At 44.1% G+C, this 288358-nt stretch overlaps 4 protein-coding genes and 4 long non-coding RNA genes across 21 annotated transcripts; 3 read left to right on the top strand and 5 right to left on the bottom strand.

Annotated features, from left to right (window-relative positions):
- The first annotated feature begins 60752 nt into the window (after positions 1-60752).
- Positions 60753-66750, top strand: LOC125978109 (zinc finger protein 135). 3 transcript variants are annotated; one of them, XM_049735166.1, is made up of 4 exons: positions 60753-60899; positions 61656-62267; positions 63790-64099; positions 65558-66750. In XM_049735166.1, the coding sequence occupies exons 2-4, from the start codon at positions 61684-61686 to the stop codon at positions 66035-66037; spliced, it is 1374 nt and encodes a 457-aa protein (XP_049591123.1). In that variant the 5' UTR covers positions 60753-60899; positions 61656-61683; the 3' UTR covers positions 66038-66750. The 3 variants fall into 3 exon arrangements, with proteins under 3 accessions (XP_049591123.1, XP_049591122.1, XP_049591124.1); XM_049735165.2 differs by lacking the exon at positions 60753-60899 and adding an exon at positions 60931-61573; XM_049735167.2 differs by lacking the exon at positions 60753-60899 and adding an exon at positions 60935-61566.
- A 53733-nt stretch (positions 66751-120483) lies between these two features.
- LOC125978096 (echinoderm microtubule-associated protein-like 4) lies at positions 120484-196401 on the bottom strand. 10 transcript variants are annotated; one of them, XM_049735132.2, is made up of 24 exons: positions 195941-196401; positions 170994-171164; positions 169694-169799; positions 145925-146095; positions 143652-143786; positions 141496-141521; positions 141322-141360; positions 140566-140689; positions 140207-140356; positions 140041-140110; positions 137148-137258; positions 136972-137067; positions 136750-136884; positions 136229-136361; positions 135882-136030; positions 135674-135799; positions 135146-135277; positions 134957-135024; positions 134792-134880; positions 134058-134155; positions 133824-133911; positions 133649-133747; positions 132277-132407; positions 120484-132195 (listed from the first exon to the last, which is right to left on the bottom strand). In XM_049735132.2, exons 1-24 carry the CDS (start codon positions 195957-195959, stop codon positions 131830-131832), a joined length of 2832 nt encoding a protein of 943 aa, XP_049591089.1. In that variant the 5' UTR covers positions 195960-196401; the 3' UTR covers positions 120484-131829. The 10 variants fall into 10 exon arrangements, with proteins under 10 accessions (XP_049591089.1, XP_049591096.1, XP_068508576.1 ...); XM_049735139.2 differs by having other exon boundaries at positions 141322-141357; XM_068652475.1 differs by lacking the exon at positions 170994-171164.
- Positions 196402-197460: 1059 nt separating this feature from the next.
- tspan14 (tetraspanin 14) lies at positions 197461-208280 on the bottom strand. 2 transcript variants are annotated; one of them, XM_049735206.2, is made up of 9 exons: positions 207923-208280; positions 207221-207301; positions 204094-204144; positions 203994-204017; positions 203277-203447; positions 203086-203211; positions 202933-202983; positions 202383-202496; positions 197461-197857 (listed from the first exon to the last, which is right to left on the bottom strand). In XM_049735206.2, the coding sequence occupies exons 2-9, from the start codon at positions 207299-207301 to the stop codon at positions 197792-197794; spliced, it is 684 nt and encodes a 227-aa protein (XP_049591163.1). In that variant the 5' UTR covers positions 207923-208280; the 3' UTR covers positions 197461-197791. The 2 variants fall into 2 exon arrangements, with proteins under 2 accessions (XP_049591163.1, XP_049591162.1); XM_049735205.2 differs by having other exon boundaries at positions 203871-204017; positions 207923-208279.
- Positions 208281-209334: 1054 nt separating this feature from the next.
- On the bottom strand, positions 209335-214957 carry LOC125978107 (uncharacterized). Of its 2 annotated transcripts, XR_011087872.1 has the most exons (11): positions 214849-214957; positions 214069-214602; positions 213050-213878; positions 211145-211263; positions 210892-211005; positions 210601-210666; positions 210387-210475; positions 210113-210218; positions 209777-209882; positions 209580-209641; positions 209335-209453 (listed from the first exon to the last, which is right to left on the bottom strand). It is a non-coding gene; the product is annotated as an uncharacterized lncRNA (long non-coding RNA). The 2 variants fall into 2 exon arrangements; XR_011087871.1 differs by having other exon boundaries at positions 213050-214602.
- Positions 214958-215200: 243 nt separating this feature from the next.
- LOC125978146 (uncharacterized) lies at positions 215201-218876 on the bottom strand. The gene is made up of 3 exons (XR_007484876.2): positions 215933-218876; positions 215676-215747; positions 215201-215538 (listed from the first exon to the last, which is right to left on the bottom strand). It is a non-coding gene; the product is annotated as an uncharacterized lncRNA (long non-coding RNA).
- A 1029-nt stretch (positions 218877-219905) lies between these two features.
- Positions 219906-225640, bottom strand: LOC125978147 (uncharacterized). Its single transcript, XR_007484877.2, has 2 exons — positions 224920-225640; positions 219906-224689 (listed from the first exon to the last, which is right to left on the bottom strand). It is a non-coding gene; the product is annotated as an uncharacterized lncRNA (long non-coding RNA).
- prph2b (peripherin 2b (retinal degeneration, slow)) lies at positions 221141-224440 on the top strand. Its single transcript, XM_049735197.2, has 3 exons — positions 221141-221721; positions 223153-223399; positions 223794-224440. Exons 1-3 carry the CDS (start codon positions 221141-221143, stop codon positions 223989-223991), a joined length of 1026 nt encoding a protein of 341 aa, XP_049591154.1. The 3' UTR covers positions 223992-224440.
- Positions 225641-236711: 11071 nt separating the features above from the next.
- On the top strand, positions 236712-239485 carry LOC125978145 (uncharacterized). Its single transcript, XR_007484875.2, has 2 exons — positions 236712-236872; positions 237035-239485. It is a non-coding gene; the product is annotated as an uncharacterized lncRNA (long non-coding RNA).
- The last annotated feature ends 48873 nt before the right edge of the window (positions 239486-288358 follow it).

The raw sequence follows: 288358 nt of genomic DNA, 5'->3' as shown, positions 1-288358 counted from the left end.
ATCTTAAATGGACCGGGAGCCAATGTAATTCGGCTAATATTGGGGTAATGTGATCAAATTTTCTTGACTGTGAGAGCAGCCTCGCAGCGGCATTTTGCACTAACTGTAGACTTTTAATACTGGATTTAGGAAGACCAGAGAATAATACATTACAGTAGTCCAGGCGCGACGTGACGAACGCATGTATAATAGTTTCCGCATCCCCAGTCGAGAGGATAGGACGAATCTTAGCAATATTACGAAGGTGAAAAAACGCAATCCTGGTTATATTCTTAATGTGTTTTTGAAAGGAGAGCGTTTGGTCAAATATTACCCCGAGATTAGTTACCGTATCACTCTGAGTGATAGTACGGTTATCTATAGTTATAGTGGTTTCCTTAAATAAATGTTGATAACGAGTAGGACCAATTATCAACATCTCAGTTTTATCCGGGTTAAGACGAAGGAAGTTGAGAGACATCCATTGTTTAATCTCCGCAAGGCACGCCTCGAGATTACAGCAGTCCTGTGGATCTGTCATCGATAACGGCATATATAATTGGGTGTCATCCGCGTAGCATTGAAAACTAATATTATATTTACGTATTATGCCCCCAAGCGGAATCATATAAATATTAAATAAAATCGGTCCGAGTACCGATCCCTGTGGGACACCACAAGTAACATTATAAAGCTCAGAGGACGTATTACCATGGACCACTCGGTGCGTCCTGCCTGATAGATAGGAATTGAACCAGCTTAGTGCTGACCCTGAGATACCAACACAACTTTTAAGACGCCCTAATAAAATATCGAAGTCTACAGTGTCAAAGGCAGCACTAAGATCAAGTAGTAACAATACAGACGACGTATTTGATACATTACATTTATTTTCCGTTTGAGGACTTTCTCAAATTTATGGACATCGCCCAGACTCACAGGTGTTTGACAATCCAATCCTACACTCTCGTGTAAGAGCCGTGCCTGTCTTGTGGCCTGTTTTGTTGTGAGTGTGTCATTTAGCAGATAGGTTAGTGAGAGAGCGAAACACAAATTGTTGCCTTTATTACGAGGTATGTGTAAGTGTCGTTTTTTCAACCTCAAAATCTCTCTGTTGGTAGTGTTCATCAACCTGCGACGCATTCCACCGCGCAATGGAGTGACTATTTGTACAATGAGCTCTAAGCCCTCATCAGCCAGAAGCTCTGTATTTGATTGGGCTAAACGCTCAAGCATGTCTGATACACTATCTCTGATAGAGTTTATGTCACTAGTTTGCTGGTAGATGTGAGCTCTATCGTTACCAGCCGCTAACTCGGCCTGAATTACATCACCTGGTTGTGCCCTGCTAAACACCTCTTGCATGACATCATCTATTTTATCTTCAATCTGGAGGTAGAAGGTTGCATTAAATCATTAATGTTCTGTTGCGATTATTGAAATGCGGTCTATTGACTACAACACAACCGCCGCGCTGATCAGCTAATACAGAACCGCTGTTAGATTGCTGGGGATGTGTTATGCTGGTGTGTTGTCATCAATAACATCTATTTTGTGATCAATTATAACAGAGCAGTTGTTAGGCTGAAATGTCGGTGGAACGTCGTCAATAGCAACCGGCGATGAATCGACAGTGTTAGTGGTCGACGGGTCAACCAGAGGCTGCGTATTTAGATTTTGGATAATTTTAGCAACTGGACAGGAATGTCAGGACTGATACGCCCGTTGCTGTCATTAGCCTGGTTGTTTAATTCTGCTATCATGTTTAGCAATTGTGCCGGGATTTGTGTAGGACTCTGTCCACCCTCATTCAGACTTTGATTGTTCAATTCATCTATGACAGCTTGTAAATGGGTAAGAATAGCAGGACTGTCTGGTCTTTCCCCCTCTAACAAAGCCGTGCTCACATTGTTGAGCAAATCTGTCATTTGACTCGTAGACGTATTGTTAACGTTTGATAAATCTAGCTCTGGTGTGTCACTTCTTTGGCTTGTTTCGCTAAATGGTAGCAAATCTATTTCATCAATGTTTGCTAAGAAATCTGACTCCGTTGACGTAAGGTTTGAATGATCCATTATATTTTCTTTTACAAAACACAACAGAAACAACACAAACCTATTTTGATTCGGCTAAATCTGTAAGGATACGAACAATCCTAAAACATTCTTGTAACCGTCTTTTGTAGATACAGTTACCACGGCACTTTACAGGCCCCCTGCTGGTTGAGTGGCGCGTGTTGTAGAAGGGCTGCCCCCTCCTCCTCTTTGTCAGGACTCGTCCCTGATCGTTTCATAGTTCTGTTCGTGTGTCTGTGTGCTCGCCCCTCCCCTCTTGTGTGCCCATGATCAGTGTGATTATTCCCACCTGCCTCTCGTTACCTGTCGTGTATATAAGTCCTGTCTGCCCCTCACTCCCTGTCGGATTGTCGATGTCGTCCCGTTTGCTGTCCTTGTGGTTCCTGTCTGTTTCGAGTCTGTTTCTGTTTGCAATCCCTGTCGGTCAGTCTCTCATGTTATTAGTTTGCCAGTTCTCGTCTGTTTCCCTTGATGCCTCCTTCCACTTCCCTTTTCCCTCAATAAACCCTGGTCCAAGCTGCACTTGGTCGCCCTGCTCCATCCGATCCGTGACAGAACGATCCGACCACTACAACGACCAGCGCTTGGACCCCCCTCCTCCATCAAATCCTGCTGCGATGCCCAATCCACGACCGCCAATCCGTGCATGTTCCAGCGCCATGGGCTTCGCGGCAGCGTTGGGACTCTGCTGCCAGAACGCCGGACCCGTGGCCACCATCGGACTTTGTTCCGGCAACGCCGGACCCGCGGCCGCCATCAGAGTGCTTCTGGCGCCAGCGGCTTTGCGGCCGCGATCGGACTCTGCTGCCGCGATGCCGGACCCGCGGCCGCCATCGGAGTGCTTCTGGCACCAGCGGCTTCGCGGCCCCAATCAAACTTCACTGCAGCGACGCCGGACCCGCGGCCGCCATCGGAGTGCCTCCCTGCACCATCAGACTCGCGGCCGCCAACGGGCTCCACCCCAGCATCACCGGACCCGCGGCAATGCCGGGCCTCGTGCCAACAATGCCGGACCCGCGATCATCACAGACCCTGCCCCCAATGCTGAAACACTGACTCCTGCTGCTACGTGCAGCTCTGGCTTCCTGTATGCCGCCGTGCGTGTGGCTGTGACTGTTGCCGCTGCACGCGGTTCAGACTCTCCGTTTGCCGCAGAGTGCGGTTCTGTTTCCCCAAGTCGCCGCCCGAGTGCGGCTTGGTTCCCCAAGTCGCCGCCCGTGTGCGGTTCGGTTCCCCAAGTCGCGGCCCGTGTGCGGTTCGGTTCCCCAAGTCGCCGCCCGTGTGCGGTTCGGTTCCCCAAGTCGCCGCCCGAGTGCGGTTCGGTTCCCCAAGTCGCCGCCCGAGTGCGGTTCTGTCCCCCAAGTCGCCGCCCGTGTGCGGTTCGGTTCCCCAAGTCGCCGCCCGAGTGCGGTTCGGTTCCCCAAGTCGCCGCCCGAGTGCGGTTCTGTCCCCCAAGTCGCCGCCAGAGTGCGGTTCTGTCTCCTAAGTCGCCGCCCGAGCGCGGTTCTGTTTCCCCAAGTCGCCGCCCGAGTGCGGTTCGGTTCCTCAAGTCGCCGCCCGTGTGCGGTTCGGTTCCCCAAGTCGCTGCCCGTGTGCGGTTCGGTTCCCCAAGTCGCCGCCCGAGTGCGGTTCTGTCACCCAAGTCGCCGCCCGAGTGCGGTTCTGTCCCCCAAGTCGCCGCCCGTGTGCGGTTCGGTTCCCCAAGTCGCCGCCCGAGTGCGGTTCTGTCCCCCAAGTCGCTGCCAGAGTGCGGTTCTGTCCCCTAAATCGCCGCCCGAGCGCGGTTCTGTTTCCCCAAGTCGCCGCCCGAGCGCGGTTCGGTTCCCCAAGTCGCCGCCCGAGTGCGGTTCTGTCCCCCAAGCCGCCGCCCGAGCGCGGTTCGGTTCCCCAAGTCGCCGCCCGAGCGCGGTTCTGTCCCCTATGTCGCCGCCCGAGCGCGGTTCGGTTCCCTAAGTCGCCGGCCGAGTGCGGTTCGGTTCCCCTAGTTGCCGCCCTAGTGCGGTTCGGTTCCCCTAGTTTGTATTTTGGGACGCCAGGAGCCGTCCCTTGTGGGGGGGGGGGTTCTGTCAGGACTCGTCCCCGATCGTTTCATAGTTTTGTTCGCGTGTCTGTGTGCTCGCCCCTCCCCTCCTATGTGCCCATGATCAGTGTGATTATTCCCACCTGCCTCTCGTTACCTGTCGTGTATATAAGTCCTGTCTGCCCCTCACTCCCTGTCGGATCGTCGATGTCGTCCCGTTTGCTGTCCTTTTGGTTCCTGTCTGTTTCGAGTCAGTTTCTGTTTGCAATCCCTGTCGGTCAGTCTCTCATGTTATTAGTTTGCCAGTTCTCGTCTGTTTCCCTCGAGGCCTCCTTCCACTTCCCTTTTCCCTCAATAAACCCTGGTCCAAGCTGCACTTAGTCGGCCTGCTCCATGTTCCATCCGATCCGTGACACTCTTCCTCTCTCTCTGTGCCTCCGTGTCACGACGCTCACCTGCAAGTTAATCCTTTATGATACCGAAAATAGCAAGTTGGATGATAGCATACAAAGAGAGAAAAAATAGAAGGAATACCTCCAACTTTGTTTGCCGACTCTTGATGATGGTTCAACCCTTCGTATGTAGATAGAGCTTCAGCTAACTCTGTATCCGTCGATGTTTCCTGACGGTCGGCGTGGGATGCAATTGGATTGGTTCCAACGGTAGCACGTGACTCTGAGGCGTTTGGTCTAGCTGGCTCTGTCTCCACTGCCCCAATATGGCGGTCGAAGGCAGCTTGTGTCGGCCGATTGCTTTTCCTAGTGGCCGCGGCCACGAGATCTGTTACATACATAAAATAAAATCATCAACTACTAACATTTATATGAACTATCGTAGATGCACTATTGACTCACCGTAATCTGATTGTGTTAGGTAAACGTCGCTAAAGTCGTCGTCAAAAGATGCGTGGACATCGGCAAGAGCGATGATGTCTGCAAATATTATATAAACATTACATATTGCTTTATAAAATAACCGCAGTGTATTATTACTATTCTTATTATTATTATTTGTTATTATTATTATCATTATTATTGCGAGAAAAGTAGTAAAATGACTTACCTTTAACCATTCTCGAAACAGCTTTTGACGCGCTTCGACTTCGTTGCTCAGAGCGATGGCTTGTCTTCTCAAAAATGAGCGCTGGTTATTCGCACTAGACCAACTTCAAATTCGGCGGGGATAAGACCACACCTATGGGATCACGTGTCGCGAGAAATCGGATAACTTTGGCCGCATGCTGATGACGCATCAAAGGCTCTAGCTCATCATGGCACCAATAATGCCGAGTCCACTATTGTTTGTCAAATTACATGCGCCAACACCTTGATTTTTTTATCTTTCAGATACCTTTGGCATCATGCTGACGACACTTCAATGATTTTCTCAACAAAACCCCCTTGATCCTCTAAACTATTGTTTGTCAAATTACATGCGTCTCGCTTTCAGATAACTTTGGCTAAACTATTGTTTCTCAAATTATATGCGACTCTCTTCCAGACAACTTTGGCACCAATAATGACGACTCTCGTGACCCCCCACACTGACACAAACAGCCCCTCCTCTTCACCTTCTCAACAAAACGGGCCCCTTCAAGCCACACGTACGGGCTGGTAGCAAAGGTGGCTCAGATGCTACACCTGTCTTGATTCATAAAAATACATGCCCATACATATCCACATCTTAAAAATGGCGCCAGCAAACCAAAATGGCAACAGTCAAAGATGGCGCCGTCACGACTGGCGCCATCTTGATGCCCCCAACCCTGCCCCAATTCAAAAGGGGGTGATTTATGATACCATAACAAGTCATAAAAAGGTCATAAAATTTTATGACCCCTAACTCATTTGCATATGAATAGACATCAAGGCCTTATACCTCATTCTATTGTGTGACAGGGACCTACTATGGCAAGTCCTGAAGAGATTTGGGGGCCCACCCAAGTTTCTCGTCATCCTTGAGCAGTTCCATTCTGGGATGATGGCCCGAGTGGTAGTAGGAAGACACAGCTCGGAGCCCTTTGGTGTGACAACGGGAGTGCAGCAAGGTTGTGTGCTGGCTCCGGTTCTCTTCAACATCTTCCTTGTCTGTGTCACAACACTGCTACGCAGGAGGATGGAGGAGCAGTTACCATAAACTTCAGGCTTGATGGTAACCTCTTTAACATCAGGAGGCTACAGGGAACTACCAAACTGACCTCGGAGACCATCATTGAGCTACAATACGCTGATGACTGTGGCCTGGTTGCTCACACACCAGAGGCTCTGCAAAACATCCTCTCGGCAGCTGTAACTGCCCATATACCAGAATGGGGCTGACAATCAACACCCAGAAAACAGAGGTACTCTGTCAGTCCAGTGTTGACCTCTTACAAAACACAACAATAACTTTCACAGAAGCAGGGCAACAGCTGCTCATGGTGCCCACCTTCAAATACGTGGGGAGCATAATGTCTGACACCTGCGCAATGGATGACGAAATCCAAAACCGACTAAAGCAAGCATCAGCATCTTTTGGTCGTCTAAGGATTCAAGAGTTTTTATTCGCCATGTTTGAGCGTGCAAAACAAGGAATTTGACTCTGGTACATCACAGCCTCTGTTCAACATTTAGGTGACTAACAACATTCAGGACATGTGAAAAATGACAAATATTCGCAAACATCCCCTGATCTCAAACTCCCAGGAGGGCAAGGAAAAACTCAAAACTCCAGCTAGGGGAAATGAGACACCTTGAGAAGAGACCACAGATGGGAGGATCCCTCTTCCAGGATGACCAGGCTGCAATGGATGCAGAGAGGACACATAGTACAAACAGTGTAGACAATTCAAAAAAGGTGTGGGGAGCACAATGTTATTGCACAGCAGTGACTCTGAGACTCTAAGAGTGGTGTGAGTTCATCAGAGCAACAGCCTGAGGGAAGAAGCTGTCTCTGTGTCTGCTGATTTTGGCGTACAGAGCTCTATAACGCCGTCCGGAGGGGAGTAGTTCAAACAGCCTGCAACCTGGGTGAGAAGGGTCTGTAGAGATGTTACTTGCACGTTTCCTGGTCCTGGAGAAGGGCTTTTGTGAACAGCAACCTCAAACTCCACACCAGGTCTACAGAGCAGTATGCATCATTGCACTACTGTATGGATGTGAGGCATGGACTATATACAGCCATCATCTGAGAAGCCTGGAGACCTTCCATGTGAGATGCCTCCAGAAGATCCTTGGCATCACATGGAAGGACAAAGGGCCGCACACAAAGAAGTGCTGGAGAGGGCAAGCAGCCGTTGCGTGGAGTCCATCATGGCCCAACGTCAACTCAGGTGATGGGGCACGTCATTCGAATACCCAGCCATAGACTCACACGCAGAATCCTCTATGGTCAGTTACACTGGTTCTGGTGGGCAGAAGAAACAGTTCAAAGACCAAATGAAGACCACTGTCAAGTTATGTCAATGTTCCACCCAGTTCTTGCTTAAACTTGAAAAAAGCCTGGTCTGAAGAATGCAAACTCCAATCTTCATTTAGTTTTCCTTTAATTGGGTTTACATTCCTTTTAGGTCCCAATTAAGGTTGTAATGTTGATTGTATTTCAGGTTGAAAACCTTTAAACAAGTACAGAAAATAAAGAATGTAAAAATAGGCATTTGTCTCATCGTAATTCACACTAAACGTTTGTGTATTATTGTAATTCAAAATAAACATTTGTCTGGTCTTATATTTCAAAATAAACATTTATCTAAATTGACATACCGTATTTTGTCATGCGGTCGCGTTTATTTTTTCAGTTTTTTGTCTCGTCAATTGTCGTAACTTTACTTCCGGTTTTATTTTGTCATTCCTTCCGTTTCAGTTCGTGTTTCCTTCCTCGGTGTTGGTTGTCTTGTCTTCCCTGATCCCGATTGTGTGCACCCGCGTAATCGATACTAATTGTCATCACCTGTGTCCCCGCCCGTTTGTGTGTATTTAGTCCGTGTCTTCCCCTTGTCTTGTGCCAGTGTGTCTAGCCTCGTCCCGACCACCAGCGATTCCTTGATGTCCGAACTCTCTGAAAGAACTCTCCTTTTTGTCTCGCCGCCGAGCGACGCTTTTGGTTGTGCCTGGGTCTCCAGCGCCTTTTTGTCTCGTTCCAGTGCGACTCCTTTTGTTGGTACTTTTTGCTACACGTTTTCCCTCGAAAGAGGCGTTTTGATTTGTACTTTTAGCCTTTTGACTCGCCACAGTGCGACGCCTTTTGTTTGTACTTTTTGCCCCGTGTTTTCCCTCGCAAGAGGCGCTTTGTTTTGTACTTTTGCTCTGAGTGCTTGCTGGAATAAATCCCAGATAGATACGACTCTGCATCCGAGTCCTTCGCCTTGTCCCCTGCCTGACAGTATTTATTCTAATTATCGCCCATATTCTAATAATCGCCCAGTGTGTGTTAGCGATGACATAAATAAAAAACATTGATACCTCTAATTATCGCCCATGCTGCTAAAAATCCCCCCCAAAACATAAGTTTTCCTCCGCGACCGCATGCCGACATCATTGCGCAAGTTTAAATATGACTGATTTTACAGCACGTTGAATGTCCCTTTTAAATTGTTTTTCTCCATAAACTACCGTATTTTCCGGACTATAAGTCGCTCCGGAGTATAAGTCGCACCAGCCATAAAATGCCCCAAAAAGTAAAAAAAACAAAACAACATATAAGTCGCTCCGGAGTATAAATCGCATTATGGGGGGCAATTTATTTGACAAAATCCCACACCAAAAACAGTCATGAACGAGCAACAACAGGCTAAACGATAGCAACAACAGGTTAAACGATAGGTATGTTAACGTGACAAACACAAACAAAGAGCTGAGAACGGGCCTGACGTAACATATAGAGTAATTAAGGACAACTATTACATGAATAACATGTTTATAAAACCATTGGTGTCACTCCAATTCATTAAATCCATCAATCGTTCGATACAATAGCAACAGGCTAAACGATAGGTATGCTAACGTGACAAACACAAATGAGGAGCTGAGAGGGCCTGACGTAACATATAGAGTGATTTAGGACAACTATTACATAACATGTTTATAAAACCATCGGTGTCACTCAAATTCATTGAATCCATCGATCGTTCGATACGATAGCAACAGGTTAAACGATAGGTATGCTAATGTGACAAACACAAACGAAGAGCTGAGAATGGGCCTGACGTAACATATAGAGTTATTAAAGAAAACGATTACATGAATAACCCCATCCATCCATCCATTTTCTGAACCGCTTAGTCCCCACAGGGGTCGCGGGCGTGCTGGAGCCTTTCCCAGCCGTCATCGGGCAGTAGGCAGGGGACACCCTGAACCGGTTGCCAGCCAATCGCAGGGCACACAGAGACAAACAACCATTCGCACTCGCACTCACACCTAGGGACAATTTGGAGTGATCAATCGGCCTACCAAGCATGTTTTTGGGATGTGGGAGGAAACCGGAGTGCCCGGAGAAAACCCACGCGGGCTCGGGGAGAACATGCAAACTCCGCACAGGGAGGGCCGGAGGTGGAATCGAACCCGCACCCTCCTAACTGTGAGGCGGACGTGCTACCCAGTGCACCACCGAGCCGCCAATAACACGTTTATAAAGTCATCGGTGTCACTCCAATTCATTAAATCCATCGATCGTTCTTTGTCAACAATGGGTGCGCGCGGCTGAGGGCGCTTGCACTTCAAAATATTCCACAGGCTCATATAACGATAGATAAACTATATTTCAAGTAACTATAATATAAGCAATAATATTATCAAACCATCCGTGCACTTTAAATCCATTAAATCCATCGATCAAATTCCTCGTACTTTGTCAACATAGCCGCGTGTGCGCCCTGACGTCAGCCTCGTCTTTATTCCACAGATCTAGTATATAACTATATTGTAGCGTTAACAAAGTACAAGGATAGACATGGGTTTGGTAAACGGCTCTTTATTAAACACAACAAACTTCCAAGCGTGTGGCGGTGTGGACTTCCAGACACGAGAGCTCCATGGCATAGGACCGGGCGTGCGTAATGGCCATGTCTGAGCCCCATGCACCGTTTGCGGACAGCCACTCGGCCAAGCGCCGGCCCCCGACTCAGTAGAGTAGGACCGAGCGTGCGTAAAAGCCATAATAGTTTTTCAAACCTTCTATGTCACTCCAAATCCTTAATTCCTTCAAACTCTTTGTCCTCCGTGTCACTTAGAAATGATCACCGCTAATAATGCCGGTAGTCCTTACGTGGGTACGTTTGTCCTTTATGTAAACAACCGCCGCGCCGTGCCACTGACGTCGCTTGAAATAGTAATCCATTGGTACATCACGGTTCTCCAAACTTTCTTTCTGCTGCTCGATTACTGTTTTCAGCTGCATATTTTACAACTTGAAGTTTGTAACCTGCAAAATATAAGTTTCTTTTTGGTGCCATTTTTCTTAAGCCCACCCAGTTGATGAGTCACGGCCAACGGTGAAATTTAGAGCGCCCTCATCCAGTTTCGTCTGAAAATATAATTTTTTTCAGATGTATTTTTTGTTTTGTTTATTTGGTTGTTTTATCAAAGTCAAAGTCTGCTTTATTGTCAATTTTTTTTCATATACCAAGACACACAAAGAGATTGAAATTACGTTCCCACTATCCCTCGGTGAGATAGTACACATACAAGCAACACAAAAAAAAAAACAAGAAGGCAAAAACAATGAATAAATAAGAGTGTTGAATGAATGATAAATAAACAAATAATAACTAGAAAATGCAATTTCTGGAGAAATTGCGTGTGAAGGCGAAGACTTTGAATCACTTCTTGGGGAATCCTGGCGAATTATGCTGAAACGAGTTGAATTACTTGAGAAATGTAGAAAATAGAGGTGAAAAACGGAATTTTGGAGAATTTGGTGGAATTTCAGAATTTTGGAGAATTTGTTTGTTTAAAATCTTAAAATGTAGAATTTATGGCAAGTGGAAATTTAGGGAATAGGTAGGAAAAAGATGAAGAGTTGAAAGTTGGAATGGGTTGAATCGGTTGAACAATGTGAAAATTAGAGTAGAAAAACACATTTTTGGAGAATTTGGTTGAATTTCAAATTTCAAAATTTGGAATTTTTTGTAAGGGGAAGTTGTGGAATAGGTAAGCAAAAGATGAAGAGTTGAAAGTTGGAATGGGTTGAATCGGTAGAGAAATGTAGAAATGAGAGTAGAAAAACGAAATTTTGGAGAATTTGGCTGAATTTCAAATTTGGGATTTTTGGTAAGTGGGAAGTTGTGTAATACGTAGGCAAAAGATGAAGAGTTGAAAGTTGGAATGGGTTGAATCGGTTGAAAAATGTACAAATTAGAGTCGAAAAACGAAATTTTGCAGAATTTGGTTGAATTTCAAATTTGGAATTTTTGGTAAGTGGGAAGTTGTGAAATAGGTAAGCAAAAGATGAAAAGTTGAAAGTTGGAATGGATTGAATCGGTTGCACAATGTAAAGATTAGAGTAGAAAAACAAAATGTTTGAGAATTTGGTTGAATTTCAAATTTTTAATTTTTAATTTTTGGTAAGTGGGAAGTTGTGGAATAGGTAGGCAAAAGATGAAGAGTTGAAAGTTGGAATGGGTTGAATCGGTTGAACAATGTAGAAATTACAGTAGAAAAACACAATTTTTGAGAATTTGGTTGAATTTCAAATTTGGAATTTTTGGTAAGTCGGAAGTTGTGGAATAGGTAGGCAAAAGATGAAAAGTTGAAAGTTAGAATGGGTTGAATCGGTTGAACAATGTAGAAATTAGAGTAGAAAAACAAAATGTTGGAGAATTTGGTTGAATTTCAAATATGGAATTTTTGGTAAGTGGGAAGTTGTGGAATAGGTAGGCAAAAGATGAAGAGTTGAAAGTTGGAATGGGTTGAATCGGTTGAACAATGTAGAAATTAGATTAGAAAAACGAAATTTTGGAGAATTTGGTTGAATTTCAAATTTGGAATTTTTGGTAAACGGGAAGTTGTGGAATAGGTAGGCAAAACATGAACAGTTGAAAGTTGGAATGAGATGAATCGGTTAAAAAATGTAGAAATTAGAGTAGAAAAACAAAATTTTTGAGAATTTGGTTGAATTCCAAATTTGGAATTTTTGGTAAGTGGGAAGTTGTGAAATAGGTAAGCAAAAGATGAAAAGTTGAAAGTTGGAATGGATTGAATCGGTTGCACAATGTAAAGATTAGAGAAGAAAAACAAAATGTTTGAGAATTTGGTTGAATTTCAAATTTTGAATTTTTGGTAAGTGGGAAGTTGTGGAATAGGTAGGCAAAAGATGAAGAGTTGAAAGTTGGAACGGGTTGAATCGGTTGAACAATGTAGAAATTAGAGTAGAAAAACGAAATTTTGGAGATTTTGGTTGAATTTCAAATTTGGAATTTTTGGTAAGTCGGAAGTTGTGGAATAGGTAGGCAAAAGATGAAGAGTTGAAAGTTGGAATGGGTTGAATCGGTTGAACAATGTAGAAATTAGAGTAGAAAAACAAAATGTTGGAGAATTTGGTTGAATTTCAAATATGGAATTTTTGGTAAGTGGGAAGTTGTGGAATAGATAGGCAAAAGATGAACAGTTGAAAGTTGGAATGAGTTGAATCGGTTGAACAATGTAGAAATTAGAGTAGAAAAACGAAATTTAGAAAGATTTGGTTGAATTTCAAATTTGGAATTTTTGGTAAACGGGAAGTTGTGGAATAGGTAGGCAAAACATGAACAGTTGAAAGTTGGAATGAGTTGAATCGGTTGAAAAATGTAGAAATTAGAGTAGAAAAACAAGATTTTTGAGAATTTGGTTGAATTCCAAATTTGAAAATTTGGAATTTTTCATAAGTTGGAAGTTGTGGAATAGTTAGAAAAAGATGAACAGTTGAAAGTTGGAATGGGTTGAATCGGTTGAAAAATGTAAAAGTTAGAGTGGAAAAACGAAATTTTGGAGAATTTGGTTGAATTTCAAATTTGGAATTTTTGGTAAGTGGGAAGTTGTGGAATAGGTAGGCAAAAGATGAACAGTTGAAAGTTGGAATGAGTTGAATCGGTTGAAGAATGTAGAAAAAAGTGGAATGATGTAAATGTGAAATGTCGAATCTGCCATTAAGAATGAATGGGGAAAAATTTGTCGTAAATTCGCGAATTTTGCGAAATCGGAAAATTTTCGGAACGAGAAAAATGGAAGCGCTCATCTCGTGAATATTTGGAACACGTCAAAAGTGGAACGGAGTGAATCGGATGAACTATGTGGAAGAAGAAGCGGGACAAAAAAGTGTGGAGAATAAAATATAATAACTAGAAAATGCAATTTCTGGAGAAATTGCGTGTGAAGGCGAAGACTTTGAATCACTTCTTGGGGAATGATGCCGAATGATGTTGAAATGAGTTGAATTTCTTGAGAAATGTGGAAAATAGAAGTGTAATACTAAATTTTGGAGAATGTGGTTGAATTTCAAATTTGAATTTTGGAATTTTTGGTAAGTAGGAGGTTGTGGAATAGGTAGGCAAAAGATGAACAGTTGAAAGTTGGAACGGGTTGAAACGGTTAAAAAATGTAGAAGTTAGAGCAAATCTTGAATCCCCATAGAGAATGACTGGGAATTAAAAGAAAAAGCAATTGCGCCAAAATATTTTGAAATTTGGAACAAAAGGACAAAAAACGGCTTAAGGAGGTTCCCTTTTCCCTTTAAAATGTTGAAACGGGTTTAATCGGACAAAAAATGCAAAAGTTAGCGACTAATGTAGCTATTTAGGGCAGTTAATGTTGAAATAAGGTCACTTCCGGGGTGATTTGGGTCACTTCCGGTCTATTTGGGTCACTTCCGGTTTGAGTAGAGGCACTCCCGGTCTAGCCGAGGTCACTTCCGGTTTATTTGGGGTCACTTCCGGTTTAAAAAGGTCACTTCCGGTTTAAAAAGGTCACTTCCGGTTTGATTTGGGGTCACTTTCGGTTTACTTGAGGTCACTTCCGGTTCATTTGGGGTCACTTCCGGTTTGATTTGGGTCACTTCCGGTCTATTTGGGTCACTTCCGGTTTGACTAGAGGCACTTCCGGTCAAGCTGAGGTCACTTCCGGTTAATTTGGGGTCACTTCCGGTTTAAAAAGGTCACTTCCGGTTTAAAAAGGTCACTTCCGGTTTGATTTGGGGTCACTTCCGGTTTACCTGAGGTCACTTCCTGTTTACCTAAGGTCACTTCCGGTTCGATTTGGGGCACTTCCGGTTCATTCTAGGTTCATTGGGAGCACTTCAGGGTCAATCCAAGATGGCCGCCACACTGGAAGTGGGGGTCAAGGGTTGAATTTTGTAAGCATAGTGGAAGTGGGGGTGAAGGTGGTGAATATGGTAAGGATGAGGTGACCAAAGTGAATAAAGTTGGAATGGGTTGAATCGGTTGAAAAATGTAGAAATTAGAGTAGAAAAACCAAATTTTGTAGAATTTGGTTGAATTTCAAAATTGAAAATTTGGAAATTTTGGTAAGTGGGAAGGTGTGGAATAGGTAGGCAAAAGATGAACAGTTGAAAGTTGGAATGGGTTGAATCGGTTGAAAAACGTAGAAGTTAGAGTAGAAAAACGAAATTTTGGAGAATTTGGTTGAATTTCAAATTTGAAATTTTGGAATTTTTGGTAGGTGAGAAGTTGTGGAATAGGCAGGCAAAAGATGAACAGTTGAAAGTTGGAATGGGTTGAATCGGTTGAAAAATGTAGAAGTTAGAGTAGAAAAACGAAATTACGAAGAATTTGGTTGAATTTCAAATTTGAAAATTTGGAATTTTTTTGTAAGTGGGAAGTTGTGGAATAGGTAGGCAAAAGATGAACAGTTGGAAGTTGGAACGGGTTGAATCGGTCGAAAAATGTAGAAATTAGAGGTGAAAAACGAAATTTCGTGAAATTTTGTCGGAATTTTTAACGAGAAAACGTGAAATTTTTGAATTTGGGAATTTTGGGAATGTCGAGAATCATTCCGAATGTGGTTTGAATGTGCTGAATGAGGTGAATGTAAAAGGGGAATGACGTAAATGTGAAATGTCGAATCTGCCATTGAGAATGAATGGGGAAAAATTTGTCGTAAATTCGCGAATTTTGCGAAATCGGAAAATTTTCGGAACGAGAAAAATGGAAGCGCTCATCTCGTGAATATTTGGAATACGTCAAAAGTGGAACGGAGTGAATCGGATGAATTATGTGGAAGAAGAAGCGGGACAAAAAAGTGGCGGGAATAAAATAGAATAATAATAATAACTAGAAAATGCAATTTCTGGAGAAATTGCGTGTGAAGGCGAAGACTTTGAATCACTTCTTGGGGAATGATGTTGAAATGAGTTGAATTTCTTGAGAAATGTGGAAAATAGAAGTGTAATACTAAATTTGGGAGAATGTGGTTGAATTTCAAATTTGAATTTTGGAATTTTTGGTAAGTAGGAGGTTGTGGAATAGGTAGGCAAAAGATGAACAGTTGAAAGTTGGAACGGGTTGAAACGGTTAAAAAATGTAGAAGTTAGAGCAAATCTTGAATCCCCATAGAGAATGACTGGGAATTAAAAGAAAAAGCAATTGCGCCAAAATATTTTGAAATTTGGAACAAAAGGACAAAAAACGGCTTAAGGAGGTTCCCTTTTCCCTTTAAAATGTTGAAACGGGTTTAATCGGACAAAAAATGCAAAAGTTAGCGACTAATGTAGCTATTTAGGGCAGTTAATGTTGAAATAAGGTCACTTCCGGGGTGATTTGGGTCACTTCCGGTCTATTTGGGTCACTTCCGGTTTGAGTAGAGGCACTTCCGGTCTAGCCGAGGTCACTTCCGGTTTATTTGGGGTCACTTCCGGTTTAAAAATGTCACTTCCGGTTTAAAAAGGTCACTTCCGGTTTGATTTGGGGTCACTTCCGGTTTACTTGAGGTCACCTCCGGTTCATTTGGGGTCACTTCCGGTTTGATTTGGGTCACTTCCGGTCTATTTGGGTCACTTCCGGTTTGACTAGAGGCACTTCCGGTCTAGCTGAGGTCACTTCCGGGTAATTTGGGGTCACTTCCGGTTTAAAAAGGTCACTTCCGGTTTAAAAAGGTCACTTCCGGTTTGATTTGGGGTCACTTCCGGTTTACCTGAGGTCACTTCCTGTTTACCTAAGGTCACTTCCGGTTCGATTTGGGGCACTTCCGGTTCATTCTAGGTTCATTGGGAGCACTTCAGGGTCAATCCAAGATGGCCGCCACACTGGAAGTGGGGGTCAAGGGTTGAATTTTGTAAGCATAGTGGAAGTGGGGGTGAAGGTGGTGAATATGGTAAGGATGAGGTGACCAAAGTGAATAAAGTTGGAATGGGTTGAATCGGTTGAAAAATGTAGAAATTAGAGTAGAAAATCCAAATTTTGTAGAATTTGGTTGAATTTCAAAATTGAAAATTTGGAAATTTTGGTAAGTGGGAAGGTGTGGAATAGGTAGGCAAAAGATGAACAGTTGAAAGTTGGAATGGGTTGAATCGGTTGAAAAACGTAGAAGTTAGAGTAGAAAAACGAAATTTTGGAGAATTTGGTTGAATTTCAAATTTGAAATTTTGGAATTTTTGGTAGGTGAGAAGTTGTGGAATAGGCAGGCAAAAGATGAACAGTTGAAAGTTGGAATGGGTTGAATCGGTTGAAAAATGTAGAAGTTAGAGTAGAAAAACGAAATTACGAAGAATTTGGTTGAATTTCAAATTTGAAAATTTGGAATTTTTTTGTAAGTGGGAAGTTGTGGAATAGGTAGGCAAAAGATGAACAGTTGGAAGTTGGAACGGGTTGAATCGGTCGAAAAATGTAGAAATTAGAGGTGAAAAACGAAATTTCGTGAAATTTTGTCGGAATTTTTAACGAGAAAACGTGAAATTTTTGAATTTGGGAATTTTGGGAATGTCGAGAATCATTCCGAATGTGGTTTGAATGTGCTGAATGAGGTGAATGTAAAAGGGGAATGACGTAAATGTGAAATGTCGAATCTGCCATTGAGAATGAATGGGGAAAAATTTGTCGTAAATTCGCGAATTTTGCGAAATCGGAAAATTTTCGGAACGAGAAAAATGGAAGCGCTCATCTCGTGAATATTTGGAATACGTCAAAAGTGGAACGGAGTGAATCGGATGAATTATGTGGAAGAAGAAGCGGGACAAAAAAGTGGCGGGAATAAAATAGAAGAATAATAATAACTAGAAAATGCAATTTCTGGAGAAATTGCGTGTGAAGGCGAAGACTTTGAATCACTTCTTGGGGAATGCTGGCGAATTATGCTGAAACGAGTTGAATTACTTGAGAAATGTAGAAAATAGAGGTGAAAAACTGAATTTTGGAGAATTTGGTGGAATTTCAGAATTTTGGAGAATTTGGTTGAGTTTAAAATCTTAAAATTTGGAATTTATGGCAAGTGGAAATTTGGGGAATAGGAAGTTAAAAGATGAAGAGTTGAAAGTTGGAATGAGTTGAATCGGTTGAACAATGTGAAAATTAGAGTAGAAAAACACATTTTTGGAGAATTTGGTTGAATTTCAAATTTCAAAATTTGGAATTTGTTGTAAGGGGAAGTTGTGGAATAGGTAAGCAAAAGATGAAGAGTTGAAAGTTGGAATGGGTTGAATCGGTAGAGAAATGTAGAAATGAGAGTAGAAAAACGAAATTTTGGAGAATTTGGTTGAATTTCAAATTTGGGATTTTTGGTAAGTGGGAAGTTGTGTAATATGTAGGCAAAAGATGAAGAGTTACAAGTTTGAATGGGTTGAATCGGTTGAAAAATGTACAAATTAGAGTCGAAAAACGAAATTTTTGAGAATTTGGTTGAATTTCAAATTTGGAATTTTTGGTAAGTGGGAAGTTGTGAAATAGGTAAGCAAAAGATTAAAAGTTGAAAGTTGGAATGGATTGAATCGGTTGCACAATGTAAAGATTAGAGTAGAAAAACAAAATGTTTGAGAATTTGGTTGAATTTCAAATTTTTAATTTTTAATTTTGGTAAGTGGGAAGTTGTGGAATAGGTAGGCAAAAGATGAAGAGTTGAAAGTTGGAATGGGTTGAATCGGTTGAACAATGTAGAAATTACAGTAGAAAAACGAAATTTTGGAGATTTTGGTTGAATTTCAAATTTGGAATTTTTGGTAAGTCGGAAGTTGTGGAATAGGTAGGCCAAAGATGAAGAGTTGAAAGTTGGAATGGGTTGAATCGGTTGAACAATGTAGAAATTAGAGTAGAAAAACAAAATGTTGGAGAATTTGGTTGAATTTCAAATATGGAATTTTTGGTAAGTGGGAAGTTGTGGAATAGGTAGGCAAAAGATGAAGAGTTGAAAGTTGGAATGGGTTGAATCGGTTGAACAATGTAGAAATTAGATTAGAAAAACGAAATTTTGGAGAATTTGGTTGAATTTCAAATTTGGAATTTTTGGTAAACGGGAAGTTGTGGAATAGGTAGGCAAAACATGAACAGTTGAAAGTTGGAATGAGTTGAATCGGTTAAAAAATGTAGAAATTAGAGTAGAAAAACAAAATTTTTGAGAATTTGGTTGAATTCCAAATTTTGAATTTTTGGTAAGTCGGAAGTTGTGGAATAGGTAGGCAAAAGATTAAGAGTTGAAAGTTGGAATGGGTTGAATCGGTTGAACAATGTAGAAATTAGAGTAGAAAAACTAAATTTTTGAGATTTTGGTTGAATTTCAAATTTGGAATTTTTGGTAAGTCGGAAGTTGTGGAATAGGTAGGCAAAAAATGAAGAGTTGAAAGTTGGAATGGGTTGAATCGGTTGAACAATGTAGAAATTAGAGTAGAAAAACAAAATGTTGGAGAATTTGGTTGAATTTCAAATTTGGAATTTTTGGTAAGTGGGAAGTTGTGGAATAGGTAGGCAAAAGATGAAGAGTTGAAAGTTGGAATGGTTGAATCGGTTGAACAATGTAGAAATTAGATTAGAAAAACGAAATTTTGGAGAATTTGGTTGAATTTCAAATTTGGAATTTTTGGTAAACGGGAAGTTGTGGAATAGGTAGGCAAAACATGAACAGTTGAAAGTTGGAATGAGTTGAATCGGTTAAAAAATGTAGAAATTAGAGTAGAAAAACAAAATGTTGGAGAATTTGGTTGAATTTCAAATATGGAATTTTTGGTAAGTGGGAAGTTGTGGAATAGGTAGGCAAAACATGAACAGTTGAAAGTTGGAATGAGTTGAATCGGTTGAAAAATGTAGAAATTAGAGTAGAAAAACAAAATTTTTGAGAATTTGGTTGAATTCCAAATTTGAAAATTTGGAATTTTTCATAAGTTGGAAGTTGTGGAATAGTTAGAAAAAGATGAACAGTTGAAAGTTGGAATGGGTTGAATCGGTTGAAAAACGTAAAAGTTAGAGTGGAAAAACGAAATTTTGGAGAATTTGGTTGAATTTCAAATTTGGAATTTTTGGTAAGTGGGAAGTTGTGGAATAGGTAGTCAAAAGATGAACAGTTGAAAGTTGGAATGAGTTGAATCGGTTGAACAATGTAGAAAAAAGTGGAATGATGTAAATGTGAAATGTCGAATCTGCCATTAAGAATGAATGGGGAAAAATTTGTCGTAAGTTCGCGAATTTTGCGAAATCGGAAAATTTTCGGAACGAGAAAAATGGAAGCGCTCATCTCGTGAATATTTGGAACACGTCAAAAGTGGAACGGAGTGAATCGGATGAACTATGTGGAAGAAGAAGCGGGACAAAAAAGTGTGGAGAATAAAATATAATAATAATAATAATAATAATAGAGAATGGTGTAGAATAACATATGTGTGAAGGCCATCGCCTTCACACAATAACTAGAAAATGCAATTTCTGGAGAAATTGCGTGTGAAGGCGAAGACTTTGAATCACTTCTTGGGGAATGATGCCGAATGATGTTGAAATGAGTTGAATTTCTTGAGAAATGTGGAAAATAGAAGTGTAATACTAAATTTTTGAGAATATGGTTGAATTTCAAATTTGATTTTTGGAATTTTTGGTAAGTGGAAAGTTGTGGAATAGGCAGGCAAAGGATGAACAGTTGAATGTTGGAACGGGTTGAATCGGTTAAAAAATGTAGAAGTGAGAGCAAATGTTGAATCCCCATAGAGAATGAATGGGAATTAAAAGAAAAAGCAATTGCGCCAAAATATTTTGAAATTTGGAACAAAACGTAAAAAAACAGCTTCAGGAGGTTCACTTTTGGGGTTAAAATGTTGAAACGGGTTCAATCGGACAAAAAATGCAAAAGTTAGCGCCTAATGTAGCTATTTATGGCAGTTAATGTTGAAATAAGTTCACTTCCGGGTTGATTTGGGTCACTTCCGGTCCATTTGGGTCACTTCCGGTCTGATTAGAGGCACTTCCGGTCCAGCTGAGGTCACTTCCGGTTTATTTGGGGTCACTTCCGGTTTAAAAATGTCACTTCCGGTTGAAAAAGGTCACTTCCGGTTTGATTTGGGGTCACTTCCGGTTTACCTGAGGTCACTTCCTGTTTACCTAAGGTCACTTCCGGTTTGATTTGGGCCACTTCCGGTTCATTCTAGGTTCATTGGGAGCACTTCAGGGTCAATCCAAGATGGCCGCCACACTGGAAGTGGGGGTCAAGGGTTAAATTTTGTAAGCATAGTGGAAGTGGGGGTGAAGGGGGTGAATATGGTAAGGATGAGGTGACCAAAGTGAATAAAGTTGGAATGGGTTGAATCGGTTGAAAAATGTAGAAATTAGAGTAGAAAAACCAAATTTTGTAGAATTTGGTTGAATTTCAAAATTGAAAATTTGGAAATTTTGGTAAGTGGGAAGGTGTGGAATAGGTAGGCAAAAGATGAACAGTTGAAAGTTGGAATGGGTTGAATCGGTTGAAAAACGTAGAAGTTAGAGTAGAAAAACGAAATTTTGGAGAATTCGGTTGAATTTCAAATTTGAAATTTTGGAATTTTTGATAGGTGAGAAGTTGTGTAATAGGCAGGCAAAAGATGAACAGTTGAAAGTTGGAATGGGTTGAATCGGTTGAAAAATGTAGAAATTAGAGTAGAAAAACGAAATTACGAAGAATTTGGTTGAATTTCAAATTTGAAAATTTGGAATTTTTTTGTAAGTGGGAAGTTGTGGAATAGGTAGGCAAAAGATGAACAGTTGGAAGTTGGAACGGGTTGAATCGGTCGAAAAATGTAGAAATTAGAGGTGAAAAACGAAATTTCGTGAAATTTTGTCGGAATTTTTAACGTGAAAACGTGAAATTTTTGAATTTGGGAATTTTGGGAATGTCGAGAATCATTCCGAATGTGGTTTGAATGTGCTGAATGAGGTGAATTTAAAAGGGGAATGACGTAAATGTGAAATGTCGAATCTGCCATTGAGAATGAATGGGGAAAAATTTGTCGTAAATTCGCGAATTTTGCGAAATCGGAAAATTTTCGGAACGAGAAAAATGGAAGCGCTCATCTCGTGAATATTTGGAATACATCAAAAGTGGAACGGAGTGAATCGGATGAACTATGTGGAAGAAGAAGCGGGACAAAAAAGTGTGGAGAATAAAATAGAATAATAATAATAATAATAATAATAATAGAGAATGGTGTAGAATAACATATGTGTGAAGGCCATCGCCTTCACACAATAATAGAGAATGGTGTAGAATAACATATGTGTGAAGGCCATCGCCTTCACACAACTAGAATTTGCAATTCCTGAAGAAATTGCGTGTGAAGGTGAAGAGGTTGAATAACTACTTGGGGAATGTTGCAGAATGATGTTAAAAAGAGTTGAATCGGTTGAAAAATGTAGGAAGGCAAAAGAGGAACAGTTGAAAGTTGGAACGAGTTGAATCGGTTAAAAAATGTAGAAGTTAGAGCAAATCTTGAATCCTAATAGAGAATGAATGGGAATTCAAAGAAAAAAAAATTGCACCAAAAGTTTCAGAAATTTGGAACAAAAGGAAAAAAACGGCTTCAGGAGGTTCACTTTTGGGGTTAAAATGTTGAAATGGGTTTAATCGGGCAAAATTTGCAAAAGTTAGCGCAAATGTAGGTATTTAGGGCACTTAATGTTGAAATATGGTCATTTCCGGTTTGATTTGGGTCACTTCCGGTTTGATTAGAGGCACTTCCGGTCTAGCTGAGGTCACTTCCGGTTTATTTGGGGTCACTTCCGGTTTAAAAAGGTCACTTCCGGTTGAAAAGGGTCACTTCCGGTTTGATTTGGGGTCACTTCCGGTTTTATTTGGGGTCACTTCCGGTTTACCTGAGGTCACTTCCGGTTCATTTGGGGTCAATCCCGGTTTGATTTGGGGCACTTCCAGTTCATTCCGCGTACATTGGGGCACTTCAGGGTCAATCCAAGATGGCCGCCACTCTGGAAGTGGGGGTCAAGGGTTGAATTGTGGAAGTGGGGGTGAAGGGGGTGAATATGGTAAACATAAGGTGAACAAAGTGAATAAAGTTGGAATGGGTTGAATCGGTCGAAAAATATAGAAATTAGAAGGGAAAAACTAAATTTTTGGAAAATTTGGTGTGAATTTCAAAATTGAAAATTTGGAAATTTTGCTAAGTGGGAAGGTGTGGAATAGGTAAGCAAAAGATGAACAGTTGAAAGTTGGAACGAGTTGAATCGGTGGAAAAATGTAGAAATTAGAAGTGAAAAACTAAATTTAGTGAAATTTTGCAAAATTTTATGCAAATTTTAAAAGTGAAAACGTGAAATTTTTGAATTTGGCAAGTTTGGGAATGTCCCCAATGTGATTTGAATGTGTTGAAATAAGTGAATTTCAAACTGGAACAACAAAAATGTGAAATGTTGAATCTGCCATTAAGAATGAATGGGGAAGAATTTGCCGGAATTTTGTGAATTTTGCGAAAACGGAAAATTTTTTGAACGAAAAAAATGTAAGCACCCGTGTCATGAATATTTGGAATCAGTGAAAAGTGGAATGGAGTGAATCGGTTGAAGTATGTGGAAGTAGTTAACGGACAAAAAAGTGAGCGGAATAAGTAGAATAATAATAATAACTAGAATTTGCAATTCCTGAAGAAATTGCGTGTGAAGGTGAAGAGGTTGAATAAATACTTGGGGAATGTTGCAGAATGATGTTGAAAAGGGTTGAATCGGTTGAAAAATGTAGAAATTACAAGGGAAAAAGGAAATTTGGGAAAATTGGGTGTGAGTTACAAAATTGAAAATTTGGAATTTTGGGTAAGTGGGAAGTTGTGGAATAGGTAGGAAAATGATGAACAGTTGAAAGGTCGAATGGGTTGAATAAGTTGAAAAATGTAGAAATTAGATTAGAAAAACAAAATTGTAGAGAATTTTTGGTAAGTGGGTAGTTGTGGAATAGGAAGGCAAAAGAAGAACAGTTCAAAGTTGGAACAAGTTGAATCGGTTAAAAAATGTAGAAGTTAGAGCAAATCTTGAATCCTAATAGAGAATGAATGGGAATTAAAAGAAAAAAAATTGCACCAAAATTTTTTGAAATTTGGAACAAAAGGAAAAAAAACAGCTTTAGGAGGTTCACTTTTGGGGTTAAAATGTTGAAATGGGTTTAATCGGGCAAAATTTGCAAAAGTTAGCGCAAATGTAGGTATTTAGGGCACTTAATGTTGAAATATGGTCACTTCCGGTTTGATTTGGGTCACTTCCGGTCTATTTGGGTCACTTCCGGTTTGATTAGAGGCACTTCCGGTCCAGCTGAGGTCACTTCCGGTTTATTTGGGGTCACTTCCGGTTGAAAAAGGTCACTTCCGGTTTAAAAAGGTCACTTCCGGTTTGATTTGGGGTCACTTCTGGTTTACCTGAGGTCACTTCCGGTTCATTTGGGGTCACTTCCGGTTTGATCTGGGTCACTTCCGGTCTATTAAGGTCACTTCCGGTTTGATTAGAGGCACTTCCGGTCTATTTAGGTCACTTCCGGTTTGATTAGAGGCACTTCCGGTCTAGCTGAGGTCACTTCCGGTTTATTTGGGGTCACTTCCGGTTTAAAAAGGTCACTTCCGGTTTGATTTGGGGTCACTTCCGGTTTGATTTGGGGTCACTTCCGGTTTACCTGAGGTCACTTCCGGTTCATTTGGGGTCAATTCCGGTTTGATTTGGGGCACTTCCAGTTCATTCCGGGTTCATTGGGGCACTTCAGGGTCAATCCAAGATGGCCGCCACTCTGGAAGTGGGGGTCAAGGGTTGAATTGTGGAAGTGGGGGTGAAGGGGGTGAATATGGTAAGCATAAGGTGAACAAAGTGAATAAAGTTGGAATGGGTTGAATCGGTTGAAAAATGTAGAAATTAGAAGGGAAAAACTAAATTTTGGGAAAATTTGGTGTGAATTTCAAAATATAAAATTTGGAAATTTTGCTAAGTGGGAAGGTGTGGAATAGGTAGGCAAAAGATGAACAGTTGAAAGTTGGAACGAGTTGAATCGGTGGAAAAATGTAGAAAATAGAAGTGAAAAACTAAATTTTGTGAAATTTTGCAAAATTTTGTGCAAATTTTAAAAGTGAAAACGTGAAATTTTTGAATTTGGCAAGTTTGGGAATGTCCCCAATGTGATTTGAATGTGTTGAAACAAGTGAATTTCAAACTGGAACAACAAAAATGTGAAATGTTGAATCTGCCATTAAGAATGAATGGGGAAAAAAATGCCACAAAATCGTGAATTTTGTGAAAACGGAAAATTTTTCGAACAAAAAAAATGTAAGCAGCCGTGTCATGAATATTTGGAATAAGTGAAAAGTGGAACGGAGTGAATCGGTTGAAGTATGTGGAAGGAGTTAAGCGTCAAAAAAGTGAGCGGAATAAGTAGAATAATAATAACTAGAAAATGCAATTTCTGGAGAAATTGCGTGTGAAGGCGAAGACTTTGAATCACTTCTTGGGGAATGATTGCGAATGATGTTGAAATGAGTTGAATTTCTTGAGAAATGTGGAAAATAGAAGTGTAATACTAAATTTTGGAGAATTTGGTTGAATTTCAAATTTGAAGTTTGGAATTTGTGGTAAGTGGGAGGTTGTGGAATAGGTAGGCAAAATATGAACAGTTGAATGTTGGAACGGGTTGAATCGGTTAAAAAATGTAGACGTGAGAGCAAATGTTGAATCTCCATAGAGAATGAATGCGAATTAAAAGAAAAAGCAATTGCGCCAAAATATTTTGAAATTTGGAACAAAACGAAAATAAATAGCTTCAGGAGGTTCACTTTTGGAGTTAAAATGTTGAAATGGGTTCAATCGGACAAAAAATGCAAACGTTAGCGACTAATGTAGCTATTTAGGGCAGTTAATGTTGAAATAAGGTCACTTCCGGGGTGATTTGGGTCACTTCCGGTTGAAAAAGGTCACTTCCGGTTTGATTTGGGGTCACTTCCGGTTTGATTTGGGGTCACTTCCGGTTTACCTGAGGTCACTTCCGGTTCATTTGGGGTCAATTCCGGTTTGATTTGGGGCACTTCCAGTTCATTCCGGGTTCATTGGGGCACTTCAGGGTCAATCCAAGATGGCCGCCACTCTGGAAGTGGGGGTCAAGGGTTGAATTGTGGAAGTGGGGGTGAAGGGGGTGAATATGGTAAGCATAAGGTGAACAAAGTGAATAAAGTTGGAATGGGTTGAATCGGTTGAAAAATGTAGAAATTAGAAGGGAAAAACTAAATTTTGGGAAAATTTGGTGTGAATTTCAAAATTGAAAATTTGCAAATTTTGCTAAGTGGGAAGGTGTGGAATAGGTAGGCAAAAGATGAACAGTTGAAAGTTGGAACGAGTTGAATCGGTGGGAAAATGTAGAAACTAGAAGTGAAAAACTAAATTTTGTGAAATTTTGCAAAATTTTGTGCAAATTTTAAAAGTGAAAACGTGAAATTTTTGAATTTGGCAAGTTTGGGAATGTCCCCAATGTGATTTGAATGTGTTGAAATAAGTGAATTTCAAACTGGAACAACAAAAATGTGAAATGTTGAATCTGCCATTAAGAATGAATGGGGAAAAAAATGCCACAAAATCGTGAATTTTGTGAAAACGGAAAATTTTTCGAACAAAAAAAATGTAAGCAGCCGTGTCATGAATATTTGGAATAAGTGAAAAGTGGAACGGAGTGAATCGGTTGAAGTATGTGGAAGGAGTTAAGCGTCAAAAAAGTGAGCGGAATAAGTAGAATAATAATAATAATAATAATAAAGGACAGCAATAACAATAGTGTGAAGGTCTTCACCTTCACACTAACTAGAATTTGCAATTCCTGAAGAAATTGCGTGTGAAGGTGAAGAGGTTGAATAAATACTTGGGGAATGTTGCAGAATGATGTTGAAAAGAGTTGAATCGGTTGAAAAATGTAGAAATTACAAGGGAAAAAGGAAATTTGGGAAAATTGGGTGTGAATTTCAAAATTGAAAATTTGGAATTTTGGGTAAGTGGGAAGTTGTGGAATAGGTAGGAAAATGATGAACAGTTGAAAGGTGGAATGGGTTGAATAAGTTGAAAATGTAGAAATTAGAGTAGAAAAACAAAATTGTAGAGAATTTTTGGTAAGTGGGAAGTTGTGGAATAGGAAGGCAAAAGAGGAACAGTTGAAAGTTGGAACGAGTTGAATCGGTTAAAAAATGTAGAAGTTAGAGCAAATCTTGAATCCTAATAGAGAATGAATGGGAATTAAAAGAAAAAAAAATTGCACCAAAAGTTTCTGAAATTTGGAACAAAAGGAAAGAAACGGCTTCAGGAGGTTCACTTTTGGGGTTAAAATGTTGAAATGGGTTTAATCGGGCAAAATTTGCAAAAGTTAGCGCAAATGTAGGTATTTAGGGCACTTAATGTTGAAATATGGTCATTTCCGGTTTGATTTGGGTCACTTCCGGTTTGATTAGAGGCACTTCCGGTCCAGCTGAGGTCACTTCCGGTTTATTTGGGGTCACTTCCGGTTGAAAAAGGTCACTTCCGGTTTAAAAAGGTCACTTCCGGTTTGATTTGGGGTCACTTCCGGTTTACCTGAGGTCACTTCCGGTTCATTTGGGGTCACTTCCGGTTTGATTTGGGTCACTTCCGGTCTATTAAGGTCACTTCCGGTTTGATTAGAGGCACTTCCGGTCTATTTAGGTCACTTCCGGTTTGATTAGAGGCACTTCCGGTCTAGCTGAGGTCACTTCCGGTTTATTTGGGGTCACTTCCGGTTTAAAAAGGTCACTTCCGGTTTGATTTGGGGTCACTTCCGGTTTGATTTGGGGTCACTTCCGGTTTACCTGAGGTCACTTCCGGTTCATTTGGGGTCAATTCCGGTTTGATTTGGGGCACTTCCAGTTCATTCCGGGTTCATTGGGGCACTTCAGGGTCAATCCAAGATGGCCGCCACTCTGGAAGTGGGGGTCAAGGGTTGAATTGTGGAAGTGGGGGTGAAGGGGGTGAATATGGTAAGCATAAGGTGAACAAAGTGAATAAAGTTGGAATGGGTTGAATCGGTTGAAAAATGTAGAAATTAGAAGGGAAAAACTAAATTTTGGGAAAATTTGGTGTGAATTTCAAAATATAAAATTTGGAAATTTTGCTAAGTGGGAAGGTGTGGAATAGGTAGGCAAAAGATGAACAGTTGAAAGTTGGAACGAGTTGAATCGGTGGAAAAATGTAGAAAATAGAAGTGAAAAACTAAATTTTGTGAAATTTTGCAAAATTTTGTGCAAATTTTAAAAGTGAAAACGTGAAATTTTTGAATTTGGCAAGTTTGGGAATGTCCCCAATGTGATTTGAATGTGTTGAAACAAGTGAATTTCAAACTGGAACAACAAAAATGTGAAATGTTGAATCTGCCATTAAGAATGAATGGGGAAAAAAATGCCACAAAATCGTGAATTTTGTGAAAACGGAAAATTTTTCGAACAAAAAAAATGTAAGCAGCCGTGTCATGAATATTTGGAATAAGTGAAAAGTGGAACGGAGTGAATCGGTTGAAGTATGTGGAAGGAGTTAAGCGTCAAAAAAGTGAGCGGAATAAGTAGAATAATAATAATAACTGGAGAAATTGCGTGTGAAGGCGAAGACCTTCGCACTATTGTTATTCTACTTTAAGCGGGAAGAATAAAAAGGAAATTAAATTATTATGAAATAAATGGGAAAATGACAAAAGTTACAAATGATAAATGATAAAAATGATAAGCGGGAAGAATAAAAAGAAAATTAAATTATTATAAAATAAATGGGAAAATGACAAAAGTTACAAATGATAAATGATAAAAATGATAAGCGGGAAGAATATAAAGGAAATAAAATTATTTACATAATAAATGGGAAAATGACGAGAGTTACAAATGATAAGCGGGAAGAATAAAAAGGTTATTATTAAAATAAATGGTTAAATGACAAGTTACAAATCATAAGCGTAAAAAATAAGAAGCAGTGAATAAAAAGGAAAAAAAACAGTACCAACAGTTGGAATCGAACTCACACGGGGACATGGCTAGAGTTAAGAAGTGCCCACGTTACCACCTGAGCTAATTGGTTCTCTTTTTTAAAGTGGTGGAATTCGCTTAATGTGATGAATGTTCATGTTGAATACGCCATTAAGAATGAATGAGTAATTTTACACCACAAATGTACTAATTATGCAAAAACGATAAATGTTTATGACGAAAAAAACTGCAGCCAGTGTCGTGTGAGTTTGTGTAATGGTGAGACGCCCAATGTGACACATGTAAAATTCGAACCCACGCAGGGAAATGGCTCGTGTTGAAATGCCATTAAGAATGAATGGGGATTTAAAAGTCACAAATTTGCTAATTACACAAAAACGGTAAATGTTATCAACAAAAAAAATGGTAGCAAGCATGCCATGAATTTTTGGAATGTGTGAAAGTTTGAACGGGGTGAATCGGTTGAAGCATGTAGGACTAGTTAGGTGTCAAAAAAGTGGGAGGAATAAGTTGAATAATAATAATAATAATAATAATAATAATAATAATAATAATAATAAAGTAGAATAACAATGTGTGAAGGCCTTCGCCTTCACACAATAAAGGACAGCAATAACAATAGTGTGAAGGTCTTCACCTTCACACTAATAATAATAATAAAGGACAGCAATAACAATAGTGTGAAGGTCTTCACCTTCACACTAATAATAAAGGACAGCAATAACAATAGTGTGAAGGTCTTCACCTTCACACTAACTAGAATTTGCAATTCCTGAAGAAATTGCGTGTGAAGGTGAAGAGGTTGAATAAATACTTGGGGAATGTTGCAGAATGATGTTGAAAAGAGTTGAATCGGTTGAAAAATGTAGAAATTACAAGGGAAAAAGGAAATTTGGGAAAATTGGGTGTGAATTTCAAAATTGAAAATTTGGAATTTTGGGTAAGTGGGAAGTTGTGGAATAGGTAGGAAAATGATGAACAGTTGAAAGGTGGAATGGGTTGAATAAGTTGAAAATGTAGAAATTAGAGTAGAAAAACAAAATTGTAGAGAATTTTTGGTAAGTGGGAAGTTGTGGAATAGGAAGGCAAAAGAGGAACAGTTGAAAGTTGGAACGAGTTGAATCGGTTAAAAAATGTAGAAGTTAGAGCAAATCTTGAATCCTAATAGAGAATGAATGGGAATTAAAAGAAAAAAAATTGCACCAAAAGTTTCTGAAATTTGGAACAAAAGGAAAGAAACGGCTTCAGGAGGTTCACTTTTGGGGTTAAAATGTTGAAATGGGTTTAATCGGGCAAAATTTGCAAAAGTTAGCACAAATGTAGGTATTTAGGGCACTTAATGTTGAAATATGGTCATTTCCGGTTTGATTTGGGTCACTTCCGGTTTGATTAGAGGCACGTCCGGTCCAGCTGAGGTCACTTCCGGTTTATTTGGGGTCACTTCCGGTTGAAAAAGGTCACTTCCGGTTTAAAAAGGTCACTTCCGGTTTGATTTGGGGTCACTTCCGGTTTACCTGAGGTCACTTCCGGTTCATTTGGGGTCACTTCCGGTTTGATTTGGGTCACTTCCGGTCTATTAAGGTCACTTCCGGTTTGATTAGAGGCACTTCCGGTCTATTTAGGTCACTTCCGGTTTGATTAGAGGCACTTCCGGTCTAGCTGAGGTCACTTCCGGTTTATTTGGGGTCACTTCCGGTTGAAAAAGGTCACTTCCGGTTTGATTTGGGGTCACTTCCGGTTTGATTTGGGGTCACTTCCGGTTTACCTGAGGTCACTTCCGGTTCATTTGGGGTCAATTCCGGTTTGATTTGGGGCACTTCCAGTTCATTCCGGGTTCATTGGGGCACTTCAGGGTCAATCCAAGGTGGCCACCACTCTGGAAGTGGGGGTCAAGGGTTGAATTGTGGAAGTGGGGGTGAAGGGGGTGAATATGGTAAGCATAAGGTGAACAAAGTGAATAAAGTTGGAATGGGTTGAATCGGTTGAAAAATGTAGAAATTAGAAGGGAAAAACTAAATTTTGGGAAAATTTGGTGTGAATTTCAAAATTGAAAATTTGGAAATTTTGCTAAGTGGGAAGGTGTGGAATAGGTAGGCAAAAGATGAACAGTTGAAAGTTGGAACGAGTTGAATCGGTGGAAAAATGTAGAAACTAGAAGTGAAAAACTAAATTTTGTGAAATTTTGCAAAATTTTGTGCAAATTTTAAAAGTGAAAACGTGAAATTTTTGAATTTGGCAAGTTTGGGAATGTCCCCAATGTGATTTGAATGTGTTGAAATAAGTGAATTTCAAACTGGAACAACAAAAATGTGAAATGTTGAATCTGCCATTAAGAATGAATGGGGAAAAAAATGCCACAAAATCGTGAATTTTGTGAAAACGGAAAATTTTTCGAACAAAAAAAATGTAAGCAGCCGTGTCATGAATATTTGGAATAAGTGAAAAGTGGAACGGAGTGAATCGGTTGAAGTATGTGGAAGGAGTTAAGCGTCAAAAAAGTGAGCGGAATAAGTAGAATAATAATAACTAGAATTTGCAATTCCTGAAGAAATTGCGTGTGAAGGTGAAGAGGTTGAATAAATACTTGGGGAATGTTGCAGAATGATGTTGAAAAGAGTTGAATCGGTTGAAAAATGTAGAAATTACAAGGGAAAAAGGAAATTTGGGAAAATTGGGTGTGAATTTCAAAATTGAAAATTTGGAATTTTGGGTAAGTGGGAAGTTGTGGAATAGGTAGGAAAATGATGAACAGTTGAAAGGTGGAATGGGTTGAATAAGTTGAAAATGTAGAAATTAGAGTAGAAAAACAAAATTGTAGAGAATTTTTGGTAAGTGGGAAGTTGTGGAATAGGAAGGCAAAAGAGGAACAGTTGAAAGTTGGAACGAGTTGAATCGGTTAAAAAATGTAGAAGTTAGAGCAAATCTTGAATCCTAATAGAGAATGAATGGGAATTAAAAGGAAAAAAAATTGCACCAAAAGTTTCTGAAATTTGGAACAAAAGGAAAGAAACGGCTTCAGGAGGTTCACTTTTGGGGTTAAAATGTTGAAATGGGTTTAATCGGGCAAAATTTGCAAAAGTTAGCGCAAATGTAGGTAATTAGGGCACTTAATGTTGAAATATGGTCATTTCCGGTTTGATTTGGGTCACTTCCGGTTTGATTAGAGGCACTTCCGGTCTAGCTCAGGTCACTTCCGGTTTATTTGGGGTCACTTCCGGTTTAAAAAGGTCACTTCCGGTTGAAAAAGGTCACTTCCGGTTTGATTTGGGGTCACTTCCGGTTTGATTTGGGGTCACTTCCGGTTTACCTGAGGTCACTTCCGGTTCATTTGGGGTCAATCCCGGTTTGATTTGGGGCACTTCCAGTTCATTCCGGGTTCATTGGGGCACTTCAGGGTCAATCCAAGATGGCCGCCACTCTGGAAGTGGGGGTCAAGGGTTGAATTGTGGAAGTGGGGGTGAAGGGGGTGAATATGGTAAGCATAAGGTGAACAAAGTGAATAAAGTTGGAATGGGTTGAATCGGTTGAAAAATGTAGAAATTAGAAGGGAAAAAACTAAATTTTGGGAAAATTTGGTGTGAATTTCAAAATTGAAAATTTGGAAATTTTGCTAAGTGGGAAGGTGTGGAATAGGTAGGCAAAAGATGAACAGTTGAAAGTTGGAACGAGTTGAATCGGTGGAAAAATGTAGAAACTAGAAGTGAAAAACTAAATTTTGTGAAATTTTGCAAAATTTTGTGCAAATTTTAAAAGTGAAAACGTGAAATTTTTGAATTTGGCAAGTTTGGGAATGTCCCCAATGTGATTTGAATGTGTTGAAATAAGTGAATTTCAAACTGGAACAACAAAAATGTGAAATGTTGAATCTGCCATTAAGAATGAATGGGGAAAAAAATGCCACAAAATCGTGAATTTTGTGAAAACGGAAAATTTTTCGAACAAAAAAAATGTAAGCAGCCGTGTCATGAATATTTGGAATAAGTGAAAAGTGGAACGGAGTGAATCGGTTGAAGTATGTGGAAGGAGTTAAGCGTCAAAAAAGTGAGCGGAATAAGTAGAATAATAATAATAATAATAATAATAATAATAATAAAGGACAGCAATAACAATAGTGTGAAGGTCTTCACCTTCACACTAATAACTAGAATTTGCAATTCCTGAAGAAATTGCGTGTGAAGGTGAAGAGGTTGAATAAATACTTGGGGAATGCTGCAGAATGATGTTGAAAAGAGTTGAATCGGTTGAAAAATGTAGAAATTACAAGGGAAAAGGGAAATTTGGGAAAATTGGGTGTGAATTTCAAAATTGAAAATTTGGAATTTTGGGTGTGGGAAGTTGTGGAATAGGTAGGAAAATGATGAACAGTTGAAAGGTGGAATGGGTTGAATAAGTTGAATGGGTTGAATAAGTTGAAAAAAGTAGAAATTAGAGTAGAAAACCAAAATTGAACAGTTGAAAGTTGGAACGAGTTGAATCGGTTAAAAAATGTAGAAGTTAGAGCAAATCTTGAATCCTAATAAAGAATGAATGGGAATTAAAAGAAAAAAAAATTGCGCCAAAATCTTTTGAAATTTGGAACAAAAGGAAAAAAAACGGCTTCAGGAGGTTCACTTTTGGGGTTAAAATGTAGAAACGGGTTTAATCGGTCAAAATTTGCAAAAGTTAGCGCAAATGTAGGTATTTTGGGCACTTAATGTTGAAATATGGTCACTTCCGGTTTGATTTGGGTCACTTCCGGTCTATTTGGGTCACTTCTGGTTTGATTAGAGGCACTTCCGGTCCAGCTGAGGTCACTTCCGGTTTATTTGGGGTCACTTCCGGTTTAAAAAGGTCACTTCCGGTTTGATTTGGGGTCACTTCCGGTTTGATTTGGGGTCACTTCCGGTTTACCTGAGGTCACTTCCGGTTCATTTGGGGTCAATTCCGGTTTGATTTGGGGCACTTCCAGTTCATTCCGGGTTCATTGGGGCACTTCAGGGTCAATCCAAGGTGGCCACCACTCTGGAAGTGGGGGTCAAGGGTTGAATTGTGGAAGTGGGGGTGAAGGGGGTGAATATGGTAAGCATAAGGTGAACAAAGTGAATAAAGTTGGAATGGGTTGAATCGGTTGAAAAATGTAGAAATTAGAAGGGAAAAACTAAATTTTGGGAAAATTTGGTGTGAATTTCAAAATTGAAAATTTGGAAATTTTGCTAAGTGGGAAGGTGTGGAATAGGTAGGCAAAAGATGAACAGTTGAAAGTTGGAACGAGTTGAATCGGTGGAAAAATGTAGAAACTAGAAGTGAAAAACTAAATTTTGTGAAATTTTGCAAAATTTTGTGCAAATTTTAAAAGTGAAAACGTGAAATTTTTGAATTTGGCAAGTTTGGGAATGTCCCCAATGTGATTTGAATGTGTTGAAATAAGTGAATTTCAAACTGGAACAACAAAAATGTGAAATGTTGAATCTGCCATTAAGAATGAATGGGGAAAAAAATGCCACAAAATCGTGAATTTTGTGAAAACGGAAAATTTTTCGAACAAAAAAAATGTAAGCAGCCGTGTCATGAATATTTGGAATAAGTGAAAAGTGGAACGGAGTGAATCGGTTGAAGTATGTGGAAGGAGTTAAGCGTCAAAAAAGTGAGCGGAATAAGTAGAATAATAATAATAATAAAGGACAGCAATAACAATAGTGTGAAGGTCTTCACCTTCACACTAATAATAATAAAGGACAGCAATAACAATAGTGTGAAGGTCTTCACCTTCACACTAATAAAGGACAGCAATAACAATAGTGTGAAGGTCTTCACCTTCACACTAATAATAGAGAATGGTGTAGAATAACATATGTGTGAAGGCCATCGCCTTCACACAATAATAATAATAATAATAGAGAATGGTGTAGAATAACATATGTGTGAAGGCCATCGCCTTCACACAATAATAATAGAGAATGGTGTAGAATAACATATGTGTGAAGGCCATCGCCTTCACACAATAATAATAATAATAATAGAGAATGGTGTAGAATAACATATGTGTGAAGGCCATCGCCTTCACACAATAATAATAATAATAATAGAGAATGGTGTAGAATAACATATGTGTGAAGGCCATCGCCTTCACACAATAAATAATAATAATAAATATAAGAGGAGCAAAAATGGAGCAAGTGTACATACAGCAGACAGTGGACTTGGATATGGTGCTTTAAAGTGTTAATTGCTTTATTTGATGTTTTCTCTATTTTTTATGTTTTGAATATGTTCAAGATAAAGATATAAAAGCATGTGAAGTGATCAACTGTACTAAAAATAACATGGGAAGTGGTCAACTATACTTGTAAGTAAGTGATGTCTTAATGATCAAGTAAAAATTTGTGAAAAAAAAACATATATAAGTCGCTCCTGAGTATAAGTCACCCCCCCACCCAAACTATGAAAAAAAAAACGCGACTTATAGTCCGGAAATTATGGTATATATTTGCTGGGTATTTCAATACCTCCCCCGACTGTCCATGTTCCTTGGCTGGCTCCTTTTGGCTTGCCAGTAACTTACAGCCTCAATTCGCGTTCTTTGTTGTTGAAGTTGTGATGTACATGGATCGTCTGGCGCTTCAGCCTGCTTGCTTTCTGCGACTTGGATTTTGTTCTCTTCATCTCTATATTATAATACAATTACACTCGTCACTCCGCTACAATATCCTCACACAATTACTATCGGGGCGTGCGCTCGAACAAGATCGCGATAACATGACGTGCGCAACATGTGATGTGTGACGGTAACGTGTCGCATCGATGGAGCGTCAATTGACGCACCCTGCTGTTACAGGTATCAAAACAGCCGCTGTTCTAGTGTTAAGAACACCAGTGAGATGCAGGTATTGGATACTACATAAGGAAAATATACATATTATCGGCCATTTCAGTGCCCCTTGGCAATCGGACTAAAAGTATTCTCTGTTAATCGCCCACCCCCCTGTTGGACATAAACCTTCTCTATACGGTACTTAAACTTTGAAACAAGTACTCAAACTTCACATTTCAACTTAATTTGACCATTCAAATCGATAGTCACTCAACAATCAATACAAATGTCCATTTCATACCAGTTGCGTCTTGACCGTGAGCTGAGTGATGTTTTGTTGTCAAGTCAAGTCAAGTTTATTTGTATAGCCCTAAATCACAAGCAGTCTCAAAGGGCTTCACATAGATAAAAATTGACAATTATTCTCAAAGCATCCCCTGATCTTAAGCTCCTAAAAGGGCAAGGAAAAACTAAATAAAAACCTACCAGGGGAAAGTGAGAAACCTTGAGAAGGGACCACAGATGGAAGGATCCCCCTTTCAGGATCACCAGGCTGTAATCTAAATTTTAGCGACCGCTCTGTCACAATAATGCGACCAGCGCGGTGCAGTTGCGCGGTCGGCGGCGCGCTACGGTTGCGCGTTTGGCGGTGCGCTGCAGTTGCGCGATCGGACAAAATTAAGCTCCCTGCGCACTGAGGGTCTACTTACATTTTGGAAAGTACATCAGGACTTTAAAAATATTTTCTAAATTTCAGCGACGGCTCTGTCATAATAATGCGACCAGCGCGGTGCAGTTTCGCGGTCGGCGACGCGCTACGGTTGCGCGTTCGGCGGTGCGCTGCAGTTGCGCGATCAGACAAAATTAAGCTCCCTGCACACTTAGGTCCACTTAAATTTTGGAAAGTACATCAGGACTTTAAAAATATTTTCTAAATTTCAGCGACGGCTTGGTCACAATAATGCGACCAGCGCGGTGCAGTTGCGCGGTGGGTGACGCGCTACGGTCTCGCGTTCAGCGGTGTGCTGCAGTTGCACGATCGGACAAATATGCGCAAATGAAAAAATGCTTAAAAAAGGTGTGTTTATTTTTGTCTTGAAACGGATTCATTTTTTTTCCATTATTTGCGATGGGAAAAATATATTCAGAATTCGACCGATTCGCTTCTCGAACCGCCTTTTGGAACGAATTGTGGTCGAAAACCAAGGTTTGACTGCATTTTTGCTATTCTTGTTAAAATCACACTTACGTGTGAACTGGAAATGACAATAATAACACATAGTAAAAGACAAATTGAGCAAATTGGCTATTTCGGAAGTGTCTGTCAAACTGGTAGCACTTTGCCTTAATCAGTACCCAGGAAGTAGCTCTTGGTTTAAGAAAGGTTGGTGACCCCTGCTCTAGACCCTGCAGACATTTTCTCGGTATCACTAAAAGACTAGCGTTTTGCGAACGAAGGTTACGAGACGGAACATAAGGAACAACTAGATCGACGAGATATGAAGGCGCTAAGCCATGCAATGATTTATAAGTTAATAGAAGAACCTTGAAGTCACATCTTAAATGGACCGGGAGCCAATGTAAGTTGGCTAATATTGGGGTAATGTGAAATGGTTTGGTAATGCCGGAGCTGGGCTCTCGGGGATAAGCTCCCGGTGACCTATAAAATGGCTCCATAAGCCTTGTGTAACTTGATCACCTCTGCCAGACAAGCTCCTCAGCTCTGCCTCCTCGTGGCGACACTGGTTCCGCTAAATGAGCTAGGTGCGAAAGCGAACGATTGGCGCTCAAACCAATAACCAGCCTACGGAATGTCTACACTGCATTACGACACTGGGCGGAGGAGCTGCATGAGCAGCCAACGGCCAGAGGGCGGACGAGGTCCCAGACCCAACGGCCAAGTGTAGAGGAGTAAACCTCACAAATCAGGAGTGGGGCCCCGAAGGCGGACCAGTGTAGAACGCTCACTGACTCCGGCAGCTCCTGCAGCCAAGTTGGTGCCAAATGTATTGCTTGCATTCCTCTGGACCACACCAACAAAGCCGAGAGGGGGATCTTGACGATTGGGCAACCCAAGGTCTCCATACACTGTGCCCAGGCCTGTGCCTTGGATAGGTCACTCATTGTCGCTGTCTTAGTGACAGAAACAATTCGGGAGACAGCAGTTACGAGTTCTAAGCCTGAGCCAATTGGCGTCAGCTCAGGCGCTACGGGTTGTCTCCAACGGTGGGAGGGATCATTGCATCCCACTGGTCAGCTACCGCCCGCCTAAACTGGGCAGCCCCTAGCCAATTCGGTGCTGACCCGCCACAGTCCGTCTGCTTCAATGGGTCCTTGGAGCTTGGATAAAATCTGAACGGCGGACTGTAATCCATGCACCAAGCAATAATAAAAATAAATCAAAGCCGCCAGCGCTTAGACTGGCAACATGGAATGTTAGAACTTTATGTCCAGGGATCACCAATGACCCGAAACAGATAAACGATGCTAGAAAGACAGCTGTCATCAACCGCGAGCTGACACGTCTGAACATTGACGTTGCTGCACTGCAAGAAACCAGGCTATTATCCAACGGCAGCATCAGAGAGAAAGACTACACACTCTTCTGGCAAGGAAAGGCCCCAGGGGAACATCGTATGCATAGTGTAGGTTTCGCAGTGAGGAACTCCCTCCTGCCTGCTTGCACGCCACCAACAGTGGGCACCGCCCGCATCCTCATCATGCGCATTGAAACCACGTCTGGCCTTGTAAACATCGTGAGCGCCTACGCCCCAACACTCACCTCATCAGAAGAGGAAAAAGACCAATTCTACGACGAGCTTGAGACTTTCATCAGGGAAATACCTGCATCTGAGCACCTGGTCCTGCTGGGAGACTTCGATGCTCGTGTTGGCTCGGACAATTCCTCTTGGCCCTGCTGTATTGGCCAGTTTGGAGTTGGCAAGGTGAACGAAAATGGGCAAAGATTGTTGGAACTATGCTCCTTTCATGATCTCTGCATCACAAATATGTTCTTCTTTACAAAGCCCAGCCACAGAGTGTCATGGCGGCACCCTAGATCTCGTCACTGGCATCAACTGGATCTCATTATCACTCGACGATCCTTCCTCAACTGCGTCAACATCACTCGCAGCTATCACAGCGCAGACTGTGATACAGACCTTGCTTTGGTCGCCAGTAAAGTATGCCTCCAACCCAAACGAGCTCATAGATCAAAGCCAAAGGGCCAGCCTCGCATAAACACAACCAAGACCCAGGACCCTCAGTTAATTAAAAGCTTTGCTGTTAACATCGAAAAAGCCCTTAACAAATGCTCAACTGGCAGTGCAGAAGAAAAATGGAATCACATGCGAAGTGCAATATACACAACTGCTCTCGACTCCTTTGGAATAAGAACAAAGATGAACCCAGATTTGTTTGAAGCGGGAATCATGAATCTTGAACTGGCCATCTCACATAAACGATCAGCCCTCCTCAACTACAAAGCCAATCCCAGTGACAAAACACTTGCAGCTCTGAGGAAAGCCAGAGCTGACACCCAGAAGATTGCCAGGCAGTGCGCAAATAAATACTGGCAGAGTATGTGCCAGAATATCCAAACTTCCGCTGATTGTGGCAATATCCGGGCAATGTATGATGGGATGAAAATAGCATTCGGCCCCACTGTCACCAAAACTGCCCCTCTGAAGTCAAGCACTGGTTCAATCATTACAGATCGAACCAAACAAATGGAGAGATGGGCTGAGCAAGAGCTTTTAACGAGGGAAACTGAAGTCACAGTAAATGCTGTGGAAGGCATAACACCACTACCTGTTATGGAAGAGCTTGATGAACCGCCCACTATTCAGGAGCCGTATAAGGCTGTCGATTCCCTATCCAGCGGTAAAGTCCCAGGAAATGACGGCATCCCCCCAGAGGTCATCAAAGCAGCCAAACAAACCACTCTCTTCGTGCATCTCCACAAGCTACTCTTACAGTGCTGGGATGAAGGAAACGTGCCTCAAGACATGCGAGATGCTAAGATCATCACACTATACAAGAACAAAGGCGATAGAAGTGATTGCAACAACTATCGCGGAATATCCCTACTCTCTGTCGTGGGAAAAACATTTGCCCGAGTTATACTAAACAGACTCTATTCACTGGCTGAACGGATTTATCCAGAATCCCAGTGTGGCTTTAGAACAGGGAGATCCACCATCGACATGATCTTCTCATTAAGGCAACTGCAAGAGAAGTGTCGTGAGCAACAGCGACCACTGTACATCGCCTTCATAGACCTAACGAAAGCCTTTGATTTGGTCAGTAGAACGGGTCTGTTCACACTCCTGCACAGAATTGGCTGTCCTCCTAAATTGCTGAGACTGATTGCCTCTTTTCACAAGGATATGAAAGGTACTGTACAGTGCGATGGATTAAAATCTGAACCCTTCCCAATTACAAGTGGGGTAAAGCAAGGCTGCGTCCTTGCTCCAACTCTCTTTGGCATCCTTTTTTCATTATTGCTACGATATGCCTTCGAGACATCCGAAGAAGGGGTGTACCTGCACACCCGAAGTGATGGCAGCCTATTTAACCTTACCCGCCTTCGAGCAAAAACACGCGTGCGCAAAGTTCTCATTCGTGAAATGCTGTTCGCGGATGATGCGGCACTGACATCACATACCGAAGCCGGCCTCCAAGACCTTATAAATGCCTTCGCCCATGCTTGTAGAGAGTTTGGTCTGACAATCAGCATAAAGAAGACGAACATCTTAGCCCAAGGTGTCAGCTCTACCCCTCACATCTCAATTGACGACTGTTGCCTCGATGTGGTCGAAGATTTCACCTACCTTGGCTCCAACATCTCTAACAGTCTCAGCCTCGTCAAAGAGATCGATGTCAGAATCGGCAAGGCCTCATCGGTGCTAGCTCGCCTAGCAAAGCGGGTGTGGGAAAATAGCTCGCTCACCATCAAAACCAAGATCTCAGTGTATCAGGCGTGCGTGCTGAATACACTTCTATATGGGTGCGAGAGCTGGACGCTGTATAGTCATCAGGCACGCAAGTTGAACAGTTTTCACCAGCGCTGTCTAAGGAGAATCCTCAACATCTCATGGCAGGATCACGTTTCCAACAAAGAGGTCTTGACCAGAGCAGGAATTTCCAGCATGTTTGCCATCCTTACAAACAAACGTCTGCGGTGGATTGGCCATGTATCCCGTATGCAAGATGGTCGACTTCCCAAAGACATTTTGTATGGTGAGCTCGCCTCTGGCTCTAGACCACTCGGAAGACCACTTCTCCGCTTCAAAGATGTTTGTAAACGGAGCTTGAAGGAGGGCAACATCGCACCAGCACAATTTGAGACACTGGCCGCAGATCGCTCAGGGTGGAAAGCCGTTACCAAATCAGTCATCAAGAAAACGGAAGAGAACAGAGAGAAGAAAATGGAAGAGAAAAGGGCTCAAAGACACAGAAGAGATGCTCAGCTACCCCGAAACTCTACTGCCTTTAGCTGTGACATCTGCAACAGGGCATGCGGCTCCAGAATTGGACTCTTCAGTCACAGAAGGAACCAGCAACCAATGACCACCAAGGCACATAATACATAGTCTCTCGAGACTGACGGAAGCCAACAATGTGATCAAATTTTCTTGTCCATGAGAGCAGCCTCGCAGCAGCATTTTGTACTAACTGTAGACTCTTGATGCTGGACTTAGGAAGACCAGAGAATAATGCATTACAGTAGTCCAGGCGCGACGTGACGAACGCATGTATAATAGTTTCCGCATCACCGGTTGAGAGGATCGGACGAATCTTAGCAATATTACGAAGGTGAAAAAACGCAATTCTGGTTATGTTCTTAATGTGCTTTTGAATAGAGAGCATTTGGTCAAATATTACCCCGAGATTAGTTACAGTATCGCTCTGAGTAATAGTACGGTTATCTATAGTTATAGTGGTTTCCTTAAATAAGTGTTGATGACGAGTGGACCAATTATCAACATCTCAGTTTTATCTGGGTTAAGACGAAGGAAGTTGAGAGACATCCATTGCTTGATTTCCGCAAGGCACGCCTCAAGATTACAACAGTCCCGCGGATCTGTCATCGATAACGGCATATATAATTGGGTGGCATCCGCGTAACATTGAAAACTAATATTATATTTACGTATTATGTCCCCGAGCGGAATTATATAAATATTAAATAGAATTGGTCCGAGTACCGATCCCTGTGGGACACCACACGTAACATTATAGAGCTCAGAGGACGTATTGCCATGGACCACTCGGTGCGTCCTGTCTGATAGATAGGAATAGAACCAGCCTAGTGCTGACCCTGAAATACCAACACAACTTTTAAGACACCCTAATAAAATATCGAAGTCTAAAGTGTCGAAGGCAGCACTAAGATCGAGTAGTAACAATACAGATGAAGTGTTGTCTGTTCCAGTGCTACCAAACATTTCTCCTTTGTTCACTGCTCTCCATGCCATGCAGGCTTATATAGGTAGTTCCAGGGGTCAAGAGTTGGACTGTTTTGCTGCCCCCTGCAGGTTGGGAGGTTTGGAGCTGATTGCAAGTTGCCTGTTTGAGTGCCTGTTTGAGTGAATGTGGCATTCGCCTCTGAGTTGACACGACAACCACCCAAAGTCAAAAGTCAAAGTCTGCTTTATTGTCAATTTCTTCACATGCCAAGACACACAAAGAGATCGAAATTACGTTCTCACTATCCCACGGTGACAAGACATAGTTCACACTGTACATACAAGTAAACAACACGAGAAAATAAAACAAGAAGGCACAAACAACGAATAAATAAGAGTGATGAATAAATAATAAATAAACAAATAACACAATAAATAAGAGGAGCAAAAATGGAGAAAGTGTGCACCCTGAAGAGATGCCAGATAAACCCCTCTTCACTGGAGTAACTCGCTTTCTGCCGAGACCTCTGGCGTTCCCATTCCTCACAGGGAGTGGATCATATGGAGGAACAGCGCACACATCATCGTGCAGCAAAGCGTGCGAAGAGGCATGCTGGCCAAGCCACCCCTGCTCTCCCCAGCACCTCCTTCACATGCCCGGTCTGTAACCGCACCTGTGGATCCAGGATCGGACTGTTCAAACATCAGCAGACTCACAAATAAAAGAAGATGGTCATCATCAAATCGATGGACAACCATAAAGCAAGTAAGCAAGTGTGTGTGTGTGTGTGTGTGTGTGTGCGGTATTGAGTATGCTTTATTTTATTTTTGTCTGTCTGTAGTTGTTGATATGTGCAAAGGGCTGTTATTATACGTAATGTGTTTGTGTTCAATAAATGTTTGAATAAAAAAAAAACTTTAATAGTAATGGGGATGTCAAAGCTTAAGAGCGAAATGTGAATGTGACGCGCAGGGTTAAGTAGTGCCGCTCTTGCTACGGGGCAGGCAGCACACTCTATCACGACTCATCACCGGGTGCTTTAATATGTCTATTACCATGGTTTCTGTTCGCGTCGCCCCTCCCCTCCTGTGTTACCTCACAATCAATGTAATCACAGTCACCTGCCTCTTGTTACCTGTTGTGTATTTAAGTTCTGTCTGCACCTCACTCCCTGTCGGATCATTGATGTCTTCACGTCTGATGTCTTTAAATGTCAGTAAAGTTATGTTAGTTTGCCAGTTCCTGTCTGTCTGTTCCCCCTCATCTTCCCTTCCAACTCCCTTTTTCCTCATTAAACCCTGGTCCAAGCTGCAGATGGTCGCCCTGCTCCATTCGATCCATGACAGAATGATCCGACCACATCAGCGACCAGCACCTGGACCAACCTCCTCCACCAGCTCCCGCCGTGACGTCGGATCCGTGTCCGTCTCCCGGCGCTTGTTCCCGCGCCATCGGCTCCGCTGCCGCCGTCGGACTTGGCTACAGCGACACCGGCTCCGCGGCCACTATCGGAGTCCCTCCCGGCGTCATCGGCTCCGCGGCTGCCATCGGAGTGTTTCTGGCGCTAGCGGCTCCGCGGCCGCCATCGGACTTCGCTCCAGCGACACCGGCTCCGCGGCCGCCATCGGAGTCCCTCCCGGCGCCATCGGCTCCGCGGCCCCCATCGGACTTAGCTCCCACGACGCCAGACCTGCGGCCGCCATCGAAGTGCCTCCCGACGCCATCAGACTCGCGGTCGCCATCGGGCTCCACCCCAGCGTCGCCAGACTTCAAGCCAGCTGCGCCGGACCCACGATCATCCCTGGCCCCACTCCCACTGCTGTAGCGCAAGGTGACTCTTGCCGCTGCGCACAGCTCTGCCTTCCGAATGCCGCTGATCGCGGTACGGACTTTCCGTGTTTTCGCCGAGCACGGTTCCGTTCCCCGAGTTTATGCCGAGCGCGGTTCCATTCCCCGAGTTTCCGCCGAGTGCGGTTCTGTCCTCGAGTTCCCGCCGTTTGCGGTTCTGTCCCTGGTTTGCCGCCGTTTGTGGTTCTGTCCCCGAGTTGCCGCCGTTTCCGGTTCTGTCCCCGAGTTGCCGCCGTTTGCGGTTCCGTCCCCCGAGTTGCTGCCGTTTGTGGTTCTGTCCCCCGAGTTGCCGCCGATTGCGGTTCCGTACCCCGAGTTGCCGCCGATGGCGGTTCTGTCCCCCGAGTTGCCGCCGATTGCGGTTCTGTCCCCCGAGTTGCCGCCGATTGCGGTTCTGTCCCCCGAGTTGCCGCCGATTGCGGTTCTGTCCCCCGAGTTGCCGCCGATTGCGGTTCTGTCCCCCGAGTTGCTGCCGATTGCGGTTCTGTCCACCGAGTCGCTGCCGATTGCGGTTCTGTCGCCCGAGTCGCCGCCAATTGCGATTCTGTCCCCCGCCACAGACCAGTGAGGTCAATGGGACTGGTGCGCTTTCCCCCCGCCCCCCTGCTCGCCACGTGGGGGTTTCGGTTTTTGGGACGTCCCTTGTGTGGGGGGGTACTGTCACGACTCATCACCGGGTGCTTTAATATGTCTGTTACCATGGTTTCTGTTCGCGTCGCCCCTCCTCTCCTGTGTTGCCTCACAATCAATGTAATCACAGTCACCTGCCTCTTGTTACCTGTTGAGTATTTAAGTCCTGTCTTCCCCTCACTCAGATCATTGATGTCTTCACGTCTGATGTCTTTTGTCTCGCGTCTCTGTCGGTTAGTTCGATTTCTGTTGGCCAGACTGTCGGTCAGTCAGTAAAGTTATGTTAGTTTGCCAGTTCCTGTCTGTTCCCCTCATCCTGACGAGTTCATGAAATTTTTTGCTCGAAAGATTGAAATCATTAGGGATGAGATTAAGAATACCATTCCAATTGCTCAGTCGAGACCACCGATTACCGGCGCTGATGATCATGCAATAACCCTCTCAGATTTTAAAAGCGTGTCCCTTGAAAGGCTTACACAATTGGTTAGTGCGGCTAAACAAACAACCTGTTTACTCGACCCGCTTCCAGCCAAACTACTTAAAGAATTATTTCAATTTTTAGGACAGCCCGTCTTAAATATAATTAATCTGTCTGTCTCCTCTGGGATAGTGCCAACAGCCTTTAAAACCGCTATCATTAAATCGTTACTTAAGTGACCAAATCTTGACCCGGACTGTCTCAGCAATTATAGGCCAGTTTCAAACCTCCCATTCATAGCAAAACTTCTTGAAAAAGTAGTAGCGCAGCAGCTTATTGATTACATGGTCGCCAATAATCGATATGAATCTTTGGTTTTAGAGCTAATTGTACTGATCCCCCTGTGCGTTATGTACTTCGTGTACGTTGTCACAGTTCACCAGCCAGCCAAACTCATGTAGAGAACACTTGAGCCAGGATTCAGAGCGTCTTGCTCCCTTTATTTCTATTCAGTGTTAAACACAACGAGTGAAACTGCAAGTGAAACAACAAACACACTTAGTTTCTTCTATGAGTATTCTTCTTATCTTATAAACAATAATTAAGTTATCCAATAAAACAATGATAACTTGATTTCGTGAGCATAAGGAGAGGAGAAAGCTTCGCTTAGATGACGCGAGTAACCCTAACGTCTCTGTACTCATCAGTTGTCAAGTCGCTTCAACAAAAACATGCGCAGCTTCTGGTGCATTTCAAAATACATTTCCGGTTTGCTTCCGAACGACAAATAACCATTGTGTATGCTTCTTTACATAGAAAACATTTCTTTCATCATGAAAACAATTCTGAGGGCAGAACACTCCCCGACTGGCATGTAATGCCACTAACCTTTGAAACTACTTTCCTTTTTCTCAGTTCACTTTTAATCCGCCTTTTCCATGAAAAGGACCACTTCAGAAATGGGCCGCAGGTAAGTTTTCGAGGTGCCTTGGGATGATGTCCTCACCTCAACCTTCCGGACCTTTGCATCGCTGCTCTCGGAGGTGGATATGACCATAGCCATCGGCCACTCATTCCTTGGCACTTGAGTTTGCTTTAGCAGCACAATGTCCCCAGGTTGAAGGTCGCGGTGTGTCCTGTGCCATTTACGTCTTGGTACTCATTTCTCCAACGGTTCCAGAATTCGTTCGCCAGCGCCTGCACTTGCCTCCACTGGCCTCTCAGAAGGTCTTTCCCCACAAACTCGCCCGGAGGAGCAAGCAGGCCTGGCTTCTGTGTCAGTAGCATGGAAGGAGACAGCAAGACTGAAGCCGACGGGTCTGATGAAATAGGGACCAACGGCCTGGCGTTGATTATTGCCGACACTTCCGCCATCAGCGTGCACAGGACCTCATGTGTCAGGCGAGTATGTTTGTTTTGCAGAAGCATGGAATCTAATATTCTTCGTGCCACCCCAATCATGCGTTCCCACACACCTCCCATGTGGGAAGCGTGTGGTGGGTTGAACTCCCACGTGCAGTTTTTGCTGTGGAGATAATTCAAAATCTTGTTCTGCTTTTCATGTGAGGGCCTCATCCCTAGTTCCGCACTAGCAGCCACGAAATTTGTCCCTCTGTCTGACCTGAGCTGCTTTGCTGGGCCCCTGACGGCAAATAATCTCTATAGCGCATTCATGCAAATGGCAGTATCCATCGATTCAATAATTTCAATGTGTACTCCTCTGGTGCACATGCATGTGAACAGAATGGCCAATCTTTTGCTTTCTGCCGCACCTCCACGAGTGCGTCGGGTCAGCACTGTCCACGGTCCAAATATATCCAGCCCCACATAGCTGAAGGGTGGAGAGGTGTCGAGTCGCTCCGGAAGGAGGTCAGCCATTTTTTGCACTTCCACCTTCCCTCTCAGCTTACGGCATGTCACACAGTGATAGAGGATAGAGCTGACCAGCCTTTTGCCAGCGACAATCCATAGTCCACTGCCCTGATGGCTCCATTTGTGAATTGTCGCCCCTGGTGCTTTACCTCTGCATGATGGTGTTCCACAAGCAGCCTGGTGACCTGGTTTTGCTTCGGGAGGATGATTGGGTGTTTTATCTCTGAGTCGAGAGAAGCATGCCTGAGGCGCCCTCCGACCCGCAGCAGGCCCTCACACATGTAGGGATCCAGGGTCAAGATCTGACTTGAGTTAGACTTCTTTGTGTGCTTTAAGGAGCTCCATTTTGAAAAGCGCTAGAATCTTTAAGAGGTAAGTGGCTTGGTTTCGATGTGCGTAAGTAAAGCTGTCACTTGCGGTCTGACCTCCACATCTTTTCCAGGCTCTATCAGATTGAACTGAATGTGCGTGTCCAGCTTAGGAGTCTTGTGAAGAAAGGCGGGTCCTACGAACCACATTGTGTCCATCAGCTGTGATGCAGGTACTGACCTGGTGGCTAAGTCAGCAGGGTTATGTTCCGATGACACATAATGCCACTGCTCAGGAGAGGTTGTTTGGCAAATAAGGTTGCACACGATTGTGCACGTACACAAAGAAGCGCCTTGAGTCGTTATAGATGTATCCGAGGACCACCTTTCTGTCGGAGTAGAATTTCACAGCGTCTGGTTTGTGGTCCAGTTCACTCAAGATCAACTCTGCCAGCTCAACAGCCAGGACGGCACCACAGAGCTCGAGTCGTGGGATCGTAGCCTCCGGCTGCGGTGACAGTCTAGCATTTCCCATCACAAATCCCACTTTGCAATGGCCCTCCTTACTGACTGCTCTTAAGTATGCAACCAGCCCTATGGCCCAGTTAGATGCATCACAAAAAACACACAGTTCGGTGTACCTTGGCTCCGAGAGTGACATTAAAACATAGCAGCGGGGCACATGGAGGCTGCTCAACTCTTTTGAGTGATGATTTCCATGTTTCCCACATGCTCGCCTTTTCGTCAGGGAGTGGTGTGTCCCAATACTGGACCCCACTGGACAGCTCTCGCAGCAGCACCCTGCCTTTGCTGGTCACTGGGGCGGCCAGACCCAGCGGGTCGAAGACGCTGTTGACAACTTTCTTAGCAGCACGCCGTAGTCCATAGATGGCTACTGCAGGCGATGGGCTGTTGCCAAAGACGTGTACCCGCATGTGGTACTCTTGAACCTCTTTAGACAGGTCATTGTCTTTGTGCCACAGAAATCTGAGGTAATCTCTGTGCTCATGCCTCACCAGGAATCCATAAAACATCTGCTGGATGTCCGCAGTGACAGCAATGAGATCTTTCCTGAAACCCAGCAGCACGCCAAGCAGAGTGTTATTCAGGTCGGGCCCTGTGAGAAGCAGTGAGTTGAGGGAGAGGTCGTTCAGTTGGGCGCTTGAGTCAAACACGACCCGTATTTGCCCAGGCTTCTGGGGGTGGTACACACCAAAAAAGGGCAGGTACCAGCATTCTTTTGTGTCGTCAATGGATGAGGCAATCTCTGCATGGTTGTTTTCAAAAAGCTTTTCCATGAAGGAGGAAAACTGCTCTTTCATCTCAGCGTTTTTTCTCAAAGTGCGCCGTAGAGAGCTGAGACGAGACAGGGCTTGCGCTGTTATTTGGGAACCGAGGTTGAGGTGACTTAAATAGTAGGGGAGCTACCCAGTTATTGCTTTCATCCTGGGCGACTTCTTTTTCCATAATTTTCAATTCGTCCTCAAAGGACATGGCACACTTGTTGTCGCTGTCTGTTCGTTGGAAAACAGTCTGCCCGAGCTGATCCTCGACTGGCAATGCTTTCAACGTATGTGTAGTGTGGCTATGCTTGTCCTCCCCGCCGTAGCATGGTTTCTCTTTCACACAGATGCTGTTTTGGCAAGGAATGAGAAGTGACGGACGTCCATTTTAAACCACATGAGTTTTGAAGACGCTCAGGGTTGGCTTGTGGGCGTTGTCCAGGCAGACTTCGCCTATAATGACCCAGCCTAAGTCCAGGCGCTGGGCAAAAGGTGCGTTATGAGGACCGTTGACTTGATCTCTCACTTTGTGTGCACGTATCATATCTCTCCCCAGCAGGATCATCATCTCTGCATCAGGATCCAGCTTGGGAATGAGAGGAGCGAGATGTTTCTGGTGCGCATGTGTGAGGGTTACCTCTGGAGTTGGAATCTCAGATTTGTTATTGTTTGTTGAGTGCAATGAAATAATTTTCATTGCACTCAATAAGAGGTGGAAGGTCTAGGCACACACCTCCGTACACTGCTTCGATCTGAAAGCCTGCCGCCTTCCTGCCGATCATCTCTGTGGAGCCGGCGCAGGTCTTCATCAGGTAAGGAGAGGCTGCTCTTGACTTTGAAAAGGTGGAAAAAATCAGAGCGGGCCAGTGAGCGGTTGCTCTCATCGTCAAGTATGACATACATCTTGACAGAGCCATCTGGCTGTCCCCGAGGGAAGACGCGCACCAGGCACACCTTTGAGCATGAACGTGGGAGGTTGCCCTTGCCACAAAATTTAGTGCATCGTGACATCACTTTGAGTTAGGAATTGACTTGTGCCACTGTGTCTATTTGTGCAAGGGCCGATTGATAGGGAGGCAGAGAGGTGTCTGGGTGCATCGCAGAGCTGACACAGGGTTTGGCTGTCACACTCACCACATTTCAATGATGCCTGACAATCCTTGGCAAGGTGGTTTGGGGCGCAGCATTTAAAGCAGCGTTTATGTTCTTTAAGAATGTCTTTTCTTGCCTGTAATGTTTTTGCTGTAAATGATCTGCATTTTTCCAATGGGTGTGTTTTCTTGTGCACAAGGCAATAACGAGCCGGATCATTGTTTTCCTTTCCATCGTCCGTAGAGTTTAAGGTGTTTGCATCAGTGGTACCAGACACGTCTGTTTTGCGCACAGATACAGCAGTCTTAAATTCACTTGGCTTGAATGGAGCTTTCTCACCTTTGCCGTACGGCTGGCGACTGATGGACAGGCTGAAATTTGGGTCGTTTCGAGCCTTGGCTTGGCCATACACAAAGTCCACAAAAAACGAAAAGGGAGGGAAAGATGTCCTGTAGCGCTCCTTGTACTTTGAGTCTAGACCGAGCCATTTCTCCTGCAGGCCTGAAGTTAACTTCTCCACGATAGGCTTTATCCCACGAGGCGTGTCGAGGTATGCAAGGCCAGGAAGATATCCATCGTTTTTGGCTGCTAATAGCTCCATGAGGAGATCACTGAGCAATCTTAGCTTCGTGTTGTCTCTAGTAGACAGACGGGGAAAATCGTCCACTCTTTTGAACAGGGCATTTTCAATTATTTCTGGTGCGCCATAGCATTCATGCAGTCTATCCCAGGACAGTTGTAGAGCAGCTTTGGGCTTGGTGACATAAACAGCACGGATCCTCTTTACATGTTCAAACGAGTCTTTACCGAGCCACTTCACCAAGAGGTCCAGCTCCTCACTATATGATAAACCTGAGCCTTGTGTTGCATTTAGGAATGAGGACTGCCATGCCCTAAAATTCTCTGGCATATCATCAAATTTTGAGGCCAGTAGTCACTAATTCTCTGCGAGCAAAAAACTTTGCAAAGTCTATCATGTGTGGAGGGCTGGCATGAGGAGGAAAATACCCACCTTGTTGCATATGTGGACTGTCAGGTGGCTTTGGGGCAGATGTGTGCCTTGCTGCATGTAAAGGCTGAGTCGGGGTTCCGATGTCACTCTGAAGAGGCCTGAGGTTATCACGCAAAGGCCTGAAATCATCCATGCGTGGTGGTATCGTAAGTGTGGGTGATGACTGTCGTAGGAGGCTGTACTCACAAGGTCTGACTGCACCATGAAATGGGGGGCCATAATACGGAGTGTTGATTGCCTCTTGGAACTGCTCCTTTTCCTCACATTCCTCATTCACTGATGGTCTGCAGACGTTGTGTGAGGACCTCTCCTCAGCTGTCGCAGGTGGTGGACTATGTGTGGGTTCGCGGCGCCAGACTCCACTGTAGGCTACAAGGGACTGCACGTTGAGCTGTGTTTGGCTTTGCACATAATCTTCAGTGTGTTTTTGAGCCACATGTGCTGGCAAATGACTTTTTATGTTTAGCACATCTTCATTTTCTATAGCTACAGCTGCTTTCAATACTTTTGCTCTCACCCGTGCCACTTCTGCTTCCTTTTCAATTTCTAATTCTTCTAAATCTATGCCTAGCCTAGCTCGTTGCCTTTTAATTTCCAACTGCTTCCTTGAATAGGCTACCTTGGTTGCCGCTGCTTCAGCCGAAGCTCTGGCTCTGGCAGCTGCCTCCAGAATGGAATTGTAGGATGACGAGCGCTTGGAGTGAGCACTAGCTCTCGATCGACTGTGGACTGATGACTTGGAAGATGAAGGTCGACGTGAATTGTCTTCAAAGTCCACCGTCTCCATGTCGATAACACGGGATACATCTTTGGCGGCCATGTTTGAATATTTCGTTGTTTCCTCAACTCACTGTGGTACGGCTTTTCACTGAACTGATCTCCCTGTGCGTTATGTACTTTGTGTATGTTGTCACAGTTCACCAGCCAGCCAAACTCATGTATAGAACACTTGAGCCAGGATTCAGAGCGTCTTGCTCCCTTTATTTCTATTCAGTGTTAAACACGAGTGAAACTGCAAGTGAAACAACAAACACAGTTTCTTCTATAAGTATTCTTCTTATCTTATAAACAATAATTAAGTTATCCAATAAAACAATGATAACTTGATTCCGTGAGCATAAGGAGAAGAGAAAGCTTCGCTTAGATGACGCGAGTAACCCTAACGTCTCTCTACTCATCAGTTTTCATGTCACTTCAACAAAAACATGCGCAGCTTCCGGTGCATTTCAAAATACATTTCCGGTTTGCTTCCGAACGACAAATAACCATTGTGTATGCTTCTTTACATAGAAAACATTTCTTACATCATGAAAACAATTCTGAGGGCAGAACACTAATCATTCCACTGAGACAGCACTTGCTAAAGTCACTAACGATCTCCTCATAGCTATGGATTCAAACACTTCATCGGTATTGTTATTACTCGATCTTAGTGCTGCTTTCGACACTGAAGACTTCGATATTTTATTAGGGCGTCTTAAAAGTTGTGTTGGTATTTCAGGGTCAGCACTAGGCTGGTTCTATTCCTATCTATCAGACAGGATGCACCGAGTGGTCCATGGCAATACGTCCTCTGAGCTCTATGGTGTTACGTGTGGTGTCCCACAGGGATCGGTACTCGGACCAATTCTATTTAATATTTATATGATTTCGCTTGGGGACATAATAAGTAAATATAATATTTGTTTTCAATGTTACGTGGATGACACCCAATTATATATACCGTTATCGATGACAGATTCGCGGGACTGTTGTAATCTTGAGGCGTGCCTTGCGGAGATCAAGCAATGGATGTCTCTCAACTTCCTTCGTCTTAACCCAGTGTAGTATTCTGTACTCACGCTAGGTTCAAAATGTATAAGGACGACGACATGCAAAACTAATCTTTTAATGAAGATTGCGGGAGCAGGAAAACATGCTGCATTCAGTATGCTTCCAACATCCGGCTACGTCAATACGTGCTGCGTCATCTTAATGCTACGGACCAATCAGGCAAGACATTTGGTAGATACCCAATACGATAGGCTAACGTTACTGGACTGGCAGTCCGAACATATTCTAAGAGGATATTACATCCCCCTTCTTAAATGTAAACAAATGTATTTCAGAATACAGTCCTTGTAGGACAAACAGTATACCAACACACAAACGATTGCTCTGAACATCACAGGTTAATCACATAGGCTAACTGTATAGCAAAATCAAAACTCAGGTTATATGCACTAATTAAACAACATGTTTGTCAAGTATCACTTAGCTTGGTCAATATCAGTGCATGCATATAAACAAATGCTTAGTAGTATACCTCAAACAGTATTACTAATCATTGATTAGATCATTAAACCAAAATCACATCACAAATGAATCTGGAACTATTTTACATTCAAAGCACTCAAAAGAACAGTGACAAGATTTTTTTTCCGAAGGTCAGTGATCCGCCTACACCCTTTTACATAGTATTACAAGTCCAGAACCTGTCTGGGCTTGACTTCCCGTCCATACCGTGTCTGGTAGGGAACAGTGTGAGGGACAGCCTCAGATGCCTCTGAGGTGAGGGTAGTAATGCCGGGATCCAAGTCATTGTCCATGTTGTGTGTCTCTTTTGTGTCCAGGAGGTGACGTCTATTTCGCCGATACTCATGTCCTTCAGCTGTGCGGACGTGGTATAATCTGTCAGATGGCTGGATGACGGTTGCTGGTTTCCAACAGCCACGCTCTTGCATTCTGATGCTTTGGCCCTCCTGCAGCGGTGACAGTGGTTTCGAAGATCTGTCGTAGTATCGTTTCTGATGCTATTGCTGGTGTATTCTCCTGGCGTAAACCTCTGTATGGTTGACCACCTTGGGCTGGAGTTGCTGGTGGGTTCTGGGGAGGACTGAGCGTAAGCGTCGGCTCATAAGCAGCTGGGCTGGTGATCGGAGATTATCCACTGGGGTGTTCGATACTCCAGGAGGCTCAAATAGGGGTCTCGATGATCAGCTTTGGCCTTTTCTATGAGAGATTTACAGATGGAAACAGATTTCTCTGCAAGACCATTGCTCTGTGAAAAGAACGGCCAGCTTGTGAGGTGGGTGAACTCCCAGGCATTTGCGAAGGCCTCAAACTCTTTGCTCTTGTACTAGGGTCCATTGTCCGATACTACAGTCTCTGGTACTCCGTGCCGGGCAAAGGCAGCTTTCATCTTGTGTATCACAGCAGAGGATGTTGTGTTGTTTAACTTGTCCAGCTCGAAGTATCTGCTGTAGTAGTCCACGGTGACTATGTAGTCGTCATTGTTCCAGGTGAAGAGGTCACCGGTGACTGTTTGCCATGACCTGCCTGGGATTTTGTGGTTGATCAGGGGCTCTTTTGTGTTGGATGGTCTGTGCTCCAGACAGATGGGTCACTTCCCCACCATGTCCTCAATCTGTTTGTTCATCCCAGGCCAAAAGAGAATGACACGCGCTCTCTGCTTGCCCATGTGACCTGAATGCACCCGGGACAGCATCGCCGTGCGCAGTGAGGTAGGTATAATGATTTTCTCACCTTTGAAGAGGATGCCGTTCATCTGGGAGAGTTCATCTCGGTGGTTCCAGTAATCGGCTATGCTCTGAGGGCATCTTCTCCTCTCCTCAGGCCAGCCGTTCTGGATAGTGTCTCTTAGCGCCATGAGCTGAGTGTCTTTTCCAGTCTCGGCTCTGACCTGTTTCAGTCTGGCATCGCTGACTGGCAGGTTATTGTAGACTGTGAACCTGCATATCCATGCCTTCCCGCAGGCTGTCGTCCTTGTCAGACAGGGACTTCCTGGAGAGGGTGTGCCACAGGAATGTCTTTGCCTGGACGGTGGATGATGTTGAAGTCGTACCTCTGTAACTGAAGCATCATCCTCTGTAGTCTTGGAGGCGCTGCATTGAGAGGTTTCCGCATGATAGACTCCAATGGATTGTGGTCACTTTCGATAATGACGTGGCAGCCATACACTGGTCTTCCGACTGATTGCATGAACAGTTTGTGGGAATGTGTTGCCGCTAGCCATGGTTTTCAGCTGTGCCTGTGCCATATCATGCGACCTGGCAATGTCTATTGCTCTCTCCAGCGTTAGGGTGGAGCCTACATTCAGTAGCTTCGCTCTGATTTTGGGTGAGTAAATTCCAAAAACGAACTGGTCTCTCAGCATCTCCTCTCTATTTGCATAATTGCAATCTTGCACAAGCAGTCTCAACTCTGTCAAAAACTGTTCTAGTGGCTCATTTGCTGCCTGTTTCCTCTCTGAAAATGTGTAACGTGGAAAAATCTTATTTTTTCGGCATAACATATGCTTCAAAGCCATCATAGTATGTTTTCAGTACCTTCCGTTCACGTTCTGTGAGTGTCCAAGTGTAGTAGATATCTTTACCTTTGTCACCGACCCAGAGAAGTAGGTAGCTGCACCGCTCTTCCTCTTCTTTCGCCTTGAACGGACCAGAAAACATCAAAGAATTGTGGAGTTTGAACTTGCGCCATGCTTCGGGCAGATTGCTAGCATCCCAGTCCATGACTGGTACAGGGACTCCAGCGATGTCCATCTTGTCCTTTCTTCTCTTCTATTATCTTCGTGTTTTACTCTGACACCATGTAGTATTCTGTACTCACGCTAGGTATAAAATGTATAAGGACGACGACATGCAAAACTAATCTTTTAATGAAGAATGCGGGAGCAGGAAAACATGCTGCATTCAGGAAGGCGTATGCTTCCAACATCCGGCTACGTCACTACGTGCTGCGTCATCTTAATGCTACGGACCAATCAGGCAAGACATTTGGTAGATACCCAATACGATAGGCTAACGTTACTGGACTGGCAGTCCGAACATATTCTAAGAAAATATTACACCCAGATAAAACTGAGATGTTGATAATTGGTCCAACTCGTTATCAACACTTATTTAAGGAAACCACTATAACTATAGATAACCGTACTATCACTCAGAGCGATACTGTAACTAATCTCGGGGTAATATTTGACCAAACGCTCTCCTTTCAAAAGCACATTAAGAATATAACCAGAATTGTGCTTTTTCACCTTCGTAATATTGCTAAGATTCGTTCGATCCTCTCGACCAGTGATGCGGAAACTATTATACATGCGTTCATCATGTCGCGCCTGGACTACTGTAATGCATTATTCTCTGGTCTTCCTAAGTCCAGCATCAAAAGTCTACAGTTAGTACAAAATGCTGCTGCAAGGCTGCTCTCACGGATAGAAAATTTGATCACATTACCCCAATATTAGCCAACTTACATTGGCTCCCGGTCCATTTAAGATGTGACTTCAAGGTTCTTCTATTAATTTATAAATCACTGCATGGCTTAGCGCCTTCATATCTCGTCGACCTAGTTGTTCCTTATGTTCCGTCTCGTAACCTCCGTTCGCAAAACGCTAGTCTTTTAGTGACACCGAGGGCCAAGAAAATGTCTGCAGGGTCTAGAGCATTTTCTATTTGGGCTCCAGAGCTTTGGAATGCCCTACCCATGGATATTAGAACTGCTCACTAGAAACATTTAAGACACGTTTAAAGACACATTTCTATGACATGGCCTTTAATTAACCTGTAGTGGCAGATTCGGCTGGAGTTTGTTTTCGCTCCCTCTCCCCCCTCCCCCCACCCCTCCCCGGCTGGGGAAGTGGTTAGGTGGCACCCAAACTGACAGTGGCTATCCGGATTCTCATGGACCAATTCAGGATGAGGGAACTGCAGCTTACCCTCCTCGAAGACACTGCCAGGACAATCGAGGGCACCTCCGGCAGCTCTTCGCTTTGACTTGGACATCCACTTTTTCATTGATTTTCATATTATGTATTTTATGTGCCTGGTGATCCTGAAAGGGGGATCCTTCCATCTGTGGTCCCTTCTCAAGGTTTCTCACTTTCCCCTGGTAGGTTTTTTTTGAGTTTTTCCTTGCCCTTTTGGGAGCTTAAGATCAGGGGATGCTTTGAGAATAATTGTCAATTTTTTGTCTATGTGAAGCCCTTTGAGACTGCTTGTGATTTAGGGCTATACAAATAAACTTGACTTGACTTGAATCTTCCCTTCCCATTCCCTTTTTCCTCAATAAACCCTGGTCCAAGCTGCAGATGGTCGCCCTGCTCCATTCGATCCATGACACACTCAAACGTCCAGGGTCCAGACTATGTACTTATGGTGGACTTCATGCAAAACACTACCGCTCTTTGTCCGTATGGCACCGCCATAATCAATTAAAACGGAATCCTTCGCAGTGGTACTTCACCGTATGTGTTCACAAATTATTCCCCCCAAGATCGGTGGAGTCCTCCTTTACCTCGGTGAGAGAGCAAATTCCGGGAGCCGCCCCTGTCTAAAAACACTGAAATGACCGTGCGGCATATGTCTGCGTGTTTGCGGTTTAGGCCAGTGCCATTGTTCATTCTCAGTTTCCCGCTCAAAAGGGTCCGATCAACTCACAACTCCTTTCTCGGTTTGACAAGGTGGTATGAATGCAGCAACATGGCAGTCGCAATATGGCAACCACTCTGACGCATCATGCATCTCATCTATATACACGCGCCGACTGCAACCTACATGCATTGTCTTTGATGGGAAGGCGGTTGCCCCCGCCAATATGGCCGCCACGTCGGGATGTCTTTTTGCCGAGATGCTGGCTGAGAGTCAAGGGTTCTATTAAGATTTAGACTCGTGTGATTAATGTTAAATGTAGTCAAATGCGCATAATGGGGGCGTCACCCAATCTTGACTATTTTTTTTCTCCCTCGCGGGTAAATCACAGCGACGTTGGAGCACCCGCATCACACCTGAGCTATCCTTCTGGTCGTGCCCGTCTTTGTGGCGGTCCGGCGGTCCGGTGACACACTTTGCCATCCATCACAATTCCACTTTGTCTTCCATATGAACTAAATGCGTAATTAAAGTAATACATGTGATATTTTTTTTCTTTGATGGCGCCGCTTGACTGGCAGCCTGTTACAGCAGCTCTGACCTTTCTTCCCTTCTTTTAGTGTTTTTCTATGTGTTATAGTGATTTTTTTTGTTGTTTTCTCCTTCTCACATTATTGATTAGGCTAGTGCACAGCTATGGATGTTCACATTGTAACATTCATAGTTTGTTTCTTACTGATTTTGGAACTTTTTGGTGCGGCGTCGGGTGAGCCATCCATTCTCGGCTCTGTTGTCTACACCCGCGATAAGCTGTTAGCCTGGCGCTATACACCCCTTCCCTGCGGGTTGCGGCCGGAGATCCCCAAGGAGATATGGCCGCGGAGAAGAGGATGCCAAGCCGGAGTAAAGTGCAGGCAGTGGAAGAGACGGTATAAACCGTGCTTGCCGTCGGTCATCATGGGGAATGTGAGATCTCTTCAAAGCAAGATGGAAGAGCTAACGGCGCTAGCCCGGATGCAGAGGGAATATTGCGAATGCAGTCTCATGTGTTTCACGAAGACATGGCTGAACGATCTCTCGCTCGACTCATATCTCTCCCTAGACGGTTTTCAAGTGGTGCGGGCTGACAGGAGTGTTACGGACAGCGGTAAGAGGAGAGGAGGGAGACTCGCTGTGTTTGTGAACGATAGATGGTGTCATCTATTAACACGTCAGTGTTAATCTCTCCTCCTCATCTCCGGAGATTTCAATCATGCTTCCCTGGCCTCTTCCCTCCCCACCTTTACGCAATATGTCGACTGCCCCACCAGAAACAATAGAACTTTGGACCTGTTGTATGCTAATGGCAAGGATGCATACACCTCATCCCCCCTCCCCCCACTTGGTCGCTCGGATCACAACTTTGTCCATCTGATTGCAGACTACACCCCGGTGGTAAAACAGCGTCTACCTGAGAGGAGGTCTGTGATGTTGTGGTCTGAGGAGGTCTGTGATGTTGTGGTCTGAGGAATCTACTGCCAGGCTCAGAGACTGCTTTGAGAGTACAGACTGGGATGCTCTCTGTAGCCCCCATGGCAGTGACATTGACAGCGTGACCCACTGCATTACGGAGTACATTAATTTCTGTGTGGAGACCACTGTGCCCTCCAAGTTGCTCCGGTGTTTTCTCAACAACAAACCCTGGGTATCGTCCAAGATAAAGCCTCTGTTTAATGAGAAGAAGAGAGCCTTTGGTTCGGGGGACGTGGTGAAGCTGCGTAGAGTCCAGAGGGAACTCCGGCTGAAGATCAGGAAGGGGAAGGAGAATTATGGGAAGAGGCTGGAGAAGCAAATGGGGCTTAACAACGGCAGAAACATCTGGAGGAGTCTGCAATCCATCTCGGGCCATGGTAAAGGGGTTGATCGGAAACCAGCTGATGGGGACAAGGACCGGGCGGATGGACTCAATCTGTTCTTCAACAGATTTGATTCCGCCTCCCCCCCCCCCACCCCTTCACCCCGCTCCGCACCTCAGCCTGCCACCTTCAACACTCCAGCCCCTCCACCAGCTCACCAACCCCCTCTCACCCCCCCCCCCCCCCCCGAAGTCACTCTTCAGTCTTCACTCCATCACCCCAGTCTTCCAACACCCCCCTCTCCTTTACAGATCTTTAGGTGAGGAGTCACCTCAGAAAGATCAAGGCAGGGAAGGCCCCGGGCCCAGACAGCATCTGGCCGAGGCTGCTCAGGGACTGTGCGGACCAGTTGAGTGGCGTGGTCATGTACCTGTTCAACCTGAGCCTGAACAAAGTCCCAGCCCTGTGGAAGACCTCCTGCGTGGTCCCCATACCGAAGGTGCCGCGCCCCAAGGAGCCTAACCACTTCAGGCCTATTGCCTTGACTTCCCACCTGATGAAAACTATGGAGAGGATCATCCTGGGTCACCTTCGTTCACGGGTGGGAGCGCAGCTGGACCCCCTGCAGTTTGCTTACCGGCCTGGTGTTGGGATGGACGATGCAGTGATTTATTTACTGCACAGAACACTGCTTCAACTGGAGGACATCGGGAGCACTGGGAGGATCATGTTCTTCGATTTCTCCAGCGCTTTTAACACCATCCAGCCGTCACTGCTCAGGGTGAAGATGGAGAAGGCAGGTGTGGACCAGCGCCTGGCTGCATGGACAACAGACTTCCTCACCGACAGGCCGCAGTATGTGAGGTTACATCGCTGTGAGTCCGACGTGGTGCGTTGCAGCACAGGTGTCCCCCAGGGTATGGTGCTCTCTCCTTTCCTTTTCACCCTGTACCCTTTGTACTTTACCCACGACACCGCACACTGCCACATCCAGAAGGTCCCCGACGACACAGCCATTGTTGGATATGTTTCGGAGGGAAATGATCTGGAATACAGGACGGTGATCAAGGACTTTGTCAGCTGGTGTGAGCTCAACCAGCTTCGGCTGAACACCAGCAAGATGAAGGAGATGATTGTGAGCTTCGGGAGGACAGCACCCACCTTCACTCCGGTGAACATCCAGGGATCGGACATTGAGGTAGTGGAGAACTACATATTCCTGGGTGTTCGCCTTAACAACAAACTGGACTGATCACACCTACGCCCCGTACAAACAGGGCCAGAGTCACCTCCACCTGATGAGGAGACTGAGGTCCTTCGGTGTGTGCAGGGCTCTCCTCCAGACCTTCTATGACTCTGTGGTGGCCTCAGCCATCCTCTACGCTGTGGTCTGCTGGGGTGGGGGCAGTACTGACCGGGACAGGGGGAGACTGAATAAGATGGTCAGAAGAGCGAGCCCTGTCCTGGGCTGTCCCCTGGACTCCGTTGAGGTTATGGGTGAGAGGAGGACATTGATTAAGCTTAAATCCATCATGGATAACACCTCTCACCCCCTCCATGACATTGTGCGGTCCCTGAGCAGCTCCTTTAGCAGCAGACTTTTACACCCACGGTGTAGGAAGGAACGATTCCGCAGGTCCTGCATTCCCTCTGCTGTCAGACTTTACAACACGCGTGGTACCTGATAAAATTGTGCTTCGTCTCTACTAGCGGCACTTGTATTTGTCCTTGTCTGTTATTTATCCTTTTTTGAAATTTTGGCACTTGTATTCTTGCACTCGTATGCGCTGCTGTGACAAGCAAATTTCCCCGCTGTGGGATGAATAAAGTTCTATCATCATCATCATCATCATCACAATAAACTGCGTATTTTGGCTGGTGTCAAAAGGGAGACAAAGACAACCGTTGCTAAAAAGTTCCGCATGTCCGTGGACCGATGTAAGGAGCCCTGAGATTGGTTTTAAATAAGCTTAATGAGCTTGCCGTCTTCACATCGACCTTGTGAAGTGGACGCGAGGGCCACTCTTCTTAACCAACTTCAAAAAGTCTGAACTAGTTTCTGGCTGCAATCGGTTGGGACATAACACGGCGGCCGACTATAGTTTGAGTCTTTCTTCTTTCTTTCTTTCTTTCTTTCTTTCTTTCTTTCTTTCTTTCTTTCTTTCTTTCTTTCTTTCTTTCTTTCTTTCTTTCTTGTTTTTGTCACACACGCACACCGTCAATGCGGAAATCGAACTCATGGAGACGGCACAAAGAAGGCTGCACCCCTACATCATCAGCGACCCCCAGTGTCGCGCTTATTTGCATACGTGAGTCACTACCTGTCACGTCAATGTTCGCCCTACGCTCTCTGTCTGCGACCAATCACAAATTCTCAACGAGAATCGTTCCCGCACGCACATCTTTTGCGTCTTCATTTCATGTGTACACTTCCTGCTTGAGAGCGCGCATTTACTTTGAAGGAGTGTGCATTTACTTTGAAGGAGCGCTTCCGTTGCTGGGAACCATTTAATCGTTTCCCACAATGCTTTGTGTCCACGTCCGCTTCTTCCTGTTTATTGTGAGCGTCTCCGCCGGCAACCTTAAGCTTCTCATTTGACGTTTTCGTGCTCGGTGAGTTTCTAACACGCTAAATATCGTTATAGTCGCACTCTTGGCGTCTGCTCTTGGCGTCTTTTGGGCTCGCTTGACTAGCCGCCGCAAACCAAAAATGCGGCAAGGGGAAAAAAAAAAAAAAATCCTTCCGCCGTTTTTCTCGTCACTGCCGCCGAGCCTGGCCGAGCCCTCGAACTTCATTGAGAAAGGATACGTTTTGCTCGCGCCTTTCGCTACGGCGACAACGTCGATGTTTCCCACATGGTGGGAATTTGACCGTGTTTCCGAAATGTTCGGCGCTCGAGCTAGCCGTGAATAAGTTGGCAAAAGGAGCGATTTGAATAATGCATGCGCTGCTCGCCAGCTTTATGGTGACGTCACGGCGGATGGCGATCACTCGCTCTTCGTGACGTCACGGCGGATGGCGATCACTCGCTCCTCGATTGCTTTTCAGGACACTTGATGACAAGTGTGTCGTTTGGCCTCTTGGCCATTGGACTCATCCGAGCGCAAAGAACGTGACAAAGGTTTCACGCTGGAAAGCTGTGAATAGGCTGGCGGCACCCGAACGGAGAAAACATTTCACCCGAGTGTCGGATGAGAATCCTCTATATGAGCAGGAAATATTCCACAGCCACCCAGACCAAGCCGGTCGGCTTCAGTGAAATCCCTAAACGAGGCGATTGTACGAGGCAAGCCTCCTTGTTTGTGGAGATATTTTGGGCGGTCAGTTCATTTTTTGAGTATATGTCCCGCCTTCCCTCTGGGTTTCAGCTGCTGGGATCGCAGGGCTCGCAGCCTGATGATGGATGACTCCGAAGCACAGCTGACCGTGTCGGAGGCGGATGCTCTGGGCGCAGACTTCATCACGGTGGAGTTGGACACGCAGCCCATCGAGTACGTGGTCAAGTGGGCTGAGGTGGGCTCCAAGTTCACCATCTCGTGCGTCAAGAAGGACTCGGACGACCCGTCGGAGCTGAGCAGCGAGCAGCTCAAGATGGAGACGGATGAGGCCTTTTTCGCGCCCTACGAGGAGGTGTACCCCTGTGAGGTGACTGAGCAAAGCGTGGAGATTAAGATGGAGTCAGACGACGACGACGATGATGATGAGGAGCAGCACCAGATCCTGGTAGAGGTGGGCGGCCAGCCAGACGGTGAGGCCGACTCGGACCGTGGTGACCTAGAACCCGACGAGCGGCGCTATCGCTGCGGCTACTGCGGCAAGTGCTACAGCCATGCCTCCAGCCTGTACCGCCATCAACAGACGCACGCTGCCAAGGTGGTCGCCACGCCGGCGCCCGCCGCCGCCAAGCGTGCCCTGGAGCCTGCACAGCAGGATGCGCGATACGCCTGCCAGCACTGCGGCATGACTTTCAAGGGCAGCAGGTGGGTTGTTTCATACATTGACTCCCGAATATGTCCGCGGCTCATTCTTTCTTTATGGTCTATTGCCATTTTTGTTACCGAGGAAAGTCAAAGAAGCCAACAGCTCCACTTTGACCCTGTTTGAGCTCATCGTGTTTCCAATTACATGACGTGTTGAATGTTGCCCATACATTGCAACCTGGTGGTGCTGGGAGTGCGAGTGACAGTTTGGTGACAGTTTGGCTTGGATCTCTGACCGAGGCCCAAGTGAGAGGGTGACAGTTGCAGCCATTTCGACAGTCTGATTGTCGTCCGTTTTGCACGTCTCTCTCTTTCTCGTAACGTCGCTTCGGCACTCTGCCTCATTTGCAAAAGGGGTGTTGATGCTCACTTGAAATTGCTTGACAACTTTCTGGTCCATCTGCACAATTCTCCTGTCGCTGCGACTGCACCACTCGTTGCGTCCTGGTGCTCTGCACAAACGGAGGTGTTTGTGTCCTAAAATTATCTTTTTGTTGGTATATCTCGGCTGGGCGATTATGGCAAAAGAGTCAGGATTGTCTCCAATAAGATTGACTTATGATGAATAAAATTGATTTTTGACTGATTTCAAAAGTAGGCCTTTTGTCAGCCAGCCTAGCATGTTAGCGGCCATCGCTGTCCCTGCACGTTGAAGACTTCATTCTTTCTTCTGTCAAGTCGATCGCCCAACGTTGCTGCATTGTGAAAAGCATCTCCCCGATGGCAGTACCTTATTTGTTCTATTTTTGCAAGTCTTGGGACTTGCTTGGCGGACTTGGGACCTCAGCTATCATACTTCGTACCAAATCACGTGGAATTGCGTGCTGGTGTGACAGTAAAAATGATGTCCACGCACAACTGCGGTCCAACGCTCGGGCAGCGTCTATGCCACATGCTTGCTCCCCAAGCACCGCGCTGCCTTGAGGCCACCTTCTGGACACTTTCCCAGCGTAGAAACTCAACACAGCCCTAGCTCGGCACATGGGTGACAGGAATCCCAGATGGAAGAGGCGACAATCGACCGGCCCGCCGTGCGGCTGAGTGCAGCCGCGTCGACTCGTCCCTTTTTCCGTACTTGGCCACCGGAAATGATTCCCTTTCCCACATCGCTATGAGAGGGTTCTCCGATTGTCGGCGGTAGACTTGAAACTGCTTGCGTAATAGTGAGAGCGTGTCCAAAATTTGTTGGACTAAATCCGAGCTTTGCGCTGGATGTCTTGGGATTTGTCTCAGGCTTTCCGCCTTGTTGCCTTTGGAGTGAGTCGTGCTGCAGCAGTAGTTCCTCCTTCCTGATAATCCCTTCATTGATTTTTGTTCAGAGCCATTGTTGCACTCAAAATTAGCCCAAATTTCTGTAATATCTTCCACTTTGTGGGCTCCTCCACCACAAAAACAGACGGCTGATCTTGCAAAAGAAGATATTGGCAAAACGGCGGTGAATTTTTTTTTGCTGCGGTCTTAATGTGTGTGGTTGGGACTGCTCGTCATCAGTCCATTTGAACTAATGTCCCGCCGACTTCAGGATGCTGGGGAGTCACCTGCGGCTGCATGGCAAGAGGCGCATCCACCCGTGCAACATTTGCGGCAAGGAGTTCAACCACAGCTCCAGCTTGTCGCGACACCGCCTAATCCACAAGAAGGCCAAGGACGGCATCGCCGGCCACACTGCGCCCGCCCGCTCGGCCTACCGCCCCTCGCCCAAGGGGAAAAGGGCCAAGCGGCGGAGGCCGCCGGCGGGCATCATGCAGGCGCCAGGCCCAGATGACAAGTTCTACGCCTGCCCGCAGTGCGAGATGAGCTTTCGCAGCTCCGCCGCACTCTCCAAGCATCAGGTGAGCCCCGTCTTTGCCGCCGCAAACTTTCCACGGGACCTAGCGCAAGGCATCATGCACTTTTTGTCGGCAGCTTTTCTCCGCCTTCACACAAAAGTCCAACTCGGGCCAGCTTTTGCCAAAATTGCAGTTGGCGGCTCGAGAGTGGTAGCTGTGTGGCTATTGACCAGCGCAAATGCTGGCGTGGTGCTGCGATGGCCAGGCCGCCATTTCAAATGAACCATTTGAAAGCCGCCACTTAGAAAAAACCCTCTTGAATTCAGCTTCTGTTTGTTGCAGTTTTTTGGGGCTTTTTGGACTTGAAGCATGGAACAAAGTGAAAGTGTCTTTGTGAAAGGGGAACTTGAGTCCAAAATGTTGTTTGCAATATGTTTAGGGTTAGGGTACAACACTGCCTTGGTCGTACATTTGTCCGTAAGTACAGTGACAATAAAGGCATTCAATTTGTGGCGACTGTAGAGTCACACAGCAAATGAAACAAAATGCGCCTGTCGCATGGGGATTTCTTCAAAAGAGCCTCACATTTCACTGGAAAATATACATGTCATCTGTAACAAATTTCTTTTTATATACTGTATGTATGATTTTAGGCAACATATGTACTTACATAGGTTTCATTTTAGTTCAAAAGCAAACCGTGACTAAAAGTTTCAATGCAGCTCATTTTCATGTAATCATCAGTTCTGTTAACTGGTACTTTGGGCAAATCCTCAAAAGCTGAGTGTAGTGTGACAAAAAGCTTTGGCGGAAGTCCGGGCGCCAGAAAAGGTTGGCGGGCCAAATCCCGAGCGACACGCCGACACAGAGCGCAAATACACTTGGAATTTAACTTTCTGACATGACATATGGCAAGTTGAGCCCACGGTGGTCTGGAGCAGAATCTGTTCCATGCTGCCTGCCATTGTGAGCGATAGGTGGCAAAATACAGCCACGCTTGGTCTTCGTCTGAGCCCGCAGCAGCTGACAGTGAGTGGCAAAATGGTCGCCTTCCGAGATGGACCCAAACTGTTGCATCTTGCTGCGTCGTGAGATTCATCAGAGTATGTGGCGTGTTGTTAAGAAAACGTTTGACTGGATTTGCCCTGTGATTATTTAGCAGGTGATCCTGCCTCAAAAGACAGGCAGCCCAAAAAAGAGAAAGCAAACCAAGCAAAATGCCACACAGATTTGGGTGCATCCAACTTTTGTGCCAGTGCATCAAACAAAGTGGGGAGAGGAAAAAAGGAGCGTGGAGCCCCCCGCTTGAACAGCCCTAGATAATTGTGCCTTTGAACGAAAAAAGTCAAGCGAGCGAACTGATGAGTAAGTCAGGCTGGTGCCGTGTGCACTCTGCATGACAAATGTCGCTCGTGTGATCCCTTGGCATATAATTCCGGTGGAAAGTTTCCAAGGTGGCGGGTGGACTTCAAGTCTCCCGGAGATTGGGTGTAAATGTTGGGCAACTTTGCCGCTGCGCAGGTGACTCACGTGAAGGAGCTTCTGGACAGCTACGCGCAGCCCGGCAAGGAGAACCTGGCTGAGAGCTCATCCGACCTAAAGATCCGGCTCAAGCTGTGCTCCCGCGACAAGCCCAACTTCTACACGCTCTGCAAGAAGAACCGGCGGCGGCGGCGGCGCCCCAAACAAGGCCTCGACGAGGCTCAGGACGAGGACGAGGAAGATGGCGCTGGTGCCCCGGAGGCTCACGGCTGTGGCCTTTGCGGCAAACGCTTCAGCCACACCTCCAGCTTGGCGCGTCATCAGCTGAGCCACCAGGTGGTGGCGGCGGCGGACGGCGGCCAGCGCGCCAAGACCAAGACCAAGACCTTCACCTGCGCCGCCTGCAACAAGACCTTCATGCACTCGTCCAGTTTCTCTCGCCACAAGAAGGCGCACCTGGGCGCTGCCAAGAGGGCCATCTTGGACGAGACGGCGCCCATCGAGTCCGACTCCGACTGACTGCCGGAAGTGACTTGCGCTTCGGCGGGACGGCAAGTGTACATAGCGGACGTGGTCAAAAGGTCGCTCTCGCCCCCTCATCGGCCCATCCACCCTCCCCCACCCCAAGAAGAACCAGAGGACGCTCCAGTCTAACCTCTACGGTCTCTGCGTGATGAAATGGGATGGAACACGCCATTGCCGCCGCCATGTTTCCGCGCCACGTCTGCCCGTCTCATCTCTGAATGATCCGATTGGCCGCTTGATCCGTTTGTTGAGTCCATGTTGTGGTATGCATGAAGCTGCACGGCCATCATTGTAGTTTTGGACGAGGGGAGTGAGGCGCAAGGCCGGCGTATATAGGATTTTGAAATGACGACGTCAAAGGTATTTAAATGTCATTTGCACCCTTAAGAAAGCAGGTGATCACAGTAGTAAGGGCGCCCTCGTCAGCAGCAGGAAAATACAAAATGTTTACACGACAGTTCCATTTGAGGTAAAGATTTAGCTAATTACTGATCATTGATTGGTCCGTTTGAACAGCAGAGAACGTGTGGCGTGTTGATGACGACGTGAATTCTGACAGGCGTCCAGGCTGAAAGTTTGTTTGAAAAAGAAAACAGATCGTCGTTCACCTTTAGCCTCCATGTTGTATTGCATCAGTGTCGTGTTTGCTCATTAGCACAAAGCCTTGATGTGTTCATTTTGTAATAAATCTGGAAAATGATGCCTTACTCCTGCGTGTGTGTGATGTGCTAGTGTTAGTAGCGATTTCTAAGACTGCAGGGCAAGCGGAGTAAAGTGTGTGGTACATTCACGGTGTGAATTCTAAAAATTAAGTCAATTCAGTGCAGAAATTTGCTATTCGCCGTTGGGTTCAGCCGAGTCGCAGTTTGTCGCCGTCTTTTTTTAAATTGAATGTTAGCAGTGGGAAAGAGACCTCTGGTGGACACATCGATGTCTGCAACAATCCGTCATGAATCCCAGCGATCCGATTTCAAAATACGTTTGTAAAGGTTTGTGGATTCCATTGAATTGTAAATGTAATATTTAATAATTCAATATTTACATCTATCCTACACATCCGTTTTGTCTAGGCACAGGCACGCGAACTTTAACGTCGCAAATCCTTTGAGTCAAATTCGTAACGAATTGTGGGTAATATGCTTGAGATTAGGGGCCGTTGATGCGGTCTCGGGAGAATTTGCACACCCGACGCACGCTCACCCTCATCGGGAACGCGCATTTGAGGGGGCAAGAGTGTGTAAGTGAATATTTGGACGGTGCGTGGGTATTTTTCAAACACGGTGTTGTGCCAAAGTAGTTGCCCCCGTGAAAATCTGTATCCCCTGTCGCGGGAGCGCGCACGCCTTGAGTGGAAAGCGGAAACCGATGCCGTACGGCGACATCACTAGCTCGTTTTCAATAAAAACATGAACACACGTTTGCGTCAGTCAATTTCCACTTTTAGAAAGTTTTTAGTTTTTATTTCATTAAATTCATCCGCGTTCTGCCGTTGACATGAGGTGCGTTCAAAGACCAATCGTACAATCGAAACACTCAATTACTTCTCCAAAAAGCAATGATAATTACGTGAGCTCTTTGTATAAACCTGCATAAACTTATTCTAACGGGTTGACATTCTGATAGAGTTCCTGTTACAATTTTTAGCCCCCCTCCCCACCACCTGTCACTTTGCTTGGGACAAAAGGACCCCTCAGAACTGAAATCCTTTGTCAATCATTCATTCAAATCAATCCACTCAAATGATTCTCGTTATTAATGACCCTGCGAGCGTTTTGACGTCTAATAGACATCTATTAGACGTCTCTATGCTAACCAGACGTCTCGGCTAAAACACGTCTAAAAGTGTAACAAAAATAGACGTCTATGCTATAGACGTCTTTTAGACGTCTTTTAGACGTCTATGTGAAAGTTTTTTTTAGACGTTAATTGAGTAGACGTTTGAATGATGGCTAATAGCTATTAGCGCTAATGCGCTAATAGCTAGTGATCATTTGAACATCTAGACATCTATTCAACATTGAGGTTCTCTTCAATACATGATCCTTACCTTTGTGTAGTTCCAGGATGTTGTGAAAATGCATTTGATTAGTGATGGTCCAGGGTGTGAAAATTTACATTTTTTAATACAGCAATAGGTTTCAGTAACAGTCATACTTACCGTATTTTTCGGACTATAAGTCGTGGGTTTTTTCATAATTTTGGGGGGGGCGACTTATACTGAAAAGCGACTTATGTGAATTTTTTCCCACATTTTCAAAATTTAAAAAAGAAAAAAAAAGAAACCACGATAAACGAACCGCGATGTAGCAAGGGATTACTGTAATTTGAACTGCAAGTGACGTCAGCGGCGCGGCAGTTGTTTACATTAGGGACAAAGGATTCGATCACGGGATGACGAAGATGACGAAGGGCCCCACGTACTACCGGCATCATTAGCGGCTTTGTTTCTAAGTGACACAGAGGACAAAGAGTTTGAAAGATTTAATGATTTGGAGTGACACAGAAGGTTTGAAAAACTATTATGGCTTTTACGCACGCCCGGTCCTACTCTACGGAGCTCTCTTTCACCTCCGTGGATGGAAGTCGGGGGCTGGCGCTAGGCCGGGTGGCTGTCCGGGGACGGTGGATGGGGCTCGGACATGGCTTTTACGCACGCCCGGTCCTATTCCACGGAGCTCCCTTCCACCTCCGTGGCTGGAAGTCGGGGGCCGGCGCTCGGCAGCTGGCTGTCCGGGGCCGGTGGATGGGGGTCAGAGACTCCTCCTTTCAACAAACTACTAGCCTGTGTTATTGCCGTGGATCAATGATAGAACTGTTTTTAGTCAATTTATCCTACCAGTCACAATCAGCCACACAAACTCCAGCGCTTTTTTATTTTTAGGCCTATCCAGGATGGGTGTAAAACCCTCCCAAACAGCTTGGAAAAAACAGACAAAGAAAGAATCTACGCCCTTCTTCAATTAAGAAAAAGAAGCTCTGTTTTTTTTTTTTTTCTAGCCCGTTTCTTCCACTGGGAGTTGTACCCAAGCTGTTCTTTGGCCGGAAAAACGGACAAAGAAAAATCTACGCTCTTCTTTGATTAACAAAAAAGAAGCTCTGTTTTTCTTAGCACGTTCCTTCCACTGGGACATTAACCCAAGCCCGATCCCTTAGCTTGGAAAAACAGACAAAGAAGAATCTACACACTTTTTCGATGAACGAAAAAGAAGCTCTGCTTTTCTTAGCTTGTTTCTTCCCCTGGGACTTGAACCCAAGCTATATCTCATGCACCTCTACCTTTTACGCGTTTCACAACAACACAATCACACAACTTTAGGGCTTTAACTTACTTGTCCCCTGGTTCGTTGCACTGCCGGATCCCGTCAATCCACCTCTGTCAGACGAAGGCAAACCTAAGCTGCTGGCCCAGCGAAGAATTTTCTTCCCAGGTCTTTCTTTTCCAGGTCCTCCGAATGGACACCGGCTTGGCACGTCGTCCTCCGTCGGCCAGATGGCGGGTATGAGAGAATCCGGGTCACGGCACCAAAATGTTAGAGTGGTGGTCACTCTAACTTATTTTTGCAAGAACCACACGGGAGACAGTATGCCCTTTTAAACACCTGCAAGCGGAGAGTCATTCGTTGCTGTGCATACAGCGATGTTCGAATGAGGTCTGACTTTGGATTCTTGCAAGAGAGTATTGATTGAGAGAATTCAGGTTCGTGGTGACATTGGACATGTTTGGTGGTCACCTCAGCAACTGGTTAATCAGTGCTCATTGTTTTACAAGGTCGTGGAAACAGACACTAATGGAGCATTTTAGATGACTAAATAAGCAAGAATGTTTCCACACCATTTGGAAAGTTTCAACAACTGAATGGTTAAACTTTTCAGAGTCAAGGAAAGGTAAAAGGTTTAAACAAAGTTAATAATTCTAGTCTACATTCCAACATAATCATACGATCAAGATAATCTGTAAACCCTAACACACGCCCAGTCCTACTCTACGGAGCTCTCTTTCACCTCCGTGGATGGAAGTCAGGGGCTGGCGCTAGGCCGGGTGGCTGTCCGGGGACGGTGGATGGGGCTCGGACATGGCTTTTACGCACGCCCGGTCCTATTCCACGGAGCTCCCTTCCACCTCCATGGCTGGAAGTCGGGGGCCGGCGCTCGGCAGCTGGCTGTCCGGGGCCGGTGGATGGGGGTCAGACACTGCTCCTACCCACGCCCGGTCTTACTCTACGGAGATCCCAGCCACCTCCATGACTGGAAGTGCCACTTCCGGGGATAGAAGTCTACGCCACCACACGCCTGGAAGTCGACGCCGGTGCTTGGGGCCGTGTGGCGGTGAACTATTTGTTATAGTTATTTGATATATTTTATTTCGTGTAGCAACTTGTATATGTTTTTATCGTTACAGTTCAGTAGTTATTGGCTCGTTGAACTCTTGTTAACGCTACAATATAGTTATATACTAGATCTGTGTAATAACATGAGGCTGACGTCAGCGGCACATGCGCGGCGTTGTTGACAAAGGACGAGGAATTTGATCGACGGATTTAATGATTTGGAGTGACACAGATGCTTTGATAATATTGTTGTTTATATGATAGTTATTTGATATATACTTTATATATCGTTTATATGGGTCTGTGGAATATTTAGAACTGCAACTCACGACGAGTCCGACGTCAGCGGCGCATACGCGGCATCGTTTACATAAAGGACGATCGATGGATTTAATGAATTGGAGTGACACAGATGGTTTTATAAACGTGTTATTTATGTAATAGTTATTTGAATAACTCTGAATGTTACGTCAGGCCCGTTCTCAGCTCTTTGTTTGTGTTTATGTCACGTTAGCATACCTATCGTTTAGCCTGTTGTTGCTCGTTCATGTCTGTTCTTGGTGTTGGATTTTGTCGAATAAATTTCCCCCAAAATGCGACTTATATATGTTATTTTTCACGTTATTGTGCATTTTATGGCTGATGCGACCTATATTCCGGAGCGACTTTTAGTCCGAAAAATACGGTAGTTCCTCACACATGACTAATAACTAAGGAAAAACATTTTTGGTTATAATACATATCAACGAACAGAAAAACATGAATTTTAAGATTTTATATATCGGACCATTGTGTATATCACAGACACTGGCACTTTGGATTCAATAATATTTTTTAATCTCCTCCCATTCATTGAGAATGAGCTTCATTTTTTTTTAGACAATTCTCCTAAATTTAACATGACAGATTGTCTAACTAAAACATCCCATGACGTTTCAAGAAGTGATTGTGATGTCGATCGCACTTTCATCATGACCGTCAACAATTTTTGAACACACAAGTCGTTTATATTGGTTTGTGTGATGGCTCGTTCCAAAACATCAGTCCCGTTATTTACATCATAGTAATATTTTCTAAAAAAGTTTCCCATTGCATTTACCGTAAGTCTTGAACAGAAAGCTGATGTCCGCTTCGCTAAATTGTATGAACTCACGACAAGCTTTTCACAGCGGAAAGTTTGTCAAAGGTGTATTGCTCGTGCGACACCTCGATCAAACCACCTCAGTGGCCTAGTAGTAGAGTGTCCGCCCTGAGACTGGAAGGTTGTTTTATTTTTAACTTTTTTATGTTAAAATTAACCAAAACGACAATTGAACCTAAATATATACATTTTTTCAAACATCATCCAACCATCACAAATATAAATGTGCAATGTTTTTAAATCATATGTTTAAAAATGTAAAACTATACATACAGTATAAAAAAATGGGGGCTATTTAATAGAACAAAACTACTACGTTCCAATATAAATATATACTTATTTTATGTAGAACATATCAAACCAAACAACCAGCTTGGCGAAACACAACAATATAAACATCACTCTCTTTGCTACTCAGCACTGGAGCCCATTTTAATTTTAAAGCCATTGCGGTCCTTGTTTCATCATCGGTGGCCTCTGTGCATGTCGCCAACAGCTTCTACAAAGATGAACTCGATGTACATCAGGCACCACCCCTTGTAGACCTTGGGATTACTCTGTAAAAGAAATATGAATATGGGAAAAAAAACATGACTACCTGTAAAATAGTTTTTCCGTGATTCATCTCATGGCAGTCGCACATTTCGAACATTAAGCAATCGCACAGGAAAGAACAGACAGGCTTTTTTTTTTATTTACCCGGGATATCAGCAGTCTTCCTGAGGGCATTTTGCACGAGTCACACGCATATTGAACGTTGTCATTTGTGTAGCGTCTACAACAGAAAAGAATGTCAACATTGAGCGCAGCCACCACATCGTAAGCCTTCACTGTTGTCTTTTTTTAATCTACAGTACAGATGTCAAACTAATCATACTTGGAAACATGCAGGTCTTCAAATCAGCGGCCACCTAACACAAGACTGTTTTGCAATCTGTATACAAGGAATTATGAACAGTGTCTCACAAGAGTGGAATTAAGAGTAGAAAAAAATTGAGGACTTTTTTTTTGTAAATCAAGCAAAAAAGTAACTGAAAAGTCAGTAACTTTGACAGTACAACAATTAAACCAAACAGAACCCTACAGGTTCCATTTGTAAGCTATCAAGAGTGTGTGGGGGGACATCCAAAATTTTGACTAACCAATTCTAAGCTTAATCGTTCTGTCATTCAGTCTTGCATCCTGTTTGTCATTTATTTCCTTGGACATCATGTTAAAGGTCTCTAGATCAGTCATGGGCACCGTCCACTCTCCGCGTCACATTCTGAACGAGAGTTGAGAGGCTCCTTAGCCCAGGGATTGCCAGAGGGGGCTCCACGATGAACTTCAGAAGCTCTGAGAATAAAGAGAAATAGAAATAAAACACTTAAATTACTGCAGCTATGACCTCTTTTTAAATGACTAATGCCTACAAAAAAAAAAAACTCTTACTTTTTCCTGTCATGGGCGTTTCACACCTCCTAGCTGTTGAGGAATGAAGCAAATGTTAGCGGCAAGATTCAAATGAACCATTCTCCAATGATAAACTTTGCCCTGTTTGGAAAAAAAAACGGTGGCATTCTGTCTGTGCCTTTGAATGTGGTGCAAATTAATTTGGCTGTTGTACATATCCAATCACGTTATTTTAAAATAGTATTGATAAAATTGCTTGTTCTACTAGTTGTTATCCAAATGATGAAAATGTACAGGGTAAACCTGGGTTTTATTTTGCACTTTGACATCCGCCATGGTTTCCGGAGTGTGAAAGCCAAGGCAATGAATGACATGTCATAAATGCAAGTTCTATATTGAAGATTGCAATTACAACATACACTTTTTGCACAGCCCATGCGCGACAGTAGCTAAGCATATATAAGTATATTCAAACTACCAATAACAGATCAATTTCCAAAGATAACACAAGGCAGTTTTGATTACTTCTATAATCAAGAATAAATCAAAAATCAATCTGTACCTTGTGGAGTCCGGTCAGTTTTTAATACAGAATACTTATCTCCAGGCTTGGAGTCTGAAAAGGGGAAAGGGAAAAAGATGTCTGATTTGACAAATCACCCATTAACGGCTGTTAATAACATGACACAACACAATTTTAACTTTTGAAGTGATTTGCCTTAGAGTTCCGAGGCCTGTTGAGCGCAAAACAAAGTTAGGTGCACATTTTAATGACATCAGAAGATAAACACCAACTTTTTCACGTGCCACTCCTTGAGCTAAATCTGGAATCACGAATCCATGGGTAAAAAAGGGAAATTACATCTTTGCAATGCCATCATCCCAAAGCTCATCCGAAGTGAATGGTTTTGTAACTTTTTTGTACCCTGCAAATAACCCCCCCACCCCGGAAAAACACGCTCACTCCAACTACAGTGGAGCCTCGGTTTTCGAACGTCCAGGTTCTCGAACAAATCGGTATTCGAACAAAAAATTCGAGATTTTTTTTGCTTCGGATGTCGGACAAAATTCGGTTGTCGAACCTCGCGAGATGAGCCGAGAGGACCCGCATGCCAACTGACTCTGGTCGTTATTACGTTCTCGTTACTCTGAGGATTGCATCAACTCTAATCATGCCTCCAAAGGAATTAAGTGGGAGCAGTAAAGTCATCCTAAAACACAAAGACGCTCCTAAAGCAACGCGACACTGAGCGCCCGGCGCGCTGCAGTTGCGCGATCGGACCAAATTAAACTCCTTGCGCACTGAGGTCCATTTAAATTTTGGAAAGTACATTAGGACTTAAAAAATATTTTCTAAATTTTAGCGACCACTCTGTCAATAATGCGACCAACGGGGTGCAATTGCGCGGTGGGTGGCGCGCAACGGTTGCGCGTTCGGCGGTGCGCTGCAGTTGCGCGATCGGACAAAATTAAGTTCCCTGCGCACTGATGTCCAGAGCAGGACTTTAAAAATATTTTCTAAATTTCAGCGACGGCTCTGTCACAATAATGCGACCAGCGTGGTGCAGTTGCGCGGTCGGCGTTGCGCTGCAGTTGTGCGATCGGACAAAAATGCGCAAATGAAAAACTGCTTAAAAAAGGCGGGGTTTCTTTTTGCTTGGAACAGATTAATTATTTTTCTATTATTTGTAATGGGAAAATATGATTCGGAATTCGAACGATTCACTTCTCGAAGAGCCTTCTGGAACGGATTGTGTTAAAACAAAAAGTAGTTTATATGTGTCTACATTTCAAGCAACATAAAATGCCTTAAATTAAAAATGTAAGATGAATAAGTTTAAAAAGTAAAGGATGTTAACTTTACCAAACCACCCCCCAACAAACAAACAAACAAACAAACAAACAAACAAACAAACAAACAAACCACTCGCAAAAACATTCTTGAAACATACAGAGCATGCTCTGTTCAAAATTATTACGTACCTAAATGCAGCCCTTCTTTGTCTTGCAGAAAAGTAAGTTGGTTTGTTCTTTTTCTGAAGCAACGTCGACTTTCGCAACTTGAACAACCCTCTCGACGGTAGCGCTTCTTACTTCTAGTGTTGGCTCGTGAGTGGACGACTCGTTCAAAAAGAACAAATCTTTTCAGTGAACGAGAGTGAACGAATCCCTTCCTAAAGCGATTCGTCCTATTTTTCCTTTCATATAACTTCAACCAGTAGGTGTCAGTAATGCCCATTGAAGCTGCTGCCACCTCGTTGTAAAACAAAACGAAGAAGAAAATGAACGTAACTTCCCGTTCACGACCGAGTCGTGAATTGCATTTCCCGTTTAACAACTAACGAATCTGTGAGTTAACGAATCAGTGAGTCACTGAGTGATTCGCATTTCCAGTTCATCGCGAGAACGGATCAGTGAGGGAACGAATCCTGACTTTCCCGTTCGCGAACGAGTCATTGGGTGAACTGCCTTTCCGTGCATCAACAGTTCAATCAGTGAACGTGTTGCGTCTCCTAGCGTGAACTATGTAAGCCAGAATGTACATTTGCGATTTACTTATAGTAGGTTTTAAATAACGTGTATGCAAACAAAATGCCTAAATGCTATTATCTAATACTATATCGACTGCAGTTTCACATTAGATTGCTGGTTTGAGATGTTCTTTTATTATTATTATTATTATAAACATTTATGTTATAACTTCTCTGCTGTTTTATTCGTTGTTTTTATATTCGCCAATCAAAACATAAAAATCAGACATTTGGTTAATTGCTTTATATGACAATATATGTGTTTTACGTTGTTATATGAGTTGGTGTCCCCCAAAATAACAAATATTGGCATAACGTTTTTTTTCTTCAACCTTTTATTCAAACACAAACACATTCGGTATAACACCATCAACTACAAGCCAACAAATACAAAATTAAAACATCAATGTCAAAGATGGGACCAAGTCACACGTGCAAGTCTCAACTAAGTCTCATGTCATTTTTTTCTTGGGCAAGTCAAGTCAAGTCCTTAAACAGGTCAAGTCCAAGTCAAGTCACCTTATTATTGCAATTTTACCCGCAGAATCTGATCTTAGTAGTGAAAAGACATCCGTTTCATCATCATATTCATTGCATTAAAGCTATATACACACACACCTATTTAGATAAATGAAAAGCACTTACTTGGCAGAATGGCTCTTCAAATGACGGACAAAGTTTGAAGTTGTCGTCTGGCTGTCCGAAATGTTTTTGTTGCATATCCCGCACTGTGCTGTCCGTCTTTTGCCGTCATGAAAGTAATTTTTGCGCATGTCTGATATAAAGGGGCGTGATTCTCCAATAAACACGTTCGGTAGGTAGAGAGGGCACGACTGATTGATTGACAGGGTAGTGAGCCAATCATGCCAACGCCATTCTTAGCCTGCGCTCCTACCGTGTTATCGATATTACTTTTTTAAATGTATATTATGTATTATTAATTGTATATTCAAACTGAAAACATAAACTAAATAACACTGAAGTCATTCAAGTCACCGTGTCTCAAGTCAAGTCAAGTCCCGAGGCTTTAACTTCCAAGTCCAAGTCGAGTCTCAAGTTTTTTCATTTTTTGTCAAGTCAAGTCACAAGTCATCAAAACAGCGAGTGACTCGAGTCCCCATCTCTGCTATATACGTATGATGGGTACCAGTGTGTGTGTGTGTGTGTGTGTGTGTGTGTGTGTGTGTGTGTGTGTGTGTGTGTGTGAGACTTATGTTAATGTTCAAAAGAGCGGATGTTAATGTTATCTGTGGTATGCATGTAATGTATGTGTGTGGTGTACCGTATTTATTCTAATTATCGCCCAGTGTGTGTTAGCGATGACATAAATAAACATTTATATATTTTAACATATAAAAATTCCCCCCAAAACTTACGACTGATTGTATGTTTGGTGGACAACCTTTTTTTGAACTATGACTGCGGAGACACCTGTTAGCGTTCAAACGGTCTTTTAAAGGCACCTATGAAGAAACAAATGTTCATTCAAAGACTACAACAAAGCCCTGTAAAACCAGAAGAACTTGAGCAGAACTTCTGACTGTCAGCCATAACCTCATGGGGATTTAGATTTCTACACGAAGTTGGAGAGCTGTGTTTCTTTATGCGGGATGAGAACGGATATACTACACCTCAAGGTTACGGATGTCTCAATTCCAATGACTGGGGAGTTGTAAACCAGTTGTTTTCTTAAGTATTGGAGGAATTTATCGAAGAGACTGGATTACAAGGACAGCTCACAATTACGTGGGCATCTCATCTTGGCCCTTGTGGACGCTACTTTTTTCGGCTCAAAGTTTCCCCACAAAATTTCGACGAGCTGGAAGATGGTGAGATCCCCGACTCTCTTCTTACACTAGAAGTGTTTAACAGTGAGTGCGGCGTGTTTAGAAACCTACTGAAAGTTTATCTAGGGTGAATGGCAGAGTAAAATTCGTCCACGTGCAAATACTATATCTGAATTTTACTTAATGAGTAGGATGTGGGTGAATTTAATTGAAATTAGGAAACAATTAGCGATGGAGTGACACACACTCATCCACTCACCCCTCCTTCTTCAGCCAAAGCTGACACATGCACAGATCCACTCACCCCCTCCTTCTTCAGCCCGCGCTCGCACACTCACAGATCCACTCACCCCCTCCTTCTTCAGCCCCTACTGACCAACCCGTTCTTCTTCAACAGACCAGGGGAGATGTGGAGGTGCTGCCGTTAATATCCTTTGGACTGCATAAGTTAAACACCTCCACAACTCAAATCACAAACAACCCCGACCCCGAGGGAGGGAAAACAACTCGCTGCTCATTTGAGGAGAGAAAACAACTCGCTGCTCATTTGAGGAGAGAAATAAGAAAAAAATGGCTGGGAAAACGTTCTAGGAACCTTTTGCCAAGTTTTCTGGCGATGGAGAAAGGGCCTCAAGATAAGATTTCCTGTGGCATGCAATGTGACCCTACGTGTACAATTAACCTGTGTTCGAGCCCGGAAAACTCGGATATTGAAGATGACCAGTCAGACATTACCTTCATAGCTACACCGACTCCTGAGAGAACTTGCTCCAGCTTGGCCAACTTATCAGACGAGGATGACCAGTCAGACATTACCTTCATAGCTGCAACGACTCCTGAGAGAGCTTGCCCCAGCTTGGCCAACTCATCTGACGAGGATGACCAGGCAGCCATCAGCGTCATCGTTTCACCGACTCCTGAGAGAACTTGCCCCAACTTGCCTTCCTCATCAGACGAGGATGACCAGGCATCCATCAACGTCATCGTTTCACCGACTCCCGAGAGAGCTCGTCCCAGCTTGGCCACCTCATCAAACGAGGTGAAGCGTCCCGGGAAGCTAGCTACGGCGGGCGCCGTGACTGCCACCCATAAAAGTCGCTTCAATAGGCTGTTCAAAAGTCCACCACAGACAGCCTTTGTGACATCTGGCAGCAAATGCACACGTTACATTATGCAAAAGACCCATATTAACATTCCGGAGTGCGCCGGGGGGCTAGCAGCAGCTGACGATTATGACGACTCAAACGAGAAAACGGATCAGCCGACGTTTCAGAAGCCGGAAATGTGGTCACCAAATCTCGCCATTCCTCCATATGAGAACGCGTGCTTGATGGATGATGTGACACTGGAAATTGACGACGTCGGGGAGCCGAAAGCAGAGGACACAGTTGTGCCCGGCGAATTTCCACCGACACCGTACAATTCACCGCTAAGGATTTCCGGCAACATGGAGACGTCATCACAAATGGCCGAAACGTCATCAAAATGGGCTGAAACGTCACCGTCGACGCAGGCGTCGACAAGCAATATGTCAGCCTGGTACGGCCAATCAGAGCCGTCATCAACCTGGGTTGAAACCACCCCGCCTGTGTAGGCTCAAGCTTCAAAAAGTGGTATGGATGAATTCGGCAGATATGGCATTGAATACGCGGACGAAAGCTCTTATTTTCCACGACTGTCAAATGAATACATTCGCATAAAGCTCATGATTGTTTACCTTCTCCAAGATGTTCCTTTTAAGTACAGCAAGCATACCTGTGATGCTTGTCAGTTGAATGATTTGTCGCAAATGCATACTTGCTTGTATGTAAAACAACAAAGTTATTATTTCTATTCGAATTACAAAGAGGTTATGGGAGCATTGTGTAACGATGGTTTTCTATTTACATTAGAGAGCATGCTTTTTTATTTGAATACCCCCGTGGCTTTAAAAAGAATCCAACAATCCGCTGAAATCATTTTAAAGTCCCAATGATCATCGTCACACACACATCTGGGTGTGGTGAAATTTGTCCTCTGCATTTAACCCATCCCCATGTGATTTTGATCTATCCCCTGAGGGAGAGGGGAGCAGTGAGCAGCAGCGGTGCCGCGCTCGGGAATCATTTGGTGATCTAACCCCCCAATTCCAACCCTTAATGCTGAGTGCCAAGCAGGGAGGCAATGGGTCCCATTTTATAGTCTTTGGTATGACCCGGCTGGGGTTTGAACCCACAACCTTCCAGTCTCAGGGCGGACACTCTACTACTAGGCCACTGAGGTGGTTTGATCGAGGTGTCGCACGAGCAATATACCTTTGACAAACTTTCCGCTGCGAAAAGCTTGTCGTGAGTTTATATAATTTAGCGAAGCGGACATCAGCTTTCTGTTCAAGACTTACGGTAAATGCAATGGGGAACTTTTTTAGAAAATATTACTATGATGTAAATAACGGGACTGATGTTTTGGAACGAGCCATCACACAAACCAATATAAACGACTTGTGTGTTCAAAAATTGTTGACGGTCATGATGAAAGTGCGATCGACATCACAATCACTTCTTGAAACGTCATGGGATGTTTTAGTTAGACAATCTGTCATGTTAAATTTAGGAGAATTGTCTAAAAAAAATGAAGCTCATTCTCAATGAATGGGAGGAGATTAAAAAATATTATTGAATCCAAAGTGCCGGTGTCTTTGATATACAAAATGGTCCGATATATAAAATCTTAAAATTCATGTTTTTCTGTTTGTTGATATGTATTATAACCAAAAATGTTTTTCCTTAGTTATTAGTCATGTGTGAGTAACTACCGTATTTTTCGGACTAAAAGTCGCTCCGGAATATAGGTCGCATTAGCCATAAAATGCACAATAACGTGAAAAATAACATATATAAGTCGTATTTTGGGGGAAATTTATTCGACAAAATCCAACACCAAGAACAGACATGAACGAGCAACAACAGGCTAAACGATAGGTATGCTAACGTGACATAAACACAAATAAAGAGCTGAGAACGGGCCTGACGTAACATTCAGAGTTATTCAAAAAACTATTACATAAATAACACGTTTATAAAACCATCTGTGTCACTCCAATTCATTAAATCCATCGATCGTCCTTTATGTAAACGATGCCGCGTATGCGCCGCGCCGCTGACGTCGGACTCGTCGTGAGTTGCAGTTCTAAATATTCCACAGACCCATATAAACGATATATAAAGTATATATCAAATAACTATCATATAAACAACAATATTATCAAAGCATCAGTGTCACTCCAAATCATTAAATCCGTCGATCAAATTCCTCGTCCTTTGTCAACAACGCCGCGCATGTGCCGCTGACGTCAGCCTCATGTTATTACGCAGATCTAGTATATAACTATATTGTAGCGTTAACAAGAGTTCAACGAGCCAATAACTACTGAACTGTAACGATAAAAACATATACAAGTTGCTACACGAAATAAAATATATCAAATAACTATAACATAAATAGTTCACCGCCACACGGCCCCAAGCACCGGCGTCGACTTCCAGGCGTGTGGTGGCGTGGACTTCTATCCCCGGAAGTGGCACTTCCAGTCATGGAGGTGGCTGGGATCTCCGTAGAGTAAGACCGGGCGTGGGTAGGAGCAGTGTCTGACCCCCATCCAACGGCCCCGGACAGCCAGCTGCCGAGCGCCGGCCCCCGACTTCCAGCCATGGAGGTGGAAGGGAGCTCCGTGGAATAGGACCGGGCGTGCGTAAAAGCCATGTCCGAGCCCCATCCACCGTCCACGGACAGCCACCCGGCCTAGCGCCAGCCCCCGACTTCCATCCACGGAGGTGAAAGAGAGCTCCGTAGAGTAGGACTGGGCGTGTGTTAGGGTTTACAGATTATCTTGATCGTATGATTATGTTGGAATGTAGACTAGAATTATTAACTTTGTTTAAACCTTTTACCTTTCCTTGACTCTGAAAAGTCTGTTTCCACGACCTTGTAAAACAATGAGCACTGATTAACCAGTTGCTGAGGTGACCACCAAACATGTCCAATGTCACCCCGAACCTGAATTCTCTCAATCAATACTCTCTTGCAAGAATCCAAAGTCAGACCTCATTCGAACATCGCTGTATGCACAGCAACGAATGACTCTCCGCTTGCAGGTGTTTAAAAGGGCATACTGTCTCCCGTGTGGTTCTTGCAAAAATAAGTTAGAGTGACCACCACTCTAACATTTTGGTTCCGTGACCCGGATTCTCTCATACCCGCCATCTGGCCGACGAAGGACGACGTGCATTGTCGACAAGCCGGCGTCCATTCGGAGGACCTGGAAAAGAAAGACCTGGGAAGAAAATTCTTCACTGGGCCAGCATCTTAGGTCTGCCTTCGTCTGACAGAGGTGGATTGACGGGATCCGGCAGTGCAACGAACCAGGGGACAAGTAAGTTAAAGCCCTAAAGTTGTGTGATTGTGTTGTTGTGAAACGCGTAAAAGGTAGAGGTGCATGAGATATAGCTTGGGTTCAAGTCCCAGGGGAATAAACAAGCTAAGAAAAGCAGAGCTTCTTTTTCGTTCATCGAAAAAGTGTGTAGATTCTTCTTTGTCTGTTTTTCCAAGCTAAGGGATCGGGCTTGGGTTAATGTCCCAGTGGAAGGAACGTGCTAAGAAAAACAGAGCTTCTTTTTTGTTAATCAAAGAAGAGCGTAGATTTTTCTTTGTCCGTTTTTCCGGCCAAAGAACAGCTTGGGTACAACTCCCAGTGGAAGAAACGGGCTAGAAAAAAAAAAAAAAAAAACAGAGCTTCTTTTTCTTAATTGAAGAAGGGCGTAGATTCTTTGTCTGTTTTTTCCAAGCTGTTTGGGAGGGTTTTACACCCATCCTGGATAGGCCTAAAAATAAAAAAGCGCTGGAGTTTGTGTGGCTGATTGTGACTGGTAGGATAAATTGACTAAAAACAGTTCTATCATTGATCCACGGCAATAACACAGGCTAGTAGTTTGTTGAAAGGTCAATTTAAACCTGCATTGAGGATCCTCAAAGAAAAAAAAATGTATAAGCCTAAAATACCAAATTAAGATGGGAAATAAAAACGGTAAATCTTTAGCTCTTGAAGGAGATGAGAAGTACATGGCGAGTAGATTTTCTAATTGTATGCAATACATGCCGAAGTGGAAGAAAAAGTATGGAGTAGAAGTGAAATTGAAAGTTGAAGTGTGGAGGATAGTGGTTGATGTTTTGGAGGAGAGTGTGGCTAGGAAGCCAAAGGGATTGAGAAAGGAAAGAAAAGAGAGAAGTGCATTGTACTAGAGTGTGGTTGAAAGCTTCACAAAGAGATGAGAACAAATTAAAGAGACAAAACATAGAAAGATGAAAACTGATGAGGTCACAAGTGTTTGTCAGACCAGAACACAATAAGGCCCCAGTGCGCAGGTGCAAGGCCGCTGCTCAAGCCGCGGCTCAAGCAAAGGGACAAGAGGCGCTTCCGCTCCTATGCAAATCATGTATCCAAATTTAAAGGATCTGTAGCCTCCCCCATATGACAGCATAACATGTCGTTGTCAGATTATTAGATTTTTTTTTTAGATTATTAGAGCTCCTGTCCATACAAGAAGTATGACAATGCTGTTTATATGCCCAATGACAAATGACCAGAGATCAAATTGTGTGCACACTAAAGTTAAAATTTGCAAATCAAGTGGTAAAGAAATGCAAATTGCTTCTAGAAGATAAATAAAAAATTAGAATGTGCTGTCCTCGTGTGGGTGGGAAGGACCAGCTCATGATCGACTGCAGGAAATGGCCAGCCTGTGACGAATCATTGGTGCTGGGACCTACCTTTCGCGCACGAGAGCTGTGATGAAAATTGGCTAAACTGTTAGTGTAAAGAAATTTGCTAGACTGTGGTCTATCACCGCAGAACAGAAACGATTTTGAAAGATACAAATGAGAGAAAAGAGAGAAATCTGTTTGCGGGCAGAAACTGATCTAGTGCATGTTAGTGTCGAGCCTTCATGAGAAATTCGAAAAAAAACAACAGAACATACTTTCAGGAATTGGAAGAAGCAAAATTGTGAATTTAAGACATTGCAATGCTACATTCAATAAGAATAATTGATTGGTTGTGTTATAAGATTATACAAACTTCTATATGTGAGCTAAATCTGAGAGATTGAGTTCTTTAAATTTAAAAACAAAGAAAAAATTCTGATTAATTTGCCAGCAGTTTTTTTTTGTGTTGAGGTTTTTTTTTGGACTGGTGGATTGTTCTATCGGGAACCTTGAGTTGAAAATGGTATATGAATGTTGTGTGGAGAGCTTGGATAAATTGGGACCAATGTGATGGAAAGACTCCTTTTTGGAGGCTGTGTGTGAGATGCAAATGAGCGTTGATGAATGATTGCCTAAATGAAAGGAAAATACAGGTTGAATGGTTGAAGTTGTTGGCGACTACTATGGAAAATTAGTACAGCGACTTTGAAGAAAGAGTGATTTTGAGTAAGTTAAATGCTAAGAAAAAAAAGAGGTTGCTTTTGGATTGATAATTAAGAAGAGAAAAAAAACCTGGAGAACCTGTAACACATTGTAACACATGCAGGAGATGGGTGAACTGGGAAATTGAGAAGCATTTTGGAAAGAAAGTCAAATTAAATGATGATAGAATCATATGTAGTAAAGAACACATTCTCCCAAAAAGTTTGTCAAGGTGTGAGGTATGGGCGTTGCCAAGCCTCAGAAGGAGGGAGGAAGTGAGTAGGACAGATAGTGAAAGATAGTAATAATACAACACTTTACGACATATGGATTCTCTAATACATTTGCCGTCATACCATTAAGTTAAAATTTTCTCAAGCTTTTCAAACTTTTGCTTGAAGGAATCGGAAGATGATTGAAAAGTGACTAAATAAGCTATGAGGAAGTGATGTAGCTGTTAAGGGCACGCGCTTATGCGCTTCCCTGGCTAATCACTTGTTTGAATGAAAAGGAGGAGGGTGAATTGGCTGGGCTTCCTGAAAAACTGTGGACAAAGGGCCCATCTGATATAGGACTTTTAACGTCCATTACCCCAGTACAAATCTAACCAAGATCAGAGAATCTCCTTTAAAACAGGAGGCAATAAATGGGAAAGCCCCTGTTATGAGTGGTCTTTGGTTAGGAGGAATCATTAGGAAGTGCTCAAACTCTTCCCGCAAACACTTCTATTTGCCCAGTTCAACAGGGCAATAAAATTGACTACAAGAGTTGCAAACAGCAGCCGAAGAACATTTCTTGGCAGATAGCATGATCAGAGCACTCAAAGTGAAAGATGTGTCAAATGCAAATTTACTGTCGCCTGATCTTTCTTCCCCACAGGTCAACAACCGCTCCAACCCAGGAGACTGAGAAGACATAAAGGTTTGTCAAAAAGGACAAACTGGGCCAGCCATGGTCGGAGGGACCATTCCAAGTCTTGCTGACGACCCCCACTGCACTGAACATTGCTGGAAGGCCCAGCGAAGTTTCACCTCAGCCACTGGACGTTACAGAGAGTGCTGTACCCCATTTTCGGAGTGGGGGGAAGTCTGACTACAAAGGGGCCTTGTCGTTTAGGGCGGGGCGTCTCAATGTTGGTGAAGAATGGAGTCCATAAGATCCCCACTCTGACTAGGCAATGGGAAATATCGGTGTCTATGTCATGCTAGTAGCAACGGGGCTCCACATGCCAGGTGGATCCTCTGCTGCGTTGTGGTTGGAGCGTGCTATGGTCTATGGACTCATCTGAACAGACCAAGTGACAATGTCGACCGAGGTAAAAGATAATCATGATGAGAACTCTGAGGACTGGTCATGGGACCCCAGAAACCCATACGAAACCAACACTTGGTACCAGTATGTTATGTTCACTGTGCGATCCCACACACAGGAGGGACGCTGTGTGTTCCAAACTCCCCCCCTTCCTCTACACAAGTTCACTTGGAGGCCAAAACAATGACTGTCACTGAAGAGAAATGCATGACCTCTGTGGGAGGAGTTGGATTTCAACTCCGTGCTCTCACAGTCAGTGACGCTACCCCTACCGCCCTGGACTCACAGAAAAGAACCTGTGATCGAACTCGTTTGGATTAATCCCAATGTGACTGTTGAAGGACGACGGATGCCACAAGTGGCCTAACCAAAAAGGCTACCTGGAATGGACTACACGTGTTTGTTGGAATAAATTTAAGTGAAGCTTTGGCCTGCCAGACCTGGAGGCCTCGCCTTTATGAGTTTATCTTTCCTTTTATCTAGGTTCTTCCTTTTTAGTGATAGGGATGTCTTTTGATCCCTGTCAGCCATTTGTATCCTTCCTGTCCTTATGTTGTCTGTGTGTTTTGGTTCCCGTAAGAGGCCTTCACTAACAATGAGCAGGGCTTATTTGCATAGGTGACATGTTCTTTGTTTGATTCACAGGAACTTCATTCCTTTTCATTTAGATGTAGGTTTGGTTCATAGATTGTAGTTTATCAGACCTATTTTTCTTTGTTAAGGGTTACATACAGTTAGAAGTAGTTGCATAAAAGTTATCCCATATTTACTCAATGTTTGTTTAAGGAACTGCATACCGGTTACCTCACATTTGTTTAATGTGTGTTGAAATGTTTAGGACAAGTTACTTATTATTATTATGTGTTAATTACCAAGTAGATAAAGTTAGCAAATGTCTAGTTACATTTGTTCCACAGCAAAGCGGCAATCAACGTGCTTCAGGGTATTTGACCCCGGTCGAGGAAGAGTCAGCGAACTGAGGGAGGACAGCTGGGGACGGCCTCTGCGGGGGGTCACGAGCCAACAACGAAGTGCTAATTCACACCACACTACATTCTTTAACTTATCAGCGTTGCTACAGACACACTCCCCCCTCCCTTTAGTGTAGCAACGCCTCTGTAACCAGAGCAACCATAACATTAAAAAGAGGGGCACGTGGAGTAAGGACTCAGAACTGATGGAGGTTGTAACTGAGATTGCTTTCTCTATCTCTATCTATCTCTCCTCGCGAGTAAACCTGTTCTGGTTGTCTTCTCCTCTTCATTCCAGCGAGTGATTTAATGTCTAATCGTATTTAGACCCAACATTTAATTGGTCCTTCGAGCCGGATGCCAACACACCTGAGGATTCCAGCGGACGGCAGCAGAGATCCAGAAAGACCGCGCGCGGCAGGACCTCCCTAGGTGGGGTCCTACATCCTTTTCAAGGGCTGGCTGTCTGCTCGTCAGCTGGGATCTAAGGGTTGAAGGCAGTCCGAGGTGCAGAGCTGAAGAGAACCAGAGGGTGAGTTTGTTTTGTTTAAAAGTGTGGTGCGGCCGAGGGCTCGTCATGCCCTGTAAAACCCTAGGTGTGTAAGTAGGACAACGGAAGTCCACAGACCCTGCATAACTGACATTCCGTGTAGGACAGTGGATGTCCAAGTAGTAGGTTGCGGAGCCGCAGAAAAGCTGAAAATGAAATTTCCGTCTATAATATCCGTAATATTGAGTGATTGAGAGTGTGAATGGGAATACGTATCACTAGATAAAGTATTCCATATTAAAGCAGTGGGGAACACATAACATGGTTCTGTGGACGCAATAGGCAAGGATTCTCCACCAGAACGCTGGTAGAAGTGAGAATCACCACAGGATCTTTTCGTTATCCCACTGGAAACACCCGACTTTAGAAACCCCTATGGTTTTACAGTTGGGACCAAATTGATTAAAATGGGGAACGGGAAGAGTAAAAATAATATCCGAGATAATCTTAAATGTAAAGATTGGAAAATAATTGAAAGGCAGGATCCCGACCGACTTAAAAACCACGACAAATGGGTTAAGAAATATAAATTTGAGGGACAACTAAAAACAACCAAATTGATAGAACTTAGAGGCGCCATGAAAGAGAAAACAAAGAGAGACCCTAGAAAGATGAAAAAAGAAGGAGATGAGGATGTGGTGTTTTGGCTCAAAGTAGTAGGAGAGAGAGAGAGGGGAGAAAAAGAGAAAGTGGAAAAGGCACTGTATTGTAGGAAGGAAGATGATGAGACTGGGCCTAATGGTAGGCAGGCAAGAGATAATCAAAATTTACAGAGAGCTAGAGAAGAAGGGGGAGGTGTAGAGGAAGTAGAGAAGCGCATAGGAAAAGCACATGCTACAACTTCAAAACATAAGGTCATAGAGAAGTTGTATGGGTTAACAGACAGAGCCACCAGACAGAAAAACCCAATAGAAATGGATTGGTCAAAGGAAATGGGAGCAAACTATCCATTAATCCCTATAACCAAACCTGGGCCTTCAGCCCCAGTTGCTGAAGAGGCAACTGTTGAAAATTCGGAATTAACTCCAGATATGCCACTGTATCCAATGATACAAGTGGCCAACCCAAATTATGACCCAAGAAATGAACAAGTACACCCCAGGGTGGTAATGGTTTACAGAACATGGACAATGGATGATATAAGGAAAGCATTAGAAGGGGTAGTTTCTTATAGGGAGGGTGTGGAACATTTCTGTACAGGAATGGAAGACTTGGGGAGATCTTATAGTTTGAATGGGACTGAAGTCCAACTAGTCTGGATGACTGCTTTGGGCCCAGAGTGGCATTTGGTCAGAGGAGAGTGGGCACCCATAAATGCTCGGGGTCAACCCTTACCCTATAATAGCCCAGAATTAATTAATCAAATGGAAGGGCTGATTAACCGGGTACGCAACAGATATAGAATGAGAGCAAATTATACAGAGATAGGGAGAACAAAACAAAATGATAATGAAGCCTTTGACGAGTATCGAGTGCGCATGACAAAAGTGTTTAAAACACACAGTGGGCTGGTGGAAGATATTGCGCCTCAAGGTGCTTATCAACAGCAATTAAAAAATGCCATCCACGCAGGGTCCAGGCCAGCAATACAAGGCTGGGTGATCAAACATTATATAGGCATGAACACCGGAACTTTGGAGGAATACATAAATCACGCCCTCCATTAAGAAAAAGTAGTCAAAGAAAAACAGAAACAAGTGAAAGCGACAAAAGACATTTTTTTGGTAGATGAGGACAGTGACACTTTCTACCAAGATACAGGCAGAGGGTGGAAAGGTCAGAGGGGGCGAGGAGCCACTAATAGAGGAGGCTCCAAGGGCCACGGGAGAGGATTTGTACCTTATAGTGAACGTGAATGTTGGAATTGTGGAGAAAAGGGCCACATGGCACACAATTGTCCATATAAACAAAACAATAATGACTAGTACAAGATTAAAATAAATCAGATTCTCATGTAATAAAGTGGGGACCTGGCAGCCAAAATTAAAGAGAAATTAGCTCAAATATACAGGAGATATTTGTGTTAAAAGGATAAAGTAAGATAAAGAAACACTGAAGTTAAAATTTGCAAAATAAATGGAACAGAATTACAAATAGCTCCTGAAACTAAAATAGAGAATAAATCTGACAAATAAGATGAGCAAAAAGGTGTTCTTAGTACGCTCTATGTGGTTTTATATGTTGTGCATCATCCTCTTGTGCTGATGTGTGTGTGTGTGCGTGCGCGCAGAGGATCCTCATGAATGTTGTGTATATGTGTGTGTGAGTGAGCTGTGTGTCCTATGGAAGAAATCAGTAATGGAGAATGTTCAGGGGGCTGTTGAGCAATAATAGGGTAATTGAGAAGTGGATGATGGTGTGCTTAAGTTGGTTGGAGAACCTAAGATGAGCAGTGTGTGGCAGTAGAGAAAATAAGACGTGTGTGGCAGAAAGTGACGAGAACGGTGGCTTGATAGGAAGCGTGCCTGCGCTCGCGCGTAGTCGCGGGTCGGGGCTGTGCGCGTAGGCCTGTGCTATGCTCGTGTGGGCGGTGGGCCGGCATCATGATTGTTGCAGGAAATGGCCAGCCTGTGACCAATCAACATTGATGCCGCGTCCCCCCCTCGCACGGGGGGTGCTATGGCTGTGGGCGAGGCAGGGAAAGTGTGAGTTTCTCAGAGAATGTTTGAAGCAGGGTGATGCTTAAGGAAGATGTGACAACATTAGCATGAAGGATAAAAGGCACTGATGAAAAAAAAAAAAGAAAAGAAAAAAAAAAGGTATAACCAAAATGTCAAAATAGAGGATGACGTTTGCGTAGCGTTGTTCGTTGGTATTGTTTGTGATCTGTGTCTCTGCTGTTTTTGTGTTGTCTGTGTGCTGTCAGTGTTATGTGTTAAAAGGATGAAATTGGCTAATATACGTAGGTGCACAAAATAATTTATTAGACTGTAGTCTACCTGATTTGCACCGCAAAACAAAAACAATTTTGAAAAAATAGGAAGTAAAGAAAAGCAAGCAATTTGTTTATGGGCAGAAACTGGTCCACACTGCATTAATGCCTAGCCTTGATGAAACAAAATTTGAGAGATGGAAAGAACTTGCTTTCTGGAATTGGATGAAGAAAAATTACGTAATAACGACATTTCAAAGCTAAATTTAAAATTTGAGAATAAGAGAGCGATTGAGCTAGTTAAAGTTAAGAAACAACAACAATTAACTATTATATTAATTCACTGGCAGTTATTTTGTTGATTTTTTTCCGATTGGTGGATTGGTTTGTCACTTTGAGAAAGAAAAACTTCCAATGCAAATGGGCAGCAATATTAACTGCCCGTACAAATGAACCGATACATATGGGCAGCAATATTGAGCCATGAAGTTGTCACGTGATGTTGACTTGACACATGGCTCAACAGGGGGGATGAAAGGGCAGTTCAGTCGGCTTTATACAACATATGGATTTGATTCATATTCAAAACATTTATAAAAAAAAAAAATTGTAGAGCTTGTTTACCATGTGCTAAACTCAATCCACAGGGTTATAATGCCTGGTCATAATAGATGCATTCTCAAAATGGATTGAATTGGCTTCAAAGTAAACACTGAATGCCTTAACAGTGGCAAAAATGTTATGTAACGAAATAATACTTTGGCAACAACAGCTGTAGAAGTTAAAGAATGAAATTAATATCTCTAAAATGAATGTTTGATAATTGGTTTCAGGTAATTACCTATAAGAGTAACTGGTAAAAGAAACGATTGATTGCTGATGGCAAAACAAGCTGCAAACCAGAGAGAAAAAGAAAAAAAACAAAAAAAAGAACAAATTGAAAATGTCATGTGTATGGGTTTGCGACCGATTCTTTATGTTGTACCATTACCATTGACCAAAGATTGTGTGAAATCTGTCACGTCTACTGATTGTGAAATGTACAACAGAGCGTTCTATATAATATCCGTTGAGGAAAAGAAAAGAAACCACTGCTTCTAGAGAATGTAGTCAAGCAAAATTGTATATGTATCAACACGCCAAGATCTGGGGAAAAGCTGGTAAAAACCAAAATGTCTTTAAATTTGAGAGGCGACGATGATCTGACTTTAATTGATGCAATTAGAGTCCCCAGAGGAGTTCCTGATTAATAAGAATTAATTGACCAAATTGCAGCAGGATGGGAGTCTTCCATTTGTTGGTGGTGTACGATAAACAAAAACGTAGACAGGATAAATTACATCCATTACAACGTGCAAAAATTGGGCAATTGGACACAAGCGGGGCTTGAGGCAGTGCATGAACAGCTAGCCACGACTTCCCTAATGGCCTTCCAGAATCGCATTGCTCTTGATATGTTGTTGTCTGAGAAAGGAGGGGTCTGTGCAATGTTCGGAGAACAGTGCTGTACCTTTATCCCCAACAACACCGCCCCTGATGGGAGCCTGACAAAGGCCATTGCACGCCTGCGATCCCTCAACACGAGGATGAAAGAGCACTCTGGTGTGGACACATCAATGTGGGACAACTGGATGCATGCCTTTGGGAAGTATAAAGCACTTGTGTCCTCAATTATAATATCAGTTGCAGTATTTACTGCTATACTCACCTTGTGTGGATGTTGTTGTATTCCATGTCTGCGTGCTCTGTTTAATCGTCTCATCACTACAGCAATATCGCCCATGGAAGACAACATGGCCCGGGTATGCCTAATGTCTGAACGCCAACATGTTGATGATAACGATGAAGATGAAATTTTTGCACTTGAGTTTACAGACTTTTTCCCAGATCTGTGTGTTTCCGAATGATGATGATGCAACAATTAACCTTTTTAGTGTAAACATATTTGTGCTCATACCTGTGATCCGACAACTGAAAATCGAGTGAAGTGGGTGTTTTTGGTGATGTAAAAATTGAGCAAATATGTGATAAACAGGGGGAAATGTTGGAATAATTTTAAGTGAAGCTTTGGCCTGCCAGACCTGGAGGCCTCGCCTTTACGAGTTTATCTTTCCTTTTATCTAGGTTCTTCCTTTTTAGTGATAGGGATGTCTTTTGATCCCTGTCAGCCATTTGTATCCTTCCTGTCCTTATGTTGTCTGTGTGTTTTGGTTCCCGTAAGAGGCCTTCACTAACAATGAGCAGGGCTTATTTGCATAGGTGACATGTTCTTTGTTTGATTCACAGGAACTTCATTCCTTTTCATTTAGATGTAGGTTTGGTTCATAGATTGTAGTTTATCAGACCTATTTTTCTTTGTTAAGGGTTACATACAGTTAGAAGTAGTTGCATAAAAGTTATCCCATATTTACTCAATGTTTGTTTAAGGAACTGCATACCGGTTACCTCACATTTGTTTAATGTGTGTTGAAATGTTTAGGACAAGTTACTTATTATTATTATGTGTTAATTACCAAGTAGATAAAGTTAGCAAAGGTCTAGTTGCATTTGTTCCACAGCAAAGCGGCAATCAACATGCTTCAGGGTATTTGACCCAGTCGAGGAAGAGTCAGCCAACTGAGGGAGGACAGCTGGGGACGGCCTCTGCGGGGGGTCACGAGCCAACAACGAAGTGCTAATTCACACCACACTACATTCTTTAACTTATCAGCGTTGCTACAGACACAATCCCCCCTCCCTTTAGTGTAGCAACGCCTCTGTAACCAGGGCAACCATAACATTAAAAAGAGGGGCACGTGGAGTAAGGACTCAGAACTGATGGAGGTTGTAACTGAGATTGCTTTCTCTATCGTTCTCCTCGCGAGTAAACCTGTTCTGGTTGTCTTCTCCTCTTCATTCCAGCGAGTGATTTAATGTCTAATCGTATTTAGACCCAACAGTGTTTCATTCAAGAAAATGAAACCCACAAATGCATTAACGACTGCTCTCCAGGAGGAAACTGGATGGGAGCTTTGGACATCACCGCTGAGTGCCAGGATGGGAGGGCCATTTCAGGGCATAAGGGCTCTCCTACCGACATGGCTGCACCATCAAACGGGACCTACTTCATACAGAATGGCTGGTGGCTTTGTGGTCACAAGGTTTATCCGATGCTGCCCGCCAACTGGACAGGAGTGTGTGCACGAGTGTGGGTGACCGACCACTCCTACAGGATACAACATCATCAGACGACAGCACACAACTCTTCTGGACGTCGACGCAGGGCTGTTGCAGCCTTTGAACCACATGATCCCGTTTGGGGCACGAATGTCCCTGACAGCCATAAAGTGTGGTCCGTTGGTGACAAAGTCGTTCATGTGCTTTTTCTTTGGATCGGAGTTGGAAAACAAGCCCTCTACATCGAGACACTGAACTATGGTTTCCAATCTTTTGTGAATCTCTCGCTGCAGGTCAATGATGGACAAAACAGAGAGATTCAGGCTATTAGGCTAATGGTCTTGCAAAACAGGATGGTTCTGGACTTGTGCCACATTATTGGGACTTCCTGTTGCACATACATACCAGGAGAAAATGACACACACATAAACGACGCCATGAATTCACTGAAGAACTTACAGCAGGCCATGTCAAACGACAAAGTCCCACATCAATGGGACTTCTTTTCATGGCTATTCTCTGGCAACTGGTGGCAATTGCTGTTGAAATTTGTGACTCCTGTGATTGTTGTGCTGGTGTTGTTGTGCTTATTTGCAACCTGTGTTGTCCCGTGTTTGAAGTCTGCTGTATCAAGATCTTTATCTTCTACCATAGCACAGGTGCAAATACAACATATCAGACATGTCAAATGTGATGACTATAACGCGCTGCGGAAAGATGATTGCGATGATGCTGTTTAGCCGTGCATGTTTTACAGAAACTTGATGATTTGACCATCGAAAATGCCTCGCAAGTGATGGATACAATGATGTACTGTTTCTGTGTTTTTCTTTTTCTTTCTTATTGATAGCATTCTGGTCGCCTAAGGCAGAGGGACCGTGTGAGGCTTTTCCTGCATTGAAACATCTTGCCGCAGGTTTTTCACTCGCACACTAAAATTGGACTGGAGTATTGAGGAAAAACCTCATCTTCACTGGAAATTATTTCTGTCATTGTTTGTTGTTTTTATCACGTATCACCCTTCACGATCCCCAACCCATCCCCTATCATCTCTGTTTTTTTATTGATCTTTTTAATTATTATTTTTACTATTCTTCTTTCTTCATTGTATTTTCTTATGTTTGATTGATCGGGGTTGGCATAGTCGTATGATAAAAAGGAGGGATATGTTAGGGTTTACAGATTATCTTGATCGTATGATTATGTTGGAATGTAGACTAGAATTATTAACTTTGTTTAAACCTTTTACCTTTCCTTGACTCTGAAAAGTTTAACCATTCAGTTGTTGAAACTTTCCAAATGGAAGTGGAAACATTCTTGCTTAGTTAGTCATCTAAAATGCTCCATTAGTGTCTGTTTCCACGACCTTGTAAAACAGGGGTGTCAAAGTCAAATGGACGGAGGGCCCAATAAAAAATTTAGCTACAAGCCGAGGGCCGGACTGATCGAATGTTCATTGAATTTTTTTTTTAAATGACGCATGTAGTCTAGTGAACCTAATTGAACCTACTGAAAACCTAACAAATATATTCCAATATGATCAGATAAATAAAGCAATATTTTCTTACGGCTTTGTCAATAATCTTTAATTTTCAACAGACAGAAAAGACAAATTTCCTTTATATAAAAATCCCCATAACATGAACATTAAATGAAAGAAACCTGTATTATTCAAGGCACCATCAGTAACCTATATTTTCTATTTTAGCAAAAGTGAGCTAAATTTACTTCAAAGAAAAAAATAATAGCAATTTTCTATCATCCACTCAACTGAAAGATTTTTAAAATATAATTGGATTGAAATACAATAAAATAAAGTGCAGAAATCTGTTAATCAAAAACAACACTTTCCTCAAGGATAAGTAACATGCAGTGAAAAAAAATATTAAACTTTAAGTTTTAAACTTGAACTGAGTAAAAACACAAACTTTAATCAGACAGTTTTTGATGAAATCCCCCTCCGTAAATGGCCAGGCTAATTTAGCGATCTCTTCTGCCAAAATAAAACTGGCCTTGACAGCAGCCTAGCCTTGTGTTTTGGCTTTTTAAAACAGAGCCTGTCGAGATTTGAGGCCTCGTTTTAATTCCTCGGCCTTCTGTAGCCTTTGTTCCATGTCTATATTCTTGTTTTTGTCCGCGTGTTTCTTTTCATAATGTCTCAGATAATACTCTTTCAGTACCGCCACACTTTCTCCACACAGAAGACACACAGATTTTCCAGCTACCTCCGCGAACATATACTCCGACTCCCACCTTGTTTGAAACCCCCGGTTCTCAGTGTCCACCTTCCTTTTTGCCATTTATGATGGGTATCTGAGGGTTAATTTTACAGTTATGCTGACGACTGCTTTGCTAATAAACACTGAAATCAAGCAGCCTACTGCTCGGTGCTTCACCGTTGCATTGTGGGAAATGTAGTATTGGTGCGTGTGAAAGATCTGCGGGCTGCCGGCTTGCTGCGGTCTGCGGGCCGGTTCTAATAATAAATCAAGATCATCCCAGGGGCCGTACAAAACCTTCTCGCGGGCCGGATGTGGCCCGCGGGCCTTGACTCTGACATATGTGTTGTAAAACAATGAGCACTGATTAACCAGTTGCTGAGGTGACCACCAAACATGTCCAATGTCACCCCGACCCTGAATTCTCTCAATCAATACTCTCTTGCAAGAATCTAAAGTCAGACCTCATTCGAACATCGCTGTATGCACAGCAACGAATGACTCTCCGCTTGCAGGTGTTTAAAAGGGCATACTGTCTCTTGTGTGGTTCTTGCAAAAATAAGTTAGAGTGACCACCACTCTAACAGCGTGTGTCAAAGCCATAATAGTTTTTCAAACCTTCTGTGTCACTCCAAATCCTTAAATCCTTCAAACTTTTCATCCTCCGTGTCACTTACAAACAAAGCCGCTAATGATGCCGGTAATAAGTGGGGCCCTTCGTCATCTTCGTCATCCCGTGATCGAATCTTTGTCCTTTATGTAAACAACCGCCGCACCGCGCCGCGCTGCTGACGTCACTTGAAATTCAAATTACAGTAATCCCTTGCTACATCGGGGTTCGTTAATCGCGGTTTCACTTTTATTTTTTTTATTTTTGAAAATGTATGAAAAATTCACATATAAGTCACTCCTCAGTATAAGTCGCCCCCCCACCCAAACTATGAAAAAAACGCGACTTATAGCCCGAAAAATACGGTAGTCGATTTTCTATTCATGTATTGATATGTAACATTGTTTTTATATATTATAGCCCAAAAATAAAATCTTTACCTGATGATGATACGTCTTCATTCAATAAAAAAAATTACCTGATGATGATGATGATTTTTACCTGTTTTTATATTATGTGTTCATTCAATAAAAAAAACAACAAAAACTCCACATCTGTGTGATTCATTAACTCTAGCACAGATCAATATTTGTCACAACAGTTCTAACAATGGCCGAGAAAAGGTGTCTGGATAAGCTCTATTATGATGCTAAAAATCCAGCAAGTTTTGAGGGTCCGCAGCGCCTTCACAAAGCTGCGCTGTCTAAATGTAAAAACATAAATGTTAAGAAAGTGAAGGCTTATCTGTCAGAACAAGATACCTACACATTGCATAAACCTGTTAGAATAAATTTCCCCAGAAACTAGGTTTTTGTCAGAGCTCCTATGAGACAATTTCAAGCTGATTTATGCGACATGCAATCTTTGTCAGATTACAACGACGGGTACAAATTTATACTCAGTCAGTGATGTTTTCAGCAAACGTGCATATGCACGTGTTTTAAAAAATAAAACATCGGTGCAGCATTTGGCATTTGAATCTGTCTTGTCAGAGAGTGGAAAGTCTTTACACCTTTAAACTGATGATGGTAAAGAATTTTTCAACAAGCAATTTCAGAAATTAATGATTCGGCAGAAGATCTTGCATTTTTCTACGGCATCGGAAAAGAAAGCACAAACTGTGGAGAGATTTAACAGAACATTGAAGACACGCATGTGGCGTGTTTTTACTGCTCGAAATAAACGCCGATATGTCGACGTAATTCAGGACACCTGTCACAGTAGCATCAAAATGGCCCCTAATGACGTAACTACGGAGAATAAAGACGAGGTTTTCCGTAGTATGTATGCAAGCACTCATTTGCATGGGTCTAAAAAGATGCATTTTGCACAAGGGGACGTCGTCAGAATTTCTAAATCAACAGGTATTTTTGAAAAAGGATATGAACAATCCTTCTCTGATGAAATTTTCACAATATCAGAATGTGTTCAACGTTATCCACCCGTCTATAAACTGACCGATTACAATGGAAATGACGTGAAGGGGACCTTTTACGAATCCGAGCTGCAGAAAGTGACACTAAAAACCCCCCACAATTTTCTGTATCCAGAAAATTCTTAAATCACGCGTTGTTGCAGGCAGACGTGAGCTTGGAGAGGATGGCTCTCGAAATTTGATAGTAAACATCTGAAATATCACAAAACATTCATTCTGTGACAAAAGCAAGATGGGCGAAGTACAGAAAGGGTTTTATGTAACATTAGCATCAAATGCTAGCAAGCATCTGTACCCTGCTAATACCATTTCAGAATTTATGGTGGAGTTACCCCAGCATATTGACTTAAAGGGCTCGTGGGAAGTAGCCATTTGTGAAATAACGTAGGTCAACACTTATCTCGACGTTCCTGAGTAGAAACGAGTATTCTACTTTAAAGTCCCAGAGACACCGGTATATGTATAAATTGGTTTTAGTTAGCTTATGGGCTTATAAATATAAATGGACGATCGAAACAATGAAAAGGAAGCTGTTGCTCTGAAAAATTTTATTTAAATTTGCCGCGCAGACGAGCACCCTCCTTCTAGACTGGGGAAGAAGCCGGAAGTGGCGTTTCAAGTTGTTCGCGTTTAGCTTCAGTGAATCTAAACAAAAGTATGTCGAAGCGTGGAGGCAAAAGGTGTATCGCTATGGGATGCAGTAACACCAATGAAGCAGGTGTATCGCTGTTTTTGTTTCCAAAAGACGAGGGTTTGAGGAAACAATGGACCTAACAGGTACAAAGGACGCGGAAAGACTGGTCTGGTCCTACAGATTATAGTGTTCTGTGCAGTGCACATTTCCAGGAAACATGCTTTGAACCTGGACCCCTTATGAGGATCAAACTTGGCATAAGTACATGGTGCAAGCTAGTGCTCAAAAAGGATTCTGTCCCAACAATTTTTTCAAGACCAATGACCGTGACCTCGCCTATCCATGTTGACAATGCTTCTGCTGGTAGCCCTAGCCAGACTAGTGGCCATAGTTCCACCCCAACCAGGGCTACAACGCCAGTCACAGACCAAGAGCGGACTCCATTTGGGAAGCCTAGAGGTGCTTTTGTCAAACGAGAGAGGAAAAGGGTAAGTTTAATTTTAATTTAAGTCAGTATTATTACTAGAATAATACTAGTAAATAAATAAATATTTTGCAGACATCACTCATCAGGAAATAATTAATAAATGAATATTATGAATTTTTTAGACATCCTTCTCAGTTCCCAGAGTTGGGAATTTAGACTGGATATGGTCCTTGGAGACAGGATTTTAATAGACAGAAATTCCCAGAAATTGCTTCAAATTTTCTAATCCCCCCCTTATAATAATGATAATTATAATAATAATACAGCATTTATAATGCACCTTTATCAGTGAAATCTTTTAAAGGCGCAGCGTTAAAGATATGATTTGAGAGCTTTGCCTTTGTTGAATTTTTTGCGATTTGGTTTGTTTTAATTTTTAATGGATAGCGGTAGCGGTTTGACATGCCTGCAGAACCCACCTGCCTGCCTCCATCCCACCCCCAGCCGGGCTGCTATAAAACCATTTATGAGACCTAGGTACCTAATAATACCCACACAAGTACAACATTTTGTACTACAAGGGAAAAAATAAATCACTTATTGCAAATGGGGAATTTTACCCTTGGAAAAATACCTTCTCCAGCCCAAAATATTATAAAAAAAAAATAACTGTCTTGTAAAGGCTCATTCCAACGAGAATAAATGTATAAAATCAATGAAGCACATGTAATTGAAATATGTTGCATTCCGTTTAAGATTATTGCTGCCATGGAGTCTGACATGCTGTCTCAGGAGGACCAGGATAGTCCTGTCATAGCTGTGGAATCTCCCCAAACGCTAAGCCAGGTATGGAATTTCTAATGTTTTCTCAAGATTATGTATAATTGTAAGATAACAAAGAAATTACTATACTAAACATATAGCATAAGAATATATCTATATTTATCATTTATGTGCAAATGTTTTGTTAATATTTATATGCAATCTACTTTACAGATATTAATGTGATGCATTGTATATATTACAGGTGAGCCAGACAGACCCTCCCAAACTTGTAAATTGAAAAGTACAAGCCAACATCAGGAAAAAGACCAAAACCAAGACTCAAGGTACTAATGTTACATAATTTTATGTACTTTTATTATTAATATTTGCAATTTGTTTTCCAATACTATTTCACCGGTATTTATTTTGTCCATTTCCTTGAAACATTATATGTAAAGTACAGTAACTTTAATGTTTGTGGGTATTGATTTTTGCATTTTTAGGAGGCTAACAAAATTATCCAATTCAATACCCAGTGAACATTTGTAAATTTACAATCTCTCTTAAACAGCTACTTTAAAGACATAAAATAAAAATATGCAAAATTTTGGCACAAGTGTACATACATATACATGTTTTCTTTAACTACACCAACGTTTGCATCTGAGGTCAATCACATCTTTTAATTTCAGGCAATCAAACCATTCCCATGGAGCCAGCTTTGAAAACAACAGAGACTTCCGTGCAGTGCGAGTTGTTGTCAGGACCACCCCTGAGAAAGTTGCCGGTACAAGGCAGAATGGATGAAGATGAACATTACCGGTACTTAGGTTCAGATAATGATGATGATGAAGACGATGATATGGAAGTAGACATGCAACAATCTGATGCCTACCAGCCAACTTTATCTGACTTCAATTCATCGGATTCGGAGTCGGATATGGATTTAGAGGATGAAGCAGAAAGGGAGGCAGCACTTGAGGCTGGTGAAGATGCAGGGGATGTGCAAGCTGGCAGTATACATGCGGAGCCAAAATTTATCGTGTTTGATACTTGTTTGGATAGGTTTTTGACATGGTGCCACTGTCCAAATTGTGGAAGTATTGATGTCCAACACACAAAGCAAACAGTTGGCTCACTTCTGTTAGAGATTTGCTCACTCCAACTTATTTTGCAAGAACCACACGGGAGACAGGCAAGTTCTTTTAGACACCTGCAGGTGGAGAGTTCACTCGCTCCAGAATGAAGTCTGGCTCTCCCAACTGCAAGGACATATTTATTAAGAGAAAGAGTGGGGGTAAGAGTAGACTGAATAGAAAGCCCTTTGTGCTCTAGTCAAAACATATCAGGGGATGTTTTACGACCTTGTGTAGGATGAGACAAGGTAGGTTATTTATTACCGGTTGCATTCCAACATAATCATACGATAAGGATAATTTGAAAAACCCTAACATCTCCCTCCTGTTTTATCATATGATTATGCCACCGCAAACAACAAAGACAAGTCAAAAAAAAAAAAACATATATATATGTATAATGAAGAAAGAAGAATAGTAAAAATAAAAAACAACTAACAATGATAGCAACACTTTCCAGTGAAGAAGAGGCATTACCTTGATACCCCAGATCAAACTTATTGTGTAAGCGAAAAACCTGCCGGCCAGATGTTATTAGCAGGAAAATTCTTACACGGCCCCTTTGCCTAAGGCGACCAGAATGCTAACAATAAAAAAAAAAAAAACACAGAAACAGTACATCATTATATCCATCACTTGCGAAGCATTTTCGATGGTCAAATCATCAAGTTTCTGTAAAACATGCTCAACAGAACAGCATCTACGCAATCCACGTGTCATTATCGTCATCACATCCGTCATCTCTAAGAAGTTGTATATGAACTTGGGCTACAGTAGAGGACACAAACTTCGACACAGCAGACTTCAAACATGGGATAACGCAGGACGTAAAGAAGCACAACACCACCAGCACAACAAGCACAGGAGACAGCAATTTCAAAAGCAGTTGCCACCAGTTGCCAGAGAATAGCCACAAAAAGAAATCAAACTGATGTGGGATCTTGTCTCTAGACATGGCCTGCTGTAAGTTCTTCAGCGAATTCATGGCGTCGTTGATGTGGGTGTCATTTTCTCCTGGTATGTATGTGCAACAGGAAGTCCCAATGATGTGGCACACACCACCTTGTGCTGCCGTCAACAAGTCCAGAACCATCCCGTTTTGCAAGACCATCAGTCTAATAGCCTGAATCTCTCTATTTTGTCCATCGTTGATTTGCAGTGAGAGATTCACAAAGGATTGAAAACGATAGTTCAGTGTCTCGATGAAGAGCGATAGTTTCCCGACCCCAATCTGAGGAAAGAGCGCAAGGACAACTTTGTCTCCGACGGACCATACTTTATGGTCGTCTGGAACGTTTGCACCCCAGACAGGGTCATGAGGGTCGAAGGTTGCGACTGCCCTGCGTCGACGTCCAGAAGAGTTGTGTGCTTCTGTCAGCTGATGATGTCGTATCCTGTAGGTGTGGTCCGTCACCCACACTGGTGCACACACTCCTGTCCAGTTGGCGGGCAGCATCGGATAAACCTTGTGACCACAAAGCCACCAGCCATTCTGTATGAAGTATGTTCCGTTCGATGGTGTAGCCATGTTGGTTGGAGAGCCCTCACCACCTGAAATGGCTCTCTTATCTTGACACTCATCGGTGATGTCCAAAGCTCCCATCCAGTTTCCTCCTGGAGAGCAGTCGTCGTTAATGCAGACGTGGGTCTTGTTACCTTGGATGTAACATGTGTAATTCAGTCCAGCTGGTCTCTCTGTGGAGGCCACTTGTGGTATTGTTCGTCCTCTAACAGTCACATTGAGATTTGTCCAGAATAGCTGATCACAGGCACCGTCAGCAAGTCCAGGGCGGTAAGGGTCGGTATCACTGACTGTGACAGCACGGTGCTGATATCCAACTCCTCCCATGGATGCCATACATTTTGCTTCAGTGACATTCATTGCTCTGGCCTCCAAGCGAACTTGCGTGGAGGAAGGGGGGAGTTTCGAACACACATAACACCCCTCCTGTGTGTGAGCTCTCACAGTGAACTTGACATACCGGTACCAAGTGTTGGTTTCGTATGGGTTTCTGGGGTCCCATGACCAGTCCTCAAAGTTCTCATCATGCGACCATCGTTTTCCACGGGCAACATTGTCATTTGGTCTGTTCAGATGAGTCAATAGACCATAGCACGCTCCAACCACAACGCAGCAGAGGATCCATCTGGCATATGGAGCCCCGTTGCTACTAGGATGGCAGAGACACCGGGACATCCCCTCGCCTAGCGGAGTGGGGATCGATGGATTCTTCACCAACATTGAGACGCCTCACCCTAAACGATGGGGCTCCTTTGTAGTTAGGCTTCCCCACCACTCCGAATTAGGGGTCCAGCACTCTCTGCAACTTGCAGTGGCTGAGGTGAATCCAACTGGGCCGTTGAGAAATCTTAACCGCCGTGGGAGTAGCAAGCAAAACTTGAAACGGTCCCTCCCACCGTGGGCTGGCCCAGTTCTTTCTTTTGATGACCTTGATGTAGACCCAGTCTCCTGGATTGATAGGGTTGTCCACCTGTGAGGGGGAGAGATCAGGCGGCAGTAAATTTGCATTGGACACATCTTTCAGTTTGAGCGTCCTGATTAGATAATCTGCCAAGGTCTGTTCTTCGTCTGCTTTTTGCAAATCTGCAGGGAACACTGGTAGTCTGTATGGTCTCCCATGTATGATTTCAAAAGGTGTTAGTCCTTCGGAAGTGGGAGTAATTCTCATATAGAGCTTCACTAAGTCGAGGCACTCTGGCCAAGGTCTGCCTGTTGTTTCCATGCATTTTTTCAACCTGCTTTTGATGGTAAAGTTTGCCCGTTCAACCAGGCCTGCGCTCGAAGGATGCCAAGCACAGTGGTTTTTTAACGTTATTCCAAGGTGTACAGCCATGTTCTGCACAACTTGGTTCACAAAGTGTGGACCATTGTCACTGTAAATGGTTTGGGGGATGCCATGAGTTGGTATGATGGTTTTGCAGATGGCTTTTGCCACTTTTAAGGCATCTGCGTGTTTAGATGGAACTATTTCCACCCATTTGGAAAATGCATCAATCATCACTAGGCAGTATTTGTGAGGTCCACTTTGTGTGAGTTCAATAAAATCCATATGCATGCTTTGAAATGGATAAGAGGGTTTTGGAAATGAGCCTCTCTTAGGTCTCATGTTTCCTTGTGGATTATGTTTCACACAAACAGGACATGCTTTACAACATTTTTTTAAGTAAGCATCTAAACCAAAGGTAGTGAATTGTTGATCTATGATGGACTTCATCCCTCCTGTCGACACATGGCAAGGCCCATGTGTCGCAAGCACTGCTGCCTTAAAAAGTGATTTTGGTAAAACAGGTTTGTCATTGATGCGGTGGATATTATCTGTATCCACTATTGCACCTTTTGTCGTCCACATTCGTTTTTCCACCATTGGAGCATTGCCCTGCATATCTGTCAGTACAGTCTTATCTATGAGTTGTGTGTCCTCTGAACCCATTAAAAAAAATTCATGGCCATGTCTCCCTGCAGCTGCTTCTTTTGCAATTTTGTCTGCTAATCTGTTTCCATTTGAGACTTCATCTCTGCCAGTGGTGTGAGCAGCACATTTACACACAGCTCGTTTAGCAGGTAAAAGAATGGCCTGCAACAAGTCTTTTAACAAGGAGGCATGGGTAACCGGCTTACCGGTTGATGTTGTCATCCCCCTGCGCTCCCATTGTTTCGCAAAATAGAACAGAGTAGAAAACGCATACTGACTGTCTGTGTATACAGTGACTTCCTTATCTTCCGCTAATTGACAAGCTCTTGTTAGAGCAATCAGCTCAGCAGCCTGTGCTGACCTGGTGTATGGAAGCTTCTCTGCTTCAAGAATCTGGTTTGGCAATTTCACAATTGCATAACCACTTTGATTGTTTCCTTTAGGATCCTTTGAACATGATCCATCCACAAACCACTTTTCCCCCTTGTCAAGTGGCGTGTCACTTAAATCTTCTCTGGGCAGCTGTAGATGTTCTGTAGCATCCAAACAGTTATGTGGTGTTCCATCCCCTGGCAACGGGATCAACGTTGCTGGGTTAAGGATTGTGCACCTCTTTATCACGATGTGTGGTTGTGACAGAAGTATAGCAGTGTAGGACAGATGTCTGGCTGGCGACAAAAAGTTCATTTTGCTTTGCAGCAGCAACACATCTACAGCATGTGGAACCAGCAGCTCCATTTTGTGAAAGAGCACCACATCTGCAGATTGTCTCACTGCAAGCGCCGCCGCGCATACTGCTTGGACACAGTCTGGCAAAGACAGAGCCACTGGATCCAGTTTTTTTTAATAAAATGCAATTGGTCTTAGTTTGCTGCCATGACTCTGCAGCAACACTGAGGTCATAAAACCATTCCTGCAGTCTGCTGTTTGCACAAAGGTTTTATTGTAGTCTGGTAAGATAAGAGTTGTGGTTTCTATCAGAGCCTGTTTCAGCACTACAAAAGCATCATCCGCTACTGGTGTCCACATGATTTTTTCTGTCATTGTCATGGGAACTCCATGCACAATATCCAGCAGTGGTTGTGTTTTTTCCGCATAATGTGGGATCCATGCTCTGCAGTAATTGCAGAGCCCCAAAAATGACATCATTTGTTTTTTTGTTTCAGGTTTCGGTGTATCTGAAATAATCTGCTTTCTGGTTCTTTGTATCTGTCTTCCAGAAGCCGACAAAGTGTGACCTAAATAGTTCACTTCCTGTCTGACCCATTGTAACTTATTTTTGCTCACTTTATTCCCTGTTTTGCAGAGATAGTGTAACAATGCTAAGGAGTCTGCCTTGCAAGCAGCTTCAGTTTCAGAGGCTACCAGGAGATCATCTACATAAACTAGAAGTTGGCTTTTGTTTGACATCTGAAAATCAGCCAAACAGGCCATGATAGCTTGAACGAAAATAGTTGGACTATCAGCAAATCCTTGTGGCAATCTGGTGTATGTATAGCTTTGTCCTTTAAAGGTAAAAGCGAACCAAAACTGTGAGTCTGGGTGAATTGGCACTGAGAAAAATGCATTGCTGAGATCAATTACTGTGAAAAACTTCTGATTAGGTTTCAAAGTGTTCAGAAGTGTGTGTGGGTCAGGCGCATTGGGTGCTCTTGTTTGCACTGCATCATTCACTGCTCGTAAATCTTGTATCATTCGCCAATTAATTTTGTCGGCGTTTTGGACTGGAAAAATGTGAGTGTTGCAAGGAGAATCCGAGCACTCCCTAATGATTCCTCCTGTCAAAAGATCATTTATAACAGGGGCAATCCCGTTCATTGCCTCCTGTTTTAAAGGATATTGTTTAACTCTTGGAAGCCACTCTGATCTTGGTTTGATCTGTACTGGGGAAATGGATTTTAAAAGTCCTACATCAGATGGGCCCTTGGTCCACAGTTTTTCAGGAAGCCCAGCCAATTCCCCCTCCTCCTTTTCATTCAAAGAAATGTCAACTAGTCAGGGAAGCGCACAAGCGCCTGCTCTGCCTACAGCTACTTCACACACTGTTTGCTTCCACACGTCACAACTGGTACTGTAGCTCCACCCATCACCTTTGTCCTCATAATCAGTCACAGATCCAGCAAGTTTAATTCGGGAACCCACATCTGCCCACGTTATACTGTGAGGTTTAAACAATGAGATGTGGGGTACAGCCGACAATTTGTATCTGTCTTTCTGAGGAACGGGCAGGAGCACAGCAGCAGCTGCAAATGACCTGCGATGAGTGTACAGAGCAGTGATTGTTAAAGTTACTTCTGTGTCGCTGAGAAAACTTCCAATATAGTCATCTTGCGGATCAGTGAGAATATTCATGGTGACATGTAATTCATTACAAGTCATTTCTGATTCAGGTTGGGACAATTGTTTTCGAGCTTCATTCAGCAATCTGCTTGGGAGTTTAGGATTTCGTTCAGGAGGGATGGCATAGGAGCAGCAAATCTGTTCACCTGCTTGTGCAGCATATGAGTCCACATCTCTCACTCTACATGCTCGCATGCCATCCTTTACTGGAATTATTGCAATTCCCAACCGAGTCATCAGATCTCGTCCCAACAGGTTTATGGGACATTTTGGGGATAGGACAATCGAAACTGAAGCCATGCTTCCAGTTTCCTTATCTCTCACTTCAACTGGATTAGAGATACTCTCCTTGTGTACCTGCTCATCAGCAGATTTCACCCAAATAGTATTTTGGGAGGCCTTTAGATTTGGGACTTTAGTTTTTATCACGGTTTTACAAGCCCCGGTATCACACAAAAACTCGACATCACTGCCTCCAATGTTTAGAGTAACATATGGTTTTTCTTTTAATGCACTCAGAATGTCCCATGCTGTATGGACATCTACTATTTCTTCCTCTATAGGAGCACCAAAGGTCAAAGGGGGGGGTCTAGTCATGCTGAAAATTTGGCCTTTCCTCTGCCTCTTCCTCCACCCTTTGATTGGTTATGTTTTTTTCTAAAACAGTCTTTTGACCAGTGTCCACGTTTCCCACAGTTCCAACAGTTGTCAGAATCTCGTGGGGGTTTTGAATTATATGGCGGCCTGCGACCTTGTTGGCCTCTACCTCCTCCTCTGTCTTGCTGGGACCCTTGGAAGAAGACTGTTGTATCTTCATCTAGTTCATCATCATTATCTAGATGAAATACATCAGAACCTTTGCCTTTTTTGACCACTTTTTCAGCATGTCTGGCCCATTGCATAGTTGTTGTCACACTTGCAACATCCACTTCCACCAAATGTTTCCTCACCCAGTTGCCTATTTCAGGACGGAAATTAGTGAGGAGCGCATTTTTAAGCTGTTGTTGATAAGCACTCTCAGCTGTATCATTGAATGGGATGCCACTATGCACCCTGAATTCTTTTTCAAATCTCAAACGAAAATCATCAGTATCTTCGCCAGGCTTCTGTTTTATTCCTGCCAAATGACCATTGTTAGATAAATTGTATATATATGTTATCATGCGTTCCCTAATGAGTACATATTAATAAAGTTATTGCGCAGAATGCTTGCTGTTTCTTCTTGCAGACATCACCCAGTCCACAACAAGTCAAACGATGCTGTCTGGAGCTTCCTGACCTTCTACAATCCAAGAAAGTTGTTGATGTCTGCACATGTCATTTTGTCTATGCACTCTTTTCACATGACTACTTTGTTTCCCATAACATTTTATCCTTGCACACTTTTCGTTTCTCATGGGATCCTGTCTGCGACTTCTAGTTTCACATAGAATCTCGTTTCTTCTCTCATGAGACAAAGCCCACACTTTCCCCCCCACCTATCAGGGGCTAGTCTCACATTGTAGGTAGGGCATTCCTGAATAAAAAGAGAGGAGTGTAAACAAGACCTTTAGTGTATTTTGGATTGCTGTAAGTCTGGATGCACTCCTCGCGAGAAAAGATCAACATTCTGTCTCACTGGTTTTGTCTGCTGATCCTTTTGCTGAATCTGAACCTAACAGATTTTTGGGGGCTCGTTCCGGGATCTCAATAGGACTATTTCTGGTTTCGGCCGACTTTTCGACGCAGGACAAGTCCTTGGCCAAGGCATATAGATAGAGAAACCCTTTTCACGGGGCTGTTTCGATCAGTCGGTTGGACGCCGGAGTGGTTGACGAGATCATCCGAGGAGAAGGCCCAGCAGACTGAGTACGAATCTTGATTCTGTTGAAGTAATGAAAGTGCAGTGACAAGAGGTCACTTAAAACCTTGACAATTCTAGACCCTATCAAGTGCAATTAGAAACAGTAAATTCCGCTGGGATGATGGAGTCCCCTGACTGATGAGTCAGTTAAATTCCATGGGAGAGCGGACCCATCTGTTTTCTAAAGAAGTACAGGTAATTTGGAGCAGTTAAATTCCGCTGAGGTGTCGTGGGGCCTCCTAGTTAACCCTCCTAATGTGTTAGCTTTCTGCTGCCATCTGGGGTGTTTTTTTTAACTCTTGTTTAGCTGGTTTGGCTTCTTTATCCATGAAAAGATAGGTTTTATATCTACTTTGAGAAAAAGGCAAAAATACGTTTTTCTTACACAATAGGAAGGTTAAAGAGTTTAGATTTTGTTAAGATCCACGGGAGGGCGGACTCCCCTGCTTGCCTGTGAGACGATAAGGATGCGCATTGTGTGTGTGTGTGTGTGTGTGTGTGTGTGTGTGTGTGTGTGTGTATGGTTTGACTGAGAGTGATCTCATTTGAGCTCTCCTTTATGTAAACAGTGGCTTTGTGTGGAAGCAGAGGACAGGAGACTTACCACTGAATATTTTACCACTGTCCTGTGAATTAAGTTGGCTTTAGGACACTGTAGGTGCCATTCAAATTCCCAACTCCGTAAACTAAACAAATAAACCATGGGGACAGCAAATAGCAAGCAAAAGCCGCTGCCCCGACATGAATTAAAATGCAAAGATTGGAAATTGATGGAAGAAGTTGACCCCGAAAATGTAAAATATCTTGACAAATGCATATTTTGGACAGAGGGGGTTGCATTATGCGACGTGGCGGTGGCGAAGCTCTCCGCACTTCAGTTGCTCCCCCCACCCTTGTTATCAGCTGGGAAGATTGTCATGTCTATGTTGTGGGCCCGTGTGTTTGTTTCTGTGTATGTTTGTCTTTGTGTATCAGTTTGTTATAAAGGTTGGAATTGCGTTAAATTGGTGCACGAAAGCGGTGTGCTAGACAATGGTTTATCAGATTTGCATTGTTAAATGTAAAAATTAGAAATGATAGAATAATCTGAGGGTTGTGGTCAGAAACTCGTCCAACGAGGAGAGTGCCCTGCCCTCATAAAAATGTGAGAGTAGGAGAAAACATACATTGTAGTATTGGATAAAATTAAATTATTGATTCGTTATGGCATAAAACTATACAAGGACACATGTAAGGACAAGTCAAAGATTTGAATCACTTAGAGTTAAAAACAACATTGCAAGGGGGGCACTTTTTATCAAAAGGACACCAAGTAAAGTATTAAGTAGTGGGCATTCGTGATTGGGATTGAATTAAGGATAAAATTAGGTCAATGATTAGAAATCAATGGTGCTCTACACAAAAAGGCTTAAATTTTAATGGGGAAATATTTGGAGTACTGGCCCCCTCTCTGCACGTTGTTGGTCTACATAGGTCATGGGCCTAGTTTATTTGGTTTTGTTTGTGGTTTGGGTTTATTTTGTTTATTGTTAAGGTGTCCCTTGTTATTCTCTTATCCCCTGCATTGCAAATGTCTTCTTGATGCAGATAGGTTAACAGCCAGATCAGGCTGGGACTTTAGTGAGGAGATAATTTGTCGATTGATGGGGGTTAGTAATTGTCCAAATTCTAGTCACATGTTTTGAGGGACCACAGCAACAACATTATATTTAATTTCGAGGCCATTATTTAGTATGATATGACGGTGTCTAGCTAAGTAGACTGTTCTATCAAAAAATGTGAGAGTGAAGGAGGAGGTTTGATTTGTAATCTGACATTTGGGTCCCATTTTGAAGAGCATGGATTGTTTTTGTTTGTTTATTTTTTAAGATATGTTTAACAGTTTATCTCGGTGCAGTAAGGATATAGAAATTTTGCAAGACTTAAAATTAAAAATTAAAAAGCAAAATTACATTCTCATTTTCCCAGATGTGAGGGAAATTGAAAGATAAGGAAGACGAAGAAAAGATAAAAAAAGAACTTGCTGTTGCACAGACAGGAAGATGATGACACAGTGTCAGCGCGAGCTCGCTTAAGAACCGCAGCTGAGAATGTGATGAATGAAAATGAGAAAAATGATCAAATTGCAGAGGCAGATGTTGTGGCACGGCAAAGCGAACCATCCTTTCCGTCTTTGTACCCCAAATTAAACAACTCATTGCTTCCTATAATTTGAGAGGTGATGAAGTACAACAGGTTTTCATGGCATCCTTAACCAAACATTGGGCAAGCGTTAAAGACACCTGGAGTCCTTTTGATCTCCAGGGCCGTCCATTGGAATATAACGAGGTGCCATTACAAATACAAATTGACCAACTATTGCAGGATAGAAATAATATTTCAACGTAGAGCAAATTACACAGACATTGGCCAGACTAAACAAAAACAAGATAAGTTGTTTGAAGACTTTAGACACAGACCAGAAAGAGTGTTCAACTGATGTCTATGATCAACAACTCAAAAATGCTCTACATGCAAATTTGCGACCAGTATTATGTCGACAACGAATAAATTCGACAATTTTTTTCCCTATAAAATGGTGCCGTTTGGGTTTGAAGTACATAGTCGCTTCAAAGGAGGAAAAGCATGATTTAAGATACGCGATTGATCAATGAGAAGGCTATCCCTTGTGCCAGGGGTGTCAAACTCATTTGTTCGCGGGCCGCGGTTTAGTCATGGCTTCTTTTGGAGGGCCAGTATGACTGTCATACCCGAGTAGATGTGTGAGCACCTCATATTGTGGGGGCTGCGGAATAAGCTGACGAGTACCTCGCTTTCAAATCAGACAAGTAAAAACTGGTCTGATATTTGAAATTTAACATATTACTAAAAGTGAAGATAATTTGCGATTCGAGTGATGGCGCATGTATATGAAGCACAATTTGACACCTGTGCCTTATACAAAGGTAAAGTTGGATTGGAATTTGATGAAACGGATATGGACATCCACATATTCCATTAGAGTTTAAATTGCTTGCAATTTAATTGCGATTTAATTAACACCTGTGTGATTGATTGATTGATTGGTTGATTGGTTGATTGATTGATTGAGCGAGCGAGCGAGGGAGCGAGTGAGCGAGTGAGCGAGTGAGCGAGTGAGCGAGTGAGTGACTTTTCTGTCGCCTGCACGTCATCTTTCCTGCATGGCTATGTTGCTGTCTCAGCCCCATCTGACCGTTGAAAGATGCACGACACTCATTCCTGCCACTCTCATTCCCCTTCCTGACGACGGCGAATTCCATGATTGCGTCGATGCTGCCCAACAAGTTGCTAAGGCTCGGCCTGATTTGGAAGATACGCCTCTGCCAGATGGTCATGTGTTTTTTGTTGATGGGTCTTCTAAGAAAAATGAATCTGGTGTGACCCTTACTGGGTATGCCATTGTTACTGCCGACATGGTTTTGGAGGCTGCTAAACTGCCATCCAATATGTCTGCACAGGCCGCTGAGCTCATTGCTTTGACTGGGGCCTGCAAATTGTTTGTAAACAAATCCGTCACTATCTGGACTGATAGTCAGTATGCTTTTGCTACAGTACACGTGTTTGCTCAGCAGTGGAGCAACCGTGGCATGATAACTTCTGCAGGGAAGCCCGTCACCCATTCCACATTGCTGACTCAGCTTTTGGACGCTGTCCAGCTACCTTTAAAGGTAGCGGTTTGCAAGTGTGCTGCTCACGCTGCGTGCTCTGATCCTGTTTCTCTCGGTAATGCTTTTGCTGACAAATCCGCGAAGGCCGCTGCAGAAGGCCTGCTCCATGTCCTCTCGTCTCTCACGGCTCATGATTCGATGTCACACATCCCCCCTGATGTGTTGCTTGACATGCAGTCTCAGAGCCCCTCCCAGGAACGGCTCTCTTGGGTAAAACGGGGTGCAGCTAAAAACACTGTTGGTCTTTTTGTGTGACCTTTGGGCAAACCTGTCTTGCCTCATAACTTGTTCAAATGGGCTGCTATTTCGAGTCATGGGGTCACCCATGTCTCGACGGGGGGTATGGTGAAACAAGTTGAAGCTATTTATACAACATACGGCTTTGCAGCTTTTTCAAAACAATTTTGCAGAGCGTGTTTGATCTGTGCTAAACATAACCCACAAGGCAATTTAAGACCTCAGAGAGGGAAATTCCCGACTCCATTGTATCCATTTCAGACAATACATATGGATTATATCCAATTACATAAATGTGAAGGGAAAGAATATTGTTTAGTCATAATAGACGCATTTTCTAAATGGGTAGAAACATTTCCTACCAAACATGCTGATGCACTCACGGTGGCAAAGGCCTTATGCAAAGACATCATTCCAAGATACGGTATTCCAGAAAAAATTTACAGCGACAATGGTCCACATTTTGTAAATCAGATAGTGCATAACATTGGGAGAATGTTCCACATAAATCTAAAGAACCATTGTTCCTATCGTTCACAATCAGTTGTTGAGAGATCTAACGCGACTATAAAAAACAGATTAAAGAAATGTATGGAAGAAACCAAACGACCATGGACTCAGTGCTTAGACCTGGTCAAAATGTACATAAATATTACAAGTACAACAGGGCTAACTCCCTATGAAACTATGTTTGGAAGGCCTTACAGGCTTCCTCAGTTCAAGAACACATGGGAGATCCCCGAGGAAGCCACGTTAGCTGATTACATGAGAAAAATGTTGGAACGTCAAAAGAATCTAACCAATAACACTGATGATGAACCCATTTCTCCGCAGGAAGACCCCAAAGCGGTACCGGGAGACTGGGTCTTGATCAAGAGTATCAAGAGGAAGAATTGGCATTCACCCAAGTGGGAAGGTCCTTTTTTGGTACTACTCACGACACCTAATGCTTTGAAAACAGCCGAACGCAACACGTGGATTCATTTATCTCATTGTAAAAAGGTGATCTCTGCAGACCCAACCTAAAGTACGGAAGGTGAGCAAAGTCTGGTAATAGTGCCTGATCCTGGTGTCAAGATCCAGGGTTGACACGAAAGCTAGCAGAAGCCAATTTCCAAGACACCAACCCGAAGCTCAGGGTGTTGACTCTGAGGAGATCCAAAAACATGAGCATTAGAGAGTCATTTGGTGAGTGCTTTAATCAGGCTGTGGCCTGCGCAAAGTCTGCCATGTGTTTTTGGTTGCTTTTGCTGGTTTGTGTTACCATTATATTTTTTTTCGGGGGTTATTTTATTTGTATGGATAGAGTACCATGAGCCTCGAACATTCTTCTCTCAGGCAGCTACCAACGCTAATTCTAATTGATATGGCTCATGGGGGAAAAATTGCTAGACATAAGCGCGACACTAAATCCCCTTTTGATCAGGTTGTTTGTATTCCAGGAACCGTCTGCGTTCCAACTTGCGTACCATGGCTTTTGTCTTGGACTTACAATAAGTCATTAATGTTTACTGTGGCTCCTAATACATCTTCTTCTATTATTTTACCTATGAAGAGTTTGAAAGGTTTCGAAATGGTCACCCCGCTCTCTGGTTCCAGTGAAGAGGCTGTGTTCTTTGCTAAACGAGTGACTTTGAAAAATCAGGGCAAAAGCCTCCTTTTGTCTCTTACACTCGCTGATGGTCAAATTCTTCCTCCAAATGCCACCTTATTTAACACTTCTTGTTGGGGTTTTCAACTGTGGGCTTGGTCCTCTGGAATCGATCCTCGCTTTCCTATTGCTATTTGCCTTAATAAAACAATGTCGATCGCTGACCGTCCCGTTACAGATGATTACACCCTGTCAGCAGGAGCAAAAATCACAAGTACGCTCCTCACTGATGTAGACAGCTATTTTGTGGCCTCCACAGGGATAAGCGGTCATACCAACAACTGGCTTCTTATGGCTGAGCAGGCCGCAAAGATGGCTGGCGCCAGTTGCATTGCATGCATGGGTCCAAGACCTCTTTTGAAAATCATACCTGCGAATATAGGTCCTAAGTGTGCTGTTACTTTAATGTTAAGCCTATCCATTTCACCCACTCATGATTGTTTTAAATGGGATAAGGTTTACCCTGTTGCCTCTATGACAAAATATAAACCCCTTTTTTCGTCCGATGTAGCTAAGGGTAATTTTACATGTATTAGATTACCTGGTACCGGTGAGAGGCTCGGCGCCCTACCTCCTCTATGGTGTGGGTCCATGACCAATGTCACTGCCCCTTTTTTGCCCATTGCTCGTAGTGATGTTTGGTTTTGGTGTAATAGTAACAAACTTTATGATAGGTTGCCTTTCGACAGCTCCGGAATTTGCGCTTTGGTAACCCTATTGCTACCTGTTCATTTGATACCGATGTCGTCTTATGATCTAACATCTTTTGCTAAGTCCGTGGTTCCCGTATTCTGGCCGAGAACGAAACGAAACGCCGAATGGCGGGGCGCGGCTAATCCAATTTACATTGACGCCATTGGTGTTCCTAGAGGAGTACCGGATGAGTATAATCTGGTGAATCAGATAGCAGCTGGTTTTGAATCCGCCCTGTGTTGGTGGTGTACTATTAACAAAAATGTTGACAGGATTAACTACGTCCATTACAACGTGCAGAGGCTTGGAAACTGGTCCGAGGCGGGTTTCAAGGCGGTCCACTCCCAACTGGCCGCTACTTCCCTCATGGCTTTCCAGAATCGAATGGCCCTTGACATGCTACTCTCAAAGGAGGGCGGTGTCTGCGCCATGTTCGGTGAGCAATGTTGCACGTTTATTCCGAATAATACTGCAGCCGGCGGAAGCCTGTCCCAGGCCCTTGAGGGCCTGCGGACCTTGAACGGGAAGATGAAGGAGCACAGTGGGGTGAACACTGAGGTTTGGACCGACTGGTTGAACGTGTTCGGAAAGTACCGCACCCTGGTTTCCTCTGCCCTGGTCTCCATTGCCGTTTTCTCTGCCATTTTGACCTTGTGTGGATGTTGTTGCATTCCTTGTCTCCGATCCCTAATTAACAGGCTAATTACAACTGCTATCTCTCCACCAGCTGAGACTTTCCCGTTGCTCCAAAGGGATGACCTTTCGATCGACGCGGGTTCCTTCTCTAGTGACGACCCGGTCGGCAACTCTATTGTGGTAAACCTGTCCGGTTTGTTTCTTGACCCTAGCTTTGCCGATTATGACTCAGTTTCCTCCTGAGTGTAAGTTAGTTCTTGCGAAATGTGATCCCTTGGCTGAAAATCTTTTTTGAAGTGGCCATATGGGTGATGGGTTGTTCTCCGGGAACTTATGATAAAACAGGGGGGAATTGTTAGATAAATTGTATATATATGTTATCATGCGTTCCCTAATGAGTACATATTAATAAAGTTATTGCGCAGAATGCTTGCTGTTTCTTCTTGCAGACATCACCCAGTCCACAACAAGTCAAACGATGCTGTCTGGAGCTTCCTGACCTTCTACAATCCAAGAAAGTTGTTGATGTCTGCACATGTCATTTTGTCTATGCACTCTTTTCACATGACTACTTTGTTTCCCATAACATTTTATCCTTGCACACTTTTCGTTTCTCATGGGATCCTGTCTGCGACTTCTAGTTTCACATAGAATCTCGTTTCTTCTCTCATGAGACAAAGCCCACGCTTTCCCCCCCACCTATCAGGGGCTAGTCTCACATTGTAGGTAGGGCATTCCTGAATAAAAAGAGAGGAGTGTAAACAAGACCTTTAGTGTATTTTGGATTGCTGTAAGTCTGGATGCACTCCTCGCGAGAAAAGATCAACATTCTGTCTCACTGGTTTTGTCTGCTGATCCTTTTGCTGAATCTGAACCTAACAACCATAATTCGCTCGTCTTTGAAATATAGTTCGCACTCTTTGCACAAGACCATTCCATTGTGCTGCATACTCCCCTCCCAATTGATTTCCCTCAACGGGATAGGGAAAAGGCCCTTGATTATTTCTACCTGTATAATTTCCTCTAACCTTTGCCCAGTCTTTTCCCAAGGAGGACATTGCAGCTTCTCCTGCCTCATGTCCATTCAGTCTATAGGAATGTATAATTCCAGCCATGTCCTCTGCCCATATATCTGGGTCTTCAGCAACAGGGGTAACCCCTTCAACTGCTTTTCTTGCCTCTTCCAGAGTCCATGGCCGGAAAACATATGTATGTGGGGGTTGGCCTTCGCCTACAATAGGGTTTGGCACCTGTATCATTGGGCACAGATCAACATTGTCTATATTTTGAGAAAATTTAGCAGCAGTGGTCAAACTTCTTGTTTGTACAGGACTTCTAATAATGTGACCCTGACTTCTTTTGCTGTTATATGGGGGGGGGGGGGCTGCAGGTTTGTTAAGCTTGGATACAAGTTTTGCGTACAAGCGGAAGGCCCCTCTTGCTCCTCTGCTTGAGCTGCGCCTTCAGTTTCGGCTGGAGCCATGGCCGCGGCAGTGCGCCTGCGCACTGTGGCTTCATTGTCTTCCGGCCTGACAAACATAGTCTCAGCCTCATCACCTTTCAGCTTTCAGCTATCTTTTGTCTTTTGGATTTGTTCTTTTCTCTCTTGTGAAGCTTTCAACCACATTTTAGCACAATCCAATTCTCTCTCTTTTCTTTTCTTTTTCAGTCCATGTTTCTTTTTATCCACACTCTCTTCTAAAACATCAACTACTATCTTCCACACTTCAACTCTCAACTTCCCTTCTACTCCATACTTTTTCTTCCACTTCGGCATATATTGCATACAATTAAGAAATCTACTCGCCATGTACTTCTCATCTCCGTCAAGAGGTAGAGATTTACCGTTTTTATTTCCCATCTTAATTCTAGTAGTTTTAGGTTATACAATTTCTTTTTCTCAAAAATATTATTAATATTATTAGTATGATTACTTATTTATTTAATTATGTCTTTGAGGATCCTCAATGCAGGTTTAAATTGACCTTTCAACAAATTACTAGCCTGTATTATTGCCGTGGATCAATGCTAGAACTGCTATTTAGTCAATTTATCCTACCAGTCACACACTCAACCACACAAGTTATCCCTGCCTACGCGAAGTCCTCCTTTTCTGCATAAAAAGGGAGCTGCTTCATCCAGTGAGGGGACTCTACAACACCCCCCACCTTCCCTGGGAACTAAAGACAAAAGTCCTTGTCCCCAGCCCTGCCAACGCGAAGTCCTCCTTTTAAAAAAAAAAAAAGGAGCTGCTTCATCTAGTGAGGGGACTCTACAACACCCCCCACCTTCCCTGGGAACTAAAGACAAAAGTCCTTGTCCCCAGGCCTGCCAACGCGAGGTTGTACTCTTTAGAACAGTGGTCGTCAAATAATGATCCACGGAGGTACTGAGATTTTAAAACAGTTTGAGAACCACTGCTCCAAAAGAGACACCTCATCCAGAGGGGGACTCTACAACACCCCCTCCTTCCACAAAATTTACTTATTCCTGTGCACTTCTACCTTCTTACGCGTTTCACAAACAACAACACAATCACACAACTTCAGGCCTTTAACTTACTTGTCCCCTGGTTCGTTGCACTGCCGGGTCCCGTCAATCCACCTCTGCCAGACGAAGGCAGACCTAAGATGCTGGCCCAGCGAAGAATTTCCTTCCCAGGTCTTTCTTTACCAGGTCTGGCTAGTGGACACTGGCCCGTCGACGGTGTACAGCGTGTCGTCCTCCGTCAGCCAGATGATGGGTATGAGAGGTCCCGGGGTTTCGGCACCAAAATGTTAGAGATTTACTCACTCCAACTTATTTTGCAAGAACCACACGGGAGACAGGCAAGTTCTTTTAGACACCTGCAGGTGGAGAGTTCACTCGCTCCAGAATGAAGTCTGGCTCTCCCAACTGCAAGGACATATTTATTAAGAGAAAGAGTGGGGGTAAGAGTAGACTGAATAGAAAGCCCTTTGTGCTCTAGTCAAAACATATCAGGGGATGTTTTACGACCTTGTGTAGGATGAGACAAGGTAGGTTATTTATTACCGGTTGCATTCCAACATAATCATACGATAAGGATACCGTATTTGCCGGTGTACAGGTCGACTCGGTGTATAAGTCGACCCCCTAAAATTCGACGGAAATTTACGATTTTATGATATATCCTTTGTATAAGTCGAGCTCAATTGTTGCATTATATTAAACTTCAAAATTCAATATGCGAAATTTATTGACGAAATGTGTTCAAATTCCGGGAGGCCGTGCGCATGCGGCTGTTTATAAGCACCGCGGAGGAGATCGCGGCCGGCGAGCTCGCGCACGCCGCCCGGCACCAACGGGAGGCCGGAAATAGCTCCAAGCCGAGCGGATCGGCACTTTATAAGCACCGCGGAGGAGATCGCGGCGCCTCATTCGACTTCCAGCGGCCGGCGAGCTCACGCACCCGCCCGGCACATCCGGGAGGCCGTGCGCACGCGCCAAGTGGCCAAAAATAGCCCCCGCCGAGCGGATCGGCTGTTTATAAGCACCGCGGAGGAGATCGCGGCGCCTCATTCGACTTCCAGCGGCTGGCGACTTCACGCACCCGCCCGGCACATCCGGGAGGCCGTGCGCACGCGCCAAGTGGCCGAAAATAGCCCCCGCCGAGCGGATCGGCTGTTTATAAGCACCGCGGAGGAGATCGCGGCGCCTCATTCGACTTCCAGCGGCCGGCGAGTTCACGCACCCGCCCGGCACATCCGGGAGGCCGTGCGCACGCGCCAAGTGGCCGAAAATAGCCCCCGCCGAGCGGATCGGCTGTTTATAAGCACCGCGGAGGAGATCGCGGAGCCTCATTCGACTTCCAGCGGCCGGCGAGCTCGCGCACCCGCCCGCCACATCCGGGAGGCCGTGCGCACGCGCCAAGTGGCCGAAAATATATATTTAAAAAAAAAAAAATGTTTTATATTTGTAGGTTTATCAGTTGGACTTCAATGATTAATTTCATCCAGAGCCTAGTCCTTAAATCTAAAATTTAAAAAGTCTGCAATGGTCTTAATTTAGCTAGAAATCTGTCTGCGGAGTTGTAAAATTGCAAATTGATTTGCCTTTACAGAGCAATGAGGTTGGAGGTAGTTATTACATGGAGTTTTAGGGGCTGACTCGCTCCGTTGAAAAGTTGGAGGAAAAATGGGACCTCGTTTTGGGTACTTTAGTAACAGATTGACATGCCCAAATTGGAAAGTGGGTGCGAATAAACCTCCCCAGCACAAGGCACTTTTATGATGTCTGGCATGTGGCAAAAGGTTAAAAAAAACAATATTTCTGTCTTTCGTTAAAATTTTGTTCAATTGACTTGTGATGTGTTCTAATGATATTTTTATCATACTTTTTTTCCGCAGGATTTTCTAAGAAACTCACAGCTGCAGCAAATGAAAGGCAGTGTGGGGACCTTCGGCCATGGCTGAAAAGTACAGTTAATCACCTGTACTGGTCAGCTATGTCAACACCGTCGGGCAATGGAGAACTCATCTTGGCTAAATGGAAATCACTACTGAACCATGTTCAAAATATCCATGAAGGCCATGGAGAGATTTTCCAATCATGCACCCACGGTTGTCTTGAAGGCAGGGAGACGAAGAAAAAATGGCTAAAACCAAGTAAGGAATTATATTATAGGTATATTTTGAAAGTGTATAGTTACATATATAGAAACCATTGTGGGTTAAATTAGTAGTGACTCTTGCTGTTGAAATAGATGTAAATTCTTTATCCAACCTACTCTAAAAATTCACTTTATGGAAGGCAGGCACCATACCAAATTTCATTAACCCCACTGACAGTAGTCGGAGGGATTATTTATTATTTTCAACCCTGCCTCCAAATTTTATTAGAGTCTACCAAATTTTAAATAGATAATAACCTCTCAAGCTATTGTGACTGGGGTTTTATAAAAGATTAGATGTCATGATCCTATTCTGATTCCAGGTACAAAGTCAAGCTCAAAATTCGAGGCACTAGTGTGCAACGAATACCTCTGTCGTGATGTGAAACGACTGTCGAGCCACCATCAGACCTCTCGGATAGAAGCCTTCCACAGCCTGGTGATACAATTTGCACCAAAGATGGTGGTGTTCTCTTTTACTGGAATGCAGTGTCGGTAAGTAGCCAATTGTATGAACCTTTATTATTTATGTTTCTGGTTAGAAGTGCTATTATTACTTGGCTTCACTTTGCTAGGAGGGAACTGGTGGTTGCAAGTTTATTTGCTGACAGTGGGCAAGTCATTTGTGGAGACTTTTTTCCAATTTGCTTCACCATTCAAGGATGCCCCTGCTTTCGAATGACCCTTGCTATTAAAATTGGTGTAAAACTATTTCTCATCCAACCAACCTAAAAATTATAGTGCACATTATTTAAACATCCAACAGAAAATTTAAATGTATTGTAATGTATATGCTTAAACAATGCATTTATGTACAGCTATATGTTGTTACAGCACACTGTTGGCAGCAATGCATTATAACGAAAATGCAGGAAGGGCTCAGGCCACCACAAAAGAAGGGAAGAAATACTTTTCTATCCAATATCCAAAATATAAACGTGGAGGACATGTTGTAAAGAAGATCATGAACAATGCAACTTACGGATATTTCAAGTTAATCACATGTATTCATGGATTGAAACCAAATTATTTGTCCAGCAACTTTAGGTGTTCCTCCATCAAACTTGTAAACTTGAATTTTGAAATTCTGCTTTAAAATTTTTTAATTAATTTTTGAAATTTTCATATACTTATAATGGGAATGCTAAAATTGCCTATATCTTGCAAACGGCTGGTCGTAGAGCAAAAATTAGCAAAATTTGGGCCCATAGGGTGTATGTAGACTACATAGAAACTATATCTTATGTCGGAGATGATTTGAGCTTTCAAGGTCATATCACATATAGGCTATGTGACAGAACTGATTGAAGAAGTCATCAAGTTGTGTAACAGTGCACCAGCGGATCGCGTTCCACTTGGCGATCTACCACCATTTTTATCTGCTGACTTCAAGAAACCTGACAAGGAAGCTGCAATTCAAGAACATTGCAGCAGGTTTATGTAAGTGACCAGGACACTTTATCTGCAGCATCAACCAGGATTACCCAGTCTACAGAAGCATTAAATATATCCCAGCTGAAATTTGCATCCGGCCATGTAGTGGCAAGTCATAATAAAGACACATATACAATGACTCGCATATTATTGTCAAATGGAATTATTTTATTCTCATATAAACTTATCTGTACGTTTAATGCATAGTGGTACAATAATGTCTCATTTTTGCATATTTTGGTTCACATCACTTCTCTGTGGATTACCGAACATAACTACTGATAGTACTGAAACAGTGACTATGAGCAAAACTAACAATCAGAATTATGTATTAACAGCATTGTTCCATTATTTCAATATAATAGACATAATCTTACAACAATGTATGTTAATAGACAAAAACTTGTAGAATATTTAGTTACAAAGATGCATTGTATTTTTCATGTTTTTAGCTCAGCTGGTTATCAAATCACATTGCGTCCATCATCCGTTCATGCAATTACATTCTCACAAACTGTTGCACGTATCATCATGAAATTTTACCACCATAATACTTATAAAAGGAATGCTAAAATTTGCAATCAAAACAGTTAGTTGGTTGCATAGTTATTGGCAAGTTCCATGTGCTCGGACACATGATTGTTGAATGAGAGAGAATTATAATGCGCCAAGCTTTGATGTGTATTCATATGCAAATGAGTTAGGGGTCATAAAATTTTATGACCTTTTTATGACTTGTTATGGTATCATAAATCACCCTCTTTTGAATTGTGGCGGGGTTGGGGGCATCAAGATGGCGCCAGTCGTGACGGCGCCATCTTTGACTGTCGCCATTTTGGCTTGCTGGCGCCATTTTTAAGATGTGGATATGTATGGGCATGTATTTTTATGAATCAAGACAGGTGCAGCACCTGAGCTAGCTTTGCTAAAAGCCCTCTGAGCTACCTTTGCTTCCGGCCCGTACGTGTGAGATTGAAGGAGCCTTTTTGTTGAGAAGGGGAAGGGAGGGGGGTCTATGTGTCAGAGTGGAGGGTCACGAGAGGGAGGGGGGTGTTTGTGACAGAGGCGTCATTACAGGTGCCAAAAGTTATCTGAAAGAGAAAAAATCAAGGTGTTGTCGCATATAATTTGAGAAACAATAGCTCAGCCAAAGTTATCTGAAAGCGAGAGACGCATGTAATTTGGCAAACATTACTTTAGAGCACATATGTCAGAGTTACGGCCCGCGGGCCAGATCCGGCCCGCGAATTGATTATCTATGGCCCCCTGGATGATATTGAATTACTATTAGAACCGGCCCGTAGGCCACAGCCGCCCGCTGGTGTTTTGCACGCACCAACACTACATTTCCCACAATGCAACGGTAGCCCGCGATGTCCCTGCAGCTCGCACAAGCGGCTTCATTATTCATCAGTAGTCAGAGCAGAGTTCAACTTTCTGATACCCCCCTCCTCAAAAATGGCTAAACGTAAGGTGGACGCTGAGAACAGGGGGTTTCAGGCCAGGTGGGAGGCAGAGTACATGTTTACGGAGGTAAGAGGCAAACCTGTGTGTCTTCTGTGTGGAGAAAATGCGGCTGTAATGAAAGAATTAAATTTAAGAAGGCACTATCAAACGTCTAAGAAACACACAGACCAAGACAATATGGAATATGAACAAAAGCTACAGAAGGTGGAAGAATTAAAACGAGGCCTTAAGTCCAGACAGGCTATGTTCACGTATGCTAAATCACAAAGCGAGGCTGCTGCCAAGGCTAGCTTTATTGTGGCAAAAGAGATCGCCAAATCAGCCCGGCCCTTTGCAGAAGGAGAGTTGATCAAAAACGGGTTTTGAGCCTCAGAGCCTAACCCCAAACATTGATGAACTTGTACAAACAATGAGACACCTCTAAGTATCAGGCTCAGCCTCAGACAAGTGAGCATCACAGAACAGTAACGTATTTTCCGTTTTTTAATTCGGTTACATTTTTACATTTGTTTCTACAAGACGTGATTTTTCTTTGAAGAAAGTATTGTTTTGTCTGTGTGCCGTAAATTTTTGAATTTTATTTATTTATATTTATTTTTCAGTTGAATGGACCAAGGGAAAATTGCAGATAAGAGCCATGAGAAAGAATACAACTGATTTGATTATTTTTTTATTTTACGATTTGAAAGCAATGATCAGTAGATCATAGAGCAGCACAATAATACATTTTCAGTTTATAATGCATGCACTTTTACTTATGCATTTTTGTTGATATTAAGAAACACATTTTGTTTTTAAAACAATTGAATTTTTTGCTGTTTGGGTGTTGAAAATGTTTTCCCTTGAAGTTACTGACAGAGCCATAACAAAATATTGCCATATTCATTTAATCATTAAATAATGTACACTGTGTTAGGTCTTAGTTCAAAAGGCTATGTGCAATCATTCCGATATATTTTAATAAACATTGAACCAGTCCGGCCCTCGGCTTGTAGCAAATTTGTTTTTGTTGACTTTGACATCCCTGCTTTAGAGGATCAAGGGTTTTTTTTTGTTGAGAAAATCATTGAAGTGTCGCAAGGTGTTGTCAAAGTTGTTTTGTTCACACAACATCGTGAAGGACCCCCTGCTGTGCTTTGATCAGCCAGGGGCTTCGGACATTTGTCTACTCTGACCCCCACTCTCACCCCCACTCTGTTCCTCCTAATAAATATGCCCTTGCAGGAAGGAGACTTTTCAGATTTCATTCCTGTAGCGAGTGAACTCTCCACCTGCAGGTGTCTAAAAGAACTTGCCTGTCTCCTGTGTGGTTCTTGCAAAATAAGTTGGAGTGAGCAAATCTCTAACATTTTGGTGCCGAAACCCGGGACCTCTCATACCCATCATCTGGCTGACGGAGGACGACGCGCTGTACACCGTCGACGGGCCAGCGTCCACTAGCCGGACCTGGTAAAGAAAGACCTGGGAAGGAAATTCTTCGCTGGGCCAGCATCTTAGGTCTGCCTTCGTCTGACAGAGGTGGATTGACGGGACCCGGCAGTGCAACGAACCAGGGGACAAGTAAGTTAAAGGCCTGAAGTTGTGTTGTGTTGTTAAACGCGTAACACGTAGAGGTGCACGAGAGCCAGCTTGGGTTCAAGTCCCAGTGGAAGAAACAGGCTAAGAAAGGCAGAGCTTCTTTTTCGTTCATCGAAGAAGTGTATAGACTCTTCTTTGTCTGTTTTTCCGAGCTGAGGGATCTGGCTTGGGTTAGAGTCCCAGTGGAAGGAACGTGCTAAGAAACACGGAGCTTCTTTTTTGTTAATCAAAGAAGGGCGTAGATTTTTCTTTGTATGTTTTTCCAAGCCAAAGAACAGCTTGGGTTCAAGTCCCAGTGGAAGAAACGGGCTAAGAAAAACAGAGCTTCTTTTTCTTAATTGAAGAAGGGCGTAGATTTTTTCTTTTGTCCGTTTTTCCAAAGCTGTTTGGGAGGGTTTTACACCCATCCCTGGATAGGCCTGGAAAAAAAAAAAAAGCGCTGGAGTTTGTGTGATTGAGTGTGTGACTGGTAGGATAAATTGACTAAATAGCAGTTCTAGCATTGATCCACGGCAATAATACAGGCTAGTAATTTGTTGAAAGGTCAATTTAAACCTGCATTGAGGATCCTCAAAGAGTCAAAGAAATAAATACCGTATTTGCCGGTGTATTGGTCGACCTTTTTCGATCCAAAATCGACCGAAAAAAATCGACCTCGACTTATACACCGAGTCATAAAATTTAACTTCGTATTCATCGCTTCCAATGTGATGGTAACCAATTAGAAAATTTGAACCAGGCGGCGTGCGCGAGTGCGCGGCCCGCTGGAAGTCGAATGAGGCTCAGCGATCTCCTCCGCGGTGCTTATAAACAGCCGATCCGCTCGGCGGGGGCTATTTTCGGCCACTCGGCGCGTGCGCACGGCCTCCCGGATGTGCCGGGCGGCGTGCGCGAGTGCGCGGCCCGCTGGAAGTCGAATGAGGCTCAGCGATCTACTCCGCGGTGCTTATAAACAGCCGATCCGCTCGGCGGGGGCTATTTTCGGCCACTCGGCGCGTGCGCACGGCCTCCCGGATGTGCCGGGCGGCGTGCGCGAGTGTGCGGCCCGCTGGAAGTCGAATGAGGCTCAGCGATCTCCTCCGCGGTGCTTATAAACAGCCGATCCGCTCGGCGGGGGCTATTTTCGGCCACTTGGCGCGTGCGCACGACCTCCCGGATGTGCCGGGCGGGTGCGCGAGCTCGCCGGCCGCTGGAAGTCGAATGAGGCTCCGCAATCTCCCCCGCGGTGCTTATAAACAGCCGATCCGCTCGGCGGGGGCTATTTTCGGCCACTTGGCGCGTGCGCACGGCCTCCCGGATGTGCCGGGCGGGTGCGCGAGCTCGCCGGCCGCTGGAAGTCGAATGAGGCTCCGCGATCTCCTCCGCGGTGCTTATAAAGTGCCGATCCGCTCGGCTTGGAGCTATTTCCGGCCTCCCGTTGGTGCCGGGTGGCGTGCGCGAGCTCGCCGGCCGCTGGAAGTCGAATGAGGCTCCGCGATCTCCTCCGCGGTGCTTATAAACAGCCGCATGCGCACGGCCTCCCGGAATTTGAACACATTTCGTCAATAAATTTCGCATATTGAATTTTGAAGTTTAATATAATGCAACAATTGAGCTCGACTTATACAAAGGATATATCATAAAATCGTAAATTTCCATCGAATTTTAGGGGGTCGACTTATACACCGAGTCGACCTGTACACCGGCAAATACGGTAAGTAATAATAATAATAATAATAATAATAATAATAATAATAATATTTTTGAGAAAAAGAAATTGTATAACCTAAAATTACTACAATTAAGATGGAAAATAAAAACGGTAAATCTCTACCTCTTGACGGAGATGAGAAGTACATGGCGAGTAGATTTCTTAATTGTATGCAATATATGCCAAAGTGGAAGAAAAAGTATGGAGTAGAAGGGAAGTTGAGAGTTGAAGTGTGGAAGATAGTAGTTGATGTTTTAGAAGAGAGTGTGGATAAAAAGAAAAATGGACTGAAAAAGAAAAGAAAAGAGAGAATTGGATTGTGCTAGAGTGTGGTTGAAAGCTTCACAAGAAAGAAGAGAACAAATCCAAAAGACAAAAGATAGAAAGTTGAAAAGTGATGAAACCGCCATTCAATTGAGATTTGAAAAAGAATTCTGGGTACATAGTGGCATCCCATTCAATGATGCAGATGAGAGTTCTTATCAGCAACATCTTAAAATTGCGCTCCTCACTGGTTTCCCCCCTGACTTGGGCAGTTGGGTGAGGAAACACTTGGTGGAAGCGGACACTGCTTGGTTTACAAAAAAACATGCAGTGGCCCAGAGACGCTGATAAAGGGATTGAGAAAGGCAAAAGTTCTGATGTATTTCATCTAGATGATGATAATGATCTAAATAAAGATACAACGATCTTCTACCAAAGTTCCCAAAAGGGCAGAGGAAGAGTTAGATACCAACAAGGTCGCAAGCCGCCATTCAAATCAAAACCCCCATCAGATTCAGACAACTGTTGGAACTGTGGGAGACGAGGACACTTTGCACGAGAGTGTCGTTTTGCAAAACAATACCAATCAAAGGGTGGAGGAAGGAGCAGAGGAAAAGCCAAATTTTTAGCATGACAAGCTTCCTCCTCTTTGACCGCTTATGCTCATACAGAGAAAGAAAGAATAGATGCCCATATGACAGCAAAACATGTCATTGTCAGATTATTAGAATTTTTTTTAGATTATTAGAAGTCCTGTCCATCCAAAAAGTATGACAATGCTGTTTGTATGCCCAAATTACAAATGACTAGAGCTCAAATTTGTGTTACACTAAAGTTAAAATATGCAAATCAAGTGGTAAAGAAATGCAGCTTGCTTCTAGAAGATAAATAAATAAAATTAGAATGTGCTGTCCTCGTGTGCATGGGAGGGACCAGCTCATGATCGACCACAGGAAATGGCCAGCCTGTGACGAATCATTGGTGCTGGGAACTACCTTTTGCGTGCGAGAGCTGTGCATGTGTGTGCGTATATGTTAAAATAATGAACATTGGCTAAAGTTTTAGTATAAAAAAATTTGCTAGACTGTGGTCTATCCAATTTGCACCGCAGAACAGAAATGATTTTGAAAGATAAAAATGAGAGGAAAAAGAGAGAAATCTGTTTGCAAGCAGAAACTAATCCACACTAGTGCATGTTAAGTGTCGAGCCCACATGAGAAATTCGAAGAAAAAAAAATGACAGAACATGCTTTCAGGAATTGGAAGAAGCTAAATTGTGAATTTAAGATTTTGCAATGCTACATTTAATAGGAATAATTGATTGGTTGTGTTATAAGATTATACAAAATTCTAAATGCAAGCTAAATCTGAGAGATTGAGTTCTTCAAATTTAAAAACAAAGAAAAAATTCAGATTAATTTGCCAATTGTTTGTTTTAGTTAATTTTTTTTTGAATTGGTGGATTGTTCTACCAGGAAACCTGAGTTGAAAATGATATATGAATGTTGTGTGGTGAGCTTGGATGAATTGGGACCAATGTGATAGACTCCTTTTTGGAGACTGTGTGTGAGATGCAAGTGAACATTGATGAATGATAGACGGAATGAAAAGAAATTACAGGTTGAATGGTTGAAGTCGTTGGCGACTACTATGGAAAAGGAGTAGAGCGACTTTGATGAAAGAGTCATCTTGAGCAGGTTGAATGTTAGAAAGAAACACGTAGCTTTTGGGTAGATAATTAACTATAAAAAAAACTGGAGAACCAGTAACACATGTAGAAGATGTGTGAACTGAGAAATTGAGAAGCGTTTTGGAAAGAAAGTCAAATTAAATGATGATGGAATCGTATGTAGTAAAGAACGCATTCTCCCAAAAAAATTGTCAAGGTGTGAGGCATGGGTGTTGCCAAGCCTCAAAAGGAGGGAGTGAGTAGGACAGATAGTGGAAGATAGTAATAATACAACACTTTATGACAATGAATTTTCGAATACATTTGGTGTTATACTGTGGTAATTTTTTTGTTCTGGTGTAGATAGGTTAGCAACACGAGAGATTTAGAGGTTCAAAAGAAAGACAGTTAAAAGAAAACATTTTTGATTTGGACAATTGCAGGCTAACAGGAACATGAGAACGATAAGAACTACGAGACTTGCAAACAACAGATGAAGAGCAGTCCTTGGCAGATTATATGATCAGGACGCTCAAACTGTGTCAAAGACAAATTTACTGCCGGCTGATCTTTCCTCCTCACAGGTCGACAACCCCATCAATCCAGGAGACTGGGTCTACATCAAGGTCATCAAAAGAAAGAACTGGGCCAGCCCGCAGTGGGAGGGACCGTTCCAAGTTTTGCTTGCTACGCCCACGGCGGTAAAAATTTCTCAACGGCCCAGCTGGATTCACCTCAGCCACTGCAAGTTGCAGAGAGTGCTGGACCCCTAATTCGGAGTGGTGGGGAAGGCTGACTACAAAGGGGACCCATCGTTTAGGGTGAGGCGTCTCAATGTTGGTGAAGAATTCATCGATCCCCACTCCGCTAGGCGAGGGGATGTCCCGGTGTCTCTGCCATCCTAGTAGCAACGGGGCTCCATATGCCAGATGGATCCTCTGCTGCGTTGTGGTTGGAGCGTGCTATGGTCTATTGACTCATCTGAACAGACCAAATGACAATGTTGCCCGTGGTAAACGATGGTCACATGATGAGAACTTTGAAGACTGGTCATGGGACCCCAGAAACCCATACGAAACCAACACTTGGTACCGGTATGTCAGGTTCACTGTGAGTGCTCACACACAGGAGGCGTGCTATGTGTGTTCGAAACTCCCCCCTTCCTCCACGCAAGTTCGCTTGGAGGCCAGAGCAATGAATGTCACTGAAGCGAAACGTATGGCATCCATGGGAGGAGTTGGATATCAACGCCGAGCAGTCACAATCAGTGATGCCGACCCATCCCACTCTGGACTTGCAGACGGTGCCTATGATGAACACTTCTGGGCAAATCTCAATGTGACTGTTAGAGGATGAACAATACCACAAGTGGCCTACACGGAGAGACCAGCTGGAGTGAATTACACATGTTACATCCAAGGTAGCAGGACCCACAAATGCATTAACGACGACTGCTCTCCAGGAGGAAACTGGATGGGAGCTTTGGACATCACCGCTGTGTGCCAGGATGAGAGAGCCATTTTCAAGGTGTAAGGGCTCTACTACCGACATGGCTGCACCATCGGACGGGACCTACTTCATCCAGAGTTTCAGAAGCACTGCCTCACCTGCATCCTATGAGTGCACGTGCCTGTTCAGAACGGATCGTGGTTTTGTGGTCACCAGAGTTGTCCGATGCAGCCTGCCAACTGGACACGTGTGTGCGCCAGTGTGTGTGACAGAACACACCTACAGACTAGAACATCATCAGCTGACGAAAACACGAGCACATATACAACTTCTTAGGCGTGGCAGATGTGATAATGATAATGAGACGTGGATTGCGTAGATGCTGTTCTGTTGAGCATGTTTTACGGAAACTTGTTGATTTGACCATCAAATATGCTTCGCAAGTGATGGATACAATGATGTACTGTTTCTGTGTTTTTCTTTTTATTTTTTTATTGATAGCATTCTGGTCGCCTGTGGCAAAGGGGCCGTGTAAGAATTTTCCTGCTAATGACATCTGGCCAGCAGGTTTTTCGCTTACACAATAAGTTTGATCTGGGGTGTTGAGGTAATGCCTCATCTTCACTGGAAAGTGTTGCTATCATTGTTTGTTGTTTTTATTTTTACTATTCTTCTTTCTTCATTATACATATATATATGTTTTTTCTTACTTGTCTTTGTTGTTTGGGGTGACATAATCATATGATAAAACAGGAGGGAGATGTTAGGGTTTTCCAGGTTATCTTTATCGTAGGATTATGTTGGAATGTAGACTATAATGATTAAATCAATCTTGTCTTGCCCTCACAATGCAGAGTAAGATGAAGTGGTTGCTTCCTCTGCTTGATTGACCAGCTGCAGGGGAAGCAATCAAAGTTGTTCTGTTTCCCACAACAGTGTAAAACACCCCCTGCTCTGATCTTATCAGAGGCCGGGGGTTCACCAAACCTGTCCACTCTCACCCCCACTCTGTTCCTCCTAATAAATATGCCCTTGCAGGGAGGAGACTTTCAGACTTCATTCCTGTAGCGAGTGAACTCTCCACCTGCAGGTGTCTAAAAGAACTTGCCTGTCTCCCGTGTGGTTCTTGCAAAATAAGTTGGAGTGAGCAAATCTCTAACACACCCCACATTCCACATCTCGCGGGTACAACCCGTCCACAAGAGCCCCCATCACCGTCTGCCTCTCAGTGTCCCATTTCAGAAGCCGCGGCGTCACCACTCCCAGCTCCGGTTCCCTCTCTCCCGCCCGTCGGTGGTACCCACCAGCCTTGTGGACATCAAGAGCCACCCCTTGAGGGGGGGGGGGGTTCTGTCACGCTCACGCCGGTCCGCTAATAATCCGGTACCCCGCCTGTCACACGCTCACTGCCACACCCACCAATCAGCCAAATCACACACACCTGTCGCTGGCTTTTTGACTATTTAAACCCTGCCAGCTGATCACTCCCTTGTCAGTCTGTCCCGTGATGCTACCCGTATGCACTCTACCCGTCTGACTCCCGTTGCAGACCTGTTCCATTCGCTGAACCGTCTCGTCTTGCCTGCCCTGACCATCTGCCCGTTATTGACCACGCTCTGCTCGCCGCCCATCCTGACTCTCTACTCGTCACTGACTACCATCAACGCAAGCGCCTCGCTCTGCTACGCGCTTGCGTCGCTGCTCTCTTCGCCACCGCGCATGCCTCCACGCTGCGCCTTATCACCAGCCACGCCACAGGACAAGCATCCAACCGCTCCTGCTCGAGATCCAGCACTCCACTTCCCCTTTCCTTACAATTAAAAAAGTCTGTGTCACTGCGCTTGGGTGTCCTGCCCTGTTCGTTACAAGCACCTCTGCATCATACAGGATGATGACTGCTTGTTCCGCTTGCAAGCGTAAAATGGGGAAACTGTCATGTGTGGTTCTTGCATTAAAGCTAGACTGGGGAAAACTATCACACAGTGTCATGACAGCCCACCTTTGTTGAAGATGTGCAGCCCATCAGCGTTGTAAGTTACTCAGTGGCTCGAACCAGGTTGACTGACACTGGCCCAAGTACACATTTCATACGCGATTACAATGAAACCAATATGTGTGTGTTTTTTTTTTTAAATATGAAAAAACAATTTAATAGTCAACATTTTTAGTTTTATCCACTTCAATTGATCAATTATCATTGATCCTTTTACCACTTTTTTTTGCTTGTTTACAAGACAAAGCCCAAAAAATGTCACATTATACATTCAGTTAGATTCTTTGCTAGAGAGAGAAAAAAAAACATGCAAAAAAGAACTACTTAACTAAATTTATATGGCGAAAATACAGGGCCAGTGTTTGGGGCCCCAGAACATTGTTCACAGTGGCCCATTGGCAAAAAAGGGCAATGTTGGACCCCAACCCTTTTTTCTCTCAAAGGACGAGGAGTTTCTCATGTTGTTTGTTGCAGCATGTTGCAAGCAGCCACGTTAATACGCCACCATCAAACTCATACAAGGTACTATTGTGGTCTGTCACATTAGATTGTTCTTGGAAGATCATTCTGTGTGTTAAGAGTGCATTTGTTCTGAAAATCGGGTCTGAAGGGGGTCATACCAGAAACAGGAAGAATGACTCGAGTCAATTGACTCTTAAGTGTGTGACGCGAGTGGAAGGAAACTAATCAAAGAAGCACCCTGATTGACCAACAAGGAAGTGTCCCCAACTACAAGAAAATGCATCCTACCCGATAAGTTTTTTTTTTTTTTTTTTTTGGTCTAAAAGCGAGTTCCCTGGACAGCAGGAAGTGTTTTTCACAGCAAGTCTCTTCTTGACGACTTTGCCATCATGGAACGCTCCCACACGCATGCGCTCCTTTCGGACACACTCGGCTAACATTGGCACATATGTGAGCTTCTTGGTTTTTGTGAGACCACATCAACACAGACGGCCGCGGAAACAGAATCCAAATGTGTGCGGTGTTCGTAGTGATGTGCTCAGTTCACGCAACGCACTGCATCGCCTCATGCACTAAACGGCTGATTTCCTATCTGGACGCGAGGGCTCCGTCTCGGTCTTTGAAGGAAGAATCTTTTTGTATCCCAGGCCTGACAGGCTGAAAGGTTTTTGGAATGTGGGCGGAAAAGGCCACTTGAGTACAAGAAGGCTAACAAGCTAACTACATGCAAACACCGCACAGGAAGGCTGCTGGAGATTTTTTTGAACCCGGAACCACAAAAAATGTGATGCAGGCACAGTTGACTGGTGTGACGCCAGAGTCTGCCACGTTTGATTGGCGGGTCAAGCTTGATGACTTGTTCTCAATTTTTGAAATGACAAAGGAACGTCTAATGTTTGCCGTCCTTGGCATCCTGGCAGCCTACGAGGGAGGCGCGAGGGGCGGCGGGTCCTCGTCGCTGGGCGCGGCTGCGTCATCGCTGAACGCAGCCGCATCACTGCCGAGCGCCAAAGTGTCTTTGGGACTTGGGGAAGGTGGCGGAACGGACGCTGAAGGAGGCGGGGTTAAGTTCGAAGAGGTTAGGGGGCTTGGCGGAAACGATCCTCCCGGCCCGTCAGCGGCTGAGCGGTGGAGGGCATTGCCCACCGCCGGGTTGCTCTTGTCGACCAATCGCCACTGAAGGATGCTGGTGTCCTTGCCACCCGTGGAGATCAGGTGACTGTCATCGAATAGGAAGCTAACGTTGGTCACGTGACTGCTGTGAGCGCTGTACTTGTGACTGGGAGCCTGATGTCCAACGCACAAAGACACGAACATGCAGACAAGGTAAGAAGAACGGGTGGGCGTGGAGGCAGTGGCTCAGCTCACCTTGGGCGTGGCACAAGGGTATGAGAAGAGATGAACTTTGCAGAAGTCGTCTGCCACTGCCAGCACCTTCCTGTTATGCGAGCGGATCACAGCATTGATGTCCGTCCCATCCGAGCCCTCCGGCCATACGCCTGTTGCACGTGCACAAACCCTGAGATCAGCTACCCAATAAAACAAAGGAGGAGAACATAGACCCCTTCCCTTTACCATGTCACCATGTTAGCAGGAGGCAAAAGATACAAATTTGCAGCAAACTACTTGGGTAGCCTCTTTCAGCTTTTCCCCTCAGGGGGTCGCCACAGCGAATCTTACTTTTTTGTCCAGATGTTTCGCGTGAGACGTTTCTGGCAGTTTTTACACCGGATGCCCTTCCTGACGCTGTATTTATCCGGGCTTGGGACCGGCACATGGACATGTGCCCCCCTATGGCTGCATATGGTTCCCTGACCGGGAATCGAACCCAGGCCTAACCACTGGACCATCAGGGATTGCAGTAAACTACTTTGATGTTGAAAAATGTCATCTTGTGCTTTTAGTGAGCAAAAGCGTAAAAGCAAAAACAAAGACTTGACTCTGCCAGTCATAAAATGTTGAAGTCGCCAGCTTAAGTCTCGTTTCTGTCACATCTGTCCTTTCTTTCAGACTGTTCTATTTTCCCGGTACTTTCTCTTGAATGGTTGCTGTGCTCATAGTAATTCCCAGGAGGATGCTTTCTCAGTTGAACTATTGACTGTATGCCAGAAAGGTGGAGACACAGCTGTGGAACCTTCTCTGTAAGATTGCGGAAGAAGCTCGAACCCCCACCACCAGGATCCTTCTTCTTGTACTACTCTTGCCCGCCCATCTGCAAGGGGGCGACTCTGCCGAGCCTTAATGTGACTTCTAAGGTCCTCTGAGCTGCTCAGAGCTTCTTGGCTGCGACACAGCACCTCGCTGGATAGTAAGATGCCAAAATGGTTCTGCGAGCTCATTTTGCCTGGACAAGCCATTGGAGCAGAGGCTGCTTGCATGTCTGACAAGGAGCGAAAACAACTGTTGCTAAATGTCCAAAAACTAGGCCACCAAAATTCCTCCTAAAGTCAAAGGGATCAGCACAATAGTTTTGATTTTGTGAGGCGTCTGGCTGGTCCATCTTCATTTTCTGTCCTCATCCCTGTCGACTAGAATATTTCCGATCGAGCAGAATGACTTTCCTGACATCTTCACGCCATCGTTTTTTACATTTACTCCTACGTACACACTTGGCTGAAATACGCTTTGGAGCGAGCGCGCTGGATCTTTTTGCCTGCAGCGAAGCCATGCCACATTCTTTACAAACTCAAAGGAGTGTATTGCGCTCACGCATGCACACGAAGCGGGTGAGCGTACTGACCAAAGACATGGTAACCCAGCACACAGGTGTACGTGGCCCAGTCGATGTCTTTGCACTCGGAGCGATTTCGAATGTATTTGCAGCCATTTGGCACCTCCCCTAAATCAAGAGAAAAAGAAAAGCAAGCCTAAATGGCCACATCCTAGAAGCAGATGCGGAACACGTGCACACTGACAATAGAGAATCTCATAGTCTCCGGAGTTGGACATGATGAAGTTGTTGTCAGGCGACCAATCCAAATGCGTGATGTAACTGGAGTGACCCTGCAAGGAGGAAGCAAGACTTGATCAAAACACGGGCATCACGGTAGATGCCAATGATCCTCAGGGCGCTCGGGGCTGCATCGCCAAGCGGCTCATTTGCGGCTCCCCAGCCACTCGAGCGCTATTTTGGGACAGTCGGGACTTACGGAGCACTTTCCGTATCGGCTGTACTTTCTTCCTTGCTCGGCCACACTGTAGATGTAAATGAAGTTGTCGTGAGATCCCACCGCCAGCAGAACACCATCTGCACACAGCGAGTCAGACTTGATAGCCATCTTGCGTTTTGTGATGGGCACAATCGGGCATGACAGCGGCGCGTGGTGCTTCCCACATGCACCTTGGCCTGCGGCCGGCCAGCTGCCAAACATTTGAAAATTTGCTCGAGCGATCCTGCTTGCCGTCCATGAATGGAACATATGGAGGCGACAATGCTTTTTGAGTTGCACTTTGCCACAGTCAGGGCTCCTTTGATTGTCTGCAGAGTGCCGCTCACTTCTTTTGACACCTCTTGCGGTCGCACATTGCTTGTCAATCATTGTCAAGGTGTGCCGTTTGCCTTTACTCATGTTCATTCATGTTTTTGATACTGCCAGAGCCACTTTGTTAACATTTGGCAGAGTGCATTGTGGAACACGTGACCTCAACGACCCGGTTTTGGAAACTCAAGAAAACATCATCGTGCAGAGTAGGGGTCATCAACTCCATAATAAGTATGCTTATCATGTTTGTACATTTGAATCAGGCCTGTTGGACAAAGAAAAAATCTTAAACACTGTGGATTGGAGCCCGAAGGAGTTGGTGACCCCTGATGTCAAGCCAGCAGGAAATGATTGTGACTCCGCCCTGTGGACGGACCATCTCGGCAATTGACTCCACCCACCTACAGAGAAGCGCATGACAGACAGCTGTTCGTTGCCGTCCGTGTGGATGGCGACAAGGTCGGTGGTCTCGGCGTCCAGCACGAACCACCTGACGCACACAAGCTCTCGCATTAGTCCCGCACACTGCGTCATCCAGCCTCGCCCACACTTGATGCAACACTCACTTTCCTGAATGTGTTCCTATGGCGACCACTCCGCCGCCGGGATGAAAGTCTGCACAGTGGCCATGTTCCTGCGGGAGGGACACGCAGGTGTTAATCATCTCCACAGGGCAGAAAGAAAAACTAAGATATCGGGCTGCAAGTGACGTCATCGAAGTGACGTCGTCGGGAGAAGGTGACATCGTAACTCACCTCCACGCTGCGACTCCACTGCAGCTTGTGGTCGGTGGAATTCCACAGACACACCTGACGGTCCTGGGCGCACGTCAGGAATAAATCTTTGGACGGGTGCGACGCCAAGCCCCACAGCTCGTCCGTGTGACCCTGAACACAAACGCGTCTATATTTATCCATTTAAGAACCAGAAAAGGAAAAGCACTGCTTACCTAGCGTGCCATTTCATGTAACAACATATAGAGACCGATTCAAGCCAAAAGTCAAAGACACAGACTCTGTGTTTCTGCCGGGCAACACATGACCAGGACGCCAACTCCCAGATGAGTGGGGGGGAATGACTTTAACCCACCGTGCATGTTGAGCAATCATTTCTGCATGAAAAGTGCCTGCGAGATCAAATGTTGACTGTCCTAACACGTTGGTGGCCGACTGGGATTCCTGCTGGCCACCAGAAAGGTCCCCGGTGGAGAAAGAGTTCACGCAAGCAGAGAAAGGGCATGTCGACAGCCACAAGGTGGCAACACGATCTGTGCTGGCCCTTACCTGTACTTCCATCGTAAAGCCATCGTGGAAGGTTCCTCGGAGTATAAAGTTGCGCGACGTTCCCACCAGAAACTCGTCCCCCTTGCCTTCAGACACAGCCCGGATACTTCCGTATTGGTCTGGGACCTTCAGACACACGTGTGCCGACAAACGTCAAACAATTTGCACAAGGCAGATGTACAGGTGGCTGAGGCGGCAGAGGCTCGACCTCAATGTCGCACTGGGCTTGGACTTGGTGGTCCCACAGGATGATCTTGCGGTCTTTTCCTCCTCCGCTCAGCAGGGCACCGCTCGTCATCTGGCACAAACAGAACACGCTGCCCTCGTGACCTTTCACCTGACGGCTGATCTGAAAGGCTGCGCCGCACAGGAGAACCAAAGTCAATGTGATGCGCTTTGAGGGCCTTGACAGGAGGAAAACCGCTAGACAAGTGAAACCATTAAGTGGAGAAGAAGCCAAACTTGCTTTCCAATAATGTTATTTGCTTGCTCTACAATATTGCATTTTGATCTTAAGGACATATGACATGTTCTTGTACAGGATCTGGTCCTCACCTCGCGGTCCTTTCACAGAAGCCTCGGCGGCACTCCTGGTCCACACGAGAAGGACGCCTCCAGAGTCTCCTGTCAGAATGTCTCCATTGTTCAGGAAGGCAAGACACTGGATAAACTTTGGCTTCTCGTATTTCTGGGAAACAACAACACGTGACGCACGGACCCACACACGCACACATAAGCACAGACAGACACCCACACATGCGCGCGCGCACACACACCCACCCACCCACACCCACACCCACACACACACGCGCACACACACACACACACACACACACACACACACACACACACACACACACACACACACACACACACACACACACACACACACACACACACACACACACACACACACACATTGCTGCATTTCTACCAAAAGAGAGTGCCAATTGTTTGAGAGTAGTGTAGAATGCACTTAGGTGGTCTATAAATGTTATGCATTGAAACCCAGAAAAAAACAGAATCCAAGCCCCAACATTACCCATGTGCAGGCATATGAATGGGTGCAAACCTACCCCAAAGATGCCTTGTTTCCGAGCCAGCGAGGTGCCAGTCCAGGCCCAGAAGAAAATATGAGACTTTCCACAGGTGATGATGGTGTTTGGGTCCGATGGGTGGAAATCCACAACCAAAACCACGTCGGTGGTAGTCTGCAAAGCAGACACGCAGGAGCCAACTTGACTAGCCATGTAAAAGATCCAGGATGGGCGGGCGGGCAGGCGGGCGGCTGCACGCACCTTTATCTCGGCCACCTTGGACTTCTTCTGCCAGTCCCAAACGGTCAACATGTGGTCGTTGCAATCGTCAACCACACTCAGATGCTGACCCGAGTCCTGAGGCAACAAACGGGCACACGCCTAAGTTGAGGACCACACGTTTCGTGACGCAGCCACGTGACGCGACGGCCACTCACGGCTTTGGAGAAGACCAAGGAGCCGACGCCTCGCTCAAATGTTCCCAAACCAATGACCTGCAGCGTGGACAGACTGACGCTGTCCCAAATGCGGACGTGCGGCTGCACGGCCTGGGGAGCAAAGGTGATGGTTTCATGAGAACCCGACAACGGCAACAAGAAGCGGCAGCTGAGCTTGCCGAGCACGAGTGTCCCTTGAGAGATACGTGTCCAACCTCAATTCATTGCCCCCCAAAACTATTTCTCGTCTCCAAATAATGTCCCTTGGTTTACCAATCGGTGGTGGATGGCCCTGTACATAATGAACTTGTTGCCGTGGGTAGGGCAGAAGAACACCGACCGAGTACATTTGGGAATAAATTGAGAGGAGAGGATTTTATACGTCATATTTGTTTGCCGGTGCATCGAGAGATTTTTCTAATGTGGCTGGGAATCGCCAACATGCCGCTTGTGGGCCTTTGCCAGATGCCCCACCCAGTCAGTGGGTGAACCAACACATCCTTTTCCCTAAAGAGGGCCTGAGGAATTCATTCATTTTCAAACTAATCAGAACGGCCCGGAATTTAGCCAATGAAACACGAATACCGTCTTCATTTCTGACACAGTTTGGCGCGCTGTCTGTCCGATCCAAGAAGACCATGATGTTGTCCCAGTTCTCGTGACCGACGTTTGAAACCGATTGCCATTTAACGGTATAGACCAACCACAGGGTGAGAACGGCAAATGAAAATAACCACTGAAAAGTAGCTGGGGTTCGGGGGCCGCATGCTCCACCGCGCAACTGTACCACTCTGATAACATTATTGTGACAGAGCCGCCGCTGTAATTTCGAAAATATTTTTAAAGTCCTGATGTACTTTCCAAAATTTAAGTGGACCTCAGTGTACAGGGAGCTTAATTTAGTCCGATTGCGCAACCGCAGCGCACCGGGTGCTCACTGTCGCATTGCTTAAAGAGCGTCTTTGTGTTCCCAGTTGTAAGATGACGCTGCTCTCGAGCCATGCCCATCTGAAGCAGTTCGTGATCCCGTTCGAGTTGTCTATTTCCCTGGCACGATCCCCGTCTTTTCTCTCTAAAACGTTCGCCATGCTGGCTAAAACTTTTGCTAATTAGGCAAATGATGTGACGAAAGTAGCTCCAAAATGCTGCCGAAAATAAGGCGGCTGTTGTCGCAATACTGCTGCCAGCCGCCCTCCCCCCCATATAAAAACAATTTTCTCAACGGATCTACACGATTCACTAAAATGATACTCCCGACGGAAAAAAATACAGAAATCCGCGGATCCGCGGAAGATTCTCATCCCTGCAACCAGAACAAAGTTTCATCCTTTTTGTGTTTTGAATGTCAGGATGACTGCAAACAAATCTGTTCTCAAGTTAAAATAATACTAAAGGACACAATCACATTGATGCTGTCCAAAAAAATTACGTTTAAAAAAATAATTTCAGGTGACTCCGTTTTATGTACCGTATTTTCAAGACCAAAGGGCGCACCATACTAAAAGGCGCAGTCTCAGTTATGTGGGCCATTACTAGATTTAACACACACATAGGGCGCCCTGCATCATAGGGCGCATGCATGCCATGATTTACGGTAAGCAAAAAAATCGTCGGGGGAGCAAGAAAGTGAGTTCAGTTGTATTTTATTCTACTGTTTAACCATGTACTCTCCTGTACTCACATTATTGTTGATCGATATTCATACGTAAATCTGTCCAAGTACTTCTTCTGTATCCAAATTAAACAGTTGGGCAAGTTCGCCATCTGACATGCCAATTTCCCTCGTCATTGTCTCGTCGTTGTCACGTTGCTCTTCGGCAATGATCCCGGCTTTCTAGGAAGCTTGAATTGTGCCTCGTAAGCTTTGTCTATGCCATTTTAGAAGGTCCTAATGCTGTTTTCTTTGCACAAACGATTGTATTCATTTATCAATGGCGGTAGACGTACGTACTCTACGTGTTACGTAAAGTCCTCTGATTGGTTTACCGCCCCGATCTACGTGAAACGTTATGTCCTCTGATTGGTTCATCGGGTCTACATATTACGCCTGTTTATTATGTGGCGGAAACCACACAAAACAACTTTACAGACTTGCACAAACGGTAGAGTTTATTTATCAATGGCGACGGAAGTACGTACTTTGCACGGACGATAGTATTATTTACCAATGGTGGCGGAGGTACGTATTCCTCTACGTGTCACGTCCAGTCCTCTGATTGGTCTACCGCCCTGAACTACGTAAAACGCATTTTCCTCTGATTGGTTCATCGGGTGCCTGTATATTACGTCTCTGTGTGACTTCCGGCACACAAAACAATGGCGGCGAAGGTACGTACTCCTCTACGTGACACGACCAGTCTTCTGATTGTTTTTTTTTGTCCCGATCTACGTGGGAGAAGCCACACAAAACAATGGCGGCAAAGGTACGTACTCTACATCTAGTCTACATCTAGTCCTCTGATTGTTTGTTTTTGTCCCGATCTACGTCAACGCCTATATATTACGGAAGTCACACAAAACAATTTTACATATTTTTGACTCTGGTCCACACAAAAGGCACAACTTCTTAAAAGGCGCACCTTCATTTTTTGAAAAAATTAAAGGCGTTTATATGTGCGCCATTTTGGTTGTGAAAATACGGTAACTTACTGTTACTTACTGAGTCAATAAGACCAATTTACTTTGTCTAGTTTTCTGCAAATATTCAAATGTGACTTTAGCCACTATGCAATCAACTTGGGAAGTTTTCAATCAAAAGGAAATCTGCACATTTTGTCTGCCTTTCTTTTTTTACATACGAGAGCATCATTGTGATGTGGACCTCCTCCGTCAATTGTAGTGGGACATTCTCACAAGACGTTGTTTTGTTTCCTAAAGTGTAGACTGAAGTTACCCGTCCATCTTTGTCCACACCGGAAATTTGGCCCGTGGCGATGCGAATCTTGTCCGGATGAACGGTGAGACTAGCAGGCCGGGAAAAAGGGACAGGAGGGAGGGGGAGAAAGGATTGTTGAGAAGAGGTGGCCACGAGCATTTGAACAAAGTGCCAGACATCTCACCACTTGACGCAGTCCGTGTGTCCCAGGTAGTGCCTCTGGCTTCGCTCATCGTAGTTGAACAAGACCACCACCGAGGCAATGAAGTACACCATCTCCCCGGTGGGAAGCAGGCACACATTGGCTCTGCAGTCTCGTCCTCGGTAACCGTAGCTGTGGCATCGGCGGTCAAGGAAGCGCAGTCGGATGGCTGTTTTCTCAACGGGCCACCTTCAAAATATGCTTCACACTCTCACCGAAGCAACGGTGCTGACAACCAATTCACCCCAAAGTCGCCCATACACACTCGTAGGGACGTCTCAATGCGATCGCATGACCTGAAATCTGGGTTGCAACGAGCGCTTGGAGCGAGCAAAGGATACACCCATTCCAGCTTGAGCCTCTCAGGAGGAAGTTCCGTGCGGACGTCGTCGTAGTTTTCCACGTTTGAGGGAAGAAACATGGTGATGGGGCGTCCACGCATGAACATCTTGATGTGGTTTCCCTCTGCACCAGACCCAACGCGCACGCACACACGCACGCGCGCGCACACACGCACACATACACACATACACACACACACAAACATAAACACACGCACACATACACACACATAAACACACACACAAACATAAACACACACACACGCACACACACAAACACAAACACACACACACACACACACACGCACACACGCACACACACACACACATGAGCCCAAAGCAAAAGCTGAAAGTCAAATATCTACATGTGGGCACATTATTTCAGACAAAGATCTGAAAATGAACCAATCAACAGATGAATTTGAATTAGTGGGTAAATTTGGCGGACAAACGCATACAAACCAAGGCCAAGCAAAGCAAAGTGAGGACCAGGCTGCAACAAATACACCTGTCGAACCAGCTCACGCATCCAAGTCCGCTCACTCGTGCCAAAATGACGACGGCGCAAACAGGCGTGATGTCAGAGAGCAGGCAGTGGAGAGATGCTGACCATGGAAATTGAGAGAGACGCCAGAGAGAAAGTGGAGAAAGAAGAGAGGAGAAACACCATTGGCCCACCTCAAATACGGTTAGCATGCTAGAGAGTAAGCTGGTTGGTTCGCCGGCTAGCTTGCTATGTGACTGTTCAGCACTTACCCGCTTGGCTGTTTTTCTCCCGGGTTGACATTTTGGCTGCTTTGAGACAACGACATCATCACTGAACAAAAACAACAAGCTGCCGCCTCTCAAACAAAATTGTCGAGGAAAATGTCACATAATGACGACGACAATGACGGAATTCTATGGGCTCTCTCTAGACAAAATAATTACCTTGACTCACCACCAGCTCTTTGTGCCTGCAAACCAACCAAACAACAGCATCAGTGTGTGCATGTGTGTGCGTGCGCGCGCATACAACAATTCCGCTCGCTTGTCGTTGAAGAATTGAAACCACCGGCAGCCATCTTACGTTGCCACACACTAGACTATCCTAACGTGAATACACATCGGAGAGGAGCACGACATGCATGATTCATCGCCAAGAATACATTTTAAAATGTTCTCTTTGAAGCTCCATCACTGAGTGCTCCTTAAATATTTGCCCATAATCACAAGCATCAACTATGCCAGTGTGTCCCAACCAGTGTGCCGCAGCACACTGGTGTGCCGTGAGAGATGTTCAGCTGTGCCGTGGGAAATTGTCCAACATCAATTACGGAGCGCATTGTAAACAGGATCGCCAAACCACTGGTCAGTTAGCACAAGGCCTGGTCAGCCACTTACTAATTGTGCATGCGGGGCAAATCGGAGAATCTTGAGATTTTATGTTGTGGCATCGGCACATACTCAGTTTATGTGTGTGTTGCTGTGTGCTTTTACTAACAGTGACACTATGACGGCTGTGGTGCGTTTTTGGTCCGATGTAAATCAGAGCATGTAGTTCAATGGGAGAACCTGGATTGTTCATTTTTCACCAACATAAAATACACAGTCAAGTCGAGACACCTCGACTGTGATAGCCACTCAGCCGCTGTCAGAACAGCAGAGCGTCTTTAAAAGTGACTTCGTTCTTAATGTCGCAATATTTATAGAGCTAGTCTAAAACAGTAAGCAGTCATATTGATTCTTTTGGATTTTGATCACAATCACTTTCAATAGTTTATTCCTTACACTATCTAAAACTTTTTTTCAAAAACTATCATTTTTATTTAAAAAAGAAATACAATTTAGAGAATATTTAGTATTTATTTTATTCAATTAGTCGACTCTCCATACATACTATATAGGAATAGAACTTTACATCTTTTGTTGTAATATAACTGATTTTAATATAGAAGCTGGTGTAACACTAATAGATTTTTGTTGGTGGTCTGCCTCGAGATTTTTTCCAATGAAAATTCAACCGTGAATGAAAAAAGGTTGGGGAACACTGAACTATGCAATGAATGCAATGAAAGCTAACCCCATCGGGACAATATTGGTTGTAAACTCTAAACCTCACTCACCTCTGTCACTGGCGACACTGGGATCATCTACTCTGAATGGCCAATGCAAAAAGTGAAATTTGTTCTTATTACTATATTGGCCCGAATATAAGACGGTGTTTTTTGCATTGAAATAAGACTGAAAAAGTGGGGGTCGTCTTACATTTGGGGTCTACATATTATACCCATTTACAATGCTAGATGGGGCCAGATACCTTTAAAGCGAATGCCGAACTTAACTCCCCAGGCCAAAGCGAACCCCTATCACGAAGAAGAAAAAGACAAATAGCGGTAGCACAAAGAAGAAAAATAAAAAACGTCAGTAAGAAAGAAAAGAGAAGAAAATAAGAGAAGAGACAACAGAAAATGGAGAAACTGTTAGAAAGGTTCCTCTGCTGATGTTAAAATGGTGGACAGTTACGTCACCGTGCCTTAAGTCTCGCGTGAGTTACCTCAGCCTATCGCAATTGTTGGATAACAGAAAATGGAAGCCATTCATTTACAAATGTGATTGCACTTTAGTTTACATATTTAAATGTTCAGATATTAAGATGTGATAGACAGTTTTTGCATGATTTGAATGAGGCAAAATAACTTTTAGCTTTTTCTCTCCAATATATTGTTATAATCATTTGTTTCAGATGTACTGTAATTATTTTCTGTATAAAAATTAAATTTGGTGTTCAAAAAGTCTTTTTTCAAACTTGAGTCTTGAAAAAGAGGGAGTTGTCTCATATTCGGGCCAATATGGTACTCGATACGGAGATACTAGAATAGAGAGAGACACAACTGGAGTTTTCGGCCCAAAAAAAACCCCCAAAAAAACCAACGATTGTCAGTTGCAGCGTTGGCAACATACGATGGCTTACCCTATTGACAGTCCGGTCATATTCACTGTACGTCTGCGGTGGGTGCTTGACAAATGGCCGCCCAAAAAAAACATTCTTTGCAATGGAGAGAAATACGTAGAGCAAAACCAAAAGGGGATAAGAATGCGTGTACCTGTTAACATTCTTCGCTACTTTGGCGAGTAGTTTGGAGGTGGACACTGCTTTCACCAACTTGCTTCGGTGGTCGTCAGACGTGACCCAGGTGCTACTCTGAGATCGCTCCACGCCTGCAGAGCGTCTCTGACCCCTGATACACACAGACATGCACTGAGTACCAGTGATGAAGAAGAGGAGAGGCGACAGGCCCTACTGGAGACGAGTTAGCATCAGGAGGAAGGACCTGGATAGACCGACGCTGCACCGTGGTGGGAATCATTCCCTGGCTACCAGATAAGTCAGAGCTGAACCGTAAATCAACCGCTGAACCAACATCTGGCTAAACCATACATCAGCCGCTAAACCAACATCTGTAGATCAATGACTCAACTCCACTTGGGGCAAAACCCTATATATTGTGACATGGATTTCATTCATTTATTATCTAGCTATTATCACAAATGACCTTTTCACAATGAAATTAATGGAAAAGCCTTGAATCTGTTCCAGCGTCCAAATAAGGTATTGAGGTGTTGGTAAACTTGTCATTTTTTTTAGGCCGATTTGAAAGAAAAGAAAAACATACTCTTACCAATGAATCGGCCGATGACTTTTAAGAATACTTAATTAAAATACATATATTAACTTCTTTTGGTAGTCACTTCCAACAAATATATGAATTAAAGTTATAATCACAATAAAGTGGAGCCTCGGTTTTCGAACACAATCCGTTCCAGAAGGCTGTTCAAGAAGTGAATAGTTCGAATTACAAATCATATTTTCCCATTACAAATAATGGAAAAAAAATAATCCGTTCCAAGCAAAAGAAGAAAAAAAAAAAGCCTTTTTAAAGCATTTTTTCATTTGCGCATTTTTCTCCAATCGCGCAACTGCAGCGCACCGCCGAACGCGCAACCGTAGCGCGTCGCCGACCGCGCAACTGCACCGCGCTGGTCGCATTATTGTGACAGAGCCGTCGCTGAAATTTAGAAAATATTTCTAAAGCCCTGCTGTACTTTCCAAAATCTAAGTGGATATCAGTGCGCAGGGAGCTCAATTTTGTCCGAACGCGCAACCGTTGCGCGCCGCTGACTGCGCAACTGCACCGCGCTGGGCGCATTATTGTGACAGAGTGGTCGCTAAAATTTAGAAAATATTTTTAAAGTCCTAATGTACTTTCCAAAATTTAAATGGACCTCAGTGCGCAGGGAGCTTAATTTGGTCCGATCTCGCAACCGCAGCGCCCCGGGCGCTCAGTGTCGCATTGCGTTAGGAGTGTCTTTGTGTTTTAGGATGGCTTTACTGCTCCCACTTGCTTCCTTTGGAGGCATGATTAGAGTTGATGCAATCCTCAGAGTAACGAGAACGTAATAACGAACGGAGTCAGTTGGGATGCAGGTCCTCTCGACTCATCTCGCGAGGTTCGACAACCAAATTTCGTCCGACATCCGAAGCAAAAAAATCTCAAATTTTTTTGTTCAAATACCGATTTGTTCGAGGCTCCACTGTACTTTGCTCTTCGGTATTCACAGCTCCACTTACTGGACAAACGGTTGTAGTAGACCTTTCTGCACTCAACATTCTGTTTTGAGCAAGTGACATAAAAATCATCCAAACTCGAGCCAATGTTGAAGATTTTGAAAAGCTATAACGGGCAGAACGATTCATCAGTCGGGCCTACTTATAAGCAACGAACGGCTTACTGTATTTACAAATTGTTAGAAACATCAGGGAACGAGAGAATGATTTCCAGCATGGCCAACAAGTGTAACTTGGTACCTGCACACACACAAAGGAGGGAGAGATGGTGGGTTGGAGAGAAAAATGTGTTGCGCTGTGGTGGCAATGAGCGCTGGACGACATGCCCCACTTGACGCAGTCTGTGTGTGTATCAGTATGAGTAAGTGAGTGTGTGTGGGAGTGAGAGTCAAAGTTCTCACTTCAACTCTCACTCACAAACACGCTCACTGGAAGAGCGAGTAAGACAGACAGAGTAAGACAGACAGAGCGAGAGTGCGAGGGAGAGAGAGAGAGACAGCAAGAGAGAGAGAGAGAGAGAGAGAGAGAGAGAGAGAGAGAGAGAGAGAGAGAGAGAGAGAGAGAGAGAGAGAGAGAACATGGTGAAAGCACGCCGGGGTTACACTCCAACAAAGCGCCGCTAAAAGGAGCACCCGCTTGGAAAAGGAGCATGGGGTGGTGTGACTTTGTAGTCAGAAAGGTTAGTAGGAGCAACAAAGTCTTCATCAGGCCAGAGCAGGAAATGAGGTCAGAGAAAAGGGGACACGACACCTCTTGGGGGGCGCCTGGTTTTTACTGCTGCCCAGCTGGCTTCGCTGTGGACTTTGCTGATGGTGAGGGGGCGTGGGGGAGGGGGCAGGGACTTCCTCCTGTTCATGGACCTCCTCCCTCGGACCTCTTTGCCCGACGCCCGACGTCTCCTTTCTGGGATCAGCTGCTACGCTGCGAACATACACGGCACACGGCTGCTGCTTCAACGTGGCCTGTGTGCGTCTGGCGGATTTGCACGTGCGTCTACCTTCAACGCTTAGCCCTTCTAATGACTTTTTGTTGCTTCGAGTGGACTTGCAATCATCCAAACTGAGTTGGCGCAAACACACACAGCAGCTGAGTACAATTGCAAAAGAGACCCTGGTTATCAAGTCATTTGTGAATGATGGCCGCTAAGAGTGGTTCATAGGGTCAGCGCAGATCCTCAAACGCTGACTCAATTCCAGAGTCAATACTTTTCTTCCCTTTACCACATTTAACTGCTCACAATAAAGAAAACCTACTGCGCAGATAAAACAAACAAAGTTCCTGACTTTGCGTAGTTTGAGTAGTGAAAGGAGCCGTCGTTGTGACGCCTTCCTTAGGGTTGTCACAAACTCATCTTTTGAAAATGGATTATCCATTGGTTTTTGGTCTGGACAACATGGGCAGCCGCCCAAGGCGGTGTTTTTTTATGTCACGTGGAGAGTGGTAGGAGCCCCCCCCAATTTTTTTTAGAATATTGCGCTGCAAAGCTGTTTCATCACCCTGTTAATCACTGTGTGGGTAAGTGGCAATTTCACACCCCCTTCAGCTGCAGGTCGGGTGGATGAGCCTGAGGCAAGTGAGGAGTTTCCAGGTTAACATAACAAGTCAGTGAGCGATTGGCTAGGGCAGCATTGTTGTAGTCAATCAGAGCCAGTGTTTTTCACGTGTGGTGACTAACGCACTTTCATCAGTAGTCACACCACAAACAGAAGAGGCATACACAGGACTGCTGAAAAGTTAGCATTTTCAAGGTGGCGATATCAACATGTATTTCAAATTCATTAAAGTTAAAGGCAAAAATGTGCATGTGTTTTGTTATGTGTTTTTTTTAACTGTAACACTTTCCCCCAGTAACAAATTACTTTTATTCCGTAATACAATTAATAACTCAGATACCTTTTTGAACAAGTAGTGATTTCCCAACACTGGGCTAATTAAGGGCTAATAATAATTTCTGATATAGCCTACCTTTTACGTTTGTTAGCTAGCGGAATTTCATATCCTGGGATGAGGATGGCAAATGGCTGACACGCCTCTACAACATTGCGTGGACATCGGGGACAGTACCTCTGGATTGGCAGACTGGGGTGGCGGTTCCCCTCTTTAAGAAGGGGGACCGTAGGGTGTGTTCCAATTACAGGGAAATCACACTCCTCAGCCTCCCTGGTAAGGTCTATTCAGGGGTGCTGGAGAGGAGGGTCCGTCGGGAGGTCGAACCTCGGATTCTGGAAGAGCAGTGTGGCTTTTGTCCAGGCCGTGGAACAGTGGACCAGCTCTACACCCTCAGCAGGATCCTCGAGGGTGCGTGGGAGTTCACCCAACCAGTCCACATGTGTTTCGTGGACTTGGAGAAGGCGTTCGATCGTGTCCCTCGGGAGGTTCTGTGTAGGGTGCTTCGAGAGTACAGGGTGCCGAGCCAACTGATAAGGGCGGTTTGGTCCCTGTATCATCGATGCCTGGTCCGCATTTCCGGCAGTAAGTCAGATTCGTTCCCAGTGAGGGTTGGACTCCGCCAAGGCTGCCCTTTGTCACCGATTCTGTTCATAACTTTTATGGACAGAATTTCTAGGCGCAGCCGAGGCGTTCCGGTTCGGGGACCTCAGCATCACGTCTCTGCTTTTTGCAGACGACGTGGTGCTGTTGGCTTCTTCAGGCCGTGATCTCCACCTCTCACTGGAGCGGTTCACAGCCGAGTGTGAAGCGGTCGGGATGAGGGTCAGCACCTCTAAATCCGAGTCCATGGTCCTCGATCGGAAAAGGGTGGAATGCCCTCTCCGGATCGGGGATGAGATCCTGCCCCAAGTGGAGGAGTTTAAGTATCTTGGGGTCTTATTCACGAGTGAGGGGAGGATGGAGCGTGAGATCGACAGGCAGATCGGTGCAGCGTCGGCAGTAATGCGGACTCTGTACCGGTCCGTTGCGGTAAAGAGAGAGCTGAGCCAAAAGGGAAAGCTCTCAATTTACCGGTCAATTTACGCTCCTACCCTCACCTATGGTCACGAGGTATGGGTCGTGACCGAAAGAACGAGATCCCGGATACAAGCGGCCGAAATGAGTTTTTTTCCGCAGGATGTCCGGGCTCTCCCTTAGAGATAGGGTGAGAAGCTTGGTCATCCGGGAGAGACTCGGAGTAGAGTCGCTACTACTCCACGTTGAGAGGAGCCAGATGAGGTGGCTCGGGCATCTCATCAGTATGCCTCCTGGACGCCTCCCTGGGGAGGTGTTCCAGGCATTTTGGCCCGCGGGCCGTATTTTGCCCGGGTTTGCGCTACGCTGTGGTTTGCTGGGGTGGGGGCAGTATTGACCGGGACAGAGGGAGACTGAATAAGATGGTCAGAAGAGCGAGCTCTGTCCTGGGCTGTCCCCTGGACTCAATTGAGGTTGTGGGTGAGAGGAGGACGTTGATTAAGCTTAAATCCATCATGGACAACACCTCTCACCCCCTCCATGAGATTGTGCGGTCCCTGAGCAGCTCCTTTAGCGGCAGACCTTTGCACCCTCGGTTTAGGAAGGAACAGTTACGCAGGTTCTTCATTCCCTCTGCTGTCAGACTTTACAACGTGTGGCACCTGATAAAATTAATGTGTTTCGTCTCTACTAGCGGCACTTGTATTTGTTCATGTCTGTTGTTTACCCTTTTTTGAAATGTTGGCACTTGTTTTATTCTTGCACTCGTATTATTCTTGCACTCATATGCGCTGCTGTGACAAATGAATTTCCCCGCTGTGGGATTAATAAAGTTCTATCAATCAATCTACATTATTACGATATTTACATTTATGACATCTAGAATGTTTATTTAAATTTACAATTAATGGAGGGATGTTTTGTATAAGAGTTATATTATGGTATATCAAGTTAAATCGCAAATGCATTTACAAGGGCTCTTTTAAAATATTTTGGTGGAATACTGTTCTATTAAAAAAAATTCTGGGGGGGCACTCAGGTTGTAATTCAGTGAAGAACCCCTACTGCCATTGATGACTCGAGCAGTCGGCAGTAAATAAACAACAAATTGCCAGAAAATGCGTGCAACCAACTAAAAATAGGGTGACCAGATTTGGGTTTCTGAAAAGGAGGACACCTTTTTTTGGGAGGGGGAGGGACTTATCGGAGTATCGGTGTATGTTATGACACAAATGACATGGTGTCTGTATAGCAATGGTATTTATTGGCCCGAATAACACAAAACAACATACATATGTACAATAACAAAAACATATTTACTCTAATAAAAACATATGTACACTGACATTTTTTTGTTTTATAGTGGTACACTAAATAAAAAAAAGACAAAAGAAACACGGCCATTGGTGCAGCATTTAGGAAAAGAAATATTCCTTAACAAGCCAGGTGTGCTTTCATGGCGCTTAACTGTATAAAGAACATAGCTACCTTCTGCTGCAGTGACGGCTACACTCTCGGACTTCGTCACAAAGAAATCCGTGACTTTGGATGATGAGCTCCCGCCCCTCGCTGCTTTTGTGTGGTTGGTTGAATGTAGTGTGTATGCCTGCAGGTTGGTGGCACCTTTATTAGCCACAGACATGCAAGTGCCTGCCTTACATGTCAAGCACTCAGCTTCATAAGAAACACGACCCTGGCGAAAGCACTGGAATTTTTTATTCAACTCCTCCGTGAACGTGCATATTCATTTCGGCATTACTTGTAAACACTCGGTGTCGACTGGCTAGCCCACCCTTCATACACACATACATTCAGCAAAGTGACTAGATTTGAGGAGAAGGGCGTGACTTATTTGCGAACGATACAGATAAACCTGGAATTGAGTGAAATGGAACGTCGTTGACAATTGACAATGTTACTGTACATGTATTGTTTGAGGCAGTCCAACAAAATCCTGGACATTATGTTAGGGCTTAAAAGTAGGACATATCCGCAAATAAGAGGACGTCTGGTCACCTTAGTCAGCCCGCTCACTCGACCCCCTAGGGACTCTTCTTTTAAAACACACACGTGCGCACACACGCACGCACGCACACACGCGCACACGCACACACACACGGGGTAACTCCCCCATATTCATAGATGCCAAATGGTCAGGTGACGCTTTCCCGCCTTTTCCGGACAGTATAAAACCTTCTGACCTGGGGGCTGTTGTTTCATCTGTTGCCGTGCCTCGTGTATTGGCTGCCATTAAACAACCCAAGATCTTGTCAATAAAGGAACAACTGTTACTCCACATCTTTGTTTTCCTTGCTCAACAACGGACATCTCAAAGAACAAGGCAACCTTGATTGCCAGAGATGTGAGTCACCCGGCTCACTCTTTGTTTGACCTTCTGCCCTCTGGGAAGAGGTACAGGAGCCTGCGCTCCCGCACCACCAGACTCGCCAACAGCTTCTTTCTCCAGGCTGTTAGGGCCCTGAACTCGCTACCCCCTTCTGCGTAGCGTGCGGCACTGTTGCGCTATTTTCGGGAATGTCTGCTGTACGCGCACTTGCTCCTTTTTTTTCCTGCTCCTCTTATTTATTTATTTATTTATTTATTTATTTATTTATTTATTTATTGTTGTGTTATTTATTCATTATTTATTCAGCACGCTTTTGTTATACTTGTTTACTTGTTTGTCTGTTGTGAGCCATGTCTTGTCACCGTGGGATAGGGGGGAACGAAATTTCGGTTTCTTTGTGTGTCTTTGGCATGTGGAGAAATTGACAATAAAGCTGACTTTGACTTGAACAGATGGTGACCCTGACGAGGGTTTGTCCAGTTGAGCGCTTTTCCGACGAAAGGAGAGGTATTGCACTGGGGTCCGGAGATCCGGGGGGGTCCCCACCTTTGGAGGGTAAGAAATCCTTCAGAAACTGTGACCTTCGCATCGTAGTGGTATTGTCTTTTCTGACCCCAAATTTAACAAACTGTAAGTTGAATAAGTGAGTAGAATCAAATTGTATATTGTGAGATTCAATGTTTTTTCTTTTTTTCTCTCTTTTTTTTTCAAATGAAGTAGAATTGAGAGTAGAATAATTTTGTATATTGAGATTCAATGTTTTTTTACAAATGTTCTTGTTTTTGGAGTCTTAAGAGGACATGTAAGAATTCAACATACAGTGATGAGAGGAGCAGAAGAAGCATCTCGAAAGGCAGGAGTGAATGAGAGACAACTATCTGGAATGAATATAAAATGTGGTAACAATTTAGGGGTGATAAGGTTTAACATGTTTAAAGACAATGTGCAAAAAAAGGTGCAGAAAGGGTGCTGTTTGACAAGATCAATTTCAACCCTTCCAGTTACTGATCTAGATAATGGCAAGAACACGCACGCACGCACGCACGCACCCACGCACACACACACACATCTCTGAACAATTGTCCAGTTTTATGGTCCCAGATTTGCTGAGCAAACTACTGCGGATCCGGGAGCAAAGACTGAGATCCAGATCACCCCAACTGTCTGGCTAAAATTCCTGACGAGGAAGTGGACAGAGCCCAGGTGGACTGGACCAATTGAAGTGTGTGCCCCTGTGAAAGATTCCTGCAGTGATCCAGATCAGCCATCGGCAGCGTCCCCACCCCCTGTTGAAAATGAGGCAGAATAATCCTCTCAACCTTGGTGGCCAGGTAGTCTACCTTGAGCCACTGTAGACAAGGACTGCACTGCAGACATTTTCAGGTTCCCTCCGGATAGAGCAGTGCTGCAAAGGGGGTGAGAATTGTGCTCACCCTCCACCAGTGGGCGTGCCAAGCCCCCAACGGTGGAACTACTACTACAAGCAATTGTTATCTCGGACTGACGATAATAATGACATTGTGGTCGCCTAAGGCAGAGGGACCGTGTGAGCCTTGCATTGTAACATCTTGCCGCAGGTTTTTCACTCACACACTCACGTCCCGGCAGTGTCATAGTCATGTTGGACATGAATCCCTTCCGGTTTGCCATGCAGAGTGCTGCAGCGTCACTCGAGAGACTATCTACATTTCTACATTTTTACATTCTTTTCTAATTTTTCCTCACTCGCTTTTTACTCCACTTTTGGGAGTTTACTATTGTTGAAAGTCACGGACCATCAATCCCTGTCATTTCGACCACGTCATTGTTCGGCTCTCAGCGGAGGCTTCGTGGCTGTCTGTCTACTGTCTACCGTCGATCATTGGACACGCAAGTATGGCTACGGATAAAGACGTTTGTACGGCTTCGAGCACCAACTGCACCCTTCTCTTAGAGAAGTTGTCCCTGCTAGAGGGACGTGTCCGCCAGCTAGAGCAGAATAGCGCGATAACCGTAGATGTGGCGGACACAGATGCGGGCTGTAGTCAGCCCGCTAGCCCAGTTAGCACTAGCCCCATGCGGCTTGCTAACTGCGATGAGCCAGTTAAGACACAAAGCTGTTCCAAGCCATCTCGGTCTAATGGCTCTCCCACTTTGGTAAGAGGTGACTCCATTACCAGAAACATCACGCTTATAAATCCAGCCACGGTAATGTGTATCCTTGGAGGCAGAGCACCCGACATAGAGGCTAATCTTAGGGAGCTGGCTCGGCTCGCAATAGGTCTAGTCAACAGCGTAGGTCCAAATACACTAGCTACTCGGATATAGTGATAAACATTGGCTCCAATGACGTTAGGATGAGGCAATCAGAGATCACATAGAAAAACATAGCGAGGACTTGTGATCTCGCCAGAAAGATGAGTCGGCGTCGAGTATTTGTCTCTGGCCCCCTGCTTGGGAGAGGCACTGATGAGAGGTTTAGTAGATTAGTCTCCCTTAATCGATGGATGGCTGGTTTCTGTAAGAAGGAGGGACTGTATTTTATAGATAATTGGTCCTCCTCCTGGGGCCGCCCCGACCTGCTGAGGAAGGACGACCTTCATCCTAATCGTGAAGGCGCCTTCACTCTTTCGAGGAACATGGATTACTGTTTGAGCCATTCATGACAGGTCACTTTAGAGCAGGCCGGGTCACAGGTGACTAGGCCACCTGTTAGGATGGGTTTGGAGTTAAGTTAAAGTTAACTAGCGCTAGGCTAGATTCCCAGCATGCACATAGTTCATTGTGTAGACTAGAGTGTCACAGTTTGAATAGTGCCACAGTATACATTGACACACTTTCTACTGAGGTAGTAGACAAATCCATTTACTCTACCATGACCGGTTGCGCTGATGGCATGGTGCTTGTTAATGATAATATTCCGGTCTGCCGAATATTAACTATCAAATTCCTATGGTCGTATCTTCCCACCACGCTAATAAATATTTTAGAGGTAATGCCGGGCCGAGACAACACAATCTTACTTGTATTTCGTTTAAAAATCCTCCGATCGATACGAACTCTGATCTACCGATTAGACCAGGTATGGGCAAACTACGTCCCGCGGGCCACATCCGGCCCGCGGGACCGTTTAATCCGGCCCGCCAACCCTAAATAAATTGTATTATTAAACTTTTTTTTTTCGGTCATTTTGCCTGCAATGACTGCGTTTCCCCAGTAGATGGGGAACCACTCGCCTGCGCATTTACTACCGGAAGCCGTGTCAGAAAGCTCGGTGCACACTCACAAGTGCATGTACGTACTCAGTAGTACGGAAATGGCGCACTCGCGCTCTATTTGTAGCAGTGCCGAATTTAGAGCGTGGGCTGTGACGACAGCATTCTTGTAATTTGCGCGCCGAGTTTTCGGATACAGTTTTACGCTAAAGCCACCCACAAACCTTCCCCTGGAATCCTTCCATTGAAATGAGTCGCCCACGGAAAAGCAAGGTGGACACTGAGTGCCGAGTGTTTAAAAAGAGTGGCCAATTTGGCTCGACGTACGCGACGTGACGTTCAGCCACATGAACATCAACATCAAATGAACACTGAAAATGAAGGGGAGGCTTTCAAGTTTGTTGTAAAAAAATGCATTTTGAATATGATCTGTACAAATAGCAGGGATTGAAACTAGCGACCATTCTCATTTTCAAACAATGCAGGATACTCAAGGACATTGATGCACCACCTGTTTGTGACTAATCTTAACCTTTAAAGTTCTTAAGGCTTACTTTAAGGAAGTGTTTTTCGTTTCCTCACTTCTGTTACCAGGTGTTTGTGAGTTAAAACTCTGCTCAGATTTTCAGATACCCCTCACCGTGTTGCCGTTTTGATTACTTTATTTGGATGTATGCTTTCACCGATTCTTCAAGATGATATATTTGGTCAGAATGTTTGATGTGATCTCATAAAATAAACATACATCTTTCATTAATCTGACCTGCAGGCACTGAAGTGATGGAGACTGTTATTCATAATAACAGTGTCATATTTTATGAGAATCACTGATAGCAGTTTTTTAGGGATGTTATTTTTTTTTAATGCTGTTAATAAATGCATTTGTTTTCAAAAAACGTTTTTTGAATATCCATGCTTTACTACCTACTAAAGGCCAAAACCTTTTATGCAATGACCTTTACAGGTCGTTTATATTACTTCACACAAACACTACATCCATCTGCTCCTGGTTCGCCCCCCCGGTCAAAATTTAGAACCCAATTCGGCCCGCAAGTCAAAAAGTTTGCCCACCCCTGGATTAGACTCAAACTCCGTTTTATGAATGTTAGATCACTTCACACGAAAGCAGTACTCATTAATGACCTAAACATTTTTGGTCTTTGTAAGACCTGGTTAAAACCTAATGAACTGCTGCCACTTAATTGAGGCATCGCCTCCAAATTTTGTGAGCTCGCATGTGGCGGGTCCTCATAAAAAGGGTGGGAGTTTCGCCCTTATCTCTAATTCTGATCTTAGATTTAGGCCTCGTTCGATTAACATATTTAAAACATTTGAAGTTCTCATTGTCCGATCCACAGCTCCACCGTCATTTTATCTTGCTGTTATTTACCGTCCACCCGGGGCTTACTCTGGTTTCCTGGATGAATTTTCAGAATTCGTGGCTGATCTAGTGACAAATTATGGGGGATTTTAATATCCATATAAATGATTCAAGATGGCGGCGCGTGCACACACAGCGGCCACTCTCTGTCCTGTTCGTTGTTTACCGAGTGTTTGTCCGGCAGTTTTGTGTGTGTTCGTCTCGTGTGATACGTCGTGCTACTAGTGCGGCGGGCATGTTCTGCTCAACATTAAGGGCGCTCGGACTGCTTCGTCCTGGAGCATTGTTGGGATGCGTCGGCAGCGGGTCTGCGAGGCAGCGGAAGAGGGGCCAGCGCGGAGACGTCGGGCCAGGCTTGCGGCCAACCCAGCTCGCAGAGCCGTGCCTTCCATTCTCCTGGCGTACGTTCGTTCGCGAGACGACAAGATGGGTTGCGTTCGCCTGATAGGATCCACGAACCGGACAGTGCGTGCCTGCTGTGTGCTCGTGTTCACAGTGGCCTGGTTGACTGTCATCTTTCCGGACTCTGCTGTGCATCGGGAGCGGCTAGCGTGCTATCACTCTTATTGTTCATTTTCTTGTTTTATTTTTCCTGTGTTGTTTACTTGTATGTGCGTTGTGAACTCTGTCTTGTCACCCTGGGATAGTGAGAAACGTAATTTCGATCTGTTTGTGTGTCTTGACATGCGGAGGAATTGACAATAAAGGAGAATTTGACTTTGAAAAAAATTTACCATCAGAGCCACTTACTTTGGCGTTTCAGACTTTAATTGATACATTTGGTTTTATGCAAGCCATACAGGCAGCAACGCATAAGAATGGAAATACCTTAGAGCTGGTATTATCCCGAGGACTGGCAACCTCAAATATAACAGTACTGTCATACACTACTGTTATGTCTGTTCACTACTCAATAAAATTTGAAATTTTAGTTCTCTGTCAAAGGCAAGAGCGCAATCAAAATTACAGCAGTCATAATATTAACTCCGTAACTGTGACTGCGCTATCTGAGTTACTGCCGCCGGCAACTGCCATATTTCCCGCATACATCGGCTCTATTGATAATCTTACAAATGAATTCAATGCGACGTTGTTAAATGCCATTGACTCTGTAGCGCCACCATGTCTGTAAACTCGCTGAAGAAAGCCTACTTCATGGTTCACAGATGAAACGCGTACGCTTAAGCAATTATGTTGAAAGCATGAGCGCAAATGGCATTTAACCAAACTTGAGGTTTTGATGCACTTATCTTAGCAAAAACTAATCATTTCTCGCAAATTATTCATCTCAATAAAAACAATCCCAAATACTTATTCGATACAGTGGCAAAGCTAACACTACGCCAGCCGACCTCTGATAGCTCCTTCCACTCAGCCGACGAGTTAATGAAATTTTTTGCTCGAAAGATTGAATCCATTAGGGATGACATCAAGATGACCGTTCCAATCACTCAGTCGAGACCGCCGATTGCGGGCGCTGACGATCATGCAATAACCCTCTCAGATTTTAAAAGCGTGTCCCTTGAAAGGCTTACACAATTGGTTAGTGTGACTAAACAAACAACGTCTTTACTCAACCTGCTTCCAGCCAAACTATTTAAAGAATTATTTCAGATTTTAGGACCGTCAGTCTTGATTATAATTAATCTGTCTCTCTTCTGGTATAGTGCCAACAGCCTTTAAAACTGCTATCATTAAACCGCTACTTAAGCGACCAAATCTCGACTCGGACTGTCTCAGTAAGTAGACTCTGGTGCCTTGACTTCCAAATGAAATACAAAACTTGCTTTCGTTTGAAAAGAGGACTTTGGACCACTCTGCAAGTGTCCAGTGCTTCTTTTTCATAGCCCAAGTCAGAAACTTCTTCCGTTGTCTTGAGTTCAGAAGTGGCTTGACCATAGGAAGACGGCTATTGTAGCCCATTTCCCGGACATGTCTGTGAACAGTGGCTTTTGATACCTGGACTCCAGCTTCAGTCCACTGTCTTTGAAGCTCCCCCAAATTCTGGAAGCGACTTTTCTTCACAATGCTGTTAAGGCTGCGGTCATCTCTCTTGGTTGTGCAGCGTTTCTTGCCACATTTCCCCCTTCCAATACACTTTTTGTGGATGTGCTTTGAAACTGCACTCTGTGAACAGCTTGCTCTTTGAGAAATGTCTTTTTGTGTCTTACCCTCTTGATGGAGGGTGTCGATGATGGTCCTCTAGACCAGTGTTTCCCAACCTTTTTTCATTCATGGCACACCTTTTCATTGGAAAAAATCTCACGGCACACCGCCAACAAAAATCTGTTAAGCTCCTATATTAAAATCAGTTATATTACAACGAAACACGTAGAGTCCTATTCCTATATATGTATGGAGAGTCGAATAATTTAATAGAAATAAATACGAAATATTCTTTAAATTGTATTCCTTTTGTTAAATAAAAGTGACAGTTTTTAAAAAGGTTTTAGACGGTGTAAGAAATAAACTATTTAAAGTGATTGTGATTAAAATAAAAGAATCAACGTGATTTTGTTTACTGTTTTAGACTAGGTCTATAAATATTGCAACAATAAGAACAAAGTCACTTTTAAAGACGCTCTGCTGTTCTGCTGAGTGGCTATCACAGTCGAGGAGTCTCGACTTGACTGCTTATTTTACGCATGTGAAAAATAACTAATCCAGGTTCTCCGGTTGAACTGCATTCTCTGATTTCCATCGGACCACAAACGCACCACAACCGTCATAGTGTCTGTCACTGTTAGCAAAAGCACACAGCAACACACACATAAACTGAATATGTGCCGATGCAATACAATCATATCGACACAATATGAAATCTCAAGATTCTCCGATTCTCCACACATGCACGATTAGCAAGTGGCTGACCAGGCCTTGCGCGAACTGACCAGTGGTTTGGCGATCCTGTTTACAATGCGCTCCGTAATTAATATTGGACAGTCCCACGGCATAGCTGAACGTCTCTCACGGCACACCAGTGTGCCGCGGCACAGTGGTTGGGAAACACTGCTCTAGACAGCAGTCAGATCAGCAGTCTTCCCCATACTTGTGATTTAGTTTACTGAACCAAGCTGAGTGTTTATCAAGGCTCAGGAAACCCTTGCAGGTGATTCGAGTTCATTAGACGATTCAAGTGATTACAGTAATTTTCGGACTAAAAGTCGCTCCGGAATATAGGTCGCATTAGCCATAAAATACACAATAACGTGAAAAAAACATAGATAAGTCGCTCCGGGGTATAAGTCGCATTTTGGGGGGAAATTTATTCGACAAAATCCAACACCAAGGACAGACACGAACGAGCAACAACAGGCTAAACGATAGGTATGCTAACGTGACATAAACACAAACGATGAGCTGAGAACAGGCCTGACGTAACATTCTGAGTAATTAAAAAAAACTATTACATAAATAATACGTTTATAAAACCATCTGTGTCACTCCAATTCATTAAATCCATCGATCGTCCTTTGTCAACAATGGGTGCGCGCGGCTGACGGCGCTTGCAGTTCAAAATATTCCACAGGCCCATATAACGATATATAAATTACCGTATTTTCCGGACTATAAGTCGCTCCGGAGTATAAGTCGCACCAGCCATAAAATGCCCCAAATAGTGAAAAAAAACATATATAAGTCGCTCCGGAGTATAAGTCGCATTTTGGGGGGCAATTTATTCGACAAAATCCCACACCAAAAACAGTCCTGAACGAGCAACAACAGGCTAAACGATAGCAACAACAGGCTAAACGATAGGTATGCTAACGTGACAAACACAAACAAAGAGCTGAGAACGGGCCTGATGTAACATATAGAGTGATTAAGGACAACTATTACATGAATAACATGTTTATAAAACCATCGGTGTCACTCCAATTCATTAAATCCATCGATCATTCGATACGATAGCAACAGGCTAAACGATAGGTATGCTAACGTGACAAACACAAATGAGGAGCTGAGAACGGGCCTGACGTAACATATAGAGTGATTTAGGACAACCATTACATAAATAACATATTTATAAAACCATCGGTGTCACTCCAATTCATTAAATCCATCGATCGTTCTTTGTCAACAATGGCTGCACGCGGCTGAGGGCGCTTGCACTTCAAAATATTCCACAGGCTCATATAATGATAGATAAACTATATTTCAAATAACTATAATATAAGCAATAATATTATCAAACCATCCGTGCACTTTAAATCCATTAAATCCATCGATCAAATTCCTCGTCCTTTGTCAACATCGCCGCGCGTGCGCCCTGACCCTCGTCTTTATTCCACAGATCTAGTATATAACTATATTGCAGCGTTAACAAAGTACAAGGATAGACGTGGGTTTGGTAAACGGCTCTTTATTCCACAAAACAAACTTCCAAGCGTGTGGCGGCGTGTACTTCCAGACACGAGAGCTCCATGGCAGAGGACCGGGCGTGCGTAATGGCCATGTCCGAGCCCCATGCACCGTTCGCGGACAGCCACTCGGCCGAGCGCCGGCCCCCGACTCAGTAGAGTAGGACCCGGCGTGCGTAAAAGCCATAATAGTTTTTCAAACCTTCTATGTCACTCCAAATCCTTAATTCCTTCAAACTCTTTGTCCTCCGTGTCACTTAGAAATGATCACCGCGAATGATGCCGGTATGACGTGGGTCGCGCCGCGCGGTGCCACTGACGTCACTTGAAATAGTAATCCATTGGTACATCACAGTTCTCCAAACTTTCTTTCTGCTGCTCGATTACTGTTTTCAGCTGCATATTTTACAACTTGAAGTTTGTAACTTGCAAAATATGACTTTCTTTTTGGTGCCATTTTTCTTAAGCCCACCCAGTTGATGAGTCACGGCCAACGGTGAAATTTAAAGCGCCCTCATCCAGTTTCGTCTGAAAATATAATTTTTTTCAGATGTAGTTTTTTGTTTTGTTTATTTGGTTGTTTTATCAAAGACAAAGTCTGCTTTATTGTCGATTTTTTTTTTCCATATACCAAGACACACAAAGAGAATGAAATTACGTTCCCACTATCCCTCGGTGAGATAGTACACATATGCATACAAGCAACACAAAAAAAAACAAGAAGGCATAGACAATGAATAAATAAGAGTGTTGAATAAATGATAAATAAACAAATAATAATAAATAATAATAATAAATATAAGAGGAGCAAACAGACAGTGGACTTGGATATGGTGCTTTAAAGTGTTAATTTCTTTATTTGATGTTTTCTCTATTTTTTATGTTTTAAATATGTTCAAGATAAAGATATAAAAGCATGTTAAGTGATCAACTATACTAAAAATAACATGGGAAGTGGTCAACTATACTTTTAAGTGATGTCTTAATGATCAAGTAAAAATTTGTGGAAAAAAACCCATATATAAGTCGCTCCTGAGTATAAGTCGCCCCCCCCACCCAAACTATGAATAAAAACGCGACTTATAGTCCGGAAATTACGGTAGATATCAAATAACTATTATATAAGCAATAATATTATCAAACCATCTGTGCACTCTAAATCATTAAATCCATCGATCAAATTCCTCGTCCTTTGTCAACAACGCCATGCGTGCGCCCTGACGTCAACCTCGTCGTTATTCCACAGATCTAGTATATAACTATATTGTAGCGTTAACAAAGTACAAGGAAAGACGTGGGTTTAGTGAACGGCTCTTTATTTAACAAAACAAATTTTCAGGCGTGTGGCGGCATGGACTTGCAGCCACAGAGGTGGAAGAGAGATCCATAGAATAGGACCGGGCGTGCGTAAAAGCCATGACCAAGCCCCATCCACCGTCCCCGGACAGCCACCCGGCCGAGCGCCGGCCCCCGACTTCTATCCACGGAGGTGAAAGAAAGCTCCGTAGAGTAGGACCGAGCATGCGTAAAAGCCATAATAGTTTTTCAAACCTTCTGTGTCACTCCAAATCCTTAAATTCTTCAAACTCTTCGTCCTCCGTGTCACTTAGAAACAAAGCTGCTAATGATGCCGATAGTACGTGTGGTGGGGCCCTTTGTCATCCCATGATCAATCTTTGTCCTTTTTGTAAACAACCGCCGCGCCACGCCGCGCTGTGCTGCTGACGTCACTTGAAATTCAAATTACAGTAATCCCTTGCTACATCGCGGTTCCACTTTTTTTTGGGGGGTGTTGGAATAATTTTAAGTGAAGCTTTGGCCTGCCAGACCTGGAGGCCTCGCCTTTACGAGTTTATCTTTTCCTTTTATCTAGGTTCTTCGTTTTATGTGATAGGGATGTCTTTTGATCCCTGTCAGCCATTTGTATCCTTCCTGTCCTTATGTTGTCTGTGTGTTTTCGTTCCCGTAAGAGGCCTTCACTGACAATGAGCAGGGCTTATTTGCATAGGTGACATGTTCTTTGTTTGATTCACAGGAACTTCATTCCTTTTCATTTAGATATAGGTTTGGTTCATAGATTGTAGTTTATCAGACCTGTTTTTCTTTGTTAAAGGTTACATACAGTTAGAAGTAGTTGCATAAAAGTTATCCCATATTTACTCAATGTTTGTTTAAGGAACTGCATACCGGTTACCTCACGTTTGCTTAATGTGTGTTGAAGTGTTTAGGACAAGTTACTTATTATTATTATGTGTTAATTTACCAAGTAGATAAAGTTAGCGAAGGTCTAGTTGCATTTGTTCCACAGCAAAGCGGCAATCAACGTGCTTCAAGGTATTTGATCACAGTCGAGGACGAGTCAGCCAACTGTGAGGGCAGACGGCTGGGGACGGCCTCCGCGGGGGGTCACGAGCCAACAGCGAAGTGCTAATTCACACCACACTACATTCTTTTGCTAATCAGAGTTGCTACAGACACAATCCCCCCTCCCTTTAGTGTAGCAACGCCTCTGTAACCAGGGCAACCATAACATTAAAAAGAGGGGCACGTGGAGTAAGGACTCAGAACTGATGGAGGTTGTAACTGAGATTGCTTTCTCTATCGTTCTCCTCGTGAGTAAACCTGTTCTGGTTGTCTTCTCCTCTTCATTCCAGTGAGTGATTTAATGTCTAATCGTATTTAGACCCAACATTTAATTGGTCCTTCGAACCGGATGCCAACACACCTGAGGATTCCAGCGGACGGCAGCAGAGATCCAGAAAGACCGCGCGCGGCAGGACCTCCCTAGGTGGGGTCCTAGAATCCTTTTCAAGGGCTGGCTGTCTGCTCGTCAGCTGAGATCTAAGGGTTGAAGGCAGTCCGAGGTGCAGAGGTGACAAGAACCAGAGGGTGAGTTTGTTTTTTTTATAAAAGAAATGAGCGGCCGAGGGCTCGTTGTGCCCTATAAAAGTCCTAGGACAGAACGGAGAGGTTCGTTTTAAAGGTACCAAAACGGAGAGGTCCGTTTAAATAAAAGTTACACAACGCAGATGTAACAAACCGGTTAAATACAGAACGGAAAGGTTCGTTCTAAAGGTACCAAAACGGAAAGGTCCGTTTAAATAAAAGTTAAACAACGCAGGTGTAACAAACCGGTTAAATAAAAGGACAGAGGTGTCCGACGGAGAGGTCCGTCTAAAAAGGTCAGCGGAAGTCCACGTGATGCCGAAAATTCCGTAATACTGAGTGATTGAGAGTGTGAATGGGAATATGTATCACTAGATACAGTATTCCATATTAAAGCAGTGGGGAACACATAACGTGGTTCTGTGGACGCAATAGGCAAGGATTCTACACCAGAACGCTGGTAGAAGTGAGAATCACCACAGGATCTTTTCGTTATCCCACTGGAAACACCCGACTTTAGAAACCCCTATGGTTTTACAGTTGGGACCAAATTGATTAAAATGGGGAACGGGAAGAGTAAAAATAATATCCGAGATAATCTTAAATGTAAAGATTGGAAAATAATTGAAAGGCAGGATCCCGACCGACTTAAAATAAAACTCGATAAATGGGTTAAGAAATATAAATTTGAGGGACAACTAAAAACAACCAAATTGATAGAACTTAGAGGCGCCATGAAAGAGAAAACAAAGAGAGACCCTAGAAAGATGAAAAAAGAAGGAGATGAGGATGTGGTGTTTTGGCTCAAAGTAGCAGGAGAGAGAGAGAGGGGAGAAAAAGAGAAAGTGGAAAAGGCACTGTATTGTAGGAAGGAAGATGATGAGACTGGGCCTAATGGTAGGCAGGCAAGAGATAATCAAAATTTACAGAGAGCTTGAGAAGAAGGGGGAGGTGTAGAGGAAGTAGAGAAGCGCGTAGGGAAAGCACATGCTACAACTTCAAAACATAAGGTCATAGAGAAGTTGTATCCACAAATACCCGACACTGGTGCACAAGAGGGGTCAACCCCCCCTTATGGGTTAACAGACAGAGCCACCAGACGGAAAAACCCAATAGAAATGGATTGGTCAAAGGAAATGAGAGCAAATTATACAGAAATAGGGAGAACAAAGCAAAATGATAATGAAACCTTTGATGAATATCAAGTGCGCATGACAGAAGTATTTAAATTACACAGTGGACTGGTGGAAGATAATGCGCCCCAAGGGGCTTATCAACAGCAATTAAAAAATGCCATCCACGTAGGGTCCAGGCCAGCAATACAAATTAGGGTGATCAATAATTATATAGGCATGACCACCGGAACTTTGGAGGAATACATAAATCACGCCCTCCATGCAGAAAGAGTAGTAATAGACAAACAAAAATGAAAATAAATGAAAGCTCCAAAAGACACTTCTCTGGTAGACCAGGATAGTGACACTTTTTACCAAAATGCAGGCAGAGGACAGGAAGGCCAGAGAGGGCGAGGAGCAATGTCTAACAGAGAAGGCTTTAGGGGCCGAGGAAGAGGAGTTGTGCAACCTCCAATAGAATGCTGGAGTTGCGGAGAAAAAGGTCACATGGCACGTGACTGCACATATAAACAAAAACAATAATGACTAGTGCAAGATCAAAATAAATCAGATTCTCATGTAATAAAGTGGGGACCTGACAGCCAAAATTAAAGAGAAATTAGCTTAAATATACAGGAGATATTCGTGTTAAAAGGATAAAGTAAGATAAAGAAACACTGAAGTTAAACTTTGCAAAATAAATGGAAAATAATTACAAATAGCTCCTAAAACTAAAATAGAGAATAAATCTGACAAGTAAGATGAGCAAAAAGGTGTTCCGCTCTATGTGGTCTTATATGTTGTGCGTCATCCTCTTGTGCAGGTGTTTGTGTGTGCGTGCGCGCAGAGGATCCTCATGAATGTTGTGTATATGTGTGTGTGAGTGAGATGTGTGTCCTATGGAAGAAATCAGTAATGGAGAATGTTCAGGAGGCTGTTGATCAATAATAGGGTAATTGAGAAGTGGATGATGGTGTGCTTAAGTTGGTTGGAGAACCTAAGATGAGCAGTGTGTGGCAGTAGAGAAAATAAGACGTGTGTGGCAGAAAGTGACTAGAACGGTGGCTTGATAGGACGAAAATAAGAGACAGCAAATGTTGTGTGGAAGACAGTGAAAGATGTTGTATGTGAACATGATGAAAGGGGGCAACAGCAAAGTTGGCCTGCCCTTTGAGAGGGTGAGACTGATAAGCGTGCCTGCGCTCGCGCGTAGTCGCGGGTCGGGGCTGTGCGCGTAGGCCTGTGCTATGCTCGTGTGGGCCGGCATCATGATTGTTGCAGGAAATGGCCAGCCTGTGACCAATCAACATTGATGCCGCGTCCCCCCCTCGCACGGGGGGTGCTATGGCTGTGGGCGAGGCAGGGAAAGTGTGAGTTTCTCAGAGAATGTTTGAAGCAGGGTGATGCTTAAGGAAGATGTGACAACATTAGCATGAAGGATAAAAGGCACTGATGAAAAAAAAAAAAAAAGGTATAACCAAAACGTCAAAATAGAGGATGACGTTTGCGCAGCTCTGTTTGTTGGTATTGTTTGTGATCTGTGTCTCTGCTGTTTTTGTGTTGTCTGTGTGCTGTCAGTGTTATGTGTTAAAAGGATGAAATTGGCTAATATACGTAGGTGCACAAAATAATTTATTAGACTGTAGTCTATCTGATTTGCACCGCAAAACAAAATCAATTTTGAAAAAATAGGAAGTAAAGAAAAGCAAGCAATTTGTTTATGGGCAGAAACTGGTCCACACTGCATTAATGCCTAGCCTTGCTGAAACAAAATTTGAGAGATGGAAAGAACTTGCTTTCTGGAATTAGATGAAGAAAAATCATGTAATAACGACATTTCAAAGCTAAATTTAAAATTTGAGAATAAGAGAGCGATTGAGCTAGTTAAAGTTAAGAAACAACAACAATTAACTATTATATTAATTCACTGGCAGTTATTTTGTTGATTTCCGATTGGTGGATTGGTTTGTCACTTTGAGAAAGAAAAACTTCCGATGCAAATGGGCAGCAATATTATCTGCCCGTACAAATGAACCGATACATATGGGCAGCAAGCAATATTGAGCCATGAAGTTGTCACGTGATGTTGACTTGACACATGGCTCAACAGGGGGGATGAAAGGGCAGTTCAGTCGGCTTTATACAACATATGGATTTCATTCATATTCAAAACATTTATAAAAAAAAAATTTGTAGAGCTTGTTTACCATGTGCTAAACTCAATCCACAGGGTTATAATGCCTGGTCATAATAGATGCATTCTCAAAATGGATTGAATTGGCTTCAAAATAAACACTGAATGCCTTAACAGTGGCAAAAATGTTATGTAACGAAATAATACTTTGGCAACAACAGAAGTTAAAGAATGAAATTAATATCTCTAAAATGAATGTTTGATAATTGGTTTCAGGTAACTACCTATAAGAGTAACTGGTAAAAGAAACGATTGATTGCTAATGGCAAAACAAGCTGCAAACCAGAGAGAAAAAGAAAAAAAGAAAAAAGAAAAAAATGAATATGTCATGTGTATGGGTTTGCGACCGATTCTTTATGTTGTACCATTACAATTGACCAAAGATTGTGTGAAATCTGTCACGTCTACTGATTGTGAAATGTGCAACAGAGCGTTCTGTATAATATCCGTTGAGGAAAAGAAAAGAAACCATTGCTTCTAGAGAATGCAGTCAAGCAAAATTGTATATGTATCGACACGCCAAGATCTGGGGAAAAGCTGGTAAAAACCAAAATGTCTTTAAATTTGAGAGGCGACGATGATCTGACTTTAATTGATGCAATTAGAGTCCCCAGAGGAGTTCCTGATTAATAAGAATTAATTGACCAAATTGCAGCAGGATGGGAGTCTTCCATTTGTTGGGGGTGTACGATAAACAAAAACGTAGACAGGATAAATTACATCCATTACAACGTGCAAAAATTGGGCAATTGGACACAAGCGGGGCTTGAGCCAGTGCATGAACAGCTAGCCACGACTTCCCTAATGGCCTTCCAGAATCGCATTGCTCTTGATATGTTGTTGTCTGAGAAAGGAGGGTTCTGTGCAATGTTCGGAGAACAGTGCTGTACCTTTATCCCCAACAACACCGCCCCTGATGGGAGCCTGACAAAGGCCATTGCAGGCCTGCGATCCCTCAACACGAGGATGAAAGAGCACACACATCAATGTGGGACAACTGGATGCATGCCTTTGGGAAGTATAAAGCACTTGTGTCCTCAATTATAATATCAGTTGCAGTATTTACTGCTATACTCACCTTGTGTGGATGTTGTTGTATTCCATGTCTGCGTGCTCTGTTTAATTGGATGTTGTTGTATTCCATGTCTGCGTGCTCTGTTTAATTGTCTCATCACTACAGCAACATCGCCCATGGAAGACAAGATGGTATGCCTAATGTCTGAACGCCACCATGTTGATGATAACGATGAAGATGAAATTTTTGCACTTGAGTTTACTGACTTTTTCCCAGATCTGTGTGTTTCCGAATGATGATGATGCAACATTTATCCTTTTTAGTGTAAACATATTTGTGCTCATACCTGTGATCCGACAACTGGAAATCGAGTGAAGTGGGTGCTTTTGGTGATGTAAAAATTGAGCAAATATGTGATAAACAGGGGGAAATGTTGGAATAATTTTAAGTGAAGCTGGAGGCCTCGCCTTTACGAGTTTATCTTTTCCTTTTATCTAGATTCTTCCTTTTATGTGATAGGGATGTCTTTTGATCCCTGTCAGCCATTTGTATCCTTCCTGTCCTTATGTTGTCTGTGTGTTTTCGTTCCCGTAAGAGGCCTTCACTGACAATGAGCAGGGCTTATTTGCATAGGTGACATGTTCTTTGTTTGATTCACAGGAACTTCATTCCTTTTCATTTAGATATAGGTTTGGTTCATAGATTGTAGTTTATCAGACCTGTTTTTCTTTGTTAAAGGTTACATACAGTTAGAAGTAGTTGCATAAAAGTTATCCCATATTTACTCAATGTTTGTTTAAGGAACTGCATACCGGTTACCTCACGTTTGCTTAATGTCTGTTGAAGTGTTTAGGACAAGTTACTTATTATTATTATGTGTTAATTTACCAAGTAGATAAAGTTAGTGAAGGTCTAGTTGCATTTGTTCCACAGCAAAGCGGCAATCAACGTGCTTCAAGGTATTTGATCATAGTCGAGGACGAGTCAGCCAACTGTGAGGGAAGACGGCTGGGGACGGCCTCTGCGGGGGGTCACGAGCCAACAGCGAAGTGCTAATTCACACCACACTACATTCTTTTGCTAATCAGCATTGCTACAGACACAACCCCCCCCTCCCTTTAGTGTAGCAACGCCTCTGTAACCAGGGCAACCATAACATTAAAAAGAGGGGCACGTGGAGTAAGGACTCAGAACTGATGGAGGTTGTAACTGAGATTGCTTTCTCTATCGTTCTCATCGCGAGTAAACCTGTTCTGGTTGTCTTCTCCTCTTCATTCCAGTGAGTGATTTAATGTCTAATCGTATTTAGACCCAACAGGGCGAAATTTTTTGAAAAACTATGAAAAAAAACACGATTTATAGTCCGAAAATTACGGTAGTTGAATATCCTATTAGTATACTTTTCCATGATATTCTAATATTTTGAGATAGGATATTTGAATTTTCTTAAGCTGTATGCCACAATCAGCAACATTAATATAATAAAAGGCTTACAATATTTCAGTTGATTTGTAATGAATCCAGAATGTATGACATTTTTGTTTTTTCAATTGCATTACAGAAAATAAAGAACTTTATCACAATATTCTAATTTTATGAGACAGCCCTGTATGTTAAAGTTAAAGTTAAGTAAAGTCCCAATGATCGTCACACACACATGCGGGTGTGGTGACATTTGTCCTCTCCATTTCACCCATCCCCGTGTGATTTTGATCCATCCCCTGGGGGAGAGGGGAGCAGTGAGCAGCAGCGGTGCCGCGCTCAGGAATCATTTGGTGGTCTAACCCCCCGATTCCAACCCTTTATGCTGAGTGCCAAGCAGGGAGGAAACGGGTCCCATTTTTATAGTCTTTGGTATGACCCGGCCGGGGTTTGAACCCACAACCTTCCAGTCTCAGGGCGGACACTCTACCACTAGTCCACTGAGCTGTGCCCGCTCTGCGTCCATTGCAGCCTGGTCATCCTGGAAGTCTGGTCTCTTAAAGCTGCTAATTTTTCCCCCAGTAGGTTTTTTTTTTAGTTTTTCCTTGCCCTCCTGGGAATTTAAGATCAGGGGATATTCGAGAACAACTGTCAATTTTTGGTACATGTGAAGCCCTTTGAGACTTGCCTGTGATTTAGGGCTATATAAATAAACTTGACTTGATTGTTAACCTAGTATATACGTTAATTAATTTAAGTAATTATATTTTATATTGTATTGTTTCACATATTCATTTAAATTGAAAATATATTTTATTTTTTAGTTAGTCAATCAATAATGTGAACATGTATCGTAACATGAACATCTAAGTGAACGTGTTCTGAAAGAGGATCCGGGACTTTTGTGCACGGATATTTGTTTTTTTACTAATTTTTATTTAAAACAAGTTTTCCCAATGTTTTGAAATTGAGCCTGTTGCACTTTTTGGACACAATTTCTCCCGCCGTTGAAAACACACGTTCACACGGCACAGATGAGGCTGGAGTGCAGTGAAGTGGGTCTTTTGATTGACCCAGTATCTGACTTGGGGCTGCTCCATAATTCTTGATAACTTCGAGGATGAACCGCAAAAGATCAGATATTGTTTTAGCAGATCCATCCCGTTGACAATGCGCTTCCTTTAACAGAGCCTAAGCACGCTTCCTTGACAGACTAAAATGCTGCTCATTCGGTCACGTGGCTTTTTAAAAGCGATACGCGCACCGACACGGGGCTTCGCTCTATGAGCTCGACACATGCGCCGACGCATCGGTGTTGCCGGACCCATCACTCGTCCTGACTATTCACCTGTCCTTGACCATGCTCTGATTGCCGCCTGCCTCGACCACCTGCCTGCCTCCGACTCCGACTAAGCGCTGCGTTCTTCTGCTCAGCCACACCAGCCAGACCGGCAGTCCAGCGTTCCACTCCCCCTTTTCCCCGTTTCAATAAAGGTTTGTGCTGCATTTGGTCACCCCATCTCTGTTCCTGACAGTTCCACTTCATATAGACCACAACTGAATGAGTGAAACTTAAAACAGTAGAATTTATTACCGTGATACGTAAGCTTTAAGCATGTATAATTTTTAAACAAGTTGATTTTTGGGCCCTTATGTCAACCATACTTTGTGAGAACCATCTGCTCATGTGTGCGGCTTACCTCTTGGCGGCGGATGACACGGTTTCCTTCCTGGTGGCCGAGGCAGAGTCGCTCTTCCGTTCGGATGTTCCTCCGTTTGTAATGCATGAGTTGGACAATGCTGCACCTGAAGGACGAAGTACACATTGGACAATGTCACAGAGTAAGGAAGGTTTTCCTCATGCGCAAACCGCTGCCGTTCCGCTCACTGGCAGGCGGTCGCAATGTTAGATGTTGATGTAAAGAGGAAGCCACCTTCTCTCTTTCTTGCCCACCACTCTCCCCTTTGTGATTGATAAAAGAAAACAACTCAACAAAGAGGAACCAGGACTCCAGTCTCACATCTTCCCTTTTCTGCTCGTACAGTGGAAGGCCCATTTACAAACACCTCAATGTTATTGATACAAATACTGGCCCAGGTCACGTTGGCACCGTGAGCACACAGATCCCGCTTATTAACCTTTGAGGCTCTCGCCTTCTGTGCACCACACACAATGACACAAATGGCTCTTTGATTCTTCTCATGTACAACCTTAATGTAAAGCTCTTTATGACAGCTCTGCTTGTTTTTTAAGGAACTATACAAAGTTGAACTCAACAAAGGCAAAATGTGCGACGTGGTCATTGTATAAAGCAATATCGACATGATTGTGATATTTAACGTGTCCCTAAAGAAATGACATTTTTATCATCTAATGAAAGATTTTTGTGGCAAAATAAGCAAGCTCAATGTCTTTTTAGCTAATTAGCCAAGATAGCTCAGCTTCACCCATTGGATTGCCTTGCACATTTAAGTTTGCGTCTGACTGGTTTAAATTTAGATAAAAGCACACAACTGCAAGTCTTTGCAATATTATATCACTTTATTTTGGGGAAAATATTGTGCGGTATTCGGGCAGGTCAAACTGTCTTGAAATTTTATGTGGATCTGTCCATCACTTTGCCATGACTTGGATAGCGGCAGTGATTCAACAGCTAGCACGTCAATCAATTCAAGTTAGGGTGCCGTTGTGTTAAGTCCAGCATTGATCAAATGTCAAAATACAGATCAACACTCGCATGTCTGCTTTCAAAATGTTTGATCAAAGCAGTGACCGCATTTGCTGCAAACATTTTCACAGCAAAACATTTTGACTGCAGATAAGCGAGGACCGATAGTAGGTCTCAGTATCTGCATCGGTACATGCTACGGTACCACCCTTTTGCGGTTATTTTACAATCAGCAACTATAAATTAGAAGAATAGAACAATGTCATATTGAAGGAATACTGCTCAATCGGAACACATTGACTTGGCACTCAAGTAAGCTGAAGTAAAGTACCTTTTCCTCCCAGCTGTTTCTTGGCATCTTCCGAAGCCGCCAAACGGCGAAGAACATCGGCCAGTGCAGCTTTCATCACCGTCACTTCGTCTTCTTGCTGCTGCAAACGAAGCTCCAGCGTGCAAAGGCGCTCGTTCACATCCAAAGCGCTGGCGCCCAACATGCTGTCGTCTGTATAGACGTGTTCCGGCAGAGGGTGTTCAGTGTGCAGAGTATCAAATGAAACAGGCTTTGCATGTTTCAAATATATTCAATAAAAAACTCAGATTAAATAAAAACATCAAATTGCCAGCGGTTGCAATTAGGGCAGAGACAATTCCTTGAGTACTTCCATTACAAAAAATAATCGAGGAAATTTCTCTGCCTTGGGTACTTGTTTATTTAAGTGTAATGCTCAAGTCACAGTTTAGCACTGTTTTTTTTTTTTTTTTTTAATATAGATGAAACAAGTATAAAGCATTGGTATACAACATTGAACAAAGTACAAATTATGCAAGGGGTATAAACACATCACGTACATTGAAAATGACAATATGACGTACAAATAGTCATTGTTTTTCTTGCCCTTTTGTTAAACGAGCTACTGATCAACTTTGTATAAGATTGAGTATCATGATAAAAAAAAATTAATTGAGGTTTCTGGTCACTATATTTGCTCTTGTGGCTATTGAATTTAGCAAGAATAAGCAACAAATTTATGATAAAGAACACATCTTTTTTATTTTGTTTTCTAAAAAAAACTAAACAAAACATCTTCCCATTTTAGAGAAGTCCATATAGTGTTCTCCAGTAATAAATCTTCCAAAAGTTCTTCCAAAAAGTTGTAGAGCGTGTACAGATCCAAAAGAGGCGCTGGACAGTCTTAGGGTGGCTTCCACAGAAAGAACAGTTCACATTAATGTCCCTTTTAAACTTTGTCATGTAATGATTCACATGATAAAATTTATGAAGAATTAAGTAATCTGTTTTTTTTTTTTATTTTTGCAAAAATAAGTTACTTGTTTATGAACTGATATATTACCGACGCTATGGTCATTCGTCTTTAACCAATAATAACTGACATTTGTTTAAAGTTAATATTAAACCAGAAGCTTTAGAGAAATCATCAATAACTTGTAGGGCAATGGCAGCTGACTTGCGTTTTTAAGAAAAATTGTGGTATTATCTGCCAGTTGATTAATGACAATCTCTTGGTCTGCTATAGTTACTTCTTCCATTGCACTATTAGAGATATGAGATTCAAGAATTTGGGTACACAGCAAAAAAGGATAAGGACTCATTGGTACACCTCGATGAAGACAAACGAGATGTGCCCATTACAAAGCCTTGACAGCATTGCAAAACACTTCTCCAAAACTAAATTTTTTGAGGAAAAGGACAAACGAATTGTCAACTACCAGATCGGAGTAATCCAAAATGTCCAAGATAAGTCTGATGTCATTGGCGATGTGTCTATTTGTCAAAAATCCAGATTGTGTCTCATCATTGTCTAAAACTAGTTTCATTCACCTGGCTAGCAATAAGGTTATTATTTTGTAATCATTGTTTACGAGACTCATTGGTCTCCAATTATCAAGGGCAAGTAAATCCTTTTTGACCTTAGGAATTAAGGTAATAAGCCCTTGAGTGAGGCTCGGTGGAAGAGTACCCTTTTCAATACTTTCATTATAAACCTGTCGTAAAAATTGAGTTGAATTAAAAGAGAAGGATTTATAAAATTCCGCAACCAAACCAACAATTCCTGGAGCCTTATTGTTTTTAGGGAGCTCAATACATTTTAGAACCTCTTTTTCAATGAGTGTGCTATCACAATAAAGTTTATTTGATACTTTTTTCACAATGTCTACAAGGTTGATAAATTGGGTTGGGACTTTTTCATTAATATTTGATCCATATAGTTTGGAGTAGAAGTTGCAACCAAATTGTGAGATAAATTTGGGATCATCAATAACGGCACTATTTATATTCAGTTGATGAATGGTATTACTGTAATTTCCAGACTATAAGCCGGACCTGATTATAAACCGCACCAGCTATTTTTTTTTGTGTGTGTGTGTGTGTGTGTGTGGGGGGGGGGGGGGGGAATCATGTTTGTTCATATATATAAGCCGCACCAGACCATAAGCCGCAGGTTTTTAATGTTTAATTAACATTTTTAAGAGAATATACACAAAGAATATTATCAGGAAAGAGATGGTTCTTTAGGGACGCATACCTTTTATCAACATAACCTTTATTGACAGAGATGAAGGAGCTCTGCAAACATATAAACATGTATAAATCTCAGCGACGACCACTGTTCCCTCTAAACTGCGCAGCTTCGCAATTGCGCTCTGCTCATGCAGTCTCTACGCAAACAAACTATGCTGCACACAAAATAAAATTCAACATAAACTGATTCATATCTAATGTTACACGTAATCTAATCTAATTAAGTGAACGAATTATTTTCTTTCTGTGCCTTTTTGTTGTGTAAATCAGTGATTGACAGGTGTCCAGCCAATTATATGATATGGTTCACTTACGCTACATAGCCAATCATAGCATTGATAGTGCCTGAAAATATGTCCTGCGCAGGTTACTAGCTAACAACAGTGCGGCGGAGTCAAGAGATGCAAATGCTAAGTTAGCTAACTCCTTATCATGGCGAAACAAACGAGCAGCGACACATCCACTTGCCAAGCCAAAGTAAATAAGAGATGGTATGATTTTAAGATGGAATGGCTGTCGGAGTGTGTGCAAATAAAAGAGCAAACGCTGAAACTGGGTAAGATTTTCTCTTTTTCGAGTGAGAAAGGTCTACTATGCAAAACATGCAGCGAAGCCAAAGTGGCGGGCGAGTTTACGGAGGTAAAATATGGACTGAATGGAAGTTGGACTACCTCAAGTGTCACATTCAGCAGAAATGTCATTTGAAAGCTATTGGAATTGTACAAAGACTCAAGATGAGATAGGGCATCGGTACATTATTGCGGGAGAACGCAAAAGACAGGCAGAAAAGGAACGAGTTGTCACAGAAAACAAAATCCGACCCCGAGCAAGTTAAAGTTCTCATTGACAATGACATTGCCATCAAAATGAATGCATCAATGCTGTCAGTTCAACAAATCTATGATCACATGACAAAGTATGTGAGTATACCAAAAAGCTGGTGAAGCAAAAACTATGCCTTTAAATTTGAGAATTCAATCAGCGGGATGGTGCTGAATAAGACTATGTGCAGTGTTAAAAATGCATCCTGGCATACCCTGGTAGTAGATGAGAGCACAGACATATCAGTATACAAAATGCTATATTACCGTATTGGCCTGAATATAAGACAACCCTGATTATAAGATGACCTCCTCTTTTACGAGACTGAAATTTGAAAAAAGTCTCTTTGAACACCAAATTAAATTTTTATACAGAAAATAATTACAGTACATCTGAAACAAATAATTATAACAATATATTCGAGAGAAAAAGCATATTATTTTGCCTCATTCAAATCATGCAAAAACTGTCTATCACATCTTAATAGCTGAACATTTAAATATGTCAACTGAAGTGCAATCAATCACATTTGTAAATTAATGGCTTCGGTTTTCGAAATCTAAATAAACAACAGATTCTCTCCAAAGTCAGAGGGCAGGCGCTGGGCTAGACTTGTTCTGCGTCGCAGCGTTAGTCCGTTACACCGCATCATTAGTCCGTTACGCCGCATCATTCTTTTACACAGGCCGAGGCTTGCTTTGAAGTCAGCGGTGGGTATGTTTAGCTCTTTGGCTATTTCCACGGCCTTGAGCTGAATGACAGCTCTACTGATGGGCATCCCGTCTTTTCATTTCTCATCCACGTACGTGCACACCCTCCTGTTGAGCTCTTGAAAGCGGTCGCTCTGAGGACCACGGAAAGCTTTTCTCTGATTGTGAGCATTTTTAAGGGCGATCTTTTTGAGCTCTCCATCTCCATACATTACACTCTGTGACACCATATTTCACAGCTGCTTTGCAATTGTTTGAAGACTCTGCCTCATTTATGACCATCATCTTGAAGTTTGCATCATAACTTCTCCTTAGCTGCCCGTTAACCTGGCCGATTTTCAACCCACTTTTCTCCAGATTGTCGCTACGTTTCTCCATATCTCTTCTCTTATTTTTCTCTCTTTTCTTTCTTACCGCTATTTTTTTTTCTTCGTGCTACTGCTATTTTTATTTTTATTCTTCATGACAGAGGTTTGCTTTGGCCTGGGGAGTTAAGTTCAGCATTCGCTTTAAAGATACCTGGCGCCATCTAGCATTGTGAATGGGTATAATGTCTAGTCCCCAAATGTAAGACTACCACGACTTTTTCAGTCTTATTTCAATGCAAAAAACATAATCTTATATTCGGGCAAATACAGTAAATACAGAGAGGAAAATTATGTTAACAATAAAACTGTTTTGGTGGCATCATCCATTGTAAGGGGGCCAAATCACTTGTATTAGAAGTAAATTAATAAAAATTGCTGTTGTAATTTGATTCTTTTAATAAGCCGAACTGATGTGTGGCCACAGCGTGCACATCAAGTGTTGCACATAGGGGTCTACAGTGTGTACAGGGAGCTTGGGTGTTTGCACAGACACTTAAAAATTTGAGGGAACATTGGAGACAACCGTAATGAACTTAATGTGCAGGGACCACTAGCAACACAATACAATAATAACACAATAACAAATAAAATGGGACCACTTACAGGAGTAAAGTTGGCAATGTGATACGAGCTACACGTATAGCTCCAAAGAAAAGGGTGACACAACAAGTGCCCTCTAGTGACTGGAGGAAACCTCTACAGTGCATGAGCAGCTCTAGTTCCTTCATTAAGAGCCAAATCAACTGCCTTAAAACTTAAAACTAAGCGGCATCATATGCATTTCTTTTGTCCCCCATAATGAGGGTTTGTGTATAAAAGCTTCCTTTCTTCAGTAATGTCCATCTTGATCTCGTTCTGTCTCTTCTTTGTGTCAATTATACGGCACTATTTGCCTGGTGGATGGACATGCGATCAACACACCACTCTTCTCCTGAGTGACCGTGTGTCTGGTCACATATCCCGCCGCTCAGCAAAGCGGTGCCACACAACAGCGGTCCACAGCCTTTTTACGAGTGTATATGTGTATTAGTCATCACAAAAATCACGAAAAATCCATAGATGCGCCGCACCGGACAACAAGCCGCAGTTTTCAAAGGTTGTACAAAAAGTAGCGGCTTGTAGTCTGGGAATTATAATACATTTAGATCTGTGTTTCTCTAATCTGAAAAAATGTGCGGAATTCTGCTCAACTTCCTCTACCCATCTGTTCCTCCAACGAACAAAGGCCCCATTAGCTTTTTGGCGATAACGTTCGTCAAGTTTGAACTGAAGGGATCTTATTTGCAGTTTGTCATTCTCCAAGACTTTGTCAGGTGGCAATTGATATATCAAAGAGATTCGCAAGATTAATTTTTGTTCTTCTGACGACTTTAACCATTCTAGCCCCATACCGCCTCAAATATTTACCCGACTCAAATTTGCAGAGTTCCCAGTTTTTACTATTTACTATCTCTTTATCTGCCTTGTCCATAAAAATCTTTACTAGACGCAGTATTTTAGATTTCATGAGTGCATGGCTCAAGAGTGAATAATCTAGCTTCCAATATGACAATCTTTGGGTAAAATTGGTTGTAAAAAGTTGTAAATGATTATATATTGCTCTATGATCTGCAAGAGGCATTGTGAGAATATCTTTGATCTTTCGACAAACTATTTGAAATTAGCCAATAATCAATACATGATTTTCTTAAACCAGAGCGGTAACTCTATGTAAATGAGATCTCCTCTGGGAATTTTGCTCGCCAGATATCATTTAGATTGAATTTATCAAGTCACCGGGGCCTCCCTCTGGAGCCAGGCCTGGAGGCGGGGCTCGAAGGCGGGCGTCTGGTGGCCGGGCCTTCGCCCATGGGGCCCGGCCGGGCATAGCCCGAAATGGAAACGTGGGTCCCCCTTCCCATGGGCTCACCACCTGTGGGAGGGGCCGAAGGGGTCGGGTGCAATGTGAGCTGGGCGGCAGCCAAAGGCGGGGACCTTGGCGGTCTGATCCCCGGCTGCAGAAGCTGGCTCTTGGGACATGGAATGTCACCTCTCTGGCTGGAAAGAAGCCCGAGCTGGTGTGCGAGGCAGAAAGATTCCGACTAGATATAGTCGGACTAGCCTCCACACACAGTTTGGGTTCCGGTACAAGCCCTCTCGAGAGGGGCTGGACTCTCTTCCACTCTGGAGTTGCCCACGGTGAGAGGCGTCGAGCAGGTGTGGGTATACTTATTGCCCCCCGGCTGGGCGCCTGCACATTGGGGTTCACCCCGGTGAACGAGAGGGTAGCCTCCCTCCGCCTTCGGGTGGGGGGACGGGTCCTGACTGTTGTTTGTGTCTATGCACCAAACAGCAGCTCAGAGTACCCACCCTTCTTGGGGTCCCTGGAGGAAGTGCTGGAGAGCGCTCCTTCTGGGGACTCTATCGTTCTACTGGGTGACTTCAATGCTCACGTGGGCAATGACAGTGAGACCTGGAAGGGCGTGATTGGGAGGAACGGCCCCCCTGATCTGAACCCGAGCGGTGTTCTATTGTTGGACTTCTGTGCTCGACACGGATTTTCAATAATGAACACCATGTTCAAACATAAGGGTGTCCATGTGTGCACTTGGGCACCAGGACACCCTAGGCCGCACACCAGGACACCCTAGGCCGCAGTTCGATGATCGACTTTGTAGTCGTGTCATCGGATTTGCGGCCGCATGTTTTGGACACTCCGACCTGGCAGACCCAAACGCTCTGTGAGGGTCTGCTGGGAACGTCTGGCAGAATCTCCTGTCAGGAAGAGCTTCAACTCCCACCTCCGGCAGAGCTTTTCCCACGTCCCGGGGGAGGCGGGGGACATTGAGTCTGAGTGGACCATGTTCCGCGCCTCCATTGTTGAGGCGGCCGACCGGAGCTGTGGCCGTAAGGTCGTTGGTGCCTGTCGTGGCGGCAACCCCCGAACCCGCTGGTGGACACCGGCGGTAAGGGACGCCGTCAAGCTGAAGAAGGAGTCCTATCGGGCCGTTTTGGCCTGCGGGACTCCGGAGGCAGCTGACAGGTACCGGATGGCCAAGCGGAACGCGGCTTCGGCGGTTGCTGAGGCAAAAACCCGGGCGTGGGAGGAGTTCGGTGAGGCCATGGAGAATGACTTTCGGATGGCTTCGAGGAAATTCTGGTCCACCATCCGGCGTCTCAGGAGGGGGAAGCAGTGCAACGTCAACACTGTTTACAGTGGGGATGGCGTGCTGCTGACCTCGACTCGGGACGTCGTGAGTCGGTGGGGAGAATACTTCGAAGACCTCCTCAATTCCACCTACACGCCTTCTGTTAGGGTTTTCAGGTTAGTTTGATCCTATGATTATGTTGGAATGTAGACTGTAATGATTAAATCAATCACGTCTGGCGCTCACAATGTAATAATTAAATCAATCACGTCTGGCCCTCACAATGCAGAGTCTGTTTCCCACAATAGTGTAAAACACCCCCTGCTCTGATCTTATCAGAGGCCGGGGGTTCACCAAACCTGTCCACTCCCACCCCCACTCTGTTCCTCCTAATAAATATGCCCTTGCAGGGAGGAGACTTTTAGACTTCATTCGATAATCGCTGTTCAGACAGCGACGAATGGACTCTCCACCTGCAGGTGTCTAAAAGAACTTGCTTGTCTTCTGTTTGGTTCTTGCAAATAAGTTGGAGTGAGCAAATCTCTAACATTTTGGTGCCGAAACCCGGGATCCTCATACCCACCATCTGACCGGCGAAGGAGGACGTGCTGCATTGTCGACAAGCCAGCGTCCATTAGGAGGACCTGGAAAAGAAAGTCCTGGGAAGAGAATTCTTCGCTGGGCCAGCATCTTAGGTCTGCCTTCGTCTGACAGAGGTGGATTGACGGGATCCGGCGGTGCAACGAACCAGGGGACAAGTAAGTTAAAGCGCTAAAGATACGGCTTTGGTTTGTCCGAGCTATGAGATTCGGCTTTGGTTTGTCCGAGCTATGAGATACGGCTTTGGTTTGTCCGAGCTATGAGATACGGCTTTGGTTTGTCCGAGCTATGAGATTCGGCTTTGGTTTGTCCGAGCTATGAGATACGGCTTTGGTTTGTCCGAGCTATGAGATTCGGCTTTGGTTTGTCCGAGCTATGAGATACGGCTTTGGTTTGTCCGAGCCATGAGGCCTAAAAAAGCGCTGGAGTTTGTGTGATTGAGTGTGTGACTGGTAGGATAAATTGACTAAAAAGCAGTTCTAGCGTTGATCCACGGCAAAAAAACAGGCTAGTAATTTGTTGAAAGGTCAATTTAAACCTGCATTGAGGATCCTCAAAGAAATAAATAAGTAATAATAGTAATAATAATAATAATAATAATATTTTTGAGACAGAGATTGTAAAACCTAAAACTACTAGAATTAAGATGGGAAATAAAAACGGTAAATATCTACCTCTTGACGGAGATGAGAAGTACATGGCGAGTAGATTTCTTAATTGTATGCAATACATGCCAAAGTGGAAGAAAAAGTATGGTGTAGAAGGGAAGTTGAAAGTTGAAGTGTGGAAGATAGTGGTTGAAGTTTTGGAGGACAGTGTGGCTAGGAAGATAGGACTGAAAAAGAAAAGAAAAGAGAGTGAATTGGATTGTGCTAAAATGTGGTTGAAAGCTTCACAAGAAAGAAGAGAACAAATCCAAAAGACAAAAGATAGAAAGTTGAAAAGTGATGAGGCCGCCATTCAATTGAGATTTGAAAAAGAATTCAGGGTGCATAGTGGCATCCCATTCAATGATACAGCTGAGAGTGCTTATCAACAACAGCTTAAAAATGTGCTCCTCACTAATTTCCGCCCTGAAATAGGCAACTGGGTGAGGAAACATTTGGTGGAAGTGGATGTTGCAAGTGTGACAACAACTATGCAATGGGCCAGACATGCTGAAAAAGTGATCAAAAAAGGCAAAAGTTCTGATGTATTTCATCTAGATAATGATGATGATGAACTAGATGAAGATACAACAGTCTTCTTCCAAGGGTCCCAGCAGGTTAGAGGGAGAGGTAGAGGGCAACAAGGTCGCAGGCCGCCATATAATTCAAAACCCCCACGAGATTCTGACAACTGTTGGAACTGTGGGAGACGGGGACACTTCGCACGAGAGTGTCGTTTTGCAAAACAATGTCAATCAAAGGGTGGAGGAAGGAAAAGAGGAAAAGCCTCATTTTTAGCATGACAAGCTTCCTCCTCTTTGACCGCTTATGCTCATACAGAGAAAGAAAGAATAGATGCCCATATGACAGCAAAACATGTCATTGTCAGATTATTAGAATTTTTTTTTTAGATTATTAGAAGTCCTGTCCATCCAAGAAGTATGACAATGCTGTTTGTATGCCCAAATTACAAATGACTAGAGCTCAAATTGTGTTACACTGAAGTTAAAATATGCAAATCAAGTGGTAAAGAAATGCAACTTGCTTCTAGAAGATAAATAAATAAAATTAGAATGTGCTGTCCTCGTGTGCATGGGAGGGACCAGCTCATGATCGACCACAGGAAACGGCCAGCCTGTGACGAATCATTGTTGCTGGGAACTACCTTTTGCATGCGAGAGCTGTGCATGTGTGTGCGTATATGTTAAAATGATGAACATTGGCTAAAGTTTTAGTATAAAAAAAAATTTGCTAGACTGTGGTCTATCCAATTTGCACCGCAGAACAGAAATGATTTTGAAAGATAAAAATGAGAGGAAAAAGAAATCTGTTTGCAAGCAGAAACTAATCCACACTAGTGCATGTAAAGTGTCGAGCCCACATGAGAAATTCGAAGAAAAAAAATGACAGAACATGCTTTCAGGAATTGGAAGAAGCTAAATTGTGAATTTAAGATTTTGCAATGCTACATTTAATAGGAATAATTGATTGGTTGTGTTATAAGATTATGCAAAATTCTAAATGCAAGCTAAATCTGAGAGATTGAGTTCTTCAAATTTAAAAACAAAGAAAAAAATTCAGATTAATTTGCCAGTTGTTTGGTTTAGTTAAGTCTTTTTTGAATTGGTGGATTGTTCTACCAGGAAACCTAAGTTGAAAATGATATATGAATGTTGTGTGGTGAGCTTGGATGAATTGGGACCAATGTGATAGAAAGACTCCTTTTTGGAGACTGCGTGTGAGATGCAAATGAACATTGATGAATGATAGCCTGAATGAAAAGAAATTACAGGTTGAATGGTTGAAGTTGTTGGCAACTACTATGGAAAATTAGTAGAGCGACTTTGATGAAAGAATGATTTTGAGCAGGTTGAATGTTAGAAAGAGACACATAGCTTTTGGATTGATAATTAACTAGAGAAAAACTGGAGAACCAGTAACACATGTAGAAGATGTGTGAACTGAGAAATTGAGAAGCGTTTTGGAAAGAAAGTCAAATTAAATGATGGAATCGTATGTAGTAAAGAACGCATTCTCCCAAAAAGTTTGTCAAGGTGTGAGGCATGGGCGTTGCCAAGCCTCAAAAGGGGGGGAGTGAGTAGGACAGATAGTGGAAGATAGTAATAATACAACACTTTATGACAATGAATTTTCGAATACATTAGATGTTATATTGTGGTAAATTTTTTGTTCTGGTGTAGATAGTTTAGCAACACGAGAGATTTAGAGGTTCAAAAGAAAGACAGTTAAAAGAAAACATTTTTGATTTGGACAATTGCAGGCTAACAGGAACATGAGAACGATAAGAACTACGAGGTGGGATCCAATTTCATTGGGGAGATTGAGAATTCACAGCACCATACTCTAAGTCACATTTTTGAGCAAGCATGACAATAACATGTGATAGGTCAAGACATACAGATCAGGGCTTGATGTGGAAAGCAGACCTCGATGAGTTGATCTTCAATAATGATACAGAAGACAACATACTGTCTGATTAAATTGGAACTATAGATAAAATGTAGCTCAAAAATAGGATGAGTTGCAGGATTTACGATATAAAAACGAGACCGCTGTTATTAGGAGAATTTGAAGTTTGGTAAATAAATGTTACCAGCAAATTGATGGAAGCAGCTACATTTGGAGATAGTCTTACAAGTTTAACGTCCCAGCCTGTCATTCTCAGTGTCAGAGTCCCTGAAACCCAATCCGAGACTTCGCCTGCAGCCGTGAACAACCACAAAATGGTCCCTGGCTCTGAAGCACCTTTGACCTTTGGCGAAGGACAAGAAAAGACTGCTGTTGTGCTTGGAGGAGGACAAGTACACTCTGGAGGAAATACAACATCCTCGGGGACGAGAAAAGACAGTGAAAAGCGGAGGAACTCACAATGATGAAAATTGACTCATTTGAACAATGGACTCATTCAAGAGTGATGGATGGGGTCACTCCGAAGCAACAACAAAAGAACACCAACTTGATAGGGTGAAGTGCGGCAAAAAGATATGGACTTGGAGTGTCTGACAACCAAATCGCACTCCTTGCTACGGCGTTCCCAAATTTGGTGAAGCTTGGTTCAAAGTGGAAGGGAGGTTCATTGTGCACTGAGTTTGACAGAACTGAGGAGATTTGATAAATAAATAAATAAAAATTTGAAAAATACGTAGGGCTACAGATTATAATCAGAGATTGAACGGATTTGGATAAAACAAATAGACTAAAACGGTAGGAAACAAGAGCAAGATCTTATATTTTGGCTCATCAAGCTTAAGACGTAGAGGTCGAGTTATATAAATTTTAGAACAGGACATTTGGCAGTCAGGAGGAAGCTAGGTTGCTCAATGTACCTACTCAATACAATAGTAAGGTTTTTTATACCACAGTGGAGGTTGGATGGTCAGAAAGTTAGGTACGTTCAATTTTTGACATTCACACAGTCATGCATAGGAGTCACAAGGCGACAGTTAACAAGACAATGACTGCAATAGGGGCCACCTACGACTGCACCGACATGAAAAAGTAGAAGTGAGAGAGCAGAGTATGGGATTATATGCTAAAACGTCTGCTATACATTTACCAATAGGAGATTCTATCAAGAGAAGCTACATGAGAGATGGATTAGAATCTCTTTGTCTGCGTGGGTGCGTGTGTGTGTGTGTGTGTGTGTGTGTGCGTGTGTGTGTGTTCACACCCTGTGTGGGTGCGAGCGTGTGAGGACAAAGAAGGCATGGATAAGACAATCTCTTTTAAACCAGGAGGCAATAAATGGGAACGCCCCTGTCATAAATAGTTTTTGGTTAAAGGGAATCATTAGGAAGTGTTCAAACTCTTCCCGCAAACATTCCTATTTGCCAGTTAAATGGGCACTACAATTGACTACGAGAGTTGCAAACAACAGATGAAGAGCAGTCCTTGGCAGATTATATGATCAGGACGCTCAAACTGTGTCAAAGACAAATTTACTGCCGCTTGATCTTTCCTCCTCACAGGTCGACAACCCCATCAATCCAGGAGACTGGGTCTACATCGAGGTCATCAAAGGAAGGAACTGGGCCAGCCACGACGGGAGGGACCATTCCAAGTCTTGCTGACTACACATGTTGCACCCAAGGTTGCAGGACCCACAAATGCATTAACGACGACTGCTCTCCAGGAGGAAACTGGATGGGAGCTTTGGACATCACCGCTGTGTGCCAGGATGAGAGAGCCGTTTTCAAGGTGTAAGGGCTCTACTACCAACATGGCTGCACCATCGGACGGGACCTACTTCATTCAGAAGTTCAGAGGCACTGCCTCACCTGCATCCTATGAGTGCACGTGCCTGTTCAGTACGGATCATGGTTTTGTGGTCACAGGAGTTGTCCGATGCTGCCTGCCAACTGGACACGAGTGTGTGCGCCGGTGTGTGTGACTGACCTCACCTACAGACTAGAACATCATCAGCTGACGAAAACACGGGCACATATACAACTTCTTAGACGTGACAGTTGTGATAATGATAATGAGACGTGGATTGCGTAGATGCTGTTCTGTTGAGCATGTATTACGGAAACTTGTTGATTTGACCATCGAAAATGCTTCACAAGTGATGGATACAATGATGTACTGTTTCTATGTTTTACTTTTTATTTCTAGCATTCTGGCCGCCTGTGGCAACGGGGCCGTGTAAGAATTTTCCTGCTAATAACATCTGGCCAGCAGGTTTTTCGCTTACACAATAAGTTTGATCTGGGGTGTTGAGGTAATGCCTCATCTTCACTGGAAAGTGTTGCTATCATTGTTTGTTGTTTTTATTTTTACCATTCTACTTTCTTCATTATACGTATATATGTTTTTTTCTTGCTTATCGTTGTTGTTTGGGGTGGCATAATCATATGATAAATCAGGAGGGAGATGTTAGGGTTTTCAGGTTAGTTTGATCCTATGATTATGTTGGAATGTAGACTGTAATGATTAAATCAATCACGTCTGGCGCTCACAATGTAATAATTAAATCAATCACGTCTGGCCCTCACAATGCAGAGTCTGTTTCCCACAATAGTGTAAAACACCCCCTGCTCTGATCTTATCAGAGGCCGGGGGTTCACCAAACCTGTCCACTCCCACCCCCACTCTGTTCCTCCTAATAAATATGCCCTTGCAGGGAGGAGACTTTTAGACTTCATTCGATAATCGCTGTTCAGACAGCGACGAATGGACTCTCCACCTGCAGGTGTCTAAAAGAACTTGCTTGTCTTCTGTTTGGTTCTTGCAAATAAGTTGGAGTGAGCAAATCTCTAACACCTTCCATTGAGGAAGCAGGGCCTAGAGACTCTGAGGCGGATTCTCCAATCTCTGGGGTCGAAGTCACTGAGGTAGTTAAAAAACTCCTCGGTGGCAAGGCCCCGGGGGTGGATGAGATCCGCCCAGAGTTCTTAAAGGCTCTGGATGTTGTGGGGCTGTCATGGCTGACACGCCTCTACAACGTTGCGTGGACATCGGGGACAGTGCCTCTGGATTGGCAGACTGGGGTGGTGGTTCCCCTCTTTAAGAAGGGGGACCGGAGGGTGTGTTCCAATTACAGGGGAATCACACTCCTCAGCCTCCCTGGTAAGGTCTATTCAGGGGTGCTGGAGAGGAGGGTCCGTCGGGTCCGCATTTCCGGCAGTAAGTCGGATTCGTTCCCAGTGAGGGTTGGACTCCGCCAAGGCTGCCCTTTGTCACCGATTCTGTTCATAATTTTTATGGACAGAATTTCTAGGCGCAGCCGAGGCGTTGAGGGGGTCCGGTTTGGGGACCTCAGCATCGCGTCTCTGCTTTTTGCAGATGACGTGGTGCTGTTGGCTTCTTCAGGCCGTGATCTCCAGCTCTTGCTGGAACGGTTCGCAGCCGAGTGCGAAGCGGTCGGGATGAGGGTCAGCACCTCCAAATCCGAGTCCATGGTCCTCGATCGGAAAAGGGTGGAATGCCCTCTCCGGATCGGGGATGAGATCCTGCCCCAAGTGGAGGAGTTCAAGTATCTTGGAGTCTTGTTCACGAGTGAGGGGAGGATGGAGCGTGAGATCGACAGGCGGATCGGTGCAGCGTCGGCAGTAATGCGGACCCTGTACCGGTCCGTTGTGGTGAAGAGAGAGCTGAGCCAAAAGGCAAAGCTCTCAATTTACCGGTCGATTTACGCTCCTACCCTCACCTATGGTCACGAGCTATGGGTCGTGACCGAAAGAACGAGATCTCGGATACAAGCGGCCGAAATGAGTTTTCTCCGCAGGATGTCCGGGCTCTCCCTTAGAGATAGGGTGAGAAGCTCGGTCATCCGGGAGAGACTCGGAGTAGAGTCGCTACTCCTCCACGTTGAGAGGAGCCAGATGAGGTGGCTCGGGCATCTTATCAGGATGCCTCCTGGACGCCTCCCTGGGGAGGTGTTCCGGGCATGTCCCACCGGTAGGAGACCCCGGGGACGACCCAGGACGCGCTGGAGAGACTATGTCTCTCAGCTGGCCTGGGAACGCCTTGGGATCCCCCGGGATGAGCTGGATGAAGTGGCTGGGGAGAGGGAAGTCTGGGAGTCCCTCCTGAAGCTGTTGCCCCCGCGACCCGACCCCGGATAAGCGGAAGAAGATGGATGGATGGATGGATGGATGAATTTATCAATAAATGCCTCCTTTCTCAAATTTGTTTGAACATGTCGTGTTGGGGACCACATAGTATCATTTAAAGTACAGTAATCCCTTGTTTTTCGCTGGGGTTACGTTCCAAAAAGAACCCTTGATAGGTGAAATCCGTGAAGTAGAAACCCTTGTTTTTTTACCATTATTATACAGCTATAACATTGAAACCAAAGGACAAAACGCTTTCTTCTAGATAACTACAGTAAAATAATCATTTTAATCATCAGTACGTACTAAATAGTGCGCCTCTGCGGCCTGACTCCGCTCTGTCGTGTCTTTTTCATCTGAAGCCATAACATAATGCACTGTAAAAAAAAATCCATGCAGCAGCGAGGCCGTGAAAGGTTAACCACGATATAGGGAGGGATTACTGTACAGTATTTTCTGCGCCATTAGGCGCACTGGATTATAAGGCGCACCTTCATTGATTTTTTAAATTTTAGAATTTGTTCTTATATGTAGGGCGCACCGGATTAAAAGGCACACAGAATAGAAGCCACTTCATCAAACTGGGGTTGACTATGGTTGTGTTATGCATCCACTAGATGGAGTTGTGCTAAAGTGAATGTCAACCCAGTCAATGAGGCAAAAAAAAGTCCAACTTCCATTCCGTATGAAAGTGATACAGTTTGGCTTCTTACTTGGTCCAGCAAACCCACTCATTTTTATGGTGATAAAGTTTCTTTAGTTTAAAAGAAAAAAAGCGAGTGCATGCGTTGACACATAATGCATTGATTAGCTTGTTAGCTTTGGCGCCGGGTTTGTGTAGGCGTAGCCAAACTGCTGCGGTGAGGGGGTGTGGTCACTGTCTATTGTGCATGTTCTCTGTGATTGCCTCCCAACAGGCTTACCTGTATGTCAATCAAGCGATGGGATGGATTCTCACCTATAGAATTTTTTTTTGTTTTTTTAAATGTCATGCGATCGACCAGTAGTAGCTTACTTCGGTGACGCCCCTGACCACGGTTGCTGTAATGCTGAGAGCGATGCGACCTTGTAATGTACTAGTTGTACTGAAACGTACTGAAACATTTTGACAGAGCGCTGTGTACAACCAGTATGGATCAACAAATTAATCAATTGATACATATATAAGGCGTTTATAAGTAAATTACCGTATTGGCCCAAATATAAGACGGTGTTTTTTGCATTGAAACAACACTATTGATAAAGTGTTACATTCGGGGTCTAGACATTATACCCGTTCACAACGCTAGATGGCGCCAGATGTCTTCAAAGCAAATGCTGAACTTAACTCCCTAGGCCAGGGGTCGGGAACGTTTTTGGCGAACAGAGCCATAAACGCCCAATTTTTAAAAATAATTTCCGATGAGAGCCATACCATTTTAAAAAAATGATAGGTTAACTACAATTAAATGCATGTATTTTAATTAAGACCAACAATGTTTTGAGTGTACTAATGTATTCTTTTTAATAACATTTTTAACATCGCCAAAAGAGCCATATCTGGCTCGCGAGCCATAGACTCCCAACCCCTGCCCCAGGCCAAAGCGAACCCCTGTCACAAAGAAGAAAAATACAAATAGCGGTAGCAGTTTGCATTATTTTATTGCAATGTTTTTCCTCAGTCAGATTTGTTTCAAGACTACAGTTATAGTTAGACTTTACTTTGATGGTTAATGCAGTTATTGCAATTTTGTTGTTTTATCACAGTATTTATTTACATTTCAAAAACCAGAAGCCATTCATTTACAAATGTGATTTCACTTTAGTTCATAGTATATTTAAATGGGCCTTATCCCAGTTTTTGCATGATTTGAATGAGGCATAATGCTTTTTCTCTCAAATATATTGTTATAATCCTTTGTTTCAGATGTAATCATTTTCTGTATAAAAATTAAATTTGGTGTTCAAAAAGTCTTTTTTCAAACTTGAGTGTTGAAAAAGAGGGGGTCGTCTTATATTCGGGCCAATATATAGCCTATAGTGTGGAAAATACGATAACATTGAAGTCACCCCTAATTAAGAGGATTGAATTGGGATATTTAGAAAGCCAAAAGGAGATCCCCTCATCTAAAAAAAATAAAATGGGTAGTTTATCATTTTCCGGTTTGGTATTGTAACCATATACGTTGGCAATTAAAAGAATGGTGCGATTACATTCAACTACAAGAACTAGTTAATGGCCTAAAGCAGGGGTCACCAACCTTTCTTAAACCGAGAGCTACTTCCTGGGTACTGATTAAGACAAAGGGCTACCAGTTTGACACACACTTCCGAAATAGCCAATTTGCTCAATTTTTGTCATTTCCAGTTCACGTGAGTGTGATTTTCACAAGAATCGCAAAAATGTAGTCAAACCTTGGTTTTCGACCACAATTCGTTCCAGAAGGCGGTTTGTTGGAAATGATATACTTTTTATCATTGGATTCTATGTATCTACTTTTGTGTGCAAGATTCTCCGCAGTATGTGACCATCTAGCCTTGTGAAAATGACTTGGGGGCATATGGCCGGCTAATGACTGGAGTCATTAGCCGCGCTATACAATAAACCCCATAGTTAGCTAGACATGTTCAGATCATGAGATTGTCATGGGATGGCTGAAGCAGACAGAGGTCTTATTTAAGTTGAAGTCATGAGTACGGCACCGGGATGTATTCCCAGGGCCACTAAAGACTACGTCTTTGTTAAGCTAATAGTCATGAGACGTCCATACTGCTCCGTCCATAAGAGTATCCCCTTTGTTCTGTGGTAATGAGATATAACTATGGAATGTATTTCCTGCCTGGGAACCTACCCGATCATGTACACTTGCCCAATTGTTTCTTTCTCAATAAAAAGCACGGCTAAACTCGAAGAGCGCGGATCTCAGCCACACTTGCTGTGTGTCTGGGGTGCGTCCTTCTGCGCAGGAGAAATCGCTAAGCCAAAAAAGACCTACCGTCTCTGAGATTGATTTCAGATAAATGTTGTCAACCCAACACGGTTCGAGAAGCGAATCGGTCGAATTCTGAATCTATTTTTCCCATTACAAATAATGGAAAAAAAATTAATCAATTTCAAGACAAAAATAAACACGCCTTTTTAAAGCATTTTTTCATTTGCGCATATTTGTCCGATCGCGCAACTGCAGCACACCGCCGAATGCGCGATCGTAGCGCGTCGCCCACCGCGCAACTGCACCGCGCTGGTCGCATTATTGTGACAGAGCCGTCGCTGAAATTTAGAAAATATTTTTAAAGTCCTGATGTACTTTCCAAAATTTAAGTTTACCTAAGTGCACAGGGAGCTTAATTTTGTCCGATCGCGCAACTGCAGCGTACCGCCGAACGCGCAATCGTAGCGCGTCGCCGACCACGCAACTGCACCACGCTGGTCGCATTATTGTGACAGAACCGTCGCTGAAATTTAGAAAATATTTTTAAAGTCCAAATGAACTTTCCAAAATTTAAGTAGACCCTCAGTGCGCAGTGAGCTTAATTTTGTCCGATCGCGCAAGTACAGCGCACGGCCAAACGCGCAACCGTAGCGTGCCGCCGACCACGCAACTGTACCGCGCTCGTCGCACTATTGTGACAAAGTGGTCGCTAAAATTTAGCAAATATTTTTAAAGTCCAAATGGACTTTCCAAGATTTAAGTTAAAGACTTGACTTGAGACACGATGACTTGAATGACTTCAGTGTTTAGTTTATGTTTTCAGTTTGAATATAAAATTAATAATACATTTAAAAAAATAATATCGGTAACACGGTAGAGCGCAGGCTGAGAATGGCGTTGTCATGATTGGATCACTACCCTGTCAATCAATCAGTTGTGCCCTCTCTACCTACCGAAAGTGTTTATTGGAGAATCACGCCCCTTTATATCAGACATGCACAAACATGTCATCATCTTCGGCTATCGCAATTACTTTTATGACGACAAAAGACGGACAGCACAGTGCGAGATTTCTGACAATGTTGAAAATTGAAGTTTATAGAGCTCTGGTGTCTCCAAATGTTACAGATGAAACATAAAATGTTTCTAATGCTCTGTGTTTCGTCTTTCAGATTTTTTTCAGATTATTTTTCACACTGTCGGCAGACGTTCATTTGTTTAGATCAGTGGTTCTTAACCTGGGTTCGATTGAACCCTAGGGGTTCGGTGAGTCGGCTTCAGGAGTTCGGCAGAGCTGGTATGTTTCCGCCGATTGCGGTTCTGTACCTGAGTTTCCGCCGAGCGCGGTTCTGTTTCCCGAGTTTCCGCCGAGCGCGGTTCTGTTCCGTGAGTTTCCGCCGAGCGCGGTTCTGTTCCCCGAGTTTCCGCCGAGCGCGGTTCCGTTCCCAGAGTTTCCGCAGAGCGCGGTTTCGTTCGCCGAGTTTCCGCCGAACGCGGTTTCGTTCCCTGAGTTACCACCGAGCGCGATTCCGTTCCCCGAGTTTCCGCCGAGCGCAGTTCCGTTCCCCGAGTTTCCGCCGAGCGCAGTTCCGCTCCCCGAGTTTCCGCCGAGCGCAGTTCCGCTCCCCGAGTTTCCGCCGAGCGCGGTTCCGCTCCCCGAGTTTCCGCCGAGCGTGGTTTTGTTCACCCATGTGCCGCGGTTCGGACTTTGCTACAGACCAGTAGGGTCATTTGGACGGGTGCGCTTCCCCCCGCGTTGGGGTTTGGTTTTTTGGGTCGTTGGGAGCCATCCCTTGTGGGTGGGGAGGTGCTGTCACGACTCGTCCCCGGTTATTTTGTTATGTCTATGTTTCCACGATTCTCGATACTAATTCGGTACCACGGTAAAAAACAACAGAATCCACTTTTAAAATCACTAATCCATCTGCTTGTCACGACTCGTCCCCGGTTGCTTTATTATGTCTATATGTTACCATGGTTTCTGTTCGATTCGCCTCTCCCCTCCTGTAATGTAATCACAGTCACCTGCCTGTTGTTACCGGTCTTGTATTTAAGTCCTGTCTGCCCCTCACTCCCGTTGAATCGTTGATGTCGGTCTTGTTTCTTTTGGTTCCTGTCTTTGCCAGTTCTGTTTTGGTTAGCCAGTCTGTTGGTCGGTCCGTTAAGTCAGTGTTTCCCAACCTTTTTTCATTCACGGCACACCTTTTCGTTGGAAAATATCTCGCGGCACACCGCCAACAAAAATCTGTTAAGCTCCTACATTAAAATCAGTTATATTACAACGAAAGACGTGAAGTCCTATTCCTATATATGTATGGAGAGTCGAATAACTTAATAGAAATAAATACTAAGTATTCTTTAAATTGTATTCCTTTTTTAAAATAAAAGTGACAGTTTTTTTTAAAAAGGTTTTAGACGGTGTAAGAAATAAACTATTTAAAGTGATTGTGATTAAAATAAAAGAATCAACGTGATTTTGTTTACTGTTTTATACTAGGTCTATAAATATTGCAACAAGAAAAAAGTCACTTGCTGTTCTGACAGCAGCTCAGTGGCTATCACAGTCGAGGTGTCTCAACTTGACTGTTTATTTTATGTATGTGAAAAATAACCAATCCAGGTTCTCCGGATGAACTGTATGCTCTGATTTCCATTGGACCACAAACGCACCACAACCGTCATAGTTGTCTGTCACTGTCAGCAAAAGCACACAGCATAAACTGAATATGTGCCGATGCAATACAATCAGACCGAGACAATATGAAATCTCAAGATTCTCCGATTCTCGATTAGCAAGTGGCTGACCAGGCCTTGCGTGAACTGACGAGTGGTTTGGCGATCCTGTTTACAATGCGCTCCGTAATTAATATTGGACAATCCCACGGCACAGCTGAACGTCTCTCACGGCACACCAGTGTGCCGCGGCACAGTGGTTGGGGAAACACTGCGTTAAGTTATGTCAGTTTGCCAGTTCTGTTGGATTGTTCCCCTTATCCTCCCTTCCAATTTCGATAAACCCTGGTCTAAGCTGCATTTGGTCGCCCAGCTCCATTCCAATCCGTGACACTGCTATAGCCAAGAAGGCTTGCGGCCACACCCTCAACATGTGCCCAAAGGTAATTTTGCATATTTGAGACTTTGCCTACGCACTTTGTCTATGTGATTGACATTAAATAAGTTTGGTAACCGTATGACACCAGCTGACTCATGCGGAAATGACGGGACGTAGGCATATTCAGTTTAACGTATTTATAACGTAACGTGGCACAACAGTGACAGTAAACGGACAAATCTATAATTGCTCCGGTTGCATCTGCCTCTGATGATAAATATTTCCACAGACGACTCTTTGAGCGACCTGGCTTCTCAATAAGCCGACGTGTTGGACTTCCACTCCCACTTGCTGAAGCCATTGTTATGAAAAACCAAAAGTTTTCTTCTTCTTCAGCGCCGCTGACTGCTGCTCCGTGCTGCTCGTATGCGTATACTGCCCCCTTCAGTTCCGGCAAGAATTGACACAGCTCGCCGAGTGAAAAGTTAAATACAGTGGAGCCTCGGTTTTCGACCACAATCCGTTCCACAAGGCTGTTCGAGAAGTGAATTTCGAATTCCGAATCTTGTTTTCACCTTACAAATAATGGGGAAAAAAAATCAGTTTTAAGCAAAAAAAACACCTTTTTAAGCATTTTTTTCATTTGCGCGTTTTTGTCCGATCGTGCAACAGCAGTGCACCGCCGAACGCACAACCGTAGCGCGTCGCCGACCGCAAAACTGCACCGTGCTGGTCGCATTATTGTGACAGAGCCGTCGCTGAAATTTAGAAAATACTTTTAAAGTCCTAATGTACTTTCCAAAATTTAAGTGGACCCTCAGTGCGCAGGGAGTTTAATTTTGTCCAATCGCGCAACTGCAGCGCACCGCCAAACGCACACCCGTAGCGCGCCGCCGACCGCGCAACTGCACCGCACTGGTCGCATTATAGTGGCAGAGCGGTCGCTAAAATTTAGAAAATATTTCCAAAAATGGACTTTCCAAAATTTAAGAGGACCTCAGTGCGCAGGGAGCTTAATTTGGTCCGATCGCGCAACCGCAGTCCGCCGGGCGCTCACTGTCGCATTGCTTTAGGAGCGTCTTTGTGTTTTAGGATGGCTTTACTGGTCTCACTTGCTTCCTTTGGAGGCATGATTAGAGCTGATGCAATCCTCAGAGTAAGAAAAAAGTAATAACGAACGGAGTCAGTCGGCATGCGGGTCCTCTCGGCTCATCTCGCGAGGTTCGACAACCGAATTTTGTCCGACATCCGAAGCAAAATAATCTCACATTTTTTGTTCGAATACCAATTTGTTCGAGAACCGAGACGTTCGAAAACCGAGGCTCCACTGTATTTGGTTCTGACTGTACCACAAAAAGCAGGTATTGACATATTTATTGTGTGTTGGTACCGAATTGGTATTGGAAGCATCGGTTCTTGTGATAACCCTAGTACCGACTACTGAAATGCTGGTATGCTGCTGACAATCCTAGGTGTAAGTTTAGGGTTTACAAATGCACAGCCATGAACCTACTGTATGATTATGACATTTAGCCTTAGTGAAATCAATTAACTAATTCTTATTTCTCATCTTTTCCAGTAAATCATCAGTCTCATATGGACAAATTTGTGCACAAAGCCCCATAATGTACTACATATGAGCCCCATAATGTACTACATACGAGCAAGCAGTCGAGTTGACTAACAACGTTTTAAACATGATGGTCACAGACATGCTCCACTGAGCATGGTGGAGGATGATGGCTTTAAAGCCATGATTTCCACTATCCATTCCAATTACGAGCTTCCAGCAAGAACCTTCTTTACTTTCTGTACACAAACTGGGTTTAAGAAATAAAAATGTTGATCTTATGAAAAGGAAACCAATTGATTGTTCATTATTAAGTGAAATGTCTTATTTTCTATTGCATATTTATAATTTCTCTTTAACTCAGCAAAATTACATTTTATTCAATTATTCGATAGAGTAGTCAGTAGAGTACTTGATTACTAAAATATTTGATAGCTGCAGCCCTAGTTGCAATGGTCTAAATCAGGGGTCCCCAAACCACCCGGTCCACGGACCGGTACCGGTCTGCGGACGACTTGGTACCGGGCCGCCAAGCCGCACCGAAAAAAATAAACATTTTTATCAACGATCAATTAATTCAGGTCAAGACGCTCATCCCGGTCACGTGACATGTTTCCCTAGTTGAGCCCGCAAAGCTAGCAAAAATTAATACAAATTTGTTTTGAAAACTATTCAAAAAATTGGCGATTCTTTCCCAATTACATCTGTCGGTTCAGGTCAAGACGCTCGTCTCGGTCACGTGACGTCACCTCAGTCGAGCCCGCGAAGCAAGCATATAGAGCAAGAAACAGAGATGTTTGGAAAGCTTCTTCGGAAAGGGAAAAAAGTCCAATGAGGAGACGGAAGAAGAGGCTACGACTTCTAAGAAAAGGAAAGCTGCATTTAAAAGAATATTTCTGGAGTCCTACTTAAAATATGGATTTATCACCACAGGTGACTCTGACGTGCCAAGCCCACTCTGCATAATATGTGGCGACAGGCTAGCTAACGAGGCAATGAAGCCTTCAAAACTGCTTCAGCACATGGAGACCAAGAATCCTGCATTAAAAGACAAACCTTAACCACTTCGGGTGTCATTGTCTCCGATTACGCCTTGATGGGACCGGCTCGTTTCTGAGAAACAAGCTCAGTGCTCCCACTAATTCAACGTAATGGTGAGTTTTATTTTTATGTCGTTTGTACTTGTTTTTATGCCAGTCGTATCATTTTATTTCATCGCATTTATATATTTATTATAAATGGATTATTTATTTAGGCTGGTCCGCAAAAATATTTCTGACACGAAACCGGTCTGTGGTGCAAAAAAGGTTGGGGACCACTGTTCTAAATCACAGCTTCCTACGGTGCTCTTCATTAGTTTGGAAAACCAAGTTGGTAGCCTAAAAAAAATTACCTCACCCATAATGCACTGTACAAGCGGAATTTTTTTTTTTTTTTTACATCTGTGTCAATCATACAGTAAATGACAATGGCACCCATCATTATGAAATACAAAATGCAAAGAGTAGACTGTTTACGATACCAAATAAAATACGAAACAGTACAATAAAAATACAACTAGAATTAGCTAGGGCTTTTCACATAACACGAAATTGTCAATTATCAGGCAAGATTAATATCTCCATTTTTCATAAATCTAAACGGTCTTTGAAAAAGAAACAAACTCATTGTGAAAATAGAAGAAATTTGGATTCACCTTCAAAACTTTGCATTCGTGTAGAAAACAAGTCCCAAGGATATGAATAGTGTTAACCAAAAAGTCATCATTGTCATCTTTCAAAACACCACCAAAAGAACCTTCTAGAGAAAATTATTTTAATTCGGATGAAGCAAACATGGTTAAGTCTTTGGTGGCCAGAGATCTAAAGTCACTCGGGGACGGCTCCTAGATTGTTTTTATTCTCTCCTAGAGCTACATAAGGGGTCTGAGAAAATGATCTATAATAAATATATTTTAGAACGTTAAATAAGATGCTGGAAGTGATTGATTGCCCACTTCTTCCTGGAGCGCCATCCACGAAGTTGCGTACTGTACAAACGAACGAGCGCCACCCACGGGGCTTTCGTTGTACAACAGAATACGAGAGTAGTCAGCGCGTGACGTCAAGTGTACAGATTACGTATTGGAAACACATGAAGTCGCTTTACGCCTGACGACCATCCGGCGATCAAAAGAGCAACTACTACTTGGTGCCGACGCTGCTCGTAACGTCATCGTTGACCGTGGCGCACGACTCAATTTGCTGAGGTTGGGTGGGGGTTGTGCGGAGTCTCGGTGACACGTGGAAAGACGCACGCGCTCATTCCCGCCGCCTGCCAGAGGGAGCAACCTTTGACGCGCGGACTGCTCACCTAAACTGCCACCGTCCATTTCCAGTCAGACGACGCCGGTGGCTCGATAGAGGCCGGAGGAGACCCGGCCCGGCTGAGAAGCGAATTTGCGTTCCGACTGGGAGAAACGAGCGCGACGCCGCCGATGCCCTCCTTTCCGCTGCGTTCTCCGCTTCGTGGACCACGACGAGCCGCCCGATTCCTTGGCGTCTCGCGCGCTGCGGCCGATGAGAAAGAGGCCGGGTAAGGACTGAAGGACACAAGCAAGTCGAGGCGACGGAACCTCAGGGCAGACGGACCGGGCGACGCTCACTCGTGCACGCTTCCGACTCCGCCCGTATACTCCGAGGAAGGAGAGGGAGCGGTTTCCGCTTCGCAACGGGTCGCTTTGTCGGCGGCAGTGCCCCCCGTTTGTCCATTTCATATTGCAGGCTCCTTTTCAAATTCGCGGCCCGGTACTAGGCCAAGCGTCAACTAACGTCCAAGGAATTCGAGACGTCGTGTATGCAAGTGATGCTGTGTATACACTAAATTCTCATATGCGAAACTTGTCTCTGGACTATTTGATACAACATATAGTAAGTACAAAACTATGGTCAAGTATAAATAACCAGATTATCACCCCCATAACTCATTCCTATGACTACCCTTTTTTTTAAAAAAAATCCAAAATAAAGTCAGAAAATATTTTTGTTTTATTTTTGACTTTTTGAAACAGGGGCGTCAAATGCTTTTTTTTTTTTGTCACAGGCTGCATCGTAGTTAGTTTTCTGTGGAGTGCCATTATGAACCCAAATAAATGTATGAGCGCCTCATCTTATAGACGGTACACTTCAATATTTTTCAAATATTTGAAATATATGAATGTAATGAAAACAAATCAAGCAATATCTCAAAGTGAAGATAAATTGAGTACAATAATCCCTCGTTTCGCTGGGTTTAGGTTACAAAAAGAACCCATGATAGGTGAAATCTGTGAAGTAGAAACCTTTATTTTTTTACCATTATTATGCAGGTATAACATTGAAACCAAAGGACCCAACTTGTTTTCAGGCCCAAGCATTTATTTAATAAAGAGAAGTAAATAATCATCTGAAGCCATAACACAATGCACTGTGAAAAAAATCCATGAAGCAGTGAGGCCGTGAAAGGTGAACCGTGATATAGCGAGGGATTACTATTGCCAAATGGCTCATGGGCCATAAAATGATGTGGCGGGCCGTATCTGGCCCCAGGGCCTTGAGTTGACACCCGTCTTCTAGCATTTTGGACCAATTGAAATCATTTCATCTTCAACATTTAACAGATGCCGACTTGAGCTGTGCGCATTGAACGTTACTCACTTCGCGCGACCTCATGCAGAGTGATGACCGCTTAGCTGTCCGTCCCAGACTTTCAGCTGAGTGCTCGGCGCTCCCAAGCCGTTGACCGTGGCACATGGGTTTGCGCCCCAGGCAATGACTGTTGGTCATCGAACAATGGCGCTCAAACTCCCCCCGTGACAATTGTGGGCAATAAGACTTTAATCAATGAGCAAAAAGTGCGTATAAAAAGTAACTTTTTAATGCAAAACGCTTTCACAGTTGTTGTTCAGCCATGAGGTGGAGCTCAAGGAATCCAGTGTGAAAAACCAACAGATCATGTCACACCTTCACTTCCTGTTTGTCTTTTAACGTTGCCAACTGTATTTGCAAATTGGAGCGACATTGTGTGGTCTTGTGACTGGAAGCCTGAGTAGAGAAAAGATCAAAAAGGGGAAAACAGCTGCAGCTCAACCATCAAAAGTGAGGAGGGGCCACAGAGCTGAAGCAGTCTTTCTATCCATCATCTTCAAGCTCCCAAGAGATCCAGCCACATCCGCCGCTGCTGGGTTCAGTTAGAGAATCGGACCTTTTGAATGTCTGAGATGAGCGACCTGGCCAGGTAGATGCCAACCATCTGATGGACAGCACACGATCATTACACGTAATAATGAATACCACTTTTGTCACATTCAACTGATTTCCAGGACTTGTGCTTGACCTGGCTGGATGTCACTATTTTACTCGCATTCAAGTTATAGTTTATAAAAAAAAAATATACAGTGCAGCATAAATCAAGCACAAATGTGTAAAATGTGACACATTCTGAAACTAATATCTTCCCAGGTGACACTACTGGCAGGGAACAAGGAGCAGGCCTCCCTACCAATAGTAAACTCCTCATACAAATCGACAGTGCTAGAAAGGTTCCTATGTTGATGTTGAAAATCAATGTATATTTTTGGGTTGAATGTTGTGTTGGAAAGTTACATCACCACACCTTAAAGGGCTAGAGACACCGGTCTATGTATAAATCGGTTTTAGTTAGCTTATGGGCTTATAAATATAAATTGACGCTCGAAACAACGAAAGGGAAGCTGTTGCTCTGAAAAATATAATTTAAATTTGCTGCACAGACGACTTTGACTGCACCGAGCCGCCAGCCGGAAGTGACGTCTCATGACGTCTCAAGTTGTGCGCGTTTAGCTTCAGTGAATGTAAACAAAAAGAGAAGAGGGGCCAGCGCGGAGACGTCGGGCCAGGTTTGCGGCCAACCCAACTCGCCTAGCCGTGCCTTCCATTATCCTGGCGTACGTTCGTTCGTAGGACGACAAGATGGGTTGAGTTCGCCTGATAGGATCCACGAACCGGACAGTGCGTGCCTGCTGTGTGCTCGTGTTCACAGTGGCCTGGTTGACTGTCATCTTTCCGGACTCTGCTGTGCATCGGGAGCGGCTAGCGTGCTTATTGTTCATCTTCTTGTTTTAATTTTCCTGTGATGTTTACTTGTATGTGCGTTGTGAACTCTGTCTTGTCACCCTGGGATAGTGAGAAACGTAATTTCGATCTCTTTGTGTGTCTTGACATGCGGAGGAATTGACAATAAAGGAGACTTTGAGACTTTGACTTTGAAAAGTATGTCGAAGCGTGACGGGAGGGGCACAATTCAGAAAACGTGCTCAGCTCGTCGAAAAAATGCGATTTAAGAAATAAAATTAAAAATGCGCCTAAAACCTAAACCAAACGCTGCAGATGTTCATTTCTCCATGCGCAGTGGTCAACTCGGCACTCTACTCTTTTTACTATGCCAACCTAACCACAGTGACGGGAGAGGCACAATTCAGAAAACGTGCTCAGCTCGTCGAAAAAATGCGATTTAAGAAATAAAATTAAAAATGCGCCTAAAACCTAAACCAAACGTTGCAGATGGTCATGTCTTCATGTGCCGAGATCAACTCGGCACTCTAAAGCCCCCAAGAGCACTTTTTACTATGCCAACCTAACCAGAGTGACGGGAGGGGCACAATTCAGAAAATGTGCTCAGCTCAGCCCAAGTGAACTGCTAGATTCATCATATTCTGCGTCAAAAGAGGTTTCTGAATCGGATAAAATGATGCTAATATTGCCGCTAGAAATGGAGCTGTCGCTATCATCTGCCATGTTGTTTGGGTTTGTTGACATCCAGATGTACAACTTGTGACGTCACAGTAATGGCGCCGCCAGTTTGGCTTCGTGCGGGACCCGATCGATAAACTGCCATTTCATTTCAGCTTTATTCTTAGTAATCGGTGTCCATTTTTAATTTCCAATGCGGCAAATGTGTTCACTTTATACATTCTATCAAATTCCGTTCTAATTGAAAAAAAAAAAAAAAGGGATGTCTCTAGGCCTTTAAGTCTTGCGTGAGTTATATCAGCTTCTCGCGATTGCTGCAGCCCGCGCGCAGTGGGAAGTTACAGACGGCGGGAGTTAAAGTGGCTGGTATCGACTGAGCGTGTTGCTGTGATCGTGTGCGTATTTGCCAAAAAGTGAGTATACAGAACTGTCTCCGAAAATTTGAATATTGTGATAAAAGTTCTTTAGTTTCTGTAATGCAATTGAAAAAACAAAAATGTCATACATTCTGGATTCATTACAAATCAATTGAAATATTGCAAGCCTTTAATTATTTTAATATTGCTGATTATGACATATAGCTTAAGAAAACTCAAATATCCTATCTCAAAATATTAGAATATCATGAAAAAGTATACTAGTAGGGTATTCAACTAATCACTTGAATCGTCTAACTCGGAACACCTGCAAGGGTTTCCTGAGCCTTGAAAAACACTCAGCTTGGTTCAGTAAACTAAATCACAAGCATGGGGAAGACAGCTGATCAGACTGCTGTCCAGAGGACCATCATCGACACCCTCCATCAGGAGGGTAAGACACAAAAATAAATTTCTCAAAGAACAAGCTGTTCACAGAGTGCAGTTTTAAAGCACATCCACAAAAAGTCTGTTGGAAGGGGGAAATGTGGCAGGAAACGCTGCACAACCAAGAGAGATGACCGCACCCTTAACAGTATTGTGAAGAAGAGTCGCTTCCAGACTTTGGGGGAGCTTCAAAGACAGTGGACTGAAGCTGGAGTCCAGGTATCAAAAGCCACTGTTCACAGACGTGTCTGGGAAATGGGCTACAATAGCCATTATTCCCATGGTCAAGCCACTTCTGAACTCAAGACAATGGAAGAAGCGTCTGACTTGGACTATGGAAAAGCACTGGACAATTGCAGAGTGGTCCAAAGTCCTCTTTTCAGATGAAAGCAAGTTTTGTATTTCATTTGGAAGTCAAGGCGCCAGAGTATGGAGAAAGGCTGGAGAGGAGCAAAATCCAGGTTGCTTGAAATCCAGTGTGAAGTTGCCACAGTCAGTGATGGTTTGGGGAGCCATGTCAGCTGCTGGTGTTGGTCCACTGTGTTTCATCAAGTCCAGAGTAAATGCAGATTTTAGAGTACTACATGCTTCCGTCTGAAGAGCTATATGGAGATGATTTTCATTTTCCAGCATGATCTGGCACCTGCCAGTGTCAAAACCACCAGTAAATGGTGTACTGATCGTGGCATTACTGTCCTCGATTGGCCTGCCAAATTCGCCTGACCTGAACCCCATAGAGAATTTGTGGGGTATTGTGAAGAAGAAGCTGAAAGACACCAGACCCAACGATGCAAATGAGCTAAAGGCCGCTATTGAAGCATCCTGGGCATCCATAACATCTCAGTAATGCCACAGGCTGATTGCCTCCATGCCACACCGCAATGATGCAGTAATCCGTGCAAAAGGATTCCCAACCAAGTACTGAGTGCATTAATGGACATTTTCAAATGTTTGATTTTGTTTTGCTGTTATATATATATATATATATAATTTTTTTTTTTTTTACTTGGTCTTTGAGATTGGATTTGTGAGTTTTTTTAAACTATAAGCCATAATCAGTGATATTTTTGAGTTTTCTTAAACTACAAGCCATAATCAGCGATATTAAAATAATAAAAGGCTTGCAATATTTCAGTTGACTTTTAATGAATCCAGAATGTATGACTTTTGTTTTTTTAATTGCATGACAGAAAATAAAGAACTTTATCACAATATTCAAATTTTCTGAGACAGTCCTGTATACATTTAAGTGTTACTCCTGTTTACTGTTGTGCTGTTTGTCCGATCGCAGATTGTTTCGTGTGTGCGCCGTTTGGTTGGTAGCTTCGGCGCACTCCTTTACGGGATTAAGTTTTCCTCGCATCATACGAGTAGCCGTTACGTAGCTCCACGGCGGCTAACGGTCGCCAGCAAGTGTGTTTCCTTGTCTCGATGACTTATGTTTGGTGTGTTGTCTAGAGTACTTCATTTATGTTTATTTAGTATGGCGGAACCGTTACGCGCAGTTAGTTATGTGATGTGGGCCGTCTATTAGTGTTGTGTCGTCAGAAGTTGAGCATTGACTTGCTGTATTTCTGTCTGTTGGAGAACCACACCCCTTTCTCACATGTGCACACGCACACACATCTTTCACAAGAATCACACACACCTTTCACAAGAATCACACACCACACATACATACACAATCACATTCACACACCCAAACACTCACCCATGTACACTACACACACCTGCTCTCACATCCTTACGACCAATGTGTGCCTATACCTTTTGCCCGTTCGCCTGTATGCCCATATGAGCCACAGTGCCTGTTACTTGCCAATAATTTAGTAAAGCAACAAAAACTGAACCACGCCTCCCTCCTGTGTTCTGACCGACACCCGGGGGCGAAAAGAGCATAACATTCCAAGCCAACCCCCTATATAGTCCTCAGGCTCCGCAACAGACAGCGACTAAAATAGTGATCCAATGCATTCTAAAGTTTTGAAATTAATCGGCCGATGAATCAGGAATCAGTATTTTCTTTCTGCCGAAAATCAGCCTAAAAAGAAGTCCTTATCTTAATCAGAATCAGTATTTTTTTTCTGCCGAAAATGGGCCTAAAATAAATCCTTATCAGTCGGGCCCTGTGTACACTTTACTGTGCGTGTACACTGTACTCGTACACTGTACTTTACTTGTACACTATGCGTGTGCATGTGTGTGTTTAAATCACAGAGAGACATTTGTGGCGCTTTCACTCACCTGCAGCAGAGAGATGACGACAAAGACGGTAGCCAGTGTGTAAAGATTTTCAGGTAACCAGTCTTCCAGCGCAGCAATGCAACCTTTCATGTAAATATGATCCGGCCACTCTGCCTGAAACAACAACAGTTTCAACAGATGGGCCATGAGGCGGCATGGCTCAGTGGTAGAGATTGGGGGTTCCATCCCCAGCCCTTTTAACCAAGTGTCCACCGCTCCTGATGGCATGTCATCAGTAGGTGAATGAGTGAATGAGGAAGTAGTGTGAAGCCCTTTGAGTAGTAAAAGTAGAAAAAGCACTCTACAAGTACAGCCCATTCACCAAGGTCAAGAAAACAGGATGTCATGCCTCCTTGGCATCTGAGGCCATCCCCAGATGGATGGATGGCTTGTCTTCCAAGACCACCTTTGGTCCCCTCATCAGTTCTTGCCACGAGCCAAGCCTTTTTGCAGGAACAGATGAGAGGCCAAAGGCGGTCTTCAAAGGGAAGCGCGACAGCCCAGTTGACTGTGGAGGAAATGAGCCATACCAACCATTGGCAGGCCTTACCTTGTCTTTCTTTCTCACGTCGTAGCCACACTGCGTGTTCAACACTGTGTCCTGGAGAGCACACATTTGAGTCGAGCGTTAGCATGGGTGCTGGGGAAACGCTTCCGTTCCAGCTCCGGCCGGACGGGCAGGCGGTCGGTCGGAGTTACTCACGGCGGGATCGGCGACGCAGCAGGAGAACGGAACTCCACACTTCTCTCTGCTTCGATGCGTTCCGTTGCAGCTGAAGTAAACGTTGACGTCCCAGTCGTCAGGATGTTGTGCGCCGCAGCAGTGATTCTGCGGCACAAGCACACAGCGGCACTTTACAAGGCGGAGCCGCCCGCGGGTCGAATGTGTCTTACCGTCCTCTGCAGCGAGTCGATCAAGTTCTGCAGGTCGATGTCATCTCGGTACACTTTGATGTTGGCTAGGAAGAAGCCGTTGATCCATTCTCGCATCTGACTCTGGAAAAGCACAGCCAGCACGGCGACCGCCAGCTCCACCAAGAAGATGAAGCCAATGATGCCGCAAAACTAACATGCAAAGCACAGAATCAGGGATCAGTTGCAGTTCATTTCTCTGGATTACTCTCCGTCATCTCAACAATACGACCGACATCCGCCCGATGGCGCCAAGATCCAGGTTGCGATTGGGGCCGCGACTCGCCCACCTGCCCGATTACTCTGAGAAAACTCAGCTCAGGCAACCCTGGCGAGCTTTCTGCAGGCACTCTAGCTGTCTGCATCCGTCCGAGTTGGCTATATAGCTCAAAGTTATCCTTTGGAGCGTGGGACTGTTTTTCTGTACGAGCTTTGTGCTCAGTCCAGGTTGGACCACACCCAGCTCAGGCGGCGCCCCAACCGCGACGAGCAGGGGAGAAAATCCCGTCAACTATTTTCGCCGCCACAATCAATTTGCCGCGCATAGACTTCAAGATGGCCTCCGTTTGCACGTACAAACTTGAGCAGGCAGAAGTTTTCTCGCAGAGCTCCCACACATCCCGCAAAGCCCAGGATGAAGGTGACCGCGCCCACCAGCAGCAGCAACCACACCGGATCCAAACCTCGAAGACGGGTCACCTGCGCCAAGTCCAGCAGGACACCCTGAGGACACATTTGATTCTCAGGGTTAAGTTTAGGCTTAGGGTCGACGTCATCTATCTTTCCATTCGGCTTTTACCTTTTCACTCCACGCCCAGAAACCCACCGCGATGAAGACCACGCCGACCAGCTGCAACACATACAGCACGGACACACGGCCTTTTAACACAACTTGAGACTCTGGCTAATTGTGGTTCCATTTTTTTGTCTGTCTAAATTGTTATGCTCAGTTGTCTTCTGTTCAAATTGCATGTCTGTCGCTCTTTTAAGTGCTAAGTTGAGCACAGTGGACAAGAGGGAGGCCCCCTCTCCACTTTTGGGTAGGAGGATGCCGGGACAGGTCCTGAGCGCTGTTTGTTCCTAACAGTTGTTTTGTGCTGATCCAGGCACAATTCGCCCCCGAGAAAGAGGGCAAATATTTTGCATCGATCATGTCGCTCATTTCCTCCTCTTGGGCTTTAATGTTTGAACAAACAGAACAAAATGGTTTATTTAAAAATTACAAACTCTCCGTTATTTGTGGAGTTTTTTTTAAATGTTAGCATGTTGATGAAAACATGGGATTTGAACAGGGGTGTGTAGACTTTTGACCATGTGACTGTGGGAGCACCTGGGGAGTATTCCAGAAAGCAGGTTCAACATACTCTGAGTCTATCCCTGAACTCTGAGTTGACTTACTCTGAGATGGGAGACTGAGTATTCGGTTCCAGAAAAGCTAATCTGAGTTAGTTCAATCAACTTTGAGTATGTTAACCTGGAGTTACGCGCGTGCACGACCACTATAAAAAGCCATCATCAATGGAGTCCCGATACCACGAGTCACTATGCTAACTGAGGAAAAACAGATCACCTTATTTTACCACAACCGAGTTGGAGGTCCTTTTACAAGCCTACAGCAAGATCTAATACGTCTGCAGCAGCGAAGGAGAGCGAGACGTCATGGGAGGAAATTGCTACCTGATGCGCAAGTTTGAATGTACTATTTCATTGATGTAACATCTAACCATGAGACCGTAGCATAACCTATAGTTATGAATTTGAGTAGGAATGAAATCTGATTTTCATTTAGGTGCAATCCAACAGGAGAAAAAAGGACTTGGAAGCAGCTCAAAATTAAACATAAAAACATTAGTCAAAAAGGTAAGGCATGTTTTGCTAGGTTATGATTGCACCTCACTTTGATTTGAATTTAATTATTTTAAATCTCCACCAGCATCACGCTGAGCACGGGGGCCCCCCAAGGCTCAGTCCGCTGCTGTTCACCCTGCTGACGCATGACTGCACTGCGTCCTACAGCGACAACCGCATAGTGAAGTTTGCTGACGACACGACTCTGGTGGGTCTTATCACCAAGGGCGACGAGACTCAGTACAGGTTGGAGGTTGACCTTCTGACCGCATGCTGCAGGGACAATAACCTCCTGCTGAACGTCAACAAGACCAAGGAAATTGTTGACTTCCGGAAGGGTCACACCCAACACCTGCCGCTGACCATCGACGGTGCTGTGGTGGAGAGAGTGAGCAGCACCAGATTCCTGGGGGTGCACATCGGTGAGGACCTCTCCTGGTCCGCCAACACCGCGTCACTGGCGAAGAAAGCTCAGCACCAACTGTACTTCCTGCGGAAACTCAGGCGAGCAAGTGCTCCTCCGGCCGTCATGACTACATTCTACCGTGGCGCCATTGAGAGCGTCCTCTCCAGTTGCATCGCTGTCTGGGGTGGTAGCTGCACTGAATACAACATGAAGGCCCTGCAGCGCATAGTGAACACGGCTGGTATGATTATTGGTGCTTCACTCCCCTCCCTGAAGGGCATTTACACCTCCCATTTCACCCGCAAGACGACCACGATTGTGAGTGATGTGAGTCACCCCGCTCACTCTTTGTTTGATCTTCTGCCCTCTGGGAAGAGGTACAGGAGCCTGCGCTCCCGCACCGCCAGACTCACCAACAGCTTCATTCTCCAGGCTGTTAGGATCCTGAACTCTCTTTCCCCTTCTGCGTAGCGTCCTGTACTTTTTGCGCTATATTCTGACTGTCTGCTGTATGCACACTTGCTCCATTTTTGCTCCTCTTATTTATTGTTTTATTTGTTTATTTATTATTTATTCATCACCCTTATTTATTCATTGTTTGTGCCTTTTTGTTTTATTTTCTTGTGTCGTTTACTTGTATGTTCATTGTGATCTATGTCTTGTCACCGTGGGATAGTGGGAACGTAATTTCGATCTCTTTGTGTGTCTTGGCATGTGAAGAAATTGACAATAAAGCAGACTTTTGACTTTGACTTTTTAAATGGACTTACGCTATTAAACAAAGTCAATATTAGTTTAAACAAAAAAAATAATTCAGTGACTACCTCAAATCATTTAAACCCCAAACAAAATGTTTTCCAATGTCATCTCAGTTAATTCTACACTTTGTGGCTTAACACTTGACACAAACGCATTTATGTTGTAGTCATTTAAAATGTGACGCTGTAGCTTACACTAACACTCATTAAAATACTATTTTAAAACAAACATTGAGTTCTGCTCAGCCAACAGAAAAAAGTAATGCTCTGCATCCCTAATATTAGAAAGAAAACGCCATTTGCAAAAAAAACGTCGAACTATGCATAAAGTTTGCTCTGATGTGATTGCTCATTCGCGGTGTGTGGGAATCGAACTCATGGTGCCTGCACACAAGACAGGCGAGTGTACCACTACACCATCAGGCATCCCATGGCCGGAGAAGGTTATTGAGATAAATTATACTGTTAAAAAAAAAAAGTGGTAGCATTCGAAAATATATTCTTTTAGAAATGATAAAACGTTTAATCTGGGTCGGAAAGTCTATCGCGACGTAAAGTGTTTCGAATTATTACGGCTTCGATGTTGATCCGATTCTGAATGAACGGGCAATCCATGATTAACCGCTTTCTTTGTGTGGGAGGAGACCGGTTGAAACTCTGGGTCTCTTATAGTAAACCTGCCAACGAGCAGGTTATGTTCACAAAGTAAGTTACCACAGTAACTGACCCAGAGTTTAAGTTACCTCTCTTTCTGGAATGGATAACTCAGAGTTTCTCTCATTTCAACGTTAACTTACTCAAGAGTTTTCACATAACCCGCTTTCTGGAATATCCCTGTTCTATGTAACAGGATGTGCACAACATGTCACCGGTTTGACAACACTAAAGTAGAAGAGGAGGAAGACGAAACTCACCCAGAAGATGACGTTGTACGTAAACATGAGGTATTTGTAGCAGCAACTGACCTCAGCGTTGTCATAGCGATAATAATACATCTGATAAACAAAACATGCACATCAAGATGAATGTTTAACAACAAAGAAGCATTCTGGGCGCAAAGGTTTTATGAACGTGGAAATTTGGTGATTAACATGTAATAAAGACGTTATCAACCTGACTTGACTTTTTCGGGACATTTCACTGGACACGGCATACAAAAAGGAAGATTTTTTTATTAGTATTAAGATTCCCCAAACACACATTGTACAGGGTATATTTCTTTCGTGGAGTGACTATCGTGAACAACTTTAAGTTTAAAAAATTTGCAGAAAAAAAGTGCGTCTACAACTTTTCAGAACTACTTTTGTTGTCATTGTAATATCAGAATAAATTCAACCAAAAAGACCTGTAGCAGGTATTTCAAATGAACAAGAAAATGTACCTGATCTAATTATTTTACCTTGAGCGTATCTCGAATTGACCCAAGCCATTGTTTAAACGTTAAGCGTCTTTGGGCCCTTTGAAAGGCACTACGAAAATCAAAAATTGTCTTTAGTTCTTATACTCGGGCCGACTTTGTTCCCAGCTCACCGGAAGCAGCTAACGTTAGCATAGCTAGCTGCCAACGAGCACGTAAAGGAAGTCTAAGAAAGTATCGAAAATGTGGTCCTACTCACCTCTGGTTCCAAATAACTACTTTGCAGAACATTTGCTGTCAAGATGTCGACGAGCAAAACTTTTCGAGTCGTTTTTTTCACCCTTCTTCACAATACTTGAGAAGCTGAATGAACCAGTCGCTAAGTGAAGCTGGCCGATATTGTGCTCGATTTGGTTCCCCCGTGAGATTTTGTTCCCCCTGCCGCGGGAGCGCGCACACCTTGTTTGGAAAGCGAAAAACCGATGCCGTACGGCGTCAGCACTATGTTGTTTTCAATAAAAACATGAAGGATTCACGTTTGCGTCAGTCAATTTTAATTTTTATAAAGGATTATTTTCATTTTCATCTGCGTTCTGCCATTGAAGCGGGGTGCATTCAAAGACCAGTCGTACAGACGGAACACTCACTCACTTCACCAAAAAGGAACAATATAATTACGTGAGCTCTTTGCATAAACCTCGATGCAAAGAAACTCCTCCTTTTGGGTACCGTTACATGCTACAAGGAGTATATATTACAAATGAGACTTTATTCTTAATTGTGATCATCATTCATCCATCCATTTTATTACTCGGGTATTTTCAAAGCAAATTAATATTGTTGCATTTATTAATTTGCTTTAAAATGACAGCGCAATATAATTAAAAGCTGACACTCTAACAATGTCAAACGTGTTCATTTAAGAAAAAGCCACACACGTTTTGTGATCAAATCTTTCATAACGAGAATGATTTGAGTGAATTGATTTGAATGAATAATTGAAGAAATTTCAGTTCTGAAGGCTCCTTTTGTCCCAAGCAAAGTGAAAGGTGGTGGGATAAAAATTGTAACAGGAACGCTATAAAAAATGTCAAGCCGTGAATATTTGAGCCCCCCTCCCATTTTGAGAACGGTGAGTCCTGGACATCGAGTGGCTTTTTTTCTGTCTTCCTGGGGGTCTGCTCAGGTAGTCTGGCAAATTTGAACAGGTTCCCTCATTCCTAGCCCAAGGATATGTCCCCCCCCCCCCCCCCCCCTTTATTTTGAGAACAGTGAGTCCTAGACTCCAACTGTTTTTTTTTTTCTGTCTTCCTGGGGGTCTGCTCAGGTAGTGTGGCAAATTTGAACAGGTTCCCTCATTCCTAGCCCAAGTTACAGGGGGGGAACATGTCCTCACGGTAGCCCGTGAGGATATGTTCCCCCCCCCTCATTTTGAGAACTGTGAGTCCTAGACTCCAACTGTTTTTTTCTGATGATTTGTGCAGTGATACTGTTATTACTGCACTTTATCAATGTCTTTGGCCTTATTTTGGTCAAACAACTTTGTTTCTTTATCATATAACATACATCAAAAATAATGACTTTAAACTTTATTAAGAATTTTTTTTTAAATAATAAAATGAAAAAAAATAAAAAAAAATAATTAAAAAAAAAAGCAAAATGGTCTTCAAGAAAGCTTCAAATATTTAGCATTTAATTTCTGTACATGCTGTACACAAAAAAGAGCCTTCGGTTGGAGGCTCCCCGACACATACAAGATGGAACCACCTGCAACACTCGTCACACTGAATCTGGTAAACAAAGAAAAAAGCAAGATCATACAATGCAGCACATTTACAATAATTTACAACACATGTGTAATTCAATATATTTCTTAATCATCACATGCATTAGTTAACAAGACCTGACATAATTACCCATCTGTTGTCTGTGTCATGTGTAGCTTCCCCACAAACAAAGCACAAGTCAGATAAATCATCTGTGAAAACAAAGACAGAAGAATTGCTATCGTACTTCCCTGTGTAAAACTTAACTGAGTTGTATATAGCATTGATAGCACAGTCAGGACCATTCTTTGGGTGGCAATAACATCTCTTGGGTGCATATTACTTACCAGTCTCTAATAGAAGTGTGGTGGCAATTTGCAGCCTGTACCTATTTATATCGTGTGCCTTTGCTGAGAAATCTATTTCTTCATTTGAAAGAAGATGTTCTGCAAACTGAAAAAGACAATGTCAGATGTTGACAGTGCATAAAGAATGCCTTAAATGTTTGCCATCTTTAGCCTATATATCGTACAAAAAAATCTACTGTCAGACAATAATTTGTTTTAGTCCTTTGTTGTATGAACTCTAAATTAGTTTTTTTGTTTTGAGTAATGTTTGTTTAAGTTTTTGCATAATTGAGTGATATGAGTTTGGTAAATATAGTCTATAAATCAAATGCATACTTTCAAAGCAAAGACACCACAAGAGGTTGAATCTTGTTGCCTGGGATGGGGGACAGTGCCACAAGTCCACCTGGAAACATTGCACCCTTTGTTACGCATGAACGCCCTGAAATATAAGAGCCAGCACATAAACACAAATTTCAAGTTTTATCCGTCAATTACATAATTTGTATTGATAAAAACAAAAACCTAGTCCACTTTCAAAAGAAAGCGCACATCTTCAGTTAAATGTTGATATCAAAATAGAACTCTGACTTTTAGAAGCTGTGCTTACCGGGTTGATTCCAGGCATTTTTTAATGTCCATTTGAGACTCACCAAGATGATCAAGCAGTAAGGACCTTTTTTCTCCTGGCATGATTGCCTATATTTTAAACACAAAATATGAGGTTTTATTATTCATATGCATGAATTATCAAACATTTTACACATAACTATATTTTTTGCTGTAATGTTACTCCCTCTTGTGGCATTAAAACATTTCTTTACCGCCAGCTTCCAATGATTATGCTCATTGACAATGCCAACAATAAGTTTGTATTCCACCGGGTTGATCTAAAAATAAACAGAAGAAAAAAATACGTCTGTCAATAATTTCAATAAAATGTGTAAAGAACAAAATTAATGCCAATTGAGTTTTTTAATAAAATTGTTATAATGTCTTAATAACGTTGTTGGGCCACTAATTGGCCCGGCAACAATATTAAGACATTTAACTTCTTAACTTCATTGATAATTTTGCAAGATATAATTCAATAAACAGTACTAATACAGACAGACCTTGAGTCTATGGCTCTTTCCATTCCATAAATTAGTCATTGCAAATGAGTCAGTATAGGAAACCTTTTCCACGCTGATTTGGTTCACCAACAACAGGAGGTGCGCGTTTATAACCTGTAATTGAAACGGCAAACAAATTGAAACAGAAAATATTCCCCACCCCCCCAAAAAAATACAGTGCTGCCAATTAAGACTTGAAACAAAACAGTCAAATCGAGAAACCTAAGTTTCAGATATGAAAACATAATTTTACCTCAGATTCCAGCTCAGATTTGGGTCCAACGTTCATAATGTCCCAAAAGAACAATTTGTACGCTCCGATTTTTGATAGGAGAACATGGACGTGCTTTCCCTTCCAGGCATCTTGAACGTCTGCCAAAAATAAGTCAGAACAATACCTCAAAATGCAATTGGAAATGTGGTTCATTCCATAGCAGCAAGTGGCACTTATAAAACACTTTGTGAGTACAAGACCTATGTGCCACATATCCATAATGTATGTTTTAATACAGTGGGGGAAATAAGTATTTGACCCCTTGCTGATTTTGCAGGTTTGCCCACTTACAAAGAATGCAATGATCTACTATTTTAATCATATGTACATTCTAACAGTGAGAGGCAGAATCCCCCAAAAAATTCCAGAAATTCACATCATATGAATTTATAAAAATTGATAACCGTCTGATGAGGAAAAACAAGTATTTGAACCCCTGGACAAACAGCATGTAAAAGCCATTATTGGCCAGCACAGATGTCAAACGGTTTTTATAGTTGGTGACAAGCTTTGTGCACATTTCGGCAGGGATGTTGGCCCACTCCTCCCTGCAGACAGCCTCCAAATCATTCAGGTTCCGAGGTTGTTGCCTGGCAACTCGAATTTTAAGCTCCCTCCAAAGATTTTCAATTGGATTCAGGTCTGGAGACTGGATTGTTGATCTGCACAAGGCTGGGATGGGCTACAAGAGAATCGGAAAGCAACTTGGAGAGAAAAGATCAACTGTCGGTGCAGTTATCAGGAAATGGAAGAAGCACCACACCACCGCCGACCTCCCTTGGTCTGGGCCTCCACACAAGATGTCACCTCGTGGGGTCTCCCTGATCATGCGAATGGTAAGGAATCATCCCAAAACCATAAGGGGGGAACTGATGAATCAACTGAAGGCAGCTGGGACCACAGTTGCAAAAGAAACGGTTGGTAACACACTACGCCGTCATGGATTGAAATCCTGCAGCGCACGCAAGGTCCCCCTGCTCAAGAAGAAACATGTACAGGCCCGCATGAAGTTTGCCATTCAGCACCTGGACAACTCAGAAGAGGCCTGGAATAAGGTGATGTGGTCAGATGAGACCAAAATAGAACTTTTTGGCCTCAACTCAACTTGTCGTGTTTGGAGGGCAAAGAACACCGAGTACAACCCAAAGAACACCATCCCCACCGTCAAGCATGGTGGTGGCAACATCATGCTTTGGGGGTGCTTTTCAGCCAAGGGGACGGGACAACTCCATCGTATTGAGGGGAGGATGGACGGGGCCATGTATCGTAGAATTCTGGACCAACATCTCCTTCCCTCAGTGAGAAAGCTGAAGATGGGTCGAGGATGGGTGTTTCAGCACGACAACGATCCTAAGCACACCGCCAAAGCAACAAAAGAGTGGCTGAAGAAGAAGCACATCAAGGTTCTGGAGTGGCCTAGCCAGCCTCCAGACCTGAATCCAATTGAAAATCTTTGGAGTGAGCTTAAAATTCGAGTTGCCAGGCGACAACCTCGGAACCTGAATGATTTGGAGGCTGTCTGCAGGGAGGAGTGGGCCAACATCCCTGCCGAAATGTGCACAAAGCTTGTCACCAACTATAAAAAACGTTTGACATCTGTGTTGGCCAATAATGGCTTTTCTACAAAATATTAACATGCTGTTTGTCCAGGGGTTCAAATACTTGTTTTTCCTCATCAGACGGTTATCAATTTTTATAAATTCATATGATGTGATTTTCTGGAATTTTCTTTGGGATTCCGTCTTTTACTGTTAGAATGTACATATGATTAAAATTATAGATCGTTGCATTCTTTGCAAGTGGGCAAACCTGCAAAATCAGCAAGGGGTCAAATACTTATTTCCCCCACTGTATGTTTACAGTTTTATCATGAATACATCTTACATTTGTCCACATTTTCCCTCGTTTGTCTAAAAGTCAAAGACAATCGTGGTGGTGTTGCGGTATTAAGAGCAGGGGAAAAGGGAGCCGTGGCTGGAGGAGCTGTGGCTGAAGGAGCAGTGGCAGAGGGGGTGGTGACTGGGGGAGCTGAGGCTAGAGGAGCAGTGGCAGTGGGAGCGGTGCTTGGAGGAGCTGCGGCTGGTGGAGCAGTGGGAGAGGGAGCGGTGGTTGGAGGAGCTGCGGCGGGAGGAGCAGTGGCAGAGGGGGCAGTGGCTGGAGGAGCAGTGGCTGGAAGTGCTGAGGCTGGTGGAGCAGTGGCAGAGGGAGCGGTGCTTGGAGGAGCTGCGGCTGGTGGAGCAGTGGGAGAGGAAGCGGTGGTTGGAGGAGCTGCGGCGGGAGGAGCAGTGGCTGGAAGTGCTGAGGCTGGTGGGGATGGTGAGGAGGATGCTCCTTTTTTGTTTTCATACCTATGAGGCACTCTTTGTTTATTTTCTTTGCATGGTTTTAGGTGGTCAATGTTTATTTTGGGGACCAAGGCTCCATTCTCATCCTGGAGGTCAGCTGTCTTACCCTCAATCGCCACAATTTTGTATGGCCCCAAAAAATTGGGGTTCAATTTTCCTCCCTTTCTTTGTTGAGACCTGATATTTTGTCTTAGAACAAGATCTCCTATGTGTACAGTTGGTGTGGTCCCTGAGATTGTTTTTGGGTGCCTTGTTTTTTCCTGCGCTTTTCTAATGTGCTCTCTAACTTGTTCAAATAGTTGGTCTTGTTCGTTATGGTTTTGTGCCATAACTTCCATGCCCACCACATCCTCCACAGTGCCATCAACCTTCAGAAAAGTCAAACATTTGCTGTCATGATTAAAGTGTCAACAAGTTTTAGTTTTATATTTGTGTTTTACAATTAAGATGTACCTAAACAAATTCAACAAGCAAATTGTCCTTGATCGTATAAAACCTTCTCCATGATACTGTATATCCTTGTAATGGATCATGGATCTTGATGTGCCAAAATCTTACCTCGTAGTGTTCTGGCACTTGAATGGGGTAGCGTGCCTCTCTGGCGAACATTAGAAAGTAAGGCGAGTACTTTGTTGTCATTTGTTTTTTGGTCCGTGTTACGTCTCGTCCCCAACTGCTCCACTATGTGTCTGTTGTCTTGGTTTCTGTCTGTGTGCTCGCCCCTCCCCTCCTGTGTGCCCATGATCAGTGTGATTATTCCCACCTGCCTCTCGTTACCTGTCATGTATATAAGTCGTGTCTGCCCCTCACTCCCTGTCGGATCATTGGTTGCTGTCGTTCGGGGTTGTCGTACTGTCTTGATGCCGTCATGTCCTGCTGTCTTCTTGTTACACGTCCCGGTCAGTCAAGTTATTGTTTGTTAAGTCATGTCAGTTTGCCTTTTGAGTTGCTTCAATAAACCCTGGTCCAAGCTGCACTTGGTCGTCCTGCTCCATGCTCCACCCGACCGTGACAGTCCGCAAACCAAACATAACTGCATCCAAATATTCATCCCAGCTTTCTGGATGCTGACAAACCACTTTGCTCAGAGCTCTAAAAAACAAAATCAGTTTTAAAACTGCACTGGTGACAGTGTTGTTGTTTTTTTATTAATTTTGGATAATTGTATATAAATGACTCCAATGACAATTTTTCAACCAAAATGTGTTTTTTCTGACCTAACAGTTTTTATAGTGCATGTTATTTACTTTGAAACTGCCTTAAACAAAAACAAACTCATGAGCGACATCATAACAAGAAATTGTCAAAGATTAATGTGGGTAAATGAAGTATACTCACCTTTGAATTGTTCCATTTAATTTTTCCACCAACCCATTAGTTTGAGGGTGGTATGGTGAGCAAAGGCTTCTTTTTATGTTAAGCATTTCACATACTCTCTTGTTGATCTGCAGTTGCCAGGGGAAAGAATAAGTAATTGAGTTGGGCAATTTTGCAGTGAAATAGTGTTTGAGAATGTGAGCTTAACAGCATCACTACACTGGCTTTGCATCACAAATACACAGAAGGAAAATACAACACCCACAAGTGCAACAGTCACAAAACACAGACAAAATACAATGAGCAATAAGAAACTTTTTTATTTTTTATTTTACTCCAGCTATTTTATGCAGTTCGACATCCTTTCGTTGCTTTCATTGGCCACACAAAATAAAGTTGCAGGCCAGATATGCCCTCAGGGACTTGTATTTGACAGCTATGATGAAGATAATTTCTGCCAAACACTGTAGTACTTACTGCATTGACAAATTCTTTGCCTTGATCTGCCAAGATCCTTTTTGGCGACTCAAATTGGTAGACGAATTTTAGGATACAGGCGGTAACATCAGCAGCAGACTTCGACCTCAATGGATAGGCTTGAGGCCATTTCATGAAATAATCGACCATCACGCAAATATATTGGTATCCATCTTTTGTCTGAGCCAGTTTGCCAATGAGGTCCATGCCCAAGAGTTCAAATGGCTGAGACACCTAATAAATAAATATTTATAAAAACAAATTGTGTTAAACTGATGTTGCTGAGAAAAATAGTTATATAAAGTATGCCACATACAAAATACTATATAGACCTTGGGTCAAAATAGAGAACATTATTTGGATTAACTGACCTGTATAGGCATGACCTCTGTTGGGCTTTTTATTGATATGCCGGCTGCCTGACATTCGGTGCACTGGGACACCTGACAATGGCAAGTTTTGTGGAAAAGTAGTCATTGTTAATAAATGCATGCAAAAAGAAGGGGAAGATCTTAGATAATCATTTTGAATTGTTTGCAAAAGATACAAAGGAATAGTTTCATTCATTATGTTTGCAGGCTTAAAAAAATGAACAAATAAGTATACTCTTTTTGTATTGTTTACATACCCACTCATTAATGTCAACAGACATCGCTGGCCAGTAATATCTCAGAGAGATGCTGTGTCTTGTTTTATTTTGCCCGGAGTGTGCCCCTGCCGGGCTGGCATGAAAACTCTTAAAAATTTCATTTGCCTCTTCAGCACCACAGACAACCTTCACTTGGACTGCCTGGCCTGTGCCTTTTTGGCGGCAATAATACAGCTCCCCTCCTGAGTCGAAGTAAAAATAAAACGTTGAATTAGCACCATACTTGTGGTAATTCATGAAGTACTCACTCAATACACCTAATTGCAAATTTGCTACTTGGACAAAAAAAAAAAAAAAAAAACTGTTTCATAATATATCAAATGTTCACTCAATGGGTCTACAACCAAATATGTTACTTTAGTTTGATAATTTATCAAATATTTACTCAATAGATCTACAAATAGTTACTTGAAAAAAACATTAGCTTGAGTTGCACTCAACAAATTCAACAATTTCCTTCATAGTGAGGTGTGTTATATATATTGCGTTCAACATTTTATGAGCCAATTGTTTGTGTTATAGAGTAATTACTCTAAAACTTAAGTTTCTGACGTTAGTCTAGAAATTAGCAGGTTCTGCAATGTGAATTTTTGGTGCGTCTCTGGATCTAATTTGCTTGATTTATGTACGTTGTGTATCTTACCCTCAACGTCGTAAAAAGAAGCTTTTCTTCTCAATACGTACTTCTCCTTCTTTGTAATACCATTTGGGTATTCACGTTTTGTTTTGTAGGCAATAATTTGTTGGTAAATAGTTGGGTCCATCGTGCGGCAGCGTATTGTTGTCAGAAAACAAATGTCGAAATGACATGAAGTGCGCACTTACAAAGTGGGGTAAAATGGGTGCTTCGGTGACAAGTTTGAATTAAAGACAATATTGTTTGACCAACAAAGAAAAGAAAACATTATTATCTATTTCTTTATTTATTTAACATCCAATATTGTAAAGTTATCAGTGCACAAATCATTTATTTACATTTACACCGTTTTAAATGGGGGGGAACATATTCTCACAGGGCACCCGTGAGGATATGTTCCCCCCTGTAACTTGGGCTACAGACTCAAGGTCTGTCCGTATTAGTACTGTTTATTGAATTATATCTTGCAAAATGATCAATGAAGTTAAGAAGTTAAATGTCTTAATATTGTTGTCGGGCCAATTAGTGGCCCAACAACGTTATTAAGACATTATAACAATTTTATTAAAAAGCTCAATTGGCATTAATTTTGTTCTTTACACATTTTATTGAAATTATTGACAGACGTGCACTGATAACTTTACAATATTGGATGTTAAATAAATAAATAAACAAATAGATGATACCGTATTTGCCGGTGTATTAGTCGACCTTTTTCGATCCAAAATCGACCGAAAAAAATCGACCTCGACTTATACACCGAGTCATAAAATTTAACTTCGTATTCATCGCTTCAAATGTGATGGTAACCAAGGCCGTTTCTCATGCATCTCATTGTGCGTGGGTGTGCGTCCGTCAGGCTCATTAAACAGCGAGAAACTGAATCATTATAAAGCGTTCATCGCATTAACACGCATCCTCAGCAACAATTTCAAATATTCTCACCTCAATAACGCACGTCGAAAGCCAGGCAGCGACGATGACTGCTAGGGGGAAGTACTGGGTATTGAGCGAATGTGCGAGTCATCGCGTGTCAAGCAACGACAATAACTACCGGTACGTAAACATTCAATCGCCATGTATAAATGAATGTCGTTGGCACTTAGAAAATATTCGCCAAACTTGGCCAGACTTCCAGGGGAAGAGGCCGAATTTTCACTTGTTCTGGCCGACCGGAGGAACCAGCCGAGGCAGACACTTTACGGCGGTTGAGTCGTTGGCACTTAGAAAATATTCGCCAAACTTGGCCGGACTTCCAGGGGAAGAGGCCGAATTTTCACTTGTGGTGGCCGACACGGGGAACCAGCCGAGGCGGACACTTTACGGCGGTTGAGTCGTTGGCACTTAGAAAATATTCGCCAAACTTGGCCGGACTTCCAGGGGAAGAGGCCGAATTTTCACTTGTGGTGGCCGACACGGGGAACCAGCCGAGGCGGACACTTTACGGCGGTTGAGTCGTTGGCACTTAGAAAATATTCGCCAAACTTGGCCGGACTTCCAGGGGAAGAGGCCGAATTTTCACTTGTGGTGGCCGACACGGGGAACCAGCCGAGGCGGACACTTTACGGCGGTTGAGTCGTTCGCACTTTGAAAATATTTGCCAAACTTGGCCAGACTTCCAGGGGAAGAGGCCGAATTTTCACTTGTTCTGGCCGACATGGGGAACCAGCCGGGGCGGACTCTTTATGGCGCACGAGCCGTTGGCACTTAGAAAATATTCGCCAAACGCTCTCAGGATAGAGAAGACCAAGAAGATGCCCTTTATGACGACAAACTAAACGAAAACGAATGGAACGAGCTTTTTGGAAATAGCGACGATGAAGACGAATTTTGAACTCTATGTACTGCAATCACTTTATAATTATAATTTGTAGTTTCTTAACTAAAAATAAACCAGTTTCTAAGAGTGTTCATTGTTGTTAGTCTCTCTCGGCGCGTAATATCACAGGGTCATGAAGTAAATAATATTTAAAATGGCATATAGATTGCTCGCTACAAACTCGGGAATTTGAACACATTTCGTCAATAAATTTCGCATATTTCTGATTGAATTTTGAAGTTTAATATAATGCAACAATTGAGCTTGACTTATACAAAGGATATATCATAAAATCGTAAATTTCCGTCGAATTTTAGGGGGTCGACTTATACACCGAGTCGACTTATACACCGGCAAATACGGTAATGTTTTTTAATAAAGTTTAAAGTCATTATTTTTATGTATGTTATATGATAAAGAAACAAAATTGTTTGACCAAAATAAGGCCAAAGACATTGATAAAGTGCATTAATAACAGTATCACTGCACAAATCATCAGAAAAAAACAGTTGGAGTCTAGGACTCACCGTTCTCAAAATAAGGGGGGGGGGGGGGGGAACATATCCTCACGGGGCACCCGTGAGGATATGTTCCCACCCTGTAACTTGGGCTAGGAATGAGGGAACCTGTTCAAATTTGCCACACTACCTGAGCAGACCCCCAAGAAGACAGAAAAAAAGCCAGTCGATGTCCAGGACTCACCGTTCTCAAAATAAGGGGGGGGGGGGGGGGGGGGGGGGGAACATATCCTCACGGGGCACCCGTGAGGATATGTTCCCCCCCTGTAACTTGGGCTAGGAATTTGGGAACCTGTTCAAATTTGCCACACTACCTGAGCAGACCCCCAGGAAGACAGAAAAAAAGCCAGTCGATGTCCATGACTCACCGTTCTCAAAATGGGAGGGGGGCACAAATATTCACGGCTTGACATTTTTTATAGCGTTCCTGTTACAATTTTTATCCCACCACCTTTCACTTTGCTTGGGACAAAAGGAGCCTTCAGAACTGAAATTTCTTCAATTATTCATTCAAATCAATTCACTCAAATCATTCTCGTTATGAAAGATTTGATCACAAAACGTGTGTGGCTTTTTCTTAAATGAACACGTTTGACATTGCTAGAGTGTCAGCTTTTAATTATATTGCGCTGTCATTTTAAAGCAAATTAATAAACGCAACAATATTAATTTGCTTTGAAAATACCTGAGTAATAAAATGGATGGATGAATGATGATCACAATTAAGAATAAAGTCTCATTTGTAATATATACGCCTTGTAGCATGTAACGGTACCCAAAAGGAGGAGTTTCTTTGCATCGAGGTTTATGCAAAGAGCTCACGTAATTATATCGTTGCTTTTTGGTGAAGTGAGTGAGTGTTCCGTCTGTACGACTGGTCTTTGAATGCACCCCGCTTCAATGGCAGAACGCGGATGAATTTAAAGACATCAAATGAGAATAATCCTTTATAAAAATTCAAATTGACTGACGCAAACGTGAATTCTTCATGTTTTTATTGAAAACAACATAGTGCTGACGCCGTACGACGCCGTACGGCATCGGTTTTTCGCTTTCCAAACAAGGCGTGCGCGCTCCCGCGGCAGGGGGAACAAAATCTCACGGGGGAACCAAATCGAGCACAACACCTACAAGCGTTGACTAAAGACAACATGAATTACGGGACGCCTGACGAGCACAAAAGCGATCGAGCATCAGGGAGGCGCTCGAGATCGCCTAAAAAAAGGGGGGAACGATAAGACTTCTTCCAGTTCTTGGAGATGCAGGCTCGCGGCATTTCGTGCCAACTACTGCCACCGCGTGGACGGAAAGTCCACTAATGGTGTCACCCGCGGGGTACTCTTTTTATGGCTTATGGCTATGGTCATTTTGGAGCGCTGAGGGATCCAAAACCGGCGCAAATCAACCTAGAAAGCTGTGATTTGGACAATTTTAACCGCTGGGAAGGTTGTTGTTTTTTTTAGCTACTTTATTCTCATTCTGTGGCGTTTGACCCTTTGCTGGGTCTTGACCGTTCAGATGAAATCAGTTTTTGATGACAATGGCTGTACCGGGACCATGAAGTGTCACCGGGGCGTGAGGACCTTGAGGACTAAGCACATTTCTTCAGTGAGGGATCAAGGGGCTGCCTGCGTTTTTTTTTTCTCCCTGTTACGTGTTCCAACGCACCTTTCATTTTCATTCTGTTTGTCTTTGCCTTCCTTTCTACTATTTTTCCTGCTTGTTCTGAACAAGGGTGGATGCTTCTTGCTCTGCTCCTGCACCCATGTGTCGCCCTTTATGCCAGAAAAGTCTCTGTCACAAATCAACAGTTGGCATCCCCTGAGATGTTTGCCACCAATAAGTGGACCTTTTTGGAGCTTCGGCTGGGAATCAGCGAGATGGCTGAATGGACAGATGAAAGGAAGGATGCGGGAGCACAGCAGTCTGTCTGTAACTTTGCACGTGATGGCAGCAGACCCCGCCCCATCCCCATTTAGCGTAAGCCCTCTTATGGGCTCAGCTAATTGGCTTAGGAGCCGGCGTGGGCCACTTCGCGCCTGGAGCGAAGCTGGTGAAGCCGCGCCAAGACTTTGCGCCTCATCACTTACACGCTGCGGCCGCGCACAATGGGTGCCCCCCCAGTCCCCCGTGGCCTGGCCTGATGGATGCGGAGGCTGACCTAGTGTAGCGGCAAAACCCAAGCGCCAAGCTTTGTCCACTGTGTGCTCAAGATGCCCTTCATGCCGGTCAAGTTCAACCTGCAGAAGCGGGTCAAGCTGGCCCAGGGACTGTGGATCCTCTACTGGGCATCGGTCCTGGCCAGTGTCCTCCTCTTCGGCCTGGGTGTCTTCTTTAAGGTGGAGCTGCGCAAGAGAAGCGAGCTGATGGACGAGAACGAGAGCCACCTGGTGCCCAACCTGCTGATCCTGGCCGGGTTGCTGGCCTGCGCCCTCAACAGCTTCGGGGCCAAAGTCTGCCACGACTCGCTGGACCCGCTAAAGTTCTCCAAGTGGAAGCCCATGCTGAGAAAGTTCCTGCTGCTGTGCTGCGTCTTTAACATTTTGATGCTGCTGCTGGCGCTGCTCTCTTTCCTCATGCAGTTTGCTGTCTACCTGACGCTGTCGCAAGGCCTCAAGAATAGCATTCGCTTCTACAAGGACACCGACACACCAGGGCGCTGCTTCATGAAGCGCACGCTGGACTTGACGCAGATTGAGTTTCGTTGCTGCGGCAACATCAACTTTAGGGACTGGTTCGAGGTACAGTGGATCAGCAACCGCTACCTGGACATGAGCAACGGCGAAGTCAAAGAGTGAGTGCCGAAACCGCACGTCGGTTGGCGCCATGATTTTGTGTTTTGGAGCCAGTCGCTAAATAGCCTATGGGGAACAGGTAGGTTTAAGAGCTAATGATAATGAGGTCGGAAGAGGATGAAGGTGGATTAAAAGGTGAGAGTGCTCCTAAATCTTTAATCTGCCACCATGTGATCTTTTCTGACATGAAAAGGTCAGTGACGTGGCAGCGCGGTCTTGCACGCTTCAGGCCCCGTGTCCGCTTTCATGTCAGCGGCTTCTGTCGTGACTGCCTTCGTAGCCTATCTGAAACCAGATTGCTTTTTCTCTTGGACGGCCATGTCTCAACTCTTGTATCCAATCTCCATCCGGCTTTTTACATATTTGAGCTTGAGCCGTCCGCTGCGGACCAGCTGTGGCTGCCAATCTTGCCACTCGACAATGCTCCTGGGGGCCGGCTAGCCAGGCGCTTCAGGAGAGCTGGCATCCACTCCACGGCCAGGCACCACAGGGAAGCACCACGGGTGGGCTCCACGGGCGGGCTACACGTGCCGCTGAATGTCTCACCGTCTTGTGTCACACTGTCACAAGTATGGATAGAATGCGTTCCTCCATGGGCAGACGCAATGCCATAAATGTGGTGCTGTCAGGCAAAACCACCACTTGTCAGGCTACCGCCCAAAATTTTGGAGACATTAACACTGTTTATTGTCAAAGTCAGCAAGCCAATTTCAGATAGCTTAGTTATGTGTCAAATTAACACGTGCCAGGTGCGAAACCAATCATACTGATTTGCACAAACAAATACGGACGATAGAGTTTTGTCCACTCTACCTTCTATACAAGAACCACACGTGAGACAGTTTGGCCATTTTACGCTTGCAAGCGGCGAAAGCCATCAGCACCCCGTGTGGTACAGAGGTGCTTGAAAGCAGTCGGTCCTTCGCTTCTTGCAAGAAAATATTTATTGAGAGAAAGCATGGTGGGGGATCACCTCTGCAAACTGGTTAATCAGTGCAGAGGGCTTAGCTCTTTGTTTTACAAGGTTGTGGAAACAGATACAAGTGGAGATAACTAATTAAGCAAGAATGTTTCCACATCATTTGAAAAGTTTCAACAACTGTGTCAAGGAAAAGTGGAAGGTTTTGTGTGATTTCAACATAGTCACACGATCACAATAATTTGTCAACCCTAACAACGAACTTTGGACTTTTTGGTATCCAGTTGGCGGGAAACACGTGAGCTAGCTTTTTGTCCACTGAGAAGCCACAAGGTTACCAAAGATGGCTGGTGGCACAGCAAAGCACTCAGACATGGGCATGAAGATGCCACAAAATGGTGCCCAAGACCTACGTGTATGACCTAAGATGAAAAGTGGCAAATAGGCGAGAGGGTGTAGGTCCCCACAAAACATGTTCAACTGACAGCGGACATGTGCCTTTGCCTTGCAGTCGCGTCCTGAGCAACGTGGACGGAAAGTTCCTGATGGACAGTGTCCCGTTCAGCTGCTGTAATCCGGGATCGCCTCGACCTTGCATCCAGCACCACTTGACCAACAACTCGGCCCACTACGACTACGACCACCGCACCGAGGAGCTCAACATCTGGACACGGGGCTGCCGCGAGGCTCTCTTCTCCTATTTCAGTGGCCTGATGACTGGTGTTGGCGTGCTCGTCAGCGTCTTCGTTCTGCTGCAGGTGAGCCTGACCTTCGCACTCCCGATTTGGCTGCTCCGGCTTCTTACCCGGACGCATGTACGCACGCAGCACCTCAGTCAAAATGGGTGACCGACTGACCAACCAGTCGAGAGACATGTCCTTAGGAAAATGTTCAAGTGTATCAAAACACGCTCGCTGAGGATCAGGGACTATTCTGGAAGCTTTAATCCTCCTTCCCATGTCCAGATCAGGCTTCCTGACTCAAGGCGCCGCAAACAACAAGCCGCACCATTACTGACTGGAGAGCAGATAAAATTAGCAATACAATACAATTCTTTCAAAACCTCATTGTTTGTGTGTGTGTGCGTCTGCGTGCGCGCGTGTGTGTGTGCATGCGTGCGTTTGTGTGTGCGTGCGTGTGCACGTGGTGTAGTGTGCTGTTATGGCAGGATTGAAGTACCTAAGCACGGCTTTGGAGACCATGAGTGACCCTGAGAACCCGGAGTGTGATAGCGAAGGTTGGCTGCTGGAGAAGAGCGTCAAAGAGACGCTGGGGGAGATGCTGGCCAAAATCAAGATGCTGGGCAAGTCTAACCACGTCCAGGAGGGTGACGAGGCAGCCAACGCCTGAGACCCACACACGTGCCCGCCCTCCCGCTTCCTCACAAAACCACCCTGTAAATAAAAACCTCACAGACACGGTGCCACCAACATCACTTCATTTTTTAGATTAGCATGTAATCGTGTTTTTTCACTTTTATACTCACTCACTCACTCACTCACTCGCTCGCTCGCTCGCTCGCTCACTCACTCACTCACTCACTCACTCACTCACAAACAATGGGTGAACATAAAATCATATTCAGTTCTTATTACGGCTGACGTGGAACTTTTTTTTACTTTTGCAGCACACAAAAACACACGCACACACGCGCGCGCACACACACACACGTACTGCAGATTATTGTGTAGATGTTTTCAAGTTTCAAGTCATCCTTTGTTTCTACTAATATTTGTGGTGTTTTGTCTTGCAGAGATTTTAGTCCTCAAATGTATAAAGAGAGTATGATTGACATGCAAGTGTCTCACTTATTTTTGGTCTCCTCAGCGGCATGTATGTGCAATACAAGTTCCCCCCGCTCCCACATCATGCTAAATCAACTTTTTGTAGCTTTTAGCCCTGTTCAAATGCTAATTCCTTACCAAAATCACCCCTAGTGTTGTTTTCTCCCACCTTGAAGTATTCCTGCTCGTTCCTCCTCTCGAAGCGGCAGCCCCACCTGAGCCAAGGAAACGGCCGACCCGGCACCTCCGTAGCGCCCCTGCAGACTAAACGCAAAGCGTTTTGACCAGTGGTTTTTAACTTCATTGGAGTTACCGAACCGCACCAGTTTCATATGCGCATTTACCGAACCCCTCTTTAGTGAAAAATAAAATTATTTTTTTACAAATTCAAGACAGATGTTTTTTTACTGGTGCATAAAAGGAGCCTAGCATGAAATCACCTTGTTCAAAGAACAAAACCAACACAATTCATGAACTCACAACAAATTACAAACCTGCAAATCAGTGACTTCTGATGCCTTTGTGAGACCAGTTCAGGTATGCGTCATCACGAATTTACACAATAAATCAGGTATGTTCGGACCTCCGCAGGGGAGGCACTGCAGAACCCTTGAGACCAACTCACCGAACCCCTTGAGTTCGATCGAACCCAGGTTAAGAACCACTGGTTTAGACAGAGCATTATATCAATTATAAAGTGTTGCCGATACCCCCTGCGATGTGAGTTTTTTACCCCAGTAATTTTGAAAAGTCCTACTAAATGAGCGGTCTTTGAACGCACCTCCGTCGAACGAACAACTGAGGCGGGGCTTTAGTCAAACACAGATATAGTATATCGTATACCGCGTTTGCTGGTGTATTGGTCGACATTTTTCGTTCCAAAATCGATCGAAAAAAATCGACCTCTACTTATACACCGAGTCATAAAATTTAACTTCGTATTCATCGCTTCAAATGTGATGGTAACCAAGGCCGTTTCTCATGCAACTCATTGTGCGTTGCACTTAGAAAATTTGAACCGGGCGGCGTGCGCGAGTGCGCGGCCCGCTGGAAGTCGAATGAGGCTCTGCGATCTCCTCCGCGGTGCTTATAAACAGCCGATCCGCTCGGCGGGGGCTATTTTCGGCCACTTGGCGCGTGCGCACAGCCTCCCGGATGTGCCGGGCGGGTGCGCGAGCTCGCCGGCCGCTGGAAGTCGAATGAGGCTCCGCGATCTCCTCCGCGGTGCTTATAAACAGCCGATCCGCTGGGGGGGGGGGGGGCGGGGGGGTTCTATTTTCGGCCACTTGGCGCGTGCGCACGGCCTCCCGGATGTGCCGGGCGGGTGCGCGAGCTCGCCGGCCGATGGAAGTCGAATGAGGCTCCGCAATCTCCGCGGTGCTTATAAAGTGCCGATCCGCTCGGCTTGGAGCTATTTCCGGCCTCCCGTTGGTGCCGGGCGGCGTGCATGAGCTCGCCAGCCGCTGGAAGTCGAATGAGGCTCCGCGATCTCCTCCGCGGTGCTTATGAACAGCCGCATGCCCACGGCCTCCCGGAATTTGAACACATTTCGTTAATAAATTTCGCATATTGAATTTTGAAGTTTAATATAATGCAACAATTGAGCTCGACTTATACAAAGGATATATCATAAAATCGTAAATTTCCGTCGAATTTTAGGGGGTCGACTTATACACTGAGTCAAAAGTCAAAGTCAAAGTCAGCTTTATTGTCAATTTCTCCACATGCCAAAGACCGAAATTACGTTCCCCCCGATCCCACGGTGACAAGACATGGCTCACAACAGCGTGCTGAATAAGTAATGAATAAATAACACAATAAATAAATAAATAAATAAATAAATAAATAAATAAATAAATAAATAAGAGGAGCAAAAAAGGAGCAAGTGCGCGTACAGCAGATATTCCAGAAAATAGCGCAACAGTGCCACACGCTACGCAGAAGGGGGTAGCGAGTTCAGGGTCCTAACAGCCTTGTGAAAGAAGCTGTTGGCGAGTCTGGTGGTGCGGGAGCGCAGGCTCCTGTACCTCTTCCCAGAGGGCAGAAGGTCAAACAAAGAGTGAGCCGGGTGACTCACATCTCTCGCAATCGAGGTTGCCTTGCGGGCGAGATGGGAAGTGTAAATGTCCTTCAGGGAGGGGAGCGAAGCACCAATAATCTTACCAGCCGTATTCACTATGCGCTGCAGGGCCTTCAAGTTCTGTTCAGTGCAGTTACCACCCCAGACAGCGATGCAACTGGTGAGGACGCTCTCAACGGTGCCACGGTAGAATGTAGACAGGACTGCCTGAGGAGCACATGCACGCCTGAGCTTCCGCAGGAAGTACAGGCGTCACTGAGCTTTCTTTGCCAGTGACGAGGTGTTTGCGGACCAGGAGAGGTCCTCACTGATGTGCACCCCCAGGAACTTGGTGCAGCTCACCCTCTCCACCACAGCACCTTCGATGATCAGCGGCAGGTGTTTTGTGTGACCCTTCCGGAAGTCAACAACAATTTCCTTGGTCTTGTCGACTTTCAGCAGGAGGTTGTTGTCCCTGCACCACGTGGTCAGAAGGTCAACTTCCGACCTGTACCGAGTCTCGTCGCCCTTCGTGATGAGACCCACCAGAGTCGTGTCGTCAGCAAACTTCACTATGCGGTTGTCGCTGTAGGTCGCAGTGCAATCATGCGTCAGCAGGGTGAAGAGCAATGGACTGAGCACGCAGCCCTGGGGGGCCCCCGTGCTCAGCGTGATGCTGGCGGAGATTTTGTCGCCAACACGCACCACCTGAGGCCTCTGACAGAGGAAGTCCAGTAGCCAGTTGCAGAGGGAGGTACTGAGGCCCAGCTCGTCGAGTTTGCAGATGAGTCGCTGCGGCACAATGGTGTTGAAGGCAGAGCTGAAGTCCACAAACAGCAACCTCACATAAGAGTATTTTCTCTCCAGGTGTGTGAGGGCCGAGTGGAGGGCAGAGCAGATGGCATCCTCAGAGGACCGCTTGGCACGGTACGCAAACTGGAAAGGGTCAATGGCGGGGGGGAGAACGGATTTGATGTGCTCCATGACAAGCCGCTCAAAGCACTTCATTCAAGATTCAAGATTCAAGAGATTCAAGAGTTTTTTATTCGCCATGTTTGAGCGTGCCAAACAAGGAATTTGACTTCGGTAAATCACAGCCTCTGTTCAACATTTAGGTGACTAACAACAACACTCAGGACATGTGAAGAACGAAATATATTCTCAAACACCCCCTGATCTTAAACTCCCAAGAGGGCAAGGAAAAACTCAAAACTCCAGCTAGGGGAAATGAGAAACCTTGAGAAGAGACCACAGATGGGAGGGTCCCTCTTCTAGGATGACCAGGCTGCAATGGGTGCAGAGAGGACACATAGTACAAACAGTGTAGACAAAAAAAGGTGTGGCAAGCGGGATGTTATTGCACAGTAATGACTCTGAGACTCTAAGAGTGGTGTGAGTTCTTCAGAGCGACAGCCTGGGGGAAGAAGCTGTCTCTGTGTCTGCTGGTTTTAGTGTACAGAGCTCTATAACGGCGTCCGGAGGGGAGTAGTTCAAACAGGCTGCAACCTGGGTGCGAAGGGTCTGTTGAGATGTTACTTGCACGTTTCCTGGTCCTGGACAGGTACAAGTCTTGGATAGATGGGAGGTTGATTCCAATTATCTTTTCTGCAGTCCTTATTATCCGTTGCAGTCTGTGCTTGTCTTGTTTGGAGGCCGATCCAAACCAGACAGTGATGGAGGTGCAGAGGACAGACTGGATGATGGCAGTGTAGAAGGTCTTCAGCAGCTCCCGTGGCAGGTTGAACTTCTTGAGCTGTCTCAGGAAGTACAGCCTCTGCTGGGCCTTCTTTCGGACAGAGTCATGATGATAGGCGTCAGTGCCACGGGGCGGTAGTCATTGAAGCAGGACGGTGCAGGTTTCTTCGGCACAGGAACGATGGTGGCAGCCTTGAAACACGAGGGGACGATGGCCTGCTGCAGGGAAACGTTAAAGATGTCCGTGAAGACACCCGGCAGCTCCCCAGCGCAGTCCTTCAGCGCTCGACCCGGGATGTTGTCAGGGCCCGCCGCCTTACGGGTGTCAATAGCGGCAAGCGCCCTCCTCACACCGTCGGCAGAGAGGCGCAGGGGCTGCTCGTGTGGGGGGGGAGTGTTCTTCAGCGGGCAAGTACTGTTCTGGGCGTCGAAGCGAGCAAAGAAGCGGTTCAGATCGTTCAGCAGACGGACGTCGCCCTCACAGCTCCTCGGCGCGGGCTTGTAGTCCGTGATGGTCTGAATGCCCCGCCAAAGGCTACGTGCGTCCTTGCTGTCCTTGAAGTGGGTGGAGACCTTGCACGAGAACGCCTTCTTCGCTTCTTTGATGCCTCGGGACAGGTCGACCCTCGCTGTCCTCAAGCCAGCCTCATCCCCCGCTCTGAAAGCCTTGTCCCTGGCCCTCAGCAGTCTGAGGACAGCCCCTGTCAGCCATGGCTTCCAGTTCGCTCGAGTGACGACGGATTTCGAGCAAGTCACATCATCGATGCACTTCGTGATGTAAGAGGTAACAGAGTCAGTATACTCCTCTATGTCCGTCCGATCGTTGAAGGTGGCTGCCTGCTTAAACAAGTCCCAGTCAGTGGTGTCAAAGCAGTCACGAAGTGCATCGGAGGCACCCTCAGGCCACACCTGAACCCGCCTCCGAACCGGCCTGGATGCCTTCACCAATTGTCTGTATGCGGGCAAAATACACCGGCAAATACGGTACTATAACAACAGCAAATCATGCCTTTGATATCAATGATTCATTAACCGTAAATCATATTTTATGACATTATACACTTTGATATTTAAACTGTTTGATGTGTAAGCCATCAATCAACCTTTTGACAGCTTGACCTTTGACCCCATCAATCAATTTTGTCATTAAGTGTATATATCTCTCTCTTGTGTCTGTCACGTCGCGTCCCCAACTGCTCCACTATGTGTCTGTTGTCTTGGTTTCTGTCTGTGTGCTCGCCCCTCCCCTCCTGTGTGCCCATGATCAGTGTGATTGTTCCCACCTGCCTCTCGTTACCTGTCGTGTATAAAAGTCCTGTCTCCCCCTCAGTCCCTGTCGGATCATTGGTTTTGGTTGCTGTCGTGTCGTCTTCATGTCCTTTTGGTTCCTGTCGGTGTCAAGAATGTTTTCGTTGGGAAGTCATTTTGTTTTGCTAAGTCATGTCAGTTTACCGAGTCTGTATTTTGAGTTCCGCCAATAAACCCTGGTCCAAGCTGCACTTGGTCGTCCTGCTCCATGCTCCACCCGACCGTGACAGTGTCTATGCAAAGGACAAGGAAAGGTGATTTTGATAATCTGGGTAGATGATTTGATCATTTCAGCCAGTAATGAGAAAACAATGAAAGATGTCAAAATGATGCTTTCAGGAAAATTCAAGATGAAAGATCTAGGTCAGCTTAAGCATTTTATGGGTATCGATTTCAAAATATCTGATGAATGCCTCATATATTTAACATGTACACGTCCAGACTTATGCTTTGTGGTAAGCAAATTATCACAGTACTTTTGTGAGCCAACAGAGGAATAGTGGATAACTGTGAAACACATTGTCAGATACCTCAGAGGAACTACAAACAAAGAGTTGTGTTTCAGGAAAAATGAGAATTTAGGCCAAGTGGCCTATAGTGATTCAGACTGGGCAGCTGATGTTTACTTTATTGTTTAGCACATATTATTATAGCAATAACAGTGCAAAGGAGGGAGACGAAGCCTAGGGCTTGTAAGAAGCTCCACTCCTGTTATATATACAAACAAAGTGCAGAACAAACAAAGTGCTTTGCAGTCAAATGTCATTCAAGTGTTTAAGAAAAGTAAAAAAAAAAAAAAAATATATATATATATATATATAAGTAAATAAACAAAAGCATAACAAGCTAAATATTAATTTGTCATATTTATATATGCATATATACGAGTGTGTATGTATACATACATAAACAGATACACGATACAAAAATAAGAAACAAGCGAAACAAAATGGACACTTATCGATGTTGAAGCAATCAAAAAGACACCAGATAGGAATAGCTAAAAGTGAACAGAAGAACTGTAAACAGAAAATAACAAAACAAAACAAGGAAGAATCTGAGTCAAAATTGTGGTTTAAGTTGATGATCATAGTATGGATCAGCTGAGTGCGGTGGAGTAATTATGGACTGGTAGGATCATGAGCGGAGAAGGTGGTGTTTCAGGTGCTTTGTAAAAGCAGCCTGTGCAGATATGGATCGGATATGGATTGGTAGCTTATTCCAGAGTGAGGGCCCTCTAAAGTGGATATTATATTGATGGCGTGATGTTCGACAGAAAGGTGGGTGAAGAATGAAAGTCTGATGCAAATGTGAATAAATTATGAAAAGTGGCTGGAAGACAGTGTTTCCTATATATGTATTTATGGATGAGTAGACAGGTTTGATGAATGTTTACTTTATCAATTGGCAGTAATGAATAATTTCTAAACAGTGGTGCCAATGGTTCATATCTATTTGAAAAAGAGATTATTCTTAGGAACTTCTTTTGTAAAATGAGTAATTTGTTGAGGTATGTTGGATATGTGGCTGCCCAGATTATGTTGCAGTAATTGAGTAAAGGAAACAGGAAACTATAATACAGAGTGAGATGAGCAGAAGGATGAACCAAGGGACAAACTTTTCGTAAAATACCTAGCATTTTCATAGATCTTTTGCAAACCAAATCAATGTGTTGGAACCAATTTAAGTGTTCGTCTACTATAACTCCTAGGAATTTTGTGCTAGTAACTTGATGGATTTCGTTATTGTTTATGTAAATTTTGGTCTGTTCTTTGGGGTAAGATTTGTTTATATTGCAGAAGATCATGAAGTTACATTTTTTTTATATTGAGTGTCAACTTATTTGTTTTGAACCATTTTGTAATAGCGTACAACTCAGCATTCACACTTGCAATGAGGGAATTAAAATCATCGTGGGTGGCAATGAGGTTGGTATCGTCCGCAAATAACAAAGGGAGAAAATTTGAACAAGACATGGAAAAATCATTTATGTACACCAAAAATAATAGAGGACCCAATATTGAGCCCTGCGGGACCCCAAATAGTATTTTAGATCTGTTGGAAAAACAACCATTTAAATATACATATTGTTCTCTGTTGGCAAGATAGTTTGTGAACCATTTCAGGGCAGAATCGTTCACTCCATATCTCTCTAGCTTAGCGATCGACAGTATCAAATGCTTTAGCTGGATCTAGAAAGACGCCAAGAGCGAATTTCTTATTGTCAAGAGCTGTTGAGATATGGTTGACAAGCTGAAGCAGTGCATGCTCAGTGGAAAACCTTTTGCGGAAACCATATTGATGCTTGTAGAGAATATTATTTGTTTCTAGGTGCTTTGCCAATCTTGAATAAACCAATTTTTCTAGAATCTTGGAGAAGCATGGAAGAATGGATATAGGCCGAAAATTACCATATTCATTTGTCTCGCCAGCTTTAAAAATAGGAATGACTTTAGCAATTTTTAGTTCTTGGGGTACAATGCCAAATTTGAAAGATAAGGAGAAAATGTGTGTTAGTGGGATTATTATTGAAAGGATGATTTTCTTAATAAGTAAGCTTCTGATCTCGTCATGGCCAGGGGCTGAGTTTTTCAAGCTCATGACAATGCTGTAAACTTCCTCAACACTAGGAGGGTCAAGAATGGAGAGTGAAGGAAACTGCCCTTTAATTAGGCAACAGGGGCTTGTATCAGAGGTTGAGAAGCTAGATGCCAAGGTAGCGCCAACATTTACGAATAAATCATTGAAACCATTAGAAATATCTACTGGGTTTGAATGGGCTCCATTTTTCCCCAGCATCTCATTTGGGGTAGATGTTTTAGATTTTTTGCGATGTAATAAATGGTTGATAAGATTCCATGTTGTTTTGATGTCACCAGAGGCTTGAGTAAATTTATCAGCATAGTAAGTTTGTTTGGTTTTCCTTAGTAATACTGTAAATTTATTTTTATATTTCTTTTATAGGGGTGGGATTTACAATAGATTTTCTATAAAATTTATTTTTTTTACGTGAAGATTTTTTTAGTTCATCCATTATCCATGGTTTCCCTTTGGAGTTATTTTTACGATTAGAAATTAAAGTAAATGAGGACGCTAATGCATATGTGAGTATTGTTACAAAGGAGTGATAGGCTTTGTTGACATCTTGCAACAGGATAACCTCATCCCATGACACAGAGCTGATGATAGATATAAAAGATACCATGTTTTTCTCGGTAAATTTGCGGAATTTCATTTGATCACCAGTATGACCTTTGATTTTTGGACCACTATCATTGTGGATGAAATTGAAGACAGGAAGATGATCAGATACATCACAGATCAACAGGCCAGATGTTATTTTGTAGTCTAGAAAATTAAATAAAATGTTGTCAATGAGAGTGGCCGTTGAGCTTGTGATCCTGGAGGGTTTGTTAATCAGAGGGAAAAAGTTACTGGAGTATAATGTATTAAGGAAGTCTGCTGTATGTGACTGCTTAGTTTCAAGCAAATTGATATTATAGTCACCAAGTAGAACACACAATTTGTTTTCTTTGTTTATGATTTCTAGAGTGGAGTCGAGGGCTTCATTGAAAGTGATTTTATCAGAGTCTGGTGGTCTATTTATACATCCAATTATCACATTTTTGTTGTTTATAAGTGAGCAAGATGAAAGTTCTTGTTGGGTCTAAATACGATTAGACACTTGCTGGAATGAAGAGGAGAAGACATCCAGAACAGGTTTACTCGCGAGGAGAACGATAGAGAAAGCAATCTCAGTTACAACCTCCATCAGTTCTGAGTCCTTACTCCACGTGCCCCTCTTTTTAATGTTATGGTTGCCCTGGTTACAGAGGCGTTGCTACACTAAAGGGAGGGGGGATTGTGTCTGTAGCAACGCTGATTAGCAAAAGAATGTAGTGTGGTGTCAATTAGCACTTCGCTGTTGGCTCGTGACCCCCCGCAGAGGCCGTCCCCAGCTGTCTTCCTTCACAGTTGGCTGACTCGTCCTCGACCGGGGTCAAATACCCTGAAGCACGTCGATTGCCGCTTTGCTGTGGAACAAATGCAACTAGACCTTTGCTAACTTTATCTACTTGGTAATTAACACACAATAGTAATAAGTAACTTGTCCTAAACATTTCAACACACATTAAGCAAACGTGAGGTAACCGGTATGCAGTTCCTTAAACAAACATTGAGTAAATATGGGATAACTTTTATGCAACTACTTCTAACTGTATGTAACCTTTAACAAAGAAAAACAGGTCTGATAAACTACAATCTATGAACCAAACCTATATCTAAATAAAAAGGAATGAAGTTCCTGTGAATCAAACAAAGAACATGTCACCTATGCAAATAAGCCCTGCTCATTGTCAGTGAAGGCCTCTTACGGGAACGAAAACACACAGACAACATAAGGACAGGAAGGATACAAATGGCTGACAGGGATCAAAAGACATCCCTATCACATAAAAGGAAGAACCTAGATAAAAGGAAAAGATAAACTCGTAAAGGCGAGGCCTCCAGGTCTGGCAGGCCAAAGCTTCACTTAATATTATTCCAACAGTTCTATAAACACAGATTCGGCTACAGTCATATCAAAGTTAACACTTAGATCCTTTCTGGGAGAGAAATTGAAATTATCAATCACATACAGTGAGACTCCTCCACCTTGCTTTTTTGGTCTACATGAGTGTATAGGAGTGTAGTGAGAGAGAGGGTAGCTAGATGTATTATCAACCATCCAGGTTTCAGTAAGAGCTATTACTGAAAAGGAATGTGTTAAGGTTGATAAATAGGTTTGCAGACCATCATGATTTTTAGAGATACTCCGTACATTAAAGTGGACAGTGGAGAATACATTTGTTTGGCAGTGGCCAGGAGGAGTATTGCACAGTTTGTTAAACATATCTTCAGAAAAATATTCACATGACAATTCAACAGATTTTAGGGAAGTGTAATTAGTATCTGGGTTCAAGAAGGACTCATAAATACCAGCAGTAACATTCTCTAGGTCAAATTAATTAAATAATAAAGAGTCTAGGTTCGGTGGGACAGAAATTCCTGCATTATTGAGAGTGTCACTGGATGGCATGAAGGGTGTAAGGGGACGGTCTACCTGAGTTGGATGTCCTCCCCGCCAGTTTCTGTTTGCCATGTTGTGCTCCGCTGTAATCCACCATTCTCGTCAGGAGGGTCCAATAGGTACCAGTTTATGGTCATCAGTTCAGCCATTGTAGATGTTAGAAAAATTGTATGTATATGTTATCATGCGTTTTCTAATGAGTACTTATTCATAATGTTACTGCTCAGTATGCTTGCTGCTTTGCCTTGCTTATTCTTATCTTGTGCAACAGAACAGAAGGATTACGGCTGGGTCAGGGGCGAGATGACGGTTGTGTCAAACAAGATACTGCTGACATCTCAGCGTCCACCAGAACAGATCGTGAAAACAACACGTCAAACGATGCGTCATGAACCTTCTGATCTTCCTTAAAGAACGTCACTTTCTCTTTTTATCTCTCGGAATCCAAGAGTGTTATTGATTGCTTAAACTGTTTTGCTGATATAGCCATATCTGCACGCAACACTTTGTGCATTACTTTTTGTTTCTTTTCTTACGAGACGAAGCCAGCAATCTTTTTTTCCCCCTCACCCTCAGGGGCTAATCGTCTCCCACTGTGGGTAGGGCATTCCAAATAAAAAGAGTGAGGAGTGTAAACAGATTTTTAGTGTAGTCCGATTGTAGAAAGCAATCTGTGTCTCACTCCTCGCGAGAAAACTCAATATTCTGCCTCACTTGTTTTTTGTCTGATGATCCTTTTCTCTTATTCAGATATTCAGTTAGCACTTTGAACCTGACAGTAGATGTTAGGTTGCACCAGGCCATAGATCTTCAGTTCCTCCAGTTCACTCACAACGAGGGTTTTGACATCTTCTGGTGTTGCTCCGTTTGTTTTAATCCATACTTTGCAGTTTCTGACCCACGTTACGAGAATCTTGTTTTCCTTCTTCAGTTTGCGTGGGTTCCAGGCTATCTCAGCATTCTTCGTAGTGAGGTGTTCATTTAGGTAAACACCCGTTCCTTTTAGTTTCCTCCCTTGCTTCAAAAGATCCACTTTATATTTCCTATTGACGAACCGAATGATAATTTTCGGAGCATCTTTTGGTCGTTTTCGGTTTCTTGGGAGTGTGTGACAAGCGGCAATGTTTCCTTTCTGGAGTTCCATATGCTTACTCTCGAAAAACTGTACTACCTGATTTTCAAGCGTTGACAGTTTGTCCGATGGAGAGTCATCTGTCGAGGGATCCGGAGGACCCGCCACCCTGGCATAGGAGCGGTGTGTTGTTTTAAGACCAGTGATTATGAGGTCTTCTTGTCGGGAGTACTGCTCCAGTGCATCTACTCTCCGTACAAGCGACAGGATTTTCTCATCTTTCTCCTTGGATAATTTCTTAAGCTCCGTTAGTTCAGACGTTAGCTGGAGCAGGGTGGCTTGCTGCTCTAAGAGTGTGGTAAGTCTTGCCGTATCAAGCCTATGGATGATTTGAGTTCATCGTAGCCCTCATTTTTTTTGGGCGGCATGGCGTAAAGTTTGGAAATGAAAAACCAGCTAGCCGCTGCAACTCGCCTACCTCAACCTTGTCTGGAAGGGAGTAACAATGGAAGCCGGATGTCACAGACAGACGCAGCACCACAGGTTACTGAATAAGCCTAAGTAACAACAATGCTTTAGTCTCATGGAAAACTAGGAAACAGCCTACAGTGGTGCTTTCAATATGTGAGGCAGAATACATGGCTCTGGCCTCTACTATGCAGGAGTGCATATAGTATTTAGAACAGCTGTTGAAAAACATTGATGACTACAAATACACACAAACTGTAGTGTATGAGGATAACCAGGGAACAATCGCTTTAGCCAAAAACCCTGTGAACAGACAGAGGTGCAAGCATGGAGACATTAAGTATCATTTTATTAGGTCTATTGTAAACGAAGGAAAAGTGAACCTGTTAGATTGCACTACCGAAGGTATGATTGCAGATGTCATGACCAAACCTGTCACCAAATCAAAACTTAGAAAGTTTGCAAGCATGATGTTTGGCGTTTAAAGGAATGGAAAAAATCCCAATCTGTATTGTATTTTGTGTGTATTCATATCTTTTTTGTTGGAATTTGTGCATGCTGAGTACAAGTGGGGGTGTTAAGATGAACCCTAGTTCATGTTTGTGTACTCAGATGCAGTGATATGTATGACATTGAGGGGGCGCAAGTGTGCCTATGAGAGTTGAAAGAGAAACCTCAAGAGCCTAAAAAGAGAAAAGCTTTTTGTCTCCAACGCACTCTTTCTTCGAGTCACACGCAGTACAACGGCGCGAAGCTCAACAAACGGCGCACACGGTAACTGTGTTTTAAAGAATTACTTTGTGTTGTTGACTTAAGTTGTTGATTGTAGCGTCTATTGTGCAATGTGTGCTTGCAACATGTTTGTGAAGAAGCGGTGATGTATATGTGAAAGTTCTGTTATGTCAAATATTAATTTGTTTCATTTCATTTATCTAGATTTCACGGTGTTTCTTCATGTATGAGAAGATTAAATATTTTCAACGTCAATACGAGGCGTGGATCTTTCGACCGGGAGTAGCTACAGTGGTTGATGTGAAAATTTTGCATTTTATAGATAAAATCGCCCCTGAAAACTCAGCTTTTAAAAAAAAAAAAATACTTTTGGCGTTTTATGGACACATCCCTGCGAGCATTAATAGACATCTATTAGACGTCTATATGCTACCCAGACGTCTCGGCTAAAACACGTCTAAAAATGGTCTAAAAGTGTAAAAAAATAGACGTCTATAGCATAAACGTCTATTAGACGTCTATACTATAGATGCCTACGGGATAGATGTCTATTAGACATCTATTAGACGTCTATATGTGAAAGTGTTTTTAGACATCTACAAGATATACGTCTATTAGACGTCTATTAGACGTCTACATGTGAAGGTTTATTAGACGTCTACGGGATAGACGTCTATTAGACGTCCATTAGATGTCTATATGGGAAAGTTTTAGCCGTTTACGGGATAGACGTCTATTAGACGTCTATATGTGAACGTTTTTTTAGACGTTTATTGAGTAGACGTTCAAATGATGGCTAATAGCTAATAGCGACCTTCAGAAACTCTAAGAATAAAGACAAATAGAAATAAAATACTCACTTCAATTATTGCAGCTATGACCTCTTTTTAAATGACTAATTTTAATAAAAATTCCTACTTTTCCCTGTCATGGGCATTTCACACTCACTTCCTAGCTGTTGAAGAATGAAGCAAATGTTAGTTGCAAGATTCAAATGAACCATTCGCCAATGTTAAACTTTGCCCTGTTTGAAAAAAAATAATGCCATTCTGTCTGCCTTTGAATGTGGTGCAATTTAATTTGGCTGTTGTACATATCCAATCATGTTATTTTAAAATAGTACTGATAAAATTGCTTGTTATCCAAATGATGAAATTGTACTGGGTTTTATTTTGCACTTTGACATCCGCCCCGGTTTGTGAAAGTCAAGGCAATGACATGTCATAAATCCAAGTTCCATATTTGTTAGGGTTGACAAATTATCTTGATCGTATGATTATGTTGGAATGTAGACTAGAATTATTAACTTTGTTTAAACCTTTTACCTTTCCTTGACTCTGAAAATTTTAACCATTCAGTTGTTGAAACGCTCCAAATGGTGTGGAAACATTCTTGCTTAGTTAGTCATCTAAAATGCTCCACTAATTTCTGTTTTTCACAACCTTGTAATACAATGAGCTGGGACCCTCCACACTGATTAACCAGTTACTGAGGTGACCACCAAACATGTCCAATGTCACCCCCACCCTGCTTGTTCTCAATAAATATGCTCTTGCAAGAGACCAAAGGCAGACTTTGTTCGAACATCGCTTTATGTACAGTGACGAACAATTTCTCCACTTGCAAGTGCTCAAAGGGCATACTGTCTCCCGTGTGGTTCTTGCAAATAAGTTAGACTGAGCACCACTCTAACATTTTGGTGCCGTGAGCTGGATCCCAACATACCCACTCCTCACCGACAGAGGATGACGTGCTGCATTCCGTCGACGGGCCAGCGTCCATTAGCCAGACCTGGTGAAGAAAGACCTGGGAAAGAAATTCTTCGCTGGGCCAGCATCTTAGGTCTGCCTTCGTCTGACAGCGGTGGATTGACGGGATCTGGAAATGCAATGAACCAGGGGACAAGTAAGTAAAAGCCGAGTTACTTAGCCCATGTAAGCATAATGGCGGCTACAGAAGTGGAGGCGATGTCGTCTGACGAATCTCCCTCAGATGATTTTTCACCTTCTGACGAAAATGAAGAAGAGTATGATTTCTTTCTCGGGGTACAAGGCTACCAATTTGAACCAGTGAGAAGTACCCCAAGCGACTGAAGCATCACAAAACGAAGGCACGGAAGGTACAGCCGGAGAAAATCAATGGTTATATACTGATATTGTTTTGGGTGTCCAATTTAATAAATTCTAAGAAAGTTGCAAAGAAAATTTCTTTTAATAATATATTCGGCAACATATTTTTTATAGGGTAGAAAACAGTAGGAAAATAAATTTTTAGGACTGGAAAAACCCATGAACGATTATTGTTAGGGTTTTCCAGGTTATCTTTATCGTAGGATTATGTTGGAATGTAACCTGTAATAATTACCCTCGCCTGTCCTGTCTTAACAAAAGTAGTAGAACAAAGTGCTAAGATCTTTTGAACTGATTGACTAGCTGCAGAGGAAGCAATCAAAGTTGTTTTGTTTACACAACATCGTGAAAGACCCCCTGCTGTGCTTTGATCAGCAGGCCAGGGGCTTCGGCCCCATCCTGTCTGCTCTCACGCCCACTCTCAACCCCCACTCTGTTTCTCTCAATAAAAATGCTCCTGCAAGAGGCCTGAGTCAGACTTCATTCTGGAGCGAGTGAACTCTCCACCTGCAGGTGTCTAAAAGAACTTGCCTTTCTCCCGTGTGGTTCTTGCAAAATAAGTTGGAGTGAGCAAATCTCTAACATTTTGGTGCCGAAACCCGGGATCCCTCATACCCATCATCTGGCTGACGGAGGACGAAGCGCTGTACACCGTCGACGGGCCAGCGTCCATTAGCCGGACCTGGTAAAGAAAGACCTGGGAAGGAAATTCTTCGCTGGGCCAGCATCTTAGGTCTGCCTTCGTCTGACAGAGCTGGATTGACGGGACCCGGCAGTGCAACGAACCAGGGGACAAGTAAGTTAAAGGCCTGAAGTTGTGTGATTGTGTTGTTGTGAAACGCGTATAAAAAAAAACAAACAAACAGGTGCACGTGAGATACGGCTTTGGTTTGTCCGAGCTATGAGATTCGGCTTTGGTTTGTCCGAGCCATGAGATACGGCTTTGGTTTGTCCGAGCCATGAGATACAGCTTTGGTTTGTCCGAGCTATGAGATTCGGCTTTGGTTTGTCCGAGCCATGAGATACGGCTTTGGTTTGTCCGAGCCATGAGATACGGCTTTGGTTTATCCGAGCTATGAGATACGGCTTTGGTTTGTCCGAGCTATGAGATACGGCTTTGGTTTGTCCGAGCTATGAGATACGGCTTTGGTTTGTCCGAGCTATGAGGCCTAAAAAACAAAAAAGCGCTGGAGTTTGTGTGATTGAGAGTGTGACTGGTAGGATAAATTGACTAAATAGCAGTTCTAGCATTGATACAGGCTAGTAATTTGTTGAAAGGTCAATTTAAACCTGCATTGAGGATCCTCAAAGAAATAAATAAGTAATAATAGTAATAATAATAATAATAATATTTTTCAGACAAAGAGATTGTAAAACCTAAAACTACTAGAATTAAGATGGGAAATAAAAACGGTAAATCTCTACCTCTTGACGGAGATAAGAAGTACATGGCGAGTAGATTTCTTAATTGTATGCAATATATGCCGAAGTGGAAGAAAAAGTATGGAGTAGAAGGGAAGTTGAGAGTTGAGGTGTGGAAGATAGTAGTTGATGTTTTAGAAGAGAGTGTGGATAGAAAGAAAAATGGACTGAAAAAGAAAAGAAAAGAGAGAGAATTGGATTGTGCTAAAATGTGGTTGAAAACTTCACAAGAAAGAAGAGAACAAATCCAAAAGACAAAAGATAGAAAGTTGAAAAGTGATGAAGCCGCCATTCAATTGAGATTTGAAAAAGAATTCTGGGTACATAGTGGCATCCCATTCAATGATGCAGATGAGAGTTCTTATCAGCAACATCTTAAAATTGCGCTCCTCACTGGTTTCCCCCCTGACTTGGGCAGTTGGGTGAGGAAACACTTGGTGGAAGCGGACACTGCTTGGTTTACAAAAAACATGCAGTGGCCCAGAGACGCTGATAAAGGGATTGAGAAAGGCAAAAGTTCTGATGTATTTCATCTAGATGATGATAATGATCTAAATGAAGATACAACGATCTTCTATCAAAGTTCCCAAAGGGGCAGAGGAAGAGTTAGATACCAACAACGTCGCAAGCCACCATTCAAATCAAAACCCCCATCAGATTCAGACAACTGTTGGAACTGTGGGAGACGAGGACACTTCGCACGAGAGTGTCGTTTTGCAAAACAATATCAATCAAAGGGTGGAGGAAGGAGCAGAGGAAAAGCCAAATTTTTAGCATGACAAGCTTCCTCCTCTTTGACCGCTTATGCTCATACAGAGAAAGAAAGAATAGATGCCCATATGACAACAAAACATGTCATTGTCAGATTATTAGAATTTTTTTTTTAGATTATTAGAAGTCCTGTCCATCCAAGAAGTATGACAATGCTGTTTGTATGCCCAAATTACAAATGACTAGAGCTCAAATTTGTGTTACACTAAAGTTAAAATATGCAAATCAAGTGGTAAAGAAATGCAACTTGCTTCTAGAAGATAAATAAATAAAATTAGAATGTGCTGTCCTCGTGTGCATGGGAGGGACCAGCTCATTCAAGATTCAAGATTCAAGAGTTTTTTATTCGCCATGTTTGAGCGTGCCAAACAAGGAATTTGACTTCGGTAAATCACAGCCTCTGTTCAACATTTAGGTGACTAACAACAACACTCAGGACATGTGAAGAACGCAAGATATTCTCAAACACCCCCTGATCTTAAACTCCCAAGAGGGCAAGGAAAAACTCAAAACTCCAGCTAGGGGAAATGAGAAACCTTGAGAAGAGACCACAGATGGGAGGGTCCCTCTTCTAGGATGACCAGGCTGCAATGGATGCAGAGAGGACACATAGTACAAACAGTGTAGACAAAAAAGGTGTGGCAAGCGGGATGTTATTGCACAGTAATGACTCTGAGACTCTAAGAGTGGTGTGAGTTCATCAGAGCGACAGCCTGGGGGAAGAAGCTGTCTCTGTGTCTGCTGGTTTTAGTGTACAGAGCTCTATAACGGCGTCCGGAGGGGAGTAGTTCAAACAGGCTGCAACCTGGGTGCGAAGGGTCTGTTGAGATGTTACTTGCACGTTTCCTGGTCCTGGACAGGTACAAGTCTTGGATAGATGGGAGGTTGATTCATGATCGACCACAGGAAATGGCCAGCCTGTGACGAATCATTGGTGCTGGGAACTACCTTTTGCGTGCGAGAGCCGTGCATGTGTGTGCGTATATGTTAAAATGATGAACATTGGCTAAAGTTTTAGTATAAAAAAAAAATTTGCTAGACTGTGGTCTATCCAATTTGCACCGCAGAACAGAAATGATTTTGAAAGATAAAAATGAGAGGAAAAAGAGAGAAATCTGTTTGCGAGCAGGAACTAATCCACACTAGTGCATGTTAAGTGTTGAGCCCACATGAGAAATTCAAAGAGAAAGAAAAAAAAAAAACGACAGAACATGCTTTCAGGAATTGGAAGAAGCTAAATTGTGAATTTAAGATTTTGCAATGCTACATTTAATAGGAATAATTGATTGGTTGTGTTATAAGATTATACAAAATTCTAAATGCAAGCTAAATCTGAGAGATTGATTTCTTCAAATTTAAAAACAAAGAAAAATTCAGATTAAATTGCCAATTGTTTGTTTTAGTTAAGTTTTTTTTTAATTGTTCTACCAGGAAACCTGAGTTGAAAATGATGTATGAATGTTGTGTGGTGAGCTTGGATGAATTGGGACCAATGTGATAGAAAGACTCCTTTTTGGAGACTGTGTGTGAGGTGCAAATGAACATTGATGAATGATAGCCTGAATGAAAAGAAATTACAGGTTGAATGGTTGAAGTCGTTGGCGACTACTATGGAAAATTAGTAGAGCGACTTTGATGAAAGAGTGATTTTGAGCAGGTTGAATGTTAGAAAGAAACATGTAGCTTTTGGATTGATAATTAACTAGAGAAAAAAAAAAAACTGGAGAACCAGTAACACATGTAGAAGATGTGTGAACTGAGAAATTGAGAAGCGTTTTGGAAAGAAAGTCAAATTAAATGATGATGGAATCGTATGTAGTAAAGAACGCATTCTCCCAAAAAGTTTGTCAAGCTGTGAGGCATGGGCGTTGCCAAGCCTCAAAAGGAGGGAGTGAGTAGGACAGATAGTGGAAGATAGTAATAATACAACACTTTATGACAATGAATTTTCGAATACATTTGGTGTTATACTGTGGTAAATTTTTTGTTCTGGTGTAGATAGGTTAGCAACACGAGAGATTTAGAGGTTCCAAAGAAAGACAGTTAAAAGAAAACATTTTTGATTTGGACAATTGCAGGCTAACAGGAACATGAGAACGATAAGAACTACGAGGTGGGATCCAATTTCATTGGGGAGATTGAGAATTCACAGCACCATACTCTAAGTCACATTTTTGAGCAAGCATGACAATAACATGTGAGAGGTCAAGACATACAGATCAGGGCTTGATGTGGAACGCAGACCTCGATGAGTTGATTTTCAATAATGATACTGAAGACAACATACTGTCCGATTAAATTGGAACTGTAGATAAAATGTAGCTCAAAAATATGATGAGTTGCAGGATTTACGATATAAAAACGAGACCGCTGTTATTAGAAGAATTTGAAGTTTGGTAAACAAACGTTACCAGCAAATTGATGGAAGCAGCTACATTTGGAGATAGTCTTACAAGTTTGATGTCCCAGCCTGTCATTCTCAGTGGCAGGGTCCCTGAAACCCAATCCGAGACTTCGCCTGCAGCCGTGAACAACCACAAAATGATGCCTGGCTCTGAAGCACCTTTGACCTTTGGCGAAGGACAAGAAAAGACTGCTGTTGTGCTTGGAGGAGGACAAGTACACTCCGGAGGAAATACAACATCCTCGGGGACAGAAAAGACAGTGAAAAGCGGAGGAACTCACAATGATGAAAATTGACTCATTTGAACAATGGACTCATTCAAGCGTGATGGATGGGGTCGCTCTGAAGCAACAACAAAAGAACACCAACTTGAGAGGGTGAAGTGCGGCAAAAAGATATGGACTTGGAGTGTCCGACAACCAAATCGCACTCCTTGCTACGACGTTCCCAAATTTGGTGAAGCTTGGTTCAAAGTGGAAGGGAGGTTCATTGTGCACTGAGTTTGACAGAACTGAGGAGATTTGATAAATAAATAAATAAAAATTTGAAAAATACGTAGGGCTACAGAGAAAAGATTTATAATCAGATATTGAACGGATTTGGATAAAACAAATAGGCTAAAACGGTAGGAAACAAGAGCAAGATCTGATATTTTGGCTCATCAAGCTTAAGACGTTGAGGTCGAGTTATATAAATTTTAGAACAGGACATTTGGCAGTCAGGAGGAAGCTAGGTTGCTCAATGTACCTACTCAATACAATAGTAAGGTTTTTTGTTCCACAGTGGAGGTTGGATGGTCAGAAAGTTAGGTACGTTCAATTTTTGACATTCACACAATCATGCATAGGAGTCACACGGCGACAGTTAACAAGACAATGACTGCAATAGGGGCCACCTACGACTGCACCGACATGAAAAAGTAGAAGTGAGAGAGCAGAGTATGGGATTATATGCTAAAACGTCTGCTATATAGTTACCGATAGGAGATTCTATCAAAAGAAGCTACATGAGAGATGGATTAGAATCCCTTTGGTTGTGTGTTCTGTGTTTGTGCGTAATCTCTGTAAAATTGTGACAGTCTGTTGTCGTTCGTCTGAACTTTGTATGCCGTTTTGTGTATGTGTGCGTGCAGATGTGTGTGTGTGTGTGTGTGTGTGTGTTCACACCCTGTGTGGGTGCGAGCGTGTGAGGAGAAAGAAGGCATGAATAAGACAATCTCTTTTACACCAGGAGGCAATAAATGGGAACGCCCCTGTCATAAATAGTCTTTGGTTAAAGGGAATCATTAGGAAGTTGTTAGAGATTTGCTCACTCCAACTTATTTTGCAAGAACCACACGGGAGACAAGCAAGTCCTTTTGGACACCTGCAGGTGGAGAGTCCATTCGTCGCTGTGCGTGCAGCGATGATCGAAATGGAGGTCTGAAAAGTCTCCTTCCTGCAAGGGCATATTTATTAGGAGGAACAGAGTGGGGGTGAGAGTGGACAGGTTTGGTGAACCCCCGGCCTCTGGTAAGATCAGAGCAGGGGGTGTTTTACGATGTTGTGGGAAACAGAACAACTTTGATTGCTTCCTCTGCAGCTGGTCACTCAAGCAGAGGAAGCAACCACTTTACTTTACTACGTTGTGAGAGCAAGACAAGATTGGTTAATCATTATAGTCTACATTCCAACATAATCCTACGATAAAGATAACCTGGAAAACCCTAACAGAAGTGTTCAAACTCTTCCCGCAAACACTCCTATTTGCCAGTTAAATGGGCACTACAATTGAGTACGAGAGTTGCAAACAACAGATGAAGAGCAGTCCTTGGCAGATTATATGATCAGGACGCTCAAACTGTGTCAAAGACAAATTTACTGCCGCCTGATCTTTCCTCCTCACAGGTCAACAACCCCATCAATCCAGGAGACTGGGTCTACACCAAGGTCATCAAAAGAAGGAACTGGGCCACCCACGACGGGAGGGACCATTCCAAGTCTTGCTGACTACACATGTTGCATCCAAGGTTGCGGGACCCACAAATGCATTAACGACGACTGCTCTCCAGGAGGAAACTGGATGGGAGCTTTGGACATCACCGCTGTGTGCCAGGATGAGAGAGCCGTTTTCAAGGTGTAAGGGCTCTACTACCAACATGGCTGCGCCATCGGACGGGACCTACTTCATCCAGAAGTTCAGAGGCACTGCCTCACCTGCATCCTATGAGTGCACGTGCCTGTTCAGTACGGATCATGGTTTTGTGGTCACCAGAGTTGTCCGATGCTGCCTGCCAACTGGACACGAGTGTGTGTGCCAGTGTGTGTGACAGACCTCACCTACAGACTAGAACATCATCAGCTGACGAAAACACAAGTTCATATACAACTTCTTAGAGATGACGGATGTGATGACGATAATGAAGCGTGGATTGCGTAGATGCTGTTCTGTTGAGCATGTTTTACAGAAACTTGATGATTTGACCATCGAAAATGCTTCGCAAGTGATGGATAAAATGATGTACTGTTTCTGTGTTTTTCTTTTTATTTTTTTATTGATAGCATTCTGGTCGCCTGTGGCAAAGGGGCCGTGTAAGAATTTTCCTGCTAATGACATCTGGCCAGCAGGTTTTTCGCTTACACAATAAGTTTGATCTGGGGTGGTGAGGTAATGCCTCATCTTCACTGGAAAGTGTTGCTATCATTGTTTGTTGTTTTTATTTTTACTATTCTTCTTTCTTCATTATACATATATATATGTTTTTTTCTTACTTGTCTTTGTTGTTTGGGGTGACATAATCATATGATAAAACAGGAGGGAGATGTTAGGGTTTTCCAGGTTATCTTTATCGTAGGATTATGTTGGAATGTAACCTGTAATAATTACCCTCGCCTGTCCTGTCTTAACAAAAGTAGTAGAACAAAGTGCTAAGATCTTTTGAACTGATTGACTAGCTGCAGAGGAAGCAATCAAAGTTGTTTTGTTTACACAACATCGTGAAAGACCCCCTGCTGTGCTTTGATCAGCAGGCCAGAGCAAGAAAGATCGAAAAATACACACAAATTGACTGCGTTTGGCTCATGAATGCAATTTTATTTCAAATTCTATAATATTATTTGGATACAGGTGAGTATAATCGAACATTCCGAGTGTTTTTTAAAACATGTTAAAGGTGCCTTTACATACGCTTTAAGATTTGAAAAAGACTTCAGGGTGCATAGTGGCATCCCATTCAATGATGCAGCTGAGAGTGCTTATCAGCAACAGCTTAAAAATGTGCTCCTCACTGGTTTCCGCCCTGATATAGGCAACTGGGTGAGGAAACACTTGGTGGAAGTGGACACTGCTAGTGTTACAACAACCATGCAGTGGGCCAGACACGCTGAAAAAGTGATCAAGAAAAGCAAAAGTTCTGATGTGTTTCATCTAGATCAGTGGTTCCCAAAGTGGGCGGTGGTAAGATCTGGGGGGGGCGGTGAGGACGAAGGGGGCGGTAGGGGGGCGGTGAGGACGAAGGGGCGGTAGGGGGCGGCAGTCCGAAGTCAGAAGTTGAAGGGGGCGGTAGGGGGGCGTCAGTCCGAAGTCAGAAGTTCGAACGTTTGTTTGACGACACGTGCAGTAGGACGAGTCAGTCGACGGGGGGGGACGGACGACAATTTGTACACAACATGTGCGGTTGTGGGTGGACGGACGACAATTTGTACACAACATGTGCGGTTGGACGAGTCAGTCGACGGGGGGGGGGGGGGGGGAGGTGTTAGGGTTAGGAGGGGGGGGGGCGCTAGGAATTCACTGGGGAGCCAAGGGGGCGCTAGTCTGAAAAAGTTTGGGAACCACTGATCTAGATGATAATGATGATGACCTAGATGAAGATACAAAAATCTTCTTCCAAGGTTCCCAACGGGGCAGAGGAAGAGGTTGAGGCCAACAAGGTCACAGGCCGCCATACAATTCAAAATTCCCACCAGATTCAGACAACTGTTGGAACTGTGGGAAACGTGGACACTGGTCAAAAGAGTGTTTAAAAAAAAAAAAAAAAAAAAAAAAACACTCAAGGGGTGGAGGAAGGTGCAGAGGAAAAGCCAAATTTTCAGCATGACTAGCTTCCTCCCCTTTGACCTCTCATGCTCCTATAGAGGAAGAAATAGTAGATGTCCATACAGCATGGGACATTCTGAGTGCATTAAAAGAAAAAAACACGTTACCTTAAACATTGGCGGAAGTGATGTAGAGTTTTTGTGTGATACCTTGTAAAACCGTAATAAAAACTAAAGTTCCTAATCTAAAGGCCTCCCAAAACACTATTTGGGTGAAATCTGCTGATGGGCAGGTACACAAGGAGAGTATCTCCAATCCAGTTGAAGTAAGAGATGATGAAACGGGAATCATAACTTCAGTCTCGATTGTCTTATCCCCAAAATGTCCTATAAACCTGCTGGGACGAGATGACTAGATTGGGAATTGCAGTAATTCCAGTGAAGGACGGTGTTAGGGTTTACAGATTATCTTGATTATCTTGATCCTATGATTATGTAGGAATATAGACTAGAATTATTAACTTTGTTTAAACCTTTTACCTTTCCTTGACTCTGAAAAGTTTAACCATTCAGTTGTTGAAACTTTCCAAATGGTGTGGAAACATTCTTGCTTAGTTAGTTTCTGTTTCCACGACCTTCTAAAACAATGAGCTGGGACCCTCTGCACTGATTAACCATTTGCTGAGGTGACCACCAAATATGTCCAATGTCACCCCCACCCTACCTGTTCTCAATAAATATGCTCTTGCAAGAGACCAAAGGCAGACTTTGTTTGAACACTGCTGTACCTACAGTAACGAGCAAATTCTCCACTTGCAAGTGTTTAAAGGGTATACTGTCTCCCGTGTGGTTCTTGCAAAATAAGTTAGAGTGAGCACCACTCTAACATTTTTGGTGCCGTGACCCGGATTCTCTCATACCCGCCATCTGGCATACGGAGGAAGACACGCTGTACACCGCCGACGGGCCAGCGTCCATTAGCCGGATCTTGTAAAGAAAGACCTGGGAAGGAAATTCTTCGCTGGGCCAGCATCTTAGGTCTGCCTTCGTCTGACAGAGGTGGATTGACGGTGTTAGAGTTGTGCTCACTCCAACTTATTTTGCAAGAACCACACGGGAGACAAGTAAGTCCTTTTAGACACCTGCAGGTGGAGAGTCCATTCGTCGCTGTGCGTACAGCGATGATCGAATGAAGTCTCACTCTCCCTCCTCAAGAGCATATTTATTAAGAAAGACAGAGTGGGGGTAAGAGTGGACTGAATAGAGAAAGCCCTTGACCTCTAGTCAAAACATAGCAAGGGGTGTTTTCCGACTTTGTGTAGGATGGGACAAGCTAGGTTATTTATCACAGGTTGCATTCCAACATAAGCATACGATAAAGATAATCTGGAAAACCCTGACATCTCCCTCCTGTTTTATCATATGATTATGCCACCCCCAAACAACAAAGGCAAGCAAGAAAATATGACGAAGAAGAATAGTAAAAATAAAAAACAACAAACAATGGTAGCAACAATTTCCAGTGAAGATGAGGTTTTCCCTCAATACCCCAGATCAAACTTATTGTGTAAGCGAAAAACCTGCTGGCCAGATATTATTTAATAGGAAAAGTCTCACACAGTTCCTCTGCCTTAGGCGACCAGAATACTATCAATAAAAAAAGAAAAAGAAAAACACAGAAACAGTACATCATTGTATCCATCACTTGCGAAGCATTTTTGATGGTCAAATTGACAAGTTTCCGTATAACATGCTCAGCAGAACAGCATCTACGCAATCCACGTTTCATTATCATTATCACATCTGTCACGTCTAAGAAGTTGTATATGTACTTGTGTTTTCGTCAGCTGATGATGTTCTACTCCAGGGGTCACCAACCTTTCTTAAACCGAGAGCTACTTCCTGGGTACTGATTAAGGCAAAGGGCTACCAGTTTGACACACACTTCTGAAATAGTCAATTTGCTCAATTTGGCTTTCACTATGTGTTATTATTGTCATTTCCAGTTCACATTTAAGTGTGATTTTAACAAGAGTAGCAAAAATACAGTCAAACCTTGGTTTTTGACCACAATCCGTTCCAGAAGGCGGTTCGAGAAGCGAATCGGTCGAATTCCGAATCTATTTATACAAATAATGGGATAAAAATTTAATCCGTTTCAAGACAAAAAACCCCGCCTTTTTTAAGCATTTTTTCATATGCGCAAATTTGTCCGATCGCGCAACTGCAGCGCATCGCCGAACACGCAACCGTAGCTGTCACGTGCTGGTGCCACCTGCGACAGGACCACGCCCCCCTGTCAGTGGAATCGCCGTCACCTGCCACGGGTTCATGGACAGCGCTATATCAGCGATGTCAGTGTCAGTCTGTCCCGTGATGCTTCGCTCATCTGTCCCTGAGAATCTGACTTAGAATTCGAATCCACACAACTGCTTGTCCACCCCAGCCAGATCGCCGCTCCAGCGCCAGCCACCCCAGCGCCAGCCACCCCCATCATCCCCTTCCACAATAAAGTCTGTCACTACGCACTTGGCTGTACTGTCCGATCCCTTACAGTACAGACTGACCACGCTATGCAGCCAGCGAACGACGAGACGGCATTGAGCCGACTGGAGCGAGCCGAGACCGCCATCAGCAGCCTGTCCGCCGACATCCGGAATCTGATCGAGGTTGGTCAACAACAACAGCTACAGCAGCATGAGATGGCTGCGTCCCCGGCTGTCACGGCACTCCCGCACCGCCCATCTAACGAGGCCAGGAGGCTCGTGGACGTCCCGGAGCCCCGCCTTGGCAACATCGAGAAGTTTAACGGAGACCCCAAGCACGTGAGGGCATTCGTGACTAACTTCCGTATAATATTCAGCCTCCAGCCCGTCACGTTTGCGTCGGAATCTGCCAAGGTCAGGTTTGTCCTAACCCACCTCACGGGCGAGGCGCGGCTGTGGGGTCTGGCCGAATGCGAGAGGATGGCCCCAGCTTGTGATTCATTCGACGCCTTCGCGGAGGAATTGCTCTGCCTGTTCGACCTGGGCTCCGCCGCCGAAGACGCCGCCGAGGAACTGGCGACGCTGCGTCAAGGTAGCCGATCGGTCGCGGAGTACGCACTTAAGTTCCAGACGTTGGCCGGCAGCAGCGGATGGAACACGCCGGCGCTCATTAGCACATTCCTCAACGGCCTCGCTGAGTACATGAAAGACGAGCTGGTTTCTTACGATCGCCCGCGAACCCTGAAGGGCGCGATGGACTTGGCGGCCCGAGTAGACCGGCGGATCCGGACGCGGTGGCGCGATCGGGTGAGGAGGTCCCCGCGGAACCCGCGTGGTCACCTTCCTCCGTCTGCTGGGGACCCGCCGAGCCCATGGATCTGCCTGGGAGGGGCTCGGGTCCCCTCGGAGGAGCACCGTCGACGCCTCTCACTGGGCTTGTGTTTTTACTGTGGGGAGGGGGGTCATCGGGTGGCGGGGTGCCCATTAAAAGGCCGGAGCTCACGCGGCGTCGGGGGATCCGCGTGAGCTCGACCAGCACCGGCTCTCCCAGTCGAAGCACGCTCACGCTACAGGCACGCGTCCAGATTGCGGCGGCCGACCAGAACGTGGCGGCCTTGGTGGATTCCGGCGCGGAGGGGAACATCATGGACATTAGCCTGGCATGCCAGTGGGGTGTCGGCTTCCTCCCTCTGAGCCCGTCCATTCCCGCACGTGCCATTGATGGCCGTCTGATCGGCGAGGTGGCTTTCGTGACGGAACCAGTTAAGTTACTGCTCTCCGGCAATCACCACGAGACCATCCAGTTTTTTCTTCTTTCCCTCCCAGGACAGCAGCTCATACTGGGGCACCCTTGGTTGCGGCAGCACAACCCGGTGCTGGACTGGGAGGTGGGGGTTGTTCGGCAGTGGAGCGAACGCTGCCATCGGGTGTGCCTGAAGGCCGCCACCAGCCCACTCGGCAGAGCCCCGCCCAGGTCCAGTCCCGACATCTCCAATGTCCCAGGGTTTTATCACGAACTCAAGGAGGTTTTTAGTAAAGCCAGGGCCACTTCTCTTCCTCCACACCGGTCCTATGATTGTGCTATCGATCTGTTGCCCGGCATCTTCCCTCCCAAGGTACGCGTCTACTCCCTGTCCGCTCCTGAGCGCCGGGCTATGGAGGAATACATCCGGGAGTCCCTGGCAGCCGGTATCATACGGCCGTCTTGTTGACCTGCGGGAGCGGGGTTTTTCTTCGTGAAGAAGAAGGAGGGCACGCTACGCCCGTGTATCGACTACCGGGGAATAAACGAGATCACTGTAAAGAACCGATACCCTCTGCCTCTTCTGTCTTCCGCCTTCGAGAGCCTTCAGGGTGCCACCATTTTCACAAAGCTGGATCTTCGCAACGCCTACTACCTGATCCGCATCCGGGAGGGAGATGAGTGGAAGACGGCTTTCAACACCCCGAGCGGACACTACGAGTACTTGGTGGTTCCGTTTGGGCTCACCAACGCCCCAGCGGTTTTCCAGTCCCTGATAAAGGACGTGTTACGAGACATGCTGGACAAATTTGTGTTCGTTTATTTGGACGACATCCTCATCTTCTCCCGCTCGCTCCCTGAGCACATCAAGCATGTTCGGGCGGTGCTGCGCCGTCTCCTTGAGAATTTGCTCTACGTGAAGGCAGAGAAGTGCGAGTTCCACGCCTCCTCTGTCAAATTCCTCGGCTACATGGTGCGTGAGGGATCCATCGAAATGGACCCTGGGAAGGTGCAAGCGGTCACGTCATGGCCTGTTCCCAAAACACGCAAGCGGCTGCAACAGTTCTTAGGATTTGCGAACTTTTATCGCCGTTTTATCCGTGGATACAGCACGGTGGCCGCGCCCCTTACCGCCCTTACCAGCCCCGCCTCCCCGTACAAATGGACGGAACGGGCAGAACAGGCATTTCAGGAGCTTAAGAGGAGGTTCACATCCGCTCCCATCCGCAGGGTTCCCGATCCCGACAGACAGTTTGTGGTCCAGGTGGACGCCTCGAACGTGGGTGTCGGGGCGGTGTTGTCTCAACGTAGCCGCCAAGACGATCGTCTCCACCCGTGCGCCTTCTTTTCTTGCCGTCTGTCAGCCTCGGAACAAAACTATGACATCGGTAATCGGGAGCTCCTCACCGTCAAGTTGGCCTTGGAGGGGTGGCGGCATTGGCTGGAGGGCGCAACCACTCTGTTCATCGTCTGGACCGACCACCGCAACTTGGAGTATCTGCGATCGGCCAAGAGACTGAACGCGAGACAAGCACGATGGGCTCTGTTCTTTGACCGGTTTGAGTTCTCTCTTTCCTATAGATCGCGTTCCCGTAACGCGAAGGCGGACGCCCTGTCGCGTTTGTTTCCTGGGGGGGAGGAGGCCCGCCTCCCACTACCCTCCCGAGCTCGGTTCGGGTGGCGGCTCTTACATGGGAGATCGAACGCCAAGTGGAAGCCGCATCACGCGATCAACCCGGCCCCAGCAACTGCCCGGAGGGTCGCCTGTGCTACAATGGGCGCACAACTCACGCCTGGCCTGTCATCCCGGCGCTGCACGCACGAGGTACGTGGTGGCACAGCGTTTCTGGTGGCCCACCTGGCAAGTGGACACCAGCGATTACGTCAGAGCCTGCTCAATTTGTAACCGCTACAAGACGTCTACTCATCCTCCGGCCGGGCTGCTTCAACACTTGCCGGTTCCCCAGCGTCCCTGGTCTCACCTGTTAATCGACTTTGTCACGGGCCTCCCCCCCCCTCAGAGGGAAACACGGTGGTCCTCACGGTGGTGGACCGTTTCAGCAAGATGACGCATTTCATCCCTCTGCCTAAGCTCCCATCTGCGAAGCAGACTGCGTCCATGCGGGAGGTGTTTCGTCACCACGGTCTCCCACAAGACATCGTGTCAGACCGAGGTCCTCAATTCGCTTCCACCTTCTGGACGGAGTTCTGCCGACTCCTCGGTGCCACCGCCAGCCTCTCCTCGGGGTTTCACCCTCAGTCCAATGGTCAAGCGGAGCACCTGAACCAGGAACTGGGCAGGTCTCTCCGATGCATGGCCGCCGGGGACCAGCGCGGGTGGGTCCAACAGGTTCCCTGGGTAGAGTATGCTCACAATTCCCTCCCCAGCTCGGCCACGGGACTTTCGCCTTTCCACTGCGTCTTCGGGTAACAGCCACCCTTGTTCGCCCACCAGGAGCGTGGTGCGGCGTGCCCGTCGGCCCAGGCTTGTGTCCGCCGTTGTCATCGTGCCTGGGCGAGGGGCCGGGTCACTCTTCTCCGCTCTGTTTCAGGCTACGCCCGCCAGGCGAACAAGCACCGAACGCCGGCTCCGGAGTACAGAGTGGGGCAGCATGTGTGGCTCCGCTGCGAGCGGGATCCCGCAAACTGGCGCCCCGCTTTGTTGGACCGTTCCCTATTCAGAAGGTAATTGGCCCGGCCGCATTCCGTCTTCTCCTTCCAGATTCCATGAAGGTTCACCCCACGTTCCACGTGTCCCGTGTGCGGCCCATCCATGAGAGCGCATTGGCGCCGGCGCCCGTTCCGCCGCCGCCGCCCGTTCCGCCGCCGCCGCCCGTTCCGCCGCCGCCCCAGCTCGTCGATGGGGGTCCGGCTTACGCTGTCCGCTCCCTGCTCCGATCGCGGCGGCGCGGTCGTGGCCTCCAATACCTCGTGGATTGGGAGGGTTATGACGACGCGCACCGCTCCTGGGTTCCGAGCTGCTGGATACTCTTGACCGTTTGCTCATCACGGAGTTCTATCGCTGTCATCCGGACCAACCGGGTCCTCGGCGCGGGCGCCCAAGGAGGTACGAGGGGACCAGGGGTGAGGGTCCAGGGAGGTCTTATCCGCCGGTACCGGGGTCTTCTGCTCCCGTGTCCGTCGATCCTGCGTCTGGCGAGGTGTCGGACGTTTCAGCGGTGTGCTGACCCCCCCACCTGGTCGCCCGGGGTATTGCCTTCTTTTTTTTGTTTTTGGTTCCTGGGGACGTCGGGAGCCGTCCCTTGTTGTTTATGGCACGTGCTGGTGCCACCTGCGACCGGACCACGCCCCCCTGTCAGTGGAATCGCCGTCACCTGCCACGGGTTCATGGACAGCGCTATATCAGCGCCGCCAGCGCAGACCCGAGTGTCAGTCTGTCCCGTGATGCTTCGCTCATCTGTCCCTGAGAATCTGACTTACAACTCGAATCCACAGACCTGCTTGTCCACCCCAGCCAGATCGCCGCTCCAGCGCCAGCCACCCCAGCGCCAGCCACCCCCATCATCCCCTTCCACAATAAAGTCTGTCGCTACGCACTTGGCTGTACTGTCCGATCCCTTACAGTAGCGTGTCGCCCACCGCGCAACCGCACCGCGCTGGTCGCATTATTGTGACAGAGCCGTCGCTGAAATTTAGAAAATATTTCTAAAGTCCTGAGGTACTTTATAAAATTTAAGTGGACCTAAGTGCGCCGGGAGCTTAATTTTGTCCGATCGCGCAACTGCAGCGCACCGCCGAACGCGCAACCGTAACGCGTCGCCGAGCGCGCAACTGAACTGTGCTGGTCGCATTATTGTGACTGAGCGGTCGCTAAAATTTAGAAAATATTTTTAAAGTCAAAGTCTAAGTGGACCTCAGTGCGCAGAGAGCTTAATTTGGTCCGATCACGCAACCGCAGCGCGCCGGGCGCTCACTGTCACATTGCTTTAAGAGTGTCTTTGTGTTTTAGGATGGCTTTACTGCTCCCACTTGCTGTCTTTGGAGGCATGATTAAGGGTTAATACAATCTTCAAAGTAACAAAAATACAATAACAACGGAGTCAGTCGGCATCCAGGCTGCGCGGTCGGGTTTTCTCGGGTCTTCCCGGCTCATTTCGCGAGGTTCGACCTCCGAATTTTGTTCTACAACAGAAGCAAAAAAAACCTTTGTAAATTTTTGTTCGTATTCCGATTATTTCGAGAACCGGGACGTTCGAACACCGAGGTTTGACTGTAAAATAAATAGATGCAGCTCACTGACAAGTGCCGCTATTTGAGCTAATTTTAGAACAGTCCTGCGGCCGACTCATGCGGTCCTCACGTGCGACTTGGCGCCCGCGGGCAAAGTGTTGGTGACCCCTGCTCTAGTGGTTTCGTTACATCACTGTTTGCCAGGTTTTATATTCAATGTAGCACTCTGCCATCATAACACTTGACAAGGTACATAGATTATAATTTTCCTTGACGCACAAATTTACACAGTCTGGACAGATGAGAGGCGAAAACCTCACGCATCACTGTTCATCTCCCCAACACGCTTGTGATTCTCAAGCTGACAACTTTGACCACAATCTGACCAGGAATAAAGTTTTTCACTAGTGTGGCTTCTTGCCTGTTTTTATAAGTCATTCTACTGAGAGAATCTTTGCCCGCAATCTGAGCAGGAAAAAGGTTTCTCATCAGTGTGGGTTATTGTGTGTGTGTTCTTTAAAGCTTGCCTTCCATGAGAATCTTTGGCTACAAACTGAGCAGGAAAAAGGTTTCTCACCAGTGTGGGTGCTTGAGTGTTTTTTTTAAGATTTCCCTTCTCAGATAATAGTTTTACCACAATCTGAGCAGGAAAAAGGTTTCTCACCAGTTTGGGTTCTTGCATGTATGTTTAAGTCACGCTTCGGCCACAAACTGAGCAGACAAAAGGTTTCTCATCAGTGTGGGCTTTTGTATGACTTCTTAAGGTTTCTCATCAGTGCGGGCTTTTGTATGACTTCTTAAGGTTTCTTTTTAAGAGAATCTTTGGCCACAAAGTGAGCAGGCAAAATGTTTATCTCCAGTGTGTGTTCTTGTGTGCTTGTTTAATATTTCCTTCCATGAGAATATTGTGCCACAAAGTCCATCCATCAATATTCTGTACCGCTTTGTCCCCACGGGGGTCGCGGGTGGGCCACAAAGTGAGCAGGCAAAAAGTTTCTAACCAGAATGGGTTTTTGTGTGATTTTTCAATATTCCCTTCCGTGAAAATATTTGGCCACAAACTGAGCACGAAAATGATTTCTCACCAGTGTGGGTTCTTGTATGCATTTTTAAGCTTCCCTTCCGTGAGAATCTTTGACCGCAAACTGAGCAGGAAAAATGTTTCTCACCAGTGTGGGTGCTTGAGTGTCTTTTTAAGGTTCCCTTCTCAGAGATTCCTTTACCACAATCTGAGCAGGAAAAAGGTTTCTCACCAGTGTGGGTTCTTGCGTGTGCGTTTAAATGACCCTCCTGAGAGAACCTTTGGCCGCAAACTGAGCAGGCAAATGGTTTCTTACCAGTGTGGGTACGTGTATGACTTAAGGTTTCTTTTCGAGAGAACCTTTGTCCACAAACTGAGCAGGCAAAAGGTTTCTCACCAGTGTGGGTTTTTATATGCTTTTTAAATATTGCCTTCTGTGAGAATATTTGTCCACAAACTGAGCAGCAAAAAGGTTTCTCACCAGTGTGGGCTCTTGCGCGTCTTTTTAAGCTTTCCTTCCGAGAGAATCTTTGCACACAAACTGAGCAGGAAAAAGGTTTCTCTCCTGTGTGTGTCATCAAGTGTCATTTGAAATCACTCTTATGAGCAAATATTTTCCAACACTGAGAACATTTCCAGTGTTTGTTTTCAGAGTAACATGTAATATGACCGCCAGTCTCATCACCATCATACGGAAGAGGATTAGGGCCAGTGAAGAAAAAAAAAAACGAGGGCTGACAGGATTCTGACTTTTTTTCTCAGAATTCTGACTTCAAAGTCAGAATTCCGACTTTAAAGTCAGAATTCTGAGAATAAAGTCAGAATTCTGACTTTAAAGTCAGAAAGTGGGAATTCTGACTTCAAAGTCGGAATTCAGAATTCTGTCAAAATTCCGATTTTATTCTCAGAATTCTGAGAATAAAGTCAGAATCCTGACTTTATGGCGTGGGGTGGCGGAGGGAAAGTCAGTGTGGTGTGGTTTTAACCAGAGAGGACATTATGTCGTCAACGATTGACTTTTTGTGTGCCAGAGGATTGCCGGAGGACATCATTTCACTCTTGGAGGAGCAGGGGGTGAGTAAATAAAGGATTGTGTTCATTTTGGTGACTGTTGTGTATATAACTGGCTACGTGTAGCATGTAGCTCCGTTGCTAATTGATAGCTCTTGACGGGATGCGCCGCATTTACATGTAAAGAAGCATTATGCGTATTTGTGTTCATTCAGTAGTCAGTTTCATTAAACCGATGATGTAAGGCACGATTATACATAAATATATATACACGTCACGGCAACGTCACAAAGTGTCGGTAAAACACCGCGATTCGCGGCATAAACTATGCCTTGCTGATTGTGGCCGGCTGCAATATCATTGCACCTTAAATTTAACTCAATACACTGATCACACTGTTGTTTAAGAGTAGTGATTCTACGTGCCACAATTCAAGGATACATCATTTGAAGTATAATCATGCACACACGCACGTCTTTATTTACTCACTGGATGAGACTTGTTAAGTGAAGTTACACTTGACATCGTACCAGGAGTGAGAACATTATTATTAAAAACAACTTTATACAATAAGCATACTGTCATAAAGTCATGTTTTCAAAATGCCCACTGTTGTGTTTGACAAATTGTAATTGTTTTTACTTTGTTGTGCAGATAAAGTGACTGATGGAGGGTGCAACTCAACCAGTGCCTGAAAAGCCGGATTTAGATGACTTAATCAAGCTATGCTGTAGACTTGCATTCAGCAACTAGGAAATATGTACTTGCAGTTTTAGCACATAATGCTCAGACTATTATAACTATTTGGACTCTGAAGAGAACTTGTAAAAGACTTGGTCTGTTCCGAAGAAAGAATCCGTCGGACCTGGGAGATGTGTTGGCTTTTGTCCAGCATGAAATCCTGACTTGTGGCCAGATGCAAGGTTATCGCTGGCTTCATGTGCGTGCGATTCAAAAAGGATTTTGTCACGGAACGGATGGAGCAGGGCAACCAAGTGCAGCTTGGACCAGGGTTTATTGGAGGGAATAACTAACAGACTCGGCAGACTGACTTACTAACAAAACCACAAACAGAAACTGAACAGAGACGTGAGGCAAAAGACATCATGACATCAACAACAACACACAATGATCCGACAGGGGAGTGACACGCAGACAGGACTTAAATACGAGAGAGGTAACAAGAGGCGGGTGACTGTGATTAGAACATTGATTGTGAGTTGACACAGGAAGGGAGGGGCGAGTACACAGACGCGGACAGAAACCATGACAATTTACATATAAAACAACCAAGGACGAGTCGTGACAGACGGGTCCTAGGTGAGGGGTCAGACGAAGCACGGCTCACCCAAGCCCCTTATGACGAAAAACACAAATGGACTTTGTTTTCCCTCGCCCGGACGCGGGTCACCGGGGCCTCCCTCTGGAGCCAGGCCTGGAGGCGGGGCTCGTAGGCGAGCGTCTGGTGGCCGGGCCTTTGCCCATGGGGCCCGGCCGGGCATAGCCCGAAAAGGAAACGTGGGTCCCCCTTCCCATGGGCTCACCACCTGTGGGAGGGGCCGAAGGGGTCGGGTGCAATGTGAGCTGGGCGGCAGCCAAAGGCAGGGACCTTGGCGGTCTGATCCCCGGCTGCAGAAGCTGGCTCTTGGGACATGGAATGTCACCTCTCTGGCTGGAAAGGAGCCCGAGCTGGTGTGCGAGGCAGAAAAAATCCGACTAGATATAGTCGGACTAGCCTCCACGCACAGTTTGGGTTCCGGTACAAGCCCTCTCGAGAGGGGCTGGACTCTCTTCCACTCTGGAGTTGCCCACGGTGAGAGGCGTCGAGCAGGTGTGGGTATACTTATTGCCCCCCGGCTGGGCGCCTGCACATTGGGGTTCACCCCGGTGAACGAGAGGGTAGCCTCCCTCCGCCTTCGGGTGGGGGGATGGGTCCTGACTGTTGTTTGTGTCTATGCACCAAACGGCAGCTCAGAGTACCCACCCTTCTTGGGGTCCCTGGAGGAAGTGCTGAAGTCCTTCTGGGGACTCCATCGTTCTACTGGGTGACTTCAATGCTCACGTGGGCAATGATAGTGAGACCTGGAAGGGCGTGATTGGGAGGAACAGCCCCCCCCCCCGATCTGAACCCGAGCGGTGTTCTATTGTTGGACTTCTGTGCTCGACACGGATTTTCAATAATGAGCACCATGTTCAAGCATAAGGGTGTCCATGTGTGCACTTGGCACCAGGACACCCTAGGCCGCAGTTCGATGATCGACTTTGTAGTCGTGTCATTGGATTTGCGGCCGCATGCTTTGGACACTCGGGTGAAGAGAGGGGCGGAGCTGTCAACTGATCACCACCTGGTGGTGGGTTGGCTCCGATGGTGGGGGAAGATGCCGGTCCGACCTGGCAGACCCAAACGCTCTGTGAGGGTCTGCTGGGAACGTCTGGCAGAATCTCCTGTCAGGAAGAGCTTCAACTCTCTCCTCCGGCAGAGCTTTTCCCACGTCCCGGGAGGCGGGGGACATTGAGTCTGAGCGGTCCATGTTCCGCGCCTCCATTGTTGAGGCGGCCGACCGAAGCTGTGGCCGTAAGGTCGTTGGTGCCTGCCGTGGCGGCAATCCCCGAACCCGCTGGTGGACACCGGCGGTAAGGGATGCCGTCAAGCTGAAGAAGGAGTCCTATCCGGTCGTTTTGGCCTGCGGGACTCCGGAGGCAGCTGACAGGTACCGGATGGCCAAGCGGAACGCGGCTTCGGGGGTTGCTGAGGCAAAAACCCGGGCGTGGGAGGAGTTTGGTGAGGCCATGGAGAATGACTTTCGGACGGCTTCGAGGAAATTCTGGTCCACCATCCGGCGTCTCAGGAGGGGGAAGCAGTGCAACGTCAACACTGTTTACAGTGGGGATGGCGTGCTGCTGACCTCAAGTCAAGTCAAGTCAAGTTTATTTGTATAGCCCTAAATCACAAACAGTCTCAAAGGGCTTCACATAGCCAAAATTGACAATTATTCTCAAAGCATCCCCTGATCTTAAGCTCCCAAAAGGGCAAGGAAAAACTCAAAAAACCCTGCCAGGGGAAAATGAGAAACCTTGAGAAGGGACCACAGATGGAAGGATCCCCCTTTCAGGATCACCAGGTTGTAATGGATGCAGAGAGTGCACAAGTAATACATAATATGAAAATCAATGAAAAAATGGATGTCGATTGTCCTGGCAGTGTCTTCAAGGGGGTTGAGCTGCAGTTTCTTCATCTTGAATTGGTCCCCGAGAATCCAGCTAGCCGCTATCAGCTTTTGAGCCACCTAACCCCCTCCCCAGCCGGGGAGGGGGTGGGCAGAGAGAAAAAAAACAAACTCCGGCCAAATCGGCCACTACAAGTTAGTTAAAGGCCATCTCATAGAAATGTGTCTTTAAACGTGTCTTAAATGTTTCTACTGAGGTAGTAGTTCTAATATCCATTGGTAGGGCATTCCAAAGCTCTGGAGCCCGAATAGAGAATGCTCTAGACCAGGGGTCACCAACCTTTCTTAAACCGAGAGCTACTTCCTGGGTACTGATTAAGGCAAAGGGCTACCAGGTTGACACGCACTTCTGAAATAGCAAATTTGCTCAATTTGGCTTTCACTATGTGTTATTATTGTCATTTCCAGTTCATATGTAAGTGTGATTTTAACAAGAATAGCAAAAATACAGTCAAACCTTGGTTTTTGACCAGAATCCGTTCCAGAAGGTGTTTCGAGAAGCGAATCGGTCGAATTCCGAATCTATTTTTCCCATTACAAATAATGGGAATTTTTTTTATCCGTTTCAAGACAAAACACCCCGCCTTTTTTAAGCATTATTTTTCATTTGCGCATATTTGTCCGATCGCGCAACTGCAGCTCACCGCCGAACGTGCAACCGTAGCGCGTCGCCCACCGCGCAACTGCACCACGCTGGTCGCATTATTGTGACAGAGCCGTCGCTGTAATTTAGAAAATATTTTTAAAGTCCTGATGTACTTTCAAAAATGTAAGTGGACCTCAGTGCGCAGGGAGCTTAATTAGGCCCGATCGCCCAACTGCAGCGCACCGCCGAACGCGCAACAGTAGCACGTCGCTGACCGTGCAACTGCACCGCGCTGGTCGCATTATTGCGACAGAGCCGTCGCTAAAATTTAAAAAATATTTTTAAAGTCCTGATGTACTTTCCAAAATGAAAGTGGACCTCAGTGCGCAGGGAGATTAATTTGGTTCGATCGCGCAACCGCAGTGCGCCGGGCGCTCACTGTCGCATTGCTTTAAGAGCGTCTTTGTGTTTAAGGATGACTTTACTGCTCCCACTTGCTTTCTTTGGAGGCATGATTAGGGGTTAATACAATCGTCAAAGTAACGAAAATACAATAACAACAGTCAGTCGGCATCCGGGCCGCGAGGTCGGGTTTTCTCGGGTCCTCCCGGCTCATCTCGCGAGGTTCGACCTCCGAATTTTGTTCGACAACTGAAGCTAAAAAATCTTGAATTTTTTGTTTGAAATCCGATTTGTTCGAGAACCAGGACGTTCGAAAACCGAGGTTTGACTGTAAAATAAATAGATGCATCTCACTGACAAGTGCCGCGATTTGAGCTAATTTTAGAACAATCCTGCGGGCGACTCATGCAGTCCTCACGGGCGACCTGGTGCCCGCGGGCACCGTGTTGGTGACCCCTGCTCTAGACCCTGCAGACATTTTCTTGGCCCTCGGTATAACTAAAAGACTAGCGTTTTGCGAACGAAAGTTACGAGACGGAACATAAGGAACGACTAGGTCGACGAGATATGAAGGCGCTAAGCCATGCAGTGATTTATAGGTTAGTAGAAGAACCTTGAAGTCACATCTTAAATGGACCGGGAGCCAATGTAATTTGGCTAATATTGGGAAAATGTGATCAAATTTTCTTGACCGTGAGAGCAGCCTCACAGCGGCATTTTGCACTAACTGTAGACTTTTGATACTGGATTTAGGAAGACCAGAGAATAATACATTACAGTAGTCCAGGCGCGACGTGACGAACGCATGTATAATAGTTTCCGCATCCCCGGTCGACTCGGGACGTCGTGAGTCGGTGGGGAGAATACTTCGAAGACCTCCTCAATTCCACCTACACGCCTTCCATTGACGAAGCAGGGCCTGGAGACTCTGAGGCGGATTCTCCAATCTCTGGGGTCGAAGTCACTGAGGTAGTTAAAAAATTCCTCGGTGGCAAGGCCCCGGGGGTGGATGAGATCCGCCCGGAGTTCTTAAAGGCTCTGGATGTTGTGGGGCTGTCATGGCTGACACGCCTCTACAACAATGCGTGGGCATCGGGGACAGTGCCTCTGAATTGGCAGACTGGGGTGGTGGTTCCCCTCTTTAAGAAGGGGGACCGGAGGGTGTGTTCCAATTACAGGGAAATCACACTCCTCAGCCTCCCCGGTAAGGTCTATTCAGGGGTGCTGGAGAGGAGGGTCCGTCAGGAGGTCGAACCTCGGGTTCAGGAGGAGCAGTGTGGCTTTCGTCCTGGCTGTGGAATAGTGGACCAGCTCTACACCCTCGGCAGGATCCTCGAGGGTACATGGGAGTTCGCCCAACCAGTCCACATGTGTTTTGTGGACTTGGAGAAGGCGTTCGACCGTGTCCCTTGGGAGGTTGTGTGGAGGGTGCTTCGGAAGTACGGGGTGCCGAGCCAACTGATAAGGGCGGTTTGGTCCCTGTATCACCGATGCCAGAGTCTGGCCCGCATTTCCGGCAGTAAGTCGGATTCGTTCCCAGTGAGGGTTGGATTCCGCCAAGGCTGCCCTTTGTCACCAATTATGTTCATAATTTTTATGGACAGAATTTCTAGGCGCAGCCGAGGGGTTGAGGGTGTCCGGTTTCGGGACCTCAGCATTGCGTCTCTGCTTTTTGCAGATGACGTGGTGCTGTTGGCTTCTTCAGGCCGTGATCTCCAGCTCTCGCTGGAACGGTTTGCAGCCGAGTGTGAAGCGGTCGGGATGAGGGTCAGCACCTCCAAATCCGAGTCCATGGTCCTCGATCGGAAAAGGCTGGAATGCCCTCTCCGGATCGGGGATGAGATCCTGCCCCAAGTGGAGGAGTTCAAGTATCTTGGAGTCTTGTTCATGAGTGAGGGGAGGATGGAGCGCGAGATCGACAGGCGGATCGGTGCAGCGTCGGCAGTAATGTGGACCCTGTACCGGTCCGTTGTGGTGAAGAGAGAGCTGAGCCAAAAGGCAAAGCTCTCAATTTACCGGTCGATTTACACTCCTACCCTCACCTATGGTCACGAGCTATGGGTCGTGACCGAAAGAACGAGATCCCGGATACAAGCGGCCGAAATGAGTTTTCTCCGCAGGATGTCCCTTAGAGATAGAGTGAGAAGCTCGGTCATCCGGGAGAGACTCGGAGTAGAGTCGCTACTCCTCCACGTTGAAAGGAGCCAGATGATTATCAGGGTGCCTCCTGGACACCTCCCTGGGGAGGTGTTCCTGGCATGTCCCACGGGTAGGAGACCCCGGGGACGACCCAGGACGCGCTGGAGAGACGATGTCTCTCAGCTGGCGTGGGAACGCCTTGGGATCCCCCGGGATGAGCTGGATGAAGTGGCTGGGGAGAGGGAAGTCTGGGAGTCCCTCCTAAAGCTGCTGCCCCCGCGACCTGACCCCGGATGAGCGGAAGAAGATGGATGAAAATTAAATAAATAAATAAATAAATAAATAAATAAATAAATAAACAAACAAACAAACAAATAAACAAACAAATAAATAAATAAATAAATAAATAAATAAATATTGTCAATGAGAACTGTTGGGAACGATATACTTTTTATCATTGGATTCTATGTAACTACTTTTGTGTGCAAGATTCTCCGCAGTATGTGACCATCAGGCCTTGTGATAATGACTTGGGGGCATATGGCCGGCTAATGACTGGAGTCATTAGCCGCGCTATACAATAAGCCCCATAGTTAGCTAGACATGTACAGATCATGAGATTGTCATGGGATGGCTGAAGCAGACAAAGGTCTTATTTAAGTTGAAGTCATGAGATATAATTATGTCCTTCCTGTCTGGAAACCTACTCGATCATGTACACTTCCCCCTTTGTTTCTTTCTCAATAAAAGGCACGGCTCAAGTCGAGAAGTGCGCGGATCTCAGCCACACTTGCTGCGTGTGTCTGGGGTGCGCCCTTCTGCGCAGAAGAAAACGCTAAGCCAAAAAGATCTACCGCCTCTGAGATTGATTTCAGGTAAATGTTGTCAACCCAACATTTTTGGGGGCTTGTCCGGGATTTCCTGAAAATCTGCTCGCTGATCCGAGGAGTGTTGAAGACGCCAAATCCGTGCACGGCAGAGGTCACAGGACGCCTGAAGGAAAGCCCTGGGGAGCAATGTTCATCCACCAGGCCGGCGTCCGGTTCAGCACCTCTCGGCAGCGATGATTGACGGAATCTTCAAAAGAAATCTCTCAGAGACTCGGTGAGACCTCTTTGTTGGCCGCGTGGTTGGGGTATTTCAGTCCCCAGAAAAAGGGTACCCGGGTAAGGACGGCAGAGTCCTTGTTGTGAATTCCAAGTGATAGGAATTCGGTCTACAGATGGAACTTGTAGATGGAAATACACCTCGTTGTGTTAATAAAATTCCGCGGTGTGAATGTGTGTGAATGGTAGCACATATCACTCGCTATTGTGCTGCATGTAACATGGTGGGAAGAAATGGCGAATTTCTGTGGAATTCCTCACCAGAAAACTGGTCGAAGCAGGAATTACCTCAGAAAGTTGTTATTGCACATAAGAAACATTCCATCTTTAGAAATCCCTATGATTTAAATGTTGAACTAAATTGATTAAAATGGGGGGCCGTCAAAGTGTTACTGACAATGTATCAGGGGATGAGAAGTATACGTTAAATAAGTTACCAAACTTGAGGCCGCAAGTATGATTGTCAGACAATGAAGCCATGAAAGGCCACTAATGTGAGAAAAGAAAAAATAAATAAAAATAGTAAAACCAAAACATCAAATAGAGGAAGACGTTTGCGCAGCATTGTTTGTTGATGTTGTTTGTGCACTGTGTTTTTGTTGTGGGCCTTTGTGTTGTCCTTGTGTTCTCTGTGTGTTTATGTGTGTCTATGTGTTAAAATTTTGAAATTGGCTAAAATAGTGTGCAAGGAAAGTTACTAGACTGGGGTCTATTCGATTTGCACTGCAAGAAAAAAAAGGAGACATTGAAACTGGAAAATGCAATTTTTGGAGAAATTGGGGTAAAGGCAGGCGAAAAAGATAAATAAATACTCAGGAGATGCAACAGAATGATGTTCGAGCAGAATTGAATCAGTTGAAACATGTAGAACTTAGAGGTGAAATATGAATTTTGTAAAATTTTGCAGAAATTTTAATCAATCTTTTATTCGCCAAGTTTGAGCATGCCATACAAAGAAGTAATAATTTTACTTGAAAATATGAATTTTTTAATTTTGCAATTTCGGGAATGTTTAAAAACTTTCCCAGTGTGATTTAAATGGGCTGAATGATGTGAATTTCAAACTGGGACAATGTAAAGGTGAAATGTAGAATTTGCCTTTAAGAATGAGTGGAAGGAAAATTGCCCTAAATTTGCAAATTTTGTGGAAATGAAAAGCTTATGGAATTAATTGAATGCAAGCATCTCTTGAGTGAATTTTTGGATTATGTCAAAATCGGAATGAGTGGGTTGTTTTACCAAGAACCTTGAGATAGGACAGATTCAAATGAGGACTGTGAATTAAAAATGATGTAGTATGACTGTGTGGACAGCTTGAAGAGAGCTTGAGGAGAGTGAGAACAGTGCATGCGTGCGTGGCTGTGTCTGTGCGCGTGTGTGAGATGCAAATGAGCAGGAATGAATGACAAGATACAGCTTGACTGGTTGACGTTGTTGGAGACTACTATGTGAAAAGTAGTAGAACAACTTTGAAGAAAGAGTGATTTTGAACATATTTAATGCTAAGAAAAGAAAATAGGGCTTATTTCACAGTGGTTGACTGATTATCATGAATTGAATGGCTCGTTTTACGCTTTCATCTAAAAGTCAAGTCAAGTTTATTTGTATAGCCCTAAATCACAAACAGTCTCAAAGGGCTTCAAGTAGACAAAAATTCAAGTTTTTGTCTACAATGATGATAATTGCTTTTGAAACAAAGGAAGTGTAAGGATGAGATTCCTTTCTCCCCATGCAGCATTTAGGCCAGAGAGGAAATGAAGTCAAGTAACAAGTTAGGATGGGTATAAACCAGAAGTAAACTGTCTTGGTTTACTCTCAGCGAAAGGGAGAGCAGGGAACAGGTTATATTAGACACACCACGACCTGTCATGAAGAACAACTGATGTGTTTTTTTTCTGTCATTACTGCAGAGCTTGGGCTCCATGCTATGCTGAAATTGCTAAGCCACTAACAGGAGCGGCTCATGGACAGCCGTTAGCAGTCAAAGATACATTCGCGTGGACACCAAAAGTAGAAGAAGGATTGACAAGATTGAAAATGATATTAGTTCAAACAACAAAGGGTGTGATAATGGAAAAGGTGTTATTGACGATGTCAATAACAAAACTGTTTTGCCAAAATGACTTTTAAGGCAACGCCTGTTGTGTCACTTATGTGACAACAGGGGGGAGATGAGTTATTAGTTACCTATTAGTTACCTTTGGTTTAGATTCTTGCAAAAAAAAAAAATAATTAAGCATGTCCTGTTTGTGTGAAACATGATCCACACAGGAACCTAAAAGAAACTCTATATGAAAATCACATCCTAGATTCGAATAGTGGAGCCTAACAGGAACATGGAAAAAGTGAACAGCTGAGAAATGGCATTCGATGTAGTGGCAGTGAATTATAAATTCAGGACAGTTCAGTAATATCTGTAAAGTGAGCATAACACCATTAATACTGAGGTCAAAATAGAGATAATACTAGGCAAAATTTGGAAACTTTATCAGAAATTGAAGGCTCAAATCAGGAAAGGTGGAAAGGTAATAGAGAGAATGGCATAAAATCAAAGTTAGGAAAACAAAAGATAGATAACCTGAAAATAGGAGGAGCTTCTGGAAATTACAGTATAGTTGAGAGAAATCACAGTTAAGGCTTGCAATTTAAGTTTAGGGTAATCTGTCAATTTAAAATGGTTCAAATGAGGTCCATCACAATACATCCGAGCGCTCATGAAGGAAAGGCGCTGTCCTTCTCAGGTAGATTCCTGAGAAGGACAGCGCCAATAGGGCAATAATCTTATTGATAATAGTAGAATTTGAAGTTTGATTAACAGAAGGCACTATGGAATTTATGTCAAATTGGAAGATGATATTTAAGTTTGGTATCCCAGTCTGTCTTTTTCAGTATCCATCAGTGACTCTGAAACTCGATCCCGAGACTCCACCGACAGCTGAGAACATCAAGAAAAATGGTGCATGGCTCTAAGGCACCTTTGACCTTTGCAAGAGCAAAGAAGGACTATATTTGTGCTTGGGGGGAGCACAACGCCCTGGAGGAGAACGACATCCTCGGAGGCGAAGTACAAAGAACGAAGGAACTCACAAGATGAGAATGGACTCAGTTGAAAATGGACTCATCCAAGAGTGAGGGATGAGTTGACTCTGAGACTACAACCAAAGATAACAACCTGACAATGAGGTGCGGCGAAAGACACACGAGACCTGAAAGATGCATCAAGCTGCTGAGACGTTATCAAACTTGGTGGAGCTTGGGTCAGAGTGGATGGAAGCTTGCTTGGGCACTGAGTTTGACACAACTGAGGAGTCTTGCTAAAAGATAAATAAATAAATAAGGAACAAATTGTGTAGTTGTTAGGTTCAAAATCAGCAAAAGGATCAGCAGACAAAACCAGTGAGGCAGAATATTGAGTCTTTTCTCGCGAGGAGTGCATTCAGACTTACAGCAATCCGACTACACTAAAAATCTGTTTTACACTCCTCGCTCTTTTTATTTGGAATGCCCTACCCACAGTGTGAGACGATTAGCCCTTAAGGGGGGGGGGGGGGGGGGGAAGAGATTGTGGCTTTGTCTCGTAAGAAAAGAAACAAAAAGTAACGCACAAAGTGTTGCGTGCAGATATGGCTATATCAGCAAAACAGTTTAAGCGATATTCCGAGAGATAAAAAGAGAAAGTGACGTTCTTTAAGGAAGATCAGAAGGTTCATGACGCATTGTTTGACGTGTTGTTTTCACGATCTGTTCTGGTGGACGCTGAGCTGTCAGCAGCATCTTGTTTGACACAACCGTCATCTCGCCCCTGACCCAGCCGTAATCCTTCTGTTCTGTTGTACAAGATAAGAATAAGCAAGGCAAAGCAGCAAGCATACTGAACAGTAATATTGTGAATAAGTACTCATTAGAGAACGCATGATAACATATATATACAATTTTTCTAACAATTCCCCCCTGTTTATCATAAGTTCTCGGGGACTAACTTATCACCCATATGGCCACTTCAAAAGATTTTCAGCCAAGGGATCACATTTCGCAAGAACTAACTTACACTTGGGAGGAAATTGAGTCTTAATCGTCAAAGCCAGAGTCATGAAACAAATCGGATAGGTTTACCACAATGGATTCGCTGACAGAGTCGTCACTAGAGAAATAACTCCCGTCGATCGAAAGGTCATCCCTTTGGAGTAACGGAAAAGTCTCAGCTGGTGGAGAGATAGCAGTTGTAATTAGCTTATTAATTAAGGATCGGAGACAAGGAATGCAGCAACATCCACACAGGGTCAAAATGGCAGAGAAAACGGCAATGGAGACCAGAACCGAGGAAACCAGGGTGCGGTACTTTCCGAACGCGTTCAACCAGTCGGTCCAAACCTCCGTGTTCACCCCACTGTGTCACGTCTCGCCCCCAACTGCTCCACTATGTGTCTGTTGTCTTGGTTTCTGTCTGTGTGCTCGCCCCTCCCCTCCTGTGTGCCCATGATCAGTGTGATTGTTCCCACCTGCCTCTCGTTACCTGTCTTGTATAAAAGTCCTGTCTGCCCCTCTCTCCCTGTCGGATCATTGGTTTTGGTATTGGTTTTGGTTTTGGTTGCTGTCGTTCGGTGTTGTCGTCCTGTCTTGGTGCCGTCATGTCCTGCTGTCTTCTTGTTTCACGTCCCGGTCAGTCAGTCAAGTTATTGTTTAAGTCATGTCATGTCAGTTTACCGAGTCTGTATTTTGAGTTCCGCCAATAAACCCTGGTCCAAGCTGCACTTGGTCGTCCTGCTCCATGCTCCACACCCGACCGTGACACACTGTGTTCCTTCATCCTCCCATTCAAGGTCCTCAGACCCTCAAGGGCCCGGGACAGGCTTCCGTCGGCTGCAGTATTATTTGGAATAAATGTGCAACATTGCTCACCAAACATGGCGCAGACACCGCCCTCTTTTGAGAGTAGCATGTCAAGGGCCATTCGATTCTGGAAAGCCATGAGGGAAGTAGCGGCCAGTTGGGAGTGGACCGCCTTGAAACCCGCCTCGGTCCAGTTTCCAAGCCTCTGCACGTTGTAATGGATGTAGTTAATCCTGTCAACATTTTTGTTAAGAGTACACCACCAACACAGGGTGGATTCAAAACCAGCTGCTATCTGATTCACCATCTTATACTCATCCGGTACTCCTCTAGGAACACCAGTGGCGTCTATGTAAATTGGATTAGCTGCGCCCCGCCATTCGGCGTTTCGTTTTGTTCTCGGCCAGAATACGGGCACTACGGACTTAGCAAAAGATGTTAGATCATAAGAGGACATCGGTATCAAATGAACAGGTAGCAATAGGGTTACCAAAGCGCAAATTCCGGAGCTGTTTAAAGGCAACCTATCATGAAGTTTGTTACTATTACACCAAAACCAAATATCACTACGAGCAATGGGCAAAAAAGGGGTAGTGACATTGGTCATGGACCCACATCATGGAGTAGGTACGGCGCCGAGCTTCTCACCGGTACCAGGTAATCTAATGCATGTAAAATTACCCTTATCTACATCGGACGAAAAAAGGGGTTTATATTTTGTCATAGAGGCAACAGGGTAAACCTTATCCCATTTAAAACAATCATGAGTGGGTGAAATAGATGAGTTTAACATTAAAACAACAGCACACTTAGGAACTATATTTGCAGGTATTTTCAAAAGAGGTCTTGGACCCATACATGCAATGCAACTGGTGTTAGCCATTTTTGCGTCTTGCTCAGCCATAAGAAGCCAGTTGTTGGTTTGACCGCTTATTCCTGTGGAGGCTACAAAATAGCTGTCTATATCAGTGAGGAGCATACTTGTGATTTTTGCTCCTGCTGACAAGGTGTAATTATTTGTAACGGGACGGTCTGCGATCGACATTGTTTTATTAAGGCAAATAGCAATAGGAAAGCGAGGATCGATTCCAGAGGACCAGGCCCACAGTTGAAAACCCCAACAAGAAGTGTCAAACAAGGTGGCATTTGGAGGACGAATTTGACCATCAGGGAGTGTAAGAGTCAAAAGGAGGCTTGTGCCCTGATTCTTCAAAGTCACTCGTTTAGCAAAGAACACAGCCTCTTCACTGGAACCAGAGAGCGGGGTGACCATTTCGAAACCTTTCAAACTTTTCATAGGTAAAATAATAGAAGAAGATGTATTAGGAGCCACAGTAAATATTAATGAGTTATTGTAAGTCCAAGACAAAAGCCATGGTACGCAAGTTGGAACGCGGACGGTTTCTGGTGTACAAACAACATGATCGAAAGGGGATTTTTTGTTGCGCTTATGTCTAGCAATTTTTCCCCATGAGCCGTATTGATTAGAATCAGTGTTGGTAGTTGCCTGAGAGAAGAATGTTCGAGGCTCATGGTACTCCATCTCTCCTAATAAAATAACCCCTGAAAAAAATACAATGGTAACACAAACCAGCAAAAGCAACCAAAAACACATGGCAGACTTTGCGCAGGTCACAGCCGGATTAAAGTACTCACCAAATGACTCTCTAATGCTCATGTTTTTGGATCTCCTCAGAGTCAACACCCTGAGCTTCGGGTTGGTGTCTTGGAAATTGGCTTCTGCTAGCTTTCGTGTCAACCCTGGATCTTGGCACCAGGATCAGGCACTATTACCAGACTTTGCTCACCTTCCGTACTTAGGTTGGGTCTGCGGAGATCACCTTTTTTCAATAAGATAAATGCAGAGAACAAATAAATGCAGAAAAAACAATATTCTTTCCCTTCACATTTATGTAATTGGATATAAACCATATGTATTGTCTGAAGCGGATACAATGGAGTCGGGAACTTTCCTCTCTGAGGTCTTAAATTGCCTCGTGAAAAAGCTGCAAAACCGTATGTCGTATAAATAGCTTCAACTTGTTTCACCATAACCCCCGTCGAGACATGGGTGACCCCATGACTCGAAATAGCAGCCCATTTGAACAAGTTACGAGGCAAGACAGGTTTGCCCAAAGGTCACACAGTCAGACCATCAGTGTTTTTAGTTGCACCCCGTTTTTCCCAATAGAGTCGTTCCTGGGAGGGGCTCTGAGACTGCATGTCAAGCAACACATCAGGGGAGATGTGTGACATCGAATCATGATCAGTGAGAGACGAGAGGACATGGAGCAGACCTTCTGCAGCGGCCTTAGCGGATTTGTCAGCAAAAGCATTACCAAGAGAAACAGAATCAGATCTTGCAGTGTGAGCAGCACATTTGCAAACAGCCACCTTTAAAGGTAGCTGGACAGCGTCCAAAAGTTGAGTTAGTAATGTGGAATGGGTGACGGGTTTCCCTGTAGAAGTTATCATGCCACGGTTGCTCCACTGCTGAGCAAAAACGTGCACTGTAGCAAAAGCATACTGACTATCAGTCCAGATAGTGACGGACTTGTTTGCAAACAATTTGCAGGCCCCAGTCAAAGCAATGAGCTCAGCGGCCTGTGCTGACATATAGGGTGGCAGTTTAGCAGCCTCCAAGACTTCGTCGGCAGTAACAATGGCATACCCAGTAAGGGTCACTCCAGAATCATTTTTCTTAGAAGACCCATCAACAAAAACCACATCACCATCTGGCAGAGGCGTATCTTCCAAATCAGGCCGAGCCTTTGCAATCTGTTGGGCAGCATCGACACAATCATGGAATTCACCGTCGTCAGGAAGGGGAATGAGAGTGGCAGGAATGAGTGTCGTGCATCTTTCAACGGTCAGATGCAGCTGAGACAGCAACGTAGCCATGCAGGAAAGATGACGTGCAGGCGACAGAAAAGTCACTCACTCACTCACTCACTCACTCACTCACTCACTCACTCACTCACTCACTCACTCACTCACTCACTCACTCACTCACTCACTCACTCACTCACTCACTCACTCACTCACTCACTCACTCAATCAATCAATCAATCAATCACACAGGTGTTAATTAAATCGCAATTACATTGCAAGCAATTTAAACTCTAATGGAATATGTGGATGTCCATATCCGTTTCATCAAATTCCAATCCAACTTTACCTTTGTATAAGGCACAGGTGTCAAATTGTGCTTCATATACATGTGCCATCACTCGAATCGCAAATTATCTTCACTTTTAGTAATATGTTAAATTTCAAATATTAGACCAGTTTTTACTTGTCTGATTTGAAAGCGAGGTACTCGTCAGCTTGTTCCGCAGCCCCCACAATATGAGGCGCTCACACATCTACTCGGGTATGGCAGTCATACCGGCCCTCCAAAAGAAGCCATGACTACACCGCGGCCCTTGAACAAATGAGTTTGACACCCCTGGCACAAGGGATAGCCTTCTCATTGATCAATCGCGTATCTTAAATCATGCTTTTCCTCCTTTGAAGCGACTATGTACTTCAAACCCAAACGGCACCATTTTATAGGGAAAAATTTGCCGAATTTATTCGTTGTCGACATAATACTGGTCGCAAATTTGCATGTAGAGCATTTTTGAGTTGTTGATCATAGACATCAGTTGAACACTCTTTCTGGTCTGTGTCTAAAGTCTTCAAACAACTTATCTTGTTTTTGTTTAGTTCGGCCAATGTCTGTGTAATTTGCTCTACGTTGGAATTTTATTTTTATCCTGCCCAATAGTTGGTCAATTTGTATTTGTAATGGCACCCTGTTATATTCCAATGGACGGCCCTGGAGATCAAAAGGACTCCAGGTGCCTTTAACGCTTGCCCAATGTTTGGTTAAGGATGCCATGAAAACCTGTTGTACGTCATCACCTCTCAAATTATAGGAAGCAATGAGTTGTTTAATTTGGGGTACAAAGACGGAAAGGATGGTTCGCTTTGCCGTGCGACATCTGTCTTTGTAATTTGATCATTTTTCTCATCTTCATCACATTCTTAGCTGCGATTCTTAAGCGAGCTCGCGCTGACACTGTGTCATCATCTTCCTGTCTGTGCAACAGCAAGTTCTTTTTTATCTTTTCTTCGTCTTCCTTATCTTTCACTTTTCCTCTCATCTGGGAAAATGAGAATGTAATTTTGCTTTTTAATTTTTAATTTTAAGTCTTGCAAAATTGCTATATCCTTACTGCACCGAGATAAACTGTTAAACATATCTTTAAACAAAAACAATCTATGCTCCTGCAGAGACTCTTCAAAATGGGACTCAAATGTCAGATTACAAATCAAACCTCCTCCTTCACTCTCACATTTTTTGATAGAACAGTCTACTTAGCTAGACACTGTCATATCATACTAAATAATGGCCTGCAAATTAAATATAATGTTGTTGCTGTGGTCCCTCAAAACATGTGACTAGAATTTGGACAATTACTAACCCCCATCAATTGATAAATTATCTCCTCACTAAAGTCCTAGCCTGTTAACCTATCTGCATCAAGAAGACATTTGCAATGCAGGGGATTAGAGAATAATAATAACACCATTGATTTCTAATCATTAACCTAATTGTATCCAGTTCTACAATGTATGTTTTCTCTTACTCTCACATTTTTATGAGGGTTGGGCACTCTCCTCGTCGGATGAGTTTCTGCCCACAACCGTCATATTATTCTATAATTTCAAATTTTTACATTTAACAATGCAAATCTGATAAACCATTGTCTAGCATACCGTTTTCGTGCACCAATTTAGCGCAATTCCAACCTTTATAACGAACTGATACACAAAGACAAACATACACAGAAACAAACACACGGGCCCACAACATAGACATGACAATCTTCGCAGCTGATAACAAGGGTGGGGGGAGCAACTGAAGTGCGGAGAGCCTCCCCACCGCCACGTCGCATAATGCAACCACCTCTGTCCAAAATATGCATTTGTCAAGATATTTTATATTTTCGGTGTCGACCCCTTGCATTTTAATTCATGTCGGGGTAGCGGCTTTTGTTTGCTATTTGATTTTCCCATGGTTTATTTCTCTAAATTTCGGAGTTGGCAATTCGAATGGCACCTACAGTGTCCTAAAGCCAATTTAATTCACAGGACAGTGGTAAAATATTCAGTGGTAAGTCTCCTTTCCTCTGCTTCCACACAAAGCCACTGTCTACAATCCTGTTTTATATAAAGGAGAGCTCAAATGAGATCACTCTCAGTCGAACCATACACACACACACACAATGCGCACTCTTATCGTCTCACAGGCAAGCAGGGGAGTCCGCCCTCCCGTGGATTTTAACAAACTCTTTAACCTTCCTATTGTGTAAGAAAAAACTTATTTTTGCCTTATTCTTAAAGTAGATATAAAACCTATCTTTTCATGGATAAAGAAGCCAAACCAGCTAAACAAGAGTTAAGAAAAACACCACAGATGGAAGCAGAAAGCTAACACATTAGGAAGGTTAAGTTAGGAGGCCCCACGACACCTTAGCGGAATTTAACTGCTCCAAATTACCTGTACTTCTTTAGAAAACAGATGGGTCCGCTCTCCCATGGAATTTAACTGACTTAACAGTCAGGGGACTCCATCATCCCAGCGGAATTTACTGTTTCTAATTGCACTTGATAGGGTCTAGAATTGTCAAGGTTTTAAGTGACCTCTTGTCACTGCACTTTCATTACTTTCAACAGAATCAAGATTCGTACTCACAGTCTGCTGGGCCTTCCCCTCGGATGATCTCGTCAACCACTCCGGCGTCCAGCTGACTGATCGAGTCAGCCCCATGAAAAGGGTTTCCTCTATATGCCTTGGCCAAGGACTTGTCCTGGGTCGAAAAGTCAGCTGGAATCCCGAAATAGGTCTATTGAGACCCCGGAACGAGCCCCCAAAAATCTGTTAGGTTCAAAATCAGCAAAAGGATCAGCAGACAAAACCAGTGAGGCAGAATATTGAGTCTTTTCTCGCGAGGAGTGCATTCAGACTTACAGCAATCCGACTACACTAAAAATCTGTTTTACACTCCTCGCTCTTTTTATTTGGAATGCCCTACCCACAGTGTGAGACGATTAGCCCTTAAGGGGGGGGGGGGGAAAGAGATTGTGGCTTCGTCTCGTAAGAAAAGAAACAAAAAGTAACGCACAAAGTGTTGCGTGCAGATATGGCTATATCAGCAAAACAGTTTAAGCGATATTCCGAGAGATAAAAAGAGAAAGTGACGTTCTTTAAGGAAGATCAGAAGGTTCCTTTTCGCATTGTTTGACGTGTTGTTTTCACGATCTGTTCTGGTGGACGCTGAGCTGTCAGCAGCATCTTGTTTGACACAACCGTCATCTCGCCCCTGACCCAGCCGTAATCCTTCTGTTCTGTTGTACAAGATAAGAATAAGCAAGGCAAAGCAGCAAGCATACTGAACAGTAATATTGTGAATAAGTACTCATTAGAGAACGCATGATAACATATATATACAATTTTTCTAACAGTAGTGTTACGAAGAAAGAAAAAATATCATAATCAGAGGATAAATTTGGATGAAACAGATAGGCTAAAATTGTAAGAAATAAGAATAGAATCACATTTAGCCCATCCAGCTTAACAATTAGACATTTAGTCATTAACAGTTTGGAGAAGGGAAAATAGGGCATTAGGATCTACTAGGATGCAGTTAAAAGGTGATTAGATTGTTCAATGGAGGTAATTAATAAAGTAGAAGTTAATCACACCTCACAGGGAAATTCTGGTGTCAAAACAAAAAGTCGGATAAGATCAAGGAATAACAGCCATGAAAACTTTTGACAGTTAAGAATAACACTGCATGAGACTCATACCAAGTGACAGTGAACGCGATGACAAATGTCATAGGACTCGGAAAACAAATGCCTTAACATGGCAAAATGAAAATAATGTAGTGGAGTAGACTGTTGAGGAAGACTTTTGAGTATCTTTACCCAGGTGCTCGATCAGAACGATGGATTAGGACAAGATTATTTAAGGACCTACTGAGGCTGCTTCTTTCCCCATGCTCACCCATGAACATGCTCAGCAGTACAAATGACTGAATCTTTAGGCATTTAATTGGCAATTTTACGGTAAAGGTCCGGTACGAATGTATGAAATATTCACTTGGGAAGAACATCCAGAAATGAAGGGTTGGCCGTTAATATTCGCTGATTGCCTGTTCACTTACACATACTAAATTTGTTTGTTGTTGTATGAGTGATAGATGCAAATGGATTGGCGCTTGTGTGGTTAGGAATGTGTGTGTGTGTGTGTGTGTTGAGGGCAGTATGAAAGGCCAAAGTATTTTGGAGTTGAAAGGGTCACAGTTGAGGGTAAGATTCCTCTCACCTGAGACGGGAACACCCAAGCGTGATGACTAACAGCCGATGGTTAATCAAAGGCACCATGAACAACAAAAATAGTTCATGGAGAAGGCCGAATTCAGCAACACGGATGGACAAGACAGGACTGATATCAAACACTAGGACGATGGACATATGGCATGACGAACCTGGACTCACCTGACAAGGTGACAGACTATGTAGATGACAACCATACATATGGAACTTAAGCTTGCTTGTGGCAAGTGCGAGCTTGGCTTTGTTTCTGTGTGTCACTTGACTTATTGCAGCATCAACCGCCAGCCGAGGAGCAGATTGCTGGTTTTATAACTTGTATTACTTTTGCAGGCTGTCGATTGCAGTCTTGGAAAGTTTATGTTGAATTCACGTGAAAATGTTAACCCTAACCCTTTTGATTTTTATGATGATTGATGATTTTCAGGACGGAATCCCCGTGCGCCATGATTCATTGTGTGTCTATTGTCATTTAGTAGATACTCGATGCCTGTGTAGTTTTGTGAGTACAAGTGTCCGTTGTTGGTATTGCCGAGTGTGAGGTGCACAGTCAATTTTCAGGAACTTGGGGATGACGATCCTGGATGAGTGCAAGGTTCGTAAGGACTGGCTGCAAGACGTGATGATGTGGTAGGACATTTGCCGGTTCCTTTTTGGATGCCTAATGACACATTGGGTGAATGTGTCAAAGGGGGGTGGGGTTACGTTTGAATGAGTAAGTAGATACATATAAAATTTAATTGTGACATTCAATGCTTTTTCGGATTCACTTGTTTTGGAGGCTTTAACAGGACGTGTCAGAATTCAACAGGCAGCAGTCACAGGAGAAATCGTGCGAGACTGACAGCACGATGAGAAATAAGGGAGATAATTCATAACTCCTGGGGGAAGTGTTGTTGTTTGTTTGTTTGTTTTAGGTTCACGCGGGCCTCTGGATCATAGGAGTAGATGCAGGGACGCTCGGAGGTTCTATTGAATACTCCGATGAGACGACGACCACCAATCATCCCCGTGCCCCGAACAACCCCAAAGGAGAAGAATTGTTTGCTGACGATTGGTTATGGAGATGTCGATCACTAGGGAACTCCTGGACGCTGACCGGGGCCTGGGAAGAGACTCTGAGGACGGTGAAGTGGATATAAAGATCTTGGATGGACAGCAGGCCCTGGGCAGTGATCCCAGAGCAATTCACTACTGAACATTCAGTGGACTGGACTTTGCATCGACAGACACATACATATGCAAGGGGGGCAAAACTAAGAGCATTTCAACTTTGCAGTATGCTGTGATATTGTGTCAATATTATGTCCTTCATTACTTTATCAAATGACCACATGCGGCATTATTTTAATATGTCACATGACTAAAAGGTTGACATCAGCGTCTGCTGTCCAGAATATCATGTTGGCCCAGCGTGAACAAGATGAGTGGGACCGCCTTGCGTAAATCGCCTACCTGTCTATTTTTTTTCTTGACGATCCAGAACAAAATACATTTCATTATAACGAACATAGCCAAAGCCGGATGAAGGGCTGTAGTTCTGATAAACTCTGGAATGTAAACTTTCTGTCATGCGGTCGCGTTTATTTTTCCGGTTTTTTGTCTCGTCAATGTCGTAACTTTACTTCCGGTTTTATTTTGTCATCCCTTCCGTTTCAGTTCGTGTTTCCTTCCTCGGTGTTTGGTTGTCTTGTCTTCCCTGATCCCGATTGTGTGCACCTGCGTAATTGACACTAATTGTCAGCACCTGTGTCCCCGCCCTTTTGTGTGTATTTAGTCCGTGTCTTCCCCTTGTCTTGTGCCAGTGTGTCTTGCCTCGTCCCGACCACCAGCGATTCCTTGACCTCCGAGCTCTCAGTAAGACCCCTCCCTTTTGTCTCGCCACAGAGCGACGCCTTTGTTAGTGCCTTGATCCCCATTGCCTTTTTGTCTCGCCCCCGAGCGAAGCCTTTTGTTAGTACCGTGATCCCCATAGCCTTTTGTCTCGCCTCAGTGCGACGCCTTTTGTTTGTACTTTTTGCCACGTGTTTTCCATCGCAAGAGGCGCTTTGATTTGTACTTTTGATCAGTGTGCTTGCTGGAATAAATCCAAGAAAGAAACGACTCTGCATCCGAGTCCTCCGCCTTGTCCCCAGCCTGACACTTTCATGCTTTTTGATGGTACTATACTATATTATGTAGACATATGCTCATTTATAAACATATGTAGTTATTAGGTGATCTTTTTTCCCATGAATTCCAATGTTAAAACAGGGGGGAATGTTGGGAATGATATACTTTTTATCATTGGATTCTATGTAACTACTTTTGTGTGCAAGATTCTTCGCAGTATGTGACCATCAGGCCTTGTGATAATGACTTGGGGGCATATGGCCGGCTAATGATTGGAGTCATTAGCCGCGCTATACAATAAGCCCCATAGTTAGCTAGACATGTACAGATCATGAGATTGTCATGGGATGGCTGAAGCAGACAAAGGTCTTATTTAAGTTGAAGTCATGAGATATAATTATGTCCTTCCTGTCTGGAAATCTACTCGATCATGTACACTCCCCCCTTTGTTTCTTTCTCAATAAAAGGCACGGCTCAACTCGAGAAGTGCGCGGATCTCAGCCACACTTGCTGCGTGTGTCTGGGGTGCGCCCTTCTGCGCAGAAGAAAACGCTAAGCCAAAAAGACCTACCGCCTCTGAGATTGATTTCAGATAAATGTTGTCAACCCAACAAGAACATTAAGTTGCTCGGGGTCGGATTTTGTTTTGTGTAACATCTCGTTCCTTTTCTGTCAGTCTTTTGCGCTCTCCCGCGATCCCCTGTCCCCTCTTGAGCCTTTGTACAATCCCAACAGTTTTCAAGTGACATTTCTGCTGAATGTGACGCTTGAGGTAGTCCAACTTCCATTCAGTCTGTATTTTTCCCTCTGTAAACTTGCCCGCCACTTTAGCTTCACTGCATGTTTTGCATAGTAGACCTTTCTCACTCGAAAAAGAAAAATTCTCACCCAGTTTCACAGTTTGCTCTTTTATTTGCACACACTCTGACAGCCATCTTTAAAGAACCGCCGCATCTCTTATTTACTTGGGCATGGAGTGGATGTGTCCCTGCTCGTTAGTTTCACCATAAGGGTTTAGCTAACTTAGCATTTGCATCTCTTGACTCCGCCGCACTAACCTGCACGGCACGGATGGGCAAGACACATTTTCAGGTACTGTCAATGTTATGATTGGCTATGTAGCGTAAGTGAACCATATCATTGGCTGGACACCTGTCATTCACTGATTTACACTACAAAAAGTCACCGAAAGAAAATCATTCGTCCACTTAATCATTTTAGATGACGTCTAACATTAGATATTGATCAATCAGTTTATGCTGAATTTTATTTTGTGTGCAGCTTGGAGTTTCTTGTGCGCAGAGACTGTGCGAGCAGTGCACATTTGCGCAGCTGCGCAGCTTAGAGAGAATATTGCTCACGAGTTTCAAAAATTGGCTCTACAATACCACTTACGATTTTTTTTAATGAAGCATTATTGATATGTTTCATTTAGAGCTGTGAAAGTTGGGAGACATACTATATATTAGCCGAAGACTTTCAGAGCCATATGCTAATCCTGACAGGAAGTACCACAAACAGGCAAGTATCCCAACTTGGCCAGGGCTGCAACTGCTCGCAGCTCAAGTTATTTATTTTTTCTTATTTTATACAGGGGCGGCTCGGTGGCGCACTGGTATAGCATGTCCGCCTCAGAGTGGGTGTGAGTTCTATTCCATCTCCGGCCCTCCCTGTGTGGAGTTTGCATGTTCTCCCGCGAGGGTTTTCTCCGGGCACTACGGTTTCCTCCCACGTCCCAAAAACGTGATTGGTAGCCTAATTGAACACTCCAAATTGTCCGAATGGTTGTTCTTTCTTTGTGTGCCCTGCGATTGGCTGGCAACCAGTTCAGGGTGTCCCCTGCCTACTGCCTGATGACTGTTGGGATAGGCTCCAGCATGCCTGCGACCGCCGTGGGGGACAAGGGATGGATGGATGTTTTATACAGTGAATCTATTGTACAGTGAACCCTCATTTTTCGCAGGGGTTATGTTCCAAAAAGAACCCGTGATAGGTGAAATCTGTGAAGTAGTAACCTTTTTTTATTTTTTTAAATTTATTATGCAGGTTCCAGCAATATGATCTAAAACATTTGTAGGTTTAATAAAATGCAAATAAATTAAAGAAACAAGAAAGTATTTTTATTTTCAAAGAGTACATATAATGCTATTTTGTTTTGTTTCATTTCATTTCATTTTCGTTTCGTTTTTGAATAATGTTATTTTGTTTTGTTTCAGGTGGCTTGGTGATGCACTGGGTAGCACGTCCGCCTCACAGTTAGGAGGGTGCGGGTTCGATTCCACCTCCGGCCCTCCCTGTGTGGAGTTTGCATGTTCTCCCCGTGTCTGCGTGGAGTTTCTCCGGGCACTCCGGTTTCCTCCCACATCCCAAAATCATGCTTGGTAGGCCAATTGAGCACTCCAAATTGCCCCTAGTTGTGAGTGCGAGTGCGGATGGTTGTTCATCTCTGTGTGCCCTGCGATTGGCTGGCAACCAGTTCAGGGTGTCCCCCGCCTACTGCCCGATGACGGCTGGGATAGGCTCCCGCATGCCCGCGACCCCCGTGGGGACAGAGCGGTACAGAAAATGGATGGATGGATGGATGGATGGATGGATGGATGGATGGATGGATGGATGGATGGATGGATGGATGGATGGATGGATGGATGGATGTTTTGTTTCAGTTGCTAACATGAATTGGACCAGCGAGCATCGCGCTTTCATTGTGAAAACGCTCATTGTGCGTTACGTTTGCATTTCAAACTTGGTAGACACGACCCCGTACCTGCTCGAAACACGATCTTGTTATGGGTTATGTCAAATCTTGCACTTATCAAATGTAAGCAACCAGCTCTCCGTTTAAAGGGTTAAAAACTCTCTTTGCTCCTTCTGCAACACTAAGGCGCTAAGTGTGGGAGACGAAAGTTTAAGCAAGCCCGGACGGAAAAAGATTTGTTCCGAGTCTAACTGCTCTTTACGCAACTAACCTATTGTTAGATCAATTCCATCTTTTCCGAACGCCAGTCCTGTGACAATCAAAAGACCCTGGTATTGAGTAACTACTTGGTCGAGACCTGGGATCAAATTGATCCCGGCCGTTTCAGCGGCTCTTCTTCCTTAAAGATTAGCTGTCTTTGTTAAGACTGCGGGAACTCGTTTATTTACACTAGCACACACCTGCACGTAGCTGAGCTTAAGTTAACTATTTTGAACCAGATCTGACACTTCCTGATGTCAAGGATAAAAGCTGTCTTCACTTTAAAAAGAACTGAACGGTTTACAGCAGGCATGTCAAACATACGGCCCGCGGGCCGGATCCGGACCATTGGATCATTTAATCCGGCCCGGCATAAATTTCTGAGTATGTCAATAAAATAAGCGAGTTTCTAGTTTCCATCAAAAGTTATGATTTTTTAAAATAGATACAAACCAAGTGCTCCCTCCGGCCACGGGAGGGCAGTAAATGTGTAAAAGAGCTCATGTCCAGCGGCATTGACACGAGTTAGTACTAAAACTAAACCGTCAATCTTGCTTCACAATTCACGACAAGTTATCGGTCAACACACCCTTCCCAAAATGGCACTGTCAAAAAAATGAAAAGTGGACACGGAGTGCAGAGTTTTCAAGGAAAAATTGACTGAGCATTATTTACTCACAGAAGTTACTCTGCGCATTTCTCTTGTCTCACAGCTGTTCGTCCGGAGGCACCGGACCGTCCCGATAATGATTTGAAAAAATATAAAGACAACATAACAGATTTTCTGCGAGAGTTTGAGCAGAGGTTTCAGGTATTCAGTGAACTTGAGAACACATTTGGCTTTTTTCGCTCGCCATTTACAGTGAAGCCTTCTGATATGCCAGCTGACATTCAACTCGAGCTTATTGACTTGCAGTGTGATTCCGCTATGAAGGATAAATTTGGGTCCGTGGGATTGGATACGTTTTATCAATATCTCGTGCCAGGTTACCCCAAATTAACAGCCATGGCTGCAAACGTTCTATTCATGTTTGGGACTACTTATCTTTGTTTTCTCTGTAATGAACGATAATAAAACAAAGCAGCGCTCAAGGTTAACAAATAAACACTTGAATGATATTGTTAAATGTTCTGCTACTCAGGATTTGACACCCAATATTGATACTTTTTTAATTGTACTAAGTTCATCTTGTTTTTCCTTTTTTTAATCACTTCACTGGTTTCTTTTATATCAAACAAATTGTTTTAGGTTCATTACCTGACATGTTTCGGCGGTTTCTTCCGCCTTCATCAGGAGTATGATAAAGGCGGAAGAAACCGCCGAAACATGTCAGGGAATGAACCTAAAACAATTTGTTTGATATAAAAGAAACCAGTGAAGTGATACTTTTTTGTTTGCACTCATTAATACAGATCATTAAAAATAAGATTATTCTGGTTTCATATTAAAGACAGTTAATATTGTGCAGTATATTCTCAGCTTCAGTAGGCCCAGTCTAGTAGTTTGATTGGATGTAGTATAAGCATGCACTGCTATAACTTTTATTTTGTATTTCTTTTTTTATTTATTTCAAAGCAGTACAACAATTAAGGCGAGAATATTTTTTCATAGCTCCCACTTGAGTTTGTTAAGTGTGGTGAGTTGGTTCAGGTGTAAAACTGCATTCACTCCATTGTTAAAATAAACCAGTGAACCATGAAATCATTTTTTTTCATTGTTTGTGAAAAAAATGTGTTGTTCTTAGAAAAGATTCCTTGTCATCCGTGATTATAATATGTAGGGTAGGCTACAAATGCAGGCTGAATGATAAAGCATAGTACTGAAAAGCAAAGCAAAATATTTTGAGTTGACATTCTTTTACTGATCCGGCCCACCTGAGAACAGAAAGTCTGGATCGGGCCCCAGAGCCAAACTGAGTTTGACATGCCTGGTTTACAGTATAACTATGATAGAGAAACTAAAGAGATTTAAAGTTCTAATTACTGCATATAAAACTATACTCAAAATAGTTAATACGAAACAACTGATAACCGAATTAAGGATTGAGAAGACATTTAATGAATAAACAAGAAAAATAATTACGAATCTCAATTGTTCGAACAACCAACAATAATTCCACTCACCAATCTCAATAGAGCAAAAATTATTCAGTCTCGAAGTTCTCTCGATTGAAAACTAAAAAATATAGCAAAAAGAAGAAAAAGGCAGGGTATAAAATGCTATTGAGTGGAAAAGTCGAGTGATCAGTTCTCCTTGTTCCAAAAATCCGAATTCTCTTTAAAACAACGTTTCTGCCCATAGTCTATATATAGATGCTCCAATTTCCGTAACATCTGTCGTCCTCAAATGACGACCAGCATACGTGCCAGTTGTATACAGTTATAACCAGTCTTTGACCTGTCGAAACCGGAATCGCCGCCATCTGCCCAGTGTATGAGTCAGTCGTGCTAGGTGAGTGAAGCCGGATGGTTGCGATTCACGATGGAACATGATCAAAGGTGAGCTCCGGGATATTATGATAGACTCGAGATAGAGGGGTGAAACTTTTAGGGAAAAATTATCATATAATGGTTATTGACTGATGTGATTTCAGTGATGATTCGCCCTGACGTATTTCCTCCATGTATTATTTTATGCAAAACATCTATATATAGACTATGGGCGTCTATGCGTACAAAATCGGTGCTGGATGTCCTCAATGCAATCGAAGGTGAAGATGAAGACGCAGCTGTGGATGAAATCTTCATTGCTCCCCCCGCGGTCAGTGTGGCGTCTGCGCCTGACAAAATTCCCGGATGCCAGGCCTCTCGCCGCCCCCACGATTGTCGTCGGAAAGAGCGCAAATCAGAAGCTGGACTTCGTCCTTTCTGATGTATATCCTCACCTTGTTCGAAAGACCGAGGTGACTGACTCCAACTTCCAGCTCACCATCGGAGAATTGAAGCGCGTGTTGGGAATATTGGTGCTCTCGGGTTACCACTCTCTCCCCAGTCGCCGACACTACTGGAGCACAGATGAAGATCTCCAGTGCGGCCTCGTCGCTGGGGCCATATCACGCAACAGGTTCGAGGAGATCATCCGCTACATTCACTGCGCCGACAACGCGCACCTGAACCTCAGCGACCGGATGACAAAGCTGCGTCCCATGATGGACATCCTCAACACTCGGTTCAGGGAGGCGTATCTAATGGACTGCAATGTTGATCTGGACGAGGCAATGATTGAATATTTTGGAAGACACCAAATCTTGTCTGTCGTGTACGACACGGCAAACAAAATTGCGCTCACTCGGTGGAAGGATAACGCCGTGGTCACCATCGCCTCCACCCTCGCCGCCGAGCATCCTCTGCAGAAGGCGTCACGCTGGTCAGCGAAGGAGAAGAAGAAGGTGGCAGTGGACCAGCCATTTGTTGTCCAGCTGTACAACCGCAGCATGGGCGGCACGGACCGTGCCGACCAGAGCATTGGGCTCTACCGCATCAACATGCGCCGGAAGAAGTGGTGGTGGCCGATATTCATCTGGATGCTGGACGCGGCCGTCTTCAATGCATGGGTGCTGCACCGGCTGGATGAGCACGGCGGGATATCTCTGCTTGACTTCCGACGCGAGGTGGCCCGAACTCTGCTTGCAGCACCAGGCGTCACTCGAGCTCGAAGAGTGGGCAGACCGCGCCTCTGCGCAGTTGAAGATGACTCCCGCTTTGACGCCATGGAGCACTGGCCGGAAGTGGCGGAGCAAGGCCGAAAGTGCGTACTGCCGACTTGCAAGTCGCGTCCGTCCAGTGCGTGCTCCAAGTGTCGTGTGGCACTATGCATGAAGTGTTTCCGTGGTTACCACCAGCCGGAACAGAATGTATGAGAAGCACTGGTCGCGTGATCCGTTTTCTGACCGGAAGTGGCGGCGGAAGGCTGAGCATGATCACTGCTGAGTTACAAATCACGGCCGTCCACTGTGTTTATGGTACCGCAATCTTCAGTCCACTGTGCTTATTGTACCGTGGTTTTGTACCGTTTTCCCTGAAGGTTTGTTGGAAATACATACGGCTATGAAAGCCAACTTGTGTTCATAGAAACTTCGGCATTTTCTTACGACTGGTCCCCATACCCTGGGGATGACGACCGCTGTTGACTGGAGGCGTTCCACATGCATGCCCATTGAAACTTGCGGAAATGGTCCCTTTCATGTTGCAGACAGCTGTTACGTGTAAAACACAACTAACTCTGAACATTCAAATAAATTACATCACGTTACACTTGTAAAACGTCAGAATGCTCCGATTTTTGTGCACGTATCAGCCCATAGTCTATATATAGATGCCGCATATCTCGTGTACGCGACGTCATAACCAAAAAAGCGCGGCATATTCGTACTTAGGGACACCTAAAGACCAAGACAATATGCACCTTTTTAGAAAAAAAAATTTGGCTCCTTTCTGCTGCACCGAGGTCCCCATCTCCTAGCCCAGGGGTGGGCAAACTTGTAGACTCGCAGGCCACAATGGGTTCTAAAATTTGACAGAGGGGCCGGGCCAGGAGCATTTGGATGGAGTGTTTGGGCCGGATATACTAAAGCAGTGTTTCCTAACATTTTGCATTCACGGCACACGTTTTCATTGGACAAAATCTCAAGGCACACCACCAACTGTTAAGTTTTACACCAGCTTCTATATTAAAATCAGTTACATTACAACTAAAGACGTAAGGTCCTATTCCTATACATGTATGAAGAGTCGAATATTGAATAAAATTAAATACTAAACATTCTTTTAATTGTATTTCTTTTTTTAAATAAAAGTGAGTTTTTTAAAAATGTTTTAGGCAGTGTAACGAATAAACAATTGAAAGTGATTGTGATTAAAATCCAAAAGAATCAACATGACTTTGTTTACTGTTGTAGACTAGCGCTATAAATATTACGACAATAAGAACAATGTCATTTCTAAAGACGCTCTGCTGTTCTGACAGCAGCTGAGTGGCTATCACAGTCGAGGTGTCTCGACTTGACTGTGTATTTTATGTTGGTGAAAAATTAACAATCCAGGTTCTCTGGTTGAACTGCATGCTCTGATTTCCATCGGACCACAAACGCACCACATCCGTCATGGTGTCTGTCACTGTTAGCAAAAGCACACAGGGACACACACATAAACTGAATATGTACCGATGCAATACAAACAGACCGACAACATGAAATCTCAAGATTCTCCCATTCTCCACGCATGCACGATTAACAAGTGACTGACCAGGCCTTGCGCGAACTGACCAGTGGTTTGGCGATCCTGTTCACAATGCGCTCCGTAATTAATATTGGACAATCCCACGGCACAGCTGAACATCTCTCACGGCACACCAGTGTGCCGCGGCACAGTGGTTGGGAAACACTGTACTAAAGCATTACATGTAGTGTATGCAAACCTCATAGCACAGTAAGAACACTCCAACCCAATTTATTAACTGTCTTTCAAATGTGAAAATAGGAATATGCAAGATATAGCGTTTACATACTATTTTGCATGATACTGGGAGGAGGAAATGTAAATAGATTAAAATAGCATTGTCAGGTTCAAAGTGCTAACTGAATAGCTGAATAAGAGAAAAGGATCAGCAGACAAAAAACAAGTGAGGCAGAATATTATTTTTTCTCGCGAGGAGTGTGATTCAGATTGCTTTCTACATTCTGACTACACTAAAAATCAGTTTACACTCCTCGCTCTTTTTATTTGGAACGCCCTACCCACAGTGTGAGACGATTAGCCCCTGAGGGTGAGGGGAAAAAAAGATTGCGGGCTTCGTCTCGTAAGAAAAGAAACAAAAGTGATGCACAAAGTGTTGCGTGCAGATATGGCTATATCAGCAAAACAGTTTAAGCAATCAATAACTTTCTTGGATTCCGAGAGATAAAAAGAGAAAGTGACGTTCTTTAAGGAAGATCAGAAGGTTCATGACGCATCGTTTGACGTGTTGTTTTCACGATCTGTTCTGGTGGACGCTGAGATGTCAGCAGTATCTTGTTTGACACAACCGTCATCTCGCCCCTGACCCAGCAGTAATCCTTCTGTTCTGTTGCACAAGATAAGAATAAGCAAGGC

This window comes from Syngnathus scovelli, chromosome 12 (genome assembly GCF_024217435.2).
Source record: "Syngnathus scovelli strain Florida chromosome 12, RoL_Ssco_1.2, whole genome shotgun sequence".
Lineage (NCBI taxonomy): Eukaryota > Metazoa > Chordata > Actinopteri > Syngnathiformes > Syngnathidae > Syngnathus > Syngnathus scovelli.
The sequence above is the reverse complement of the archived record's forward strand: the minus strand, read 5'-3'. Positions and strand labels throughout refer to the sequence as shown.

Excerpts from the sequence above, each read along its gene's own strand:
- LOC125978109 (XM_049735165.2), top strand. The coding sequence starts at position 61,479 with ATGAGAATCCTCTATATGAGCAGGAAATATTCCACAGCCACCCAGACC. Across the intron at positions 61,574-61,655 it reads AAACGAGGCGATTGTACGAG|CTGCTGGGATCGCAGGGCTC; the intron begins GCAAGCCTCCTT and ends TCTGGGTTTCAG. Across the intron at positions 64,100-65,557 it reads CCGCACTCTCCAAGCATCAG|GTGACTCACGTGAAGGAGCT; the intron begins GTGAGCCCCGTC and ends GCCGCTGCGCAG.
- LOC125978096 (XM_049735132.2), bottom strand. Across the intron at positions 143,787-145,924 it reads AACCAGGCGCCCCCCAAGAG|GGGTCAGAGACGCTCTGCAG; the intron begins GTGTCGTGTCCC and ends TGTGTGTATCAG. Across the intron at positions 135,800-135,881 it reads AAGCCCAGTGCGACATTGAG|GTCCCAGACCAATACGGAAG; the intron begins GTCGAGCCTCTG and ends GTGTGTCTGAAG.
- tspan14 (XM_049735205.2), bottom strand. The coding sequence starts at position 207,301 with ATGTATTATTATCGCTATGACAACGCTGAGGTCAGTTGCTGCTACAAA. Across the intron at positions 204,018-204,093 it reads TCTGGGCGTGGAGTGAAAAG|GGTGTCCTGCTGGACTTGGC; the intron begins GTAAAAGCCGAA and ends ATGTGTCCTCAG. Across the intron at positions 202,497-202,932 it reads ACGTGAGAAAGAAAGACAAG|GCAGAGTGGCCGGATCATAT; the intron begins GTAAGGCCTGCC and ends TTGTTGTTTCAG.
- prph2b (XM_049735197.2), top strand. The coding sequence starts at position 221,141 with ATGCCCTTCATGCCGGTCAAGTTCAACCTGCAGAAGCGGGTCAAGCTG. Across the intron at positions 221,722-223,152 it reads AGCAACGGCGAAGTCAAAGA|TCGCGTCCTGAGCAACGTGG; the intron begins GTGAGTGCCGAA and ends TTTGCCTTGCAG. Across the intron at positions 223,400-223,793 it reads GCGTCTTCGTTCTGCTGCAG|TGTGCTGTTATGGCAGGATT; the intron begins GTGAGCCTGACC and ends CACGTGGTGTAG.